The sequence below is a fragment of the Macaca nemestrina genome, chromosome 3, assembly GCF_043159975.1.
Source record: "Macaca nemestrina isolate mMacNem1 chromosome 3, mMacNem.hap1, whole genome shotgun sequence".
NCBI classification, from domain to species: Eukaryota; Metazoa; Chordata; class Mammalia; order Primates; family Cercopithecidae; genus Macaca; species Macaca nemestrina.
Window position 1 is genome coordinate 20476025 of NC_092127.1, and position 212533 is coordinate 20688557.

The 212533-nt window shown below is 40.2% G+C and overlaps 1 protein-coding gene, 1 long non-coding RNA gene and 1 pseudogene across 4 annotated transcripts; 1 reads left to right on the plus strand and 2 right to left on the minus strand.

Annotated features, from left to right (window-relative positions):
* Nucleotides 1-2408: 2408 nt before the first annotated feature.
* On the minus strand, nucleotides 2409-15978 carry LOC105466700 (uncharacterized). Its single transcript, XR_978414.2, has 3 exons — nucleotides 15920-15978; nucleotides 4406-4566; nucleotides 2409-2585 (listed from the first exon to the last, which is right to left on the minus strand). It is a non-coding gene; the product is annotated as an uncharacterized lncRNA (long non-coding RNA).
* Nucleotides 15979-16066: 88 nt separating this feature from the next.
* On the plus strand, nucleotides 16067-193346 carry LOC105466698 (SH3 domain containing ring finger 1). Of its 3 annotated transcripts, none has more exons than XM_011715794.3 (12): nucleotides 16067-16088; nucleotides 18363-18850; nucleotides 131213-131488; nucleotides 132322-132417; nucleotides 150730-151032; nucleotides 157236-157346; nucleotides 164795-164961; nucleotides 166139-166309; nucleotides 169330-169589; nucleotides 170470-170831; nucleotides 179864-180222; nucleotides 190893-193346. In XM_011715794.3, the coding sequence occupies exons 2-12, from the start codon at nucleotides 18458-18460 to the stop codon at nucleotides 191059-191061; spliced, it is 2667 nt and encodes an 888-aa protein (XP_011714096.1). In that variant the 5' UTR covers nucleotides 16067-16088; nucleotides 18363-18457; the 3' UTR covers nucleotides 191062-193346. The 3 variants fall into 3 exon arrangements, with proteins under 3 accessions (XP_011714096.1, XP_011714095.1, XP_011714098.1); XM_011715793.3 differs by lacking the exon at nucleotides 16067-16088 and adding an exon at nucleotides 16705-16834; XM_011715796.3 differs by lacking the exons at nucleotides 16067-16088; nucleotides 157236-157346 and adding an exon at nucleotides 16705-16834.
* On the minus strand, nucleotides 120784-121704 carry LOC105466697 (large ribosomal subunit protein eL6 pseudogene; annotated as a pseudogene).
* Nucleotides 193347-212533: the final 19187 nt, after the last annotated feature.

Here is a 212533-nt window from a genome sequence, read left to right on the forward strand (position 1 = left end):
CTGAGAGAGTACTAGAGAAAGAAAACATAAATTCATGGTGGAGAAGAAGAAAAGACATCATCTTAAATAAGCTATCAAACTGGACAACAACAAATCCAAGGCATGCGCCATCTGACACGAGGAATACAATGTTGCTTCTTGCTTCACTGAATTTTTTTCTAGAGGTGCATAACTTGAATCTAATAATGAGGAATATTTTCAAACCCAAATTCTACAATATATCTGGCCTATAAACTTAAAAAGAATTCAAGAATGAGAAATAATTTCCAAGTTGAAGAAGATTAAAGACACATGAGAGTGAAATGCAATGTCTGCTTCTGAATGGGATGGCTTTTCTGTTACTGTGCCACACAGCAGGAGGTGAGTGGTGGGCAAGTGAGCTAAACTTCTTCTGTATTTACAGCTGCTCCCCATCACTCACATTACCTCCTAAGCTCCACCTCCTGCCAGATCAGCAGTGGCATTAGATTCTCACAGGAGCATGAACCCTATTGTGAACTGTGCGTGGGAAGGATATAGGTTGTGCACTGCTTATGAGAATCTAATGCCTGATGATCTGTCACTATCTCCCATCACCCACAGATGGAATTGTCCAGTTGCAGGAAAACAAGTTCAAGGCTCCCACTGATTCTACATGATGGTGAGTTGCATAAATATTTCATCATATATTACAACATAATAATAATAGAAATAAAGTGCATGATAAATATAATGCACTTGAATCATCCTGAAACCACCCCTTCACCCCTGGTCTGTGGAAAAATTGTTTTCCATGAAACCAGTCCTTGGTGCCAAAAAGTTTAGGGACCACTAATCTAGAGGATATTATTAGGGATTATTATTATTATTAGCAAAATTTACTGATGGCAATATATGAATGTTAATGTCCCAATTTTGGTGGTTGCATTGTGATTATGTAGGAGAATGTCTGTGAGATGCCAGGGCATCACATTGGCAAATTATTCTCAGATGGTTCAGGAAAATAAAAGTTCTTTATATTGTACTAGCAACTTTTCTGTAAGTTTAAAAGTGTTTCAAAATTGTTTAAAATTAAAAAGTTATAGAGAAAGTGAAAAGACTAATTACCAACTGGGAAAAATATTAGCAATGCAAATATCAGATGAGTGGTTAAATTTTTAACATACAAAGAGCCCTTATTAAACTGAGACAAACACTAATCAATTCACAGCTGGGCACAGTGGCTCATGCCTATAATCCTAGCACTTTGGGAGGCCGAGGTGGGCACAGCACTTAAGCCCAGGAGTTCCAGACCAACCTGGGCAACATGGCAAACCCCGTCTCTACCAAAAATACACACACACAAAATTAGCCAGGCATCATGGTAGTATGGACTGTGGTCCCAGCTACTTGGGAGGCTGAGGTCAGAGGATAGGTTGAGCCCGGGAGGCGGAGGGTGCAGTTAACTGAGATCATGCCACTGTACTCTAGCCTGGGTGACAGAACGAGACCCTGTTAAAAAAAAAAAAAAAGAAGACTAAAAAAGACTTATCAATTCAACTAAGAGAAAATCGAACTGACAAATAAACTAATTAAAAGAGATTACTAGTAATCAGGAAAAAATGCAATTTGAAGTACTGACCAAGCATGGTGGCTCATGCCTGTAGTTCCAGCACTTTGGGAGGCTGAAACGGGCAGATCGCTGAAAGCCAGGAGTTGAGAGCAGCATGGGCAACACGGTGAAACCGCGTCTCTACTAAGATTACAAAAATTAGCCAGGCCATAGCGCACACCTGTAATCCCAGCTACTCGGGAGGCTGAGGCAGGAGAATCGCTTGAACCCAAGAGATTGCAGTGAGCAGAGATCATGCCATTGGACTCCAGCTTGGGTGACAGAGCAAGACTCTGCCTCAAAATAAATATATATATATAAAATATATATTATACATATATAATACATATATTTTATATATTATACATATATATTATATATATATATATTGGCTGGGCGCAGTGGCTCACACCTGTAATCCCAACACTTTGGGAGGCTGAGGCAGGCAGATCACCTGAGGTCAGGAGTTCGACCAGCCTGGCCAACATGGTGAAACCCCGTATCTACTAAAAATACAAAATTAGCTGGGCATGGTGGCACGTGCCTATAATCCCAGCTACTCGGGAGGCTGAGGTAGGAGAATCACTTGAACCTGAGAGGCAGAGGTTGCAGTGAGCCAAGATCGCGCCATTGCACCCCAGCCTGGGCAGCAAGAGCAAAACTCTGCCTCAAAAAAAAAAAAATATATATATATACACACACACACACGCGCGCACATACACACACACACATATACACACACACATATACATGTATATACACACATACATATATACATACACATATATATAATACATACATATATGTATATCAGATATCATAAGGCACCTACCAAAATAATACAAATGTAAAAGCACAACAGCCAGCAAGGGTGATTTGGGAATGTGGAATGGATATTTTCATGCTTTCATGATAGATAGTTGAATGTTCCATTTTGTGGTATGAAATGTGGCAACATCCGTTAGAAATATGCATTCCCCTTGATCAGGAAATTCCATCCTGAGGAATCCATTCTCTGCATAAGGATATAGAAACAAGAATGTTTATTGCAGCTTTGTTTTTCATAACAGAAAACAAAATAATGAATGACTACTAATGAATAACATTAGTGAAACATTAATGACTAATAATGAATGACTACTAATGTATAATGAATAACAAAAAACAAAATGATTGGGGGCTGGGGGTGTGGCTCATGCCTGTAATCCCAGCACTTTGGGAAACTGTGGCAGGAGGATGCTTGATCCCAGGAGTTTAAGACCAGCCTGGGCAACATAGTGAGACTCTATCTCTACCAAGAAAAAAAAAATAAAAAAACTGGGCACGGTGGTGTGTGCCTCCCATGGTGGAAAGGCTGAGGTGGGAAGGTTGCTTGAGCCTGGGAGATCAGGGCTGCAGTGAGCCAGTGAGTTGTGATAGTGCCACTGCACTCAGCCCGGGAGACAGAGTGAGACAGAAAAAAAAAGAAAAAAAATGAAGAAAAATGATTGGGATACGATCATTTCATGGAAAACTATGCAGCCATTAGAATAAGTTAGCTCTATGCCAGTTGACTGAATAGGATTCTTACAATATGTATTTTTAGAGAGGAAAAGCAAGATGCAGAAAAATGTATATGTATAAAATAGAATCCTTTTTTTTTTTTCCTTTTTAGAGACAGGGTCTCACTGTGTCATCTAGGTTGGAGTGCAGTGGTGTGATCATAGCTCACTGCAGTCTCAAACTCCTGGGCTCAAGCAATCCTCCCACCTCAGCCTCCTGAGTAGCTAGGACTGCTGGTGCACACCACTATGTCTGGCTAATTAAAAAAAATTTTTTTGTAGAGATGGAGTCTTGCTATGTTGCCCAGGCTGGTCTCAGACTCCTGATCTCAAGCAATCCTCCTGCCTCAGCCTCCAAAAACACTGGGAATTATAGATGTGAGTCACTGTGCCTAGCTGAATCCTTTTTTTAAAAGAACAAAACAAAAACAAAAAACTCAATTCCCGTATATATGCACATATGTTTTATAAATGGTTACATGAGCATGTAGAAAGACAGGAAAGCAAGCCACATAGCCACTACATTGGTTAGGAGGGAATGATGGATACAGGTAAGAAAAAGGAAATAAAGGCCAGGCACAGTGGCTCATGCCTGTAATCCCAACACTTTGGGAGGCCGAGGCGGGTGGATCACGAGGTCAGGAGATTGAGACCATCCTGGCTAACACAGTGAAACACCGTCTCTACTAAAAAAATATAAAAAAATTAGCCAGGCTTGGTGGTGGGCGCCTATAGTCCCAGCTGCTCGGGAGGCTGAGGCAGGAGAAAGGCGTGAACCCGGGAGGCAGATCTTGCAGTGCCACTGTACTCCAGCCTGGGTGACAGAGTGAGACTCTGTTTCCAAAAAAAAAAAAAGAAAAGAAAAAAAGAAAAAGAAGATGAATAACTTTGATGGTATCGTTGCATTTTGACTAATTTCTATCACTCTACACACAGGTCTTACAATATAGGTTAATTGATTACTGAGATGCTAGCAGTGTGGATAAACTAAGTGAGAAAGACTGCTACTGTGGAAACAGTGAGAAAAAAATCATCTGCTGCCAAGCCCCCAAGTAAGAAGGCTGGATCTGAGAAAACCAGCAGTTGGAAGCAAGACAAGTGACTAACATGCTCAGGAAAAAATGTGAGAACGGAGGTCCAAGAAGAGTTAAAGATAAAATCTACAGGGAAAGATTATTTATCAAAAGTGGGTGAATAGGTGGTGAGTAGGAGAGGAGGATTCCAAACATAAGAGTCAAGCATCAGAGGATGGCACAGGCCAAAAATGTGTAAAGACTTAGGATCAGGTTCTTACAATGAGAATCACGTCAATGAAAGCTGGGTCTGGAGCTCAGCGATATCAGAGAAGTAAAGGTGCTGGCAAAGCAGTAGGGCTGGAGTGGGCCCTCTAAAACTCTTCCTCCTATATGGCACTTCTAAACCCTCACCATTAAAGGTTTGGGCGGCTTCTGATGGCTATAGAAAGAGAAGAAAGAGAAAACAAAAGAAAAGTTTCTAAGTACAGTCATACATAGCTTAACAACAGTGATATGTTGTGGGAAATGTGTCATTAGGCGATTTCATCTTTGTGCAAACATACCCTTACACAAATGCAGAAGCTATAGCCTACTACACATCTAGGTTATATGGTTTAGCCTATTGCTCCTAGGCTACGAATCTGTACAGCATGGTACCATACTCAATACTGCAGGCAATTGTAACACAATGGTAAATACCTGTGTATCTAAACATATCCAAACAGAAAAGACACAGTAAAAATATGGTATAAAAGAGTTTTAAAGTGGTACACCTCTCTAGGGGCAATTACCGTGATTGGAGCTTGCAGGATTGGAAGCTGCTCTGAGTGAGTCAGTGAGTGAGTGGTGAGTGAGTGTGAAGGCCTAGGACATTACTGTACACCACTGTAGACTATAAACACTGTACACTTAGGCTGCACTAAATTTATTTAAAAAACTTTCTTTCTCCAATAGTATATTAATCTTAGCTTACTGAAACTTTTGGACTTTATAAACTCTTTAAAAATCTCTTTACTCTTTTGCAATAATACACACAAACACATTGTACAGCTATACAAAAATATTTTCTTTATTTATATCCTACTCTATAAGCTTTTTTTCTATTAAATTTTTTTATTTTATTATAGATCCAGGGAGTACCTGCCTATGCTTGTTATATGGGTATATGTGTACTGGTGCAGTTTAAACTTCTAGAGTACCTGTTACCCAAATGGTGAGCATTGTACTTAATAGGTACTTTTTCAATCCCTGCTCCTCATCCACCTTCCCTCTTTTTGGAGTCCCCGGTGTCTATAATTTCCACCTTTATTTCCATGTGTGCTTATTGTTTAGCTCCCACTTATGAATGAGAACATGTGTGTGGCATTTGGTTTTCTGTTTCTGAGTTCACTTCTGTGAATGGCCTCAAGCTCCACCCATGTTGCTGCAAAAGACATTATTTCATTCTTTAATTTTTTTTTTCATTTTAAACTTCTTTGTTAAAAATGAAGACATAGGCTGGGCCCGGTGGCTCACGCCTGTAATCCCAGCACTTTGGGAGGCCAAGCAGGTGGATCACGACGTCAAGAGATCAAGACCATCCTGGCCAACATGGTGAAACCCCATCTCTACTAAAAATACAAAACTTAGCTGGGCGTGGTGGCGGGCGCCTGTAGTCCCAGCTACTCGGGAGGCTGAGGCAGGAGAATGGCGAACCCAGGAGGCGGAGCTTGCAGTGAGCTGAGATCCAGCCACTGCACTCCAACCTGGGCGACAGAGCGAGACTCCGTCTCAAAAAAAAAAAAAAAAAAAAAAAAAAAAAGACATAAGCACACACATTAGCCTAGGCCTACAAGGTGTCAGGATCATCAGTTTCACTATCTTTCACCTCCATATCTTGTCTTACTGGAAGGTTTTCAGGGGCAATAGCACACATGGAGCTGTCATCTCCTAGGATAACAATGTCTTCTTCAGGAATGCCTCCTAAAGGACCTGCCTGAAGCTGTTTCACAGTTAGTTTTGTTTTTAATAAGTAGGAGTACACTCTAAAATAATGATTAAAAAGTATAGTAGAGGAAATACATAATCCAAGAACACAGTCATTTATTACCATTAGCAAGTATTATGTACCATACATAACTGTATATGCTACGCTGTTATACCACTGGCAGCACAGTAGGCTTGTTTCCACCATCATCACCAGAAACATGTGATTAACACATTACACTATGACTTTATGACGGCTACCACTTCACTAGGCAACAGGAATTTTACAGCTCCATTATAATTCTATGAGACCCCCATCATATATGCAGTGTGTTACTGTTGGAAAAATCACTCTGTGGCACAAGTGTACAAGATTTAAAAATATAGAATTCTAGTGTTATCAAGAGAAAACTGCTACTAAATGCCTCAATGCAAAATAATCATGGCAATACCAACACTAATACTAATAATACTAGGACTGGTTAAGCTTTACTGAGTTCTAAGTCCCATGTAAATACACTAAGCACATCGAATGTATTACCTCTTTTGGCTAGGTGTGGTGCCTCACACCTGTAATCCTAGCACTTTGGGAGGTAGAGGCAGGCAGATCACTTGAGGTCAGGAGTTTGAGACCAGCCTGGCCAACATGGTGAAACCCAATCTCTACTAAAGATATGAAAACTAGCCAGGTGTGGTGGTGCACACCTGTAATTCCAGCAACTCAAGAGGTTGAGGCAGGAGAATTGCTTGAACCCAGGAGGCGGAGGTTGCAGTGATCCGAGGTTGCAGTGAACCGAGATTGTGCCACTGCACTCCAGCCTGGGTGACAGAGCAAGACTCTGTCTCAAAATAAATAAATAAATAAATAAAATTTTAAAAAAATAAACAAACAAATGTATTATCTCTTTTAAGCTTCATGACAACCTGAGGTAGGTACCATTATATCCATTTTACAGACAATGAAACTAAGGCTTATATAGGTTAAATATCTTTTTTTTTTTTTTTTTTTTTGAGATGGAGTTTCGCACTTGTCTTCCAGGCTGGAGTGCAGTGGCACGATCTCAGCTCACCGCAACCTCTGCCTCCCAGGTTCAAGTAATTCTCCTGCCTCAGCCTCCCTAGTAGTTGGGTTTACAGGCATGTGCCATCACACCCAGCTAATTTTGTATTTTTAGTAGAGACAGGGTTTCTCCATGTTGGTCAGGTTGGTCTCGAACTCCCGACCTCAGGTGATCCGCCTACCTCGGCCTCCCAAAATGCTGAGATTACAGGTGTGAGCCACTGCGCCTGGCGGTTAAATATCTTTCTTAAAGCCGCATAAGTAGCAATTTTGAGCCAGGACTCAAACTCAAGTGTGTCTGACTCTATAGTCTTAACTACTCCCTTTGTACAGTAACTGATGTTTATAATGATGGCTCACAGTCATCTGTAAATGTTAATTTTTTCAATGTCCTCTATTTCAAAAGTCAGTGATACAGACTATATATATTTATTATATATATAATTTTATTTATTTATTTATTTATTTATTTATTTATTTATTTATTTATTTATGTTTTTTGAGACAGAGTCTTGCTCTGTTGCCCAGGCTGGAGTACAGTGGTGCAATCTCAGTTCACTGCAACCTCTGCCTCCCGGATTCCAATGATTCTCTTGCCTCAGCCTCCCGAGTAGCTGGGATTACAGGCATGCACCACTAGGCCTGCTTAATTTTTTTTGTATTTTCAGTAGAGAGGGAATTTCGTCATGTTGACAAGGCTGGTCTCAAACTCTTGACCTCAACTGATCTGCCTGCCTCAGCCTTCCAAAGTGCTGGGACTACGGGTATGAGCCACTGTGCCCAGCCGATACCTACTATATTTTAAATGTTTGCCTCCAAATAAAAGTTTTTTTTTAGAGCGAACCGTTCTTTAATAATTCTAGATAGCTGAAACTTTAACTATACTTTTTAGTAATTGGAACTTTACAATTGATTGAAATTGAGTTGCAAATAAAAGTTTTATGAAATGCTATAAAATATATTAGTTGTAAATTCTGAGTACTACATAAATTCTATCTATTGCATTTCCTTGTGAACTTCAATTTTTAAAAAGTCTCTTTAATGTTTTTGGCAGGATTTTTTTTCTAAATAATACTTCAATAAGGACTTTTTCTTGGCAATCCATGTGATTTCCTGGAAGTTACTGCTGAGTATATACTTACTATGTAAACATAAAACTTGATTCTCCTAGTAAAAGCATCAACCATTTCCAAATGCCAATAGGCTTTATAAGCAATTTGCAGCTTGTGAGTAAAGCCATTCCTCTTTTTTCCCCATATTTTCTTTAATACTTTGTAGTATGGGCCACAGACTACTTTCAAATTCTTCTTTGCTTTAAGATCCTCCCTTCCCCTGACCTTTTGACTAAACATTTCTTCATTTTCCTATAGTGAAGGATCTTATTTTAAAACTCTGGCCAACTTACCCGATCACATTTCCTCTAATATGTCAACTTAGCCATAACAGCTTTGAACATCTAACCTTTCCTTAACCCCCGTCACATTCATACAACTACACATAACAATATATACAGTTCCTTTTCATTTATCAAAAGAAAGAATCCTTGGGGGATAAAGATTTGACAGCTCCTGTTACAAGATAATTGTAATACTTTAAAAAAGGAGAGAAAGAGAGATGAGACAGATGGTGTACACTGGAGACATGTGGAAGTTTGCTTGAAAAATAGCTTCAGAAATTCAATTGAGACTGAAAAGAAATTATGCAAATCATCATTTTTGCATAAAAGCATTATGGAAAACAAGGAAATTATCTTAATCTTTAGTCTTCCACAATCTTGTCAAAGAGAAAGAATGTCAACTGGACTGATATCATCTTGGGTTCATATTTTTTTAAACACTCTACAGCCTTTTATTTGAATTACAGGGGAAGGAGATTATTTTGAGAAAGATTGTTTAAAACATTATTTTCTATATTGCTACACTTAGGTTTAATTCAGTAACATCAATCATTACTAAATTTTTTGATGAGTTACTCAGTACTTTTATTGTATGTGTAATTTACATGGGGAAAGCTTTGTAATAAATGTATCAGATACTCTATCAGATTAATTTATATGGCATAAAAAGATGATGGAATTTAATTTTTAAAGTTATGTTCGCCGGGTCTGGTGGCGTATGCCTGTAATCCCAACACTTTGGGAGGCTGAGGCAGGTGGATCACTTGAGGTCAGGAGTTTGAGACCAGATTGACCAACATGGTGAAACCTCGTCTCTACTAAAAATACAAAAATTAGCCGGGCATGGTGGCATGTGCCTATAATCCCGGTTACTCGGGAGGCTGAGGCAGGAGAATCACTTGAGCCCGGGAGGCAGAGGTTGCTGTGAGCTGAGATCGTGCCATTGCACTCCAGACAGAGTGAGGCTCTGTCTCAAAAAATAAATAAATAAAATAAATAAATAAAAAAAAATAAATAAAAGAGTTAGCTATAAACAGAAGAAAATGTTATGATGGGATCATTTCTACTATTATGGAATCACAGAATATAGGGTTGTATTTGATTACACATATGAATTACACAGTTTAGTGGATAAACTGATAAAGGCGGCCAACATCCTTAGCCTAACGCTATAATTTAAAAAGAAACCTGCGTCATAATTTTTGAGTCTCTAGTGAATCCATGCACATGTTTTCTTTTTGTGTGTATTTTTAAGCTGGCCTATTTAGATGCGTTAGAAAAGTTTACCATTATCTTTAAATTTGATCAGAAAGAAAGAAGTCTGAAAATTGATAAATAATCTTTAATATATGAAGATGGTTACCAAGGAAGATTATGGAATTTCATTTCCCGAAGATGGTTAGATAAAGTGATGGATATTTATCTAGTCTCTCCCTAATACTTTGGTTTAGGTAAAGTTTGCTTGTGTGCAAAAAGACCACTTCAAGGTTTGAACTTCTAAAATGATAATGGCATTTGACAGGAAAAATTAGTTTTAATAGAAAGGAACAACTCATTATTTTTTTCGTCATGTAGGTTAAATTTATCTTTGAACTTTGACCAAGTTATATATTAGAGGCATCTAATTTTCAGGCATGTTTTTATTGAAATTTAACCGTATTAAACAACAGGACTTTCTGAGGCTTGATATGGGTGACCTCTGTTCACATTTAGGGTCCTGGAGTGAGCTAGGCCAGCATGTGTGTTTCTCTGGGCAGGCTAATATTCTAGCTCCCTTTTCAAACTGATATCCTTTAAAAATCTGTCCAGCATTTATTAAGAGGAAAGGCTGAGCGCTGTATGGAGGGTGGGCAGGGAAGAGGGGCACAGACTGGAATGAACGGAGGTGGGCACACTCAATCCCTCTCCTATTGTCCCTAGCAAACTAGCTCTGGTTCCAAGATCCCACATCCTCAACAAAAACAAAGCCCCAGAGTGCCCTTTTAAAATTAGCTTCCTTGGTCAGTGCCTGGGTTATTTCCCTTTAAATGTGCCTCTGGACAAGCCTACGTTTGTGTTTCTCAGTTTGTGGTCCCAGCATCATGTACATGAGAATCACCTGATTCTTGAACCCAGGCTGGACCTACTAACTCTCCAGGGATGAGGGGAGGGCGTGTGAATTTTAAACCAGTGTTGCAGATGGTTCTCATTGCATTAAACCTCAAGAATCTCTCCCTGAAGGCTGGGTTAGAATTAGTCTGTATGGAGAACTCTAACTTTCCCCAGGTATTTCATTGTCAAACACAGCTTCTCTAGCCAGGTGTGGTGGCTCATGCCTGTAATCCCAGCACTGTGGGAGGCCAAGGCGGGTGGATCGCTTGAGCTCAGGAGTTTGAGACCCGCCTAGCCAACATGGCAAAACCCCATCTCTACCAAAAATACAAAAAATTAGCTGGGCATGGTGGTGCGTGCCTGTAGTCCTAGCTATTCGGGAGGCTGAGGTGGGAGGATCGCTTGAGCCAGGAGGTGGAGGCTGCAGTGATATTGTGCCACTGCACTGTAGCCTGGGTGACAGAGCAAGACCCTGTCTTAAACAAAACAAAACTACCCAAAAAACAGCTTCTCAAATGTTCAGACCTGTTTCAAGAAGGCTGGAGGAAGATGCAGTTCAGTTACCTCCTACTCATCAGTCTAACTTTCTTCCTAGCATCCTTCCTGATTGAACTGAAATCCTCGGGGAGTGCCTATAAATATTCCATCTGCTCCGATTTTTTGCCAGACAGTGGAGTTTGCACCACCTTCCCACTACTGCAGACCAAAATAGCCTCTCTGGGCTTGCCTGACTCTAAGTGCTCGGTTTCCTGACAACTATGGTGCCTCATGACCACTTGGCTTTATACAAGGGGATTCCATTGCCCTTAGATGTCCTTTGTGCAGTTGGGATGGAAATAATTAATGCTGGAAGGAACCTTAGATAGAATCCAATCCACTTCCTAATTATATGGAAACAGATGCAGACAGATACATAGTCAAAAAGGCAAGAAACAAACATTTTATTGGGTCCCTACTATGTGCCAGGAAGGTGCTATACTAGGTTTTTCATTTTGTCCCTAGTTTTTTTACATCAGGCTTTCGAAGTATATAATATTATATCCATTTGTATAGACTAGGAAGTTGAAACTCAAAAAAATTAAAGAAATTTGCAAAGTCATTCAGTTAGGTAGTGGATCTATAAAAATAATACTGTCATTATTTAAGTACTTACCATGTGTCAGGCATAGTTTTAAACATTTCATTTTTATTAACGTATATAAAATCACCACAAAAACTCTAAGGTAGGTAGTATTGTTACGCTCATTTTACAGGCAGAACTCAGGCACAGAAGATTGGAAACTTGCCCAAGGTCACCCAGTTAATAGGTGGTAGAAACTTTGACTCCAAAGCTCTCTCCATAATCCGGTACACTAGAGAGAAATGGAAGCAGGTACTTATTGTCCAAGTAGGAGATAGGCAGGACTGAAATAAGGATTGGGAGGAAAAGAGAGATGTAAGAAGCACTTCTGATGCTCTCTGGATCATCCATCTGGACGGTAGGAGGGGGAGGGATCATGGGGAGAAGGGGAAGCTGAAGATAATCTGCATGTTCTTGCTTGCCTGGGGAACTAAAGGGATGGTGACGTCATTAACTAAGACCTTGAATAAAGATAAACTGGCATTGCGTTTATGTTCTGTGTTACAGAGCTGGTGTTTAGCTGTTTCTGTAGCTTAACTGTGAAATATAAGAGGAAGAATCAAGAATCATGTGTCCTCATCTTCTACATCAAACTCACTGATTGACAGATTATAAGAAAGACTCTCAATGGAACTTGGAACATTGCCTGCCTGATTTCTCATCTGTAGGGCAGTGAGGTACTAAGTATCTATGTAGTTTTAGGATAGCAAGAAATATAACTGTATACTTGATTAACTCCTTATTTGAGAATTAGTCACTGGAATCACTGTGTGTTGGCTGTGAAGGACATAATGGTAAAGAAGACAGACCCAGTCACTGCCTTCAGGGAACTTATATTCAGGTAAAGAAGATAGGCAATAAATAAGGAATCAAAAAATTAGACAGCAAAAAGTGCTGCAAAGAAGATAGAGTACTATGCTGAGATGCAGTGGTGCAGGGTCCAAGTGACAGTGAGTCTTGTAAGACAAAGACTATATTTGACTTTAAATTTCAGGCATGATGGGAAGAAATTGATGAGTTTGGAGCAACGTAGTAACTGGTATGTTATGCATTTTTTGTTGTTCACTCTGAATGTTACTATATTCTGGGCAAGATGATGGGGACAAGAGTGGAAACAGAGAGACTGGTTTAGGAGGGCCAGAGACAAAGTGTGATGGTGGCTTAAATAAACTTGCACTGGAGGCAAAGGAAAGTGGGTATAAATTGAAACATATTTTGGGAGAAGCTAGCAGAATTGATGGGGAGGAAAAGGGAAATCAAAGACGATCCCTAGGTTTCTAGTTTGAACAACTGAATGAAGAGTGCTATCATTTACCAATATCATGGCAACTGGAGAAGAAACAAGGTTTGAAGGAAAATGATAATCAGACACATGTGTGTATATATATATATATATCTGTGTGAAAGCACAGTACCAAAGTTTACCAAAGAGTGCTCTGGCCTGGATATTTAAGTGCCTGATTTTTGTCACCACTTAGAGCAATAATTTCTCTACATCTTGTTTTTTCCCATCTACATGGAAATAATCCTGCCTGTCTTTACCGCTTCTGAGGGATGTTGAGAAGACAGATGAGATAATATATATGAATGTCCTTTGAAGTCTTGGGAGGATAAGAACCGTGTAAACCCAAGCTATCATTATGATGTCACAGGGTGTATTTATGTTTTTCATGGTTCTACTCAAAGTCACAGGGATCTTAAGCACAACATGCTTACATCCCTTCCTTCATGTTCAGTTCCCAGATGTGAAAAGATGAACATGCTTCTCTTCCCCAACTGCCCCTTTCCCTATAGTATTGACAGGACTTTGCAATTACTAGCATTATACCAAACTTATTTATTTGAGACAGAGTCTCACTCTGTCACCCAGGCTGGAGTGCAGTGGTGCAGTCTTGGCTCACTGCAACCTCCACCTCCCAGGTTCAAGCAATTCTCCTGCCTCAGCCTCCCAAGTAGCTGCGATTACAGGTGCCCGCCACAATGCTCAGCTATTTTTCTTTTTTTTTGTATTCTTACTAGAGACAGGTTTTCACCATGTTGGCCAGGCTGGTCTCGAACTCCTGACCTCAGGTGATCCACCTGCCTCAGCCTCCCAAGGTGCTGGGATTACAGGTGTGAGCGACCATGCCTGGCCTGTCCCAAACTTTTTTAAGACCCTGGGAAGAAAGGACTTTGCCCAGAATAACTCTGCTTGGGTGATTCTTGGCAGATTATGATAATGATGCTATCTGACTTTAATAGAGATGTACAGATTACAGAGAACCAGCATGTAGTCTCATCTAGTCGTCCCACAACACTCTGATTTTTTTTTCACCATTTGACAGAAAATGGCTCAGGAGGTTAAAGTAACTTGCCTAAGACTTCATTTTACAGCTGGAGTAACTAAAGCTAACAAAAGTGTTGTGTTCTAAAAACTATATAACATGCACTGGGGCATTAAAAGAAGTACAGCCACATCCTGGATAATATTCATGAGATGTATGCCAGATTCTTTGATCACTGCTGTCTTGGGACACATCGTCTTCAGTTCTTTGAAAATGGGTGTGGCCAGGCACGGTGGCTCACGCCTGTAATCCCAGCACTTTGGGAGGCTGAGGTGGACAGATCACCTGAGATTGGGAGTTTGAGGCCAGCCTGACCAACATAGAGAAGCCCTGTCTCTACTAAAAATACAAAATTAGCCAGGCATGGTGGTGGGTGCCTGTAATCCCAGTTACTCCGGAGGCTGAGGTGGGAGAATCGCTTGAGCCTGGGAGGCGGAGGTTGTGGTAAGCCGAGATCGTGCCATTGCACTCCAGCCTGGGCAACAAGAGTGAAACTCCGTCTCAAAAAAAACAAAAACAAAAAAAACAAACAAAAAAAGAAAACAAAACAAAGAAAATGGGTGTAATTATTGATTTTGTTTTTTGCCAGGAGTTTCAAGAGCTGCACAATTCTACCTACGACCTTGTGTGCTGCTCTCTCTAAAATCAAACACCAAACCAAAATAAGAATACAATAAAAATTTTCCCTTGCTTTCGAGTAATTACATGATTAACAGTTTCTTCTTTCCCTTGGGAAGAGACACACTGTGCTTCGCTTTGCCTGGGGTGGGGATATGACGGTGATGTGCAAAAGACAGGGCCTTGGAATGGTGGAAAGAGAACTGGACTTGGAATCCAGAGAGCTGGGACCGAGTCTTGGTTCAACATTACCTACTGTGTGACCAGGGGAAAATGAACCCATTTGAGCTTCAGTTCTAATAACTGCAAAGAATCCTTATCTGTTTATTGACTGTAATCTTCTGGTCAGCCTCATCTTCATCCATCTGCCCAGCTCCACATGCAGAACTAAGTAGTCACTTTCAGTTTGCAAACTGGACTAGAAATTCTCCATTCCATTCATTCCTTCCGTAGTCTTTCTCAGCTCAAATGCCCAAATACCCGTGCATTTGCTCACTTCTAATGGAAGGGGAAGTGGGCTATGATTTTTGGTGTTCATACATTATGACTCTCAGCATATGAATCTATTTAGAACAAGGCTGAGAAAAGATGACATAGAGGGTTGCTGTGAGAATTGAACTGATGCATGAAAAATGTTCAGCACAGTGCCTGGTGTACAGTGAGTGATCATTGTTAGCTGTTATAATTTTTTCATGCTTATGTGATCCTTATGTCTTGAATGGTTCAGCTGTGGCCCTAGCTGGAGACTAGAGGATAAACTGAGACTCCTCTCTAAATCATAAACCTAGTTGGTGGCCGGGCAGAGATTTCTTGCATCTATTGTAACCCTTTCTTCTTATAACCATCTAGTTTCTGCCCACCTTTGAGGAAGGGTATTTGGGATAACTTTTTGTAAATTGATGGTAAATGCAAATACAATAATGTCTACTTTAGATCAGTGACAAAATTTTAACTTGTTTCTCCACTAAATCGAGACGGAAAAACCTCAAAACCTATGGACAAGATGTTTTTCAAAACTCCACTTCGGTTTACAGGTGTGTGCCTGGGGCAACCAAAACAAAGATTACTGCGACGATGATGGCAGCCGCCCAGGCTCAGATAAAAGAGGCGTCTCTCAGCGTGCTTTACGGTGCCAGCCCACCTGAGGTCAGACCCAATTCTCCCCACTTAGGGCAGGGATAACAGAGCCCCCGCGGCTGGGTTGGAAGCCCATACTACCTTTTTCCTAGCCTTGGGCTTTGGGGTCAGCGGTCCTCCAGGCTGGCTCCAGTTTCGGTCCTGGGGTGACTGATGGCTGGGTGCGGGCAGGTGGACGCGGCACTGTCCTCATCGATTCACCACGCCGCTCTCGGCCCTAAGGGGCAACACTTCGCACCGACTCTACCAAGTAAGTGTCCAGGGTGGGCAACCAGACGCAAAGTGCAGCGGGATCGGTTCCCGCCAGGACTGCTCCCGCCGCCTCCGCGGACCCAGCCCCTCCCGCGCCGCGACTCGCCCAGCCCGGGGAGGAAGAGTCCGTCCCGGGCGCCCAGCCGTGCCGGGGGGAGGAGGACGCGGCGGGACTCTGCCCCGGGGCTCCTTTCTGCTTCCCTCAGCCTCCACTCCCGCCGCCTCCCACTCCGGTGGCTCCATTTTTCAGGCGCGTTCTCCTGTGGGAGACGGCGTCCGTCCCCGAGCCTTCCCCTCGTTGCCCCCTGAGGGCCCCGCTCCCCAGTCTCTCCGCTCTCGCAGCGCCCCCTCAGGCTGCCGCACCCATCCCGCCCCCGGGCTCCGGCGGGGTACGGGGCGCTGGTCACCTCAGCGCGGGAGGCCGGCGCCGCGGCGGGCGGCTCCGGGAGGTGCCGCGCCCGCTCCGGGGGAAGGCGCTGTGGCGCGGGGCCGCCCCCTTGCGCCCCGGGCGCCGGCTGCGGCCCGGCCTCCTCCTCTTCCTCCGCCCTCCTTGGCTGGGAAAGTGGGAGGCGGCAGCGGCGGCGTGGTGTGTGTGCGCGCGTGAGGGGGGCAGCAGAGAGGAGTCTCCCGGTGCCGCCGCGGCGTCAGAGACACTGCGAGCGGCGAGCGCGGCGGGGCCGCATCTGCATCAGCCGCCACCGCTGCTGCGGGGCCGCGAACAAAGAGGAGGAGCCGAGGCGCGAGGTAGGGCGCGCGGCCGGCGCGGGGCCGGCGGGCACCCAGCGTTGGCGGACCCCTAGCTGCGGAAAAGGCGGTGGTCTCGGCGTTTCCCCATCCCCGCCCTGGGTCGGTTTCTCTCTCCCCTCGCCCTCGGGTACCCCTGGGCCGGGAATCAGGACCTGCGGAAGCGGAGCAGCCCGCGGCCTCTGCCTTCTCCGGGCAGGAAGCTGCCAGGGCTCCGTGCCGCGGTCTCCCCGGGCGCAGCCCAGCACCCCCTGCTTCCCGGATGGCGCGGTCTCTCTGGGGACTGTCGCCTTATCTTGGCTGGGCTAGAAAGCTGCTTCCCCGTGGCACTCTGTGGGGCTGAGTTTCGCAACTTAAGCCTGCGCATTTATTTATAAGTCCTTGAAAACTTCCCGCAGTCGTGTAAGGGGGATTTGTGTCCCCGGCCTGACCTAAAGGGGAGCGGAGATGAGGGAGGCTGTAGGGTGAGAGCCCCAGGCAGGGACTGGCTCCTGCCGGGTGCCGCCGACACCTGGCCCCGGGGTGTGTCTGCGGCGAACGGCCGCCGCGCCTCCCTGCGGGCTCGGGAGTACCTGTGCTCGGCGCAGTGGGAGCGGGGGCGCAGCCCGGGGACTCCCCCGCTCCGACTTTGTCAAGAACAGCTGTTAATGCTACCAGCCAAATCTTTTTACCCCCTTTCTCTTGGGCATTCACATTTACATTTATTTTGGCGGTGGGGGGGGAGAGCGGCGCAGTAAGTGGCTTGCTTTTTCCTGAATGGCCTCATTTTCATATGCCCACAGTTTCCAGTCCAACATTCCGTTGTCGAATTCTTTTGGTGGTAATTTTGCCAGATTTTCTGAATGGGATTAGGACAGGCCGTTCAGAAATGTGTTTCAGAGTTATCAACCACTGCCCTGAAAGGCGCTTTTCTGTTTTAGCTGCTTTCAAGCAAATCTGTGTCTTTTAGAATTGTCAACCTTCAGCTCTTTTTGGTTGGGCAAGATTAAACAGTTCTATTTTTAAGAACAGCGAAGAAACATATGTATTTAATATTGGGATCATTTACCACGAGCGATCACATGAGGCATGGTTTCTTAAACTGTAAACTGGCTTAAAAAAGGGAATTTAGTTGGATTTAAAAGTAAATTTCAGGTAGAGGAAACTTTGAATGGTCTCTGTCAGCTTCTCTTATGAGTTGAAGACTTTATTAAGGCAGCTGATATCACTTTCAGAGCTTAAGAAATTATATTCCTTATTGCATTTCGTAAATCCTTCTGCAGGAATTATGTATAATACTCTGTGTCTGTTTTGCCCAGTGAACCCCTGGATATCTTTAGGGGTTTATTTTGCGTTGTTTAGAAAGCCTATTTTGTTTTCAGTTGTTGACTTTGGAGTTTAGGAACCCACATTCCAAAGCAAAGCTACACTATTCAGACAGAGAATAGTGTACTTTTGGGTACTTTTTGATTCTTGGCTCCTTTGTGAGCTTTTTCCCTAGATAACAACACTCATATTCTCTTTTCCCCCTTTTTCCCCATGACTCTAGAGCAAAGTCTGAAATGGATGTTACATGAGTCATTTTAAGGGATGCACACTACTATGAACATTTCTGAAGCTTTTTTCTCAGTAAAGTAGATAAAGATGGATGAATCAGCCTTGTTGGATCTTTTGGAGTGTCCTGTGTGTCTAGAGCGCCTTGATGCTTCTGCGAAGGTCTTGCCTTGCCAGCATACGTTTTGCAAGCGATGTTTGCTGGGGATCGTAGGTTCTCGAAATGAACTCAGATGTCCCGAGTGCAGGACTCTCGTTGGCTCGGGTGTCGAGGAGCTTCCCAGTAACATCTTGCTGGTCAGACTTCTGGATGGCATCAAGCAGAGGCCTTGGAAACCTGGTCCTGGTGGGGGAAGTGGGACCAACTGCACAAATGCATTAAGGTCTCAGAGCAGCACTGTGGCTAATTGTAGCTCAAAAGATCTGCAGAGCTCCCAGGGTGGACAGCAGCCTCGGGTGCAAGCCTGGAGCCCCCCAGTGAGGGTAAGTAGCCTACAAAGGTAGTTTGGTGAATAAAGGTGGTGATGTCCACATTTTTTCTTTATTCTTTAGCTTGGTGTTTTCCAAGTCAACTCATTGCTTAGGAAACCACACATACTGGAACAGACAGACTATACCTCTGAATATTTTTTCCCCCATCTTGGAATGAGATTGGATATAAATAATAAATTTTATTGTTTTGAAAATTATCTCTAGATAGTCTCTGTTATCTTTTAAGATAAATTTTGGGAAACAAGTAGCAATTAGTGAATGAAATCTAAACCAGCTTTTTTGTTCTGTGCCCATTTTAAAATGGAAATTTGGTATTTTCTGTTGATGGGGCTGAGAGTCATAATTACATGTATGTAGTACATATGTGTATATATGTTGTAAATATGTGTGTGGGTAAATCATAAATAGGAAATCAAGCCTTAATTTTTATGTTGCTTAGAATCATTCTATTGGTTTTACGAATACACAGCACAGAATTTACTCGTTGGTGGAATTCTTAACAAATCATGGCTACAGGTAGAGGAGTTTCGTTGCTGTAGCAACAAAATGTCACTTAGGACTACACTAAAACATCTAGCTTTATAGTGAATGAAATGAAGTATTTCATCAAAATGATTTTTCTTGGGATTTGAGTTTGGGCTGAAATAATTTTAGATGAAGCTAATTATTTGGACAGCTACCACAACTGTCACACAATTTCTGTATCTATTAGAAATATATATATTAATAATCTATATTTATTAGAAATATAGGTATTTATTAGAAATATAGGTATTTCTAATAAATATAATACCTACAAATATAGGTATTTCTAATAAATATAAATTTCTAATAAATATAAATATAAATTATGTTGCAGGTGATGGATTCGTGATAAAATGTGCTTTTCTAATTTTTGCAAAAATAAAAAGTAATCAAGAGCATCAGTAATTAAAACAACTCCATTTCTGTAAGAAGAAGGAATTCTAAATTATTGGCCAAACTGGTAAAATCTGCTTTTAAAGAACAGTTAATCTAGATGAGAATATTTTTTTCAAATGTCCCCAGTAAGCACTCAAAAGTGACTTCTTTCATTTAACACAGGAACTGCCCATTAGGATGGCGTTAGATCCCATAATTCACAGATGTGGATACCAGGCAGTTTTGACAGAATAGTTTTCCTACTTCTTTCTCAAGCTCATCTTTTGTAAATGATAGGAAGTATTTACATCACTAGATGTAAAGTATAGAGACCATTTTAATCACTAGAAAACCTGATCGGAAAACAGTTTCATTAAGGCTGTCAGGTTTCTTTTGACATATTTATTTCTTTAAAGATAGTGAGAACTTTGGGCTAGGGAGGTTTTCTTTCCTTATTTGGAAGCCACATGTTGTGAAAGTGATCAGCTTACAGTGCTTTTCTTACATTTCCTTTATTTTATGGAATTTACTTATTTAGACTTGAATATTTTAATCCCAGAACCAGTGATCAAGTTGATAATTTCTGAGACACCTGATATAGGTCTGTTTAGCTTAATAAAGGGGTAGATTTGCATCTTTGGAAAGGTTTTGTTTCCCTGTTAATTAGACTAGGGAAGGCATGGCTTCCCAGAATACTGTATCTTAGTTGTTGACACTGCCTTACCTATTGTGAGGAATGCATTGAATGTTTGATCATCGATGAAGAGGAATTTAAGGAGAGGCTCAAACACTCAATGTCTTTTGAATTTTAAGTTTTCTTGCTAACATGGAAATTGACTACGTAATTCTCATTTATCTGAACTGCTAAGCTCCCAAAATTGAACTTCTTAGGTAAATTATTTGGAGATTTTGATGATGTTAGTATTGTTTTTCTGGTTTATATGCTTTTCCTAATTTACTTCATGTTTCTTCTTTAGCATGAGAAAAATTACTTACCAAGAAACTCAACAAAACTTGAGCCTTATAACTGGGACAAAATAGTTGAGGTGGATGGAACAGGAAATATGTCTGTTACTTTGCTGGGGGAGGATGGAGGACAAAAACAAACCTATTCAGTAGTCTGAGTTGATGCAATTGATGCAATACTTAGAAAAAGAACAGCCTTTTTTCTAGTTGAAAATAGTTTTTTGAGCCAGGTACTATGGTATTCACCTCTAGTCTCTAGCTACTTGCATCTGTAGTCCTAGCTACTCCAGAGGCTGGGGCGGGAGGATCACTTGAGCCCAAGAGTTCAAGTCTAGCCTAGACAACATAGCAAGACCCCTCCCCTGTTGCCCCTCCCTTGTCCCCTGCCCCCCACCCCTTTTTAAAAAAAGGTTTCTCAATAAGTTACTACTACCTTTTGCTTTCAAATATACAGAACAGTCAGGGCCATACGTATAGTTCAAACATCTGAAAGATAAATACATTTCTAAAAAAGACTCCTTTTAAGAGTGAGAATTCTGTAACGTGGATATTGTAAGGCACTTCTTTGGACACTTCTCTTAGGTGAGTGCCTGTAATAAATCCCAAATGTGCATCCTCCTCCCTTAAGTGTTCTGACACAACCAAGCGGTGCAGTGAGCCTGTTTCCATATGTTGTGCAAAGCTGAAAGTGATAACGTGGAATGTTGCTTCAGTTTGTTAGTTATGTTCTGTGTTCCATTAGACTGTGACCATGTGGCCTCCTCATGCATTTAGCCAAAGTATATTGAATGTTATCAACATATTTGAACATTTCCAATGGGTGACGCATATCTTGTTCCCAAAATTTTAGTGTTTCCTGCCTAATTTGAAGGAGAAAAGGAAAGAGTGCGGGGTTGGAGTCACCATGGGAATCTGTCAGTTTTTTACCTCTAAGTAAAGAATTCCTGTTGGTTTTAGGCCAAAGTCAAGCAGTGGAATGAGCCATAGGGAGAGGGACACTGCTGATACCAGTCAATGGCCTAAGAAATACAGCTGCAGAAGTTAAAATGCGTGTATATAAATTAGATAAGGAAAGCATGGTTTTTAAGTAGTTCCCCTATAGAATTTAGACTTAATAGTTTCTGCCTTCTATGTGCAGTTCCAGTGATTTAAGGAATCATTAAGTAATGATATCTAAACAGACACATGCATAGATATTCTCTTATGTGGTGGCTCACGCCTGTAATCCCAGCTCTTTGGGAGGCTGAGGAGGTAGGTGGATCACTTGAGGTCAGGAATTCCAGACCACCCTGGCCAACATGGTGAAACCCTGTCTCTACTACAAATACAAAAAAATTAGCCGGGCTTGGTGGCGGGCACCTGTAGTCCCAGCTTCTTGGGAGGCTGAGGCAGGAGAATGGCGTGAACCTGGGTGGCGGCAGACCTTGCAGTGAGCGGAGATCGCGCCACTGCACTCCAGCCTGGGCGACAGAGCGGGACTCCGTCTCAAAAAAAAAAAAAAAAAAAAAAAAAAAAATCTCTAAAGTTCTCTTAATATCTCTTAACATTAAGTTCTCTTAATATCTGTGCATGTTTCTCTTTAGGTATCATTACTTAATTATTTCATGATGCCTGTACTTCACAGCAAATATATTCATCCAAAAAATAGATCACATCAGACCACCTGATTTATACTAATTTATACTTTGTTTATTTGTTGCTTTATTTAATAAATACTTCTTAAGCACTCGTTAGGTACCAGGCACTACACTAGCTGCTGGATAGGTAATGGTAGACAAACCAGATATAGATTCTTAGCTTTTGAATGTGTGGTCCATCTTGTGGGAGAGACACATTAATAAAATAATAACAATGCAGGCGTGTAATTAAATAAGTTCTAAGACACAAAGCTAGGGGAGAGGATAGAAGAAAGACCTGCATTTAGTGTGAAGGTGAATTGTGTGTGTGATCTTCAAAAGCTTCCTGAGGAAGAGGTATCTGAGCTGAGATCTTAAGGGTGAAATGATATTAATTAGGGAATGGGGGCTGGGCAGGGAAGAGGCAGAGGGGAAGAATATTTCAAAGGCACTGACCTACACAGGAAGGGGTATGCCTCCTAGGAAGAACTGACAGAAGGTAAGTGTGAACTAGGCAAGCCACAGGGATGGTGTAAGATGAGGCCTCGTATTCGATAATGTGGAAGGCATCAAGAACTGCCCCAAGGGCCACGTAGGGTGAAGGGCCAGATGGGTAGGATAGATAGGAAGTGCTCTGTATTTGGGATAAGCAAGAGGGACCATTGGGACTGAGACGATTAGCAGGGCTTCAGAACAGATACGGGATTGGAGCTCGTGTCAAAGAATGGAGAGACCAGGAAAGAAAGGTAGGGAATTCTAGATATGAGGGAACACGGATGAAATTTATTTCCCCTGTAAAGGCTGAGTCTGCTTTCATTTCTCCATAGCACAGTCATACCTCCTTTCTCCCTCTTTCTCTATTGCTGACTGTTAGGGTCTGAATTATGTCCCCCCACTTTGCTAGGTTGAAGTTCTAACTCCTGGTTCCTCACAAGGTGGTGATGTTCAGGGATAGGACCTTTAAAGAGAGGGTTCAGGTAAAATGAGGTCACATGCATGGGCCCTAATCCACTAAGACTGGAGTTCTTCTGAGAAGAGGAGATGATGATGCAGACACACAGGGAAGACTATGTGAAGACACACGGAGGAGATGCCACTTACCAACCAAGGAGAGTTGCCTTCAAAGGAAGCCAACCCCACTGACACCTTGATCTTGGACTTCCAGCCTCCAGAACTGTGAGGAAATACATTTTTGTTGTTTAAGCCACCCAGTCTGTGCGCTTGGATGTGGTAGCCCTAGCCGACTTGTACTCTGACTATAGACATACTCCTAAAGGTCAGCCCCTTGAGTGGCCTCTCAGTCCACTGCCAATCCCTTCAGTCCTGGTTTCCCCAGAAACTGGCAGTGGTCCAGCCTTCTGTGATCTGCTGTGGAATACCCTTGAGAAGTTGTTCGGCCCCTGCCTACCCTCTCAGCTACCCACATTGCCTGGCATAATTTTGTAAAATAGGCATGTTATAAGGAAGTTGAAGTTTATGTGACAATATACCAGATGCACAGAAAGTTCTGGATGAAATGAAGGAAATATTGAGGGGGGAAAACTACTACTTTCTTATCTCTGACAAGTTGGATTGATCTGTAACTGGAGTCTGGAGAGGCTGCTTTCCAGGACTCAGTAGTACCTAAGGCATTACTCAAGGGATAGGTAATGATGGACAAACCAGATACAGATCCTTACTTGGTGCTTTCCAGGACTAAGTAGCACCCTAATAAGGCATCCTAGGCTTTATTCCAAGGAATGGCATTGGCAGAAAGAACTGAAGGAAGTTAGGACAATTGAGTTGCTCCAGGTTTGGTGTGGAAAGCAACTGCCAGCTGTGAACTGTGCCGTGGGACATCTTTGACATCTGTCTGTGAACAAGCACCTGTACAGAGCTTCTTTCAGATCCAGTTATGTTCGATAATCTATACTAGGTCAAAGATGACATTAATGCATGTTTCTGTTGAAAAAGTTTACATTTGGGGGAGGTAACACACAAGAAACAACAAATAAGGCAGCATATAGTGAAGCACCAGGGGCTGGGATAAGATAATAGAATAGGTCTCTATTTATGATGGGGTTCTTGTTTGTAGTTTGTGGTCCTTGGATTAGGTGCATGGTCAAAGAATATCAAGTGTGGGTGGGACATGCTCCCCTGGTGTGTAAGGTTCACTACAAACACTGACTGATAAAGGAACTGTTGTCTCCGCACAGATGGGGAAGAGGATGTGTATTAACTCATACCGGACCCAAGCAAGACATTTAATATGGTGGTTTGGGTGAGGGAAATGTTTCTGTGTGTTTCAGAATGATTGAATTGAAATGGAAAAGGTGGGTTTTGTTTGTTTGTTTTGGCTAAACCATGTTTGTTGCATTCTTGACGTCTTATTTTATCCATCATTTCGTCCTTGATCCTTACTCCGGGCTTCATGTCTGCCCCGTCCCTGACCTTTACTTCATTCCTGAGCTACGCTTAATGGTAAGGCTCAGCGATGAGATCTTGAACGGGGTAGAAAGCAGGTATGGGAAAGGGAGTCTGTGGTGCATACTAATTGATAATTTTTTAAAGATATAATGATTCTTTCTTATATCACATAAAGTGTCATGTAACCATAATCATGTAAACCTCACAATAGCTTTCTGGCGTCAAGTGTTATCATTTATTTATTTTTTGAGATGGAGTCTCACCCTGTCCCCAGGCTGGAGGGTGACGGTGAGATCTCAGCTCACTGCAACCTCTGCCTCCCGGATTCAAGCGATTCTCCCACCTCAGCCTCTGGAGTAGCTGGGATTACAGGCGCCTGCCACCACACCTGGCTAATTTTTGTACTTTTAGTAGAGGTGGGGTTTTGCCATGTTGGCCAGGCTGGTCTCCAACTCCTGACCTCAAGTGATCCGCCCACCTTAGCCCCCCAAAGTGTTGGGATTATAGGCGTGAGGCGCGGCGCCCAGCCTAAGTGTTATCATTTTAGAAATGAAAAAGAATGTAGATTTCAAAGTGTATGTAAAAGTATTCTGGTTGTAAAAAATATTCAACAATGTAGAAGAGTATGTTATTAAGTGTGTATATACTTGCAGATCTTTTCATATACATTTATATGTGTATGCATATAGTTTCTTGATTTTTTGCAGAACTAGAATTTCATGCTCTGGATATTTAATGATTTGCTGGTTTGTTTACTATATCTATGAAATTTTTTCATGTTTAAGCACATAGACCTACTCCAGTTTTTGAAAAGACTCTTTATTGATGTATAATATACATTTAGAAAAGTGTACTAATTATGTGTGCCACTCCCTGAATTTTTCATAGTATTTTTCTCATAGTATTTTCACTCATAGAATTTTTCTTCATAGTATTTTTCTCATAGTATTTTTCTTTCTGTTTAAAAATACTCATAAGAAAAATACTTGCAGTATTTTCTTTCTGTTTTAAAAATTAAAAATAATACATGCAATGGTAAGAAATGTGATAGTAGAAGATGATGTACAGGAGAAAATCAAGGCTTCCAATCTCTATTCCTTTGTTCCTAATCTCTAGGGGTAACCACTGTTGGAGGTTTTTTGTGTTTTCTTTCAGACAAAAAATTGAATAGAAATGGAATCACATTGTATATGCAGTTCTGCAATTTGAAGTTTTAAATTTAATGATAAAACTTGGATAGCTTCTGTAGTCCCAGGTACTCAGGAGGCTGAGGCAGGAGAATGGCGTGAACCCGGGAGGCGGAGGTTGCAGTGAGCCGAGACCGTGCCACTGCACTCCAGCCTGGGCGACAGAGCGAGACTCCGTCTCAAAAAAACAAAAAAACAAAAAAACAAACTCAGATAGCTTCCATATCTACTCACATTGGTCTATAAGAAGGTATTATGTGTTCTTTTTTTTTTTTGAGACGGTCTCACTCCTGCCCAGGTTGGAGTGCAGTTGGCGTGTTTACGGCTCACTATACATTATTACTCTTATTTCATGGATGTAGGAGGGGTGGCGGAAAGACTTTAAATAACTTGTCCAATTTCTGATCCCAAATGCTTCCTTCCCTTACCTGCACTTGACTTAGGTGACAAACATTTTCCCTGGTGTTGCTTTTAGCAGGGGAATCTCTTCTCAGTTGCAACTGGCAGAGCTTATTCTTTCCTCACTGTCCTTGCTTCCTGTTTTGTTTTGACAAAAAGAGGACAAATAAAGCTCCTTTACAATGACAGTGAACCAGGAAAGCAGACTCTCCTTAGCTTGATGTATGGGGAAGAGTGTGGTTTGGAGGTTAGAAGTTGTGGCCTCTGATTCCGACACTGCCATCAGCCGACTGTGGGGTTTCTCTGGGCTTCATTTCTTCAGCTCAAAGATGTGGAGCCACAGGGACCTAAGCTCTATGCAGAGTGGTTGTAGGAATGGTGGTGGTGATGGGGCTGGGTTTGGTTCATCTTTGACTTTTCAGAGTGCTTTGTAGTGTCTGGCACAGAGTACACACTCACAAGAGGTTTGTTGAATAAATGAGTGAATAAGTGAGTGAAGCGAATACCAGTCTCTCTAGGGATTCTTAACTGTATATCTAATGTCATTTCTATTTGGGATGATGAGAACCAAAGTTATTGAAAAGATATAGAAAAGATTATAAAGTGGATGTAGTGTTTGGATGTAGAGCTACATAAAATACAGACATGAACTCAGTTATTTTGGTTTCCTACGTGTGAAAAGTAGCCTGATGCAGACCTCTTTGGCAACCCTGAACCCCCTCCTCTCCCAGTTTCCTTCATTTATTATCACTATTGCTCCAGTCCTTATTTATTTATTTACATTTCTCTTGGGTGACTGAAGGAGAGAAATGATTATTCTGTTATTGCTGGCTGGGCAGGGAAAAGGAAAATCTGAGGGAAAGGGAGGAAAGAGATAAAATCTAGTTTTACTTTAGCTGGAGGTGCTTCTTGTTCTTGAGGTTCTTTTGAAAAGTTCCACCTCTGCGCTGGCTCTCTGACTTTAGCACTTCATCCCTGGCTTTTGTATCAGCTGCTATAGAACCTGTGTTGACTGTTAACTTCGCTGCCTTGCAGCACCTTGCACTGCCCTGTCCTGCAGCTGTGGTCTGTACTTTCCAAGTGGCTGAAAGAGGCGCAGTGGGGAGACAGTCAACAGACAGAGGGAGCAGGAAAGCAGTCCTACTCCATTGCCTTCCTAAAACTGCTTCTCTGGGTTGTCTTCTCAAAATGCTTTGTTTTGTCCCATAATTAGTCTCTGGTCTCAGAAAAGGAAAAGAATAAAATCAGAGGCTCAAAAAAGGCGTGTGGGTAGGTGCAGTATGTCAGTTCAAGCCCCTGCCTTTTTCTGTTGCCTGTGGTCTTTTCTCAGCATTCCACGAGCCCCCAGCTCTCCTTTGCACACCTCCATTCCTTAACTCACTCTATTGGGAAGAATGCCTCCTTTTTTCCTCTCTGGTCAGACGCTCACTCCATTTATTAATCTGTCCCCTCTCTAGTAGATTGCTTAATGTGGTTTAAGCAAACCCAAGACAATATGTAAAAAGACTTAAAAATTTTAAGGTCAAAAGGCAAATGACTGTAATTCATGCTGTGGCAGGATGCTTCCTGAGGATCCACAATACTGTAGCAACCTAGCACAAATATTATAGTGAGATGTACTTGTGATAGAAATATTACACATAGCGACATAGTATGGATAGTGAGGAACTCAGATAGCTGGCAAGACTCATTTACATAGCAACATAGTATAGTGAGGTGTACATATGATAGAAATATTATGCTTGGAGGCTGCCTTGCTGGTAAGGCTCCCTCATTTAGAAACTTCAACTCCCTCATCCTCTCAAAGCTTTTATTATAAAGAGTACATGTATCTTCTGCTCTTTAAAAATTTTTAATTTTTAGTTTCTTCTGAAGGTAGTAACCTTGAAAAGAAAAATTCAGAGCCCCAGGCACCCTTTTTTGTGGCTCTGCAATCCTTTTGTCACGTATCTGTCTGCCAATGCCTAGTCAAGAGGATGGTAGCAGTTGCTTCATGAATGGTGACATATGGTTGGCTGTAAACACAGCCATTTTAAAGATAGATGTGTGAGTGGGCTCTTTCGGGGTAGCTGGGAAGGGAATGGAGGTGCCATTTCAGATGGCTGACAGAGCAGTTAAATAGTAGATTATTTGCGTTGTGAAACATGAAAAAAGTGAGCAGTAGGAGGATGTGCAAATGAATTTTTAAGTTACATAGTGCAGAAAGGCAAGGGCTGTCAATGTTGAACATTTTTCTGTCAGCCTAAGGAAATAAATTCCTTAAGGATTAAAGAAATTATTATTATCATTATTATTATTATTTTTGCCAGAAAAAATCCTTTTGAAACACTGTAGTTTCACTGCTTATCAATTCAGGAATGAATGAACAGGAGTGAATTTTCATTATTTTAATATGTAATGAGTGGTCCTAGGCAATGAACATTTATACAGAAAGGAAGCCAAAGTTAGCTATAGGATGCTTCAAATCTAGTTTTAATTTATGTGAAGTACACTCAAAATAATACAGTAGCAATGTAAGTGAGAGCATCAGTGTGGGATACAAATATCCCTAGCATTTGTATAAGGTTCCTGGAAACGTGAGCAGTAATGTTGAAAGGTTGAACATTAGATATGTTATAAGGAGATTCAATTCTTGTAGAACTAAACAATATTCTTACATTCCTAATTATGTAACTGCTTAGTTTTTAAATATCCTTAAAAAACTTCAAAAGTTTTTAAAAACATTAAACACATAGAACATTATATAATAAAACTAAATTTCAAACCTTAAGTTTTCATTTGCCCACCTTATGCAAAGTGACATTTAGTTTACTAATCTCTATTATTTCAATTTTTTTTCAAAATCTTTGAACAGTTTTTCCCCATTATTAAACTTGTGTTTTATGCATAGTGATGAATTATTTTTCAGCATTTCATATACTTTTTTTCTGCCACAGTTGCAGTCTATGAGGCTAAATATTTTTGCCATTTTTGGTAGCTTTTATTATTTTCATTCCTGTCTTAACTGTACTAGTAGTAGTACTTTTATTTTTCTTTTTTCTACTCATTTTTGTAAAACAAGTCTGAAATATTAAGAAGACACTGAAAGTGTTAACACTGTTGTACAAAGCCTGTGATGTTGCTGGAGCTGAAGTGTTGGTTAAAGGCCCCAAAGTGTGACAGCTTGAAATGTTTACATAGCAGCTGTTCCAAGAAAGTTCAGATCTGGCAGCAGAAAAGTATTGGGTCTCCATGTATGAAGCATGAAACTATATGATGTATGGAAGCTGAGAATCTCCTATATGGTGGAAAGAATGAGGAGACCTGCTTTCTAGTCTTGGCTATGTGATTTTAGGCTAGTGTTTTCTCTTCTGTAGGACTTAGTTTTCTCTTTTATAAAATGAGGCTTTTCTGATATCTGAGTTCTTTTGTAGGCCTGAAATTTAAAAAATAATTACCCTAGCAAAAGCCAACTTTGATATTGAATATTTAGAACAAACTCAGATTGGCACCTGGATTTGATCTTGGTGCATTGAGGTGACATGTGGCTCTCACGTTTGTCCATTGACACCAGTAATCTGCCTTTAATGTTCCCTTAGAAGCCCACACCGTGCCTGCCACAGGAGCCTTCAGATGAACTGTTAGATTTAGAAGTGAGGTAGAGCAGAAAAGCAAGGACAGTTTAGGGAGCCCGACTTTGGATCAACCTCTAAATGGGGCTGGTTTGCTTGATAGATCTCATCTGCATAAAATTATCAGCCTCCGTTCTGCCAGAATATTATCTTCATATAAAGTTGTTACACTGCTTGAAATTCCAATAATCAGAGATTGTCTGCATATTAAAATGTCCTGCACTTTAGAAGCATGTTTAGAATTACCTAACCATATTTCTTTTCTTTTCTCAGTTTTTACTGACGTGAGAACCCCTGCTTTGATGGACAGGACATTTATTATGCTTTGAAAGAGTGGGAAGGCAGGTACCTGAGCTTCTTTGAGGTCAGGCAAACCTGGATGGGGGAAGCTGTAGTGAGGGGTTTAGGCAGAGTGACCATGTAGTTTATCCTCTACCCTGGGACGTTTTTGAGAGTGAAAAGGATGTTGTTGATAATTTTGCAGAGTCAACAGGAGTAAGTCGGGATTGTCTGGGGCAAACAGGGCCATAAGGTTACCCTTGCTGAGGGCAGTATGAATGAGCACAGCATATAGAAAACAGGATTCATTAAGCACAGGAGAGATGCCAGAGAATACAGAACTTTTCAAAAGTGGTCAGGGGCAATGCAGAGGAATTAATTTCTTCCTCAGAATGTTCCTTTTTGTGTGCTCTGTGATTCCTGCTGGACAGAAAGTGTCTGATAATAGGAAAAGCAGGAGATTTATTATCAGGCAGAACTTCCTCTGTTCCTTGTTATCTGTGTTTCTCTTGGGCAAGTTACTTCCTTACCTAATTTCTTTGTTTGTAGAATGATGAAGAGCTGCTCTCCAAGTTTGTGAGGATTACATGAGATAAGGAATCTCAAATGCCCAAGACCTAGTACATGCTCAATAAACATTAGTATCTTCAGTTTTCTCTCTTTCTAGAAATTAGAACTTTTAATACCATATCACAGTTATATTGTAAAATAAACTCTGGGGCAAGTGGATTGGCTCACATCTGTAATCCCAGTGCTTTGGGAGGCCAAGGTGGGAGGATCAGTTGTGGCCAGGATGAGACCAGCCTGAGCAACATAGTGGGACCCCTACCCCCCTTCTAAAAATTTTTTTTTTTTTTTAAATTAGCTGGGCGTGGTGGCATGTACCTGTAGTCCCAGCTCCTCGGGAGGCTGAGGCTGGAGGATCGCTTGAGCCCCGGAGTTTGAGGCTGCAGAGAGCTGTGATCTTGTCACTGCACTTCAGCCTGGGTGACAGAATGAGACCTTGTCTCTAAAACAAAGAAACAACCAAACGAAACAGACTATTGGTGTGTATGTAGTCTGGTAATTTAATTAATCAACACTTATATGTTAATACCATAGAACATTTTGCTCTGTTTCAAACAGCTGGCTTAAACTTCAGATACCCAAGCTGTTCATAAATTAGTGACTACAGAAGATAGTTCTGGTTTTACAACTGTAGTGTGAGACTGGTTGAGTCAGTCAGCTTCTCTGGGCCTCATCTGTAAAAGGAAATGGTGAGCAACATTATCTATAGTATCTCTTCCTGTTCTCTTATCCTGTGATAAGATATCCAGCCAGCAGAATTCATTATAGCATGGTAGACGTCTGTGACCGTTTTCATTGTCCCTCCCCCCATCTCTCCCTGCCTTCCTTCCTCCCTCCCTTCCTCCCCTTCTTCCTACCTTCCTCCCTTTTCTCTTTCCCTCCCTGCATCCCTCCCTTCCTTCTTTCCTTCTCTGCCTCCTCCCTGTGATTGGGGAAAATAATAGCTCAAGTAATTTAAAAAAAATTCAATTTAGTTATTTATTTAGCATAATACTGAAGACTTAGACCCCTAAGACTTTCTGTAAGGAAACTAGATGTGCTTTGTAGCACGGTCCTAATTTTTAAAAATTAAGGAGACCAGGCATGGTAGCTCACACCTATAGTCTCAGAACTTTGGGTGGCTGAGGCGGAAGGATTGCTTGAGCTCAGGAATTTGAGACCAGCCTGGGCAACATAGCGAAACCCCATCTCTATCAAAAACAAAAAATTATCTGGGCATGGTGGCTTGCGCCTGCTGTCTCAGCAACTTGAGAAGCTGAGGAGGGAGGAACGCTTGAATCCGGTCGGTCGAGGCTGCAGTGAGCCATGATCGTGCCACTGTACTCTCGCCTGGGCAACAGAACGAGACTCTTGACTCAAAAAGAAAAAAAAAAAAAGTAATGCTAGGAAAGATTATTATGCCCATTATTAAAACGTGGATGTTTTAATGCACTGTTGGATGGATGGATGGACGGGTGGATCAGTTGATCTCTCTAGACTCTGTGTGTGTGTGTGTATGCATGCATATGCACATGTGTGTTGTGTTTTATTCCTTTGTGGCTGATTTTTGCTTACCCTTCCCAACCTTGCCCACCCTTCCCCTCACTTCCATACCATCAAGATTATATGGCTTCAGTAGTTATTACTGGTCAGTTTTTCCATGTTTTGGTTATTTTTTAATAGCTCATATCTAGAGCAGCTGATTTCCCTTTTTAAAAAGTATGACATATATAAACAGATATAAACAAATGCATTTATATAATTTTCTGATGCATTTTGCAAATGCTGCAACAGTGAAGAGCCTTGCTATGCTTCAAATTTCCATAAGTTTATATATTTTTTAATGGAGTTTCTATTTATAGTTAAAATATTCACTTACTGATTTTGTAGGGTAAGAAAGGACACTGGGTGAACATTTTATGAAAATAGTCATCTACTGTGTTTTTAGAAAGTCTCTGCAAAAGGACGTTTCAAAAGCTTGTTGACACAAACTTATTCCAGTGCCTTACCATCTTCCTTGCCAGGAGGTTCTTTTTTTCTGTTTAATATAAATTCCTGTCCTTGCAATGTGCTCTCATTCCTCTCATCCCATCCTTAATGGAAAAGAGTGCTCCCCTGTACCTCTTCTTCCTGACCTTGCAGGCTATGGTGCAGTCCTGACCTCCTCTCTTTTTATCAGGACTGAATAACCAAGTTTCCTTTACATGTCCTCATAGGACCCATTTCCTAACATTTTAATCATTTTAGTCACTCTCCTTTGGATGCTGTCCAATCCCTGCTTGCTGTGCTTGGGTTCAAGTCCAGAAGAGCTCTTAGTGTGGTGATGAAATTCTGAATGGGGCTTCGAGTTGTGAAAGGGCTGTCATGGGACCCTCCTGCTGCCTGTTTTCACATCCTCATGTTATGTACCTTTAAAAAGAACTCACTACATTGCTGGTTCATGCTTTGCCTAGATCTCAGATTTTCTCTTTTCCTTAGATAAATTCAGTTTCCCCAATCTCTCGAGTGGTTAGTTTTTACTACCCTCTGGATTAAACTTGTCTCTGTAATCTTTATGGTAGTGTCAGCAATTGGCTACTTATCAACAGGAATTGAAAAATGCCAATCCAAATGCAATTGCTGTAATACATATTTATGATCATATGGATACCTGATCTTAAACACATATATACCTTGTTTATTACATTTATTTTGAATATTCTCTGCCCCCATTTGGTATTGTTCTCTAATTAATTGTGCTTTAGTGTTTTCTCCTGTACCAAGTTATAAGGAACTTGAGATGAGGGGCTCTTTTGAATTTTGTACCTCTTTTCTGTTCATGACTGTGGAAAAAGCAGTAGGTGGTCAGTTCAGTAAATACTTCTTGATGGAACTGATAGATGCCTACTCACATTCCAGAATTCCAAGGTCCATTGAAACACATTCACATCCTTGTAAGTTTGAGCGTCTAACCACACGTATATTTTGGTTAATCACATTCATTTTCCCACTATTTAAGTCAACAATGACAGTAGTACTCAAAGGCTAGGTACACTCTTATGAAACTTGACTGTAATTGGATGTTGAATAACAATTCTCTTGAGAGTGACCATTGAAACATTTTGGTTGCACCCACCATGGTGGTCTAGAAATCATGTTTTCCTAGTTTGTTAGAAAGAATGTTCTGCTGAGTTGAGTCAAAAGCCTTATAAAAGTTAAAATATGTGATATGTTATCCCCTATCCCCCAGGCACATCATTCTGACATGGAGGAAAATGAAATTGATCTAATAGGAATTAGCTGTCCAACTGTCATACTGATCTTTACCAAACACCTTATGATTTCTCTGCTTGCAAATCTTTTAGAATGCAAAATGTTACATGTATAATGGCTTCTTTTGATACAGATCATCTATATACTAAGTAATTCCAGAGGTGGGTAATCCTGTGGATGGTGGGAAGCACAGGTAATGTGGTTAGCAATAGCACCTCTACATTTTGAATCCTATGACAGGCAACATGCACATTCAAAATTAAATTAAAATTCTTGAGAATGAAGTGGAAAGAGGGAAGAAAAGGGCAGTTAGAAGAATAAATTAGTCCCAAGGGATCCTTTCCAAGTCTCAAATCATAAGCCAGCCAGCTGTGATATGAAACATGACAAGGGCCCGTGGGCTCTCTAGTTCAGATAGCTGCAAGACTGGATTCTCTGTGATTGTTAATGTATCAACAATTTAACTACATGCATGGAAATACCTTGAGTTATTATTACTTCTCTCAGGAGACTAAGCTATCTGATACCTACAAATGAGTAACACTAGGTCTGCCTAACATTTCCTTACAGATTAAAAAGAATGGCAGATTTTGAGGAGCAGCATGCTGGGAAGGCTTGGTAACTTTAGAAATGTGCCACGCTGTGGTTTCTAGGTATGCTATGAATGAAGAGCTTTGTGTGTAAGAAGTGGGAATTCTATGTGAATATTTATTATGTAAATTCTCATGTGTTACTAGGTTTATTTAAGTTTCTTCCTTGCGATCCAAACTTTTTTCCTTGAGAGGCAAATTTATTTTTCACATTCACCTGATATGTAAATTTCTCAGTCGCCCCCACCTCCCACCCCTAGGCCTTTTTTCTCCACCCAATTTAGTGGTATCAGGTCAGTATTCGGGCAGAGGGTGTTTATCATTAACAACTAACTAGAGTCATATTTTTGTTTAACTTCCCCCTTGCTATAATCCACCCATCCTGCCTGTTACTGTGGGTTGTTGCCAGTTTAGGATTTATTTAACATGCCTTATGTTCAGCGATATATGTTGAAATTTAGAACGTATGAAAAAAGAGCCTGTGTTTTGCTTATGAATACATCAGTCCATCAGCATGTATTTATTCTCTGTGCCTGAACTCTGAAGGTCATCATTTCTTGGCAGTATTACTAGACATACTGGGATATTAAGCCAGAAAATAGAATAGGTTGGTTAAAGATAGATTGAGGCAAAAATTGATTCACAGTTTGATACTTAAAACCAACTTTGCTGGTCAGTTGAGTGTTATCTGACAATCAGGCAGAGTTGCTAATTATTGGCACCCAGGTGCCAGATGGTAGGGAGTAATTAGATCACAACTATCTTATCTATCAGTAGCTTCAGAATGAGAATAGTAGCAATTTTCATAGCCCTTTTCAGTGGTCATGAAAACATTTTAAGAGCTGATCCCATGGAATATTGTATATCTGACTCCAGAAAGTAAATTTTTGACACATTACCTTGAGGAAAAAAATATGTAACAGGGTATTTTATAATCTTGAAAGAGGGAAGTAATATTTTAGCAACTCTGTGTTCTGTTTGTTGCATCTGGGTTTGCCATGAATGAATTCATTCTGTTCTTAAAGAACTTGTTTTGCATTGATGTCACTGTTTGAAAAAGTAAGCTGTGATAAATTTCATAAGCTGGAAAACTCAACATGCTATAAAACGTGAAAACGCAGGCCCTCTTAAGTGCAACCTGACACAGGAGTGAATTACCTTTACCTAGTACATCTCACGTGGTTCCTGAGCCTGCACAACAGAGTCCTCATTCTTGTAGGCATACCACCTATCTTTTATAGGCTTCAACTGAAAAATACGCTATTTGGCATAAACACATGTATGATCAAAGGTGATCTGAATAAAATATAGTTTTGATTGATGAATATGCAAGGCTTTTCTTTAATGTTTGAAGGAAGAATCACAGTTTTGTTAATAAAATAGAGGTTAAAGAATGGAATTGTTTCTAGTAGACTGCGCAGCCCTAAATCATTCAAAAGTAATGAAGCAGTTTTCTGAAACAGATTAAGTTTCCTTACGAAGGAAGCCACCTTTGTTCCATGTCACTGATGCATTCCTTATAGGTGAGGTCACTCTGCATTGCTGATATCTTCCTCCTTTCATAAAAGGGAGATGGGGACTGCTCCCAGTGCATTCCATTTCTCACAATCCGTAAAATAAGGCTTAAATGTACCTGTCCATTAAAAGCTTTTGAAGGACGAAAGCCAACCTCAGAGGCTTTGTGAACCATGAATTGACAATAAAAGACAGTATGCTTGTTTTTCAACTAGCCTGTTAAAGGACAAAAGAACTATTCATTCCTACATGACTTTCATGTAGTTATAATAAAAGGGATGAGGATGGTCATCTTGTTTTGTGAATGATTTGAAGACTGCTTGACTGAGATTATTTTGAAACAATATTATTTGAAACAATACTCTTCGGTTATTCTGACTAATGAAGTCACTGAGAGGAATGTGTGTTACAGAGTGTATACATGACTTTATGTGTATTTGTTTAGATATAATGAAATTTAAAAAGTAGCTTCCTACCTTCCAGCCTCTCTGTAAAACCTTAAGGGTGAAAGCATTTTGAGGATATCAGATTAAGCTGTATGTATTGACATAGTCTCCTAACTAACCTTCTGTCCACCTGTGTCTCCCTGAGTCACTCCCTTGAACCTCAGTTAGTGTGACATGTCACTCTTGCTCAAAACTGTGTTATATAATGGTCCATTAGACTTCAGCCACATAACTGAGTCCTGCCCTTTTCCTCCACCTTATCTCCTCACCTTAAGTATTCTGCTCCAGCCATACAGACTTTCTTGCTGTTTATCAAATTACCAAGGTCTAGGGCCTTTGCACCTGGTCTTTGCCCTGCCTGGAAGGAAGGTCAGCTTTTACCCAGATCTCAACATGGCTTGCTCCTTTCCTTCAGTTTGGTCTCTTTTCAAATGTTACTTCCTTATAAGGGTCTTCTGTGACCACCATATCCAAAAAAAGCCCCACCCCTCACTCTACTGTCAGTCTTCTAGCCTTGCACTGCTTTATTTTTCTTCATGGTACTTATGTCTATCTAAAATCACATTATACATTTATTTGTTTAATCCCTCCTACCCCCACCCCCACTACCCCACATGGAGCAGTAGGTTCCATGAGAACCAGGACTTTGATTAAATTTATTCCTGTCTGTATCCCCAGCAGCTAGCACGCTGCCTAGCACATAGTAGGTTCTCAATAAGAATTTAACTTAACAAATAAATCAGGGAATGAGTTATACTTGATGTGTGTTGATGTTACTGAGCACACCTCATGTTGAAAAAATACTGCAAATAGGAGAATGATTGTTATTCAGATGTTTAAGTTGAAACAGAGTTTTAATAGATGAGTACATTAAAGTGTCATATATGCTTATTTGGCAATTCACTTTGTATTGTTTTAAGAAGATAAATGTGGAATGATTTAAAAAATAATCTTGCCACAAGCTTTTTTTTTTTTTTTTAAACCCAAGAGATGAGCAGTATGATTTCAAACCATAGCGGCATCTCTGTTTTTAGCTCCCAGAAATGAATACAAATCCTTTATAACTGACAGCATTGGTGTACTTCACTGTTCATACTTTTAAAGCTACCCAGAACACCGGAAAATGAGAGCATGGAAAGGAATGCTTTTTTATGCATTTCTGCAAATTTCTATGCTTAACATATTCTTAGGAAGAGAAGTGACATTGTTTTTTGTACCTAAAACTGTTTAAGGAGTGGGTGGAAACACCTATTAATCTTGGCTGTGTCGTGACTTGAGCATATTTCCTCATTTGATGTAGTGTGGATTCAAATTAGCCTTCAGATAATCGTTTTTTTTTCCTTTGCAAAATAATACAACCATGTTGTGGGCTGATTCTGTTGAGTGTCTGGAGCCTGATGATTAATGTCAGAGATGAATTTCCTTTTTCTAATATAATCATTGCTGTATGGGTTATATGTACAATTCATTGAACTCTCTCTCTGTGTAGTCACTCATAAACATGACTGCAGTCACATGCCTCACAGTTACTGTACTTTAATCTGCATTTGCCTCCTCCCACATATTTACTTAAAGAGTCACAGCTTGCTGAAAATGTATCCTTCCTACTGTTGCTCTGTGTGTGTCCAGCCGGGGATTGGACCCTGGTGTGTTTTTTTAACCGGCAGATAATTGTGTGCTTTAACATGAATTGGTACATAGTCTGCTTTCCACATAGAATTAGAGAATACCCTATATCTCCAGTGGAGTGTCTTAGGCCATTTCTGCTGCTGTAACTAGATACTGGGAAATTTGTAAAAACAACCCCCAAATTTATTTCTCACAGTTCTGGAGACTGGGAAGTCCAAGATCAAGGTGCTGGTAGGTTCAGTTATCTGGTGAGGGCAACTCTCTGCCTCCAAGATGATTCCTCTGGAGGGGAGGAATGCTGTGTCCTCACATGGCAGAGGGCATTTGGGCAAGCTAACCTAATGGTGGGTGAAGCCTCTTTTATAAGAGGCTTAATCCCGTTCACAAGGGAGGAGCCCTCACGGCCTAACTGCCTCTTAAAGGCCCTACTTCTTAATACCATCGCATTGGCAACACCTGAGTTTTGGAGCAGATCCATTCAAACCATGGCACAGGAACCACTAAATACAGTGTTGAGTAGTTCTGTGAGGCCACTGAAAGCAAGCAGTGCACTTCAATCTGGAGTAGCCTTTGGTGTCTGTGTCCGAATGGTCACAGACACCCACCAGGTGAACGACTCCGAGTTCCAGATTGGGAAACTGGACTGCCCACGTGGATGTTTCCCCTTTTCCTATTACTTTTTTATTTTTTATTTTTTTAATTTTACTTAAGTTCTGGGATACAGAATGTGCAGGTTTGTTACATAAGTATACATGTGTCATGGTGGTTTGCTGCACCTATCAACCCGTCATCTAGATTTTAAGCCTGGTGTGCATTAGGTATTTGTCCTAATGCTCTCCCTCTCCTTGCCCCCCACCCCCACAACAGACCCTGGTGTATGATGTTCCCCTCCTTGTATCCTTGTGTTTTCATTATTCAGCTCCCACTTATGAGTGAGAACATGCGGTGTTTGGTTTTCTGTTCCTGTGTTAGTTTGCTGAGAATGATGGTTTCAGCTTCATCCATGTCCCTGCAAAGGACATGAACTCATTCTTTTTTTATGGCTGCATAGTATTCCATGATGCATATGTGCCACATTTTCTTGATCCAGTCTATCATTGATGGGCATTTGGGTTGGTTCCAAGTCTTTGCTATTGTAAAAAGTGCTGCAGTAAACATACATGTGCATGTGTCTTTATAGAAGAATGATTTATAATCCTTTGGGTATATATACAGTAATGGGATTGCTGGGTCAAACGGTATTTCTGGCTCTAGATCCTTGAGGAAGTGCCACACTGTCTTCCACAATGGTTGAACTAATTTACACTCCCATTAACAGTGTAAAAGCATTTCTATTTATCCGCGTCCTCGCCAGCATCTGTTGTTTCCAGACTTTTTAATGATCGCCATTCTAACTGGTGTGGCGTATCTCATTGTTGCTTTGATTTGCATTTCTCTAATGATCAGTGATAATGAGCTTTTTTTCATGTGTTTGTTGGCCACATAAATGTCTTCTTTTGAGAAGTGTCTGTTCATATCCTTCACCCACTTTTTGATGGAGTTTTTTTTTTTCTTGTAAATTTGTTTAAGTTCCTTGTAGATTTTGGATATTAGCCCTTTTCCTATTTCTATTCCCATTGTTAGCTCCAGAATTTCTGTCGTGTGCAGGAATGTCATGATGCCTTCTCCGACTCAGATCACAAGGCCCAGAACCCTTTTATTGTCTTCAGAACAGTAATCCTATTCTCTCTGGCCCATATGGTTGTATCCCTTTTCCCCACCCTATATGTGTTATTACCATTTGTCAAGTGATGCTACTTTGTTCACCTCTCTAGATTCCAGACTCTCAGACATGGTAGTCCAGCGTCTGCATCTTCTCCAGGCTCTAGCTCACACCTTCATACTTGCCTCGTGTTACTAGACCTGCCTGCAGCTTTATGGCTTCCTTCACTTATCACATGTTCATCACTCTCCCCTGGACCAGGTACATACCTCTAATGTTGCTGTGGATGTCATCACCATTCACTCTCTCAGTAAATATTTATTTGGGGGAAGATCCCTCAGCGAGTGTGTCTGCTTCTCTTGTATACCACTGCAATCTCTGTGTAAACCTATCAAGCTCACTTTTGCTCTTTTTCCCACCTCTTCCCTTTTGGTTTGCCTCTTCTTGACCCTCTCCACTGTCCTCTTCTGGCCCCATCTCCAGTTTCAGTGTCTGAACCTTTGTCCTCAGTCATTATCCTTTTCCCAGTGAGCACATCATGTCTTACTCTGCTAAATAGCCCCTTAAAGTCCTCTTTTGATGCCTTAACTACTTTTGATTTATGGTAGAACAATCAGTAGAGAGTAAAGCACGTGGTAAAAGGTAGCTTTAATAGTGTACATTTCTAATTTTCCTGCAAAATGGAACTTTATTGCTTCTACCTTCCTCTTTTAGATGAAGAGCTATGAGATTATTAAAGTTTTTCTTTCTACAGCAGTCTTGCAAGATTGTTATATTTACCAGGCAATTATTTTATAGATGAAAAAATTTGAATGGGATTTTAGTTTTGGAATGAAATAATTGCTAGTTAAATGACTTATATTAGTGGATCAGACCCAGTTAATGTAAGTTTGTGTCTTTCTTAAAATAAAAGTTGAAAAATTAAATTTGCTCCTTGGTAATTTGATTTGTAGGAAGTGGGGAACAAAGATTCCAAACAGGTCGTTTAAAATCAGTTCTAATTAATTGCATGTGCAGATGCATCTGCTAAGATTGGGAGGCAATTAGTCTAATTATGTTTAAAATACAGTTGCATGCTTAAATAGACAGTCACACCCTCGGCCTGCCTATCTTTTTCTACTTTCTCCTTTAGGCGCATAGTGAATTTTTTGGCCATTAAGCATGACCTCTTCAGTGTCTGTGGAGCAGAACAAAGTGACAGAATACAAATGAGCAGGGTTGCACATACTCCTAGCTCAGTTTGATACTTCAGTGATAATATCTATACAGCACACTGAGGTGTAAATATTAAAATATGCTGGGGAAAATTTGTGTTCTCTAGTTAACTCCCCCTTTTTTGGGTAATCTTATTTTTGGAAATCTGAACTCTCTTTATGAAATACTTGTCTCATGCTTCAGTTTGGAATAAACTATAGCTGAGTCTTATTCCACATATTCTGAAATAATTTGAATTTCAAAGTAAAACTTTACGAAGTAACACCTTGCCTAATAATATACCATTTGCATGAATGACTTGGCCAACTTCACACACATGGTTCAGAGGGGCCAGTGAAAGTATCATCTGGGCTTCTGTAGTAGTTTTATACCCATCACGTCTTCAGTTGCTCTGACTTAAAGTGGATATGACACCCCTGGCAGACTGTATTTTCCTTTGGACGTAAGCAGTTGATATTTGAACAGGTGAGTGAACATAGATGTTTGTGATTGTCTTGCCTGCCTTTCATTAAAAACTAATGTGACCACTTTTCTCTTCAGTACATTTGGTTTTATTGGAAGAATCTATTGAAGGTAGTCTTGTACAGATACTCCCCTATTGCCCTTCCTTTGGTTTCTGGTAACATTAAAAATGATTTACAAAGTACATTTCATTTTATAGAATATCCTGCAGTTACAAGGTTACAGTCTTTATTACTGACCTACCGCCGTGATACAGATTTTTCTTTCAGCTGAACTTCCTGTATTTCTGGCCATATTATTTGCAGCAGAAACTGAGGTTTACTGTCATTGCTGTATTTACAGGTGGATTATCTGTTTTTCTCCAAGTAGGCAAGAATGGGATCTTGAGGACAGTTAGTTGATGACATTGGACCAATTGGAGTTTTGTTTTCTGAACTGTTTTTGCTATCCCTGGTATAAGAACATAAGCTTATGTCATCTATGTGCTGTCAAAATATAGTAGATTTTAGTGGACTGTATAGATAAATTTAGATGGACATTTGAAACATGTACATTTGAATGTGTAGACTATTGGTCAACATGGCTTTTGTTGTAACTTGAGTATACATAATTATTAGGGCCTTCTGATGTTCACATTTTATCCATAGATACAGGCTTAAATCTAAGTAGGTTTGCTCAGAAGAGGAAGTTCCATTTTATTTTCTTCTTTGAGGTTACTCAACATCCATCCAGTTCTGACTTCACAGTTAGTAGCTGGTAGAGTTAAAGTTGTGTTTCATAAGTTGATTGTTACTTTGTTTTTTGAAACAAGTTACTCTTCTTATTGTGGTAAATATAAACAACTTGTTTTAAAATCTAGACCAATTTAGGATTTTGGTTTATAATGCAGCATGATAGATATATTATTTTAGCAGATGTTTCATGCCAGTCCTACTATCATTAAGATGGAATATCTGCTTACAGAACACGAGTATATGTTCTGTGGTATATTTACTTCTGTATGTCAGGTGATCTGTATACATAAGCAACTTCTATTTTGCAAAACCTTTTCTAAAAACTGGATGACTTGTATTTTTGGTTTGTTAACTTTTACCTTTTTTTCACACAGTCTTATATACCACTTTTAAAATTAATAAAATGTTAAATAATAGTACAATCTAAAGATTAATCAACAGGTTATAACAACAGCAAAAAAACACTGATAAAGTTTAGAAAAGTTCAGGACTGAGGGGTTGTCATTGTGTTTTGGTGACGCATGTGCAATTTTAAAAAATTCTGTCCTGTGTTACTTTGTAAGACGTCCTTTACAAATCAGTTTAGGTTAACTCTTTCTACCTACATTTTGGTTAGTCAGGATGCTGGATCTTGTGTATCCCTCTCTGCCAAGCAGTGGTGGTTACAGTTAGATGAATTTAAATTATTAACTTACGTTGTAGGAGAATTTAGATTGATTGACATTCTGCCATTGACAGTATAGTGTGTTCTTGAGTCCACAAAAAAGAAGTATTGTGAAACTCTAGAATTGGGTAGAAAGAGATCATCTGTGCAGTGGCTTAAAAAAAAAAAACTGGGAAGAGCTTTTACAAAAGCAGCAGGAAGTACTTACTGAATCAGCACTGGTCCATTGTGTAGAGGGGTTTGCAGATTTTTAATTAAGCTGCTGAATACTTGCAGTCCTCAATTCACATGGAAAAATTTTAAAATGGTGGTGGGTGCATGCACATTTGTGTGTGCAGGGCAGCCAAATATGATTTGCTGGGTAGTGAAAATTAGAAATACATGTATGAGAACAGCAAACCAAAACTCACTCCATGTAATTTTGAGATCAGACAAAGGGATGGCCAGAGCATAAAAGGAGCATGTAGAAGCCTGTTGCTAAATCAGAAATGAACAGGAATGCAGTTCAAAACCTCATTTACTACTCTTTAGTCTGTTGCCCTAGAGACAGACTTCACATATTGACTTTGGCAACGCCAGGGTAGCTTGCCATGTCTGCAGTTATTTAAGTAAAAGTATCTGAATTTGTAACTTAAAAACATAAGTTTACTGTAGTTAGTGCAACAAATTACATTTGTAGTCAGGTGGGAATTTCTAGAGGTTCTAAGTCATCTTTTGGAAAATCATGAAGTAAATAGAAGAAATAAATAATTCTGATCTAAAGAGTTCAAATAGGAAAACAGTAAATGAAAGCAAGACTTCTTGAATGCCCAGTGCAAGAATCCATTGAGGACACATTTAAATTTCAGGCATTACCTTACCTTCTAGCATGAATGAAATAACTGGAGAATATAGATAACAAAGCTAATAGGGGAGTGCTTAGAATATTGTTTAAAGATTAAACTGAGGGAATTAGCCTAGCATGATCAAGATTCTATCCAGTTCTAATTTTATTATTTATTTTTTTATTGAGATGGAATCTTGTTCTGTCGCCCAGGCTGGAGTGCAGTGGCGCAATCTTGGCTCACTGCAGCCTCCGCCTGCTGGGTTCAAGCAATTCTTCTGCCTCAGCATCCTGAGTAACTGGGATTACAGTTGTGCGCTGTAATGCCTAGCTAATTTTTGTGTTTTTTGTAGAGACGAGGTTTCTCCATGTTGGCCAGGCTGGTCTCGAACTCCTGACCTCAGGTGGTCTGCCTGCCTCGACCTCCCAAAGTTCAGTTCTAATTTTAAATGATACCTTAGAGCAAGTGAGCTTTTCAGTTTTCTCTTATTCTTATATGCCTTGCCTTTTGGTATTTTTATTGTGTAGTTATAATGAGACTAACATTTCAAAGATTTTCTTTAGGCTAACAAGAGATTGTTTAAAAACTAATGAAATATAAATAGTATGGAATTGGGAGAAGGGATTTGAAGACTGGACAGCTATCTTGGAAATTTATTCTTTTTCATGCGGTGCTATTTCTCAAAATCTGGTCCAAGGACCACCTGCATTAGAAACACCTAAATGCCCGTTAAAAATGCACATACCTGGTGTCCATTTGTGCTGCTATAACAGGCTGGGTAATTTATAATGATAGAAATGTATTTGGCTCATGGTTCTGGAGGCTGGGAAGTCCAAGATTGAGGGGCCATATCTGACGAGGGCTTCCCTGATGCATGATCACATGGCAGAAGGCATCATATAGCAAGAGAGCAGGGAGGAGATGGATGGCAAGGGGGGCCAAACGTGTTTTTATAACAAACCCACTCCCTCCACAAAAGACAGTCTATTTATGAGGGCAGAACCCCCATGACCTAAACATCTCCCATTGGGCCCATCTCCCATCACTGTTGCATTGGAGATTAAGTTTCCAATACATGAAGTTTGGGTGACACATTCAAACAATAGCATCTGGGTCCCACCTCAGATCCACAGAATTTGATTTCCTGGAGTTGGGATCCAGAGATTTTCATTTCGAACAAGTTTCCCAGGAGTTTTTTATGCATACTAATGTTTGAAGAAAAATACATCCAAAATGTAAGTGCAAATCATAGCTATTAGGACATATGAATTTAATATTTCAAATCTCTTTTTCTACTGGGGATAATTTTAGAAGTGATATTTTATTTTAAAAACATTGCTTGATAGGAAAAATTGCAAAGATGTTAGAACATGGTTCGCTGCACAAGTGGTATTTTTGTGGGGAGAAAAGTTTTCATGTGAGAGCAGTTTTATATTTGTGATTAAATTATACATCAGATCAGTGATTGGGATGGGTTTAGGCAGAACGAAAGAGAATCATTTAGCATTATCATTTTCACTCCTCTACAAAAAAAAATTTTAATTGAAATAGAAAAAGATTTGATTAAGAATCTTTTGATTTGATTATAAATCCCTCCTTTCCCACCAAAGGATCCTATTTATAGTATTCTTTGACATATCATCTTCATTGTTCATATATATAATCTTCAGATTTTATTTAAAATCTGAATAAAACTCTCAAGTGACTTGAAATTTTATTTCACATTTTAAAAACTAGTTTGTAATACTGTTCTTTCTGCTGTTTAACTACAAGCAAGTCTGGTAACAGACTTAGGGGCTCCAGCCATAAGGGCCAGAGAAGAGGGAAATCTCAAGGTTGACTTTACCGAGCGTCTGAGGGCCTCACAGAAGGAAACCAGTCCCCATTTCCCAAGAAGTGCAGTATCTCAGTAACCATGCTCCGAGGTCAAGTTCTGCCCACACAGTGTTTCAGCAGGATTTCATTTCAGCCTGTGTTTTTGATTTTTCATTTTAGAAAGATAGCTACATTGTCCTTTTGGTGTAGAGGCATTTCTGGAGCAGCTGAACTTGGGCCTACTCCAGGGCACACTGGCTTTCTCACTGTCTCCTCTGGGGGAGTTGTGGAGTTTAGGAGTGCTGATGTTAGCCATGGCCTGTGCCAAAGCACATCCAGATGCTTTAAACCCCTAAGGCCTTTACTTCCATGGATGATGGATTAAAATGCAAACAGAGCTCCTGCAAAATTAGACCAGATAATCCTATGCAGAATTGGTGGTGAAGTTCACTGCCTTTCTGCTGAAGAGTGAAATTGCTGAAGAAAATCTATTCAAGTTGCTTCTGAATAGTATTTAGCATGTATTTCCGGTATTGATTTCAACGTGTAAACTTGGATACATTTGACATGAACTTGGGCAGTTTTATTTTATTTATTTATTTATTTTGAGCTGGAGTCTCGCTCTGTCGCCCAGGCTGGAGTGCAGTGGCGTGATCTTGGCTCACTGCAAGTTCCGCCTCCCAGGTTCACGCCATTCTCCTGCCTCAGCCTCCTGAGTAGCTGGGACTACAGGCGCCTGCCACCACACCCAGCTAAGTTTTTGTATTTTTAGCAGAGATGGGGTTTCACCGTGTTAGCCAGGATGGTCTCAATCTTCTGACCTCGTGATCCACCTGCCTCGGCCTCCCAAAGTACTGGGATTACAGATGTGAGCCACTGTGCCCGGCCTGGGCAGTTTTAAAAAGGAAAGCTTCACTTCACTTAAAAGGCTTCCTTGCAGTGAGGGAGATGCTTGGGTGATGATTAGTTTGGTCTGGTGAATGCATAGATCATCATATTGAGGGGCTCACGTACAAGCGGTGTAAGTATGGTAATGAATAAAATAGGCAAGTGCAGCATGGTGACTGTGGTTAGTAATAATGTATTATGGACTTGAAAACTGCTAGACGAGTAGATTTCAAATATTCTCACGAGAAATGACAGGTGTGTGAGGTGATGGATATGTTAATGAACTTGATATAATTTCACAATGTATACATACTAAAAATGCTGTACACTACAAATAGATACAATTATTTATTTGTTAATTAAATAAAAAAACTAAAAAAACTCACTCCTTAATACACGTTAGTATCTTTAAATTGAACAGTTTCTCAAACTGCTTTCTTAAATAATTAAGTGAAGGGGGCCAGATGCAGTGGCTCACGCTCTGTAATCTCAGAGCTTTAGGAGGCTGAGGTAGGTGAATTGCTTGAACCCAGGAATTTGAGACCAGCCTGGGCAACATGGTGAAACCCCATCTCTGCAAAAAATTTAAAAAATTAGGCGGGCATGGTGGCGCGTGCCTGTGGTCCCAGTTAACTCAGGAGGCTGAGGTGGGAGAACCGTTTGAGCCCAGGAGGTGGAGGTTGCAGTGAGCCCAGATTGCGCCACTGCACTCCAGCCTGGGTGCCGGAGTGAGACCCTGTCTCAAAAAAAAAGGAAAAAATAATTAAGTAAAACTGAATTTATTATAATACCCCTTGAGAAGTTTTAGTTGACTTTCGAAAAGTTGATTATTTTAAGAAATACCTTGGTGACTTTACTCTCAGATGTTCCAGTGTCCAGTTGGAGTGTTTGTGCTTTGTAATTCTCACTGTAGATCTGAATTACTTTTGTGTTTTTTTGAGGCAATCTCACTTTGTCGCCCAGGCTGGAGTAAAGTGGCGTGATCTTGGCTCACTGTAGCCTCTGCCTTCTGAGTTCAAGTTATTCTCCTGCCTTAGCCTCCCAAGTAGCTGGCATTACAAGCACTTGCCACCTCGCCCGGCTAATTTTTTAATTTTTTTCAATAGAGGTGGGGTCTCACCATGTTGTCTAAGCTGGTCTGGAACTCCTGACCTCAGGTGATCCACCCGCCTCGGCCTCCCAAAGTGCTGGGATTGCTGGACTGAGCCACCGCACCTAGCCTATCTTAATTACTTTTAAGGAAAATTTCTAATCTGTACATCTTGTGGTATGCCTTGCAGCTATTCTGAGTATTCTTTAATGTACTTATTTTCATTAAGATGGAAATGTGTGAAAATAAGGTGGACTAACCGTTGCTAAAGGTAGAATGGTTAAGTTTTTGAAATCTTACATGATGCCTTTTTATTTCTTCAGAAGGATCTTGGATGAAAGTTAACTTTGAACAGTTATTTTAATAAAAACGTGCATACACATGGACTGAATAACAGTGACTAGTTCCAAGGTCAGTCCTCACAGATGTCTTTTTTTGTTTTCTGAACAGCACTTGTGATTCAGAACTCACTTCATTAACCTCTCATTATTTCTCTTTGTGCTTGGCTTTCTGAACATCAGCTTTTTTTTCCTGTCACTTGGGAAATGTCACTTGGGCATGTCACTTGGGCACTTGGCCTTCAGTGTATCTTTCGTGTTTTAATAGAGATATGCAATGGTTACAAAAATATTCCCCTTATACAAAGTAGGTAGATTTATAACCAATCTTGTTGGCACAATCTTGGCCGAAATGGCTACCCACATATTGTGAAAAGGCAAAATTTCCAAGTTGAAGAAGGAGGTAAATAAGAAGAAAGACTGGTGAAGAATGACTTAAACGAGCCAGATGTATCTAGTATATTCTAGTATATTTAAGAATTGACCCAGGATGGCACTGTGCAGTTAAGCTATCATTTTTAAGAGTGAATACAGGACTGACATGGTATCTTGAGACTGAAAAAGGGCAAGGGGTAGGGGGTGGAAATTAGCTTTGAAGTCATTTACCTGTCAGTTTTATGCCAGAAATACTTATATAGATAGTCTTCAAAGTCAACTAGAAAGAAAGAGAATGGGGAAGCTACAAGTGCTGCTTTTGACGTGATGGAAGGCAGAGCTAAATATGAGGAGGAAGACGGTAATAATAAGAGAATTCTTTATAGCAGTATATTAGGGCAGCTGAAATGTTTTCAGAGTGGAAGCAAACATGCCCTAAGCTGACAAACCTAGAATACTTTGTGTTCAGCAGTTAGACCATGTGGAAATAAACCTTGACAGTGTTGTTTGCTGGTATGTGCCAGATTCAAGGAGGCAATGACTCACTCCGTCAAAGCAGCATGGAGCTGATTCTTGACCTTATTGCTGTCAACTCCAATTTTCAGAAAGTCACTTCAGCCTGACAGACAACAACAATTCATAATTCTCAGCCCTGCCTACCTCACGGGCATCTATCTGGACAGATGTGTAAAAGTGTACTGGGCGTTTGGAACGGAGCATCCTGTAGATTCATGGTATTGGTAAATTAAGAGGGCAGCAGAGTGTCTATGGCAGCTCAATATTCATTTTCCTGAAGGTGAAGATGGCTTGTGAGGCCACTGTATTTGGCCAGTGACAGCGTTCCCCACACCCTTCCTTGCCCATGACGCTGGTAGGTAGTTCCTTTCACCTCTGCTGTGCGGAGTGTTACTAGTGCAGGTAGGTGTAGGTACACCCTAATTCTGACCAAGCTTGGAGATGTTAAAGAAAAAATTATTCTGATGCTGGTTGAGATGGTAAGGAAAGCTTTATTGAAGACTATTGCATTAGAGTATTACAGTAGGAGAGAGAGAGAGAGAGGACTCTATTCTGAATACAGCAAAGACAGCTGGAAATTTATAGCCAATGGGCAGAGTGTGAGGGGAGGGGAAAATTTACTAACGGGAAAATTACTAAGAGGAGATGTCAAGTGTAGGGGGATTCTTGCTAACATGACCTAATAGGATTCTTGCTAAAGGCAGGCCAAGGACTTATAGATCAAAGGTGGGAGATGAGGATCTCTCCTCATCTCTCCTGATCAAGGGTGATCAGATTTCAAGGTTGGGGGGGACTCATAAATTGATTTAGCAGGATTCTTGCTAAAATGGGTCCTACAGGTCTTGAATAAGCTTATTTCTTGCTTCTTGTAAGACTGTAAGGTATACTCTCTTCAGTCTTATTACTAATTTTTTATCAGTAATATGTATTCATCTTTACTGTCTTGTTTCCTTTTGCTGACTCTTCTGGTCTTAGGGTACTCTCTTTAATAAGTTTTGAAATCTGTCTAGAACTCACTGCAGCCAAGCTTCCTGGATTTCTTTACTGTACATGTGATTCAGCTGGAGATATAATTGCCAAATTCATATTTTTAGCATGCTGGTGGTCAATGTAGGCAGCTACCTTATGGGTATGTATAACCATTTCCCCTCTTGAAATCAGCCTCTTCTTTTTTAAAAAATTAAAAATAGAGATGGGGTTGGGCTATGTTGCCCAAGCTGGTCTTGAACTCCTGGCCTCAAGCCATCCTCCCACTTCCGCCTCCCAAAGTGTTGTGATTACAGGCATGAGCCACCGTGCCCAGCCTGAAATCAGCCTTAATTGTCCCCCAAGTAAATAAACACCTGGTGAAAATCACCTTTGGAAAATTAATGCTTTTGAAAATAATCCATGGGTCTAAGTATGACTTTCAAATCACCTTCACCGTGTGTCTGGGAACATTTCAGGTTGGTTTCCCACATCACATCACTCCTCTTCTGCTTACTGTATTCCCACTTACTAGACATCAGGTGTTGGTTTATTAGGAGACATTACTGTGCATGTCACACAGCCAGTTGGCACCACATTTTTGGCTCCTTCTGTTCAATCTCTTTCTAGTTGGCTGGCAAATTAAATCTGTTCATTGAGAAGGAGCGTGTGCATATTTGTGCTTGTTTGTGTATGTATTACTGGCAGGGGATGAGACAGAAGCAAAAGTTGGGTCAGTTAAATACAATTGTCTCTCTTCTACTTTCTAGTTTTTGGAGGCATTTTTCCATGCCATTTTGTAACAGATGATACCCTAGGTTTTATTATTCAGTCTTTTGTGTCTAACAGTGAATTATTTGTTAGCCTTTGAGCCTACATATTTAGTGTTTTATTATGGGAAAATAATAAATAGAAGCAATGTATGTATTTACATACGCGTATCTCAGATTGTGGAGACTGGTGACCAGAGCAACGGTATCCGTGAGTTAGCTTACATGAGAATTTCTGGGTACAGTAGTGGGTTCTTACTGTGTGCCAGGCAATGTTTTAGGTACTTTATATATATTAACTTATTTAATTCTCATAGCAACACTATGAAGTAGTTGCTACTATTATCTCCATTTTCCAGGTGAGGAAGCAGACACAGAGAGGTTACATAACTTGTTTAAGGTTCACAACTAACAAGTAATGATATCACTTAGTCTAAATTATGGAATAGTAAGAAACAACCCTGAAATTTGAGATGCTTGATACAGCAAAGGCTTATTTCTCACTCAAGGTACACGTTGTGTGGGTTGGCAGAGGGACATCCCTCATTATAGTCATTAGAGTCACTCAGAGACCCAGCCGACAAAGGCTGCATCTCAGCACATGCTTCCAGGAAGGGAATTGGCAAGTGGAGCTCTGGCTTAAAGCTTCCACCAGGAAGTGACATGTTTTACTTACCACATTTCATTGTCCAAAGCAAGTTACTAGGCCACGATTCCGTTTCAAGGAGGTTGGAAAGGGCAGTCCTGATGTGTCTAGAGGGAGAGAAGAATCATAGTGTTTGTGGTAGAGCCCGGACTGGGATCTAGGCGGATGGGCTACAGATGCTGTGCCAGTGGCTAGAACTGTCAGAAAACACATGGCAAGGATCCTGAGGCAAATGTTGTCCAGAACAGTTTTGTCACTTAGGGTGCAGAAGAAATGTCATTGAAAGAAATTAAGTAGGCCAGGCACGGTGGCTCACGCCTATAATCACAGCACTTTGGAAGGCTGAGGTGGGTGGATCACCTGAGGTCAGGAGTTTGAGACCAGCCTGGCCAACATGGTGAAACCCTGTCTCTTCTAAAAACACAAAAATTAGCCGGGTGTGGTGGTGCACACTTGTAATCCCAGCTACTCAGGAGGCTGAGGCAGGAGAATCGCTTGAACTGGGGAGGTGGAGGTTGCAGTGAGCCAAGATTGCACCATTGCACTCTAGCATGGGCAACAAGAGCAAAACTATGTCTCCAAAAAAAAAAAAAAAAAAAAGAGAGAAAGAAAAAGAAAGAAAGAAAGAAAGACATTAAGTAAAATCCCTTTATAATATATGCTCATTGTTGATGTAATGATTAATGTGGCATATTATTATATGAGAAGCAATGTAGCGTAACACGTAAGAATGCGGATTGAGTTATTGAGTTAGGCTACTTGGGTTGAAATGCCAGCTCTGTCACAGATTGCCTGTGTGACCCTGGGCATTACTTAACCTTTCTGTGCTTCAGTTGGCTCCTATTTAAATGGATATAATAATAGTACCTGTCTTACAGAGTTACGTGTCATTGAAAGGGACTTAAAAAATTTTGTGCATGTCGCTATAAAACACTAATATAGTAAATGTTGTATGAGTATTAACTATTTTTTATTACGAATTTTGTCATGCCAGAGAGTAAATGACATCGCTAAAAACTTACCCGTAAACACAATACTTTGATGACCAGTTTAGTCTGTAAGGGTATCACTGTGTTGTTATGTAAGCTAGATGATCATAATACTTGGGTACTGTTGAGTGTTTAAAATTTCCGTTTGTATTCATTCTTGTTTTGCACAGTAGGATTATAGGGGGAATTCTGTTTTAAGAATATCAACATACAAGAATTTGTTGGTTTAGTTATTCAATATATTTGACCTAGAAAACCCAGTATATCAAAATCTAGATGTGGGAAACTTAAATTAGAAGTTGATTTTTTAAAAAACCCTCTAAAACAGTGATTCTCAATGGGGGTGTGCGAGTGATCTTGCCTCTTAGTGGCCATTTGGTAATGTCTGGAGACATTTTGTCATGGGGGTGCAGGGGAGGGGGTTGCTACTGGCATCTTGTGAGTAGAGGCCAGAATTGCTGTGCGTCCTGCAGGCACAGGAGAGCCGCGCTCCCCAACAAACAACTATCAGGCCCAAATGTCAGTAGTGCCAAGACTGAGAAGCCCCGACTTAGAAATAGAAATCAATTTACCATGAATTGTTTTTAATAGAAAAGATCCCTTAGAGTACAAAAAAACAAAACAAAAAAAATACAGGTAGATTCTTGCAGTAAATATCATTGTAATGATCTATTGGAAATGGGATGAGCGTGTTACCAAACAATGCCAGTCAGTGCTTTCTACCAAAGCTGTGCTGTGAGGTATAGCAGAGTCTATTAAATGGCAAGTCCAGTGTTAGAAGTGTGTTAATTAATTCTCACCCATGAAAGCAGCTATTAGGATATCATTGTTTAGATGTAAATGTTCTTCACCCAAATGAACTTCACCAAAATGTTCTGAAGTTGCTATGGCAGTATATTCGAGGAGTTATGTTTTAATTTGCTTCAGGGGAACTGGAAGACCATAGTATTTGATCTGAGATTGTATTCTAAACCAGGGTTTCTCAACCTCACACTCTTGACATTTTAGACTGAATAATTCTTTTTAGGGGGTGGGGAGGGTGTTTCTTCTGTGCATTCTAGGATACTTAACAGCATACCTGGTATCTACCCACTAGATGCCGGTGGTACATTCCTTCTGGATCCCCTGATTAATTATCAGTTGGGACAATTAAAAAAATTGACATTGTCACATGTTCCTGGCAGGTGAGGTTGAGCAAAATTGCCCCCGGTGGAGATCCACTGTTCTAGAATAATTTGTATGAGGACACTGCTTTCTCAGGGGTGTTCCGGTGGACTAAACAGGGACTGAGAGTTAACAGAGTGACGTCGGAAAGGAAAAACAACAACAACAAAAAATCAGGAGTGCTTTTCAGCTGTGAATCAGAATGGCAGTTGGAGGGTATCTCAGAATACAGAATGGGGAAGCAGATGGTAACTAACAGGGACAGAAAGTGGTTTATAGCCGCTCTGAGGCAGGGGTGGAAATAGAGAAATCATGGGGGAAGGAAGACCCTCAGACTTACCTGAAAGCTAGATTTTCAATTATGTCTCTTAATGAAATGTCAGCTTGTAAGGGCAGAGCTGACAAGTATGAAAGAGTAATGGTTCTGTGAAATAATAGGGTAGAGGGAGGTGGTTTGCTGATTAAGTTGCTCATTATCTGGAGGCAATGAAGAAAATCAGTCAATGAATTATTGCGGTCAAATATAACTTCCATTTTTCCAGAAGCCAAACAACCAAAGCCATCTAAGACAACCAGATTTGTTTTTTATGACTTACAGTGACAATTCCTGTTTATCAATGAGTTAAATGAAGTAAAGTGTAATGCAATGAGTTAATAGATATAAAACACTTTGAAAAGTACCTGTCCTGTGATAAGCCTTCAATAAATGTTAGTTATCAATGGCTGTTGAAATGATGACTATGAATGATCATATTCAATATAGTTTTAGTTTTAAATTATTTTATTCTAATTCTTTGAAATTTGGTAATTGTTTTATAATATATATGCTACTGTACATGTTGACTTCCAGATAACCAGAATATTAAGCAGAATATCCCATTTACCAACTGTTCTGAGTAAACCACGGTTTACTTTTTTTTTTTTTTGAGATGGAATCTTGCTCTGTTGCCCAGGCTGGAGTGCAGTGGCATGATCTCGGCTCACTGCAACCTCTACCTCCTGGGTTCAAGTGATTCCCCTCCCTCAGCCCCCTGAGTAGCTGGAATTAGAGGCACCTGCCATGCCTGGCTAATTTTTGTATTTTTAGTAGAGATGGGGTTTTGCCACGTTGGCCAGGCTGGTCTTGAACTCCTAACCTTAGGTGATCCACCTGCCTTGGCCTCCCAAAGTTCTGGGATTACAGGTGTGAGCCACCGCGCTGGGCCCAGTTTACTGTTAATATAATCTGCTGCATATGAAGGCTTGATATTTACAACCAGGCAGTTCACACTACTGGTCAGCAGACGAGTAGATTATATGTTCAGAGTTTAGGGATTAAACTGAAGTCCTGCTTATTTATTTGATGGGCATGAACCTTATTTGTGGCTTTGAAGTGTATCACTGAAGAGGGGTAAAAACATATCTAGTAGCAGCCATTTTTCAGGAATAAAGCACAGTTTATCAAAATTTGCCCAATCAACTCCATTTTATTTAGCTATGATATGTTCCATGCTGTTACAGCCAGAAAGTATCTGATTATTAACTCAAGTAAACTTGAATTCATTTGCTCCAGCCAAACTACTGCTCTGGGATACGATGTGACCAAAGTTTGTACTTTATTTTAATCTCTAGGGATTGGAGAGAAAGGGCCAGTGGGATGAGAAGTCTTGGATTCTGGAGGCCATTTCAGCCTTTTATTCATTATTATGTGACTTTGGGCAAGTCTTGTGATCTTTCTGAAGTTCCGTTTCATATCCATTACAAGTGGATAACAGTTCTCACTCCACAAAGAGTTATGGTAACAGTGAACTAATTTCGAAGACACTGTCTGAAACATGAAGCTCACTGTTTCTAGTTTCTGCTTCCTCCATTTCATTCTTCACATTGCTGTGGTGGTCTTTCCCAAATGTGGATTTGAACATCATTCCCTTTTAAAGTTCCTTAACAATAGTCCGGAAATTTTAGCCCTGTCTCCAAGAGCCTGTTGGATCTGATATCCTTTCTTGCCTCACAGATGCTTACTAGCCCTCATACTGGCCACCATGGCAATGCAGTGTTTAAAATGCTCTAAGCCAGTTCCTGTATACCTGGCTTTGCAAACTGTCCTGTCCTGCAGTGCCTGTCTACCTAACCAGAAACCTGGTCTGGTGCTCTCTCCCTTCAGTGGAGACAGTGAGGTCTTCCTTTTTGCTAATACTATGTCTGGGATATGTCTCCATTAGAGGAAAAAATTTTAAACTGTTGAAATATTTTTTTCCCCTTCTCCTTCTAGACTAACAGGTTTTTAAAGACAGGACGTAATACTTATGTATCTTTGAATGTCCAGTGTCAAATAGCACCTGACATATAGTAGGTATTTGATGAATATTAGGTAAATGAGTCAGTAATTGAAAACAGAGGGTTCACGCAGAAGTAAAAAGAGGCATTAGTTGTCCAGGTGATTTGGAAGGGAGCAGTAATGCATAGTGGGTGGTTATGTTGGATGGAGGAGTGAGTATTCTATAGCAGCTTTGAGCAAAAACTAATCTTCGTTATTTAGAATCTTGAGTGTAGGATAAATTTATTTTCCTTTTTATTTATTTATTTAAAAGAATTTTTTTTTGAGACAGAGTCTCGCTGTGTCACCCAGACTGGAGTACAGTGGTGCGATCTTGGCTCACTGCAACCTCTGCCTCCTGGGTTCAAGCGATTCTCCTGCCTCAGCCTCCCGAGTAGCTGGGATTACAGGTGTGCGCCACCATGTCTGGCTAATTTTTGTATTTTTAGTAGAGACGGGGTTTCACCATATTGGTCAGGCTGGTCTCGAACTCCTGACCTTGTGATCTGCCTGCCTCAGCCCCCCAAAGTGCTGGGATTACAGGCATGAGCCACCGCACCCAGCCTTATTTTCCTTTTTATTTATGAGTAACAAATTTGGGATAACAAACATGACCAGAAATAGTAGAGTAAGAACAACAATAATGTAATAATGGGCCACATTTATGGAATGCTTATGTGCCAGTACTATTCTAAGTGCTTTGTATACTTTAACCCAGTTAATTCTCACAACAACCCCATGAGGTAAGTATTACGACAACCTTCTATTTACAGATGAAGAAACTTTGGGAAGGTAAGTAGCCTTCCTATGCCCTAGCACTGGTGGCCTTTTCATTACATTTTAGCACCTCACAGGAGTGGACCAAGACACTGTTTTTCAACCTTTTGATCCTATTGTTTATACTTGAGGGCTATACACTTAAAAAATAATTGTCATTTTAATAGAATTTTTTAGAGGGGGACTCAGTAATTTTTTTTTTTTTTTTTGAGGCGGTGTCTCACTCTGTCATCTACACTGGAGTGCAATGGCACGATCTCGGCTCACTGCAACCTCTACCTCCCGGGTTCAAATGATTCTCCTTCAGCTTCCTGAGTAGTTGGGACTACAGGTGTATGCCACCACGCCCAGTTAATTTGTGTATTTTTAGTAGAAATGGGGTTTCACCATGTTGGCCAGGCTGGTCTTGAACTCCTGACCTCAGGTGATCTGCCCGTCTTGGCCTCCCAAAGTGATGGGAATACGGGTGTAAGTCACTGCGCCCAGCGTGGAATCCGTAATATTTGAATAATTGATACTTAATATTTTTAGCTTTGAGATTTTTATTTTAGACTGAAATATTTCTAGATTTTATAGAAAAACAAATGGAGACTATTTAAAGGAAATCTCCCATCTCTTCAGAATTAACCTTAATTCCTTTTGATTGAATATCGATTACTTTGTATGAAGGAAAACATATTCTGAAATGATTTTCATGAATCTGTTTCTTGCTTATGTGTACTGGATGGAACATTCACAGCTCTATTTGAGGGTCAGTATTTTGAATGACATACATTTGGATTCTTTATAAACATGGGTAGGTTCATTTAGCTGTGCACCATTTAAAGTCATATTGAATTAAACATTGTTTTTTATTTTATTTTATTTTATTTTATTTTATTTTATTTTATTTATTTATTTTTTTTTGAGACGGAGTCTCACTGTATTGCCCAGGCTGGAGCAGCGTGATCTTGGCTCACTGCAGCCTCCGCCCCTAGGTTCAAGCAGTTCTCCTGCCTCAGCCTCCCGAGTAGCTGGGATTACAGGCGTGCACCACCACGCCCGGCTAATTTTTGTATTTTTAGTAGAGACGGGGTTTCACCATGTTGACCAGAGTAGTCTTGAACTCCTGAACTCAAATGATCCACTGGTCTCCACCTCCTAAAGTGTTGGGATTACAGGCATGAACCACCTCACCTGGCCAAGCATTCGTTTTTTAAATGACCCACTCATATAAATACAATTAGAGACAGCAGAGCCTTTTCATATTTGTTTTGTTTCAAGTAGATTTTAATCATAGTTGCAATTTGGCATTGATTTGACATTTAATATTTGGAATGCCTTTCATCTGTCCGTATACTCCCAGGAGCATAAAGTGGGGTTGGTTTTGTTCCCAGCTGTGATGAATAAGCTGTGGGGCTTACTCATGAGTAATACTCTGGAGATATGCTCTACATTAGTATTCACTTCTCACTTTCTTGCCTCAGCCCAGGTTATTTATAGGGATGTTAGGAAAACGTTCTGAAAACAGTGATGTTAAGCAAAGTTAGAGGACTTTTAACACTTAGTATGCATTGTGACCCTCTAAAAGGGAGGCATGGTATATGTCCTTTTCCAAATGTATGTGGCCATCGAATAGGGGTTTTTTTTTTTGTTTTTTTGGGGGGTGGTATACCAATTTATGTTTCCAAGTGTTCTAAGGAACACAATTTGGGAAACAACAACAAAAAAAGAAATCATGTGTTGTACAATAAAGTATTATATTTAGATTGCTGTTTTGAAGAGTCAGAAAATTGTTCCTCTGATTGTTATTAAAGATGGTGACCTACAAAAGTATTGGAGAATTGGGTTAAGTTTGACAAAAGAACTGTTTTTAATTAAATTCAAAATGTTAATTATTCTAGGTAAGTCTCAATAAAAAAAGAATTATAAAGATGAACTCAGTTTTCCACAAGCCACTGCACTCCAGCCTGGGCCGCAGAACAAGATCCTCTCTCAAAACAGAAAACAAAAAACAAAGCAAAACTCTTAAATATGATTATAGAACATATAAAACCCTGTAAACTAAAAGAACTCTTTTCTGGTGGGACTGTCATGCCTGTTTTTAAAAAAAAAAAAATACGTCAGGTTAAGCTATTTTCAGGTTTGCACTCTTGGAACCATCTGGAATTTTTTTTTTTTTTTTGAAAACATTTATTTTTGGTTTTTTAAAGTAAAATTCTAACATTACAAAATTCTAGGAGACACTTGTGGAAGTATTCATTGGAATTAGTCTAGAATTATCAAATTAGGGCAGGGAAATCTAAAGAACTTTTGGGTATGGGTATGGTATATGTCTGTGAGTCTGTATGAAAAATAAAATAGAAGTGTACTGACGGATGATTCCATGCTGCAGTAGGCAGACTAATGTGTCATTCCCTTTCCCTCCCCTCAAGATGTTTACATCCTAATCCCCAGAGCCTATGAATGTGTTATTACATGGCAAAGAGTTAAGGTTGCTAATCAGCTGACCTGGAGAGGAGATGATGATTCTGGGTTATTTGGATGAGTCCAGTGTAATCACAGGGACTTTTGGAAGTGGAAGAGGGAGGCAGAAGACAAGGTCCAAGTGATGTTGTGTGATGAGGAACTCAACCTGCTGTTGAAGATGGAGGAAGGGGCCCCAAGCCAAGTGATGCAGGCAGCCTCTGGAAGCTGGAAAAGGCAAGCGAACAGATTTTTCCCCTAGAGCCTCCAGGAAAAAAAAAAAAAAAAAAAAACAGCACTGCCAACACGTTGATTTTAGCTCAGAGAGACCCATTTTGGGCTTCTGACCTCCAGAACTGCAAGATAACAAATTTGTGTTACCTTAAGCCATGAAGTTTGTGCTAATTTGTTACAGCAGCCGTGGGAAACACATGTCTACTGAAATGTGTTAGATGGTCCACTTGTGTTTGAAGACTATCTGCCTGTGTAGGCAATATTTTCTGGTGCAGATTTTTAATTCTTGCAGAAGGTACACATTTAGAATATGTACTTAATACATATTCTGTTCAATGATGGTCTGCTCACTGTTCCTGGAAACAGCTGACAAAATAGAATAGGGAGATAACTACGTGAACAAAAATAGTAGTTAAAAATGCATTATGTTACTTTTATAGGAAATGAAACCCTTAATAAAATTCAGATCAGGCATTTGGGATTCTGAATCACTTCATGACTCTGATTTGTAGAGTTCCCTTCATTCGCTCTTGTGACATTATTTTGAAAAGTTTCTCTTCCTGAATTGAAAAATGCAGTAAATTCTGTTCTTGTGTCCAGGGATGGTATGTCTTCCTATGGGAAATTCCAGTGTCTATCCCATGACCCTTTGACATTCCCCTTAAAAGTAACTGGGTCTGGCTTCGACGGGCACTGTTCTATGGCTGGAGATATGTGGTCTCTCTACTTGTAAGTTGTTTCCAGGCCACTGGTAGAGAAAGGCACACACAGAGAGTAATTGTAGATCTGTATGGTAGTATAATAAAATAAATAATGCATAGATGTTATGGAACACCCAGGGATCCCAGCTACCCCTGCCAAATGTTGTTTCAGAATATCAAATGCTAATTCAGATTTTAGACATTCTATTGCTGTGGGCTCCATTACAAGTTCTAAAGCATAAATTCCAACTCTATACCTGATACCTGTTAAGACAACTACATATTTTTGTAGTCCATGGATAATACATGAATCACTTTGTTGTGTATCTATCCGTGAAAGATGAAATATTTGGTGATAAATAAAGCTTATTCAAGGGGAACATTTTTCAAATGCATATAAGAAATAGGGAATAGTTGTTTTTCATTTGCCATTTCAAATTTTTTAGTGTTTAATTCAGAGTTTTTTGGAAATAGGTTATTGATTGCTGTTATAGTCTAATGATTTTTGTTATTTCCTATTCTTATCATTTTCTAATTGGAATTAATTAAACTCTTGGTTCTTTCTTAAGTGTTTTTTTTTTTTTTTTTTCAAGGCAAGGTGTTGCTCTGTCGCCCGGGCTGGAGTGCAGTGGCATGATGACAGCTTACTGAAGCCTCAACCTCCTGGGCTCAAGCAATCCTCCTGCCTCAGTCTCCCGAGTATGTAGGACTAGAGATGTGTGCCACCATGCCTGGATAGTTTTTCACTTTTTATAGAGACAGAGTCTTGTTATGTTGACCAGGCTGGTCTCAAACTCTTGGCCCCAAGTGATCCTCCCATCTCAGCCTACCAAAGTGCTGGGATTACAGGCATGAACCACTATGCCTGGCCTCTTATGTATTTTTAAAAACAGTTAGGTGACTGAGGTAGTACAATTTAGATTTAGAATTAGGTGACTAATGCTAGGCTCACGCATTCAATTCATCATCCCAATCATGGTTATTATAAGACTTTAGCTTCACTGACAGTTTTGGCATACTGTATAAAATACATTTACAAAGATAGATTTTATTATTTACAATAGTTTCCTATAAAATTGATGGTGCATTGTGGCCAATTTTTAAAAAAGCTCCTGACTTAAAGTCATTTGCTGCTGTTGTGTGCCTTTTTTGGGGTGGGGGTAAGGAATGGTTAAATGAGATTAGCATGGGCTTTGATGATCTCATTAATTACTTAGTTTATGTATTCTGATCTTTCTTGCTCTTTTTTTTTTTTTTTTTAAATCAGGCTCCCTCAAATCTTTCTTCATTGTAGCATTCCATGTATTTTGCTTTTTACTGCTATGGAATGGTAGTGTTATGGTGACCAGGAAAACCTTGATATGTAGACATGACAACTGTGATGAAAAGCAGGATTCTTTTGATTTATGAATTTGCAACTGAATTATAAATGTCAAGTAACTGTGAAAGACAAACCAAGTGGGAGTTTAAGTTAATTTCAGAAACAAAATACACTCTTTTATCTATGACGTGATTTGCCTTGTCTGGGGGGTTCTTCATTCACTTACCAAAGGTACTTATCCACCTACCTCTTTCATTCATAGTAAGTGCATAAACAAAAGAGACAAACGATGAGTCACAACATTTGGTTGTTCTGATGTCACGACATTAAGTAGAATAATGGCATTAGTCAGAATATTGTTTCTCCTAGAAGTGGTTACCAGAAGTGTGTTGCTATATATATAGTAGTTTTATTCATTGTCTCCTCTGTTTGAGGGGGTTGATAGCAACATGGCAGCCACGCTTGATCACCTTCCCTTATCTGCCAGAGGAACAGGTGTCCCTTCCTCTTTCTAAGGGTAACATGTCTCTGCTCATCTCTTCTGTTTTCTTGTCGTTGGTGGGTCATATCATCCTGCAACTTCAATCTCTCCACTGGATTCTTCTCTTTAAGCCCCACAAGTTAATTATTTTCACTTTTAAGACACACACTTACCCAACCTTCCTTCAACTCTGCTACTCCTTCAAGCTACCATCACTTTTATCACTTTCCTTTTATAACCAATCCTTGAAAAATAGTGTAGGCTCATCCACATTTCCTCAGACTGACTCACTTCCTTTAACACTGCAGTCACCTTTCTGTCTTGATGAAACTGCAGTCTTGACAGTCTCCTGACTGGAGACAGTCTTGAGAGTCTCCAGACTCTCTTAGTCACAGAATCCATTGGCCTTTTACCCAGTTTGCCCTCCTTTACATCTGTGCTTTTAAACTTCTTGCACACAGCATGATTCTTGAAATGGGTTCTTCCCTTCCTCATGTCCCTAGCGTTCTATCTAAGATGTTTTGTGAGGTCTGCCTTTTCTCTGGTGGTGATCCTCTTTCCCTCTCGTGACTTTAGATGTCACCATCTTGCTTATAACTCCTAAACAATTGCCTCCAGCCCTCACTTGTGCTGCAGCTCTGGTTCCACAAATCCAGCTGACTTTCCTACCTGTGAGGTCGGCCAGCATTCAAACCCACTAAGTCTGAAGCTGAAGCAGGTCATACTACCTTCCTTTTCAAATCCTCTTCTCCTTTCATGATGCTTAGCTTTGGTCATGTCCCTGTCATCTCTTTGTTGCCCAGGATTAAATCTCAGGGTCAGCTGATCATTAACTGGCACTAACCTTGTCTTGGTGATACCTTTTGAATTCATCACTGCAGAGCTTTGCTCTCTTTACTGCCAGGCATGTGGTGATTGGTCTCTCTCTGTCTGAGCTGGTCTCCCTCTTTTTACTCTCTCCTCTTTCCCAACTGCTGTTGGATTACTCTGCTTAAAGTATGAAACTCTTGGGCACCCTGTTACCTACAGAATGAGACTCCATGTCCCTTGGGCTGGCTTTCTAGGCCCTCAGGGATCTGGCCCCAATTTTCCATTCCAACCTCATGTTTGACTTCCCCTCTTTAATACTCTGCTCCAGCTAGGTGAAGTCACATTAGGCAAATCCTGATGACTTAGTCTTCAAGATCCCCCACATCTTATTACATCTGAGCACCTCCCCAAGGCAAGCTGTCATAATCTTCTATATTACTGCAATAGTCTTGTACCTGGTTATCCCTGCAGCTACTGTTACCCGCTGGAGCCAGTTTTCCATATAGTAGACAAAGACATTTTTTAAAGATAGAAATTAGAAGTCGGGGGCGGTGACTCATGCCTGTAATCCCAGGACTTTGGGAGGCCGAGGCAGGCGGATCATCTGAGGCCAGTAGTTCGAGACCAGCCTGGCCAACATGGCGAAACCCCGTCTCTACTAAAAATACAAAAATTAGCCAGGCATAGTGGCGTGAGCCTGTAATCCCAGCTACTTGGGAGTCTAAGGCAGGAGAATCGCTTGAACCCGGGAGGTGGAGGTTGCAGTGAGCTGAGATCACACCACTACACTCCAGCCTGGACCACAGAGCAAGGTTCCATCTCAAAAAAAAAAAAAGGAAATTAGATCATGGCCTTATTGAAATAGGCAATATATCATTTCCTCTGTTTATAGCTCTCTACTGGCTTCTTCCTTACACTCAGAACAAAATCATATTTATGACCACAAGGCCATACAGGATCTGTCTCAGTGGTTCTCAATGGGATGTACTGCCTGCTTCCTGTCCCTCATAGGCGTGTTTAGAAATTAGTGGAGCTTGTTGGCATTTAGTGCCACAAGGGCCATGATGCTAAATGCAACAAGACCACAGTATTCTGCCCCAAATGTCAATGGTGCCTTTAAGGAGAAACACTCGTTTTCACCTCTACTTATCTTTCCAGCAACATCTCTTACCTCTTTGGTTCATGTATTCTCTTCCAGCTACACTGACCTTCTAGCTGTTCTTAAATACACCCAACTGTTCTGCCCCAGGGTTTTTGCCTGTACTTTCTTGGCTCCCCTCCTTAGGATCACCTCTTCCCCACTTGAATCCAGTCTCTGCTCACATATCACATTCTTATTGATTACCTGTCTCCACCCACTGTGCTCTTACCCTGGTTTATTTTTGTTTGTGCTTATCACAACCTGAAATTAACTTCTATAATTATTTGTTGATATGTTTGCCCATCACCCCATTAGAAAATAAGCTCCTTTAGATGTTTGAACATGGAAAGAAGGAAATAATTTTTAAAAAGGAAAGTAAGCTCCAAGCAATCAGTGACTGCCCGTCTTATTCGTGGTGTGTCATGGTGTATCCCCCACATCTGGGACCATATGTTCAGTAAACATTTGTTGACTGAATGAGTGAGCAGATGTCTCACCCCTGCCTGCCTCATGCTCTGGTTTCCCTCTCTTTTCTTACCTATCCATAGTGTACTTTGTTTGCATCTCTAATTCCTACCCATCGTTTTAGGGCCATTTTAGCCACCACCCCTTTCACATTGCCTTCTCTGATCTTGCCAGTTCCTCATAACTCTCATAGAACGTGATGTGTATTTCTTATTAGACGTGCTGCATTTTGTTGAGAGGTGTGGTGGCTTATATTTCTATCTTCCCTTCTGATCCATGCTTAGTGACCATTGCATGTTATTATCCCTACATGCTGAGCACAGCACCTTGGACTTGATGAGGGTCTGTTACCTGTCGATGGAATGAATAGATGTTCTTTTATGTCTTCCTGGGAGAAAGGCCCAGGAAAGTCCGGGGTCAGTGGCTTAAAGTGAGTCTGCATGTTGGAGGACTCATGCCGCTTGGGAAGGCAGAAGAAGTTGGAGGCAATGTAACATGTGTTTCCCGCCTTGTGAAGAGCTGCCACTGGGCAAATCACAAGGGGTGCCATGTGGTGCCTCATAAAAATCCATGTGAGGACAGAGGTGCTGTCCACATAGGCGTTTATAGCCGCCCATTTGGCTTCATAGACAGCTGAGAACTCGCCATTTTAGAACTGAGTTTTCTTAGCTGAACTCATGTATTGGAAGTGTGGTTGGGAGCAGGAAGGAATAAACATGTTCCATTAAAGTTAAAGTGTCACAAAATAGAGAGTTGTTAATGTAAATTCTTTCTCACTTTTAGTTGTAAAATGCGTTTTAGAAGGTGAAAGATTAACAAGGGAAGCAATAAACTGACTGAAATTTGTCCTCAGATTACTATTCCACTTTTATTGAAGGAGACTTTGTTATTATTTTGTTATAGTGTTTATCTAACGATGTTATTAATTTGGAATGAAATTCTGTTATCTTAAATTCCTCTTAGGAAGTTGTCAAAATATACAGAACAGTTAATGATACATATATATGTATTTTTTAGACTTGAGTCTCGCTCTGTCACCCAGGCTGGAATGCAGTGGTGCAATCTCAGCTCACTGCAACCTCCACCTCCCAGGTTCAAGCAGTTCTTCTGCCTCAGCCTCCCAAGTAGCTGTGACTACAGGTGCCCGCCACCACGCCTGGCTAATTTTTTGTATTTTTAGTAGAGACGGGGTTTCACCATGTTGACCAGGCTGATCTCTAACTCCTGACCTCGAGTGATCTGCCTGCCTCAGCCTCCCAAAGTCCTGGGATTACAGGCGTGAGCCACCATGCCCAGCCTAATGATTTATAATTTAAGAGCATATTATAATTGTCACATTACTAATTTTCTATTGCAGTATCTTTGCCTTGGGCAGAAGATAAGCCTACGTTTAAGAAAACCCAAAAAGATGGATTTAATGTATATTATTATTACATAGTAGACACCTACACTTGGTAATGTGTAGATAGATGTTCAAGGAAAAACTATTCGTAGTGATTTTTTTGGATGGATGAGGGAAGAAAGACTTACTTTGAAAAGTTTTTATTACGTAGTCTATTATTACTCTAGTCTATCCACTTAAGCAAAAAGGTTATACTTTAGCTTAGCCGTTCACTGTTTGTACTATGTAAAGATTTTGGGTCTTTACATAGCCTGCTAATAAAAGGCTATCAGAGTTGTAGAATTCAGATATTACATAAGTGATGAATTTTAAAATTCAGGGCAAATTTTAGGGGGTAAAAGATGAAGTGTTTTGTCATCTAGGATTTAACAGTTAACTTTTTTTTATTATCAGACATAAACTATGTTGCCTTTATTTTACAGATTACAAGGTATGTTATAAGGAGCATAATGTTTATATGTTAAAATGAAGTGCTATCATAAAGAACATTTTAGCCTAATGCATGTCTTTGATTGAACCTTGTTTTCCAATGTTAATGTTTTCAGACGTTTCTCAGAACTGAGTTGTTGGTATAACTGATTATGGTATATCTTATGTTATACACTATTTTTCTTTCATAGGGATCAGACCCAGCAAGTTGGGTAATTTTAAGAGTTTTATTTTTATGGAAACTAGGTCTTAAAAGTACTTCCAACCCCATGTCATCTGGATGAGGACTCAGCTGGTTGATCGTCTATCACAGTTTGTTGGAAAGAGCTATTTTTTTACATTCGTATGCTTCTCAGAGTTCTGTTTGTAAACATTGTCAGGAGCAGAGAGTGTTCGGGATCTTCCACTTGAAAGAAAAATGACAAAAAGCATAAAATCACTGCTTGACTTGCCTGCGGTTTTGTGTTCAGCCTTTCGTCTTAATGCCATTGAGGATTACTCTAGCTCACTAGAGACCACAGAATGATGTTGTGTCAGCAAATCGAAAACAGTATAAAATGCTATGTGCACCTCTCATTTCTGATTAACTACCTGAGACCTTTTCACATTAAAGTTTAGTTGTGTTTCAACTCTTTCGGCACAAGAGGTTCAAAGACCATGTACTTTTAACTAAACCGGAATTGTTTGTCTGCTAAACTTCTGCCTTGAAGGCAAATCTAACCTGTGCCTGACCTTTAATCTTATTAATTTTAACAAAAATTATGACCTCTTCAATGACTTTGTTTTTGGAAATTATAAATACTAACCGAATAAAATGTATGAATTTTTAGATTTTTGCTCCAGATTGCATTTCCATGTAATTTCACATTGCTGTGTACATTACACACCAGTGTATAGTAACGTATTGTTAGTATGTTCAAGCTTTGTGTTGCATGATGGTAACTATAGAGTTTGCGGGTCAGTTGTTTGACAGAGGAATCCAGTAGAGTGAAAGCTAATCCCATTGAGCTGGGTGCCCAGGTGCCCAGACTGCTGGAAGTGGGGCAGGATTGGGAATTGCTAAAATCTCTCTGAAGGCTAGGCAGGGGCTGCTCTCATGAAAGAAAGCAAGTGTTCCCCACCCCCAACACCTTCCCCACTGCCCAGTCCGCACTTGCCAAAATATGCACTCTAAATGTACTAGAAAAAGGAAAATTTATCCTGTGGAGGAGAGGATCAAACAGAAGTTCGTTGGGTTCTTTCATTTTTGACCGAGGAAAGCTAGCGTAAATATTTAATCATAGAACTTGCAAAGGAACATGTATTTAAACTGAAATTTATTCTTTTTCAGTTTTCATGTGAAGTGTCAGCTAGCTGTGACACCACTTGACATTTTTTTTTTCCAGTTATGGTTATGAGAAGTTCATAGAAAAGGAAGAAATATATGTGAATTAAAATTTCATTATTAAAGCAGTCAAAATTATGCACATTTTATAACAAAACTATTCCTTGCATTAGTTACTTTTTTCTAAGTTACCAATAGACAATGAAAAATGAGGCATGTTGGTAGACGGATGATTCACTTTGACTGATTTGAAATAATTGTGCTATTTCTTTGCAGCAAACCCTTGTTTCTCCTTTCTCTTTTCTTTTTTCCTCTTCTGTCTTTCCTGTAATTTAGAGTACCACATGCTAGTTTGTACTGATTGCCTGGAAGTTGATTGCTAATAACAAACTGTCTATCCAAGTATCATTTTAGTCATTTGAGACAAAATAAAAATCTAGGAATAAAAGGCATGACATTTAAGTGAATAATGATTGCATACAGGGTGACATGTAAATAATTGATTCTCTAATAATTAATGAGAGAAAGTAGTAGAGGAATACAAACGAAGAAGTATTCTCACCTACAAAATTTATAAACCCCTGGTTTGAACAGCAAGAACGCATGAACACACACAGTTCTTGAGTTCTTTGAGTAATTACAGCAGCTGTCTGCTGGCCCTCTGCCTGCAAATAGGCCTGAAGGAAATAGAAAACAGTAGACAAAGAAGAACAAACACAAGCTGCCCCGTATACACCATCCCTCAAATATATGGTTAGAGATCTCAGAGGAGAGTACATTAGTTTTGGGGGTTTTGGGGTTTTTTTGTAAGCAAATAATCTCTGATAGCTTTGAAATAATTTCTTTTAGGAGGAAAAACCTGAAAATAAAGTAATGACTCCTTTATTGGAAATAAGGTGTTGTCATGGGTGAATATATACCTAACTGGAGTTTGTTACGCCAAATACCAGAGCCCCTTTTAAAATTTCTGTAATTTTTATTAAATATTTTCTTAAGTACATCAAGTACTCCTTACATTGATTGAACAGAAACGACTTGGTGCACATTAACCCTCTCTTGACGATTCAGGATTGCCAGTATGTATACTCATGATTGCACCTTGTCTTAATACAGACTCTGGGGTTTTCTTTGTCTTCTGTAGAGGTTAGCTGTCCCCTCTTCCGCTGGTCTTATGCTTGCATCTGTCAGCTCATTCTAATTTTTGTATGACTGGGAAATCAGATAATTAAGCTTACTGTGAATTCTCTGTTATGTAAGAAAGGTTATTAAGGAGCTTGAGTCTGGTAACTTTGTGGGAAGTTGTATTTGGATGGAGGAATCATGATTCCTTGCGTATTTTAGAGAGCAAAGTCTTAGAAGTCTGACTTCTAAATATTGTAAATTATTATATATTGAAGGTACCTTGAAAGAATCATTGACTCCCAATTACTTAAAGCAAAATTTTACTTCTAGATTACTTTTACCTAACATTTTTTATTCTTTTTTTTTTTTTTTTTTTTTTTTTGAGACGGAGTCTCCCTCTGTCGCCCAGGCTGGAGTGCAGTGGCCGGATCTCAGCTCAGTGCAAGCTCCGCCTCCTGGGTTCCCGCCATTCTCCTGCCTCAGCCTCCCGAGTAGCTGGGACTACGGGTGCCCGCCACCACGCCCAGCTAGTTTTTGTATTTTTTTAATAGAGACGGGGTTTCACCTGTGTTAGCCAGGATGGTCTGGATCTCCTGACCTCGTGATCCGCCCGTCTCGGCCTCCCAAAGTGCTGGGATTACAGGCTTGAGCCACCACGCCCGGCCAACATTTTTTATTCTTAAATGCTTCTTTCCATGAATGAAACAATTAATTTGTGTATTTATTAAGTATGACGCTACCTAGTTTGCGTACCTGTATATGTATTTCAGTACTAGCTTTCACCAGCTATAAAAAGGCAGTAATGCTCTAATTCTTAAATTTAGTCTTTGGCTTTATCTGCGTTTTGGATTGAGATGGGGGTGTTCACTTTTGGTCCCTGCTCTGCAGCCGCCCTTCCCTGTGAGCAACTGAATCTTATCCCCAGGCTCTCCTGGCTCCAGGGAAAGGGTAAAAGGAGTTTTTGCACCAGGTCAGTGTTTTGCTTTTGTTTTGGGGGCAAATATATATATATATATAAAATATATATATACATATATAAAAATATATATTTATATTCTATGTTGTATATAAACATATATTCTATATTATAGATAGAAAAAACATGTTTATTAAATTTACATATATTACATATATCATTAACATATACTGATATATGCATAATCAATATATAATATATTAATATGTGTCTCACACATGCATATATATACATTTAAGATAAAAATGACTATATGAAACTCAGTTCTGATGCAAACCCTGGCTACTGCTTATTCCTCATAGGGATAATAGCATTCACATTTAAATTAATTTCTTGCTGGAAATTAAATCTAGAAGAGTATTATTTGTGTTGTGATGATTTGGAAAACCATAGGTATGTTCTCAGGGAAATTGAAGAGACCCAGTGGTTTCGATCGGTGAAGCTGGAAAACACTTTTTCCCTCATTAAACTTTTTTTTGTTTTTTGGTAAAATGTGTCTAAGACCTAACATTTTAAAGTATACAGTTCTGTGGCATTAAGTACATGCACATTGTTGAGTGACCATCACTAGCCAGCATCCATCTGTAGAGTTTTTTAGCTTCCCCAGCTAAAACTGTACCCATTAAACAGTAACTCCCTATTCCTTTCTCCCAGACCAGTGTTTTATTCCTCATATCTGATGCTCAGCTAGCCAGGACCTTGTAGCCCTTTGCCTTATTCCTTTGTCCAGAACCCCTGGTTTAGTAACTTGTCTTGTACACTTTTCAGGTTTGGGCTTTTCTTTCTGTCTCTAGTACTTCCTATTCTTTCAGTTACCCCTGAGTTCCAGACTAGTGTCCTGGGCCCTTTTGCCAACTGACTTTCCTTGATTTTGTCTCCTGTTACCTGCCTTGATTTCCTGTTTGTCTGACCTGGTGACACACATTTCTGATGGTGACAGCTTTGTTGGACCAGTTCTCTGTTGCCCAGTGGCAAGCTTTAGTGTTCTGCTCGTTGGCTTCTAGATTTCTTCCCAGGTCAGTCTGCTCTTCCCACAATTGCCTTTACTTCTGGGGTCAGGTCTAGTGCTAGTCCTGTCCAGCCAACCCAGCTCAGGGTGTTGAACCAAGTCTTGTCTGACTATATAAGAAATAGCAAGAATATTTAAAATTTCAGACTCGCTTTTTTTTTTTTTTTGAGGCAGGGTCTCATTTTGTCACCCAGCTGGAGTGCAATAGCATGGTCTTGGCTCACTGCAGCCTCAACCTCCTGGGCTCAAGCAATCCTCTCACTCCAGCTCCCCAAGTAACTGGGACTACAGGCATGTACCACCGCACCTGACTATTTTTTTTTTTTTGTAATTTTTGTAGAGATGGGGTTTTGCCATGTTGCTCAGGCTGGTCTCAAACTCCTGAGCTCAAGTGATCCATCTGCCTCGGCCTCCCAAAGTGCTAGGATTAAAGGCATGAGCCACTGCGCCTAGCCGAAACTCACTTTTTAAAAATGGAAGACCATGGGAAGTGTACCGCACAAGGTACTAGATAGTATTTTGCTTTATTTTAAGTTGTGACGTTGAAAAATGAAATATCAAATTGTCAGAAATATAAATAGAAGGAAAAATACTAAAGACAATTAACTAGCTTTCTAAAAATTATTTTTGAATTAGTGATTTTTGGGTGAGATGGGGTCTCACTTCATTACCCAGGCTAGTCTCAAATCACTTTGAGCTTAATTGATTTTTCCACCTCAGCTTCCCAGAGTTCTCGGATTATGGGGGTGAGCAACTATCCCTGGCTGAGAAAGCATTTCTTATTTCTGAACAGACATTTATGTGCTCCATGGTAGTAATTGCATATATTTTATTTATAGTCACAACAACAATAAAGGGAGTAAGAACAGTTATGGAAAATTTTAGCCAGAAAATATATCTCAAAATCTTCTAGAAAAAAATTAAAAATAGCTGAGTATCTTTAATTTAGGCCTCATGAAGACAAATAATAAAAATTTTTAAATGCTTAAACTTCATAATGTACAATTACAATTTCCAAAAATTGTAATTTCCAATTTTTTCGAGCTTTTTCAGAATATAGACTTTTATTTTTATTTCTTTATTTTTTTCCAAATGTGTTATAACAAACTAAGAATATGGACTTCTAAAGATTCAATAGTAATATTTTGCCTGCCTTAAACTACTGATGCAAATATAGCTAACATATATCACAGATACTACATTGCCTGACTGTTAGGCTGGGCATGGTGGCTCATGCCTATAATCCCACCACTTTGGGAGGCCAAGGTGGGCAGATCTCTTGAGCCCAAGAGTTTAAGACCAGCCTGGGCAACATGACAAAACCTTGTCTCTACAAAATATACAAAAATTAACCAGGCGTGTTGGTGTGTGCCTGTGGTCCCAGCTGCTTGGGGAGTTGAGGCAGCAGGATTGTTTGAGCTCAGGAGGTTGAGGCTGCAGTGAGCCATGATTGCACCCCTGCACCCCAGCCTGTGCGATGAAGTCAGACCCTTCACACTTCACACACACAGGGAGTTACGAACAAGCAAACAAAAAACAAAACAAAAAATACATTACTTGACTGTTAGAAAACAAATTAGTGTCCCACATATTTACAGATAACAAATCTGTGAATTTGATGTTTCTGAGAGAAGTATAATAAACTTCAATAATAAACAAAACTGAGGGAAGTGAGATAATCCGTATAGGTCTATATTTATTAAAGAGATTTAATCAGTAATTAATAGCCTTACAAAATAGAAGTCCCCAGACCCAGATGTAATTCTACTAAACACTGAAGGAAGAAATGATACCAATTCTCTACAGTCTCTTTCAGAAGATAGATGCAGAAGGAATACTTTGTAACTTACTGTATGAGGCCAGCATTAACCTAATACCAAAACCAGATAAAGACGTGACAAGAAAAGGAACTGCAATATCTGTCATGAACATAGATGTATAAATCTTACCAAAATATTGTCCAATCAGATGCAACAATGTATAAAAGAATTATACACCATGACCAAATGGAATTTATCCTAAGTATGCAAGGCTGGTTCGGTATTGAAAAATCAATTAATGTAATCCATCACAGCAGCAAGCTAAAGAAGAAAAACTATATGGTCATACCAGTAGATGCAGAAAAACTATATGGTCATACCAGTAGATGCAGAATTTGACCAAAATCAGCACCCATTCATGATAAAAACTGGCAGTAAACTAGCAATAGAGGGAACTACCTCAACTTGATTAAAAAAAATATACCCCAAATCCTACAGATAACAACATACTTAATGGAGAAAAGAGAAGCTTTCTCATTAAGGTCAGGAACAAGACAAGGATGTCCCCTCTCACCACTTTTTTTCAACATTATACAGGAAGTCGTAGCTAATGTTATAAGACAAAGAAAAGGAAAGGTATAAAGATTGGGAAGGAAGACATAAAAATGTCTTTGTTTACAGATGACATGATCATGTACATAGAAAATCCAAAAGAATTGACAACAAAACTCCTGAAAGTTTTTTTAGTCCTTGTTAGTCAATTAGCAATGTTGCAGGATACAAGGTTAATATACAAAAGCCAATCACTTTTCTATGTGGCATCAACAAGTGAAACTAGAAATTAAAAACACATTGCCATTTACATTAGCACCTAAAAAAATGAATACTTATACACACACACACACACATATATGGACCTATATGCTAATAGCTATAAATCTTAACAAAACTTCCAATATCTGTGCGAGGAAAACTACAAAACTCTGATGAAAGAAATAAAAAACAAATAAATGGAGAGAGAATCCATGTTCGTGGATAGGAAGGCTCAATATTGTCAAGATGTCAGGTTTATTTCCAACTTGATCTATAGATTCAACACAATCCCAATCAAAATCCAAACAAGTTGTTTTGTGGATGTTTTAGTCCATTTTTGCATCACTATAAAGGAATATCTGAGGCTGGGTAATTTATAAAGAAAAAAAGGTTTAATTGGATCACAGTCCTGCAGGCTGTACTGAAAGCATGGTGCCGGCATCTGCCTGGCTTCTGGTGAGGCCTCAGGGAGCTTTTACTCATGGCAGACAATGAAGTGGGAGCACGTACCTCACATGGCAAGAGCAGAAGCAAGAGAGTGAGGGAGAGGGTGTCACACACTTTTAAACAGCCAGATCTCATGAGAGCTCACTCATTATTGCAAGGACAGTACCAAGCTACTCCTGAGAGATCCGTCCCCATGACCCAAACACTTCTCTCCAGGCCCCACCTCCAACATTGAGGATTAAATTTCAACATGAGATTTGGAGGGGACAGACATCCAAACTATATCAGTGTATATTGACAAACTGATTCTGAAGTTTATATGAAGAGGCAAAAGCCCCAGAATAGCCTACACAATATTGAAGGAGAAAAACAAACTAAGAGGACTCACACTGTCCAACTTCAAGACTTATGGTAAAGCTGTAGTAATCAAGCCAGTGTGGTGTTAGTGAAAGAAAGACAAACTAGATTAATGAACTAGATTAGAGAGCCCAGAAATAGACCCACATAAATATAGTCAAGTGATCTTTTGACAAAGGAGCAAAAATAAGAGAACGGAGAAAAGACAGTATTTTCAACAAATGCTGCTGGAGTAACTGGACATTCACATGCAAAAAATGAATCTAGAAACAGACTTTACACTCTTCACAAAAATTAATTCAAAATGGATCACAGACCTAAATGTAAAACACAAAACTATAAAACTCCTAGAAGAGAAAATCTGGATGAACTTAGATTTGGTGGTGACTTTTTAGATGCATTCTAAAGATACATTATATGAAAGAAACATTCAATAAGCTGAAATTCATTAAAGTTAACTCTGCTCTGGAGAAGACACTGTCAAGAGAGTACGAGGCAAGTTACAGACTAGGAGAAGATATTTGTGAAAGATATCTGATAAAGGACTGTTAGCTAAAATGTACAATGTACAAAGAACTCTTAAAACTCAATAGTAAGAAAATGAATCATCGGATTGAAAAAGTGGGCAAAAGACCTGAACAGACACTTCACCAAAGTAGATATACATATGGCATATTTTCAGATGCTTCACTCACATGTCATTAGGGAATGGAAATTAAAGTGAGATACCACCATCTACCTATTAGAATGGCATAAATCCAGAACACTGACACCCCTAAATGCTGGTAAGAATGTGGATCAACAGGAATTCTCATTCATTGCAGGTGGGAATGCAAAATGGTACAGTCACTTTGGAAGACAGTTTGACGGTCTTACCAAACGAAACATACTCTTACTATATGATCTAGTGCATTGCTTGGTGTTTGCCTAAGTTAGTTGAAAACTTATGTCTTTATAAAAATCTGCACATGGATTTATAACAACTTTACTCATAACTGCCAAAACTTGGAAGCAGCCAAGATGTCCTTTGAACTATATGACATTCTGGAAAAAGCAAAACTATGAGATAGTAAAAAGATCAGTGGTTGCCAGAAGTTAAGGGGCAGGGAGAATGAATAAGTTGAACACAAGAGGATTTTTTTGAACACTGAAATTACTCTGTATGATTCTGCCATGGTGGATACATGTGATTAACTATTTGTCCAAAACCATGGCATAGAACACCAAGAGTGAACCCTGATGTAAACTGTGGACTTAGGTTGATGATGCTTGTCAATGTAGGTTCACTGACTGTAAGAAATGTACCCCTTTGTTTAGGGATATTGATTGTAGGAGAGGCTGTGCTTGTCTGTGTTTAGGAGTATATGGCAACTGTCTGTACTTTCTGCTCAGTTTTGCTGTGAACCTAAAACTGCTCTAAAAGAGTCTTTTTAAAAGGGAAAAAAAATGGAAAGAAATTATGAAAAGGGAAAAAACATATAGATACTTGCTTAAATATTAAAAAGTCCTGGGATTATTGTGTCATTCTCTTGTATCAAGCCAGAAAGTTTTACTTTTTCTTTGTAATTGATTAAATATTTCAGATAATCTTTTAGAAATTGGAAAATAGGCCAGGCACGGTGGCTCACACCTGTCATCCCAGCACTTTGGGAGGCTGAGGTGGGCAGATACCTGAGGTCGGGAGATCAAGACCAGCCTGACCAACATGGAGAAACCCCATCTCTACTAAAAATACAGAATTAGCTGGGCATGGTGGTGCACGCTTGTAATCCCAGCTACTCGGGAGGCTGAGGCAGGAGAATCACTTGAACCTGGGAGACGGGGGTTGCGGTGAGCTGATATCGTGCTGTTGCACTCCAGCCTGGGCAACAAGAGTGAAACTCCATCTCAAAAAAAAAAAAATATTAGAAAACAAGAAACCTTTATTTATTACTTCCAACATTATTAACAAAAAACTAAGTAGTGGAATGACAGGTGAAATGATTAGTTACATTTGGGAAAAAACATAAAACATTGGCTTTTGCAATTTTTCTTATATTTTCATTACATTGAGAAGCCCCCTCTCCAAGAGATGGTGTCAGGAGTGCATTTATCCAGATGGTGACTTGGGATGGAGTCAGTGTGATGTGCCAGTTTGACTGGCATCTGACAAATTCTCTGACATATACTGAAATAAAACTTGAGAATATTTTCATCCATAAACCACACACATACATTCACACATCTGTATCTAGGCTTTAATTGTTCATAGCATTTCCCCCCTTTTAATTATGAAAAATGCTCTAGAAGCACTCAGGCCTTCATTTGAATTGTACTAAGTACAGTTTAGACTAGTCCCTTATTCATTGTAGACAAGTGCTATTGTGATAACCTGCTTATTCTGAGTTCTCCAGGGACAGGTGGTAGCTTGGTGTTCTTTGATTTAGTTTCTTCCCCTCCCTTTTTTTTTTTTTTTTTGAGACGGAGTCTCGCTCTGTCACCCAAGCTGGAGTACAGTGGCCCAATCTTGGCTCACTGCAAGCTCCGCCTCCCGGGTTCACACCATTCTCCTGCCTCAGCTTCCTGAGTAGCTGAGACTACAGACATCTGCCACCACGCCCAGCTAATTTTTTGTATTTTTAGTAGACAGGGTTTCACCGTGTTAGCCAGGATGGTCTCGATCTCCTGACCTGGTGATCCACCCGCCTCAGCCTCCCAAAGTGCTGGGATTACAGGCGTGAGCCACTGCGCCCGGCTAGTTTCTTCTTTGGAGAATGGGTCATAATACTAAATCCTGGTCACCACAGGACAGTAGAGATTTTTTTATGGGATTTTGGGTTTAAGGATATAAGTGTTTTGTCTTTTGCCCTTATTTGTGTTGTTCTATAAAAATCCGTTTTGAGGAAGTGGGGTTTTTTGAGAGCATTAAAGCTGCATCACAAAACTTAAGTAATAATTGCGCTAAATTATGCATGTGTTAAAAGTAAAACCTTAGACAAACGAAATTGTGTAAAGAACAACTTGCAAATCGGGCAGTCCCCGAGCCAGAATAGGTTGAGAGAGACTCCGGTGCTGTGCATGGTTGAAGGTTTGTGGACAGAGAAAGGAAAGTGATGTACAGAAAATGGAACTGAGGTACAGAAACAACTGTCTTCATTACAGCTTGATGTTTTGAACCTTATTTGAATATGAATTGGCTGCCTTTAATTGGCTGAAACTCAGTGATTGACACAAGGGTAGGTTACAGTCTTTTTACACATCCAGTCAGGTCACAGTTCATTATGCACAGAGAAACTTTTAGGCAGAACCTAAAATACATGAGGCAGCTTTAGGCCAAACTTAATTTAACATGTTATTATGAAAAGAAAATATTTTGCATACATAATTTAATTCTATTTTAGTAGGGTTTTATTTAATTTTAAAAGAGGCTTACACCACTTTTGGAAGTAATAGATTAAAATCTGCATACTGTTTCACTGTAATTTATAGAATTAGCATTTATTCAAATTTTTGCACCATTCTACAAATAATCATAGGTTAAAGCATATCTAGAGTATTAGCCAAGCAGTCATATAGGATGTTTTGTCTTCATGTGAATTAGGAGGTAAAGCTCACAGTTTTCAAATGCAAATAATTCTTCATGGTAAGATGATGCAAATATGTAAGAGAAATAAATATTGAAAGGAGAGTAGGAGGGAAAGGCAAGAGGAGAGAAGGGTAAAATAGCAGAGAGACTCCAGATGGAGGTGAGGAGGAGATGCATTCGTGAGAGAGGAAGGCAGGAAAGGACCTATCAGAATAGAGGTTTGAGAACTAATAAAATGGCATGAAGAGTCCGGGCATGGTGCCTCATGCCCATGGTTCCACCACTTTGGGAGGCCAAGACAGGCATATTGCTTGAGCTCAGGAATTTGAGACCAGCCTGGGCAACATGGCGAACCCCATCTCTACAAAAAAAAAAAAAACCACAAAAAACCCAAGAATTAGCTGTGTGTGGTGACACGTGCCTGTAGTCCCAGCTACTTGGGTGACTAGGGAGAGAGGATCGCTTGAGCCTGAGAGGTCAAGGCTGCAGTGAGCTGTGATTGTGTCATTGCACTCCAGCCTGGGCAACAGAGAGAGACCCTGTCTCCAAAAATAAAAAAAAGGGCATGAAGAAAAAGCAGTTACCACTTATTGCATGCCATGAATTGCAGCAACACTTTCTGGTACATTACAGTGTTATCTATCTTATTATCTTCATTTTACAGATAAGCAAACTTGACTATATTTATGTCACAGTGTGAGTTAATGGTGGGACCAGGGTTTGAACTCATACTGTTTACTTTTCTAATCGTGCTTACTGACTCTCACCGTGAGCTAATGTTGATACTGAAAATACAACAATTATAAGCAAGATACGGTCCCTGTCCTCACTCTGTTATTCCAGTGGGGAAGGTGGACTGTTATAGGTGCTGTAGGATGAGGAATGTAGTAGGAGAGTTCCTGGGGGACGATACCTTAAACTGACTTGGCATCAAGGAAAGCATCGCGGATAAAGTGGATCCTTATCTGAGAACTGAAGGACAAGTTGACTGAAAGGACACTGGCTTTTTCTATAACTTGCTGCCTCATTTTTTTTTTTTTAAGACAGGGTCTCGCTCTCACCAAGGCTGGAGTGCAGTGGCGTGATCTCAGCTCACTGCAACCTCCGCCTCCTGGGTTCAAGCGATTCTCCTGCCTCACCCTCCTGAGTAGCTGGGATCACAGTTGCGTGCCACCACGTCTGGCTGATTTTTGTATTTTTAGTAGAGATGGGGTTTCTGTTGGCCAGGCTGGTCTTGAATTCCTGACCTCAAGTGATCACCTGCCTCAGCCTCCCCAAGTGCTGGAATTACAGGTGTGAGCCACCATGCCCTGCCCTACTGCCTCATTTTTTATTTTGTTTGGTGTGTTTTTCATCTTTTGTCTCATTTTCTTTCTTAATTTCTTTCTTTCTTTTTTTTTTTTTTTCAGTCCCTTGCTTATAGTCACAGTAACTATCTTGAGAAAAGTTCTCAAATCTTTATTTATGCCCAGGGGTTTCTGCGTAGGCCCACGCCTACTTCTTGGCTTTCCCTTGAATTACAAAGGACTTGAAATGAATGTTGGGTAGCTTTCCAGGAGCTGGACCTGAATGAAGGAGGCAGAGAGATAAGGCAAGCTTATTTGATGCAGCTGCAGACTACATGTTTGATGCCTGATTCAAAACTCTGTGTGTGTCATCTCCTCTTCTCCTTGGGGCACTAAGACAGAGTGAAATTGGTATAACTAAGATGACTAATTGCCTTTTAGATTATATGTTCTTAATTTAGTAATTAGGAATGAAAATAATTATTTATTATATCATTAGGAAAGAAATGGTTGACTTGATATCAACACACACACACACTCACATTTTAAGAAACTTTTGTGTCTGTCCTACTAAAAAGAAGTGTAATTTTATCACAGTAAGACTTAATTTTCATCTTTTCTACCCTACCCATTGCTGCTTCCTTTGCCAATTACAGGACTTTCTTTCAGCATATGATTAAAAGTGAGAGGGAAAGGAGGGCACAATGTGTTCCAGTGGGCAACAAAAGGATGAATGAAATTCCTGTAGAAGATAAAGTGGGTGGAAGGGCAGAGGTCATTTAAACTCTGGACAGAAACGGCTATTACTTGGGGTCAGGCAGTGGGGGTGGGGATGAAGGAATGCGATTTCCTTTTAGGAAAAAAAAATAAAACTTGAGAACTTAAATAAGCAATTCTGGGCTCAATCTTTACATTTCCAAGTGTGCCTTTATTTTAGTATGTTTCATGTTACCTAGTGCATAGCATCCTACCTGCACATGTGGAAGCCTAGCAAAGTAGAGTCTATGCTCATTCAATTTTGTTTTGGTTCCCATCCCCCTCCTCCCAGGACCCTGCTTCTCTCTTTGGTGCAGGATCCCCCCACCCCTACTGACACCCCCCATGGTGTCATTAGGCCTGTGATCTGAGTCCAGCTCTACGGGGAGAGGTTCGCTTCTGTGAGGACCCTTTAGAAAGTGGCACCTGTATAAACAACTGTCTCTTGTCCTCTGTTGGGTCTTGGCATTTGACATAGTAGACAAGGAGTTAAGAAAAAGGGAGCTTTCTAAACAAGTGTCTTACGTAGAGGTAGATTGAGTGAGACTGGCCCAGCCATCACATTCTAGAATTGGTTTATCTTCACAGCAAAGCTCGAAGCATCCAGAACCTGGACTGCCTCAAGAATGAGAAAGACCACTGCAGAGCTGACCACATACTGTGGACAGAATTCCAGTCTTTGCAGTTCTTTTTAGGGTATTATTGATTCAGAGGCCACAGTCTAATCCTAAAAGGTTTTGGTATATGACTTGTTTTAAAATGTAGGAATTTTGGTTTAGCAGATGGTATAATATCCAGAAATTAGATCTCGTTTCTCTTTGTTATTTTAAAATTGCTAATTTATTTGAGACCGGGTCTCACTCAGTCACCTAGACTGGAGCACAGTGGAAAGATCATGGCGTACTGTAACCTTAAACTCTTGGGCTCAAGTGACCCTCTTGCCTTAGCCTTCTGAGTAACTAGGAGTACAGGAGCATGCCACCATGCCTGATTAACTCTTTTAGTTTTTGTAGAGATGGGGTCTTTTGGCCAGGTGCAGTAGCTGATGCCTATAATCCCAGCCTGTTGGGAGGCTGAGGCAGGAGGTTTGCTTGAGCTTAGGAGTTTGAGACCAGCCTGGGCAACCTAGCAAGACCTCATCTCTACTTTAGAGAAGAAAGTTAGCCAGGCATGGCAGCACCCACTTGTAGTCCAGCTATTTGGGAGGCTGAGGTGGGAGGATGGCTTGAGCCTGGGACATCAAGGCTGCAGTGAGCTACGATCATGTTATTGCACTCCAGCCTGGGTGACAAGTGAAACCCTGGCTCAAAAAAAAAGAGAGATGGGGTCTTACTATGTTGTCCATGCAAGTCTTGAACTCTTGGCTTCAAGCGATCCCAGTTCTGCCTCCCAAAGTGCTAGAATTACAGACATGAGCCACTGAACCTGGCCGCTTTCTTTTTATAATAGATAATTCTCCATTCATTTTTGTCATTGACCTTACTGGTTCTTTATTTCCTACTGGTAAAATGAATGCAACACTACGTGTAATTTTCTTATGTCTCCCATGGCTTGCGTATTTTCCTCTGTGCACCCTATAAAGGTTAGACCTTTGATGCACCCAAGGTATCCTGTTAGCTTGAGGCAGGGATTCTCTGTATAATTTATCTTTGTAGCAGCAGTGATGAACACGGCGCATAATAAGCACTTGTCTCAAATGTTTCTTGACTTCATTTATTTCAAGTGAATCCCTTGATGGACTTTTTTTGTTTTTACATGATTTTTAAATTTTTTTGTGGAGATGGTGTCTCACCATGTTGCTTAGACTGGTTTCAAACTCCTGGCATCAAGCCATCCTCCCACCTTGGCTTCCCAAAGTACTGGGATTATGGGTGTGAACCATGCCTCTTCCCCCAGCCCCTTGAATGGATATTAGACCGTAGGGCAGTGTTGGCAAACTCCTAGGTGGGTGTGGGTCACTAAGTGATTGCAAAGGGGGATGAATCCAGTGGGACTTCAAACATCCATTTTAGATTGAATCGTGTGGCATGCTAAGGTATCATTTTCAAATATTTAGAAGTGCTGTCATTTATAGTGGTGAAGATTTCATAGGTTTTATCATATTTTCCTAATGTTCTCTTGAGAGTTGTGATATACAAAAGATGCTCTTTAGAACCACTGTTCTAAAATCCTTGAAATTATTGATCTTGAAAGAGACTTTTCTTTGTCACTAATGCTTGCATTTGCTGTGTTCCCCAGTTTTATCGCTATGTATTCCATTTAAACTATCAGTTAAAAATATGAATATATTGTTTTTGTAATGTTAGCAGTGAAGGAGAGAACCAGTTGTAAAAGGCCCAAAATTTAAATGTCCCTAATGAGCCAAAAATTGCTTTTTTCAGAGGCTATTTTTGCCAAGGATTTGAAATCTCCTTTGGATGCTTGTTTGTTTTCTCAAGTCAGGATATGGGTTTTGTACATGTCTCTATCTGTGGTTGAGAAATTCTTTAAATATTCCTGGGGTTCTCTTTTGCTTTCCTTGAGTCAGAAAAAATTCATTGTGTTGGTATGGTACGTTGGTAAATTTCAAGAAAGGGAAAGAGAAATTTATTAGTCCAGCTAATGTCATTGGGCTCCTTTCAGAGTGAAAAAATATGCCAAAGATTTTCTGACAGGTGTGTATTTGTCAACACTTTAATGAGAGCAAATGGGAAAAAGTAACCCAAGAAGGATATGCTCAGTGCTGCACTGTGCTCTGGAGTTTAGAGCAGGCAGTATGTTGACATGCCTGGAAATTGGCCTGCATTTTTCGGTGATTTGATCTTATTTTTACAAAACCAATTATTAATATAAAAGAGATCATGCTTGGGAGAGTTGCCATGCTTATTACTACCTTATCTGTGAGATTACAAAAATATAAATTAGTTTTTATGATAGAAATCCGACAAGTCATTTCTGTTTCTCCAAAGACATACACATGTGGTGTTAATTTCGACCTGATTCATAGGTCCTCTGATACCCGAACACACAAAAAGCATATGCAAAAAAGCTAGACTTATTGGCATTAACTTTCTTCCAGCTCTTGCCAACAAAGAAATACTATGTACGAAATCTGAATCTGGTTTCAAAACAAATGTCAGAATTTTAAAACACTGAATTTACTGGAACATAAATAGTGCATTTAATGAAGCTATTTCCCTTGACTCCCTTGTTACTCTGTCAGCACATCAGGTAACTCCACTCCATGTTGCTAGTAAATATCCATTTTAATATATGATTCCTCCTTTTCCTTAGTTTACTAATGATTGATTGACTCAGAAAAAGAAACTTCAGTCTTCTTATAAAGCCTTTTTAAAAATCAGCAAGCAACTTCTTAATATTAGAATTTGTTTTTTCAAATGTCGGAAACAAGATAAAATATGAGCTCAGACTCTTCAAAAGGAGAAGGTGGCCAGGTGCGGTGGCTCACGCCTGTAATCCCAACACCTGGGAGACCGAGGCAGGTGGATCACGAGGTCAGGAGATCGAGACCATCCTGGCCAATGTGGTGAAACCCCGTCTCTATTAAAATGCAAAAAATTAGCCGGGCGTGATGGTGCACGCGTATAGTTCCAGCTACTCAGGGGGCTGAATGAGGTAGGTGAATCACGTGACCCTGGGAGGCAGAGATTGCAGTGAGCCAAGATCGCGCCACTGCACTCCAGTCTGGCGACAGAACGAGACTCAAAAAAAAAAAAGAGAGAGAGGGTAATATATGTGATAACCAGGTAAGAGTTAGTGTAATTTGTGTAAACTAATTGTGTATTAAATACTTCATGCTGTTTCTGGTATATACGGAGTGTTAAACTTGGTTTACTTTGGGAAGTTTTTTGATTGTTGTTGGAAGAAAGAGACATTGTTATAAAAATAAGTTGTTTTGATTTTGAGGGGGATAAAACCTTTGACAGGATGATTGAATGAAATGATATGCTGGAAATTTCATTGAATTAGTTTGATTAAAAGAGGATGCACACCTGAAACTTAAAAGAAACTCCAGTACTCGGAACCTTTGGGAAGCACCTGAGGAACAGTGCTGCAGTCTGCAGAAACTGGCTCTGTTTCCATCATATTCTCTTGGGATTTGTTTGTTTTGGTTTACCTCATCTCATTTGATAATCCACCATGAAGTTTTACTTACCCTTGAGTTCTTTTTCCTTAAAGTTTAAATGAGGTTAAAGTAAGTTAGAGTTAGAGGGAAGACAGATGACTGATATTTTTTGAATGCCTTCCATGTGCCAAGATTATGCCAGGCACTTTCTTCATAGTAGTCCTGTGGGATAAAAAGTTTTAATTCTTGTTTTGTAAAAAGTAACTGTTGAAGGTCACATAGCTAATTAGTAGTGCAACCAGACTTTAAAACCCTATCTGTTTAATACCAGTGTCTGTACTAAACACAGTGTCTGTGTTATTTTCTGTAGTGTGCTTCTAAATACATAATTTTGTAGAATCACAGATCTCTACTATCTTGTAGGGACTATGGAAGAGCAGATCAGAAGTTATCTCTTGACTAGAATTAAGAAAACTGTGGAGATTATTCAGTCATTCGTTTTACAGTTATTTTTGTGTGCCAGATACTGTTCTAGGTGTAAGTGTATCTTCAACCAAACAAGCAAAACAGCTTACATTCTTTTCTATCATTTAAATATTCCATATACTTATTGAAGGAAATTCTTGTTTCTGGTAGGGATTGCAGAGCAATTAGAACAGAATTCTAGGATTTTTTTTTTTTCTTGAGACAGGGTCTGGCTATCATGCCCAGGCTGGAGTGCAATGGTGCCATCTCAGCTCACTGCAACCTCCGCCTCCCAGGCTCAAACCATCCTCCCACTTCAGCCTTCCAAGTAGCTGGGATTACAGGTACACAGCACCGTGCCTGGCTAATTTTTGTATTTTTGGTAGAGGTGGGGTTTTGCCATGTTGCCCAGGCTAGTCTCGAACTCCTGGATTCAAGCGAACCACCAATCTCAGCCTCCCAAAGTGCTGGGATTACAGGCATGAGCCACCGTGCTTGGCCAATTCTGGGATATTTTTATTTGCTGTTTCAACTATAAAGAGCAAGATGCTTTGAGTTATGAGGTGATACTCTGATACACGTTAGCAACTGTGTGAATGTGTGGCATACGAAATAACAGCATGTTCTTAAGTGTTTTCTGTGAGACATTTGATCAAATAATTTTGGAAAATGCTTGTTTAGCATTTTCTTAACAATAAACAGGTTTCTTTGCTGCAGAACTTCTCGGAGCCCTTCCACGCTTACCATAGACCTTTTTTTCTCCAAGAGCCATCTATCCCAAGCAGTGTTCAGGAGCATATACATTACTATCTAGACACAGAATGCTATATCTCCTTCCTTTAGATATATACATTTTAAATTGTTTTCCTGCTCAGAAAATACACAATTTCCAGTTTTTCAAAGTTTCTTTCATTGAAGACCACCTCAGCATTTATAATGGTAAATTTATTAAGCTTTACTTTAGGTACAAAGTTTAAATGTCTGATGACAACAACATATCTAAGGGATTCACAGGGTTCAGGTTTTCTTTTTGTCGTAAACTATTTCTCCACTTTCCTGAAGTTGCTAGGTAAAATTATTGTGTTATTCCTCTAGAAATAGGGAGTTACACAGGCTTGGAATTAACTGATGCTTTGGTTTCTGAAGGTAGGTATTTACTACCCTTGTGTTTTCAGAGGTTCAGACAATTGTCACTGTGCTGTTAACCCAAATAATAATTATAAGCTAGCTGTAAGCTGAAGGCTTTTATTCATGATAAATTGTCCTTTAAAAGGAACCACATCCCCTCCTTCAGATGAGATGGTAAATTAAAACGGTACTGCCCAGCCTGGACTTCATTTCTCATCCACACAGAGGCTCACTGTTTGAGGCTTTAAAATGTGTACTCTATTTGCCTTGATATGTGGGCACAAGAGAAAAATAGAGCTGAGAGTCAAGGTTGACCTCATACCAAGAACAAGCCTCCTACGGAGGGAGGTAAACATTAAACTGAAGCATCAGGATAAAGAAACAGTTTTTGTTAGGGCCAAAGCACTAACACTATTCCTTGTCTTCCCGGCACCAAGAACACAAAGTAGGCCCTTAATGAGTATTTGCTGGATCAGTACTTCTGTTGCAACTCTGTATCTGTATCCTGAGGTCAGAGATAGCTGTAAATTTTGGGGGAGCGAGATTTTTTTTTTTTTTTTTAGCTGACAGCGTTGTCTCATTTAATTCTCACAATATTATGAGATACTTTTTCATTTTACAGATGGGTAAAGGGAAACTTGAGAACATTAGATAATGTGTCCAACGACTCTCTCATAGCTGTCATAGCTGGGGTGTGAACCCCAGTTCACTGACACTGATACAGGTCCCTGCAGTTTGAACCAAGTATCCTGTGCCACTAGGTTTCTCTACTTGACTCTGTAGCGATGACAGATGGGTTTTCTGTGTTAAGACCTCATCCCCAGGATTTTTAATAGTAAATCTTTGACTTACATTGGAAAAAATAAAATCAACATATGATTTCAACTGGGAAATCAGAGCCTCAGGAGAAGTCAATAGTGTTTTCTCTGTGACTTCACAGGAAGTTACCATGGAAATGATTATGGTATTATGAATACAAAATTATAACTTTGACTGGGAAATAAGCTGCCTAAAGATACAAAATACTGAGGAATAGCAAAGCCGTTGTTATGAAAATGGCTTTTAGATTTTAGATGAACACACTCAGCTACATGAAGTCTAAATGCCTAGTCTCCTTTAGCATTCCTGAAACATCGGTGTTAAATTATCCTTTTAACTCTCCCTGGTTTTGTTACTACTTTCAGAACTTGTTGAAAGTAAAATAATTCCCATGTGTGCCTATGTGTTTTTAGTTTGGCAAATATTGTTTTTTACAGATCCTCCCTGCCCTAGCCCCTCTCTAATCCCTTCTTCAAAGTATTCCCAGTGGAGATAAATTGTTTCCTGGTTTTTGCATCAACAAATTCCCTGCAGAATAAGTATCGTTAATTGTTAAACCCAGCTCTGGCAGTAGATGGAGAGGCCGTGGTGAAAACCTAGATGTAATTTTTCTTTTTTTTTCTTTTTTTTTTTTTTTTGAGGCGGAGTCTGGCTCTGTCGCCCAGGCTGGAGTGCAGTGGCCGGATCTCAGCTCACTGCAAGCTCCGCCTCCCGGGTTTACGCCGTTCTCCTGCCTCAGCCTCCGGAGTAGCTGGGACTACAGGCGCCCGCCACCTCACCCGGCTAGTTTTTTGTATTTCTTAGTAGAGATGGGGTTTCACCGTGTTAGCCAGGATGGTCTCGATCTCCTGACCTCGTGATCCGCCCGTCTCGGCCTCCCAAAGTGCTGGGATTACAGGCTTGAGCCACCGCGCCCGGCCTAGATGTAATTTTTCTGATAGAAACTCTAATTCCAGATTTCATTGTTCCTGCTACTTTTCACTAAATTTAATCCTTTTAAAAATGTTAATTTTAAAAATATTGATCGTATATTTTAAATTTTATCATAGAAAAGGTTTTTTTTCCCCCAGATTGCCAGTAATCAGAAATGGTGACAATACTGTATTATTGTTTGCCATCTTAATTTCTTTATATTTGGAATCCTGTAGTGTTTTTAAAATTTATTTAACTGACATTGTGTCTGACTGGCTCAATAGCACACTGAAGACTTCTGTTCTCTTTCTGCTGTCATTTTACTTTGAAAGGGCCAAGTATTCTAGACAGGGACCTCATAGCTGTTCTGACCCATTAAGCTTTAGAAACTTACCAGTCTACTCATCTCAGCTGGGATGGACTATTCTGGAGTCTAATGTACCTGTCTCACCAGACTACTCTGGTATCTAAAGCATCTTCCTAATCTGTGATTGGGAAGAGAATAGTGAATAGCCGTGGAACTTTCTTTTAAATAAAAAGATTTTTAAATGGTAAAGGGAGCACATAGTCGAGCTGGTCACAAATGTATGTGCCAGCGTATCACATAGTAATACATGTGATACATGTGAAAGGTTATGGAAGGTATATGTAAGTTATGATACTTGTTTTTTTCCTCACGTTATGTTTTTTGTAACATGATGTTTTTTCTCACATTATGTTTCTGATTCATCCCTGTTGTGAGCTGTGGTTCATTCGTACTTATTTACTTATTTCTTTTTTCTGAAGTAAATATTTTCTAGTGTTTACTTTGACTCATGGGTTATTTAGAAATGCTTTAAAAGTTTCTAACTATGGAGATTTTATTTTTATATAATTGTTTTTAACTTAATTGCTTTGCGATTAAGGGGCATGGTCTATATAATACCTATTGAACTCCATTGAGACTGGTTTTGTGGCTTAACATATATGCAGGTTTTGGAAATATGTGTGTGAAAACAGTGTGTACTCTTATTTGGCATACTACACATGTCCTCTGCATCAAACATATTTTAGAATCTCTGACTATATCATGGGTCATTAATTTCTACTGTTTTTATTAAATTTTACTGCATACATATTTGAGGCTATTTTAACAGATGTTTAAATATGTGGAATTAGTGTACTTTCCTGTTAAATTTACCATTATGTAGGTACTCTCTTTATTCCTTTTTTTGGATGGAGTCCACTTTAAAATGATACTGATACAGTACATAACTTTATTTAGGTTCATATTTGCCTGGAATATTTTCTCATGTTTTCTCTTTTGTCTTTATGTTTTAGGTTTGTCTCTTATAAAGAACATACTGCTTCATTTTGTTATTATTTTAAAATACATTATAATATCTAATTTTTAAATGGTAGATTAATTTACATGTATTGTGCTTGCTGAATGTTTGATGTTGTTACTGTCTCCTTACCTTAATACTTTATTTATATTTGTCATACCTTTTTATCTATTTCCCATTCTCTTTTATTGTCTTTCTTTTTAAATTGTTTGAATTTTGTTTGTTTTCTTATTCCCAGTGGGTTGGAAGCTGTGACAGAACCTCCTAGCTGCTCTCAAAAACGTATTAGTCTCCTCTGTTTTTTTTTTTTTTTTTTTTTTTTTCGTGTACTCTAAGCCACATTTTCCAGGACCATTTGCTGTTATACATTACTGTGTGACTGAGATCTAACCAGTGGCATGTGAACAGAAGTGACTTTTACCATTTTGGAGCCAAGGCTTTTAGGGAGTGCTTGAACCTCATCCATGCCCCTTTTCACGTTCTGCTCTCTGGATGCACAAGATGATAAGACCCTAATGGTTGGTGAAGCTGCAAGATGGTAAGAACCTGAGTCTTTGAACCTCTGTGTAGAGGAAAACCACCTGCCAACCAAACATTAGACTGTTATGAGAATGACGTGTTAAGCCACTGAAATCTGGGAGTTTGTAACAGCAGCTAATGTTTTTCTAAATGTAGAAAGTGTACACAGTTTTTATTATTTTATGGGTACCCTTGAAATTGACCGTGCATACCTAGCAGTCTAAACCTAGTATTAAATGCCTCCCAAATACCATGAGGATCTTCAAATACAACTCCAGTTGCTTCTCCCCTACTTTACATGCTGCCCTTTTAAAACCCTAGATTTTATTACTGTATTATTGGTTGTTTAGGTTTGCCACTATTTTACCAATTTATTTGCTTCCTTTTCCTTCTTACAGCTCAGACCTGCTTTCTAGAAGTATTGTCCTTCTTAAAGTATTCCTTTAGAATCTCCAGTGGGCAAAATCCTGCTGGTAATAAGTCCTCTCAGTTTTTATCTGTCTACACAGGTCATTATTTTTCTCTTGTTCTTGTTTTAAGTCTAAAGTGATGTATTTTCTCTCAGCACTTTAAAGATATTTCCACAAACGGTCGGCCTCTATTGTTTCTGTTGAAGTCTATTTTCAGCCTAATTGTCATTTCTTTGTTAGATGATCTTTTTTTTCTTGTAAAGTCTTCTCTTTGTCTTTGATGTTCTGCAATTTTATGATAATGTGTCTAGGTGTAATTGTAATTTCTTTTTATTTATTCTCTTTAGTAATCATTTTGCTTAATATACTTATGTATACATGTGTAAAGATTTATACAAATTAGATGCTCCAAAAAAGATCATTTGATTTATTTCCATAGAGAATGCATTATTTCTAATAATGTAAATATGTTTCAAAATATACAAATCAGGATGCATGTATTAATACATATATACTATATTTAGCATAATATAAAAAGGAGCAAAAACAAGTACAAAAATGTGGACATTCACAAATGTGTATATTTTAAAGTATACATTTATATTGACTAGTCCTTTGGAAAATTACAGCATATTAAACGTGAAGAATCTGCTGATTTAACACTCACTCTACTATTTGTAGACTGCAGTACAGAAGGAGAATACTAATATTAATATAACTGGGGATGTTAAAAGTATTCAGTCTGCCAGTATCCTAAGAATTAGGCCTTCATTTGTGGTTTAAAGTGTTGAAAGCCACAGTAACCTGAATATCAATTTGTGATTATGGAAAGCAAATGAAAATGGAGACAGAGGACCTTGTTTCAGATGTTTCTATAAGGTAATTTGCCTTTTTCTCCAATTCACAAATATTGCCAGAAAGCCTGGAAGATCTTATTAGATGCAATAATTTGGACCAAAGAATATATTCTTAAAGCACAGTAGTATTATTAAGCCTTTACATTTCTACATTTAAAGGAGAACATTCTGATTTTGAGGGGTCACTTTGTATTTGGCAGTCTGAGCAAGTGTATGAACCATAGTTTTCTTATACAGCAAAGAAAACAGTTGAAACTTTGTGTATTTTATCTTGATCAGAGTCTTATTATAATCTGGAGTCTACTTTTAGTAATATTTTAAAGGGATATAATATAATATTATTCTAACCTAAAAGTGCTAAGGAAATTTCATCATTTATTAGTTGTAGGAGTATCAGGTCTATGAATTTGTGATTTTATAAAAATAGTATCAGTAAGTTTATACTTAAAAAAGGGTTATTACATCATTCTGGACACAATTTGTTTTATAAGACATAATACAACAAACAATTATTCTAAGGTGGGCTTTTTTTTGTTTTTTTGTTTTTTGTTTTTTTTTTTTGAGACGGAGTCTTGCTTTTGTTGCCCAGGCTGGAGTACAGTGGCGCGATCTTGGCTCACTGTAACCTCTGCCTCCTGGGTTCAAGCGATTCTCCTGCCTCAGCCTCCCGAGTAGCTGGGATTACAGGGGCACCACCATGACCAGCTAATTTTTGTGTTTTTAGTAGAGATGGGGTTTCACAGTGTTGGCCAGGCTGATTTTTGAACTCTTGACCTCAGGTGGTCCACCCTCCCTGGCCTCCCAAAGTACTGGGATTACAAACGTGAGCCTCTGTGCCCAGCTAGCTAGGCTTTTTTATAAGTAAAAATAAAAGTAATAGAATTGGCCGGGTGTGGTGCCTCATGTCTATAATCCTAGCACTTTGTGGGGCTGACGCAGTTGCTCAAGACCAGACTAGCCAACATGGTGAAATCCCATCTCTACTAAAAATACAGAAATTAGGCGTGGTGGCAGGCACCTACAATCCCTGTTACTCGGGAGGCTGAGGCAGGAGAATTGCTTGAACCCTGGTGTTGGAAGTTGTGAGCTGAGGTAGTGCCACTGCACTCCAGCCTGGATGACAGAGTGAGACAATGTCTCAAAAAATAGTAATAATAAATAAAAGTAATAGAATTAAGGATGACCTTTTCTTTTACTTTTTTGAGTGTTTTTTTATTCATTATTTTTTAAATAGCCAAAACTAATTAACAGACTTAGAAGTAACATGTCTTACTGGATAAAACTAAAGCAATTATAGACCTACTTCACAGATTAAGTTATAGGGTTTAAGGTGATATAGTAAAGGAACAGCCTGTTAAAATGAAACACAGGGCCAGGAGCTTTCTGTAATGGTAGAGCAAGTAATTTGGATCAACATTCCTGATGAAGGAGGCTAGAAAAGCAAGATAAAGTATAAAAAAGTATGCTTGGAGGCATTGGAGAGGTTATAACAGTAAAGAATTATGGGTCCAAAATCAGAAAGAAAGGAAGTCCAGCTTCTAATCTTCTCATGCCCTGAAATTAGATTAAGGTGATTCCAGAGTACTAGTTCCACAAGATCTGGCGAGAACAAGTTTAATTTCCCTGGAAGAATATATTAATAATATCCTAGTTCTCAAATTACTTCTACTAACAGTTTTGCAAAAGCAAAACTGATATTATCACACCATAAAAAATATAGTACATTTTCACTTAACATTGTCTAAAGGTTCTCAGAAACTGTGATTTTAAGTGAAATGACACATATAGCAGGTCCTTGAATAACATTGTTTTGTTCAATGTTGTTTCATTGTAATGTTGTTGATAAGAAAATATTGGCTTAATTTTATGGCATTTTACTTAAAGCCACAGTTTCTGAGAACCTATTGATGATGTTAAGTGAGGACTTACTGTAAACACACACTTCAAGTAGGAAGAAAATATCAGCAAAAACTAGGGAAACAATAGCAATAGAAAAAAATAGATTAAAGCTTCATAGATTGGCATTATAGAAACAGACTTCGGCCGGGCGCGGTGGCTCAAGCCTGTAATCCCAGCACTTTGGGAGGCCGAGACGGGTGGATCACGAGGTCAGGAGATCGAGACCATCCTGGTGAACACAGTGAAACCCCCGTCTCTACTAAAACTACAAAAAACTAGCCGGGCGAGGTGGCGGGTGCCTGTAGTCCCAGCTACTCGGGAGGCTGAGGCAGGAGAATGGCGTGAACCCGGGAGGCGGAGCTTGCAGTGAGCTGAGATCCGGCCACTGCACTCCAGCCTGGGCGACAGAGCGAGACTCCGTCTCAAAAAAAAAAAAAAAAAAAAGAAACAGACTTTATAATTATTGTGTTGGCTGGGCGTGGTGGCTCACGCCTGTAGTCTCAACACTTTGGGAGGCTAAGGTGAGTGGGTCACCTGAGGTCAGGAGTTCTAGACCAGCCTGGCCAACATGGCAAAAACCTGTGTCTACTAAAAATATAAAAATTACCTGGTCATAGTGGTGCACACCTGTAAACTGAACTGGGAATGTGGAGGTTGCAGTGATCCGAGATTGCACCACTGCACTCCAGCCTGGGCGACAAAGTGAGCCACTGTCTAAAAAAAATTTTAAAAATAAAAATAAAATAAAATAATTGTGCTTAACTATTTTCAAGCAGAGACAAAAATTCAAGAGAACTTGTGAGTATAAAAGACAACTGAGTGCAAATTCTAGAACTGCACATTATTATAACCAAAATAAACAACTCACTGCATAGGTTTATAACGAATTAGATATAACCAAAGAAAAGATTGACACACTGAAAAAGAGCTGAAAGAAAATATGTAAAAGAAAATGTGGAGAAGAAAAGGATGGGAAAATATAGAAGAAAGGTTAAGAGACCTTTCTAAATACTTGTAAATGGTATCTGAGAAGTAGATGAGAGCTAAAGTGGAGCACAGCCGTATTTGAATAGAAAATGGCTGTGAACTTTGTTTTGTAATATCGATAAATAACTTCTATTTACAAACTTAAGAAATCCTATGAACTCCAAGAATGGTAAATAAAAAAGAAACTCATACCTAGACATAGCACTGTAATGCTAATAAAAGCAAAAACAAAGACAAAATCTTGAAAGCAACCAGAGCGGGGAAAAAAAGACAAATTTCTTTCCTAGGAGGTATAATTATAACCAGTAGCAGTAGCTGACTTCTTAGAAGAAACAGAAGCCAGCATACGGCAATGGAACAACATCTTTAATGTCTAGAAAGTAAGTAAGTAATTGTCAACCTGGAGTTCTATACCCAACAACCATAGGCTTCAAGTATGAGAGTGAAATAAAGACATTTTCAGCCAAACCGCAAAATTTTGATACCAACAAACAGACTTTAACCAAAGGAAATGTTAAAGTATGTTATTTAGGTAGGATAAAAATTATCTCAGATGAAAGGTCAAAAATGCAACTATAAATGCGACTATGTGGAAAAATCTAAATACCTAATGACCATACAAAACAACATCAATGTCTTGTTGGGTTTTAAAATATACACATAAGAGTTAAATAGTCTTTTGAAAAGGTGCTCAGTATCATTTGTTACAGATGAAAGATAAAACCACTACACTCACAAAGTGTGGCAGAGATGTGAGGCAGCTGGAACATTCGTATGCACCTGGTAGGAACATGCATTGGTACAATCACTTTGGGAGACTAGTATAATTTACAACAGTTTATGAAATGCATACCCTATGATCTAGCAGTTTCACTCCTTATAATACACTTATAATAACAGAAATGCAAACAACAGGCACATTTAAGAACATTCGTAATAGCATCATTCATAATAACTAACACCTGGAAAGAGCTCACGTGTTCACCAAGATTAGATGGATAAAAGGTTGTACATTTGTACAGTGGAATAGTATGCATCAATGAAAAGTAATAAACAGATACCTACATGTAATCATATGGATAAATTTCACAAATATAATATAGATCAAAAGAAGCCAGACACAAAAGAATGCAGCCTGCATGATCCATTTAAATAACATATTTAAAAGGCAAAACAAAACCGGAGTGTCTAAGGATGCATACTTAGGCAAAAGTCAAGATTGTGGTTGCATTTTGGGAAAGGGAGAGGGTAGTTACTAGTAAGGTCATAAGGCACACTTCTAGGTTCTGGCAAACTCTGCGTCTTGTCCTGGTGGTTGTTCCATGAGTGTTTCCCTTTGTGACAAATATTTGAACTGCACATCTTGGTTTCGTGCAGTTTTATATGCTTTATTTTGCAGTGCAAAAGGGCTGAAATAGACACTCATGCAAGTTTAGTACTATGTAGAAAAAATTTAGGTGACGACCACCTGAACTTCATACTCTGAGTATGTGTTTCTGTCTCTCTTTTAAAAAACATTTTGGGATGTTCTCTTGGTAGTTTTCCAGCGTATGTCATGCTGACTACGAAGGACTAGGCTAGTCCCTTTTTACAAGCCTGGCACAAACATGAAAAAAAAGATCCTTGAGATTACCTTAGCACAGCTGAAAAAAGACTTTACCAAATATCTAAGGAGGGAAAAAGCAGGAAAAGAATACCAGTAACAGTAACAAAGAAACATAAACCTGAAACAGTCCCTTTTGTTGAGATTTTGAAGTTAACAGCTAATTTATTCCCAAGGCTTGTAGAGTGTCTTTTTTCATCACTGAGTGTTAACTTCTAAATAGAAAACTCATATTCAGTTGCAGTTCCCAGGCAGAGGGACCTTTCCTTCAGGGGACTGGCAGGGCTGTGTGGTGAGACCGTACGTACCTCCTTGGTTATACATAGGGAGTGATGTGTTCCCTGACAGGACCTACACTATAGTAATTACTCAGCCATTACAATAAGCCATAGCTTATTAACATCCTTAGTAACAGGGTAAGTATCTATTTATTTGTCCTAGAGGGAACAATTTTGGAATGACAGTTTTAACTTGCAGGCTTAATATCTGTATATACTGAAGTAGAACATAACAGCCCTGGAATAACTGCAGGCACTTATTTATGTTTAAAAGAAAAGATATCCTCCAAATAACTTTCTGGGGGTGGGGTCCTTGTGCATTGTCTGTTGGAGGCTAACACATCTGCCACTTTTCTGCTGAAAGTTAAAATTTAAACCTAAACTTAGCTGGGGGAAGGAGGAGAAAAGGAAAAGGAGCTAACATACATACATACATACATACATACATACATTTATTAATTTCCATAGGTTATTGGGGAACAGGTGGTGTTTGGTTACGTGAGTTCTTTAGTGATGATTTGTGAGATTTTGGGTACCCATCACCTGGGCAGTATGCACTGCGCTCTATTTGTAGTCTTTATCCCTCACCCCCTTCCCACTCTTTCCCCCGAGTCCCCGAAGTCCATTGTGTCGTTCTTATGCCTTTGAATCCTCATAGCTTAGCTCCCACTTATAAGTAAGAATATACAACGTTTGTTTTTTCATTCCTGAGTTACTTCACTTAGAATAATAGTCTTCAGTTTCATCCAGGTTGCTGCAAATGCCATTAATTTATTCCTTTTTATGGCTGACTAGTATTCCATATATATATATGAAATAGTTTATCCATTCGTTGATGGCCATTTGGGTTGGTTCCACATTTTTGCAGTTGCGAATTGTGCTGCTATAAACATGCATGTGCAATTATCTTTTTCATATAATGACTTCTTTTCCTCTGGGTAGATACCCAGTGGTGGGATTGCTGGATCAAATGGTAGTTCTACTTTTAGTTCTTTAAGAAATCTCCACACTGTTTTCCATAGTGGTTGTACTAGTTTACATTCCCACCAGCAGTGTAGAAGTGTTCCCTGATCACCGCAGCCATGCCAACATCTACTGTTTTTTGATTTTTTGGTTATGGCCATTCTTGCAGGAGTAAGGCTTGCCGTTTTGATTGCATTTCCCTGATCATTAGTGATGTGGAGCATTTTTCATATGTTTGTTGGCCATTTGTATATCTTCTTTTGAAAACTATCTATTCATGTCCTTAGCCCACTTTTTGATGAGATTGTTTGTTTTTTTCTTGTTAATTTGTCTGAGTTCATTGTAGATTCTGGATATTCATCCTGTGTCAGATGTATAGATTGTGAGGATTTTCTCCCACTCTGTGGGTTGTCTGTTTACTCTGCTGACTGTTTCTTTTGCCATGCAAAAGCTCTTTAGTTTAATTAAGTCCCAACTATTTAATCTTTGTTTTTATGGCATTTGCTTTTGGGTTCTTGGTCATGAAATCCTTGCCTAAGCCAATGTCTAGAAGGGTTTTTCCAATGTTATCTTCTAGAATTTTTATAGTTTCAGATCTTAGATTTAAGTCGTTAATCCATCTTGAGTTGATTTTTGTATAAGGTGAGAGATGAGGATCCATTTTCATTCTCCGACATGTGGCCAGCCAATTATCCCAGCACCATTTGTTGAAAAGAGTTTTTTTCCCCACTTTGTTTTTGTTTGCGTTGTCAAAGATCAGTTGGCTCTAAGGATTTGGTTTTATTTCTGGGTTCTCTATTCTGTTCCATTGGTCTTTGTGGCTATTTTTATACCAGTAGCATGCTATTATGGTGACTATGGCTTTAGTATAGTTTGAAGTCAGGTAATGTGATGCCTCCATATTTGTTCTTTTTGCTTAGTCTTGCTTTGGCCATGTTGGCTCTTTTTTTGGTTTCACACGAATTTTATAGAATTTTTTTTTCTAATTCTGTGAAGAATGATGGTGGTATTTTGATGGGGATTACATTGAATTTGTAGATTGCTTTTGACTGTATGGTCATTTTCACAATATTGATTCTACTCAGTCATAAGCATGGGATGTGTTTCCATTTGTTTGTGTCATCTGTGATTTCTTTCGGCAGTGTTTTATAGTTTCTCTGGTAGAGGTCTTACACTTCCTTGGTTAGGTATGTTCCTAAGTTTGGTTTTTTTTGTTGTTGTTGTTTGTTTGTTTTGCAGCTATTGTAAAAGGGGTTGAGTTCTTGATTTGATTCTCAGTTGGGTCACTGTTGGTGTATAGAAGAGCTACTGATTTGTGTACAATGTACATTAATTTTGTATGTTGAAGAGGAGTGGTGACAATGGGCATCCTTGTCTTGTTCCAGTTCTCAGAGGGGATTATTTCAACTTTTCCCCATTTAGTATTATGTTGGCTGTGGGTTTGTCATAGATGACTTTTATTATATTGAGGTATGTCCCTTATATGCCAATTTTGCTGAGAGTTTTAATCATAAAGGGATGCTGGATTTTGTCGAATGCTTTTTCTGCATCTGTTGAAATGATTATGTGATTTTTGTTTTTAATTCTGTTTATGTGGTGTATCACATTTATTGACTTGTGTGTGTTAAACCATACTTGCATCCCTTTTATGAAACCCACTTGATCATGGTGGATTATCTTCTTGATATGTTGGTGGATTCGGTTAGCTAGTATTTTGTTAAGGATTTTAGCATCTATGTTCATCAGGGATATCGGTCTGTAGTTTTCTTTTTTGGTTATGTTCTCTTCTGGTTTCGGTATTAGGGTGATGCTGGCTTCATAGAATGATTTAGGGAGGGTTCCCTCTTTCTCTATCTTGTGGAATAGTGTCAATAGGATTGGTACCAATTCTTCTTTGAATGTCCGGTAGAATTCTGCTGTGAATCCATCTGGTCCTGGACTTTTTTTTTGTTTTTGTTTTTGTTTTTTTGGTAATTTAAAAATGACCATTTCAGTCTCTCTGCTTGTTATTTGTCTGTTCAGGGTATCTAATTCTTCCTGATTAAGCTAGGAGGGGTGTATCTCTCTAGGAATTTATCCATCTCTTCTAGGTTTTCTAGTTTATGCAAGTAAAGGTGTTTATAGTAGCCTTGAATGGTCTTTTGTATTTCTGTATTGTCAGTTGTAATGTTTCTCATTTTGTTTCTTATTGAGCTTATTTGGATTTTCTCTCTTCCTTTCTTTGTTAATCTTGCTAATGGTCTATCAATTTATCTTTTGAAACAACCAGCTTTTTGTTTCATTTATCTTTTGTATTTTTTGTTTGTTTCAATTTCATTTAATTCTGCTCTGATCTTGGTTATTTCCTTTCTTCTGCTGGGTTCAGGTTTGGTTTGTTCTTGTTTCTCTAGTTCCTTGAGGTGTGACCTTAAAATGTCTGTGCTGTTTCAGACTTTTTGATATAGGCGTTTAGGGCTATGAATTTTCCTCTTAGCACTGCCTTTTGCTGTGTCCCAGAGGTTTTGATAGGTGTGTCACTATTGTCACTCAGAAGAATTTTTAAATTTTCATCTTGATTTCATTTTTGACCCAATGAATCAGGAGCAAGTTATTTAATTTCCATGTATTTGCATGGTTTTGAAGTTTCCTTTTGGAGTTGATTTCCAGTTTTGTACCACTGTGGTCTGAGAGAGTGCTTGATATAATTATAATTGAAAAGGAGCTAACATGTATTGAGTGTAGTAGACTTGAGTTGCATTAGGTGCTTTACATACTTGATCTCCCTTCAGCCTCACAACACTTGAATGAAGAAATTAAACTTCAGGGATTCGAGCAACTTGCCCAAGAGCAAACAGCTAACCAGCTGTGTGGGTCAGAAATAGGAGCCCACGCCTGCCTGATCCCAAAGCTTGTCTTTTCCTATACACCCAACTTTCTCTAATAGCATAGGCCACCACTGGTTTTATTTTTAACCTGTGGTATTGCACTGATAGCCCTGGCAACAGAAACTTTATGACTTGAAAGATCTGTAGAGGAGTCCTGAGGAGAGGAAAGCAACAGTGTACTTGCTTTCTTTTCACATGTAGTTCTTTCCTGCCCTGACATGGATCTTGTTCTGGCTTTTCACCTCCAGAGCTGTGATGAGTAAGAAAACTCGTACTAACTTACCATGACTTCTGCCAGTCTTGGCCCCATGTGGGACTGGTCAAAATAGAATATCATATATTTTTTAAAAAGTGTTTTAATGAGACTAAAATAACAGCAAAATGTCAGCACAAGGTGCTGCCTGCTTATGACATAGTTGATAGTTGCAGATAGTTTTTTCTGAATTTAAGTGTTTTGGGGAATGGTATTGTGTTTGCTTATTGTGGTAAATACTCACTTTTGCATCAATGGAAATAGAATTCTGAGAACCACGATGTGCTTCATCTTAGACATTTAGAAAAGCTTCTACCTGAACTGTCAAGAATCTCTTCAGAATAACTATTTAAGCCCAAACTATCTTTTTTCTACTAGAATGAGACAGTTAAATTGTATCCCTGGAAGTTTTCATTTTCTTTTTTTCTTCTTGTTGTTTTTTGCTTTTGCACTATATTTATCTTTTTGAAGAGGTTGCGGTAACTACATAATTCCATTGAAAAAGTCAGTTACAAGTGGTACATTGACAAACTATTTTCTTAGTGACGCAACCACCAAAATATTACCAAAGAAAAGAGCATGTGTTTAACACTCCTTGCTGAAAGCTTGAAGCATACGCACAAAATTGATAGAGGGAGTATGGAAGAAATTATTTTGCCAGTTTTGGCCACTTCTGCATAAGGCTTTTCATTTAGAATTTATTGAACTGCCGTATACAGGTTGAAATTGTTAAATAAGCCAGAAAGCTTTAAAGATTTTGAGTGTGTTGATGTTTTTACATGTGGGCTTTTTTCCTGTCAGATTTTCATGAATTACAATGATTACAAGTACATTTTCATTAGTTTTTATACTGTAAATAAGGGGAGGGTTTTCAGAAATAATTAGAGAAAAGCAGTGTATCATTTCTTAATGGTTATACTATTAGAGTAACAAGCTGTATACAGGGCTTTTCAGTTTTGCAGTTAGGTTTTGCTCCAACCTTCCAGCAGTCTAGGGTACACAGAGCTGCCTGGATTTGTGGACACTATTGTTTACAATGCGAGTGATGAAGGAAATGTAAAGAGTATGTGGTTGTTAATATGAAGCAGGAATTTGTACTAGTACTATGTCTCTTTGCTGCATTAGTATTTCACTTTAAGAATGAATGGGCCATGGGAAAGTTGTTTTTCACCAGTCATGCCTTTTGGTCGAAGATTCTGTATTAGTTTCCTAAGGGTGCTGTAACAAATTACCAAAAACTTTGTAGATTAAAACAACAGAAATTTATTCTCTCTCAGTTCTGGAGGCTAGAAGTCTGAAATCAAGGTGTTGGCAGGGCCATGCTCTCTCTGAAGGCTCTAGGAAGAATCCCTTCTTCTTTCTTCCTAGTTTCCGGTGGTTGCCAGCAATCCTTGGCATTCCTAGGCTTGTGCCTGCATCATTTCGTCTGCCTCTCACCACCCAGCCTTCTTCTCTCTGATGTCTCTGTGTTTTCACATGGCCTTCATCAAGCATTGGATTTCGGGTCCATGCAAATCCAGCATGACCTTGTTTTAACTTTGCAGATTACGTCTGCAAAGACCCTAGACCCTATTTTTAATGAGGCTGCATTCGGAGGTACCAGGTAGATGTGAATTTGCAGGGGGACGCACAGCATATCATTCAGCCTAACACAAACAGTATCTTCCCTGCTTGTTCCAGAGCACACTTACTTCCTTTTACTGGTAACTTTTTACATCTGACATTAACTTGCTGAACTAATTTATAGATTGCAGTTGCCTGGTCAGATTATTTGTCTTTAATTAGACTTTCATTACTTTGTTGTTATTGGAGATTATTCTAGTAAAAAAGGGAATAAGTTTAAAAAGTTGCTTGTCAACTACACACACACACACACACACACACGCACACACACACAGAAGTTTGTCATAAAGAAAATATACTATAGGATGGGCATGATGTCTCACGCCTGTAATCCCAGCACTTTGGGAGACCAAGTCAGGGTTGCTTGAGCCCAAGAGTTTGAGACTAACTTGGGTAATATAGTGAGACCCTGTCTCCACAAAAAGTTAAAAAATTAGCCAAGCATGGTGACGTGCATCTGTAGTCTTGGCTACTCAGAAGGCTTGAGATGGGAGGATCACTTGAGCCTGAGAGGCTGCAGTGAACCAAGATTACACCACTGCACTCTAGCCTGGGTGACACAGTGAGACTCTGTTTCAATCAATCAGCACATACATACATATATACATATAAGAGCAATCATTGCTCTTACTAGAGAAGTTATCATTCCTTTACTTGCGCTAAATTTTCTATATAACTTGCAGATCTCTCAGTCTTTCTTGCAGATCTCTCAGTCTTTCAGCTGGGTGACATTACTCTTTCCTTACTAGTCAAATAAAATGATTCAAGTCTCCATCGCATGTATTTTGGGAGATCTACTATCCTGAGTGTTTCTGAGGGTTCCTGGGGAGGAGGCAGGCAGTGGAGAGTGTATGGGTGGAGGTACGTGTGAACAAGCTTATGACAGGCACTTTTCTGGTCTCTAGTCGTGGAATCCTGCCTCCCCATTTGATTCTTGATTACCCTGTGTAGTTCTCTCCACCCATGATTGCTGCCCCCTCTCTGATCTCATTGCCTCAAGCAGGGAAAATTTCCCTCTTCTTCATTCCTCAAAGCTTTATTTACCCACAGCTGTTATTAGCACAGACTCTTCTGAAGGCTGGGGGGCAAAGGAGGTGGAATTAGAACATAGTTCAAGTTCCTGTGGGACTGAGAACCTCCTCAGGCTTATGGCTGTGGCTGTAGTCAGCTCATCTCCCTCCACTCCCAGCCCCAAACTACACCCACCTTCTCGGTACCCTCGGCCTTCACCTTTCTTTATGTCACTTTCCTATCCATGCCAGCTTTTTGGGTGTAGCAGTTATCCCTTTCAACAACTAAAATACTTCCTTAAAAGAATAATGCTCTCTGTGAGTAATGTTTTGTGTTTGTTTGTTTTGTTTTTTTTCTGGGCAGCTAAAGAGATCAGCTTAGACTACAACTCACTTGCAAAATTTTAGAATTCTTCCCTTTTCCCTGCTACGTCTAGTATTCGTCAGTTGTTTGAGGCTTGTAGTGGCAGGCTATCACTGCCTCCCACCATTTCTCTCTGGCTGTTGTCCCTGCATTCAGGTGTGGGCTCCCAGACTGCAGAGGCTGTGTCTGCCTTGTTCATTCATATTATCCTCAGTGTTTAGCACAGTGCTTGGCATGTGGTAGGGACCTAATAAATATTTGTGGGATGATTGCACAAAACGAAAGAATAACCGTTTTTAGGTAATTATCTTAATATATAGGGAAGGAAATCTTGACACTCCTGTTAAACCTTGTCCTTTTCCACTGGAAACTCCATTCTAGAAAGCAGATAACTCCTGATCACACTTGCAGGATGTTTGGAATTAGGAGGCTTTTATCCTGGTGGTCCTGTAACTTCACTATTTAAAAACTAAGGTGAGGGACCTAGAGTTGGAGTCAGGAAATAAAACCATTTATCTCACAGACAGTCCCTTGCAAGTGTAATCTTGCCCACTGCTGTCCGTTTTCTGCTGTTTAGTCCAGTTTAGGTTTAGGTGATACTATTCAAGATGTGATTTCGATTGTACACCCTAGGGTGCAGTCTTTGTCTTGGCATATTCTATTCTTAGCCAGTGTGCAAAAATAAAAATAAATAAATAAACCCCAAAACAAAACTTTCTTACCTCAGGTAATTAGGAAGTCAGGGATCTTTTCTCTGGCAGCCGTCCTCATCCAGTGATAGGCATCTCCTTTCCAGTGGCTCATAGTTAATTAGTGGTTGCTGTGGATTGAATTTAAAGGTCCTTAGGTTTTGCCGTCTTCAGAATACTATTACATTGTTAAATTTGGCTCAGAAGGAAAGGAATAGCTATCCTCCTGTGAGACTCGGGGAAGTGAAGGAGCTTGCAATGAAGTGAAGCCACCTGGATGCAAGCCAGGTCTGACTGACTTCACAGCCCATGCTGGTTACATGTGTTCCATGGCCTTGCCGTCTGGCTTTCTAGAATCTTCAAGTGTGGAAGCTTAGATCTATTTGGATGTGTGCATGTGTGATGTGCTCTGGTATTGCTGATAAAGCTAAAACACCTTAAAATTTAGAGGTGAAAAAGCATGTTGGTCAAAGCAGTCAGTAGATAATTTGTTCTGAAAGTGTAGACATCCTGCAAGAGATCTCCTGCCATACCAAATGAATTTCAGAAGTAGGGGATGTCGGTTCATAGTAAGCCTGCTGGTGGGAGTGGCCTGAGGTCTGGTACCTTCGGAGCAGTCCATGCATTCATGTGAATGAATTTGCGTTAGTCCTCAAAGATTGTTTGTGAACACCCTCCAGCCTCCTTACTGCCATATCCCAGGTAACAGGTTAGGCAGAAGAATGACGTAAGCTCTTACTGCTTTAAAAACAAACACAACTTCCTGTTAGCACTGCTAATGGAGACAGTCTGTCAGCTCTATCTTTGTAGTCTCATACACTTTGTGATTTTATAGAAATAAGAAGTCCCTTTCCTACATTTCTAGTATTTTAGCAAAGGCTTCCAATAAGCAGTCATGTCCTAACACATTTGTTTCTTGTTGACTTTTTTCCAGAATTTTTTTTTTTTTTTAAAGAGACAGCATCTCACTCTGTTGCTCAGGCTGCAGTGCAGTGGCACAGTCACAGCTCACTATAGGTGGAACTCCTAGGCTCAAGCAGTCCTCCCACCACAGTCCCTCAAGTAGCTGAGACTACAGTTGTGCACCACCACACCCAGCTAAATAAAAAAAAAAAAATTTGGCTGGGCGTGGTGGTCACGTCTGTAATCCCAGCACTTTGGGAGGCTGAGGCGGGCGGATCACCTGAGGTCAGGAGTTCGAGACCAGCCTGGCCAACATGGTGAAACCCCTTCTCTACTAAAAATACAAAAACTAGCTGGGCATGGTGGCAGGTGCCTGTAATCCCAGCTACTCGGGAGGCTGAGCCAGGAGAATCGCTTGAACCTGGGAGGTGGAGGTTGCAGTGAGCCAAGATCATGCCATTGCACTCCAGCCTCGGGACAAGAGCAAGACTTTGTCCAAAAAAAAAAAAAATTCTGTTGCCCAGGCTAGAGGGCAGTGACGTAATCTTGGCTTATTGCAACCTCTGCCTCCCGGGTTCAAGCAATCTCCCTGCTTCAGCCTCCCAAGTAGTTGAGATTACAGGTGCCTTCCACTATGCCTGGCTAATTTTTGTAATTTTAGTAGAGATGGGGTTTCGCCATGTTGGCCAGGCTGGTCTCGAACTCCTGACCTCAGGTGATCCTCCTGCCTCAGACTCCCAAACTGCTGGAATTACACGTATGAACCACCATGCCCGCATCCCCCCCACCCCCATGCTATGTTGCTCAGGCAGGTCTCAGACCCCTAGCCTCAAGCACTCCTTGCATTTCAGTCTTCCTTTAGTAGTTTTGAAGTCTTTAATTTTAGTAGTTTTGACAGAACTACTAAAAATCACCTTTCTCCTTTTTTTTTTGTTAGAAGAAAGCAGTTCTTTACCTACTAACATATCTATTTTATGGTGTAGTCTCTTCAGGGAAACAGTAAATTATTCTAATATCTGGATAGTCAATGTATTGTTCTTTACACTTGAACCCTTTACCTCCTGTAAGTTTTCTTGCAATAAAGCCTGCTATGAAGAGAGGGAAGAAAGAAGAGGTGAATCATTAACAGTGAAACCAGTCATATTTCTTGTAAGCCTTTTATAAGTCATATTGGAGCAAGGTTGGATCTGAAATCCCCAAATTAGTCTGTGATAGAGACTAATAAAATGTCTCTTTTACTTTAGTCTGTAGAGGTGAGGTGGGTTTGTGTTACCTTAGTTTCTGTACCCTCAAAACCTTTATCATAATATTTGTAAGAAGTTTTAAATTTTCTAGGCAATTAAGAAATTAAGAATGCTTTGAAAAGAAGGAATATATTGGCATTCTTAATTATATATGTGCTGAAACACATGGATTGTATTACACTCTGTCATCATACACAAGCAACTGCTCAGTGATTTTCGGGTCACCCTTTGTGAGTGTGTTTTACCTGATTTACATATAAAAGTCAGCTATTTTTAGCAAATCAGTTGCAGTAATGTATTGTCTTTTCATTTATAAGACACAAATAACTTTAAAATTATTAATTTGATTGCATTGAATCAAGGATGTGTGGTCTAAGTATGGCAACCGCATATTTGGATTTTCTGGAATAGTCCCCATTTCAAATATTCTATTCCATTTTTCCACTTAAGTCACAAAATCTCCATTTATTTCTGCAACAAAAATTGAGTTCCTACTATGTGCTGAGCATAGCTCCAGGCACTGAAGATACAGTAGTAGATAAAACAAATATGGTTCCTCTCTTCATTTCGGTGAGAGAGACAAATAACAACTCAAAGAGGTGTCTAATAGAATATGATATGATAGATGAATATGTGATAGACTGCAAAGACTATGAAGAGAAATAAAGCAAAATAAGGGGATTTAGATAGTGGTGGGCACATAAATAACAGAACATTTCTGTCAAGCCAGTATCTACTCTTCTCTGGCATCATAATCTTAGAAGAGTTCCAAAGGAGTAACAAGATAATGGACTTTAAAAATTGGGCAAGATAAGGAGTTAAATTGACATGAATGTATTAATTATCCACATAAAGTAGATGGAGGAGTGTTGGGAGGATTTTTACACACTCAGATATCATCATGATGCCTCAGATTTTTGGGACCTGAAAGATTTTATTAACCTTCAGGAATGAGGACTTAAAAGGCTTTCCCAGGGCTGGCGCAGTGGCTCACGCTTGTAATCGTAGCACTTTGGGAGGCTGAGGCAGGTGGATCATGAGGTCAGGAGATCGAGACCATCCTGGCCAATATGGTAAAACCCCGTCTCTACTAAAAATACAAAAATTAGCCGGGTATGGTGGCATGAGCCTGTAGTCCCAGCTAGTCAGGAGACTGAGGCAGGAGAATCACTTGAACCTGGGAGGCGGAGATTGCAGTGAGCTGAGATGGGCAGTGTTGACTAAAAGAATTTTGTATATAAGACATCAGATAGGGAGGAATGAGAAGCTAAGGTACCAAATAAAAGAGGAAAAAAACAGGATAAATTACACAGAAAGGCTACTATTTTCAGCACAGCTCACTGTATAGTATCTGTGTCTGGGTTAGGCTACATTTCAGATTTCATTTATTTTACTAAGGAAAGAATACAGCATCTTCTGGTCCCTAGAGCAAATGTGTGAATAAAGAGAAAAGAAAGGGTTGCTGGCAGGTGAAACCCTTCAAACCCTTTGTCTGGCTGGTGCTGAGAATGCTAATAGGTGCTCAAGATTTCTAAGGATATTTTAAAAAGTATTTTCTTACTTGTTTATGTTAGAGTTAAAAAGGCTAAAGAATAAGTGTCTAAAAGTGGTGGGTTTACATTTTTTTGTTGTTTATATTGAAGTTTATGAAGTTGAAGAATAAAAGTGAGTTTGTTTCAATACACAGTAATCTGATATAATATTTTTTCATGATTTCACAGTGTCTATGAAGTGCTTTTACTGAATATTATTTACTTAAGTAGGCAACAACCAAAGGCCAAACCAATTAAATAAAAACAAAAAACAAGTGGGTGGGGGAACCCCAAGAACCCAAATGCTGGATAGGCCAGACTCCCCTTGTTTACTCTGCGTTAGTCTGCATACTAAACGGCCATGTCTTTTCTTTCCCCACTTTTGCTTTGAAGACCAGCACAGATGTAGCTGGTGACGGGCAATTCACTAGAGTAGTTAAAATTCCTCCGGTTGTGGCAGTGTGTTAAGCTGTAGTGTTATTATTGTAACTGGCTAATTATGTAATGTCAACAATTCAATGAGGTGGAGGATCAGTATTTATACAAGCGGGACTTGGAACACGAGCCCTCAGACTCTCCGGTTTGGGTGCATTTTTCTGTACAGGTTTTCAGTTTAACTCTTCTTTTTCTTTTCTATACCTCTTTATTCATCGTGGGTAATCCCTTTTCAAGTTGAGACACACTGTATTAGAAATTGGAAAGGAAAGAATCAGTTAAAGCCTGGGTTGCATTTTGCTGCATTTGTTTCTTTAGCCTTTGCCGTCATGCAGATGGTCTGGCTTTGGCTGTTCAGCACTGGAACTACAAGTTTATTCTTTTGTTTCTGCTGACGTCCCCATGCAGTGGATGTGGCCAAAGTTTATGCAGGTTTCTTTAGCATTATATCTAAGATGTTTGATATATTCACACCTTCCTCCAAGAAAGCTTGTTGCAGAATGGAAATCTAAGGGATTTGCGTTCACACCATCCACCATGATTACCGAGGCTTCTGGTACGACTTAGTGGGTGGAATATGTCTTGGGAAAAAAAATACATAATTCTGACAAGATGCTTTTTGAAAAGTCCAACCAGCTGTTTCAAGTAGAACACTGCGAAATTTATTCAAAGTAAATTTTGTTTCACTTGGAAGCAAATGTAGTTCAAAGAATGAGCTAACATAAACAGTGAAATTGAACTTACTCAAAGTTTGTGCAGTGTTGTCTCTGTATGGGGCTCTCAGGAGCCTTCTCTTCTGTTTTCAAGCTGTGCACCATTCTACTGAAGTTATCCTCGTATAACCTGAAGAGAGTGGGAAATTCTTCAGAGAGGTATGTTATGAGGCTATGTCTGTTGCTGGTATTGGTTACTATGTCTGGTATTGGACCTCAGACTGGCCAAGATGAGAATTTTGGATATTGGTTCATATGGTTGTATTAGTTTTTTCTTGCTGCTGTAACAGATTACAACAAATTCAATGGCTTAAAACTACACAATAATTTTATGAACTTACACTTTTGTAGGTCAGAAGTCTGACACAGGTCTCACTGGGCCACAATCAAGGTGTAGGCAGGGCTGTGTTAATTTTTGGTGACTCTAAGGACAAAATATTTCCTTACTTACATTTTTATCTAGAAGAAATATTCTTTGGCTTGTGGTCCTCTTCTTTTGTTTTCAAAGCCAGCAAAGTTGCATCTGTGTGACTATTCTTCCTTAGTCACATTGCCCTCTGACTCTCAACCCATCTGGGAAAGTTCCCTGATTTAATGGCCCTTGTGACTACAGTAAGCCCACCTGGATAAGCCAGGATAATCTTTCCATCTGTAAAATCCCTTTTGCCATGTAAGGTAACAGATTCATGGGGTCCAGGGATTGGGGTGTGGTCTACTTTGGGGGCCGTTGTTCTGCCTAGCGCACATGGGTAGGGTCTGCTATGCAATGTATTTTTCCCCGGACTTCCAGCATTTGGCAGGAGTTTTACATATGTGTTAAGCTATCAATGAAAAATCAGTAATTTGATATTACCTAAAACTCTTCCATACTACAAAGTAATTTTCAAGAGTACAGCCCATTTTGGGGGAGAGCGGTTTATATTGATCTGGATCTGATGGATTGTGCATCTAAGAATGGGAAAAGACTAAGACATTAGGGAATAGCAAAGAAACACAAATTTATTGCACATACAGTCCAGGCCCGATTGGACTGGTTTTCCCAGACATTCAGGAGAGAAAGGCCTAAATCCCATAAATGTTGGCACCTCAGATCCCAGTTTATACCTCACCTAACCTGTTTTGGGACAGTGCGTTTGCATTCTCTTCACCTTCAGACTCCCCTTGCCCCACAGTATGTCAGAACCAAAGTTCCTGTGTTCCAGAGCCCTGTCACCCAGGTCTGAGCCCAGGTCTTGGCTGTGCTGCTAACCAGCTGTGTGACTATGGGCCCTGAATGTACTTCCTCGTCCTGATGTGAAGAAGTTTGGCTAGATAATTCTTAAGGTTTTTTAGCCCCAAATCCCTGTGGTTCTGTGCCTCAAAACATAATAATGCTTATTTTTTTTAATAAGCATAGTTGCTTATTTTTTTAAAAGTGTATTTGTTTGTTTGTTTGTTTACTTTTTTGAGATGGAGTCTCACTCTGTCTCCCAGGCTGGAGTGTACTGGTGCAATCTCCGCTCACTGCAAATTCCACCTCCTGGCTTTAAGCAATTCTTCTGCCTCAGCCTCCTGAGTAGTTGGGATTACAGGTGCCTACCATCATGCCTGGCTAATTTTTTTATCTGTATTAGAGACAGGGTTTCACCATGTTGGCCAGGCTGGTCTCGAACTCCTGACCCCAAGCGATCCACTCACCTCAGCCTTCCAAAGGCGTGAGCCACCATGCCCGACCAAAGTTTTTTACTCTCAAGGATCTTGCCTGAGAGAACCAAGGCCTTTAACTATCACATATGTGAGGTGCATGTATATGTATAACGTGAGCGTACACACATTATTATACATACACATATGTAAGGTTTTCATTCAAATATACAGGGAACTATATCTTTTAACTACATATAAGATCTTTCCTCTGTCTTTTAACCTCTAAACTTTATGGAAACTTGTTTACATATATGCAGGCAACTTGAAAGCATTAAGATATTTAAAAACATTTGAATGGTTTATTTAAAAATAGTAGATCAGACAGTTAACACATCGTTGGAATGTGCCTAATTGTAAAACAAACATATAACATAGTTCTGTTAGACTAATTCTTTCAGTGATATGGACATACAGAATTGATTACAAGTGTTCTTTCATGTTTATTTAATATATTTGTATTGCATTTACAAATTTGTGTGGTCATTAAAATCAGTGTGGGGATAATTTCAGTGCTTACTTTTATAATAGCTCTTTGTTTCTGTTCTTGCAAGTATTGGCCTTTGCTTATTTGTCTTCTTACTTAATTAGAGAATGAAAAATGTCCCCTTTGGTACAAGTGGGTGATTATAAAGATTCTCTAGTGTACAAGCTGAGGAAATCTTTAGAAAAATGATCTATGTTTTCTGAAAAAATTTGAAATTGAAGGACAAAAAGATAAGCAAAACCATCATGACAGGTATTCTTCTGTTTACCAGGCAGCTGTGTGTGCAGGGTTGACATCGGATGCCATACCATCCCTTATTTGCTTTGTAATAATTGAATTACATACAAGTGCTGTACTTAAAGATGGCTTATTATCCATCAAATATAAGTAACCAACAGTGCTTTGAAGAGTTGTAGGCTGGGGGAGGTGGCTCACGTCTGTAATCCCAGCACCAAAATCCCAGCCTCCTAAAGAATGCCATGGTGGGAGGATCACTGGAGGCCAAGAGTTCGACGTAGCGAAACCCTGTCTCTAGAACAACAACAACAGAAATTAACCAGGCATGGTGACATGCACCTTTAATCCTAGCTACCATGCCCGGCACAAGTGGTTTTAATCAAGGAACTGTATAAACTGGCCGGTGCAGTGGCTCATGCCTGTATCCCAGCACTTTGGGAGGCTGAGGCGGGTGGATTACCTGAGGCAGGGAGTTCGAGACCAGCCTAGCCAACATGGTAAAACCCTGTCTCTACTAAAAATATGAAAAATTAGCCAGGCGTGGTGGTGCATGCCTGTGATCTCAGCTACTCGGGAGGCTGAGGCAGGAGAATCGCTTGAACCCAGGAAACTGAGGTTGCAGTGAACTGAGATTAGGCCAGTGCACTCCAACCTGGGTGACAGAGTGAGACTCTGTCTCAAAAAAACCAAACAAAACCTTCAAAATTTATGTCCATCTTAGTAAATATTAATATTTGTTCAGTTAAAATTAATATTTATTTTGTTCGTTTAAAATTGATCACCCATGAAAATATTCTAAAATCGTATTTCTGTTGTTGAACATGTAAGGTAGCTAGCATGCCTTACAGGTTTGTGTCACTGGCAAATTAATGTACCGTCATTCAAATTATTGATGAAAATGCTAGATATTCGAAAGGATGGACAGTTCCAGAGCTTAGGGGGCACATGACAGATCCATCCAGGCTACTCCCCATTGACTTGTTCATTCCTTTTACCAATGTCTTAGGGATCTTGGGCTGCTAAGACAAAATACCAGTCAGGGGAGTATAAACAACAGAGATTTATTTCTCACAGTTCTGGAGGTGGAAAGTCCAAGCTCAGGGAGCTGACAGAATCTGTTCTTAGTGAAATTTCTCATCCTGGCTTGCCACCTTCTTACTGTGTGCTCCATGGCCTTGCCTTGGTGTGTGCATGTGGACACAGAGGAAGAGAAAGGAATCTCTCTTATGTCTTTTATTAGAAAGGCAGCAATCCCATCATGGGGCCTCCACCCCCATGACCTCATTCCCTGTGGTTCCACTCTCATAGTATCCAAACTAATTACCTCCCAAAGGCCCCACCTCCAAATACTCTCGCACTGGTTAGGGTTTCAATATATGAATTGGGGGGTGGGGGGAGAGGGAAGATACAAATAGTCAGTCCAAAATGCGTAAGTGTGTACAACTTGCCCCAGGTATGTATATAGGCCTGTGATTCTCTGTTGAACAAGACAAACAGTTTTTTTAGAGCTTATGGCCTAGTGGTTTTGGGTAGGTCAGTGCCTAGTATAACTTCAGGTAGTGATAAATGTCATGAAAAAAACGAGCAGGGTAGAAAGTTCAGGGTGAGGAAGTTGGGTGCTGGTTGGGTTGAGGCTGTTGTGGGGTAATCAGGGAAGCCTTCTGAGATGACATTAGAGCAGAGACCTGAATGATGATTAGGAATAAGCCTACAAAGAATATTCTAAGCAGAAGGAAAAGTAAGAGAAGGATCCTGAGGCAGGGAAGAGCCTGGAGTGGTCAAGAAGCAACAACAAGGCCGGTGTACCAGGAGTAGGAGGTAGGGATGGGAGAAGAATTGGAGAGGAAGCCAGAGAGGTTAGCTGGGGCCAGATGATAGAAAACCTTGGGAGCCACAGGAGGGAGTTTGTATTTCAAGTGGGAGGGAAAGCCATTGGGAGGTTAACAGGCAAGACTGTGGATAATAGGTGCTAGGGTGTCAATAGTGGCAATACAGATGGTGTTGACTTGGTTTGGGCTGGTAGCAGTAGAAGTTGTTAGAAGTGGACTGATGGGGGTTTGTTCTGAAGTCAAAGCTGGCAGGCTTGCTGATGCATTAACTGGATGTGCGATGTGAAAGAATGGGAACAGAGGCATCACGGGGAGGCCCAGTCTTTAGGCCCAAACAACGAGGTGAACAGTGGGCTATTTACCGAGATTGGGAAAAACTGGTAGAGGATCAGGTTTTGATGGGGGCAGGTGGAAACCAAGAGGTCTGTTTTGGACACATTGATTTGTAGACGCCTATTAGACATTCAGCAGGAGATGTGAAGGGGAGGCCCTTGGTGCGCAGGGGAGAGGTTATAGCTGAGGTTAGATCTGGGAGACATCATTGTGTAGATCCACAGTTCTTAGCGCTTTATGTGAGAGTCACTAAGGCGCTTTTAAAAGTCCGTATGCTTCTGACCCAGCCCCAGAGATTTTTATTTAATTGGTTTGGGGTGGGACTTTAGAAAACTTTAAAAGAAGAAGAAAAAATGACTCCCTAGTTGATCCTAATATGCAGCCTGGGTTGAAAATGGCTTGTACAAATGGTTTTAAAAGAAGGAAACAGATGAGATCATCTTGGAATAAATATAGTTAGAAAAGAGCAAATGTCAGAAGATGGAGCAATTGAGAAAGAAAAACACCCAAAGGAGATTGGGAAGGAGATTCATACTGGATTCCCCTTTTGCTCAAAGTGTGGCTCCCTGGACAGCATCAGTATCACCTGAGGCTGTTAGAAATGCAGTCCCTCTTGCCCCACCCAGAGGTACTGAATTAGACTATGTATGCATTTAACAGGAACTCCAGGTGATTCGTGCCCTCATTAAAGCTTGAAAAGCACCTGTTTTGGCCTGGCACGATGGCTCACACCAATAATCCCTGCACTTTGGGAGGCTGAGGTGGGAGGATTGCTTGAGTCTTAAGAATTTGAATCTTAAGAATAGGCAACATAGAGAGACCCTACCCCTTCAAAACATACAAAAATTAGCCAGGTGTGCTGGTACATGCCTGTAGTCACAGCTTTCGAGGGGCTGAAGAGAGAGGATCGCTTCAACCCCGAGGTCAGGGCTGCAGTGAGCCGTGATTGCACCACTGCACTCTAGTCTGGGTGACAGAGCGAGACCCTGTCTGAAGAAAAGCACTGGTTTTTATTGTGTTATCAGGATGGGCTGCTTCAGGTATGAATTCAGTCACCATATGTATATGACTCAGGAAATTAAAATGGAAGAACTAGCATTAGCCATATCCTTAAAGTCAGGTATTTGGTAGTGGTGGTGTGTGGGTAGGGTGATCTTATTTTTCTAAAAGACTTGTTGAGAAAGAGGGTAATAGCCATATTCTTTTAAACATTTAAAAATCTTGTCTCTAATTAATGAAGTTTTCGTAACCAAGGTTCTAAGAATTCATACATGGTCAACTTGCTACCCCTCCTCTTTAAAAGTAGCTTATTTAAAAAAAAAAAAAAAAAGCTAGCTTGTAAATAGATAGTGGTTTCCACGTATTTCACAAGCTCAGTAAACTAACCCCTCTTGAATTAAGGGTAGGTATTTAGGCTTTTATTGTTTTATCCAGAGCTAACATGTGTAACCCTCCAGACCCCAGGATCTACAGCGCCTCAGGATCACCAGCTCCTCAGATGCAAACCCTTAAGGTGAAATCATACTAACTGAATCACAAGGTCTTACAGAAGCAGGGAGCATGATTGTAGTGACAATTTATGTCTTGTTTTTCATTTCTTCAATCTTTGGACTTACTGTGTTCTTTTGTTACTTTTTTTTTTTTTTAATCCCAGAAGAAACTTAGCACAGCAAACTTGTATTTATTATAAGACATACAGTCTGAATAACAAGGGGGCACAGTGGGAGTTTTACTAATGTCGCATTTATATTTCGTTAAGGTGCACAAGTCAGTTATTTGGTGCAGCTGAATATCTTAACCAGGAATGGTTAGGAGCAAGTGGGAGTGGGACTAGGTGGATGAGCAGGGACAATAGTAAGGGTCCACCTAGCTTTTCTTCTTTTCTTTTATAAGTTGATCTACTATATGGTTGGTGAAGAAAAATACAGAAGGCTTCAATTGCATTTATAATGCTTTATTTCTCAAGTCAGTTTGTGGGTACAATGGATTATCTTTTATATTATTACTCCTCTTTGTATGCCTTATTTAGTAAACAAGATACTCTATAGCAAGTGTATTAGAATTTTACACACTCTATTCCTTTTTCTTACACATTTTAGTTTTAGAGTAATACCTGTTCATGATAAAAAACACATAACCTCACAGAGGATTCTAAAATAGAGAGCAAGAGTGTCCCTCTCTTCTCTCCTACCCTAGTACGCTTTCCGGGGGTAAGTGCTATTGCTATTTTCCATTCTTCAGTTGTACTGGTTACCATTCCATCCCACCTTCTTCGCTTGCTTTGTTCTAGCCGTGCTGGCAGCCAATTGGTGGGTCTTTGTCTCCCAGCCCACCAACTCAAATTTCAGTCTCCTCTGGCAACACCCTCACCCCCGCCAACAATACCTTAGCAGCCATCTAGGCATCCCTCAATCCAATCAAGTTGACCCGTTAGTATTAACCATAATAGTTCACCCCTTGTCAACTTGGCCCCATACACATCTCCTTAAATCATACTTAATCTCCAAATAAAGACATTAAGGTCATAATTACACCTAAGATAATACAACTATACTCCGTACAACCGAAAATGCCCTAATCCTTAACCTAAATGCTATTATAGGAAGTTAGTGACATTTAAATGCTGACATGAAGTGAAGTCAATAAATGTTTTTTTTTATTTTTATTTTTTATTTTATTTATTTATTTTTTTGAGACGGAGTCTCGCTCTGTCGCCCAGGCTGGAGTGCAGTGGCTCCATCTCGGCTCACTGCAAGCTCCACCTCTGGGGTTCACGCCATTCTCCTGCCTCAGCCTCCCTGAGTAGCTGGGACTACAGGCTCCCGCCACTACGCCCGACTAATTTTTTTTGTATTTTTAGTAGAGTCAGGGTTTCACCTATGTTAGCCAGGATGGTCTCGATCGCCTGACCTGGTGATCCGCCCACCTTGGCCTCCCAAAGTGCTGGGATTACAGGCATGAGCCACCGCGCCTGGCCTGAAGTCAATAAATCTTATGTTACATGATAAAGGAAAAAGAAAGGAAGTAAAACGAAGATGTTTTCTGAGTACAGCTGTATACATGTATAGGCATATTCTTAAAATAAGGAAGAATTACTCATGACAGTTACAGTCCTCCTTTCTGTAACTGGACACATGGGTTTAGTCGGTGTTGATAACTGCCTTCTTCTTCTGCTCATTCTGTATTCCCTTTGCCTTCAGCAAGCAACTAAGCTGGTCATGGTTTTTTACCTCGTGGAGTGACCCAAACTTTCAATAAGATGTTTTCAGCTCTTGCTTTCTTAGGCTTACGCAGTATCAATTTCAGAGTGGTAAAATTTAGAGTACTTCTACCTCCCACCTTCCTTTAAACCTAACTCTTGGTTTTAGTTCAGTGTATTGTTATTTTGATATTGTCAGAGTTTATAACATTCTATTCTGTAGCTGTAATTAATTCCCCAAGTCCCATAAAAATAGCATTTGCAGTGTTATGATTATATAAACATGATTCACTGCAGTGTGGATGGAGAAGAAGCAGATGTAACCTTTTCACCAGACCCTGCCCCACCTCTAGATCCAGTGGATCTTTTTAAATAAAATTTCATTTTCTTCATCTCTTCTGGATCATATTGAGCCATCCATGTTTCTTGTATCACATTTCATCTCTCTAGGAGTCTTCTGTGGTTTTTTGTGAGGGGAATATTGTAGGCTGGGAGATGCTTCCTTGCATAATTGTTATATTTTTCACTTGAAAGGCACAGGTAATAAAGTTTCTGAGATTTGGGGTGTTTGAAAATAATCAGTATTTTGTTCAGACACATATTTAACAGTTTAGCTGGCTGAGTTCTTCTAAATCCTGCTCCCTTAGAAATTTAAAGCTTTTTTTCTGATGTATACTTTTCTCCTATATTACTATCATTAAGTCAGGTTCTACTTACATTCCAGTACCAGGTAAACTCCTCTGACCCAAATCTTTTAGAATTTTTCACTTATCTTTAGAGTTTTGAATTGTAATGAGATGTGCCTGAATACGGTCTCTTTCCCCCTCATTAATCTGCTTAGCACTTAATGAGACTGTTCTGAGATCTTGGGTATATTAAAAGAGAAACAAATTAAACTCAACAGAATTTAATTGAGCGAAGAACAATTCAGTTCCCCCAACCATAATAGGTTCAGAGCAACTCTGGTGCTGCTGTGGTCACAGAGGATTCATGGACAGAAATCCTCTCCGATTCACAGAAAACAGAAGTGAGGTACAGAAACAACCTGATTGGTTACACCTTGGTGTTTGCCTCATCTGAACCCAGTTTGAACAGTTGGCCACCTGCGATTGGCCAGAACTCTGATTCCTACGAGAGTAGGTTACAGTTTGTTTGCATATCTGGTTAGGTTACAGTTCACTATGTATGGAGAAACCTTTAGGTCAAACTTAAATATAAGGAAGTAGCTTTAGGCTAAAATTAAGTTTAAAGACAAGTGTTTTTAGTTCAGGAAAATTTTCTTCAATTACTGTATTTCTTTTACAGTTCTCCTCCTTATTTTTGTAACACTCACTTTAGATAAATATTAGATCTTTTTAGAGCTGTTTTCCATATCTCTGAACCCTTGTGTCATTTTTCAGCTCTTCTTTTCCCCTATGTATTGGGATAATACTTGACTTGTGAGGTAAGTCACCACCTTAGTCTTTAATCCCGTCTTATATACTTTTCAAGCCAGCCATAGAATTTTTCTGGTTCTACCTGTTTTCATTCTTCTAGAAGTTTCTGGTATGCTAATAGATGTTTTCTCTATCTTCTAGAACTGGTATGGTTTTATTTAAAATACAAAAGCAAACTTTATTAGGAGGGAGGGCACTCAAGACAATGAAATGCATGTGTTTAGCCCGCCACTGCAAAATATTTTTGATTTAGTTTCTTCCTTTGATTTTCTTGCCTATCCCATGTAAAATGACAGTAAATACAAACAGACATACATGTCAGTGCCCTGACCTTCTGCTTGGTTGGTATCTATAGGCAGGTACCATACAGGCCAATCTACTGATTTCCTAAGAGAATTCCTTGAAGTTCACAGACTGACAGCTCGAACAGAGGGTATAAGACAGGACTGGAGAAACTTCCTCCTCTGTCTCAGGATTGTCTAGGGGGTGGGAAGAAGAAATGCCTAGAGGGAGGGATTGACCTAATTCATTTCAGTAAACATGCTTGCTCTATATAAGGGTCAGTACTAGACTTCAGGTGATTCAAGAAGGCAGAACAGACCATTCCTGCCCTCAAAGGGTTTACAGTTTGGTCAGATTTATTGATAGTAACTACTTAAACATAATAAAAGGTACAATGAAACCACCAGGGAACTACAAATAAATCCTTCTGGGCTTTACAAAGAGGGGATACATCTGTATTAGGGAATAAGGAAGGGACTGGAAGGTGTATATTATAAATGTATCTTGAAGAGTGGCTGAACTTCTGGCAAGTGGGCGTGGGGTCTGGGGAAGAGGGCTCTTTGAGTAGAGAGAGTGGCAGAGAAAAGTCCCAGAGGTAGGAAAAGATAGACCACATCAGGGGAAGCACAGGGCATCAGTTTGGTTAGAATATTGGATATTTATTAGAGAAGAGCGTGAGGCATTTGAGAAAATAGTTTGAGGTCATAGTATGGGGATCTTAAGTGCCAAAGAGAAGGATTCGAATTGCGTTTGAGGGAGAAGGAATAAGAAAAGTTTCTGAAGAAACTTTTGTCATCAGGTCAGACACATGCTCTGATGATGAAAGTTGTATTTCAGACAGATTAGATCAGACAGATGATCTGATGATAAAAGTTGTATTTCAGGAAGATGAATCTGGCAGATCTATATAGGATGGGATGAAGGAAGAAGTAGCAGAAAAGTAGTCTCAGATGCACACATGGGCTTTTGCTTGATTTTCTTTGCTATATATTTAATCACCTAGAAACAGAAAAAAATAATGTATCATTTTAATATAAATGGTTTATTTTGGTTGAAAACACCTGTAATTTATATTCTATTTAATTATTTAGAACAAAATAACATTTGGATTTGGACTTGCTGTGACTGACTTAGTAAACCATTTCCCTTTAAGTTGTTCTCATTTCTTATTTTTGGTGATCAATATACTTGAATTGGAAGACTTTTTTTTTTTTTTTTAAGGAAGCCTCAGTAAAACTGCCCATTATCTGTTGGTAAAATTGTTCATTGCAAATGGATATTACTTTTTCCAGTAGCATTTCTTGCACAGTCGAATAATGGAGAAATTAGAGCGTAAAGGCAATTAGGATCTTCTAGTAACACTTATTTTAGTACCACAGAATATTTACAAAGTATTTTTAAAGCATCATTTCCAAAGGACCTAGCTACTCAGGAGGCTAAGACAGGAGGATTGCTTGAGCCCAGGAGGTTGAGGCTTCAGTGAGCCCTGATCACACCATTGCATTCCGGCCTGGTTGACCCTGTCTCAAAAGAAAAAGTCAAAAATAACAGTAAATTTTGATTAAATAAAAAATTTTTAAGTGGTTCAAATATCTTTCCTTCCTTCTCTCACCTTTAAACAAAACCAGTTTTCCATGGATGTCTGAGTTTTTATTTTTTATGTTTTTTTTGAATCAGAATCTTGCTGTGTTGCCCAGGCTGGAGTGCAGTGGTACAGTCTCAGCTCACTGCAACCTCCGCCTCCCAGGTTCAAATGATTGTCCTGCCTCAGCCTCCCAAGTAGCTGGGACTACAGGTATGCACCACCACACCTGGCTAATTTTTGTATTTTTAGTAGAGATAGGGTTTCGCCCTGGCCAGGCTGGTCTTGAACTCCTGACCTCATATGATCTGGCCGCCTCAGCCTCCCAAAGTGCTCAGATTACAGGTGTGAGCTGCTGTGCCCAGTCTGTTGTGTTTTTTTTAGTGAAAAGACTTAATTATGTTTTAAAGACTTTGAGCCTACCCTATAGGGTTCACAGGATTGGTTTTATTTCCTTGTAATAAGTTTATTTCAAAGTAAGAAGATATTTTCCTGAAGTAATTATTTAATCCTTACTATGTAAGCTTCACATTTAATTGACTAGAAGGATGCTCCTTTGAAGAATAGTAACAGTAATACACACATATTATGTATTACTTTTTTGACAGCAAATAAGGAGATAAAAGGCAGCTTGGTTTGTCTGACCACGGCTGAGCTTGTTTCTACTTTTCCTAATGACATTGTAGAAGGTCGTGGCAGACTTTGGAGTATTGAAGCTGGCTTGATTTGATTCTGTAGGCGAATTCATATTCTCATTTCATTTTCTTTCCAAATGTCTCCTCTCTGCTCACTCTCTCATACCTCATCACTATCATTATTCTTGAGATTCCACCCCTAAGAAACAAAGAACAAAATAATCAAGAATAAACTTTTTCTCTCAAATGATTTGATTGCCAAAGAAATCATAGATTACTAGAGATCGTCAGTCATAGTCTGTCCCATTGCCTTTGGGCAGAACTAAATGTGTGAGACTGTTCATTTTTTTAAAGTCTCCAGTGAAAGAGATACCATAATCCATTGCAATATTTAACAACCCTCTCTGTCAGGAAATTCCTTTATCCACCTTAAATAATGCATGCATGAGTTTAAGCCTGTATTTTTTTCTTCAGCAAATTCGAATCAGACTTACTCTCTTTGTGTAAGACCTTTGCATGGTATTTGAAGACTTACTCTAGAATAACAGTGCTGTACTAATACATCTCAGTTTCTACAGCTTTTCTGTCAATATTTTCCAACACTTTTATCATCTTTATCGCTCTCTACTGAATATGCCACAGTTCTCTGTCCCTTTTGTTTATGGAATTCAGAATGTATCCTGGACATCTAGTGAGAGACTGACTGGTGCTAATATAGGGGTCAGATTCTAGCAGTGACAGTACATTATGTACAATCATTTCTGTTCTGTGATTTCCTTTTGGAAAAGTAGACATCTTTATGTGCATTAATCTCCATACCTCTGAACTTCAGATTTCTTGTTTTTCTCATTTTGCCGTTCTCTTGAATGCCAGTGTGGCTTGTTATTCATTGTGATAGTTTTGCTTTTGTTTTTGTTTTCAGAGGTGAGGTCTCACTCTGTTGTCAAGGCTGGAGTGCAGTTGCACAATCATAGCTCATTGCAACCTGGAGTTCTTGGGCTCAAGTGATTCTTCCACTTTAGCCTCCTGAGTGGCTGGGACTATAGGCCTGTCCCACCATGCCCAGCTAATTTATTTTTAATTTTATTTAGAGACTGGGACTCACTATTTTGTCTAGGCCGGTCTCGAACTTTTAGCCTCAAGATAGCCTAACCATTGGCCTCCTAATGTTACCTTAATATCCTTTGGTATTGAGGCAAAATTGATATGTGTGAATTACAGTTCTTAAGTGTGTGCTCTAATAGGTTTTGATACCTTTCTACACCAGGATAACTAACACCTCAGTCAAGATATAGAATATATTAATAGTCTCAGAAATTTCCCTCACACCTCTTCACTCATTTGCCCATCTCCTATGGGCAACTACTGTGATTTCTACCAAAATAGATTTGTTTCACCTATTTTTGAATATTTTATAAATTTAATTATATAGTATTCTTATTTTTTTCACATGTGTCATTAATTCATTTTTTGAAATAGTTAAATAGGATTGCATTTATTCCCCTGTTGATGGACATTTGGATTGTTTTCAGTTTTTGGTATTATAAATAGTGCTGTGATGAGCATTTTTGTACAAATCTGGGTGTGGATGTATATTTTTGTTTATCTTGGGTTAATATCTAAGAGGGGTAGATTGAAGAGTAAATGTACATATAACTTTATAAGAATTTTTCAAACAGTATTAGACCCCCCCACTAGCAATCTATGTAAATTCTAGTTGCTCCACATTTTTTAGAAAATTTTCTGTTGTCAGTCTTTAAATTTTAATCATTCTAAAGAATGCATTATAATATATCATTGTGGTTTTATTTTGCAGTTGCCTGATGGTGTTGAGTAACCTTCCATGGCTATACAAGCATCTTCTTTTCAAGATGTGTATTCACATCTTTTGCCTGTTTTTATTTTTTAATGTTATCAGTTACTTAATTAGGTTCTTAAGAAATTTAGAGCACCACTTTGTGAGGATAAATTTTGTTTGTCAGGGCAAACACAGATTACAGGTAGCCCTGGAGCTGAGGAATGGCTTTGATTTTTGTTAAGATTTATGAGTCCACAGCTTTCTGATCAGCCTTGCACTGCTCATTTCTCTTTTTCCATGTCGAAGATCTCACCTTCTTGGTATCTGGGCTTCTGCAGCTGCCTCTTCTTGAAGTAAGGATCAGTAAGATGTTTTGGGATTTTTACATTACTAATATCAATTTTGGTTGAGATGGCAATGACAAATTTCTGGTATGTTCTTCTAGAGAAACTCGATTGAGGACCAGAGGTCTAGTCACAAGTAACCAGCCAGTAGTCAGCTGCTCCAGGAAAACCATCCTCTTGCCTCTGTGGCACCCAGTGAGGATGATCAGAATGGTTCCTGGGGTGATGCTGGCTCACAGTTTCTCGCGTGGTGATTGAAGGGTTTTTGCTGTGGCTCAGCAGCTTTTGAGACACATCTTTAGTGAGGATAATATCTAGGCATTTTGCGAAGTTTAACCACCCAGGTTACCACCATTCTTCTCACAACCAACTGGTTTTGTAACAGTTGCAAGAACTTTCTCCTTCTTTTTCTTTTCAACCTTACATTTAGTGGATGAGTACTTCCTCTTGTACAAGGCACTTCTGGAATACATAGCAGATGGGGAATATCTGCCAGTTCCTCTAATAAGGATAGGATTTTGGCCACAGTGGGACTTCCCCTTCTTGGGGATTTTAGCCTTGAAGTTACCCCTTTTCACCTTACTACCAGCATCAGCCTTTTTGGCTTCGGGTTTCTTCTCTTTAGTATCCAGCTTCTCAACTTTTTCACCGCTATCTGGCAAGATGGGAAAGAGCTTTTGCCTGTTTTTATACCAAATTGTTTGTTGGTTAGTAGGAGTCATTTTAATTCTGAATTTGAGTCCTTTGTTTTATATATATATATATTTTTCCCCCCCAATCTGTGGTTTACATTTTTATTTTCCTCACGTGTCTTTTGTTGTTTAACCTAATTTTTCAATTTTGATATAGTCAAATTTGTCAGCTTATGGTTAATTTAGGCTTTTTTTTCCCTCCCTACACATCACTAAGATAATTTATTGTTTTCCCCTATAAAACTTACAGTTTTAGCTTTTATATTTGAGTCTGGGATTCATCTTAAATTAATTTTTGTATATGGTGTGAGGTAGGGGATCAAGATTCATCTCCCTCTATAACTTAGGGGCTCCTAGTTGTTCTTAAATAATCTTTTGAAAAGACTTTATTTTCCTCAGTTGAATTGCCTTGATGCTTTTGTCTAGTTGTTCATATGTGTGTAGGTCTGTTTCAATATTGCTTTAATTCTGAAACTATGGACTATCTTTTACATTTAACCTTATGTTTAAATTATATGAGCATCTTCTCTCCAAGATATTAATGTAAACACTGGACAAAACTAAAAACAGGCAATTGAATTTCACTGAGGCCTTACCTGACTCCCCCTCTTTTTTTTCTCTGAGACAGAGTCTCGCTCTGTCAACTTGGCTGGAGTGCAGTGGCACAATATTGGACTACAGGCATGCGCCACCATGCCTGGCTAGTTTTTTTTTTTTGTTTGTTTTTTGTTTTTTAAGAGATGGGGTTTCACCAGCTCACCCAGACTGGTTGTGAACTCCTGGCTTCAAGTGATCTGCCTGCCTCAGGCTCCCAAAGTGCTGGATTTGCAGGCATGAGCCACTGTATGTGGCTGTTATCCAGCCTCTTTAACACTAAAACATGTTCTCACACACTCCTCTCCCTTTGTATTTCTGAATCTCCCTACCTTCCTGGATTTCTGTAAGGATTAGATAAGATGCAAGCAGAATTCCTGGTACATGGTCATTCCTCCTTGTTTAGTCCTACGCCCCAGGGTGAGGTTGGAGGCCTAGGGCAGGGCAGTTGCAAGAGAAGGGCAGATTCTTTGCCAGGAATCTGTTTTTCAAATAGGTAGAAACTTGACCTTTTCCCAGGAAAGAGTCCTCATCCTGTGATGAGTCCTCAAGATGGTAACTCAAGTTACCACAAGGAATTTTCCCAATAAATATTCCTGCTCTCTGCAAAATACTATTGTAATTATTAAACATGTGATGAAACAGAAAACAAATATTCAGGGTAATGAGTGACACGAACTTCTTGCATTTTACTTTAGTGACTGCATTCTCAATAGCTATTTTCCCTTGGAGAAATTCATAAAATTTGTTTTCTTTAATGATGTATCTGTCAGTTGGGTACTCTCTTTTTAAGGCCATCCAAGAGAAATGCTATATCAACTGCATGACTATTTCCTCATAACCGCCAAATGAGTTTATAAGGAAAATATTTATTTGCCATAGTTTGCTACATAATTCGTTTCACATTTTTCAAATGCCAGCCATTTGTTTAGTATAAGACACTCAACTACCCATTTCCAGAATGGACTATGTTTTAGTTCTAGTGTCTAGAACACAGTGAAGTTAATACCAATTCGCAGTGCTTGCTCACATTTCCTCAGGTTTTTCTGTAACACTTTAGCGTGCCCCAGGTTTCCCAGCAGCCTAGGAAATGGTAATAAAAATGTGTCTTGCAGTATTTCTGTACCTCCCATGTCTCAGAATCAAGTGCCCACCACCTACTGTATACTTGGGAGGATAGTTTCAAAAAGATGGATTAGCAGTCTACCATTCATGAGGAGTCCCAGAGACACATAAATACGTGTTTGTATATATTTTGCAATTTGTGTAAAGCTGTTGAGCCTGTCAGTAGAATCATCTTTTTAGTTGCTTTTCCTTTAGATGTGTTCTTTTTCCACTTTCCTGTCCACACCTTACCACTCAGTCCACTGGAGATAACTTTTGTTCTTTCATTTATTTATTCAAGAATTTTTCACAGACACTGAGGTAGGTACTCATGGTACAAAGATGCATAACACGTAGTCCCAGGTCTCCAGGAGGTTACAGTCTAGCCGGAAGAAATAGGTTGTAAACTGAGTGAGATAAGGGCTGTGATAACAGTATTCATAAGGCACTCTAGGTGTACATAAAAAGAGCAGCACCTTCTCCAGACTTGGGTAGGGGAAGTTTGGGAGAAGCTTCCCCAAGAAGGCAATGCCTGGGCTGGATCCTGATGGACAAGTAGTGACTTTCACATCTGGGAAATAGAGACTGTCCTTTTGACCCACGCAAGAATCAGATCATTGATCTTGGCCTTATTTACACCTGATTCCAAACAACAAAAGCAGTCATCCTAGGCAGACATAAAAATCCAAATGAAAGAAATGCAGCATAATTGTCAGGTGCATGATGCATATACAAGGTAGGGAGGTGGAGGGAGAAATGGACTATTCTTGATGAATATTGGTGGAGGAGAGATGGCATGTATGAAGTTGGAGGTGATGACAGCAGACTGGATTGGTTGCTGAGGGTGGAAAATATGAGGTGGAATGGACAATCCAAATGGAGGGCCATAAACTCATGATGTAGACCATTAATGTGATTTAAGAGGTAATTGGGAACTATCTCAGATTGTAAAGACATAGGTGATGTGGACAAAACCGTGTTTCAGGAATTATCCTTGTTACTGTGGTTATAGTTTGCTGGTTTTCATCCTACCTACCTCTTTTTTCTCTCTTTTTTCTGCCTCCTAAATATAGGTATTTACTAAGCAATGCCCCTTAGCCCACTTTTCCTGCAACACTGTCTTTTAAACATGCTCCTGAGTGCCCCCTCAGGTTCTCCTGTACTTGTAGGAGAGGAAAATCCAGGAGGTGGGACAAAGGGATTTCAGTTTGTTCTCTATATTTTAGTTTGTAGAAAAAAACATTTAATGAAGAGTCTAATAGCATTTTTTCATTTTTAAGTTTGGAAAACTCTGTTCTTCATTTTTTTTTTTTCTGGGTGTTTGAATATACTCTTGACTTCAGCTAAGTTCATTATGCAAATGATTAGTTAATGATGAGAGTGCAGCCCAGGGAAATTGGTAAGAAAGCTGCTTTATCTACTCTCCTTTATCTCTAGTTTTTTTCTTTTTCTCTCCCTCTACCTTGCCCCCGAAACAATTAATGCCCCCCCTCCCAAAACAGCAAGACTGCTGGAAACTATAATTGGCTGATTGCTGTTTGGTCAAGAGCTGAGTGAGACACTCCATTAGGGTTGGTGGATTGGATTGCAGGAACTGACTAAGGAGAGGATGGAGGGTGTGGAGCCCACAGCTGAGCATGAGCAGGGCAGCAGACAGCACAGAGTGTGTGCTGGGGAGCCACCAAGCACTAAAAAAGCCCAAAGGCTGGCCTTGGTCAGCCCACATTCTTGAGCTAGTATGGAACTGGAACCAGGTCTGGAATAAGGAGGGAGGCTGGCTGGCTGCAGAGTCTACTTCTGGAGAAAGCTAAAGAAAATGAGTATGCAAGAAAAGGGGACACTGGGATAGTAGAATAAGGGCAAAAGGAATACATGTGAATGAAGAAACACGTTTTGTCTTCATTTCTGTTTATTTGCAACTGCTATCCTCAAAGTGCTGGTAGATTTGATTAAAGTTAGTATGACTAGAAAATTTTATGTGGTGAATTTGGGGTAGGTAGGAGGTAGAAGATTAAGAAAATGATTGTCAGATAAAAATTCCCCAGCACAGTGCTTTCCAGAAATAAATGTTAAAGGAAAGAACAAATGAAAGATGGACGATTGTTGAATTATGGGATTCTCAGACCCTTCTGATGTTACTTGGGAAGAATAAAACTTATAATATTCGTCTTGGCCGTCATTGAAGTTGAAATATTTCAAGTGATGGCCAAATCATATTTGAGTGATTGTCTGACGTAGATATCTTGAGAACAATACTTAGGAGTTATTAACTGTTAAAGAATCAATATTTTCATGAAATACTGTTATTATATCTTGACAGATATTTTACTTTGTAGGGAAAAACCAGCATGTTTTTTGTTATATGAAAGACATTCTTTTTTTTTTTTAACTTTTTTTTTCTGGGATGGAGTCTCACTCTGTTGCCCAGGCTGGAGTGCAGCAGCACCATCTTGGCTCACTGCAACCTCTACCTCCTGCCTCAGCCTCCCAAGTAGCTGGGACTATAGGCGCACCACCACTATGCTAATTTTTGTACTTTTTATAGAGATGAGTTTTGCCATGTCATCCAGGCTGGTCTTGAACTCCCTAGACTCAAGTGATCCGCCGGCCTCAGCCTCCCAAAGTGCTGGGATTACAGGTGTGAGGCTACCGTGCCTGGCCCAAAAGACACTTTTTAAAAATTATTTCTACCACCCATTTTTGTACTTTCTCTGTGTGGTACTTTCTACTACTGTGATTTCTTTGTGCCTCAGTTCTTTCTGGAAAGTTTCTGAAAGTCAAGTTAAAATCAGCCAGAGTTGATGCCAATTTAGATATAACTGAGTTATTAAATTATACACATTTTATAGCTGTTCCCACTACAAGAATATCTTCTAGATTTTCTTTTTAGTAGGTCATTGAATCTCTTTTACTTTATGGAGCAGTAAGAAATGCATGAAGGAATTTGAATTTAGAGAGGCTGTCTTGCATGTACATCTGGGTATTGGCATTTAGAGTCTATAAAATAAATTGGCAGTGAATGTTTTATTTACCTGTTAGAATCTCAGATCATCAAAGTAGCATTTTGCTAGATATATTGGAATAAAGCTGATGGTATGGAAATGGAAGTCTAAAGCATTTAATCAAAAATATTTATATGCAGATCACATGAGGATTTTAATATCGTAAAAGACAACCTGTATGTATGATTTGGAAACAAAAATTATTTGAAATGTAAAGCTGGCCCACTATCATAGTTATTTTTTTTAATGAACAATATAGTAGATGTTTATTGAAATGTATTTTTAGATGCAGAAGTATTGTAACAGTTTGCCTGTCTAAATTGCCAAGCTTTTTGATAAAGCTGGCAGTGTGAATGACAGCCGCAAACCCAAGGTTAGACTGCAGAGTCGGTTTCTCTTTGGCTTTCTTTCCTTTTAAACCTCCCTTTCATGTGTAGCCAAGTGAAAGTCTCCAAGTGAAATGTAAGCTCTGTGGATCCTTGGGGGCCTTGGCCTGATGAGAGGATACAGAAGAAAAGCAGCAGTTTGGAAAGCCTGCAGAAGGCTTGGAGGGCAGAGGGCCCAGTGATGACATGACTCTCAGACCTTTCGAAGGAGATGAATGAGAGGGCAGTGCCTCCATGGGCTCTGGACATATTTTATCCACAGAGTAGTCCTAGGCTATCAAACCAATTGTTTTGGCTTTATCTTTCAGATGTTGCAAAAGGAAAATGTGCTCTTTTATTGCTTTTCCAAATCGTTTAACCGTTTATCCTTAATCATCTGCAGTCTGTGTGGGAATAAGTCTTTCAAAGATCACTGAACTTTGCTTGATTTAAAATCAGAGTAGAATTCATTTTATTTAATGTGGGAAGCCTTCTTTTCAGAAACTTGACCCAAACTGGCTTTCTAGCCTCATAGAATTTAATTGAAAAAGAATACCATAGAAAAACACAGCCAGATGCACAAATGTTTGTTGATGGGTTAGATTGTCATAAGCTTTATGAGTCTTTGTGGTTACTGATCATTGAAACAATTTTAGCAGTCAAGATTTAGCAAGTGGGGATGAATTAATGAATTTTAAGTTGCATCATGGAAATGTAACCCTAGGCTAACCATAATGTTATCATAGTAAGCTTTCTCCTTGCCACTGGTCTATTAGAATACTTGATGATTTTGGGAACAAGTAATAGATTTGTTTTGTGGAAAAGTTAATAAGTCCATTAGGCCACTGGTGTGTGGAAGTGATCTGTAAAGAAATAAATTCTTTCAGTTCCCACATCAGCATATCACAAAAGAACCATATTGCAAGTCGTTTGGAATTTTACAGATCTCTTCAAGGAGCAGTTCAGAATGGTTTCTAAGAGTGCTAAATCTGTATCTTGGTGCATGAGTTTGGCTGGCATGGATTTGGACAGAGTGGGCCAAACAGAGCTAATTGAGGTGGGGAAAAAAACAGGCCATAATGGTGAATAGAGTTATTTGTCACTGAGTTTGTAATGGGATTTTCAATTAATTCATGCAGGCTTCCAATGCCTTACATTAGCCCTGTCAAGATGAACTACAGCCACATCTAAAATGCCATCCCCTATTAAACGGTGCATGTCAGTGAATTTGTAATTTCTTCTGTTCAACCAGAAGATGAATGAATTCTACTCAGAAAACAAATGTGTGCTTCAGAAATGCACATTTCAAAATCCTGAACACTTCCTAGGAGGAACATTCGTTGCATTGTTATATAGTGAATATGTATTAAAAATGTAATTGCTATGTGAATTCATCTGAAAGGGAAAGCATCCAGCTGTGGAGAGACAAATACATTGTCAGGTGCCCCATTTCACTGGTAAAGAGGCTTTTTATACTGGGTAATGACGATGATGACAATGATGATGGTTCACACGTGTAGCACGTACTGCCTACTGGGTCATTTAAGGTGTGGCTTATATACATGAATTCGCTAAATCCTCATAACAACCCAAATGAAGAAAGAGGCACAGAGAGTTAACCTGCCCCAAATCACACAGCTAGTAAGTGGGATTCACACCCTGCAATCTGGCTCTGGAGTTTGTGCTTCCAGCCAGTACCCTATACTGCCTGATTAGAGTCTTTTTAGCTATTGTACAAGAGTTTTAATACAGTACTTGCCAGTTCTCTCTCTTTCTCTCTCTATCTCTCTCTCTGTCTCTCGATTGCTGTGTTTTACTATTATTTCCTCAAACCTATTTTTGGAAATATTGTTGAGCTGTGATAACTAGCCTTGAAGAAATACATAATATAGTGGAGAATATAATGAGGCATCTATGAGGGTAGAGAAAAATTAGAATCCTTCTTTCCCCAGAGTTGGACACTAATGTAATGTGACCAAAGTACACAGCGTTGTGAATGACCAGAGTTCCTGGTGGGCATTTCCTTTCTGGGCACAGCAGAATTGCTTACAAGAGTAGGTCAAGGCAGGGTAACAGGAGTGACGCCATTAGAGGCCAGATCTTAAGACAGAGTCTGAAAGTCAGAGGTCACAGGAGGGTGTCATTACTCCTGGAAGGCTCAGCCCGTCTTCTCAGGACATTGGCCTCTCAGGGAAGTTCTAACTAACCAACTACAACATCGCATGGACAAGCCAAGGCAAGATGATTGCCAATAGCATTTTGAGAGCAATAATTAATATTCCTAAATAAATGTTTAGCAAAAGCAATTTGGCTTATAGGTAGTCCAGACTCTAAGTCTCTAAGTAGAAACCAAACTAATTTTTGAAAACTGTGTTATGAAGTTCTGTTGCCATCAAGGGTATAAAACTTTGATCCACTTTTTACAGGTTGGGGGGCAGACAATGATGTAAGTAATGCTAACTATATTGCTCTACTTCATTGGAAACATTAAACTTAAAAAATATTCAACTAGTTGAGGCCTGTGCTTTGCACATAGCTGCCTGCCTGCCTGCCCACTTCATGTTCATTTTCCACACTACTGCCAGACTGATCTGTCCGGCACATGGGACTTAAGTCTGTTTGTGCATTAAACACGTGAGTGACTTATCATTGCCAGAAGAATGTAGCAATCAAAACTCTTTCATATGTTTTACAAGACCCTCCATAAACTGGCCTCTGCCTACCTCTCCTTTACATTCCATAATTCTTATCCAGGAATACTGCATTCTTTATACTCCCCAGTCCCTCTGCACGTATGACTTCTTACCTCCAGGTCTTTGCTGGTGCTGTCCCCTCTGCCTGGTATGCCCTCACTTTTCTCTTTCATTCATTCACTCCAACCTTGACAACTAATTCCTGTGCATCCTTTAAGTCTTGGCTCATGTGTCACTTCCTCCAGGAAGTGTTTCATTTTCCTACTCACCAAACACCAGAGACCTATGTTCTTTGTCCCCATAAATGGTGTGCATATCTTTATCATTACATTTATTACACTGTATTATTATAGTTATTACTAACATCTTTTAAGAAAAGAACCGTCTTTTTCTTCTTTAAGTCGTCAGCACTAGCACATTGCCTGTTAAAAAGTAAAAGCTTGGGCCGGGTGCAATGGCTTATGCCTGTAATCCCAGCACTTTGGAAGGCTGAGGTGGGTGGATCATTTGAGGTCAGGAGTTTGAGACCAGCCTGGCCGACATGGTAAGACCCCATCTCTACTAAAAATGCAAAAATGAGCCAGGTGTGGTGGTGCATGCCTCCAATCCCAGCTACTTGGAAGGCTGAGGCATTAAAATCACGCGAACGGCAGAGGCGGAGGTTGCAGTGAGCCAAGATTGTACCACTGCACTCCAGCCTGGGCGACAGAGCGAGACTCTGTCTAAAAAAAAAAAAGTAAAAGCTTGATAAATGTTTTCTGGATGAGTGAATAAATAGAGACTCCAAAAGCAGGAGCCCTGTAATCTTGTTCAGGGAATTACTATAGACATGTTGGATTTGCCACTTATCTCCTGAATCAATGATAGGCAGCAGCGCCCAGAGAGGTCAAAGATCTTAAAGTGACAACTGATGCTCAAGATTGGGCACCCCCAATGCCATTGAAAAGTATCATATTAATCAGTTGATGACTAAATTGCACTGGTGGTTATGCACACGATTTTAAACTTGTCATTTAAAACAGTAATACCATGCAGGAACATTAAATTCCTCATCTCTTAGCTTATCAGCCTAACAATGTGCTCTCTTCCAGGAAAGAGCAAAGTTGAATGATTTCAGACTGTAAAAGACCACAGGTCTATACACTTACAGATTGTAAACTTTGGGAGGGCAGGGACTGTGACTGACTCACTCACTGCTGTATCCAGACTCATGCACAGAGTAGACCCTCATTAAATACTCGTTGAGCTTATGAAAGAGTAAGACCTACTGCCCACATTAAAAGCAATATCAGGAAGAGATTTGCCCAAAAGCCAAACTCTGATTTTTATCAACCAAGCTTAAAAGCAGTTAGTAAATTAATAAATTTGGTTGAAATTTTTCCCTTTAGTGTTTATCATTTATCCTGATGAATAAAGTAGTTAATGTAGGAAGTTAAGCTTGTTTTTTATGAGTTCTTGAGAGGCAGACCTGACAGTCATGCTTTCATATACTGATAACCTCGAAGAAACAAGGCAAAACGCCCACTAAGTTAAACTTAAGAATAGAAGCCTAAATCATGGCTGGTGCATGGGTATTGTACTGTTCTTATGTCACTATGGATAATTGTTTTGTGTTTTCTGTTTATTGATAACACATATATGTTGTTTTTGTATGAGATGTTCTTCAAGGGGTACAGTGTGGATTTGACCTTGACTTTAAAACAATGGCAATGCAGCTATATTTTCAGAGACATTTTAGGACCGTTATTTTATAAAAATTCATCCCTCTTTTTTTTTAAAGGGTATACCTCAGTTACCATGTGCCAAAGCATTATACAACTACGAAGGAAAAGAGCCTGGAGACCTTAAATTCAGCAAAGGTGACATCATCATTTTACGAAGACAAGTGGATGAAAATTGGTACCATGGGGAAGTCAATGGAATCCATGGCTTTTTCCCCACCAACTTTGTGCAGATTATTAAACCATTACCTCAGCCCCCACCTCAGTGCAAAGCACTTTATGACTTTGAAGTGAAAGACAAGGAAGCAGACAAAGATTGCCTTCCATTTGCAAAGGTAAAGGTAGAATGCACTTGTTTTCTGTTTGCCAGCTCTACCTCTGTACCCAGATACATAGAAATATGGCTTGTGTTGCCTTTTGTAAAAAAATACAATAGTTTTGTGTGAACTATCTCACCATGCTTCTGAAAATGCCTAGAAGCAGTCTTTAAGTCACAAGGAAGGTAATTTTATGCACAGACTTCTTATATGAAAGATTATTTTGGTTGATGCTCTATGTGGTATCATTTTCATATTTAGAGTCTGAATTTATTTCTAAGCCACTTTAAAGGGTGTATGCACCACTCAGGGATTTTAAAGTACTGAATTATGAATAACAAAATGAAATGTCATTACTTTCATATTTTATATGTAAATTTCTTTGCCTAAAAGCATACAGGAATATATCTGCCAAATTGATAAAATGGTTTGGAGTTTTAAGCAGAATATTATGATTTTTATGGAGAAAAGCGGTAGGATGTACATTTGAGTAGGCATTTGGTTTATTTTCAGAAAATGAGAAACATCTGAGAATCAATCTAAAACAGAAACTCAGGAGGCTAGGGTAGGTATCATTTGAGGTTGCAATTTGTAGATCTTAACAAAGTTAGTGGCCAGCTCCCTTGCATAGGAGTTGATAGCTTTATAACAGTTGGAAAGGACACCAGGTGGGCTGGTAGCTACCATTTAATTCATTAAAACATTTAATCCACGTACTAAAGATATGTCATAGCATTTTTATTCTTGTACTTTTTAAAACATGAGTCTCTTTATTGAAAAGGAAAATTAAATGATAAGCTTAATGGTACAGCTTAATGATCAGGTAGATTAATGATTTGCTGTTTCTTCAGGATGATGTTCTGACTGTGATCCGAAGAGTGGATGAAAACTGGGCTGAAGGAATGCTGGCAGACAAAATAGGAATATTTCCAATTTCATATGTTGAGGTAAGTTAATCTGTAGAAACTTGAACTGTGTTAATATTCAGCTTACTAAATAAATCTTACTTATGCAATTTGAGTATTAAGAAGTCCTCGCAACAAAAAGCACCAGGAGTGCCCTGTTACAGATCACTGGACAGATCAGGAAGAATTCCTCCATCCTATCCAGCAATTATTGAAGACAGTGAGATACTTGAAACTCTTTACTTTTTCTCCCTGCTAAAAGCATTCCTATGTCTTGTTAAATGTCACTGTATGCTTATTGTCAGTCACCTACACTATTTCCTGTTTATTCCATTTGCTGGCTTTGGTGGGAGTAGAAAGCTGATAAAGTTCTTAAGTAAGATGGAGAGAAGTGTATTTGTTTATTTTTTACTTACTTCTTTGGTTACTTGCAGCATCAGCAGAACCAGAATAGTGATTTGCAAAGTCGGGCTTCAGTAAACATTTGTTAAATAAGTCAATGAATCTTCCTCCATCCCATCCCAGCAACTACTTAGCCCCCTTTCCCTTTTTAAATCAGCTTTGCTTGGAAAGCTTGTAGCCAAGCTTGACATAGTAAAGTCTTTTTAGAGAGTATGTGTAGTCACATAATTGTATTACTTTAAGAATAATACAAGCAGAACATAAACAAAGGAGTTACAATTCATAGTAAACTTTCATTATATCATATATCATAAACTAAATGTCCCTTGGGAATAAGAATTTCTTGCTGAAAATAAAATCGAAGGCATTTTCAAAGAATGTAGCATGGCCCAGACAAACCATTCAAGGTTAGTTGAGTCCATGGAAGGCTTCTGGTAAGAAGTAAGGTCTTAGTAGATATCTGTGTGATGGATAAATAGGGGTTAACCAAGAGAAATGGAAAAGGTATATTTTATGGCAGAACATCCAGACAGGGAGACCAGCATGTGCAAAAGCCAAAAAGTAAGAGAGAGCACAAGATTGTTTGGGGAATTGAAAGTAATCCGGTTGTTTAAAATATCAAAGCACGTATCTTAAGCATGTAAAAATGAAAAACCACTGTCACTTATTTTGCAATCTTTTTATCTGAGGCATTTGTTTTGGCATGAAAACTAAAATGACAAGCTGTATCATTGTAGCCAGCACTCAGTTTCCTCCACAGAGAGTGAGATTGCCAACGTTTTCATAAAAAATCAATTTGACTACCGTATAGCCGTGGGAAAGTAATTCAAACCATGTATGAGTCTTGAATTTTATCCATACCCTTCAGATGTTCCTGTTTATTGAAATATTTTTTCCTCCTTTGAAAGCAAGTAACAGAAAAAAACCAAACAACCCTTAACTCACAGGCAGTCCTTCCTGTACATTATGAATATATTCTAACTGTGGATCATGGAAAACTACAAGCACTTCCAAGTATTTGAATAGTTACACTGAAGAGCATGGGTAAGCACAGGATTAATAATAAAAACCTGTCTTTACTTGTTAGCTATTATCAATATTACATGCTGATACTTGGTTTGTGATACATGAAAAGGGATTACTATATTTTTGTTATTGGGCGAGTATAGAATTGTGCAGATAGGCATAAAAGATCCACCCATGGCAAATCCAGAGTCACTTCAAGTCACTTGACTCATTAGGATTATTTACTCTGACTTAAGTTGGAAAGATAAACTTCTGCCCAAGTGGAAAGTATTTTCATTCTTCTGCTTCTTTTCTTTCAAATGAGCATTTTCTTCACTTGAACCAGAATCTTGCCGTTTGAGATGTGGCAAACAAGTTGTCTATCTTTAGGAGCCTATGAACATTTCTTTGATGTCAAGCCATCAGATTGAACTTCCTGGTAGGGAGCAGAGCATCTAGGGATTAGTGACACCTGGTGTAGCCCTTAGGGGAATAAAGTGGAGGCAGATTTCAATCGCAACCTACTGAAATTCAACTATTTCAATAATGTCGATTGTCTTACAGGGCATTCTTAGCTGTGGTAAAGCAAACTATAGGAATAAAAAACTGGGGCTTTTTCTTAAGTAATGGTCTTTCTCTAGCTCTGTAAACCTATTCATATTTGCCCCACTTCAGGGGCCAGACAATCCCAGTATAAAAACAGGCTGCATCACAAAAATTGGTAAATAATTCTCTTATATCTTACAAATAGACTTTTAAGTCTCCATCAGTGTTAGGTATTTTGCTTTTTTTGTACAGTCCTGCCAAAAACTCCTATCTCCCAGAAGTTTTGAGAAGATTGAATGAGATGATGTATCTCCAAGGGTCTGACACCACTATGTCTTATGCATAGTGGTTTGGAGCTCAGATCACGCAGAGGGTACCAGAGCATGGTTTGGAGCTCAGATCACGCAGAGGGTACCAGAGCATGGTAATAATCAAACAAGAGAACCTAACTACCATGTGTAATGAGAGAAGCTGAAACTCCCCCTTGACTCCTGCTGGCCGACTTAGGTAATGGATATGCCCAGAGAACTCGCCTGTGGCAGAAAGTCTGCACGGGATGGGCCTTGGGGTAGGATTGTGGGCCTGGAGTAGAATCTCTGGGTCAGAGGTTTAGATGTGGAGCTGTGGAATTAGGAGGGAAGGTAAACTCTAAGGAGCTGAGCACTGGAGGTGGGTAAAGAGAGGATTGAGGTGGTGAGAAATGCTACTGGAATAGTTTGCCCTCCCTTCCTGTCCTCAACTCTCCTTTTCTTTCTCAACGTCCTGTAACTATGGACTGTGATCTCCACGTGCACTGGAATAAGGTGATAAAATAGTGGTTGGTGTATAGTGGCTTGGAAACAAATCTACTTTTTTTTTTTTTTTTTTTTTTGAGACAGAGTTGTGCTCTTGTTGCCCAGGCTGGAGTGCAATGGCACGATCTTGGCTCACTGCAACCTGTGCCTTCCGGGTTCAGGCAGTTCTCCTGCCTCAGCCTCCCAAGTAGCTGGAATTATAGGCATGCGCCACCATGCCCGGCTAATTTTGTATTTTTAGTAGAGACGGGGTTTCACCATGTTGGTCAGACTGGTCTCGAACTCCTGACCTTATATGATCCTCCTGCCACTGTCTCCCAAAGTGCTGATATTATGGGCATGAGCCACCATGCCTGGCCAAATTTTTTAATAATGCAAAAACACTTTGCTTATTAAAGTAGAACACAGAATTCTTCAAGGCTTGAATGGAGGAGAGTCTGGTTGCGAGAAGTGAGTGGGGAAAGAATGGCTATATAAATGGCCCTGGATTCCATGCCTTGGAGTCCTTGTTGAGCTCTTAAGATAAGGGCAAGGGTTCTCTTGCTTTGATCACATTCACCCTTCCCCTCTGGAGATTCTTTCAGACCTCTATTTGGTGGAGCCTTAGAGGTTATGGGTTCTATTTAATTTAGACAGGCCCTTTCTTCTCTTGTGTAAGCTGGAAAATAGTAAAGGTTAAAAGCAGTTCTTGAAGACACCATGCCAGGATGTGTATAAAAGGGTGTATTTTTTAAGGACTGAGTACAGTTTTAAAAATAAAAATTTTTAATCTACTTCTTTCTTTGTTCAAAAACACTGGTTTTCTATAAAATAGAAGGAAAGATTTTTAACCCCATTAATTCAGAGCTGACTCATTCATTCAAGTTCGGATGATATGATTCTTAGCAAGCAAAATATTTGAATGAAATAAGTGCTGAATATGGAATTTTGGATGCTTCCCAAACATAATTGTGTATTGTAGGCTTATAGTGAACTATAAATTTTTATTAAGTTTCTCATTTTATTTTTATTTTGATTCCTACTCATTTGTTTGAAATATCACCCACTCAGTTTTTCAACACCAAAAAAGTTATTTAGCAACTTGCTCTTCTGCTATAGATGATGAAAGATAATGTGCGGAAGTCCTGAAGTTGGAGTGGCCTCATAGACAACTGTTCTTACTCGGTAGTTACTGCCAGAAACAAGGACTGCATTTCTTATTGGTTTAGATCTCGTGTCAGCTGTCACTTCTTCTGACACTTTCTCTCACATCATCTAGGGGAGTGCCTCCTCTTTACTTACTTTACCCCAAACACATACTGGTGCCATAGTGGGAGAAAGCTTGGACTCTGGAGCCAGATGGCCAGGATTCAAGTCTTGACTCTACTACTAATTATCTGAGTGACTTTGGGCCTGGCTCTTCATTTGTAAAATAATAAGTTCCAGTGATACTTAAGAATAGTGCCTGGTACCAGCAAGAGCACTGTCAGTGATGGCTGTGATTATTATCACCATTTGTTATTATTATCCCTAGAAATTATTAACACTTTTTTCTCTCTATATTTCCAGTTATTTGTTGAGGTGGTTACTAGCTGACTCCTCACCCTCCATTTCCCCATTAGAATTCAAACTCCTAAGGGCTAGTTCCCCAGGGTCTTTGCACAGCGCCTGCCCGTAGTAGGCTTTCAATAAATATTGGTTGAATGAATGAGCAACCTATGAACTTTTATAATGAAAGGTTCTAAACCCAAAACAAACATGTTTGGAGATTTTGCCTCCTTCTACATTGTTCAGCTAATTCTCCCATCATTCACTGCCTATGCGTATATCTTATCATTGGTTTATCTTGGTGTTATGTCAGGAAGTTACATTCTTCAGAACCAGCTGGTCTGTGTGACCTTAATGCAAGCTTTTATCTTGTTTTGTTTGTTTGTTTGTTTGTTTGTTTGTCGTACCTAGTTTAGAATTTTCCCAAATTAATGGTAGCGATACTGTATGGATTAGATTTTGTAATCTCTACTGGTTATTTATTTCTTAAATACTGTTGTCGCTCAGTATCCACAGGGGGTTGGTTTCAGGATTCCTTATGGTTTCCAAGTCTGCGGATGCTTAAGTCACTTACATATAATGGCGTACTGCAGTTGGTCCTCCATTCCTCGGAGGTGGGGCCCTAAGATGCATGTGGAGGGCCAGCTTTGTAGAAGAGACCCCCCTGGGGGTAGGGTAGGTCAAAGGATATAAAATTTTAGGTATGTAGGAGGAGTAAGTTCAAGAGGTCTATAGGGTGACTATAGTTAATAACAGTATATTATTGTATTCTTGAAAAATGCTGAGAGTGGATTTTTAAGTGTTCTCACCACAAAAAATGATACCTATGTGAGGTAATACATATGTTAATCAGCTCAATTTAGGCATTCCACAATGTATGCATATTTTAAAACATCATCTTATGCATGATAAATATATACAATTTTGTCAATTAAAAAAATAAAATGTTAAGAAAAAAAGACTCCCTGATTCTTTCTGAGATGAATTTTCACCTATTTTCAGTTTCTCCTTTGGCTTACTTTGAGCTGGGGTAGGATAGCCTTATTGTCAAGGATCCTCATTTTTAAAATAAGTTTATTGACATAAGTTACATACAATAAACTACACATATTTAAAGTGTACAATTTGGAGTATTAGTTATATTCAACTTCTAGAATCAACCGTAGACAAATCATGGGAGACATTTCTCTGGCTATGGATAGAGTGTGTTATCAGCCTCAACAATGGGAAGTCAAATGTGTAGGGCTCAGGGAGCACAAGTGGCATTAAAGGTGGGGGTGCTAGCTTCCTCTTCTAGGGTGTGAGAGAATTGGAAGATAATGTCTGTGTTCCAAAGAATAAGAAGTGGAAGTTTAGGTACGTAGTTTGAAGTTGCCAAGGTGACCCCTGGAGGAGCTAAGAATAACAATGCTAACTTTATTTTTTAACTAAAAGCCTTTCCTCTTGAGAATAATGATAGCAGAAGGGCACATTATTAGCCTTTGATCTAATAATCAAAGAGTTGATTGAACTATATAAAAAGATAGCATCATTTATACTTTTGGATTTTTTTTTCCTTTAGATGTATTATTTTCCTTTAAAATTAAAAAGTTAATGTTTATAAAAGAAATTTAGGGAGATTATGGGGAAGTTGGGAAGAGGGAATTACTATGTTGCTTAGCATCCAAATTTCCCTTTCAAACCTGAAATAAATAAATTTTTGTAAGTGAAATTTGAAGACATCGTTGAGAAGTCAGTGAGGAAGAATTACTCTGTTGCTTAGCACCATACTTTCATCTGTAATTCTGACTGACTGAGTACATTGGATCTGCCTTTGAGTAGCTTTTTTTTTTTAAGCACCGTAGACTGTGTCCCATGGTGTAGGTTTTCGTATCTTCTGAATGCTATCCACTTGATACAAGTAATTATTACTTTTCCTTCTGCCACAACGATAGAAGGAAAAGGAAAAATGAGCACTGGCTCCTGAAGTTCTAAAGGCAAAGGCAGGTCCCCTCTGAGCTCCAGGAACAGCTGTTTAATAAATATGGCTAAAGACTTAATCTAAAAAGGAGTTGTTTAGGTTAGGTAAGGATTTAGGGTAGTTTATGCACCATCTATTATTCAGAGACTTCTTTCTAATTTAAGAGTTTCTTTTTGTTTTCCATCAGGAAAACATTGAGAGAGCTGAGATTTTAAAGATCGGTTAATGTTTATGGAGTTCTCACTTCATGAATGGACAGTTTCCAGTACTCTAGGTAGTTTCACAGAACATAAAAATGCAGATTTCCTGAACAGCCTTAATCAGAGGCCTAGGCTAATCACCACATGGCATCTAAGGTCCACAGTGACTCCCTAAAGAATCGCCAAGTTCTTTAACCTGGCCCTATTTTGCTACATGTACCAGGGCCCTAGCTAAGTTTACTGATCATTCCTGGGAAACATACCCTGGAATTGCTCTCTTTGCAGCTCATCAGGGATATTTCTTTGTCTGTATGGAAAGTTCACCTTCAAGGTCCAAATAAATACTATCATTTCTCACGAAGTCTTTCTTTCCTAATTTACATATGCAACAAAAGAAATTCTATGAAACGGAACCAAAAAAAAAGAACCCTCTCCTTGCTTTGAACTTCTACAGTACCCCGTTTGTACCATTCTTACTTGCCTGGAACATGCTAAGTGTATAATTTGGTTTGTTGATGATTTATTATTTTCCTGTGTTTCTTGAGAGCCATATCTTATGTAAAGGATATTTTTAATGATTTTATTTCTACAATATAATCATATTCCAGAAAGTTTGGAAAGGAAATGAATAATCCTGAGTCTCATCATGTTTAATTTTGGTAAATATCCTTCCATTCTTTTTCCTTATGCTTTAATGATATTACACACATGATTTTGCCTCTCTCCATATAATTGTAGTACTACTAAACATCAGTTTTTATGACTGTCTAATAAACACTCTAGTAGCTAACCTGTAATTTAATTATTTTTACCATTTTGTAGACAAATGTCTTGCTCAGGGGGACACAGAGCCAGGAATTGAGAAGGGAATCGTGGCCTCCACTCTGTAGTTCAGTGCTTCCCTAGACCTCTGCCCTGCCCTAGTCTCAGAGCACATTCAATAACTAGCATTCCTAATGGTTGGGCAGAATCACTATTATTATCTAGCTTTACTTAAAAAGTGTATAGGGCATTTTAATGTTTCAGAACAAATTATGAAACATTTCATTTTCTCCTACCTAAAAGGTTAATTTTCAGAAATGAGTCACTACTCAACAATTTTAAATATCTGAGGTTGCCTTTTTTTTATGAGAAAAATCACAAACTAATTAAAACCATGATATTTTAATGTCTTTTCAACTTTTTATTATTTTATCATTTAAATATTTTATTATTGTTATATACAAGCTAAATTTTTCTAGTAACTAAAGCTTTAATAAGCAGAATAGGTTTGTTTTAATTAATCAAGTGTTAAGTCATGTCTTATATCATGTAAAAAAGACTGAACGAATATTCTATACTGGTCCAGCATGTGTGTGCATGTGTGGCATATAAAATGGCTTGAACAGGAGCATCGTTATTACATCAATGGGAACAGGCTTCTCTAGAATGACATGGAATGTTTTAGGAAAGTATTTTTCCTAAGTGTTATAAAACAACCTTGCTTTTTATAATAAAGTTTAGTGATAATGTACCTATTAGGCTTCACATATTTGTGGGGCAAAAATTCCTCTATATTTTAAGAAGAAGGAAGATCTCAAATGAATGTGCGAAGTCCTGATGGTCAATATCCTTGATACAGTATTCTCTTTCTGTCCCAGATTCTCTCTTGGCGATCACCATTCCCCCACCCTGCCCCCCATGAACATCCACACGTGCTTTAAGTATCCAGGACAGGGGAAATACTTGTTCACTGATTTATTAACTGATTACACATCACTGTGGAATTTCTGTCAGTGTGTCATTTCACATTGACAAATTTTCACTTAGAATTAATGACAATTCCATGTTCATAACCTCCTGAGATACATGTGTATTTCTTTTATAGTATCCCTACATCTGGTAATCAGGTTGTAGAAAATAAAATTTGTCATTGGAATGATACTTTCGGCTAACAGACATTTCTGATTTATGGTGTGCATTCAGTGAACAAATATGTAATAGAAAGAAGCATATATATATAAAACTGCATGTATTGTCAGATCCAGTAAACATAGTGAAGTGAACTAAGACCAATTTAAAAATTATCCATTGGTCTCTCTCCCCAGCACCATGAATAGACTGTACATCTGGTGCTCCAGAAGTAATAGGTATTTGTACCACTTTATACTTAATTTTCAGGGTTGAACTTTTAAATTTGTATGCACATTCACTGTTCACCGTTGGGAAGGTGTTTTCTTCCTTTGCGGTTGCTGTCTTCTCTGCCCAGGCCTTTTGTCTTCCAGGAACTTGGTCACATCTTTTATATCTTTACTGTTTTGCATGTCAGTTATTCCCTTTCCCCTGGCTATCCTTTAATACCGGAAAACGATCAGCTTTTACTCTCCCTAAAAACCTATTCCTTGACTACGCTCCCCTCAAATTATGATTCTACCTCTTCTTACTTCTGCTAACCTTCTCAAGAGAATCGCTTATCCCTGCTCTCCGCCTCTGCTTTCTTACTCCCTGAAGTTAGTGTTAGCCTCTGGTCCCTCCAGTCTCTGAAATTTTCCTCCTGTTTGCTATGAACTGACTTTTCTTGGCTCTTGTTTTTGTCATTTTGTCCTCTCAATAACATCTACCACCATTCTTTTCAAAAAATATATTTTTTAGGCCGAGCGCAGTGGCTCACACCTGTAATCCCAGCACTTTGGGAGGCTGAGGCGGGCAGATCACAAGGTCAGGAGTTTGAGACCAGCCTGACCAACATGGTGAAACCCCGTCTCTACTAAAAATACAAAAATTATCTGGGCGTGGTACACGCACCTGTAATCCCAGCTACTCAGGAGGCTGAGACAGGAGAATCACTTGAACCTGGGAGGCGGAGCTGCAGCAAGCCGAGATCGCGCCACTATACTCCAGCCTGGGCCACAGAGTGAGACTTGATCTCAAAAAAGAAAATTTTAAAAAGTCTGTATTTTTATTCAGATTCAGGGAGTACATGTGCTGGTTTGTTACATTGGCATTACATGCATATTGGTGAGGTTTGGGCTTTTAATGTACCTATCACTCACATGGTGACCATTGTACCCAATAGGTAAATTTTCAACCGTCACCCCCCTCTCATCCTCCCACTTTTGGAGTCCTCAGTGTCTATTATTTCCATCTTTATGTCCAGTTATAAGTGGGAAAATGCAGTATTTGATTTTCTGTTTCTGAGTGATTTCACTTAGTATAATGACCTCCAGCTCCATCCATGATGCTACAAAAGACATTATTTCTCTCTTTTTTATGGCTGTGTAATATCCTGTGGTGCATATATACCACATTTTCTTTATCCAATAGACCGTTGATGGACACTCAGGTTGATTTCATGACTTTGCTATTGTGAATAGTGCTGCAGTAAACATACAAGTACAGGTGTCTTTTTAATAAAACGATTTCTTTACCTTTGGGTATATACCCAGTAGTGAAATTGCTGGGTTGAGTACACTATTCTTAATCTCTCCAAAACTCTTTGCTTTTTTCATTTCTGGGGCATTGGTTGGATGGTTGGCCTGGGAAACTTTTCAAGGTCTTCTTTCTTGTAGATTCTGAAATTCTGAGGGCCTTTTGCTTTTCCTGTTACCCCTACTATTTTCTTCTCTATTATTTCTTCCCTAAATCAGAGATCACCAACTAGTATGATCTCCATGACTTTTATGCTTGACTTAGAGTGGTTTTAAAAAATTACTTGTTAAGATGTAAACTCAGGAGGTTTTACATAAGCCTAATTTCCAGCTTTCCTTAAAAGAAAAAAAAAAAAAATCAGTTGACCCTGCCAAACAGTTGTCCATTGAAAGAAAGCATACACTCCCCAGTTGACCATAGTTCATTATCGTGTGCCTGCCATTCTCTGTTGGTCTCTGTCTGGCCTTCTTCATTCATTGACTTCAACTGCCCAAACTAGGCAGACACGTGAATTTGCGCCTCCTATCCTTAATCCATCGTGCTGTTTCTTAGGTCTTCTTTTATCATGAGTCAGAAAAGATGTTGTCTCTGTTTCTCTCATTTAGTACTGTGCCTGGCTTTTAATAGTCACTCAAAAAACATTTGGGTGAGTAAAAGCCTCCATTAGGTTTGATTCTGGTCAGTGAATACCTGAGGACCCTATTCCCAACACAGAGGTCTTTGCCTATTGAATATTTTGAATGGGATATTTTTGTTTGGGTTGAGAATAGGTATTTGTACTTCACCTAGGCATAAAATTTTACAGATCATTAAGTCCTGCTTCATGTTACAAATGAGAAATGGGAGGCATACCCAAGATCAAATGACTTGCCCAAAGCAACAAAGCAAGTTAATGGCAAGCTGGGACTCTGAGTAGTAAGAGTAACTCATGTTCATATAGCACTGCACATGTTACAGAGCACTTTAACCCATGCTCGTTTCTACCTGTAAAATTGATGTTACCTTCCCGTTTTATACAGCTAGAGAAACCAAAACCGTGGAATTTATATGGTCCACCCAAGGTTACTGAACCAATGAGGACAAAGACCTAACTCTAACCTAAATCTTTCGGTGTGAAGTTCAGAGCTTTTCCTGTGGTTTTCTCTGACAGTCCCTTTTTCAGCTACCTAAGCTAAAATTCTTTTTAGGCTTTTAATGACATGCACCCTCTTTTTATACCTTACATTTCAAAATCAGAAACTGAACAAGAAAATTCTAGTTTATTTTGTTTCTAACAGATAGGGCCAACAAAAGTGAAGATAATGAAAATAAGTGAAGAGCTACGTAACTGATGTTTCACCTTCCTAACCTAGTGGAGCCAGGTAGTTAACTCTGAAAATCCTTTTCCCTTGGCAGGATGTAGTGAGGCTTGTATTAGGAGTCCGTGTTCCTCCCTGTCCTACTGCTTAAATGAGTAACCCTTGTAGTTGCTACCAATGCACTGCTTCAGGACCCAGGAGGCTTCAGAAATGTGGGCCATAGGGGATCAGGGGAGTCATTTCAGTCTTCTTTTCTCTGTTCAGCAAATACTTTGTGCTTAACGAGCCTCGGGAGCACAGCCACCCTGTGTTGCAGCTTCTTTCCGTGCAGGAGCTGTGGAGAGTCTAGAGCTGTGCTATCCAGTGCACATGCCACTGTGGAGCAACTTGCAGCGAGACTCATCCAAACTGAGTGGGATGGAAGCACTCTGTTCACACCGGGTTTCAGAGACATAGTACAGAAAAAGAATGTAACGATCTCAGTACTTTTTTACATGGATTACATGTCGAAGTGATCATAGTGTAGATATATTGGGCTAAATAAAATATATTATTAAAATGAGTTTTACTTATTTCTTTCTGTCTTTTAAAATGTGACTATCAAAAAATCTAAATTCCAAGGGTGGCTTATATTATATTTCAGTTGCATAGTGTTGGGCTAGAGGCAGCACTTCCCTCCCTTGATAGTTCTAAGAGACAAACGTTTTTATTCATTCAACAAATATTTACAGAGACCTTAATGGAGCTGTTACCTGAGGGAGGCTTTCATATCAATTTTAAAAGACTCTTGAGTAATCCCTTCAGTCTCTTAGTAACTCCTCTTCTGTGGGTAAGTTTTGTATTATAAATGAAGACTGAGCTTCCTTTTATATTTAGGTCATCCAAAAACAAAAACCTTGTTACCTAAATTGTAGGGAGAATAGGAGACAAATGGGAATACCAGTTTCTCATTGCCATTATGGAGCATTTTGCAAAGGACTCTAATGTGAGGCAAAATATTTTCATGTCTGCCGAGAGGATGTAAATGGGCATGAATTTCCATTCCATAGCATTTCATTCATTCACTGATTTTCTTCAAAGTGAGTGACTTATCTGGGGAAGGAACATTGGACTCAGTGATGCAGTAGAATGTTGAAGTGCTACATTTAAAACATGGCATTTCAAACCAGAGAGGAAAAGATGGACTGTTATTTAAATGATGATAGGACAACTGCTGAGTCATGTGGAAAAACAAAGTGCTAAGTGCTTTCCCGACCTTATTCTTTATGCAAAACCAGATGGGCATATGGTTCACTGACGGAGATGTAAAAAGAATGAAAAGAAGGAAACATTTAAAACTAGGAAAAAATGTAGGTTTCTTATTTAAAACAATTGTGGAATTAAAAGGTTTTTAAAGCATGATGTTAAATCAGGATGCAATAGTGGAAAAAAACAGATAATTTTGACACATAAAATAAAAACTTATCTATAACAAACCCATGAAGTTAAAAAAAATTAGAACAACATTTTTAATTTAATAGACATAAATATATACACACATATATACACATAAGTTAAAGAGCACTTTACATAATATAGAAAGTTTATTTATGGCGAGGCGCAATCGCTCACGCCTGTAATCCCAGCACTGTGGGAGACCGAGGCAGGTGGATCATCTGAGGTCAGAAGTTCGAGACCAGCCTGACCAATATGGTGAAACCCCTTCTCTACTAAAAAAAATACAAAAATTAGGCCAGGCACGGTGGCTCACACCTGTAATCCCAGCACTTTGGAAGGCCAAGGCAGGTGGATCACGAGGTCAGGAGATTGAGATCATCCTGGCTTACCCGGTGAAACCCCATCTCTACTAAAAAAATACAAAAACAAAATTAGCCAGGTGTGGTGGTGGGCACCTGTAGTCCCAGCTACTCAGGAGGCTGAGGCGGAAGAATGGCATGAACCCGGGAGGCAGAGCTTGCAGTGAACTGAGATCACGCCACTGCACTCCAGCCTGGGCAACAGAGCGAGACTCCATCTCAAAAAAAAAAAACAAAAATTAACCGGGTCTTGGTGGCACTTGCCTGTAATACCCGCTACTCAGGAGGCTGAGGCAGGAGAATCGCTTGAACCCGGGAGGCAGAGGTTGCCCTGAGCTGAGATTGTGCTACTGCACTCCAGCCTGGATGACAGAGGGAGACCCTGTCTCAAAAAGAAAAAAAAAAAAAGTGTTTATATCAGTCCATAAGAAAAATGCTAACAATCCATATGGATAGAATATGGAAATAAGCAAATCCTAAAAAAAGAAAATAGATGCTTAATCTCATTAATAAATAGAAATGCAAGTTAAAACAATATAATACACCTTGTTACTTCAAAAAAATGATTTTTAAGCTTACACTTTGATCTAGCAAATTCCACTTTTAGGAGTTTACCCTGTGGATATGCTTGTACAAGCCTGCCAAGACATAGTAAATGGCAACATCTCTATAAAATGGAATACCATGCTATCAACCTGTCCCTATTGATATGCAAAGATGTTCATGAAATATTGTTTCATTAGAGAATAGAATGGATTGCTTGGTTTTATTTGTGTTAAAAATCAATAAAGTAGATACATGTATAACAACATCTACATAGAAAATGAAGGATATGTTTTAAATTGTTAAATGGAAATCCATCTGGGAAGCAGGTTGGGAAGAGACAGATGTGGGGAACTGGCTGAGGCCTTTTACTTTTTACTTCATAATGTTCTATACCAGGGGTGTCCAATCTTTTGTCTTCCCTGGGTCACACTGGAAGAAGAAGAATTGTCCTGGGCCACACATAAAATACACTAACACTATTGATAGCTGATGAGCTTTAAAAAAGAAAAGAAAAGAAAAGAAAAGAAAAAACAAAACCTCAAAAAAATCTCATAATGTTTTAAGAAAGTTTACAAATTTGTGTTGGGCTACATGTAGAGGACCGTGGGTTGGACAAGCTTGCTGTAGTGGGTTGTGAATTAAAATAATTACTTCTCAGATCTACTGTTTGTATCCTGTAGTGCTCAGAAGCTACAGACTGATTCATCTGTAAAGCTTCCTATAAAATAGTAACTATTCAACTAGTTCTCATTAAAAAAATTTTTCTCTTTAAAAAATTTTAAGTCCCGCCTTTTAAAAAAAGACTATATTCTCTCTAGCAAAGAGGGCAACTATACACAAAAAAGTTTAATATTTCTTAACCTGCCTTGTTGTTATTATTGATATTATTTTTGTCAGTATATCATCTCATATTTATTTATGCTTCTGATAACTCTCAAAAACGCATTCTTTCTACATTTTAGACTTTTCTCCAAAAAGAGGCATAAGAATTTTAAGAGTAATAAATATTTTAGAGTCCCTGCTTTTATCTCCAGTATACTGAAGTTTACCTTATATCCAACCTAAGTCTTATCAAAGCTACTTACCAAATGCTTGGAATAACGTATTTTAGGATACAAATTTATTTTGCAGGTGATGAGTGCACTCCTAACATTAAAGGTCATGGTTAGATAAATGTCACAGAAAGCTCACACTACTGAGCTCAAACATTCATACATGAATTTTATCAAAATTCTATTAAAAGCTATCAGATTCTTGGTTTCCTGTTGTTACCAAAGGTTGTTATACTTACAGCAAAAGCTGCTTTATGTTTCTGCCTGATTTACTTAATGCCTCTACCAAATAGCCTTTAATGATTTTCTCTGGAACCGATACAGGAAGCAAGGAGCAGTGTTTTTTAATACTAATATATGCAGCTTCAGAAGAAATCTCAAGTAATTTTAAAGTATGACAACATCTTGCTAACAAATATTACTGTCCACGCATAAAAATCAAATGCAGAAAAAATATGCTAGGCTATTTAGAGGAATAGAAATGAAATAGAAAAATGAAACTTGTCCATTTAAAGTGAGATTATGCATTATACATGTGGAGAGCTAAAAGAGACCTAAAAATCATTTGCTCCAACTTACTTTATAGATGAGGAAGCTGTGAACAGTAGAGGTAAAATGGCTCCCTTAAGGCCCCAAAGTTAGGTAATGGCTGTGCTAGGACTAGAACTGTGGTCTTCTACTTGCCAGTTGGCTTGTTATACCGCTCCAGGGTGTGTCTACCTGCATACACATGCTTCTGCATAAATGTTTCTAAGCATCCAACCCTGCGGTCCAGCAGTTCTACTTCTGGACGTGTACCCAATATCTAGATGGGAGCTTATGTCCACCAGAAGACACATACTAGATTATTCACAGCAGCATTGTTCTTACTAGCCACCGTCTATTGGAAGGAAGGAAGGCAGGAAAGGAGGAAAGAAAACCCACATGTTAATCAGCAGTAGAACGGATAGATAAATTATAGTATATTTACACAATAGAATATTACACAGCAATTTAAAAGAGAGAACTGCTGACTCATGGAGCAATATGGATAAATCTCAAAAAGCATATTGTTGAGCAAAAGTAGCTAGACATAAGAAATTATGGAAAGCACTGTGTTACTTTTATGCCTGTTTGTAAGCTCCTTGAGGGCAGAGACCATTTCTCTGCATTTGTAGATCTTTAGCACCAAGCACATTATTCAGCACATAATTGGTGCTCAGAGTCCAGTCATAGTGGCTCACGCCTGTAATCCCAGCACTTTGAGAGGTTGAGACGGGAGGATCGCTTGAGCCCAGAAGTTCGACACCAGCTAGACATCATAATGAGACCTCATCGCTATTAAAATTAGCTGGGTGTGGTGTTACATACCTATAGTCCCAGCTACTCAGGAGGTTGAGACAAGAGGATCGCTCGAGCCCAGGAGTTCAAGGCTGCACTGAGCAATGAATGTGCCACTGTACTTCAGCCAGGGCAACAGAGTGAGACCTTTCCCCCCAATCCCCCCACCAAATAGATGCTCAGTGTGTATTTATTTTAATGGAGGATATATGATATGAAGAAAGACACAAAGGAAGCACCCAGTATTGTTCTGTTGAGAAAGCAGCAGGAAATATCGGGAACAATATTTTAATCCTCAGATGTTTATACCAGAGCACAGCATATGGAAACCTGAAATACTAACACAACGTTGACTCTATAACTGACACTTGGCCAGCCAAGTATGACCATGACGAGATTATAGTAATTTTTCAGAACCTTTCAAAGCAGGCACCACTAATGGAGCCTATTGTTTGACCCCAGAATTAATCTAAACATATGAAATAGATGTGATAGTTTCCTCTATTCATATTTTTGGCCTCAATGAGAAGAAAGTCTTCTTAACTCCCTCCCCTACTTCTTACTCACTGGTACAGGAGTGCTGAGTTGATCAGTCAGATTCCAGCACACTGATTAGGTTTGTGCCTTCAAAGATTTGTTTCTAGGTGTCTAAATAAACGTCTGGTTGAAGAAGACATTCTCTGGCTCCTTTTTCTCCAGCATTGCCAGGTGCGCTGGCCTTTCATTTCATGAGGGTGTTGTGTTTGGGATGGAGGAGATGAAGTAGCTTTTCAATCTGCTTTGTTTCCAGGCTCCTTACACCCAGCCTGTGCAGGAAAGAGGACCCTACCCGTCCATGGTTCATTGCAGTTTATTAGAGCTCTACAGTGAGGTTTGGGCCACCCCCACCATAGTATAAAACTTTACTTTGCTTCATTTGGGCTTTTTATTCTCAAGGTGGGATAGCTAGACCAATAAGGGATTTGTAAATTCTGGATCTCCTGGCCAGTTGCCATGAAAATGCTTTTAATAGGGCCACCCTTTACTGGCACCTCATTTTCATCCCTGAACACACACCACAAGAAGTCTTTATGATCCTTTCTCCCACCATTGGTGCTTCAGGCATCGACAGGTGTTATTCTGGCATTACTGCCTATTGTTTCCGAAAGATTATCGTGGAGAAACTTCTTAAAGTCTGAAGAAGAGATATGGTCATGTTTGATAAAGATTTATCTTACTAATTATAGATTAGACAAGCCACCTGAATTTGAGTCCCCAAGGAGGCTTAGGAACAAATTGTCAGTCAATTTGCAATCATCTATAGAAGCAGTGACTGCTGATCTCCAACTAACACAGCTTTGTGAGGAACCAGTTGTTCCAAAGCAAGTTCATTTCATAAAATATTGACTGACAGGGTTTCCATTCTTGTAGTAGGGTGGCCTTATCAACAGAATGAGAAGACATAGCCTGAACAATTTAGATGGGACAAATAGGACATGATGTTATTTTATATAAAGACATTTGTGAAGTGCCCAATGTGTAATGCTGAGATGAAAAAAATCACTGTTTTCCTTAATATTATATTTAAGTTACCTTTTAAAAGTTTATTATTGTGCATCTCAATTTTTTTTTTGAGAGATTAAGCTATGTTTCCCATTACTGTACTATCTAGGTAAGTTATATGCTGCTTATTGTCCTTGAAGCTTTCCGGAAATGTTTTATTTTGCCCTAGGGAAAACAAAAGGCTTGTGTTCTTTCCTTTCTTGCTGATAATATCAGTGGAGTGCACAGATTTTGACCCCTGGTACTCTTAATTTACACTGGGGCTTTTCAGATAGATGAAGTTAGCTTGCCAACAGGACTTGAATTTCATGTCTTACCCTGTTATGGTTTAAAGTGTGTGCACATAGGATGATAGCTGATACAATGATGTAACAAAAAAACATGTTAAGAATTTCTGCCAGATTTTTGTGATGTTCTCCCAGAATACAGAAAGAAAGGCAGGAGGTGAATATACATGGAGGTACATGAGTTCATTTGGAATGGTTTTATTCTTTGTCTTCTTGCTCATTTTTACCAAACCCAAAAGTTGCCCCTTCGTTGTTCAGTTGTGCTTTGAGCAAATACCCAACCATTATTATGCAACAGGGTGTTCAGTCAGACAAATACACCTCTTTGATTGCTCTTCTGAAAATTTCACAGTGAGCTGAAATAAATTTTCATTTGTTATTGGCAAGTTTTAAAATCAGACATTATGGAAATTCTTAATAAAATTGTCTTTTACTCTTTCAGTCTTGCAGTGGAATTGTTTATTCTTGATTTAATATCTACCTGTGATATAGATACGATGAAGTCCCAATATTGAGAGAAAAGATACCTCACATGGGAAAAACAAACACTGTATAGGCAAACTTTAAAGTAGTGACTTTAAATTTTGGGTGAAATCATGTTGAAAATAAACCTCAGGGAATTCTTGGGAATTGTTTAACTTCTTGGGTTGGTTTGTTGGTTGCTTTTGCAGTTTAACTCGGCTGCTAAGCAGCTGATAGAATGGGATAAGCCTCCTGTGCCAGGAGTTGATGCTGGAGAATGTTCCTCGGCGGCAGCCCAGAGCAGCACTGCCCCAAAGCACTCCGACACCAAGAAGAACACCAAAAAGCGGCACTCCTTCACTTCCCTCACTATGGCCAACAAGTCCTCCCAGGCATCCCAGAACCGCCACTCCATGGAGATCAGCCCCCCTGTCCTCATCAGCTCCAGCAACCCCACTGCTGCTGCACGGATCAGCGAGCTGTCTGGCCTCTCCTGCAGTGCCCCTTCTCAGGTAAATCCTCAAACAAGGGTTATATAAAAAGAGCTCACCCACAAAAGGATCAACTCACAAACATGTTTGTTCACTAGCTGACAAACATTACTTATTTTGAACTTCTGAAGATAGTAGCTTTTTTGGGAAGCAAAACCTGTCTTCATTTTGTAGGTGGAAAAATGGAGAAGGCAAAGCTAACTTGAGTGTATCAACCCAGAACTAACTACTCCATCATTTTCAAAGGGAAGATCAGAACTTATAAGATGAGTTAAATAATACTTACCAGTTTCACCAAGCAAGCACTCAGCCTTAGAGAACTTTCTCACAGTACTTTTTTGGGAGATCTTGCCAACTAAAACTTCATCTCCACCCAGATTTAAGATGCCATGGTCCAAACTTGTAACGTTTGTAGTTACTTGTATCTATGTAACTTAACTTAATATTTAGGCTTCCCAGAATTATAGAGAAAAAAGAGCAAGGACAGAAAGAAGCATTTAATTTAAATTAGAAATCGACCTCACATTTTTTAAGCTCATTAGTTCATTACGACTTTGGACTGGTATGTAAAAAATAGCCATGCATTATTCTTAGGTTTATAAGAATACACGGGATGACGGGGCATTCATTAATTCATTTGGCAAACATTTATTGAGCACTTTACTATTGGACCCTTCTAGGCACTGTGTATACCATGGTATATAAAATATAGCAATTTGCTGTATTAGGCTTTAATTCTGCACTACAAAAAGGGCCTAATTATAACCCTGCCCAAGCCACAGGGCTGCTGTCATTATCCACTTAGGTGATGGCTGTATTTTCCTCAACTTAAAGGTCAGAGAACCTAGTTCAAAGCTGCCTGTCACAAGCAGAAGAAATTTCTTTCAAGTCTCATGTTTCATCTTGAAAATTCATGCAGATTTTACATTCTACTCCATCATAAAACTATGGTGTGTTTTTTTTTTTCTTTAAACATTAAAATGAAATTATGTCCCCTTAAAGAAAAAGAAAGAAATACACATTTCTGGTCCTTAAAAAGTTTACATTCTAGTAAGTGCCTGTTTTGGACCACAGAATGAAAATGTAAAATACAGTTTTTGATATCCCTTGCCATTTTTTTCTCAGCCTCATGCTTGTTTGTTTTTAATAGAGATGGGGTCTCACTGTGTTGCCCAGGCTGGTAACAAACTCTTGGCCTCAAGTGAACATCCTACCCGGGCCTCCCAACATGCTGGGATTACAAGTATGAGCCACAGCCTCAGCCTCATTTATTTGACCCTGCTCCTTTAGATTTATACCGTGTGTTTCAAGTTAAATGCATTCACTTTCTGAATGGGATGGTGGGATTGTTGTTTTGTGGCATTTTTAGGTGGTAGGGCCATGAAACTTTTACTGAGAAATAAAGACAGGCACAACTAGAACATGAGTGCGGTGAAGGCAAGGGTCTTTGTTTTATACACTGATTATATTCTAAATGGCAGACATACAGAAAGCACTCAACATGTATTTGTTGGATGAATGAGTCACTTGAAAAATGGGTAGAGAGGGGAACCATGTCGTTTTACATGTAACTAATCATACCCGTGTGAGAAATAGACATGGAGCATAGATCAGAGTAGGAAGGGCAAAGTGAGGTTAATCCGGAAAGGTTCAGAACTAAAGGTTTTTGAGTAAGGTTCTGAAGGAGGGAGCTAGTGAAGATGGCCACTCACTAAAAGAAAATTGAATCATTTTGATTCTGTGCTTTTTATCTTGGGACCTAGCAACATTTGCACAATGATGTTGTCTTGAAATAAAAGACAAGCTTCTGCTAAGAATAGTGACAGCTCAGAATGGGACTAGCTTTAAAAGAGTGGACAATAATCTTTTGGCATTAGAGAAAATGAAAAGAGAAAAGAAGATAGACTGAGCATGTTCATCTTTTGCAGAGAGCTCAGCATTCAGGTGTGAACATGCCTGACGGTACCACACCAGAGCTGGGAACGAAGACTATAAAAATAGAGCTATTTTTGTTTTGGTTCAAGTAGCTTAGGAAACAAGGCTCTTTCTGTGTTCCGTTGGAAGTTTCCCCTTCAACCATTCCACCCCTCCTTCCATATTCCAGTTCGGTCTGTTTTCAGTGGCAGAGTGTTGCCTCAGGGAGAAGTTATTTCTAGAAGAGCCTGGAAGGTGTTTGAAGTGCTGCCTGGTTTCTCCAGCCATGGTTTATAGAAAACACTACTTATCTAGGGCATTGTGTACATTGAAGGGAACCCCAGTCCCCAATAGAGCATTGAGCATGTGTAGCATTTGTGACGTGCAAAAACTCTTCCAATCATGGAGATCAGTGCATATGGGGAAATTGCTCATGTAAGACCGTTTAAAACAGGACTCTCATTTTCCCCTGCCCAGCACAGGGCCTGGCTGTAGATTTCACTGAGGCCCATTGCTGAATCTGTCCCCTGCTATTGACCTGATTGCTGTCTTCCTTTTCCTTATACATGTTAACCTTTGCCTGCAATTTCCTTTCCTTTCCTTTTTTTTTTTTTGAGATGGAGTCTCACTTTGTCACCAAGGCTAGAGTGCAGTGGCACTGTGTCTGCTCACTGCAACCTCCATCTCCTGGATTCAAGCAATTCTCCTGCCTCAGCCTCCCGAGGAGCTGGGATTACAGGCACCACCACCACACCCAGCTAGTTTTTATATTTTTAGTAGAGATGGGATTTCACCATGTTGGCCAGGCTGGTCTTGAACTCCTGACTTCAGGTGGTCCACCTACCTCGGCCTCCCAAAGTGCTGGGATTACCGGCGTGAGCCACCGCACATGGCCTCTTTTTTTTTCTTTTTTTTGAGATGGAGTTTGGCTGTTGTCACCCAGGCTGGAGTACAATGGCACAATCTTGGCTCACTGCAACCTTTGCCTCCCAGTTTCAAGCGATTCTCCTGCCTCGGCCTCGCAAGTAGCTGAGATTAAAGGTGTGTGCCACCACACGTGGCTAGTTTTTGTAATTTTTTAGTATAGTTAGGATTAAATTTGGTTGGGTATATTAGAAAATTGAAAGTAAGGGGCTTAAAAATGTTAGTATTCATTTTTATCTCATCCCATTGAGATCTAGATACAGGCATTTGGGTGCTGGTGTGATAGCACCACAGAGTTATCAGGGACCTCGGCACCTTCCAGCTCATGTGTACACCATGTGAGTGGGTCCTTAGGCCTTTGTTTCTATATGGCAATTAGAGATGTCACTGTCACGTCCAAATTGCTGGCAGCAGGAAGGTGAAAGGGACAAGAAGGGAGCCAAAGGGCTTGCTTGCTATTGTATTTAGTGACTATTGAGTGATGGCTGAACTTTCAAATACATAAATTGGAAGCTTACTTGTAGGCAGTGCTTTCCAGGTGGGTTGCCAGATCAGATAGATGTTCATGAGTGTCCGTGACTGAGATGTGTAAAAGCACATGATGGTGCAAGCAGCCAAGATGTTTTGTCTTCTCCTCTGACCACACTTAGCATATTTTTTGGCCTCCAGAGGAGTGATTCATAATATTCAGTGTTTCTATGGCATCTTTGTGTTCAGTGCCTCAGGGAAAGCAAGAAGCCCTCACCCCAAACTCCTTTTTGCTTACCCCAACTCTTCCCTCCCTTACTTAGCCTTTCTTGTAGAGGAGACAACTAAGTTTTGCAGTTCCATGAGGAAAGGGTAAGCCCAGCAGAAACTCAGGTTGTCCCTACTCAGGGCATTTATTCTAGACATGCTCACCCTTCACTGGTTTGCTTCTACTTCTTGTCCTTCTGCGTTTAGTCATTCTTTGGTGACTTTGTCTCTTCCTTTACTGCAGTGCTAGGAAAGCCCTCTATTGAAGGGGTACTTGCAGGATTCTGCATGTCAGTGCTTCCCCAAAGTGCCTGTGATGGCAGAGACCTTAGGTTACCTCTGCTCCAGCTGCTCACAGGGGTCTAGAGGCATGAAGGGACTTATCCCAAAACCATAAGGTCATTAACAGCTAATTATTCTGTCTCCCACTCTGGGCTTGTAGAGAAACATCAATCAATAATATATTTCTCAGATATGTATAGGGTATATGTATTTTGGTAAGTTTTTTTTCTGCTCCAAGGGGTTCCTTGATAATAATGTCTGTTACCAGTGGAGGGTGTCCATGTACTTGGCATTTGAAACAAAGAATTGGACAAAACACACAAAACAAGGAAAGAATGAAGCAACAAAAGCAGAGATTTGTTAAAAATGAAAGTACACGCCAGTGTGGGAGCGGCCCGAGCAGCTGCTCAAGGGCCCTGGATACAGAAGCTTCTCAGGCCCAAATACTCCCTAGAGGTTTCCCATTGGCCACTTGGTATTCACCACATGTAAATGAAGTGGTGGCCCACAATCAGTAGTTGGGGAAAGCAACCAATCAGAGGCTAAAGTGAAGTTAACAGAGTTGCACTTCTATCCAAATGGAGACTTGGCCCGCAATCAGTGGTTGAGGACAGCAACCAATCAGAGGCTGAAGTGAAGTTACAAGGTTACACTCCTATGCAAATGGCTGATTGGTTACAAAAAGCAACCAGTCAAAGGTACTTTCAATTTCCCTTCCACAGTTCAGAAAAGGTTTGCAAAGTAGCGTTTGGTCCATTTGTTACTTAGGCATGGAAAGTTAGGGTTTTCTTTTCAGTTTAGTTATGGGAAGTCAGTGTGAAGCAGCCTTAGGTTCCCTGCCGTCACACCCTATTCTCCTGCCTCATGTCCACTTTGAAGTGAGCTTCATTGTATCTTAGAAGAAAGGTGACCTCTTATGTGTGGTGCCAATTTGCAAATGTCCTTGGAGTGTGTATACAGAGTTATTGGATACAATAGCAAAAGGTCATTTGGCTTTATCCTAGAAGGGAAAACCAGTGTGCTTCCCATTAGAAATAGGTTGGAGATAGACTTTGGTTCACAGGAAAAATAGAAAATGAGAGTTTGGAGTTCAAGACCATCCTGCTCAACATAGTGAGACCCTGTCTACACAAAAAATAAGGAGAAGAAGAAAAGAAGGAAACTGAGGGTTTGGGGAGAAAGTCTTATTAGTGCCACCTCCTGGATCTACTTAGTTTCAAACTTTAGGTTCAATCAATATATAGACTAATAGACACAGATGAATTTTAAAAGATTGCAGAGTCATGTATAGCATAGATATATTTGTGAAAATAAATTACATGCCGTGATACTGATTATCCCTGGCTTTGGTAGGACCTACCCCCATGGGAAACTGAAAGTTTCCATTAGGTCCTTTGGGAACTAATCTCAGAGCTTTTGTTTGTCCTGATAATCTTTTTCTTAATGTATGGGAACTGAGAAAACTGTGTTTGGGATTACATTTTTATTATAAAACCTAGCATTTTGGGTGGGTTATTGTTTCCTTAGGGAAGCAAGTACCAGCCAATCACATTGCTTCTATTCACACTGGAGGGAGAAAACACTCCCATTTGTGCGGGAACCCATCCCCCTACTTCTGTAGCTTCTAGAAACACCACTGCATTCTGCAGTTGGACCTGCTATGCAACCTGAGTGAAATTGATCGAGTGACTTAACACAGGCAATGAAATGACCTAAATAACTCAATTTCTTTCTAGTAAATTAATCTTGGGTTGTATCATGGATAAGACACCTTTGAAAACAACTAATTTGGCTTGACATTGTTCCTTTAAAGATTTTATAAGTGATTACCCGCTCTAAGCATGTCTAGGCAGCTGCATTTTAATTATGCATCCTCACCAAACGGTAGAAGTCATGAAAAGTGATCCTGAAAATAGCAAAATACCTGAAGAATTGCACGTAGATTTAACGTATTGATAGACAGGTGAGTGTTCAGCCACTCCTCACTTTAACAGGCTCTTCAGGGAAATTGTTAGGAGGCTGGCTGAGCATCAGGCTGACCATTGGAAGGCCAGTTTGATTCATGGTGGCATAAAAACTGAGGCAATGTGTTATCGTGAAAGCCAACGGCAGTTGAATTCTGTAGGTAAGACACTGTTGTGACCAGTATTTATCACATCACTCCCCAGCATCTAGTAAAAGGCCTGGTTCAGATTAGGTAACTGGTAAATTTGGGTTGAGCAAGCTAAAAGGGATTCTACCTTCCCCATATAACAGAAAGTACAGATTTTTTTTTTTTTAACTGTGACTTGCCTTTCTAAGGTTTAGCCAGTATATTCTGTTGTATCAAACATAGTCTTCTTTTTAATAAACTTTTCTTTTCTCGGCAGGTTCATATAAGTACCACCGGGTTAATTGTGACCCCACCCCCAAGCAGCCCAGTGACAACTGGCCCCTCGTTTACTTTCCCATCAGATGTTCCCTACCAAGCTGCCCTTGGAGTGAGTATAGTTTCTCCCATTTTTGTTTCTCTTTTAGGTACTTAGTGATGTTAATCTGGCACACTCCACCTCCTAACACCTGCAGTGTATGTTCCTACTTGTTAGGTGAGGTGGGTCTCTATCTTTCATCTATTATCTCTGTTAATCTTAACAAAACATTAGAAAGTCCCTTGCCTGCATCCTGCAAAATTTTTAACAAGGAGGATCAGTAGCCTGAACCTGTTAGAAGAACCCAAAAATACATTTAATTTTCATTAAAGTTCAACCTGATTTTCTAAAGCTTAACCTTTATTTCTTTTGAGTTTCTAGATCCTGCTTATTTCTTATAAAGACATATTTATGGAAATACTAAGGAAACAGGTCCTGAAGGTGAATGGTTTATTTTGAGTCACATGACAGATCGATACCAAATCTCTACATTAAGGATTCATTTTTTAATTTCTTGTCTTGTAGCCACATTGTCTGTAGCTGTGGCTACCTAAAGGCACCTGCAGTCTTGGAAGCCTCCCTTAGATTACGTTGATTTCCCTTCTGAAAACATAACCTCCTACAGATAGAGTCTAAACGGCTAATTGCTTAAAAACATCCAAATGGGAAAATAATAGGGAGAATTAGGGTAGCCAGGACATACAGATACAAAGAAGAGGGTCACTCTGGAAAGAAAATTAAAAGGAAAACAAGAGGCAAATGCAGCCTTTGGTAGTAGAGAAAGACTGTTGTTTAAGACCTTGTTTCCTAAAATTGTTAAGCAAGGAACTAGCAGTCGTGAGACATCTCTCATCTAAGCCACAACTTTGGCTTATATTTTCTATTTGCTCCAGTGTTGAGTTGAATTACGATAGGAAAGGTCATTAAATTAGATTGCCCTAGTACGTAGACCATTGCATCACCCTGCCTGCCGACAGTCATAAGTTGTGCTGTTGCAGAGAACACCATCGGTGTGTCCCGATGATGGGGGTACAGGCCTGCGGTGAAACAGGGTTTGAAGCCCAGCTCCGCCATTTATTTGTTACATGACCATGAAAAAGGTGCTCTGCCTCTTTAAGCCTCAGTATCCCTAGCTGTAAAATAAGTATCTACTTCACAGAGTTAGATCATCGAAAGGGATGACCATTACTGATCTCCTTTTTGGCCTCTGTTGAGGGCTGTGGCAAGTTGGGCCTGGTTCACTTTGTTACAATTTTCTTTGCTGTCTGTACCAGGAATAGGGAGGCTTCTAGGCAGCTGGTTTGTTTTTGGGTTGTGGATTTTATACATGTTGTAAAGATTTTATTTCCCTCTGCTAGAGTGCTTAGAGCCAGATTTGTAGCCCCTCCAGCAAGGACTCCACAACATAATTAGTCAAAATGTTGGCTCCGGCTAGTTTTATTGTTCTCATTTTCCATTTGCCTTGTTTTTCCTATTTCTTATTTATTTTGTCTTGATACATCTATAAATAATTGAAAACTGATTTAGAAACAAGGTGGGATATAAATAAATGTAGAGTTATTACCTAGCTTGACTTAGGCTTTTGAAAACTTTTTGGATTTAAGCATGTTCTTGTATTTAAATGGAAGTTAATAATGTTGTAGCTAGAGGTTAAAGGTGTTTTTTGTTTGTTTCTTTATTTTTGTTTTTAATGTTTCCTGAACAATTATAACTTTCTTGATAGTACAACTGCTTGGCAAAGGAAAAGATGCCTGGATTCATCTGGGGACAAGATGAATTTCAGTTAACTTTTAGTGAAATGTGGTTTCCCTGAGATTCTATTAGCCCTGGATATTTGACCAGAGCCAAGTTTCTTAACCATCATGACCTCTCATCTCCAGGGTAGACTCTCTCCTCTCCTTCCCACTCACGGTCCATGTACACAATGAGTTGATGTTTTCATTTCCAGATGACTGCCTTGCATAGTAAAATTCTAACTTAATTTCTTAAGGGGAAAAAAAAAAGACTTACTTTTCAGATAATAGAAAATTTAGTTATAGGTTAAGTGTCTCAAATCTGAAATCCAAAATGCTCCAAAATCTGAAACATTTTGAGCGCAAACATGCAGCTCAAAGGAAGGGTTCATTGGAGCATTTCGGATTTCAGATTTTTGGATTTGGGATGCTTAACTGGTGAAGTAAATACTTTAAAATCTAAAAAAATTCAAAATTCAAATCACTTCTGGTCACAAGCATTTACATAAGGGATATTCAGCCTGGAGTGAGAAAAGACATAAGGCTGGCTGAATTTCAGCCCTTGTGGGCTGAAAATTATACAACGTAGTAAATGGCCAGTTGCTCTTAGCTGGAGACTCACTCTGGGGCAAATCAATCAGACAGGTCACAAGAGAGCATGGATGTACAAAAATTAATTTACATTCAACCATTTTATTTTAGGATTATATAAGAAAACCTTCATGTTAAGCAAGAGGAAGGTTGATTAAACAATATGTCTACTGTGCCAATTTCATTTAATGAAAAACTAATTATAAACAAACCTGTCTGTCATCCCAGGAGATGTCTAGATCTCAGAGTCCCTGGAAGGTTGGCAGAAATGTTTTAGATTTAATATGTCAGGTTTAAGTGGAAAATCTCAGTAGCATGCGCCCTCTCCATCTTATATTAATTGTGTCAAGCATTCTATTTAAAATTTGAAATGGTTCCGAAGACTGTGAGTACTATCACAGCAATGGCACACAGCTTGGTGGAAAAGAAGGCAGGCTTTTCTTGGTGTAGATTTATAGGTAATAAATGCCACAGTAGAATAAAAAAATGAAAATTATTTCTAATGCTTTTTTTCATGAATTGAAATTTTTAAATCTTTTATGAAGAATAAAGTTATAAACATTGTCCCATACATTTCACACATGTAACAGTTAAAATTTTAAATATCCAGCATTATGAGCAATACTAGTATTACGTGTATCTGATTCAGACATCAAACTATTAATAGTAGTTATTTTTTAAAAATCTCTTTGTAGGGGAGGAGATTGAAGATCTTAGTCTCGTGTCTTCTGCATAATGGCAGAAGGACTTTTAAAACAAGTGATGAATAATCCCCGATCCTCTAGACCAGCCAAGAGGTGTTTAGCTGCAGGGTATTATAAGGTAGTCAGGTTGATAAAGGTAAATGCCACTCATGGCCAATTTATAAACAGATTGCACTCCAGATTTTAAAATTTTAGTCTGGGTGTGAAGGCCCATGCCTATAATCCCAGCACTTTGGGAGCCTGAGGCAGGAGGATCACTTTAGGCAAGGAATTCGAGACCAGCATGGGCAACATAGAAAGACCCTGTCTCTACAAAACAAATTTTTTTTTAACTAACTGGGCATGGTGGTGCATGCCTGTAGGCCCAGCTATTCGGGAGGCTGAGGCAGGAGGATTGCTTGAGCCCAGGAGGTCGAGGCTGCAGTGAACCACGATTGTGCCACTGCACTCCAGCCAGGACTAGATGCTGTTCCTAAAAAAAAAAGAAAGAAAGAAAGAAAGAAAATAATAACAAATAATAAACAATTTATACACATACACATTTGTATGTGTGTATTTAAACAAAGTTGAATGATGTCAGATTCTCAGAATAGCCAATATGTAGCCATGGTGGAGGCTAAGCAGAACGCATTGGTGGTGGTGGATTCAGGGAATTGGAAGAAGTGGATGAGGCTGCCAACCCTGGTAGTTTGAAAGTTAGAAGTAGAGTCTTTGGAATTGGCAGGAGCTCTAAAAATCAGGATGAAGAGCAGGATATGGTCAGAACTTTGATAGCAGCAACAGGAAAGGATTCTAGCATCTCAGGAACTGAGACCTCTTATTCCATGTCATATTGTTCTAAGAAGGGGATAGAAGCACGTAATGTATTTTCATTCATGAAATGCTCATTGAGGATCTGTTATCTTCTAGCTGCAAAGCTAGGTGCCACCAGTACAAAGACGGGTGAGACAGTCCCTGACTTCACAATCTCATTAATCATAACAGTAGCTTCTATTTATTGAGCTTCTGCTGTACTCCAGGGCACTGGGAAAGACAGTTTACATAAACTATTTCTAATTATTGACTCCATGTCTCAGGTTGGTATAGTGAAACATAGAGACTTTACGGAATTTACAGTCACCTAACTGGTATAGATATCTCTCTTGTTTCTTGTAGATCAAATGTGAAACAGTAAATTTTTAATTTATGCATATAGATGGTAATGCTGCTGAACTTGGTAACACCGTTGACCAATTTCAACAGGCATCTTCACATGGTAGCTTGAACCATTCCCTCATCAACCAGTATTCATGCATCTGAGTTTAGTACACACAAGGACTATTTAGACATGTTGATATGTAGGGTTGAAATGAGCTGAATAGAAATCAGACATTTAGAAAGAAATAATGGTAGATTGGAGAATATTAATGATATTTGCCCACGGGACACAGAGAGGCTCAATCTATCTTGCCAGTCACTTTTCTACCCTGGGAGGTATGTGAGGGAGATGCACACATAAGGGACAATTAGAAAGGAAATGAACCCTTTATTTTCAATTGAACTTGTGTCCAAAGCTCCAATGCAAAGCACTTTACTGGTAAGCTGGCCTGTAGCCCTTGGCCCAAGCTTGAGATGTACTGGACCATTTCCCCACTCTTTAGCCAGATCCTAAGATCTAATCACTACCTGGGTGGGTTGCATGAAAGGGCAAGCAGAGGGGAGAGTGCCAGAAGGGAGAGGGTTCACACCCATATACTTGAACTTTTCACTCACAATGTTACTAGCAGTGTGGCCTGCCAGTGTTCTGAAATGCTGCCCACTCAGAGAGAAGACACTTCTTCTCTGGGTGCTCACTCTAGCAAAGGAAGGCAGTCGAGGACTGCCCCGAGAGGCTGAGCCAGCATTGGAATCTATGTTTTTTTGACCCCAAAGGCCATGCTCCTTCAGTGATGTCTCTTCTTTCAAGATTACTGGGTCAGGAGAAAAGAACCCAGACATGGCAAAATATGACCATTTCCCATTAGCACACCATTCTTAAGTCCTAGTTTTAGTGAGCAGAATATTGTTAACAAAATGTGAATTTTGCATCATTTTCTAGAAGGTCCATAGCTGTTTTTTATACTTGGCCTCTGGTGCCTGGGCTGGCCTGGACTACGAAATAATAAGCAGGACTCCAGGTCACCTCCGGGTGAATGAAAGGCTACGTATGGTTTTACTCTGTGGAAATTTCAGGTCTTGCAGGACAGCAAACCGCCTGAAGCACATTACACAGTGGATTACCTTTTGAACTTCCACATCACCAGATTATTTTGGTTTAGGTTGTTTATAAAGCAACCCACAAAATTTCCTAGTCTGTCACAGCTCTGGAGTCACCAGAACCCTATCATTTTACCAACCCCACAGGGGCAAGCAACATCTAGGAATCTGATTTTAATCAGAGTTTCTTGATCTTCATCTGTGTGCTCACATACACACAAATTTACACATGCAAACATGCATGCACTGGGAAAAGATCTGCCCAATTTTATTAAACCATTTATGTTTCAACCACAGAAAGTGAGAGAAAACTCTTTTCTCTCAGGCAGAACCTTTGGGATCCTTCAGGATATCCTCTTTGATGCCATATCTTAATGTCTAACTCTCACTCTTTGCAAAAGTAATGTGTGTGAAACATTTGCTTAGTGTATTTCATGACAAGAGGTGATTTTACATTTTATTACAAAATTTTATTTATATTACAAAAGATGACTTGTTTTTATCAGGTGCATAGATGATTTTTGTCTTTTTCTTTTTAGGTCAAATTAGTACAGCCTCTGTGTTAATAAAGTTAAGCTGTAATAGACGATTTTAATTTCTGTTTGAGCACATGCCGTTAGTTTTCTGCCTTTCCACAGCCACACTGTTTTGAGATTGAGCTTAGAAAGATTTAAATGGAAATCAGTGAAGTGGTAATTTTACAGTTTCTCCGTATATTACTCTATATACAGGGTAGACTGATTATCTCACCTGTCAAACTGCTGATACATTATTATCCATGAACTGTCCGGGTCACATGTGCTGTGACCAGGATTCTCTTCATCTCTGCTTTGTCACAGGATAAATGCTTGCCCTTCTCCTGGTTAAAGGTTTTGGAGGCTCTAAGCCTCAGTACATGCAAATTCCAGAGCTATAACAAATCTTAATGCCGCCATATTTTGAATTGAGAATGTGAGTCACATTTTCATGACGTTCCAACTTTTTAAACTAACCTCTGCCTTCTCCTGGTTTGCACTTTGTAAGTGGCTCTGCACCTCATTTGTTTCTGCACTAAATGTTTTGCAACCACTTTAGCTGCAGTGTGGGAAAAATCTTTGTTGAAAGTCGCTTTAGCAAAAAATTAAACATAATGTGTGGAATAGTTGTAACATATGTCTAGAAATTTGAAATTTTTTTCCACTCAGTTCATTATGTTTCTGAAACTATGTATATGTATATGAACAGCCAGATGTATTATAGTGAATGGTGATGAAATTAAAATTTTTATTCCAAAAAACAGAAATAAGATGACTGGTATAAGCTATATTTAGAAATCATTGGATCTTTATTTTGTTAATATGCTGATGTATAGAAGCCATTTACACTTAACTAGGTAAATTCTTTAGTCTTCTTAGTTCTCCTTTGATTTAGTTTTTACATCTAGTGGTTCAAACGTTTGGAGAGGACGAGGTAGGGGTTCAGGCAGTCTTTGTGTGCCTGTTTTCCCAGGAGTTTCAGTATACAGACCCTAAAGAATTATCTGGGTTTATAGATCAGAAGGTAACAATTGCTCCATTGATTTTCAAAAGGCATGGAATCCTGTAGGCAGAACCCCATTAGGCTGTGCCCATAAAGGAACCAGCAGCTTTTCACTAGTGTACTTGTTGAAGGTTACCAGGCTTGATAGTACCAAATTTCAAAAGCTGGCAAAGTTAAGAAAAGAATAAGCAAAAGTAGCAACAATGGTCCAGTGACTTCGGCTTACTATTGTTTGGGCTTTTTGTAGACCAAGCATCAAAGGAAATTTTCTTCTGAAGGAATGATTTGAGATATAGTGCAGCTGAATTGTGTGTTGTGTTTAAGTTTCAGATTACAGAAACAATCACAAATTAATTCCTAGCAAGCAGTGTGACATTATAGCTACCCCCCTCAAAAGGCATTTGGATCCTTGTCCAAGTTCATACTTTAAAATGCTATTAATCTTAAAATTACATGCAATTGTTTCATTTTGTTTTTCTTTCCCTCCTCCCAAGGGTGATTACTTACCTGTTTGCTGAAAAGGTTTCTATGGCTTTAAGATTTTAAAGGAGAACAAGAGATGAATTTGTAGAAGCAGGCTTTCATAGCAGTTAGCCTGATGATTCTGCCCTGTGTGGATTCCATTAAAGTCTTGTTCTATGGATTTATGATTCTTTTTCTCTCCCACCTTCCATAGAAAGATGTAAATCAGTATTTTGTTCCCTTTTTTCCCTTTCTCTTTATGTTTTTCCTATACCAGACTTTGAATCCTCCTCTTCCGCCCCCCCCTCTCCTGGCTGCCACTGTCCTTGCCTCCACACCACCAGGCGCCGCCGCTGCTGCTGCTGCTGCTGGAATGGGACCAAGGCCCATGGCAGGATCCACTGACCAGATTGCACACTTACGGCCTCAGACTCGCCCCAGTGTGTAAGTGAGGGTGTCGTCTATTACTGCTTATGTGTTCATTTAAAACTAAGTCCAAACCTCAGAGGTCAAGAAGCACCTTTCTGACAGTGAGCTGATGACAGCGTTATGGCTCACCAAGCGGTCTGTGTCCTGCAGACTTCTACCTGGTCATGCATGTGACTAGGGAACTGCTGAGAGAAAATGAGTCTGATACATGAGCTTGCCAGGTAGCTGTCCCACTAGTGAAGAAGGCCTTTCATAGTTTAGGGAAACACACTGTTTGCTTCTTTATAACATTATATGTGTATGAAACTGCCTCTTTTGTACAACTCCTGTTTGAACTTTTTATCTTTATTTTCATTTCTTGCATAAGAATACTAATAACAGAAAGGTATTCTGCACAAATCATATCTAAGTCTAGTTGGAGTATGAATGTAAAAAGTTTAAGGCCTCAGCAATGAGTATCCAGAAAAGTTTATCCTGTTGAGAGTTTATTTAGGGCAGAACACAGCCAGGTCTTTGTGGATCCTGCATTGTGTAATTTTATACACCAACAGTTTAGAGCACTGGTAAGAACTATAGGTTAATGTTGCCTGCATGGTTACCATGTGTTGGTGGGCACAGTCACCTTGCATCTTGGGGTTGTCTTGTACGTTTTCTGATCTGGACTTTGTTTTCCCTTGATTTTTTCAAATTTAGTCTTTTTCCCTAGAACTGAGCATACAAAAGCAGGTGTAGCTCAAGCCTCTAGGTTCAGCTTGTGTGTAGAAGCCAGCATGTTGTGCTCCCAGTGGGGTTTCATACTGTATGTTCTCATTTGGGGCTACTTCTCAAGCCTAACAAGTGCCATTTGAAGAGCACAGTTTCCCCTGTGGGTGCATAATCTCTGGTAGCAAGTTAGGCACTCTTGGAAACTGCATTAATTCTTTCACCCTATGCAAATACTATTTGGCGGGATAGTCACTTCCACACTGGGAGGAACAGGTGCTTAATCAGAAAGGCCTCTGCCTGCTTTTAAAATGTAGACAGCAAAACGTTTTTCAATGGAGAATTGTCAATGCTACTTATAGATTAAAGGATTATACTTTCAGTTTACATTTGTACAAAATGTTCAACACTTTGTACCAAGGAAGAGTTTTGAGCATCTTGGGATTTGTCTGTTACTCAACCTGAAACCAAATATTATTTTCTATTCTAGGTATGTTGCTATATATCCATACACTCCTCGGAAAGAGGATGAACTAGAGCTGAGAAAAGGGGAGATGTTTTTAGTGTTTGAGCGCTGCCAGGATGGCTGGTTCAAAGGGACATCCATGCATACCAGCAAGATAGGGGTTTTCCCTGGCAATTATGTGGCACCAGTCACAAGGTATGGTTTTGAATAAATTGTTTACTATGTTCTAAACAGAGAAGCTTTGTTCTTTTCCATGATTTTCAGCCTATCCAGATTCCTTTCCCATTATAATTGCCTGTTACATAGCCAAAGTTTTAAAAATCCATGTCTACATCTGCTAAAATCCCTTCTAACTCTAAAATTTTTAGCTTGCTTTTCACATGCATATATGTGAAATTACAGGTTTTTACCAGTAAATGTACCGGGTTTTAAGTTATTTGCTTTAATGTGAAAAGGTTCAACAGCACCATTTTCAGTATTTTTCTACTAGGAAAGGCGTAGTGTTGATACAAAGAAAAGCTAGTGTTAATACTTAGGTGTTTATATAATGCGTACTGTATGCCAGGCAGGCAGCTTTGTAAACGCGTTACGCTGATTCACCTTAATTCTTCGCTGCTGTTACATTGAGGCACAGAGATATACAGCTTGTCTGAGATCACATAGTGAAGAAGTGCTCAAACCTGAACCCTGGTGCTCTAGATTTCTATCTGTTTCATTAACTTGGTAATTACCTCTGAATTCTGACAATGAATTCTATCATATAGTCAGAAGTATAGCATAGACCCTTCTCAACTGAGGGCAGTTTTGCTCCCCAGGGAACATTTGACCATATCCAGAAATATTTTTGATTGTCATAACTGGAGGTTGGGGGTGCTACTGGCTTTAGTGGATAGAGGCTAAGAGTGAAACGTCCTATACATAGGACAGCCTCCCACAAAAAATAATCATAATCTGGCCTAAAATGTCACTGAGGTTGAGAAACCCTGTTACAGAATAACAGAAGCTTTAGATATGCAAAAATTTATACATTTCATGTAAAGATAGTTCAACTTTTGGTCACTCAGGGAAGAAGCCTTGGAAATAGAATTAAATGACCTGTAATGAAATCAACACTGGGGGAGCCGTAGTTTTTGACCACCAGACATTTAATATACAGTCCAGGTTTAACTGCATTAAATCATTCCTCAAACCCCCTGATTTTAAACAAACAGCTTAATGAACTGACATGTTTGTCAGCTGTTGGCCTTGATTTATAGGTTGGCCAGCAGCCTAATCAAATGAAAATCACTATTGTTGCAGATGGTGACAGAATGTTAACTTTAATTTGACTTGCAAATTTTTAATCAATATAAACATTGTTTTATGTGTATGTTAAAATCTACATTCAGAATCCATCCCATCCAGAAAATGGCAGATAGAACCTCCCTGGTGCAAAATAATGATAATAATAGATAAGAGAAATGCGACAAATAACAAAAAAAATAAAGTGAATGAAGGAAAACATTTTTATAAAATACTTTTTATTAAAAATTTTTGTCAAAAACCAGTTATTAGAAGTCTCTCTGCTTGTATAGCCGGGTGCAGTGGCTCACACCTGTAATCCCAGCACTTCTGGAGGCCAAGGTAGGCGGATCATTGAGGTAAGGAGTTGATCACTTCAGGCCTGACCAACAAGGTGAAACCCCATCTCTACTAAAAACAAACAAACAAACAAACAAACAAAAAAACAAATATTAGCGGGGAATGGTGGCCTGTGCCTATAGACCCAGCTACTTTGGAGGTTGAGGCAGAAGAATCACTTGAACCTGGAGGCAGAGGCTGCAGTGAACCGAGATCACGCCACTCAGTCCAGCCTGGGCGGCAGAGCAAGACTCCATCTCAAGGGGGAAAAAAAAAAAGTCTCTCTGCTTGTTTAACTCTAGAGGAACATGTGCTTACAGTAAATTCTGTCATTCACAGTAAATAATAAGGATGTTCAAGTTAAGGAAGTGTTTTCTTAGTAGAAAGTTACTATATACAGAATTGTTATTTAAATGAATTTGGAATATGAAAAAAATACATTACACAAAACTACACTGAGCTTAATTACATTCAGTGAGTAAATAGATGTTTAAAGTTGGCTATAACCCGGTACATGTGCAAATACAGGATGAATACAGAAGAGTTATGTCGCACTGGCCCTGCCTTCAAGGAACTTACCAAGTCAGCAGTATTTGATAAAGAATTTATTAAAAAATAAATACACCGGCCAGGTGCATTGGCTTACACCTGTAATCCCAGCACTTTGGGAGGGTGAGGTGGGCGGATCACCTGAGGTCTGGAATTCGAGACTAGCCTGGTCAACATAGGGAAACCCCACCTCTACTAAGAACAGAAGAAAGTAGCAGGGCATGGTGGCGCATGCCTGTACTCCTAGCTACTTGGGAGGCTTAGACAGGAGAATCACTTGAACCTGGGAGACAGAGGGGTAAGCCGAGAGTGCGCCACTCCACTCCAGCTTGGGCAACAGAGTGAGACTCTGTCTCAAAAAATAGTAATAATAATAACATACCACATTTTGTAATCAAGGACCAAAGCATAAACAATTGTGGAGTTTAGAAACAGGATGAAAGAAGAAATCCACGTGAAACAATAGAATCGTAAGATATTAAACCTGAATCTGAGGCAAGGCTTCTTGAACTGACAGCGTTCGTGCTGGGTCTTGAAACATAAATGAGATTACGATATGTCAAGAGAAGACGGAAAGGACATTCCACTAGTGCGTGTATATGTGTGCATGCATGTACACGGGCACATGTGTGATGTGGAGCTGGAGGCAAGTAGGAAGCCAGGAGACAGGAGCAAAGATGTGGAAATGGGAATATAGTCAGGGAATGATCCTAGCTTGCTCTGTAGATGAAGTGGGAGAATCCAGGGCCTTGAAAGTCAGCAGAGATATTTGGTCTTGTTATGGAAAGCTGAACGCAGTAACTGTATATTCTTGAGCAGAGTATGACGTGTGGTTTCTGGTGATTCAGAATATATTTCAAGACCTTTCTCTGTCTCAGAGCCATCGTTACTTTGAATTTTCTATTCTTAAACTTTATAAAAATAATTCATTCATTTTTTAAAATGTTCTGTGTTTAAAGCTCTGAGTCATTTTTCTTGTGTTTAATTGTTCTTTCCCTCATTTTGCTGATGGATCGGACTTTCCATTTATGTTTCTGTTTTGGCAGGGCGGTGACAAATGCTTCCCAAGCTAAAGTCCCTATGTCTACAGCTGGCCAGACTAGTCGGGGGGTGACCATGGTCAGTCCTTCCACGGCAGGAGGGCCTGCCCAGAAGCTCCAGGGAAATGGTGTGGCTGGGAGTCCCAGTGTTGTCCCCACGGCTGTGGTATCAGCAGCTCACATCCAGACAAGTCCTCAGGCCAAGGTCTTGTTGCACATGACTGGGCAAATGACAGTCAACCAGGCCCGCAATGCTGTGAGGACAGGTAAGGAGGAACCCAGGACAGAACATACCAGGATAAAAGGCTTACCTGCCTAATAGTAGATCTTTTATAACAGATGTTGAGAAATGTAGATGTAATTAAAATAATGAACAACATTAGGCACAGTCTACTCAGTGGAACCTTGTATCTATTTATTTGGGCTAAGCGTGTCCTGCATATTACTTCAAACCTGATGGGTAAATCTAAAATCTGAAAGAAATTAGGCTGATCCTAAGAATGTCAATAGTACTTGAAATTTTGACCTCTATAGTTGAAATCTTATGACTTCAAATCTCACTACTACCATTCATGTGACATTGTGTGATACTCTACTAACGAGTGTGCTGATTATTTCTGATTAACTTAAGCACAAGTCTACTTTGGATCCTATGGAATCTTAAACAGCTTTCATAGTTCTGTAGCACTGAAAACCTTCCCAAGAGTCTCGGGTAACTAATGGGATGAGGGGTAAACTAAGGGTTTGCGAGCTCTATCAGAAAAACATAAAGAAGGAAAATGATTAATAAGAAAAGGGAATGAATAATAGGAAAAGGACTAGAGGGAGACATGGCTTGACACTGTAGAATGCCATCAAAAACTGGCTCAGTGTGGCTAACACTGTGGAGGGGCTGTCTCCTAAGTAAAAGAACTGAGCTTCCAGGCACTCAGTAGACTCAAGGACTGACCTGGAAGGACAATAGATAGTGTCTAGGAATCCAGCTAAGATTAAGTGCTTTTTGGCTACCATCCATCCTATCTTTATTGTAATAAATACAGTAGCAGCCTTTTATCATGGTCTGATGCAGTGAAATGACTCATGTTTTGGTGAGCAGCATCTATTAGATAGTTGAATTTTGCTGTGTTCCCTCTTTCCATCTACTAGTTGCAGCGCACAACCAGGAGCGCCCCACGGCAGCAGTGACACCCATCCAGGTACAGAATGCCACCGGCCTCGGCCCTGCATCTGTGGGCCTGCCCCATCACTCGCTGGCCTCCCCACAACCTGCGCCTCCGATGCCAAGCTCAGCCACGCACACTGCTGCCATCAGTATCAGTCGAGCCAGTGCCCCTCTGGCCTGTGCAGCAGCTGCTCCGCTGACCTCCCAGAGCATCACCAGTGCTTCTCTGGAGGCTGAGCCCAGTGGCCGGATAGTGACTGTTCTCCCTGGACTCCCCACGTCTCCTGACAGTGCTTCATCAGCTTGTGGGAACAGTTCAGCAACCAAACCAGACAAGGATGGCAAAGTAAGACCTTACTTACTTACTGTTTCTCTGCTTTACTTACTTCCCAGTTTTTTTCCTTATGTTGTGTCTGTCATTTTTAGCTAATGAGAAGAGTCATTGTTCAACAAACCCTCAGGTGCTCCCCACGTGTGAGTCACTATGCCAGGTGCTAGGAGTAGAGTGGGGAAGAAACGCAGGCACCACCCATCCTCTTATCTGGAGCTCATGTTTCTCTGTGTTTAAACACCCACTAGTTGCCACGCCCTGTGCTGCAGGTTAGAAGGACCACAGTGAATGACACTTAGTCACTCCTCCATGTGCAGCTTAGTCTTGTGGAGGAATTTCCTTTTGCCTTTAGTTACTCATTCTTTCATCATTTTGCCGTCCTCAAGTCTTCCTGCTCAGTGAGTCTTGCTTGGTAAGAGTTCTGGTAAAAATATATATATGTGAGGGGGATGAAACTGTTGATCAAAAGTGTTATTTATGGATTTATTTTATCTATAGCAGTGGTCCCCAACCTTTTGGGCACCATAGACCAGTTTTGTTGAAGACTGTTTTTCCATGGACCCAGGGGTGGTCGCGGGGAAATGGTTTCAGAGTGATTCAAGCTCATTACATTAAGTGTGCACTTTATTTCTATTATTATTATACTGTACTATATAATGAAATACAATTCACCATAATGTAGAATTAGTGGGAGTCCTGAGTTTGTTTTCTTGCAACTACGTGGTCCCACCTGGGCGTGATGGTAGACGGTGACAGATCGTCAGGCATTAGATTCTCATAAGGAGTGTGCAGGCTACATCCCTCGCATGTGCAGTTCACAACAGGGTTCATGCTCCTGTGAGAATCTAATGCCCCTGCTGATCTGACAGGAGGCGGAGCTCAGGCAGTAATGCGAGTGATGGGGAGCAGCTGTAAGTACAGATGAAGCCGCACTCGCTCACCTGCCGCTCACCCCCTGCCGTGCAGCCTGGTCCCTAACAGGCCACAGGCTAGTACTGGTCCATGGCCCAGTACATCTGACCTTAAGCAGCATGGTTCCTTGAGAGGTAAGACATGAAATATAAGGAAACATTATTTTCTAAATCCATAGGTTGTTTTTTTTTTTTTAATGTCTCATTTGGGGCTGAATTTTAAAGAAAATATAGATGAAAAGTTATATTGGAAAGAATAACCTACGGTTGGGTTTAGAGACAGGTGATTGGAGGTAAGAGAAATTGAGAGTGGTTAAATGTAAAAAGAAAAAGAAGAGATGGTAACAGATCTGGATAATTTTATTGTCATCATTACTTTTTCCTCAATATTTTACACATTTCCCCTGAAGCTCTATACCAGTTCTGGGAAGTTTGAGGGAGGGTGATCATAGACTTTTGGCCACCTGGTTAAGTGGTAATGTATGTCATTCTATTTAAATGGTTAAGGGAGCCTGTAAATAGCGGTTTATAAGGAAATAAACTTTATGGCCTACTAAAAAGTTAATATTTAATTGTTGGGTTAACATGAGAGTTTTTGAAAAAGATTGGTATCTGTTCAGTGTTTATAATTAACTACATTAAACTTGCACTCAAGCCAATATGTTCAACTTTGTTAATATACTTATAAATAATTATTTTTACGGTTTAGATTTTAAGGCTTGGGGACAATGTGTCTCAGAGCCTGTGCCACTGATAAGAACAGGGACTCTTCAGCTGGGCCCTTCCAATGTAGAATTCACTTAACCTCTGAGGCTTTAAAGGTCCTTGTGATAGACAGAATAGTGACTCCCCAAGGATGTCCACCTCCTGATCCCTGGAACCTTTAAAGATGTTTCATTACATGGCCACAAGGACCTTGCAGGTGTTATTAAATTAAGAGCCCTTTGACAAGGGGGTTATCCTGAATTATCCAGGTGGGCCCAATGTAAACACAAGGATGTTCTTAAAAGGGAGGCAGGAAGCTCGGGGCCAGAGAAGGAGACGTGATGGTGAAGCAGAGGTAGGAATGATAGGAAAATGAGGCCACAGGCCAAGGAATACAGGAAGCCTCTAGAATCTGGAAAAAACAAGGGAACAGATTCTTCCCCAGCGGCTTCCAAAAGGAACCAGCCCTGCCAACACCTTGATTTTAGGACCGGATTTTTACCACAAAGTTTGAGTTAACCTGTTACAGCACCATCTAGTACAGGTCCTTACTGGTCATCCTGTGGAGCACCCTTCCCTGACAAACGGCCATGGCTTCTGCCTGGGTGCGTGCCCTATTGACCAAGCAGTGCCCTAGGCCAAGACTGCCCTGTGCCATCTTCAGTCAGCTGTAACTCAACTCAACCTTCCAACCATTGTTCTTTATTTTGAGGGCCCACATAGAAAATGCAGATCTCCTTTCTACATGGTGCCCTGAGGTATTTGCAGGTTTGTCCCCTTGTGTCTTTTCTCTAATGCTATACTCTTGAAGTTTTATTTACCTAGTCCCCATATCACAGATTTCAAGTTTTCCCTTATGAACTCTCCTACCTCATTTAATGTTCCAAATCCACTAAAGAGACTTCTAGTTGATATAAATTTAGGAATTCCATGATTCTTGTCACTTAATCATGAATCTTCATGACTAGAGTGTCTTTATATACGTTTCTCCATCATATCTACAAGGATGTCCTGGGAGAAGTCACCAGATGCCACATTGATTTTACATCATCCTTTTTACATCATCCTCCCATCCACAGAGTTCTCCCCATTGCCCCATCATTTCTGCAGTGACTTATTGTTAGCGGGTATCTCCTGGAAGAGTTTTATTTCCCTTTCTAAATGTTCATAAATCTTTTGTTTAATACTCTTTTAGAATTTCCCAGATGGTCTGCAAAGTGCTTTGTTGTCATGTGTTTGAAAATTGGGGCCGGGCGTGGTGGCTCACACCTGTAATCCCAGCCCTTTGGGAAGCCAAGGTCAGGAGTTTGAGACCAGCCTGGCCAACACAGTGAAACCCTGTCTCTACTAAAAATACAAAAATTAGCTGGGCATGGTGGCACATGCCTGTAATCCCAGCTACTCAGGAGGCTGAGGCTGGAGAATCGCTTGAACCAGGGAGTCAGAGGTTGCAGTGAGCCAAGATCACACCACTGCACTCCAGCCTGGGCAACAGAGTGAGACTCTGTCTCGGGGAAAAAAAAAGAAAATTGGGACTTGCACGTGCCCTTTCTTGCCTATTCAGTTGACCCTCATTCCAGATTCACCAGACTATCAAAGGTTATTGGTTGCATTTCTGCTGCTATTTTTCTCTGTACACTGGAGTGAATTCAGCCTGTTAAGAGTAGTCATTTGATCTCTAAATCCCAACTCTTCACTCATTTCCCTCTTGTCAAAGTTTGTTCTTCCCTTCCAGTCTAAAGATTATCCTTCCCTTTCTTCTTGCCATCCAAGAACCACCATCCTCCACAGCAGGTCTGTGTCTTTCTTGTTCTTCTTGTTTCAAACATAACTTTAAAAGAGCTCTTAAAAAAATTTTTTTTGTCTTTAGCATTTTTGCAAGTTTAAGCTCATTCTGATCTTTAAGCCTTCTTGAATTGCTATGGGCCACGTTATGTTCTTTGTTATGGGCTCTTCTCTTGATCTTTTTGTACGTGCCCTTTAAAAATTTGAGCCATTAGGCTGCTCCCTGGGAGATCACATCAGTACCTTTAGATGCCTCTATGTTTTCATCTGCAGGGATGATTTGCAATTGTATGGTTAGAATTTCATTTTTGAGAGCCTTCCTATTCCTCTTGAAGCATCTTCCCTTTTGAGTTTCAGGTCATGCATATATTTTCTTTGAACATTTAAAAATCAATTCTTTTAAACTATAAAGTTCAAACCTGACTATTACCAGCCTCTTTTTCCATGCTTTATTCCAAGTTCTCGATACTTCTGCTTCATCAGCAGAACATCTCCACCTCTCTCTGGTTTCTGCCCTCCCTCTAGTTGATCAGAATTAGATCCAAAGTTGCAGTTTGCTCAACTTTCTGTGAGATTAAACTGTCAGCAAGGAAAAACTGTGTTAGAGATCCTAGTTTTAGTTGAGACTTACAGCAGATATCTAGGTATTTGATAACGTCCTCATTATTTCTCTTTCCTCATCATACTGTGAGCATCGTCATCCATTTACTTAAACCTATCAGCAATGCATGGTGCATCCCCCACATGATAGTGTGCCTACTGCCCCTCCTGTTCTCTGTACCCAGCTGCTCTGCAGCGGGCTACTGCTGCTGTTCCACAGAGAAATATAATTTTATAATGTGCAGATGGGACTGACGCAGCTTCTCTTCTAACCGGCTACTCTTCGGAATAGTATTTTAGTATTTTATTTGGAAGTCCTGTTGCACAAAGTCTCAGGGATCTCTGGACACTGCGTTTTTGTCCTTGTGTTAAAATCTCTAGCTAACTTTGGTGTCTGTACTCTGTGGTTTGATAAACAGGCATCTGAAACTCTGTTTCATCTCAGTTCTCTCTTGTTCGAAATCCTAGACCTTTTCTACCATTGTTATTCTTCCTTCTATGAGATCCCTAATATTTTCCACAGTCATCCGTATAACTTTATCTGGACATATTTCTAACTTCCTACTCAGTTCAAAGCCTTCATTATTTGATCAACTAATCTCCAGGAAAATGCGTTTCCAAATCTTTAAGAGATACTTATGTATATGTATATATGTTTTATTGGGTTTTGTTGTTATAAAAAGATTAAGGCTGGGCACAGTGGCTCACACCTATAATCCCAAAAGTTTGGGAGACCAAGGTGGGCGGATCACTTGAGGCCGGAAGTACAAGATCACCCTCAGCAATTTAGCAAAACCCTATCTCTACCAAAAAAAAAAAAATTATTTTTAATTAGCTGGGCATGGTGATATGTGCCTGTAGTCCTAGCTACTTAGGAGGCTGAGGTGGGAGGATGGCTTTAACCCTGGAGGTCAAGGCTGCAGTGAGCTACGTTAATGCCACTGCCCTCCAGCCTGGGTGACAGAACTAGATCTCCCAGGCTGGAGTGCCGTGGTGTGATCTCGACTCACTGCAACCTCTGCCTCCCGGGTTCAAGTAATTTTACCACCTCAGCCTCCCAAGTAGGTGGGACAACAGGCATGCACCTCCACTCGCAGCTAACTTTCGTGTTTTTAGTAGAGACAGGGCTTCACCATGTTGGTGGTCTTGAACTCCTGGCCTCAAGTGATCCCCCTGCCTTGGCCTCCCAAAGTGTTGGGATTACAGGCATGAGCCACTGCGCCTGGCCTGAAAAAAATATTTTTGATTAGTACAGTTGTGTAATTGTTCTTAAGTTCTCTAAGTTCTAACCTTACTTTAGAAAAAGAGGAGGAACCACCTCTGATGCCAATGTCTACCCCAAGTGCTTCCATTTTCTACCCATGACTTCAAAATCTCCAGCGGTGCTTTGTAAGTCTCACCTGACACTGACATTGATTCCATATGAGTCAGCAGGAGTGAGTGTTGGTCAACATGCACTCTGCCATATCCTAGATCCATTCCTAAAAGCCACCTTTCCTACAGGTGGGCCACACAAGGTCAACATTTAGTGTCTCAAATCCCCTACCCCCAAATTCCTGATGATTCTCCCTTAAGAAGCCAACCACAGATTTTCTTCAGTGTTTTAGAACCTTTCCTATTGTTCTTTTCATTTATTTATTTGTTTATTTTAAGAGATAGGGTCTTACCATGTTGCCCAAGCTAGTCTTGAACTCCTGGATTCAAGCAGTCCTTCCACCTCAGCCTCCCAAGTAACTGGGACTACAGGTTCACACCACTGCACCTGGCTTATTATTCTTGATTTTCTTATGCAGAGGTCCTATCTGGTTTTTAAATATTCATTTTATTTTCTGAACAGTTTTCTTGAAGTCTCTACTGATCATTCTTTTTCTTTCTTCCTTTATTATTAATTTTTTAAACGAGGTCTCATTCTGTCACCCAGGCTGGAGTGCAGTGGCGCAATCATACCTCACTGCAGCCTGAACTCCCAGTCTTAAGCGACCCTCCCAGCTGGGACTAAAGGCATGAGCCACCATACCTAGGTCATTTTATTTTGGTAGAGATGGGGTCTTGCTGTGTTGCCCAGGTGGCTCTCAAACTCCTGGGCTCAAGCAATACTCCTGCCTGGGCCTCCCAAAATGCTGGGATTACAGGTGTAAGCCACTGTGCCCAGCCTCTAGTGATGATTTTCTTTGTTCAAATGATTTTTTCTTCCTTCCCCCAGGTGTTTTTTGTTTTGTTTTGTTTTGTTTTGTTTTGTTTTGTTTGCTACAGGGTATCCCTCTATCACCTAGGCTGGAGTGCAGTGGCATGTCATAGCTCACTGCAACTTCCACCTCCAGGCTCGAGCAACCCTCCCTCCCACCCCAGGCTCCTGAGTAGGTGGGACCACAGGCATGCACCACCACACCTGGCTTTTTTCTTTGTATTTTTGTAGAGGCAGGGTTTTCCTACATTGCCCAGGCTGATCTTGAACTCCTGGGCTCAAGTGATCCTCCTGCTTCAGCCTCCCAAAGTGCTAGAATTACAGGTGTGAGCCACTATGCCCAGCCTGAATGTAGTCTTTATTAATTCATTTAGTTTTCATTTCTGCTGTTGGTTTTTGAAAAAATAATGGTGCTCGTAGATGCTAAGTGAGTTTGCAAAATGATCTCTCTCAAGTGGAACATTATTCTGCTAACAGAAAAAATCAGAATATGCCATTGAAAGCATGGTTCCTTGGAACTAGGACAGCATCTTTTCTGTATTACCACCCCCACCCCTTACCCCTTGTGCCCTGCCATGATTCCTAATCCTCTGCCTTCTGCCCTGTGGGTAGTCAGCATCAGTTGATGATGATAAGACATCCCTTAGAAGTCATTAAAGCAAGCTGTATTTAATGTGTTTAATCATTTTAGATGAATTAAGTCATCTTTCTTCTTAATCACTTCAGAGGCTGTTCCCTGAGTGCCATTGAGTTATCTGATATTTTACTGAGTGCTCAGAACTGAGCTTTTAAGAAATGGCTTTAGCTATGGCTTGCTGAGATTGTAATTTATCAATGGACTTGACGTTCTCACTGGACCTTTGTGGGTCCGTGGACTAGCGTGTGCTTTCTTACATCATGGCAAGAATAGCTGGAAGTCGCAGCTGACTGCTACCTTAGAAGCGGAAGCTACTGGACGTTATTCTTTTGCACGTCATACCTTGGACTTCCAGACCTCAGGCTCTCTACAACAAATACGGAGCAGCATTGACAGGTGCTTAGTCAGACCACTTCATTGACCATAGGCTTTATTGAAAGGCTCATCGAAAGGCTTTATTGCCTCTGGATCTGGGGAATCCAACATATCTTTTATTTCCTTAGGCCTGGCGCTAGCTATATTTTTCCTCCCTTTCACTGGTCTCATCCTCTTCCAGTATTTTCTCAGCCTCTAAGCTTTAGTGGGTGTAGGGCCCTGCACTCAACACTGGGTGAGATACAGAGGTATATACAGCACTGTCACTGCACTTATGCAGGCAGTCCAAGTTTGTGAGGACATTCATTAGAATGCACATAGTAGCCCCACAGAAAATGTGGCATTGAATGAGTGAAGCGAAAGCGCATAAGATCAGCTGAGGACAGGCTATAAAGAGAAATGCAAAAGGATCATCCTCTACCCGGGAGAGTTGCAGGGTGGTGGGGATCAGCTGGCTCTGCTCATCTGTAGCCCAGATCAAGCAAGTACAGAAATGACTTTAGCACCCACTCCCATCCTGTTTTCCCATTTCTAGCCCACAGGCTCACATGTCCTTGAGCAGCATTAGGTAACTGGGGATTATGGTGCACTGTTCCTGGGATTCTTCCTCATAGTCTGATAAATTATTGCTTTTGTCTCCTTTTTTCTGTCATACTGTCTGTAATGGAACAATGTTGTTAGGGATTTAGATTCATTTTCCCAAGGAGTTTTTACTGAGTCTAAGCTATTATTCCCAAGAAAAATTCCTCAGCAGGTCCCTTATAATTTCTATTTCCCTGTTAGTGGGCCTTAATAATTCCAATTTGCCTACAGGGTTTTCTAAAGAAATAGTTATCTATGAAGTGTTTCATGTTCATTCAAGCAGTGCTTCCATTCAGAGGACTTAATGATGTAGTTGACATCTTAGTAAAACAATTTAAAAGGATCATGTTAAGCTTGGCCATCAGAAAGAACATTCATGCTTAAGGTTTCAGAATGAAGGAGCCATCTCTTGACATCTGATTTTCCTAGCAGACCAAAGATAGAAAGTATCAAAAGAGACAAAAATTCAAGAGATGGCTTCTGTGGAATTGTGATGGTTGAAAAAACAAACAAACAAAAAACACACTTATTTGTATATTTGCTTGTGAAAGGAGAAATCAACTTGTTTCTAAGTATACCGAAGCTTTCCTTAAAATGGATGTCTAATCAAGGAGGAACTTGCAAGGGAAATGTGGTTTGACTTCTGTTTTATTGGCTTGTTACATTTAATCGAGGTGGCGACATGTGAGAAGTGGTTTAACTCTTAACTCTGATCACTGCCTGTAAGCGATAAGGCTCACGTCCATGCCTGTGGAATAAAGTGCTGTCATGTTTACATTTAATTCTGCATGCAGTCAGCTGTCTTACAGCAATTAGAGATAGGATAGGCAGACGTTCAGGAAATTAAATCCATAATCTGAAATTTCCATTTTATCCTAAAATATCTACTAATGCTTTTACCAAACCCAGGATGTGAATTGGTGAGTTTTATTGTCTTACATCTTTTTTATCAGTTTGTCCTACTTCAACAGAATGTCCAAAACCAAACAAAAAATATATATTTAGCAGAAAGGGAGAAGGAGGAGAAGTAAAAGGTCAGGTTAGCACCACACACAAATTGGTGGCCAGATTATGAATAACCAATTATCAACAGAAATAATGTAAAAAGATCAAACCAAACATCGAAACCATAAGGCCCCATACACCTACTATGTACCCACAAAAATTAAAATTAAAAATTAAAAAGTAATAATGAACTATAGGGCCATTTTGATTACGCCAGCAATAGTACTGTCATTCTCCAACTAAGGCTCATTTTTTTTTCCAGAAAGAAAAAAAGGGTTTGTTGAAGTTGCTTTCTGGCGCCTCCACTAAACGGAAGCCCCGCATGTCTCCTCCAGCATCGCCAACCCTAGAAGTGGAGCTGGGCAGTGCAGAGCTTCCTCTCCAGGGAGCAGTGGGGCCCGAACTGCCACCAGGAGGTGGCCACGGCAGGGCAGGCTCTTGCCCTGTGGACGGGGATGGACCGGTCACAACTGCAGTGGCAGGAGCAGCCCTGGCCCAGGATGCTTTTCACAGGAAGGCAAGTTCCCTGGATTCTGCCGTCCCCATCGCTCCACCTCCTCGCCAGGCCTGTTCCTCCCTGGGTCCTGTCTTGAATGAGTCTAGACCTGTTGTTTGTGAAAGGTGAGTTCAACTTTGTTCCAGGAAAAAACTAAAAAATGAACAACAGGCTTTAGGCTGGAACGTTTATTGTGATATTTAAGATGTTTTGCCATATCTTCCTAACTTTTGAAACTGAGCTTATGAAAATAAGCACTGAATTTTTTTTCCCACTTGACACAACATACTCTGTTTTCCTTTTTCCTTTTTCCTTCCATGTTTCTTAATGGGTTGGTCCCCAGCCTTCCTTTTCCTTTATTTTCTCTACTCTACCATGCCAAAATTGTGTCCAGGTAAAAACTGTCAATCACTGGGAACTTGTTCATGGATTTACTTCTTTCTCGTTTCTATTCCATCGCCAGCAATCGCTCTTTTTTTTTTTAATCCTTTGCCTTTTTTATTAAAAGTTTACATTGTTTCCTGCTAGTTGTGAAGCAACTAGAGCAGGTGTGTCCAATCATTTGGCCTCCCTGGGCCACACTGAAGGAAGAATTGTCTTGGGCCACATATAAAATATACTCATATGACCGGGCATGGTGGCTCACACCTGTAATCCAGCAACATGGTAAAACCCTGTCTCTACTAAGATACAAAGAAATAGACGTGGTGGCGGGTCCCTGTAATCCCCGCTACTTGGGAGGCTGAGGCAGGAGAATCACTTGAACCCGGGAGGCAGAGGTTGTGGTGAATGGAGATTGTGCCATTGCACTCCAGCCTGGGTGACAGAGCAGGACTCCATCTCAAAAAAAAATAAAAATAATAAATATATATATACACATATATTTATAGATACTGTTAAAAATATTTTACATTACATATATATATACACACACTAACATTAATGATAGCTGATGAGCTAAAAAAAAAATCGCAAAAAAAATTTCACAATATTTTAAGAAAGTTTATGAATTTGTGTTGCACTGCATGCCCACAGGTTGAACAAGCTTGAATTAGAGAATTCTGTCAGCTAAGAGAACTCTCTTCTTTTTTTGAGACAGGGTCTTGCTCTGTTGCACAGGCTTCAGTGCAGTGGTGCAATCACAGCTCACTGTGGCCTCAACATCCTGGGCTCAAGTGATCCCCCCACCTCAGCTTCCTGAGTGGCTGGGACCGCAAGCCTGTGCCACCATTCCCAGCAATTTTTTATTTTGTATTTTTTTGTAAAGACGGGGTCTCCCATGTTGCCCAGGCTAGTCTTGAACTCCTGGACTCAAGCCATTCTCCTTCCCTGGCCTTCCAAAGTGCTGGGATTACAGGCATGAGCCACCATGCCTAGTGAAGAACTCTCTTCTTCTTCCTGAGCCAGAAGAGGATGGCTAAGTTCTCAGTCTCAGTTCTGACTCTCCTCCTGACCAAGTGACTTGATTCAGTTACACTCAGAGTAATAAGCCCTGTTTCAGTGATGCCAACCTTGAATAATTATACAAAAGGGAGCAGTTCTGTTTGATACCCCACTGGGGTTCTAGGAATGTGTTAGGAAAGAAAATACATATTTAATGAGACAAATAGCTACTAGGATTATTTAAACTCAACAGTGAAGGACTATTCCTTACATTGGAAAGCATCATGAAGTATACTCAAAATAGTGGACTCTTTTTATATCACATATAAATATATAGTATTTGTCTTAAGTATTATCTGCTTTGTGGAGGTATTGCCTTTTTGGTAGCATTTTCTGTGTTGCTGACTTGAAATCTTACTATAAAGTGTTATGTTTTTAAATGCCTTAAATTCACTTTACCTCTGTATTTCAGATGAAGCCATAGGTATATTTGTATCCACCAAAACCTGAGGCCTGCATTCATATTTTTGGCACACTTTTTTACTTAAAAATAAACTAGGAAAAATGGAAAAGAGTAAATTTCAAACCTATGTAGATTAAGTAAAAAACTTACAATTTATTTTTTTTTTCATATTTTTGGCACACTTTTTTACTTAAAAATAAACTAGGAAAAATGGAAAAGGGTAAATTTCAAACCTATGTAGATTAAATACAAAGCTTACAATTTATGATTTTTTTTTTTTTTTTTTTTTTTTTTTTGCAAGGAGAGTCTCACTCTGTTGCCCAGGCTGGAGTGTAGTGGTGCAATCTCGGCTCATTGCAACCTCCACTTCCCGAGTTCAAGTGATTCTCCTGCCTCTGCCTCCCGAGTAGCTGTGATTGTAGGCGCACACCATGCCTGGCTAATTTTTTGTGTTTTTAGTAGAGACGGGGTTTTGCCATGTTGGCCAGGCTGGTCTCGAACTCCTGAGCTCAGGCAATCCACCTGCCTTGGCCTCTCAAAGTGCTGGGATTACAGGCGTGAGCCACCAAGCCCAGCCACAATTTATGATATTTATTTTTATAGTGCTGTACAATAATTTTCTATAGTTCTAATCCACATAAAACCAGTTTTTTTTTTTTTTTTTTTTGAGACGGAGTCTCGCTCTGTCGCCCAGGCTGGAGTGCAGTGGCCGGATCTCAGCTCACTGCAAGCTCCGCCTCCCAGGTTTATGCCATTCTCCTGCCTCAGCCTCCCGAGTAGCTGGGACTACAGGCGCCCGCCACCTCGCCCGGCTAGTTTTTTGTATTTTTTAGTAGAGATGGGGTTTCACCGTGCTAGCCAGGATGGTCTCGATCTCCTGACCTCGTGATCCGCCCGTCTGGGCCTCCCAAAGTGCTGGGATTACAGGCGTGAGCCACCGCGCCCGGCAAAACCAGTTTTAAAATGAGCCATTACCCTAAAACAGTGTTCTCTCCCTACAAATGAAATCATTTTATCTTTCCTCTCATCTGTTGTGCTCTTGGTAAAGCTTTGAAATTTTGTCCAGAATTCCCTGAATCTTTTATTCTGAGAGTCAGCCTTTTTCCTGCTGTATTGGTCTGCTTTCCAGGGATAGCACCTTCTGTCCCTGGAGTTGGTCCAGTTACTTGTTTGCTTTCTCTTGGTCACAAAGCCTCCCTCCCTCCCTCCAGGCACTGATCTGCAGTTTTTCCTTCAAGCCCTGAGGGCGTCTGTCCTGTGTTCCCTCTCATTTGTGGTATTTGTGTGACTCTTTTGAGTGATGGTTCACTTTGCCCAGACTCTCCCTAGGCGCTGGCATGGGCACTGCAGCCTCCCTCCCCCTAATGCGTTCCTTTTCAGTTGCCAGATGTCCTCAGTCTCTGTGGCTTCTGCATTCCGGTCCCTTCCTCTTAGAGGAGCTCCCTTCTAACAGCAGGCTCCTGCTGTTCAGTTCATCTGAAAAGAAGGAATTGCTAGTGCACATAGGTGATGGCGTTTCAGGGGGCGGGGGATGCACATCAGATAGGAAACATAGAGAATTTAATGACAGGACAGATGGGCCCGGGCATGCTGGAATTCTTTGACAGGTTTTTTTGTATAACCATTTGAATTTTTACAAGTGGGAAAGGGGTCTTTGGAGAAGGTTTCTACTCAAGTTTATATTTTTATAATCTGTATGTTCGATGCAATATTAAATATAATAGCCAATCTGACCAACTTTCCATAGCCCTTGCTTTCATACAGTGATGGTAATAGTAGTTATTTACCTTGGATTCTTAGATCTGCCTCACAGTAAAAATAGCTGGAAAAATGTGTGGAAACGTATAGGAGAATGTTATATTATTCACTGTGAATGAAATTTTTTGATTAATTAAAAGCCACCAAGTATAGAATTTAGGGATTACTTGTTTTCATATTTTAACACAATAAATTTCATTTTTATTTTAAATTATTTATTTCAACACAATAAAAAGTGCTCAGTGGTGAAAATGAAGGAAAGATTAACTTTTATATCAGTATGATTGAGAAAACATTTCAGGATCTAGGAATAATCCTTGATTTACAATACAAGCATCAACAACTCTTGCCCTGGCGAAATACAGAAGGAGGCCAGGGTTCTTTTGGTAGAAATTCTACCGACTGATAGAATTTCATAGAAGTATTTTTCAATTTATATTATTGCGACACTATGAGATAGAATTCATCTACAGATTATAGTGAGAACAAGCATAAAATTTCCTCTCAGACCATGACCCTATCTCATATATCTAAAGTAAAAGAACGTGCCAGGCACGGTGGCTCACGCCTATAATCCCAGCACTTTGGGAGGCCGAGGTGGGTGGATCACGAGGTCAGGAGTTAAAGACCAGCCTGGCCAAGATGGTGAAACCCTTTCTCTACTAAAAATGCAAAAAAAATAGCCAGGTGTGGTGGCAGTCACCTGTAATCCCAGCTACTCCGGAGGCTGAGGCAGAGAAATGCTTGAACCCAGGAGGCAGAGGTTGCAGTGAGCCACAATCGCACCACTGCACTCCATCCAGCCTGGGTGACAGAGCGAGACTCCATCTCAAAAAAAAAAGAATGTGACTGGGGCAGCCGGTGCTGTCAATGGAAAGAGGCAACCACGTGATATAAAGACTTAAGCAATCTCATAATAAGAAAGGATGAACCTTGAAGTGTGTTGACAGGTCTTGGTGTCAGCAGAAAGAATTCTCTGAGGAACAAAAGGATTCTTCTGTGTTTGTTAGAGAGACTGAAGAAAACAAGCAAGAAATAGCGCTATATCCTGGAGGCAGAAAATGTATAATTGATGACAGCAGAAATAATAGAACAAATATTTTAGGCTCTATTTCAGAAGGATTGAGAAAAAATAATTAGGAAATTGCAAAGAGAAGGTGGAAAGAAAATATTTCAGAAGGGATGGCAAATAAAAGAAAGTATGTGACAGGTTTACTTTTCTTCCAAAGAAAAATAATAAATATATATATAAAGAGTTCAGGGAGACACAGCAAGTCACCTTTATCTGTGTGTACTTTTAAATTTAGGAATTAAACTGAGAACCACATACCTATAAGCTTATCTCCTAAATTGAAAAAAAAAAAAAAAAAAAAAAAACCTATGTATGATCTTTGATCAGGGATTAAGCTAGAACACTTGGAAACATACAAATTGGATAGAGATAGATTTACAGAAAGGCAGCTGGGCTTAACCAGCATGATTAATTTCTTTGAATCACTGACAATGAACCCACTGGGTGAAGCAATGGACGTAATTTACTTGGTCTTGGAGCAAGCTACAAAGGGAACTAGTATGGTTTTGCCAGTGAAATACTTAATTGAATATTAGATTGCTGTGGCAACTGGCAGAAAGCAGTAAGTGGTTACTCACCCAGGTCAGAGTGATGGACTGAGTGCCTCCCAGAGCAACATGGAAGCCAATTTGGGCTATACCAGGGGCGATTAGAAATGAAAATGTATGCACTACAGAGAACACCAGAGAGGCCAGAAAAATAAAGGAAGCAGGAAATGTGTACTAATAAAAGACTGCAAATGCCCATTCAGATGGAAGCTAAAATACCATAGCACTGGAAGTGTGTGGAGTTTCTTTATATTGCAAGACTCTGTTTCTTGAATTCTACCTTGGCAGTTATCGCCAAAAGTTAAGGTCACACAGGCACCAAGAGGCAGAGGTCATTCAGGACCAGTCTGTGAGCCACTCTGGTCACCCCGTAATGCCTCCACAGTGCTTTGTTCAAAGGGAACAGGGTGCTTTCCAACCAAGGTACCAGTCAGCTTTATACATTTTTCCTTTTTTTCTTTTCTTTTTTTTTTTTCCTTTTTTTTAAACAAAAAATTTTGTTCATTCATATATCTTATTTATTTAATTGTAAAGTATACATGAAAATTTACTATTTTTTCAAGTGTACAATTCAGTGGCATTAAGTACATTCATGTCATACAACCATTCACTGCTATCCATTTCTAGAACTTTTTCTCATCCTCAACTGAATCTGTACTCATTAAGCACTAAATCTTCATTCCCCCTCCTCCAGGCCCTGCAACCAACCACCCTTCTACTTGCTGTCCTCATAAGTGACTTCTGGGCACCTCAAAAGTGGAATCATAAGATAGTCGTCCTTCTTTGTGAATGCAGCTTATTTCACTTAGCATAACGTTTGCAAGGTTCATCCCTGTTGTAGCACGTGTCAGAATTTCATTCCTTTTTAAGGAGCTTTGTATATTTTAAGAAATAGTTTTTCTATACTATTAGGCCTTTTCTTTTTGCCACTTGACATGCTGATTAAGAATTAAACGTACTATGCTAAGTACTATGAGGCATATAAAGTGAATTTAGCATCATCTCACCCTTCAAGCAGCTTATGGTTTGGTAGAATAAACGAGACAGGGACACAGATGGTAATAATACAATGTAGACTGTGCTAAGTGCCGTAAGACATATACATGGAGGCCTCTGGGATTTAGTCAGGCATGAAATTGCCTCCAGCCATGGGGCTGGAGATTTCACAGGGGAGAACTGGAGCCAGGCTTTGAGAGAATGATAGAGTATGGATGGGAGAGATAATGTCAAAGGAAATTCCCACTGGAAGGAACTGCATGAGCCACGGTATGGCGTGGGGGAAGTAAAGGCCCTGTATAGGGGACATGTTCAGGCTTAGGGGAGTGTCTGGGACTTTGGTGGTGATAATAGTAGCTACAGCTGTGTAAAAAGAGATTAAGGCCTGATCACCAAGGGCTTCGCATACCAGGCTGAGGATTAACCTTGCTCACAGGCGTTGTAAAGCTGTTAATGATTTTTTGGCAGTGGGTAGCTGCAAATAGAGTTGCCACTTAAGAATATTAGTATGTGAGCGCTGCATAGACTGGGTTGGGGACAGGAAGAGACTTTGAAGCAAGAAAGACAGGTAGATATTTGACCAGGTGGATGCCGGGCACAGTGGCTTACACCTGTAATCCCAGCATTTTGGGAGGCCAAGCAGGTGGATCACCAGGTCAGGAGTTAGAGACCAGCCTGGCCAATATGTTGAAACCTTGTCTCTATTAAAAATACAAAAATTAGTCGGGCGTGGTGGCACACGCCCGTAATTCCAGCTACTCAGGAGGCTGAGGCAGGAAAATCGCTTGAACCCAGGAGGCAGAGGTTGCAGTGAGCCGAGATCATGCCATTGTACTCCAGCCTGGACAACAAGAGCAAAACTCCATCTTAAAAATAAATAAAAATTGTTTTAAAAAAAAGATATTTGACCAGGTGGAAGGTAATGAGGTCATCAACCAGGATAGTGACAGTGACAATGAAGATGAGTGGATGGGGTGCAGATTTTGAAGGTAGATCAGCAGGTCCCATGTAGGTCATAGGAGAGGAGAGTATTAATTGACTCCTGAGGTTCAGAACTTCCCCAAACCCCTGTTCATATAGAGAAAAGCATAATCCGAGTGAGGCAGAAGGTGGAGCAGCAGATGTAAAGGGCCTCTGCAGCTGTGTGTCACATCTGTTGGTTGGTCTGTAAATGTTCTACTTGGCAAAGCCTTTCAATGCCTGAAATAGTTGGCCAGTTATGCCCAGTATTTGGCCTTACAAATCTGTATTAGAAAACTGCACACCACCTCACAAGGCTCAAGATCAGGACCTGAGCTGGAAGATTTCTAAGTAGAGTCTATTACTCCTGCACCTGGTAGTCTTCATACGATCAAGACTGTGTCACAGTTTCCATTATGCACATAGTTTCTCATTCCACCCGCCCCCACCGAGGTTTATAAAACTTAGCAATGAAAATTTGCTCCCGCTGGGAACTTGGCAGGAAGAGTATGTTCTTAGCCCAGCAGCAGTTCTAGTTCAAATTTTTTTTTTTACAAAATTGGTTTAGTGCATTTTATAAAATGCATATATTAATCTAATTCACTTCAAGTTTTTCAATAACCATTTTTATTCCATTTCACCTTTAAGGCAGCTCACGGAGAACAAGTAGGGAATATATCTCATGAGAAATCTACTCTGAGTATGTTCTGAGGCACTTGCACATTTTTTCCCAGAATTATAAAACTTTGCCTTAAATTTTTAACTTACACCACATGGCATCTACATCATTGCTTTTTCCATGGATTTTTAGCATGTTGACATTAGACTTGAGAAACGTCATCTGGATCCTTCTTTCAGATAAATTCGTGATGCAATTATTTGTCTTGCTTATAAAGGTGTCAGAGGGCCAGGTGTAGCTGCTGATGTCTGTAATCCCAGCAATTTATGGGGCTGAGGCTGGAAGATTGCTTGAGCCCAGGAGTTCAAGACTAGCCTGGGCCATATAGTGAGATGCCATCTCTATGAAAAGTAAAAAGATTAGCCAGGTTTGGTGGCACACACCTGTAGTCCCAGCTGGAAGGCTGACGTAGGAAGATCAGTTAAGCCTGGGAGGTCAAGGCTATAGTGAGCTGTGATTGCATCACTGCACACCAGCCTGGGCAACAAAGCAAGGCTGTCTCAAAATAAAATAAAGATATCAAAGAAGGGATTCGAAAACCCTAACTGTGTCGATCTAAAGTTTGTCAGATTTCATTTTCAGGAAATGCTTTAGGTTGTGGCCTGAGTTCGTTTCCTTGTTAGAGATGTCCAGCAACTGACTGGCTCATCCTTCAGCTCCTTGAGGGGCCAGGCCTCTGCCTACTCTTGTCTAAGCCATATGATCATCATGGGAGCTAATATTTTAGGGTAGAACTCTTGGCCAGACACCGTACAAAGAGCATCATACTTGTTTAACTCATTACAGTCCTATTCTACAGATGAGGAAACAGACTGAGAGCTGAGATAACTGGCCCAAAGTTAAGCTGCTCTAACTGACCTTAAAGGCTGTGTCAATCCTTAGGCCAGTGTTTCTCCCACAGTGCCATGCTTCCTTCCTCATTCCATGCTTGATCAAACCCCAGCCTTGTGGTCTATGAATATTCATGTTTGAATGAGCTGAACCTTTCTCAGATATAAGCCAACTTCCGTACTGTGCTTTTGCTTCATATCTTGGATAGTAATTTGGTCCCTGTGCCAAAGGAGCTCAGGTTGTTCAAGCAGCCACTTACCCTTTGCAGAGATGTGTTTTTTTAGTTATAGTCTGGGAGTCTTGCTGTGGTCTTTCTTAAATGGATTTTGGTTTTTATGGAATGGGAATTGGTGAAAGGAGCAGGCTGTAATGGGTTTCAGAAGTTTGGGGACAGTTGTGTAGAATTTGTTCTGCCTATCATTTTGAAGCCATAACATTCTTCACTTTCAGTCAGCAGTGGGTCTCATGAGGTTATAAACTCATTTTCTGACTTTGAGAACCAAATGAAAGTAGAAACCCAAAATCAACTTTATGACTGACTACTCATTACTTAGCATCAAACAATGAAAGATGCATTTATTAGTTATCTGTTGCCATGTAACCAGTTACCCCCAAAACTCAGTGGCTTAAAACAATAATAAGCATGTATTATTTCACAGTTTCTGTGGGTCACGTAATTATGGAACAGCTTATCTGGCTGGTTCTGGCTTAGAGTATTTCTTGAGATTGTAGTCAAGACATCAGCCTGAGCTGATGCTGACTGGGGCTGGAGGATCCACTTCTAAGGTGGCTTATTCACATCACTTTTTCTGGTTAGTTTAGACTTTTGGAAAGAGGCCTCAGTGCCTTACCATGTGGTTCCTCTCCATAGAGATGCTGAGTGTCCTCACAACATGGCAGCCAGCTTTCCTGAGTGACTGATCCAAGAGAAAGCAAAGTGGAAGCCACAATGCTTTTTATGATCTAGCCTCAGAAATCACCCACTGTCATTTCTATAACATTTTATTGGTCACACAGGTCATCCCTGTGCATCATAGGAGGAGACTACACAAGAGTGTGAATACCAGGAAGCAAAGATCACTAGGGCCATCTTGGAGGTTGGCTACCATACACCACCATTCTTTTCCCCCTTTTGTTGAGAAGAGGAGTAGGAGAGAAATAATACAAATAATGCTGGAAAAATAGAGAAGGATAAAAGGATATGGAATGTAAAACACATCACCTCCCTCTGGCTTCCGACAAGCTGTAATTCTGCTAAGGAAAGCTAAGGAGCGTGGAGGCAGGGGCATAGATAATATTAAACCAACTAGGCTTCTGCCATTTTTAAGCAATAATGACACCTTTCCCACTAACTCCAAATTCTGAACCGAGGAGAAACAGACCCAAATGTCAGAATAATGGAGAAGAGAATGTCAACCTCATTACTGGTAATGTGGGATTGAATTTGTGGCCACAGCCCTCCCCTCCACATCTGGACCTTGGGACTGCTTTCCCAAGGGATAATCTGGGTGTGTGAGGCAGATTACCTTCCTCAGAATTGCTGCCTCGCCCATGTCAAACCCCAGTGTAAGGGACACAGGGACACAGAGACAGACTTCCAGACTCACCTTCCTGACGTCTGTGTGCTTACAACATAGAGATGGAGCAGAGCCTCCTCAGCCTGTGGGCAGGCGGTGCAGAGAGGGCTGAACCCCCGGCTCAGCTACTTCTTCCAGTCTCACCAATCAAATAAATTCACTCCTGTTTCCTTGGAGAAGAGGGAGGGACAGAAATGATACCCCTCCCAGGAAATGAAACGAAACTCTCCTTTATGGCCAAGATACAAACACTGGGAGGGAACAAGGATGGCTGTCCTTGTTAAGGTCACTCAGATGAACCAGACTGTGCCATCAGTAGTGGGTTGACACACATATCCAAATCCGATCTTCGTTAGTACCAAGTCTATACTAAGCAGAAAATAGCAGCATTTTGAGTTGTTTTACAATCATGAACAAATTAATGTTATTTCCTATTTATGTTGAGGTTCGTGCAGACTAACAGTAAGTACACCATTTTTTAAAATCACTGCTTTGATTTGCCTTAACCAAAATCTCTTTCTTTCCTAGGCACAGGGTGGTGGTTTCCTATCCTCCTCAGAGTGAGGCAGAACTTGAACTTAAAGAAGGAGATATCGTGTTTGTTCATAAAAAACGAGAGGACGGCTGGTTCAAAGGCACATTACAACGTAATGGGAAAACTGGCCTTTTCCCAGGAAGCTTTGTGGAAAACATATGAGGAAACTGACACTGAGGAGGCTTCAGATCACTTCACACAACAAAATAGCACAAAGCAGTTTAACAGAAAGAGCACATTTGTGGACTTCCAGATGGTCAGGAGATGGGCAAAGGACTGGTATGTCACTCCGATGCCCCAGCACAGTTACCCCAGCGAGCAGAGTGAAGAAGATGTTTGTGTGGGTTTTATTAGTCTGGCATCGGATGTGTAAGGTGTGCCTTGTACTGTCTGATTTACTACACAGATAAACCTTTTTTTTTTTTAAAGATATATAGCTAAAATGGACAATTGTTTACAAGGCTTAACTAATTTATTTGCTTTTTTAAACTTGAACTTTTCGTATAATAGATACGTTCCTTGGATTATGATTTTAAGAAATTATTAATTTATGAAATGATAGCTAAGGAGAAGCTGGATTATCTCCTGTTGAGAGCAAGAGATTTGTTTTGACATAGAATGAATGCATTTTCCCCTCTCCTCCTCCCTGCTACCATTATATTTTGGGGTTACGTTTTGCTTCTTTAAGATAGAAATCCCAGTTCTCTAATTTGGTTTTCTTTTTTGGGAAACCAAATATACAAATGAATCCGTATCAATTAGGGCCTGGGGTAGAGAGACAGAAACTTGAGAGCAGAGAAGTTAGTGATTCCCTCTCTTTCTAGTTTGGTAGGAATCACCCTAAAGACCTAGTCCTCAATTTAATTGTGTGGGTTTTTAATTTTCCTAGAATGAAATGACTGAAACAATGAGGAAGAATACAGCACAACACTTGAACAAAATGTATTCAGAAATATATTTAGTTTTATAGCAGAAGCAGCCCAATTGTTTGGTGGAAAGTAGGGGAAATTGAAGTTGTACTCACTGTCTGAGAATGGCTATGTCACTGTCACTGTCTGAGAATGGCTATGAAGCGTCATTTCCCATTTTATCCCAACGGACCTGCATGCCCAGGACACAAGTAAAACATTTGTGAGATAGTGGTGGTAAGTGATGCACTCGTGTTAAGTCAAAGGCTATAAGAAACACTGTGAAAAGTTCATATTCATCCATTGTGATTCTTTCCCCACGTCTTGCATGTGTTACTGGATTCCCACAGTAATATAGACTGTGCATGGTGTGTATATTTCATTGCGATTTCCTGTTAAGGTGAGTTTGTACTCAGAATTGACCAATTCAGGAGGTGTAAAAATAAACAGTGTTCTCTTCTCTACCCCAAAGCCACTACTGACCAAGGTCTCTTCAGTGCACTCGTTCCATCTCTGGCTAAGGCATGCATTAGCCACTACACGAGTCATTAGTGGAAATGGTCTTTTATGTCCTCCCAGCAGACAGACATCAAGGATGAGTTAACCGGGAGAACTACTCCTGTGACTGTGGAGCTCTGGAAGGCTTGGTGGGAGTGAATTTGCCCACACCTTACAATTGTGGCGGGATCCAGACGAGCCTGTCTTTTTATATCCATTCTTTGATGTCATTGGCCTCTCCCACCGATTTCATTACGGTGCCACACAGTCATGGATCTGGGTAGTCCGGAAAACAAAAGGAGGGGAGACAGCCTGGTAATGAATAAGATCCTTACCACAGTTTTCTCATGGAAAATAGATAATAAACCCTTTCGTCTTTTTTTTTTCTTTTAAGAATTAAAACTGGGAAATAGAAACATGAACTGAAAAGTCTTGCAATGACAAGAGGTTTCATGGTCTTAAAAAGATACATTATGTGGTTGAAGATGAAATCATTCCTAAATTAACCTTTTTTTAAAAAAATAAAACACTGTATATTATGTTCCTGTGTGTTGAATTTTTAAAAAAATACTTTACTTGGATATTCATGTAATATATAAAGGTTTGGTGAAATGAACTTTAGTTAGGAAAAAAAGCTGGCATCAGCTTTCATCTGTGTAAGTTGACACCAATGTGTCATAATATTCTTTATTTTGGGAAATTAGTGTATTTTATAAAAATTTTAAAAAGAAAAAAGACTACTACAGGTTAAGATAATTTTTTTACCTGTCTTTTCTCCATATTTTAAGCTATGTGATTGAAGTACCTCTGTTCATAGTTTCCTGGTATAAAGTTGGTTAAAATTTCATCTGTTAATAGATCATTAGGTAATATAATGTATGGGTTTTCTATTGGTTTTTTGGAGACAGTAGAGGGAGATTTTGTAACAAGGGCTTGTTACACAGTGATGTGGTAATGATAAAATTGCAATTTATCATTCCTTTTCATGTTAATAATTTGAGGACTGGATAAAAGGTTTCAAGATTAAAATTTGATGTTCAACCTTTGTATGTCCCTGTGTCAATCCTTAAAATTTTGCTTTTTTAAAAAACAGAAAACCCAGGACACATTTAACCTAATTTGTACCTTACAAGAATTTTTTGCATACACCTCAAACGGAAGATGTCTACAGGAATCAATTTGGTGATTGTGACACATTTTACCTCTGCAACTAACAAACCTTGTTTATTTTTCCAAGAAGCTTAAAAAGAGTTTGTGGAGTCACACAAGGTCATGTATGGCGCTTGCGTTCCCCTCTTCCTCTTCCAGTTACTAAAATAATCTGGTGAGTGCTAGAAGTTGTCGTAGCCATAGAAGGAATAGCAGACCTATAACCAATGGTATGATAACCCGTAAGTCTCAGCATGGCTTGGGGACAAAATCCCCCATCATGGTTTTAATCTCCTGTGAAATGAAAGGGCCATGTAAGTCATGGTAAAAACTTTTCCTACTAACTTTTGGCTACTGTCAAATGACATCAGAATTGAAAATCAGGAATTCTAGGTCGTATTGTAGCTTTACCAAAAACTACCTCTGTAGCCACCTGGGCAAGTGGATTATTACTTAGTTTCCTCCTTTTAGTGTCCCATCTACCCCACTGGGTGAGGATGAGGAGCAAAAGAGAGAATCTCACTGTTTTTGAAAAGTGCTATTTTAATATGTGGCATTAATTTTATCTCTGGTTTCAAATATTTCGTCTCACACTCTTGGAGTATATGATATAATGCTTTTCAGGGTCTAATTGGTTTTAGAAGGAACAAATTAAGGTGATGTTTCCAACTGCTATGCATTTAACTTTCTGTTCCTATAATATAACATATTTGCATACCTCCAGAAGAACATTCAATTCTCTGAATATTTCAATCCAGAGCGATAAACAACATTAGAATTCAGGTTTGGAAAATGTGTTTAATAGATGTTTGACTAAGTTTAATAGATGTTTGACTAACAACTCTTTATGTGTATTCGTCGAATTTTTAAAAATGTGTTTGAATCAATTAAACTATGTCATTATCAATGTGGCATCCTATTTAAATTACTTCTTTTCCAGGAAAAATAATTAGCAGCCTACCAGAATCAATATGATATTTATAAGAGATTAATCATGTCCAAGCAAAGGGGTGTAGCCCTCGCTAACTCCCTGTGGCTGCAGGCTATAATGGGGTATACTGGGGGACTTTGCCCTGCCCATTAGTGTCACCAGAGGCAGGAAGGAGCTATCAGAGTGAGTAGTCACCTGCCAGTGTGAACAGTGACAGTTTTAGAATACCTTCTCTCAGATTTACAGATGAACATCCCTTGGATTCCTTTTGTGTCTCCTACTAATACATTTCTGATTTGGCTAGTTTTCCATTTCAGAAACACCACCCGCATCTCACTCATTGCAAATTCTTACTGTACTGTGATGATCCGGGCTCTGTAAGCATGCTGCAGGCACCTGCAAGTGGCATTAATCTTTGAGTCTCAATTCAATACTATTATAGAGTCAGACTACTCTAGTAAGTCTACAAAGATAATGGAATTATCCCGGCCAGTAACCAGTGAGCCAGCTGCCACTTCTATTGCCTACACCTTAGATAAGAAATTTGGTTCCAAGAGGTCTTTGACCTTGGGGTTGAATCTTTCAAGCTCTGAATCCTTGTGAAAGTACTAGAAGAAACCACGATAGACTTTGGCATGAGAAGGCATTCCTAAATATGATTCAAAATTTAGAGACAATTAAAAAAAAATACCTTGATAAATTGTACAAAAAACCAAAATAGTTACATGACAAAATACCATAATCAAAGTCAAAAGAATAAACAATGAAATAAATTATTTGTTAAGTCCTATAGCAGGCAAAGAGATAATTTCCTTTACATATAAAAAAACTTCTACAAATAAGAACAAAAACCCCAAAGTAACATTTACCAAGCATTTGTGACAGAAATTGCCAATTGTCTCTGAATATTTTCATTTTCTTTTTTCTTATCAACTGGTATCCGGGCTTTGTGTGTAGTTAAAAAGTTCATGTTCATCAGGGTGTGGTGGCTCATGCCTGTAGTCCCAGCACTTTGGGAGACCAAGGCAGGCAGATCACCTGAGGTCAGGAGTTTTGAGACCAGCCTGGCCAACCAACATCGTGAAACCCCGTCTCTACTAAAATACAAAAATTAGCCACATGTGGTGGTGCATGCCTGCAGTCCCAACTACTTGGGAGGCTGAGGCATGAGAATCATTTGAACCTGGAGGCGGAGGTTACGGTGAGCAGTGATCGCCCCACTGCACTCCAGCCTGGGCCACAGAGGCAGACTCAGTCTCAGAAAAACAAAACAAAAAAACTCATTTTCCAGTCTCCCTTAAGGTTAGGTGCAGCCATGTTACTAAGTTCTTGCTGAGACACAAGCAAAAGTGTCACAGGGAACTTCTGGTAAAGCTTTGTAAAAGGGGGAGGAGGCTGGGTGCAGTGGCTCACACCTGTAATCCCAACATTTTGGGAGGCCACGGTGGGTGGATCGCCTGAGGTCAGGAGTTCAAGACCAGTCTGGCCAACATGGTGAAACCCTGTCTCTACTAAAAATACAAAAATTAGCCGAGCGTGGCGGCACATGCCTGTAATTCCAGCTACTCAGGAGGCTGAGGTAGGAGCATCACTTGAACCTGGGAGGCAGAGGTTGCAGTGAGCCAAGATTGTACCACTACACTCCAGCCTAGGCAAGAAGAGCAAGACTCTGTCTCAAAAAAAAAAAAAAAAATTTTAAGTTGTTATCAGAACATAGGTGACTGTTGGAAGCAGAATGCTTGTTCCCAGGTACCACAAGGAAAAATCAGCATTCAGACAAAAAGTTCTCTCAGCAAGGCAGTTTTACTTTCTGCAGAAAGGGTGCTCTTAGCAGATGGAACAATGGCAAGAGCACCCTTTCTAAATAAAAGTGATTTATTGTGGGATTGTAGAAAGTAAAGGATTTCCTCTTCAAAGTTTCCCTTCTTGTTAAAGGATAATAGTAAATCATAAATGTTAGAAATAATTTAAAGACTAACTTCCTTCAAGCCTCCTTGCTTTGTGCTAATAACTCTTTGTTAAGCCTTAGCCTATGTAGCTGTTAGACATGCTCGCAAGGCACATAGGACATTCTATGTCTGTATCTTAACCGAGATATTTGTGCTAGACATGCTCACAGGCACATTCCAGCTTGCAACCTATGCCTTTTCCCTATTTGGCATAAGCAACTTCCTCTTTTCCTTTGTTCTCCCTTGCCTTTACCTATTTAGGAAAGTTTTAAATTCTTAGCCAATCAGGTTTTAGTTTAGATTGTGCAGTCTGGCTCCAGCCAGTGGAGACAGGACACAGTAGCAGGGACAAGCTGCGTAAGGGATAAAAATTGCTTCCCTCCTTTGTTCAGGTGTGCTCTCACCATTGTTCCTTCTGCGAAGAGCACCCTTTCTGCAGAGTGAAATTGCCTCGCTGGGAGAACTTTTTGTCTGCTTGCTGATTTTTCCTTGCAGTACCAAGGAACAAGCATTCTGTTTCTAAATAAACATTTTACATGTAACAGTGACTTTTAAGATGCAAGAGATGTACTAATGTGGTGGAGAAAGAAAGAAGGAATATGATACCCCAGTAAACTTGAGCCTTCATGCCAGCCTGAACTACTCTTCTCTAAGTATGATTTAATTGAGAATAAACCTCTTGAGTCCAAGCTACTGTAGTCTTAGCCACCACCAAACTGACTGGTATCAATATAAACTGACAGTTCATTAAAAATATATATTCGTATGTAAGCATTATTTCTATGTTGTTATTTATATATATACACTAAAAGATGTTCCACCTAATTTGTAATGTAAATGCAATTAACAATGGAATATTTTTTACCTATAAAATGGGAAATTTCTAAAAATTTGAAATAACTTGGCTAAATGAGGGACATTCAGTATTTTGCTGACAAATGTAATTTCAAAAAATGTATAGGAAAAGCAATATAGATAGAAAATACCAAAATTACAAATGTTGTTTACCCATTCTACTTGTAAGAATTTGTCTCAATATACTTACTCATCAAGTGTAAAATGACAGTACCATATTCTTTGCAATGTTGTTTATAATAGCAAAATACTGGAAACGACGTAAATGTTTACCGATATGGAAATGGTTAAATGGATTACGGTAAATCTATACAGCAGTATTCTGCATAACCATAAAAAAAAAGAATGAGGAATTTCTTTATGCATGGGTATGGAAACATCTTTGAGATAGCTAAACAAAAAAGATAAGGTAGAGTATGCTACCATTTAGTAAAAAGGAGGGGAGAGAATATACCTATTAGCTTCTATATGAATACAATATATGGAAAGAAACTGGAATGATGGTTGCATTACCGTTGAAGATGAGACCTTGTGCTAACTTAAAGTACATTAAAGTCTCATCAGAAAACAGACACATCAAAGTGAAGTGGCTCCGTTGTCTGGGGTAAATACCTGGAGTTCGTCGTCTTGCCCCAGGAAAATTTAGGACACAGACGCTCACAAGGAGGTTAGGAGCGGAGGTTTAATAGGCAAGAGAAAGGAAAACAGCTCTCTCCCTAGTGAGAGACGGGACTTCCAAGAGGAAAAAGACCAGCCAGCAGGGGATGCGCTGGATTTTATGGCCAGGTATGAAGTGGCACTGTCTGATTTACATAGGGCTCACAGATTGGTTTGATCAGGCAAGATGTTTACATAGTGTGCAGGGAAGGCTGGCAGCCCCACCCTAATCTTATTATGTAAATGAACTTTCCCCTTGGCCGGGACCATCTTGTCTCCTCCTTACTGTACACGTGGCTGACAAAGAGAAGGGAAGATGGAGCTGCCATCTTGAACGTGATTGGCACAACTGCCGGCATCTATGCCTGCAACTAGATTTTACAGGCTGCTCTTTGTTAAAAATGTTTTGGGGCTGCTTTTCATTAAAAACAAAAGCCTTACTAAGGACTTCTGTGCCCTCACTCTCTGTCTAAGTAATTTCTTCTTAACTCCTGTATCAAAAGTAAAGCCCCTGACCTTCTGTGGAACCTGTATATTTAGAAGGGAGTGAAGAAAGGAGGAGACAAATATTAAAATTGCTTTAGGAAAATGAGATATTTGAAATTAGAAAACAGAGGATACCCGCTTTGGTGAGAATTATTATTTAATGATTGAGTTTAAAAGCAGACAGAAAAATGAGGTCATTTAGACAGCCTTAGCAAATTTCTTCTTTTATAAGTATTCAGAACACATTAAGAATTCAAGATAGCCCTGAGGCTGCCTTTCCACAAAGGATTAACTTCTACTTCTCTGCCATTACTTTGGGAAATTGAGAACCAACTGACTTATTTTATGGTGCACTGGAACCCATGAAAAAGGCCGTACAATATAAATTGTGCATGTATCTAAATCAATAATAAGATGCTACTGGGGCCTCTGCATGTATTCCCAAGATGCAGAACCCCTGAGAGACCCCTTCCATGGTGCGAAGCTAAGGAAAAGGACCAACCAAAGGTGAATCTATGGCACACGCATCCACACTGGGGTCTCCTCTGAGGACAAACCTGAAACAAGGCAGGACTTCCTCAGGTGGCTGTCACTCCTGCGTCTCCTGGTACAGAAGCTGCCAGAGGGGTTGTCAGCTGTTCTAGTCAAGCACGTTACTTAAACGTCCATGGAGACAGATTCAGATAACAGGTAGCTCAGCATTCAGGTATTGGAAGATGAGAGAGGAAGAGCAAGGGTTGTCTGCTTGGCAAATAGGAGCTCACAGACCTCGCCCACTCCTGTTGGTTCATGTGGAACAAAGCGGCCTTCCAGCCTTAATGCCACAGCCCTCAATAGAGCTTCTTTAGGCAGGAGGGTGAAGAGAAACAACGAAAACAGGACTTCTTTCACAAAGCAGAAAGCAAGGAAGATGTGAAATTCAGAGGGTCCTTGCTGGCACTGTGACTATAACCATTCTATAGCTCTTCCTGCAGATTCTCAAGTTTAACTTCCAAAGAATTCAATTATATTTGAAGGTGGAGTCTGTGAAGATGCACCATCGAAGGGGACCAATCTGTTGCATTCAGGTGGCCATGAAATCAGGAGGCCCAATGGGTAGCTAAAACAGTCGGACAGCCGGGCGCGGTGGCTCACGCCTGTAATCCCAGCACTTTGGGTGGCCGAGGCGGGAGGATCATGAGGTCAGAAGATCGAGACCATCGTGGCCAGTGTGATGAAACCTGTCTCTACTAAAAATACAAAAATTAGCTGGATATGGTGGTGCAGACCTGTAGTCCCAGCTACCTAAGGCAGGAGAATCACTTGAACCCAGGAGGCGGAGGTTGCAGTGAGCCGAGATTGCACCACTGCACCCCAGCCTGAGCAATAGAGCAAGACTCTGTCTCAAAAAAAAAAAAAAAAAAAAATCAATCTGATGACATTTTAAAACTTACATTTAAATTGCTACATAAATGGGCATTCTGAATATATAAATGTGAGCACAGGAGAACAACTTTATCAATCCATCTTTTCTAGAGCAGCACTATCCTGCTGTTGAGCTCGGAACAGTGATGAGGATGTTTTCTATCTGTGCTGCCTGATATGGTAGCAACTAGCCACACGTGGCTACTGAACCCTTGAAATGTGGCTGCTGTGACTGAGGAAGTGAATTTTTTTTTTTAACAAGGAAACCAAAGAAGCCAGGAACTGAATTTTTATTGGTCTTTTTATCTTTTTGGGGGGCGGTGGTAATGAGGACCCAGGCTGCAGTGCAGTGGCACAATGACAGCTCACTGCAGCCTTGACCTCCCAGGCTCAGGTGATCCTCCCACCTCAGCTTCCCAAGTAGCTGGGATCCCCAGGCATGCGCCAGTGCACCTGGCCCAGTTTAAATTTAAGTAGCCACAGTGTCTAATGGCTACCATATTGGACAATTCCATTTTAAAGAATAAAATATTTTGTGTGTGTGTATAGAGACAGGGTCTCGCTATGTTACCAATGCCAGTCTTGAACTCCTGGCCTCAAGTAATCCTCCTGCCTTGGCTTCCCAAAGTGCTGGAATTACAGGCATGAGCCACCATGCCTTCCTAAAACTATTATTTTTAAGTGATCACCCACAAAAAGAAAAACAAAAACAAAAACAGAGCATTGCAGTCCTGTATCCAGCTTCTCGTTTGGAGGCACCAACTTAGAACTTGATTGTGTTAGAAACCCTACCAGATACATGAAAACATCTTAACTGCGAGCAACACAGATTCTTTCCTTAATTTTATTTACTTTTTTAAATTTTTTCTTTGAGACGGAGTCTCGCTCTGTCGCCCAAGCTGGAGTGCAGTGGCGCGATCTCACTGCAAACTCTCCCGGGTTCCCGCCATTCTCCTGCCTCAGCCTCCTGAGTAGCTGGGACTACAGGGGCCCACCACCACGCCCAGCTAATTTTTTGTATTTTTAGTAGAGAGGGGGTTTCACCATGTTGACCAGGATGGTCTCCATCTCCTGACCTCGTGATCCGCCCACCTCGGCCTCCCAAAGTGCTGGGATTACAGGTGTGAGCCACCATGCCTGGCCTACTTGTTTTTGATACAGGATTTCTCTGTGTTGCCTAGGCTAGCGTGCAGTGGCACCATCACGGCTCACTGCAGCCTCAAACTCCTAGGCTCAAGTGATCTTTCTGCCTCAGCTACCTGAGTAGCTAGAACTACAGGCATCTGTCACTATGCCCCAGCTAACTTCTTGTAGAGACTGGGTCTCGCCATATTGCCAAGGCTGGTCTCAAACTCCTGGGCTCAAGCAATCCTCCTGCCTCGGCCTCCCAAAGTGCTGGGATTACAGGTGTGAGCATTGTACCCAGCCAATTTATTTAATTTTGAAGTTTCTTTTGCTTCATGTCCTTCAAAAAATAGATGAAGAGAGTGGATTCAGTAAGCGAATTGGGGAATTCTACTGAAAGTTTTGGTTTGGTTGAATGGACTGCTGACTTCCATGCAAGGCGGACCTGCACTTCCCCAAACCTCAGGCCTGTCTCTTCCACGCATGTCTCGATTTTAACACTGACCGTGCACTTTTCTTTTTCTGCTTTCCTTTTTTTTTTTTTTTTTTTTTTTGAGATGGAATCTCGCTCTGTCGCCCAGGCTGGAGTGCCACTGCACAATCTCGGCTCACTGCAACCTCCACCTCCCAGGTTCAAGCGATTCTCCTGCCTCAGCCTCCCGAGTAGCTGGGACTACTGGCGTCTGCCATCACGCCCGGCGAATTTTTTTGTATTTTTAGTAGAAATGGGGTTTTGTCATGTTGCCCAAGCTGGGGGGTCTTGAACTCCAGACCTCAGATGATCCGCCCACCTTGGTTTCCCAAGGGCTGAGATTACAGGCGTGAGCCACCACCCCCGGCCTGCCCATGTTCTTTCGTTCATGAAGGGTCACCAGCATGAGCACATGACTCCCAAACTTGTTAGGATGATGATCCAATGATCTGCCTACTGTCAACTTAATGGACATTTTCTCAGCAGAGTGAGATTGGGGTTTATAAAGAAAAAAAAAAATGGCACTCTGGCCCTCTAATTAAATATGAAATGACATCTCTGGAACAAAGGCCATGTTTCTTATTCCCCAACCGCTGCAGCAAGGTCATTCAAGTGAAGGCCAGTGCCTTATCTTTCCAATCACATCTAGTTCATTTCTTTTGCCAGCGAAAATTGAAAGCTTAATGGAATTACCTTCTCCTTTTTTCTAAGCACTCAAGGGTGCTACAAGACATAAAGCGAAAACGTCCTTTTGAGTAAAACCAATTTCCTTATAAATTATATCGCAAAGGCACATTCAACAAACTCCCTAGAGGCAGAAACACAGTAAAGACTGATACCTCGCCGCCAGCTCACTCTCTAACATAAGCTAATTCAGCCAGCCCCTGGAGTCGTAATTTGTAACTCCTCTTTCTTTTTTCCCTCTCTCACCAAGGCTTAGTAAGAGCTCCTGTTAAAAACGGATTCTGACTGAGAGCTGGGGGATGTGGGTGAGGATCCCATGAGTAAAATCCTTTTTTGTTTCAGATAAACATTAAAAGATAACAGCACCACCGAATCTGTGGATCTTCTCTGCAAAGCACTGTGGATCTTCTGTGCAAAGCAACTGCTGGCTTTAAGCTACTCCGTATCAAATGAGACCACCTTGTTTGTTGAAACTTATCTCTGTACAGTAAATAAAGATGGACACAGAGAATAAGAGGTATGGTGCTGAAAAGTGGTTCATGTATTATGTGGGCCCCAAGGGTGCTCAAGCAGCCAAGCCTGTGAAAAATAGCAACCTCCAAGGACACAAGTCCCAGGTAAGGAGGAGTGAAGGATCCTTCCTTCATTCGTGCCTGGAAAGGCAGAGCTGAGCTCCTGCGAGGCCAAGGAGGTGTGAGCTGCCTGCCTCCCTCTGTCGCACAGGCCACCATGGCAATAAGGCAGGCTCCATATATAGCCGGCACTGCCCATTCTCCTGGGGTAGCAATTGTGGGATTCCTATGGTGTGCTGACGGTTGCAGAAATCAAAGTTGTGCTGGAATTTCTACTCTTTAAACCAAAATGCTTCTTTCCTGTGATTTATTTACCCACTGAGACAGATGTGTGGGACTGGCATATTATCAGTCATTCCCTATAATAAAACCAAAGTGGGTGAAGCTTTCAAGAAGAGGGTATGGCAAAGGAAGTGCTTCCCATGAGAAAGCTGCAATAATCTCTCCCACCATCTAAATCTACCCAGTGGCTGAGGCCTAAAGAAATGGCCTCAAAATATTCAAATTCAGAATGTTACCCTTAGATCCTAAACTATTCCTTATGCTAGAGAATGCATTTTTGCCTTTTCTTTAAAAAAAAAAAAAAAAAAGTCCTATGTTTTGAATTTTTTCTTCATGTCTCCCTTATCTCACCGTCTCCCTGTCTGTCTCCCTATGTCTGCATCTCTGCTGGCCCCACCCTCCTCTCTTCTGCTCCCCAGATCCCAACACTCTCTTCAGTGGTGACGTTGGTAATGGAGCTGGGTGTCTGGTAGAACATTCCAAGGGTCCTCATCCAGAAATGGTATTCTCAACTACTCCCCATAAATTCCCATCTGAAAAGCCTTTTTATTTTTATTTATTTATTTTTTTAAAGGAAGAGTCTCACTCTGTTGCCCAGGCAACTCACTGCAGCCTTGACCTCCTGGACTCAACAATCCTCCCACCTCAGCCTCCTGAGTAGCAGAGATGACAAGCGCACACCATCATGCCCTGCTAATTTTTTAAAAAATTTTTTGTAGAGACTGGGTTTTGCCATGTTGCCCTGGGATCAAGCAATCCTTCCACCTCGGCCTCCCAAAGTGCTGGGATTACAGACTTGAGCCACTGCTCCCGGCCATTGTTTTTTGTTTTTGTAGTTTGTTTTGGCCTTTTCTATCTCTTTAGTTTTAGTTGTACCAAGTCATCATGATCAGGATTCTGGGATAATGAAAGAGGACATCACGGCTGAATCAGTGCGGGGGAAAAGACAAATTATTCCATTTAGATTCAGTTTTTGTTTTTTTTTTTTTCTTTTTGAGACAGAGTCTTGCTCTTGTTGCCCAGGCTGGAGTGCAGTGGCACGATCTCAACTCACTGCAAACTCTGCCTCCCAGGTTCAAGCGATTCTCCTGCGTCAGCCTCCCAAGTAGCTGGGATTACAGGTATGTACCACCACGCCTGGATAATTTTTGTATTTTTAGTAGAGATGGGGTTTCACCATATTGGCCAGGCTGGTTTTGAACTCCTGACCTCAAATGATCCACCCGCCTCGACCTCCCAAAGTGCTGGAATTACAGGCATGAGCCACTGCACCTGGCTAGATTCAGATTCTTAAAGGGCTGAAATATACTTTTTATTTGCTTAAATTAATACACATTTGTTATATCCTAGTATATTTAAAAACCAATTACAGATTTATTGAGTGAGTTCTCACAATCCATTTTGTGTTTGGCTAATACAATAAAAGGTATTGTGGTGTGGTGGCTCACCCCTGTAATCCTAGCACTTTGGGAGCCTTGAGGTCAGAAGTGGGCCACTTGAGGTCAGGAGTTTGAGACCAGCCTGGCCAACATGGCAAAACCCCATCTCTACTAAAAATACTAAAATTAGTCAAGCGTTGTGGCACACACCTGTAATCCCAGCTACTCAGGAGGCTGAGGCAGGAGAATTGCTTGAACCCGGGAGGCAGAGGTTGCAGTGAGCTGAGATCACACCACTGCACTCCAGCCTAGGGACAGAGTGAGAAAAAAAAAAAGAAATACTTTTTGTTTTGCATATGTTTGAGGATGGCTTACAAGAACATATACAGTAAAAATGGGAAAAATAAACATAGGTAAAATGTGGGATAAGGAAAACGAGTAGGATAGCAAGAAGGTGGGATAAGAAGAAGAAAGAAATGAAAAACATCATCTCTGCCCTCAAGGAGATTACAGACTGATTCAGAAGAAAATACATACTCGAAATCATAAGAAATATTGGAAGACAATGTATCAACCCAATAACTGAGGTGGAGACTACAAATACAATATGAGCTCAGGAAAGAGGGAGGTCAAGGAGGGCATGAGTAGGCTTTTGATGGAAAAGTGATGAGACCTGGGCAATGAAGCACGGATAAATTTTGGACAGGTATTAGAAAGCAAAGGACATACTGGGGACAGGACCACAAGCACAGGGGCTCAGCAGCAGACATCAGGCAGGCACCTATGTGAGGACATGGAAAACCCATGACTAAGGCAGAAAATGTGTATATTTTGTAGTTGGCTGAGGGCCAGAGGCTGGCAACTCCATATAAAAGCCAAGCAGAGGCCGGGCGCGGTGGCTCAAGCCTGTAATCCCAGCACTTTGGGAGGCTGAGATAGGTGGATCACCCGAGGTCAGGAGTTCGAGACCAGCCTGACCAACATGGTGAAACTCCGTCTCTACTAAAAAAATACAAAAACTAGCCAGGCGTGATGGCGGGCGCCTGTAATCTCAGCTACTTGGGAGGCTGAGACAGGAAAATCGCTTGAACCCGACAGGTAGAGTTTGCAGTGAGCCAAGATGGCGACACTGCACTCCAGCTTGGGCGACAGACCAAGACTCTGTCTCAAAAAAAAAAAAAAAAAAAAGCCAAGTGGAAGTTTTACCTTGACGGTGCTAATGGGTTCTGCATATGGAAGTGACACGGCAGAAAGATTAGACGGGCACTGGTACATGAGACTGGAGTTATAGAGAGAAGCCGGGGAGAGCAGCGGCCAGGGAAATCATGATGAGATCATGAAGCAATCACAAAGAGTTAGACCACAGCAGGTGGCAGACGAGTGGAGAGGAAAGTAAAGCTAGAAGAGATACTAACATTTTAGAAAAAAGAGCGAATAGGAATTGATGGCCAAATGAATATAGCAAATGGAGGAGAAAAAAAAAGTTACACCTAAGATTTATAGCAAGATGACTGTGGCAATGGTGGAGCCTTTGAAAGGGATGCAGGGGCTGGGCACCGTGGCTCAGGCCTGTAATCCCAGCACTTTGGGAGGCTGAATCGGGTGGATCACGAGTTCAGGAGTTCGAGACCAGCCTCGCCGACATGGTGAAACTCCATCTCTACTAAAAATACAAAAATTAGCTGGGTGTGGAGGCGTGTACCTGTAATCCCAGCTACTCGGGAGGCTGAGGCAGGAGAATCGCTTGAACATGGGAGGCAGAGGTTGCCATGAGCCGAGATCATGCCATTGCACTCCAGCCTGGGCAACAGGGCGAGACTCTGTCTCAAAAAAAAAAAAAAAAAAACAAAGAAAGGGAGGCACTGGACATAGTGGCTCACACTTGTAATCCAGCACTTTGGGAGACCAAGACGGGAATATCATTTGAGTCCAGGAATTCTAGAATAGTCTGGGCAACATAGGGAGACCCTCATCTCTAAAAAAAAAAAAAAGCTGGGCATGGTGGCATGTGCCAGCAGTCCCAGCTACTGGGATAGATGAGGTGGAGGATCACTTGAGCCCAACAGGTCTAGGTCACAGTGAGCCAAGATCATGCCACTGCACTCCAGCCTGGGCAACAGAGCAAGACTCTGTCTCACACACACACACACAAAAAAGGTGGTGGGGAGGGATCCAGAAGTTGTATGGGAAGTATATTTTCAGGTCAAGATAGTATGTTTTATTGTGGAAATGTTGAGTTTGAAATGATGGCCGGAGTTTAAAATGTAAATGTCTTATAGGCAGCTGAAAATACGAATCTTAAATTAAAGTAGGGTGACAGAAAAATACCAGTTGGGTGATCTCGAACTCCTGACCTTAAGGAAAATGGTTATGTGTAGGTGGACAAGCCAATGACCGACGGCCGCGGTTTGGAAACACTCAGAGTTAACTGCATCATGAAGAGGACTGTCCTAGAAGCTTTTTCTTTTTTCTTTTTTTTTTTTTTCTTTGGTAACAGAGTAGGAAGAGAGGATCAGAATAAGTCCTGAAGCTAAGACAGGAGTTTCCAAAAGTAGAAGTCAGCAGCCTCTACTGTAGCAGAGAGAAGAACTGAGAAAAACCTTTCTATTTCCCAATCTCTTCTCACATCACCAACAACCCCACTGAATCCCTGAATGGGATGTTACATTTGACATTCTGAGAGACTCTGCTCAAAATGCTTTGGAACCAAACCAAGAAGTTGTTGGCAGCCATCCTGGCCCTTTCCCCACTTCTGTTAAGAAGAAAAAAAAAAGCTATTTTTCTTCAGGAAAAGAATGCAAAGATCTTGTAGACCCAATCAGAGTTAAAATAAAATTTCTGTGTTCTCACTATAATGTGTGCAATGATGTGTAAATCCTGCTGGCAGATCATATGGGGATTGACATATAAAAAGGATGTCTTTAAAATCGTATAAAAATCTCATTGAACACTGCATGACATTTGATGGATAAATATGACAATGTTTTCCTTACATTGATTTTTCTCATGCAAAATAAGAGCAGATCATTTCTAAGAATAGTCCCGTATCACCCTCACCTACTGGGCTGTTCATGTAATTGTGTGCAGAGAACTTACATCCCTGGGATGAGGAGCGGTTTCGGCAAGTGCTTGCTGCTGTGAATGCTTACAAGCATCTCCATTTGCTATTTGGATTCACATCTTGGCCAGTCATTCCCTCTCTGCAATTTTTTCCATCTCTAATTTTCTCTGCTGCTTATATTACATCTCTCTCTCCGGGCACATGGCCACAGCGAGGAAAGAAACACACATTGTTGTTGATTCTGCAGTTCTTGTGATGTCTGTTAACTCTGCCGGGGATTTCTCAAGATCAAGAACATGGGGTGACTGTTAAAAATGTTTCCTTCCTGACAGGACAAAATGGAGGAAAGTACCCAGCACTGTTTGTGTTTCCGCTTTGCAGTACAAAAACATCCCGGGAGCCAGACAATTCTTTGCTGATCCTCAGAGATAGCAAGTCCAGACCACAGATTTGTGTGTCTCAAATTGCAAAGCATGTTCCTGTGTGTAAACTCTGGGAGACTAAAGCTGTCCTCACAGCGCTGACTTCGTCGTGGGCTGGGAGACCTGGGATGGGCGCATTATCTGATGTGACTCAAGGTCCTCCCCCAAGCCCTGTGACCCATGCTTGTACATTTCCCACCCGTTCCTTCCGTTCTGGGTTGATCAGTTATCACACACAACCATGAAAAAGAAAGAGATGATCAGAGATGCCACAGGGTCCCCACCTATGCTGTGCCAGGCAGCGTGGAGAGTGGGATTCTCCCATGCGGTCTTGCGGACAACTCAGACGCCCGGGCCCAGCCCTGCTCCTCTGCTTGTGGGTGACTCAGGCATCCATGAGGAAGCCACAGAGGGAGGCCCACCTGCAGTGTCTCCCTTTCTCTCTTCTGTAATTATTCACCGAGAATACAAAGTGAACGTTTTCTAAGCATTTCTCCAGTTTCTTGCAGTGGTCTTTGAAAGGGGCCAATTAGTCTGGTGTTTCAGATCGGTCAGCTTTGCACTGTTTAATCTTTTCCTGTGTCTGGTGACTTTTTCCCCCCTTTTGTGGAGAATGAGGTCTTGCTATGTTGCCCAGGCTGGTCTTGAATTCCTGGGCTCAAGCTATCCTCCTGCCTCTGCCTCCCTAAGTGCTGGGATTACAGGCATGAGCCACCATCCTGGCTAATTTTTGTCTGTTGTGATCTTGCTTATTCTTTTTTTTTTTTTTTTTTTTTTTTGAGACGGAGTCTCGCTCTGCCACCCAGGCTGGAGTGCAGTGGCCGGATCTCAGCTCACTGCAAGCTCCGCCTCCCGGGTTCACGCCATTCTCCTGCCTCAGCCTCCCGAGTAGCTGGGACTACAGGCGCCCGCCACCTCGCCCGGCTAGTTTTTTGTAGTTTTTAGTAGAGACGGGGTTTCACAGTGTCAGCCAGGATGGTCTCGATCTCCTGACCTCGTGATCCGCCCGTCTCGGCCTCCCAAAGTGCTGGGATTACAGGCTTGAGCCACCGCGCCCGGCGATCTTGCTTATTCTTAAAGAAGGGGGTCTGTGTATATCTGATCATGGGGAATTAAGTTATGTCCTTGGCCGGACGTGGTGACTCATGCCTGTAATCCCAGCACTCTGGGAGGCCAAGGTGGGAGGATCATGAGCTCAAGGGATCGAGACCAGCCCGACCAACATGGAGAAACTCCCTTTCTACTAAAAATACAAAATTAGCCAGGCGTGGTGGTGCACGCCTGTAATCCCAGCTACTTGGGAGGCTGAGACGGAGAATCGCTTGAACTTGGGCGGCCGAGGTTGCCGTGAGCCAAGATCACCCCATTGCACTCCAGCCTGGGGAACAAGAGCAAAATTCCATCTCAAAAAAAAAAAAAAAAAAAAAAAGGCTGGGCGCAGTGACTCACGCCTATAATCCCAACACTTTGGGAGACCAAGGCGGGCGGATCACGAGGTCAGGAGTTTGAGATCAGCCTTGCCAACATGGTGAAACCCCATCTTTACTAAAAATACAAAAATTAGCCAGGCATGGTGGTGCATGACTGTAGCTACTCGGGAGGCTGAGGCAGGAGAATTGCTTGAACCCAGGCAGCCAAGGTTGTAGTGAGCTGAGATTGAGCCATTACACTCCAGCCTGGGGGACAGAGCAAGACCCCGCCTCAAAAAAAAAAAAAAGGTGTCCTTTTAGAATGATGTGGATTCTTTTTTTGAGACGGAGTCTCTGTCTGACATGCAGACTAGAGTGCAGTGACGTGATCTTGGCTCACTGCAGTCTCTCCCTCCGCAGTTCAAGCAATTCTCCTGCCTCAGCCTCCCGAGTAGCTGGGATTAAAGGTGCCCGCCACCACATAAGGCTCATTTTTATATTGTTAGTAGAGATGCAGTTTCACCATATTGGTCAGGCTGGTCTTGAACTCCTGACTGCAGGTGATCCACACTCCTAGGCCTCCCAAAGTGCTGGGGTTACAGGCGTGAGCCACTGCGCCCAGCCACATTTAGATTTATTATAGTTTTCTTTTTCTTTTTCTTTTTCTTTTTTCTTTTTTTGGAGATGGAGTCTCGCTCTGTCGCCCAGGCTGGAGTGCAGCGGCGTGATCTTGGCTCACTGCAAGCTCCGCCTCCCAGGTTCATGCCATTCTCCTGCCTCAGCCTCCCGAGTAGCTGGGACTACAGGCACCCGCCACCATGCCTGGCTAATTTTGTGTATTTTTAGTAGAGGCGGGGTTTCACCATGTTAGCCAGGATGATTTTGATCTCCTGACCTTGTGATCCACCTGTCTCGGCCTCCCAAAGTGCTGGGATTACAGGCGTGAGCCACACCTTACACATAACGATAAGTGCAGGTGGAAAGTTGTTAAGACCAAAGGCAGCCATATTCTTTGGACCTAACGTTTTCTTGTAGGAATAATTTGATTCATTTTACCCCCCGGGAGCAAGTGTTCAAGAACTTCCTCCCTGTAAGTGCAGAAAATTTAGATGTCAGTCTCGCTGAATGCCCCAGCGCCCTCCTTCTCACTTGTCCATGAGTTTCCCCATTGTTTGGTTGGGTCCAGATGGGCTTGGTCCCATGTCTACCTATAATGAGGGTGGAGAGGAGTTGAGGCATAGACCCTGGTGTCATCAGGTCATGTCCTGAGCCTAGATGGACAAAGCCCAGAACTCACCTAGTGGCCAAGGGCATTCAGGAGAGGCAGTGTGCCCTACAGAAGTTGATCTCAGCGTTTGTGCTGCCATCTCTTCCAGTATAACTGGCGAGGGACATTTAGGTGAAGACCTTTCACATTGCCTTCCTCTCAGTCAAGGAAGACGTCAGCTACATTGGTCCAGGAACTTTGAATCAAACTCCTTCGATTCCTTGTCAGCTCATGGGTGTAGGCGGCAGTGAGTCATGGTGGGCACAAGTGGATAAGGAGTTGGGAGAGTTTGGGTCATCTCAGTAGAAGGGGCTAGGTAGGGGTTGCATCTGCCTCTGGATTTTGTTGTTGTGGTTGGTGGTGGTTTTTTATTCGTTTGTTTTATAGAGACAGGGTCCCACTATGTTACCCAGGCTGGTCTCAAACTCCTGAGCTCAAGAGATCCTCCCGCCTCAGCCTCCCAAAATGCTGGGATTACAGGCGTGAGCCACCATGCCGGCCCGCCTCTGAAGTTTATATCTTCTTTGCCTGCTGTAGCATTTAGGCTAGAACCGAGCCCTTTCGCAGCAGTTCTGAAAACAGGCAGTTCTACAACCAGCCTTGGCTTCTGGGACCTCACTCCCTACTAGGCCCAAACTCAGAGTGTTCTGTCTCTTAAGGATCAACTCTTTCATCATAAGTACATTCACCCCAGGGGCACAACCCACCCCAGGAAATGGAACCCAAGTCTATACCACCACAGAGAACACCGTTCCTTCTGGCTTCTGAGGGAATGATATCGCCTGAACCTGCGGGATGCAGCAGCGCCGCTGGGAGCCTGGCTCGGGATGGTCTCCCTCTCTGATTCTCGCCACCCTGTGGGCCAAGACCATCCCACACACCCGCTTTCCAGGGATCTACTCTCCTGGGAACTGAGCAGATGTCTTCTTAAACCTGAAAGCCCAAAGTGTCTTGTGAGTTTGCCCCTTTTCTCCAGACAATGTGGATTCTTGACCTACTCCTACTCTCCCGAGGGAGGGTCCCCTCTTCCACTCTTACCAAGAAGGACGACACAATGTTCGTTTCTGGTAGGATGCTACTTTAAAAGGCACCCACCACACACATGCCTCAAGCCCATCTGACATTATCCAGGGTGCTGGCCTTTCTCTACCTGTGCAGCTGCCCTCCTGGAAGCCCGGGTTGAGAGGGACCCGACTCATTCAGCAGGCCGTCTATGCTCGGGGTAAGCCCGAGCGCGTCGGCAAGGTCTCCCCGGCATGGGATCCGGCATCCGGTAAGCTAAAGGGCATCAGTGGGGCAAGCTGGGATGGTTCCAACTGCCCATGGCCTCCTCTCAGCCTTACCCCACCTCACCCCAACCAGAGAGGTTGGCAGGCTCCCTCTGGCGGTGCCTCCCTTCTTGAAGGCAGGATTCTTCCCTCCAAAGCAATGGATCATGACCTGGCTGGTCCTTCTTTCTCTCTGATCTTGGCCTCAATCTAAGTTTCAGTTATGTGAATAACATTATCCCTTACCTATCAGGAATTGTATAGGTTTTAAAATACACACACACACACACACACACTTTGGAATATTTATATCAAAATGCATAGGTTTGGAATAATACTGCAATGCTTTTTTGTTTGTTTGTTTTGAGACGGAGTTTCGCTCTTGTTGCCCAGGCTGGAGTGCAATGGCGCGATCTCGGCTCACTGCAACCTCCGCCTCCAGGTTCAAGCGATTCTCCTGCCTCAACCTCCCAAGTAGCTGGGATTACAGGCATGTGCCACCTGTATACACCACGCCTGGCTAATTTTGTATTTTTAGTAGAGATGGAGTTTCTCCATGTTGGTCAGGTTGGTCTCGAACTCCTGACCTCAGGTGATTCGCCCACCTCAGCCTCCCAAAGTGCTGGGATTACAGGTGTGAATCACTGCGCCCGGCCTGTAATGCTTTTTTTTAATTTTAATTTTTTTGTGGAGACAGGGTCTCACTATATGACTTAGGCTGGTCTTGAACTCCTGGGACTCAAGCAATCCTCCTGTTTTGACCTCCCAAAGTTCTAGGATAACAGGTGTGAGCCACCACATCTGGCCTGCAATGCTTTTTTGGCCAAATATAAGTTAGCTATATTAAATGAGACTA

Bases quoted from the DNA above. Each gene is read 5' to 3' on its own strand.
- LOC105466698 (XM_011715794.3), top strand. From the start codon at position 18,458: ATGGATGAATCAGCCTTGTTGGATCTTTTGGAGTGTCCTGTGTGTCTA. The intron at 132,418-150,729 runs GTAAGTTAATCT...TTGCTTTTGCAG, and splicing joins TTCCAATTTCATATGTTGAG to TTTAACTCGGCTGCTAAGCA. The intron at 166,310-169,329 runs GTATGGTTTTGA...CTGTTTTGGCAG, and splicing joins TATGTGGCACCAGTCACAAG to GGCGGTGACAAATGCTTCCC.